The following is a 272183-nucleotide window of genomic DNA, read 5'->3' as shown; positions in this document are numbered from 1 at the left end:
AAATCAACTCTACATTTAGAGCCCAAGAACGCATCGTGGGAGTACGAAATGGTGGAGAATGAGGGGATTGAAGCGAAAAAATATACATGAGGCCCTAGCGTGGAACTCTGCAGTCATAGAAATCGTATAAAATTGTTGGATAACAGAACAGCATCTAAATAACCACGGGGAAATTTCTACCATTTTTTCTCGGCATGGGGAGTTCCCATGAGCCTCCAAATTGCGAGCTGCTCCATTGGACTCTCACTCGGAATGACATTGTCGTGAAAATCAGGAAAAATCACAAAACGTTCGAGGAACATGTGAATAAACAAGAGGATTTTTTTCTTATTTTCTTACTCGATGAAATAGGCTCATTTGAGGCCGAAATGACGAAAACGGAGCCCATGAACCTCGCCCACAAGAAAACGAGGATATGTAAAATAAGATACGTACATGCAAATGACACAGGAACCATGATGACACTGAACAATGCGGATTCCTTGATCAAGGAACGAGAACTTTTATACCGCACTCCCATGTTCATCGTTGCTGTGGCGGGCAGTGGCTGCATCCTCGAAATGCGCAGCTAGATGGAAATCTTGTTGGCACTGAAGGTATGGTCATAAACAACTGGTAGAAGGTAAAGGTGCCATAATAGCTGAATGAGTACGTGCCAAGGGTTCTGCTCCACAAGCGCACAGGCGTTGCGAGCAGGTGGGTGGCCTTGAAATCTACAGGGTTGCCAGCATTGGTGACAGTGATGATGGCAGTCACAGGGGCAAGCTCGGTTGGGGTGACGGCAGGGATGTTGAAGGTATGGGCAGGTGCAGATGGGAGCACCAGGGAACAGCACTCAAATTAGTAGGAATGGTGGCACGGGGCGTTATTATGAATGCAGATCACAGTGTTGCATATGACAACAGTGATGGTGCTACTCGCGTGTACTCCGCTCGTTCCCCAGCCCCCAGTCCTCGCTTCGCTGCGGGGGCTGTCTCACTTCACGCTAAATGTTACATGGGATTGTTTTTTTTTTTTTCAATAGCCCGCACACCATACCACAGCCCCACGCAAATCCAACCCACTACGCAAACCCAACCCCCGGTGGGCAATGAGAAATGAGAAATACGGCATGGCTAGTACAATATGCGAACAAGGAGGCAAAATATAATTTTGCAATTAATAGTGTACACATAAAATATGAAGAAAAATATACAAGATACGAAATAATATGTGAAATGGATAGCATTACTCGATCAAGAAGCCCTGGAACCCATAAGCACCAGAACTAACAGACCATTGCACACATGATAAACAGGCCAAACCTGTGAACAAGATGTTTAGCGGCACCGAGGGAATCCTACTGAAGCCGGGGTCACGGGATCAACGGGAATAGGATGGGAAAGGTTGCCGGTCCATATTCCGAGAGTTTTGGAAATTGCCAAAACCCAACCCAATAGGACCAAGCGTGAAGACAAGCCTGATAACAACACTTTTAGCGGCACTGGGGGCGTTCTATTGAGTTTGGGGTCACGGGGTCAATACCAGTAGCGTGAGAAATGTTGTCGGTTCCTATTCCGAGAGTATCGGAAATTGTCGAGCCACAACTCTGTAGGCCGTGGGAAACAGTGAGGACGATGTGTGTTGCTCAGTGATGTGATGAAGGGAGTTACCGGGCTGTGGGAAGGAAGGGAGTATTCAAAATGTTGCGTGGGAACTCCCTCGAAGGGGTCGTGGGAATGCCCTCGAAGGGGTCGTGAGAACAAAAAATCAATTCAGTAAAGTGTGGGAATTTCCCTCGAAGCCCCTTCGAGGGCGAATCCACGGGATTGGGGAAGGTGAGGTGATGCACTGAAATCAAACTAGTGAGGGTACACATCTTGCTTGGAGTTCTGGAGTAGCCCCACAACATTAATATGATAAGCAACAATGTTCACGTTCACCCATATAAGGCAACTAGTAGCCTATCAGACAAATTTTCGCTCATTGTTCGATTACATATACCTTTTACATAAAACATCAAAAGAATCTAAGAGACAACATCAAGGCTCTAAGGGAAATTAGGCACCATCAGTCATGATGCCGAAGTGACAGAGATACAAAGAAACATGTGTAGGATAGTTAATTTGTGAGAGAATGAAGTGTTAGATAAAGAAATATTGTCAAAGTCGTCGATGACGTTGATGACGTTGATGACGTTGATGACGTTGATGACAATGTCGATGATGACAATGATGATGGATCCGGAGATGTTGTCAGCAAGTTGCTGGAGTGACATGTGACAGTGAACTCCAAAGGAGTTGTGGCATAGAGGGGTTTTCCGGTATTTCAGGTCATGGTACCCCGGAGCTTCTCAGGCCCTTCGGGCCTGATAGCCATATCAGTACTATTAGTACTGAGAGTTGCACCAGTGCGTGGGTGCGTGCACTGAAAGAGCGTCTATATATCTAAGAAGGTACATTAGGAGGGGTGCCTATAGGTGCATATTATATTGATCCCGTGATGAGTAATAGGTGCCCAACCGCTGGTAGGTCCGGAACATTCCGGTATTTTTTCTTTTCCCTCATAGTTGGTCACTCCTCAATTCTCTACCTAGTCCGACTCTCTTCTCTAGATTCCATACCCAGCAGTTATTCTGTTACCAGCTTCCCTGGCAAAATGCCATGGATCATTGCTTGTTCACCAAAAGGTCAGCATCAACATCCTTCAAGTTGAGAGCATGCACATCAGTCCTTATCCTCATCCCTGTTCTAGCACTCCAACATCTTCCCAAACCATATGGGTATGTCCTCATCTGGCTGTCTTGTCTTTCATTCCACTTACATCATTACGCACCATGACAGACACCGTTCATGTACTGTACCCACGCGACCAACTACCGGTGCATCCCAAGCGTGACACAAAATTTCTGCCAGGTAATGAACCGGGAGCTCATTTTGATGCGTGACAACCCGACCAGCAGGCGTGTGACCTTGACCGTGGGAGCATGATCCAGAAGGAAACCAACATGCTGATGGTCACATTTGGTAGCCAGAATAAATGTGATTAATTTGAAAATGAGTTTCCCTTTAAAATTTCTTTGCACCTAAGTATGGATGGTTTTGCTCTTGCGCGACATATCTGCTCTCATACAGATGAGCCCATCCTGTACAGCGGTATCCCAAATACACTTATCGGGTCCTACTTTCCCAGACACACCCTGTCCATCACTGGGTTTCTCCAGTTCAAACTCCCATCATTCCAAACAAATCTACAAATTACATCTGCATCTCTCAGTAATCACCCACCCTCTGTCACAGCATTAGCTGAAAGTGACCTCCGCAACATGCCCTGCCCATCCTGCCCTATCATAAAGAAAATCATTTCTGAATATGATCCCAATGACGATAACCCACCTTGTTCAGTAAAAATCGGCATCCACTATGTCCCTGTCAGCATTGTCCGAATTTGGGAAGTCCTATTTCAGATTCACAATGTCCAGAGGATGTGGAGAGAGTCAGAGGCGCAAGTTGAGAAACTGGCAAGCCGTTTCCCTACTCACCGCATTGCCATCAAGGTGGCCATAAATCGACTCCTGTCATGCGAATGGAATACCGAAGTCCTTGGATTCTCAAAATCAATTTTGGGTTCAATTGGGGGACTGATACGTCATCTCACCTTATCCTGTCTCGTAACCACCGATATCTCATACCACATAGAACTTCTGGAAAGGGATTTGGAGGCCCACGGAATACATGCTAGGCTCTTCAGCCCCATTGATGTCCAGTACCTGACCGGATGTGCCATGCAACTGGATGGGAACGGCCACAAAAGATACACAAATGATTGTACCTGCAAAGTTCTCCGCAGATTTGGCTCTGAGCTCTCATCTGGAACTATGTCTCAGTTTGGTGGGATCACTCACATCAACAACAATCATTGGGTTGCCTTTGTGATCTCCGCCACAGAATCAACCATTTACCTCGCAGACTCCTTACACCAGCCAACAGGAGTTGACATCGCAGCCAAGGAGGCAGTCAATGCTCTTCAATGGTGGCTCAACATGTCTTATCTGGAATCAAATCAATCAGTTCTTCCATTTCACGTTGCGCCGCTGCCGATTGCTTATCAAAATGATGCCACTTCATGTGGTTTCTTCGCTCTCAATGCGTTGATGCACTGTTTTATTCCAATGAAATACCCACTTTGCAAAGACATCGCAATGCTGCGTGTCAAATTCATCACATCAATCCTTGACCACCATAGTGCACAGGTGAGTGACCACACATAGCTAAGCAGATAAAACAAGCTCACCGACATGTTATTAGGCAACGCCTATCCCAGAAGCAACTGCCCTGATGGTGATGGCCACCTCAGAGGTAGCCACCTCAGCAGAAATAACTGGACCATCAGACCCAGTGATAGCCGAGCCAGTGCCAATGGCATTCTCATCATTGGTGGCTACCCCTGCAGTAATGACCCCAGTAGCAGAAACTGAGCAGCCAATGACCTCAGACCATACAACGATCCAAGTGACAGCAACGGAAACTCCGACAGGACTCCTAACAGTAGCAGAACCGACTTACCCAGTAAATCAAGGAGCTAGCAGAGCTGTGGTGGAGTCCTCAGTTAGTTCAGATGTCAGAAAATCGAAGGGAAAAAAACAGAAGTTGGACTTGGCCATGCCGAAGGGGGTTCAGGAACATGGGTTGCTGCGGTTCTTCAGCCGAGTAAGTTGGGAGGAATATGAGAAGCAAAAATCAATCGAACTCGAAAGAATCACTGAAAGATGTGAGGAAGCGAAATTGGCATGGCAACATGCAGAAAGACAGAAGTTGGAGAGGAGTCGAGCATTAGCACAGGAAAGACAATGGTGTTAGAACGGGCGGATTCGGACGACTCCGGAGTGGAATCGGAGACTTAGCGTGGAGGGACCTTGGCCTCAGCGACTCAAGCGGAGCGCTGTGCCATTGCTGTTTGTCCATTTGGTCCTTAATTTCACAGTAGGTGAGCAGGAAGTCTCTAGGGGGCATTTCAGGTCGATTTCGGACTAAAACCAAAACGAGTATGTACAAGCGCCGATATATATAATGGAAGGGGCAAAAGCACAAGGAGAACAAAGGGTAACCGAATCGGAACGAAGACGTCCAAACGGGAACAAAGGGTAGAAGGAGCGGAGCAGTACCGAAGGTCATAAGGTAGGACCTGTGATACGTCCGAAAGGAGGTAGGGAGGGCGAGGCCCAGAGGGGCAGGAGGATGAGGGGAAGTGGGGATGATGACTAACTGGCTAGAATAGGAAGAAGCAGTAGTCCAAATAGGGATGAGGGGAAAACGCGAGAAATACATTACAAGCGGCGAGAGTGCCGAAGGCGATCCGCAAAGCTCGGGGGTTGCGGAGCTTACGGAGGTTACGGAGGCGGGGTTGAAAGTCCGAGGGATATTGGCAATGGTGTTTACATAGTATGAGGTCACCAATGCAATGGACTAAGACCGAGGTGGAGTCAAAGTCCGAGGTAGGGACTATGATGGAGGCTCGGAGCAAGGTACGAGCGGTGTCCGAGTGCGAAGTACAGGACAGCGGTGGAAGGTCGTAACTTGGCGGAAGGGTGGCGGAGGAGTAACGGAGGGAGGAGAGAGGGGACAGGTAAGGGGAGAAGGAGTGGCGGAAAGGAGAGTAGTCAGGTCCGAAGGTGAGTATCGGAGCGGACGGGGGAAGCGTAGGAGGATAACAGGAGGGTGGAGGTGTTGTGAAGGGGGAGCGGAGTAGTAGGAGGGTGGCGAGAGGGGTGGTGTTCGGTCCAAGATGAGTATCGGAGCGGACGGAGATAGGGTCGGGGAGGTAAGGAGGAGGTGTGTTGCCAGGACCGAAGGTGAGTATCAGAACGGCAGCGGTAGGTTATGACTCCGGAGGTGAAGAGGGTGGAGGTCCGGAAGTCGGGTCGGGGTCGGGTATGCACGGATATGACAAATGGTGTCACAGAGCGAAGTTGGAAATGGGCAGCAACAGCACAAAGAAAAAGGTGAAGTTTATTCAGTAGAATCCCTGTGGCCTCTAATGAAAAGAAATGTTCAGCGCTTGCTCAACATCATCAGCAAAAGTCCATTATGCTCCGGAGCATCAAGAGTGGCTGGAGCATGTGGGAGACAAAACAGCAGATTGGGCACTCCTGGAGCCAATAGTGTTCTCCTGGGAGGGGGTTCAGGAGCAGCTGGGAGTGGTGAGGAGTATGTAATGTGCCAGGAGCAGTGGGAGGAAAATTTTGGTCTCTAAAAAGTTGAAAAAAAAAATTTAGGGAAAAATCAAAAAAAAATTCAGGAACTATAGTGCCTTTAAAGTGCTTTCAGGACATATAATTATTTGCAAAATTGAGGAAGAAATGATGGAGAAAAATGGAAAATACTTTCGGAGACCCGAGAAATAATGAGAACTGAATTGATGGGAAAGTCTGAAAATTGAATAGGAAAGTGAGGGGAAGCCTTGTAAGCATTGTTATTTTCTGCTGTTCTGATTTTTCCTGATTGTTCTTGGTCTCACTCCCAGCTGCTCCTGGACCCTCCCAGGAGCTTCCAGGAGTATTGAGGAGCAGCTGGGAATGAGACCAAGAAGAATCGGGAAAAATCAGAACAGCAGAAAATAACAATGCTACAAGGCTTCCCCTCACTTTCCTATTCAATTTTCAGACTTTCCCATCAATTCAGTTCTCATTATTTCTCGGGTCTCCGAAAGTATTTTCCATTTTTCTCCATCATTTCTTCCTCGATTTTGCAAATAATTATATATCCTGAAAGCACTTCAAAGGCACTACAGTTCCTGAATTTTTTTTGATTTTTTCCCTAATTATTTTTTTCAACTTTTTAGAAGTCCCTATTTTTCAAATTTTCCTCATTTCCCTCTATATCCCCCCCTCATTCCCCCCTCATTCCCCCCCTCATTCCCCCCCTCATTCTCCCCCATTTCCCCCTCCCCCATATTCTGCCAGCCTGAAAGTGATTAAGTTGCCAGATTAATCATATATCAGGCCATAAATTTTGATTGTGTATTGGTGAGTCTCAGTGTCCTTGGTATATAGTATAGTGTTTGATCTAAATGTTAAGCAGTGTCTTGTTGTGTTAGTCTTGTGGTAGGAGGTATTCATGGGGGATCTTCCCTCTTCTTTTTTCCTTTTCATTTTCAAATGCTCCAGGAGCTCCCAGAAGCTTCTCACCCCTATACACTTTGAAGCATTTAAATTGTATTTACTGGATATGTTTGTGCACAAAGCAATGCTCCAGGCCCTCCTGGGAATGCCCTGGAGTACCTAGCCAACTCTGGAGGAAATGGGCTGTTCCTGGACCGGCCAATCTCCTCCTGATTCTCCCAGTGCTCTCGATACTCGGAGCACTCAGGAGCATAACAATTTTTTGCTGATGCCATGGAACCAAATACTTGTGCTCCAAGCAAGCCAGTCCCGATCGCAGAGATGTCATGGCCGAAGCGTCATATTCAGCAATGGTTGAGAGAACAGAAGCGCAGAAAGACCACTCACAATGCAATACACCCTCATAGTCAAAGAGTGCGCAAGTTTGCGACGGCGACGAACTGGTTCCAGCCTGCCTTCTGGACAATAATAATTGAAGTAGTGGCGACCATTGGCTGGCACATGAGTCCCACTGAAATAACAAAAGGATGTCAATTGAGAAGCCCAAGGCTCTTTCACTCATTGCATCCTGATGTCGTTGGTAAGTGGATTGATCGCACGGGGTCATGTCCACGTTGGTCCAACAAAACACTCGCGAAGGTTGCAAAAGAAAATTGTCCAGGAGGCAATGTTACGAAGAGGGGGATATTGGTGAGTCTAGAATGGTTAGTAGTATTCTAAAAACTTAAAGAAGGAATTGGGACGCACAGGCATCCTATCCAGATACAATCGCTGCAATCAAGTGAACGCTGCTGGGCATCCGACAGGCTGGTGCTGCATTGGACGCCCACCAAATCCGTGGCATCATCATTGCCCAAATTCAACATACCCAGCCTGGAATCCTGAGAACTGTTGTGAAGGAAGATGGGAGTGTGTTCGCTGTGAGCATGACATGGGTCCGGAGGTTTCTCCGAGAAGAAATGAATTGGAGCTTGAGACAGGCAACTCGTGCTTCGCAAAAGATCCCACCTGATGCCGATAAAAAAATCCACTGCTCACTGCTTCGTCAAGCTTACTCCATCCGCCATTATGCAATCCCTGATAGTCTTCGGGTGATTTCAGATCAGACACAAGTGATCTATCAACAGAATTCAGCCTCCACATACGAACGGAAGGGATCCCATCAAGTTTCTACTGTGGGGCATGATGAGAAGCGTGCATTTACTCTAAATGTGGCCATTTCTGCTAGCAGGGTTCTTTTGCCATTCCAGGCCATCTTTCGTGGCAAGACCCCAGCAAGTTTGCCTTCGACACATGCCCCTAGTCATGACGAAGCCATGCAACTTGGCTTTATTTTCGAGTTTTCTGGAAATGATACATACTGGGCAAACCTTACAACAATAAAATCTTTCATATCACATATACTGGCTCCTTACTTTAGCGCTGCAAAGGAACGGCTATCTCTCAATCCACTGCAGGAGTGTATCTGGCAACTTGATGTGTGGCCCGTTCATACATCTCTCGAATTTCATATCTGGATGTACAACAACTATCCTTGGATCATACTTGACTATGTTCCAGGTGGATGCACGGGCCTATGGCAACCCTGTGATGTTGGCATCCAGCGTCCACTGAAACATGCAGTAAAGCAATCACAGCAGTTGGCTGCCGTGCGAGAGGTTTACTCTCAGTTGCAAAATGGGATCTCCTCATGCGATATAAAACTCGACACCAGGCTTCCTGTACTGAGGGACCATGTCCCTGAAACATTGGTTTACTTTCCATGTTATGAATCAGCAGGATAAAATTCGTAAAGTGAGGAACAACACTATGACTACTAACTATGGCGCTAACAAAATACAGGCCTTTCAACTATGTTGTTCAGGTGATTTTAACCTCTCCCATTCCAGCCTGACCAGCTGTCCACTACGTGTAATCCTCAACACTCTTCACCAGACCGATCCTTATAAGACGAAATGTTGGACTAGCGAGTTTATCGCTCAGTCCCGTTGTACGTGAACTAGAATAGATTAAAAAGTAATCACCTAGCGAGTTTATCGCTGGTGGACTAATGTTTAGTACATGATTTAAACATGATATAACCAACATACCTCAGTCCCGTTGTACGTGAACTGAGGGAAGGTTGGGTTGTCCAAAAATTGGGGTTTTATAGTCAGGCGCTATGAATGTGCACTGACTTTGGCACGGACGCCACCAAGAAAGGCAATAGGTGTAAATCTAAACGCCACATGACTCAACATCACCAAACGTGAGTTGGTCATAGCGAACACCATAATACCAAGAATTCTAACAATCCTGACCTTGCAAGAGCAATCGCAGCACCACGAAAGCCGCCACACATTGGGGGTGACATCTACTCAGGTCCTGACTCTACTGTACATGAGCGAGAGTTCCCGGATATCCCAGAAGACGATGTTGATGTGATGGTGGATGAAGTCTTCGAGCATGTGGCTGGGAATGTGCCTGATGGACTTGAGGAAGTTGATGGTGGCCTACAAGCGGGACGGACTTGTGCTGAGGAAGCTGAGTCTGACACCCTTGATGACATCACCATGCTCCCTTCCTCTAGCCTCAGCTTGGATCTTGGCCGTGGAATGCAAGCAAGGTGGGCACGCAATTTGGAGGAGGAGATGAAGATTTTTCACTTCTAATATAAATATTACTAAAAAGGGCATTTGAAATATAATTGCATAGCCACTGAGCCGTCACAAGGAATTTGCGTGACACAGGCTGTTCAACCGCACCCCCAGCGTGACATGTGACATGACCGTCATTTCGGCCGGACTGGGAGGCCAGCGTGACGTGTGACCGGTAGTTGGTCACGTGGGTACAGTACGCTGGTCCATATTTACAAATGAACCCAATGTTTTCTGCTCATGCAGAAAGATCCTGCCCAAGAAGGGATGCAGATCTGGCTGCATGATTGCTCTGAGGTCCAGCAACGAGGGTGACCTGGTCAGAATCCAGGATAATGTGCTGATTGATCCTGTTCAATGGGGTATGTTTCACTCTCCCCACGCATTCATTCATTTCTCTTTCCTGATCATTATGTTGTTATCATTTGGGTCGACACTTCCGGAAGGACTCACTCACTGTCCCATTGGTATGGAAATTGTATACAAAGTCCCAACTGAGTCGGTAAACAGCATTTTGTCATTGTCAGCTATGTTGCTACTGATAGTACAACATTTGCAAATCAGGTGTTTCACCCAAAAGGCAAATGGTTGCCTGTCCCCTCCTTCCAGTTATATGTAAGGCTGTCAATTGTAGAGGTTTTGCCAATTGTGCAGCTCTGAAGGGAGAGGGATGATATATGGCACTTTTGCTTACGAACCCCCATTTTTTCATGTCTACCTCATTCTGCTGTGGAGTCTGACATGTTTAACAATGTTCAAGAAAACAAAAGTAACGGCAGAGCTATCAGGACTCGGTGGGGACCTATTTGTAGTCTGAGGTCAAGTGAAAGCCCAATCATTTTGCATCAGCGCTTAAAGTATTCGTTGCGGAATGGCTTGTGAAACTCTGGTGTGAAGGGATTACGGTATTGGGGCGACATGATGTGAGCGCGTGAGTCTCAGATATGGGAGCCGTTGGCTATCCAGAACATTCCGGTCCTGACAAACAAAACCACAGCGAGATCAGAACCAAGGGAGAGCTGGGAGAAAATATTCATTAGTTTGAGAACCCATTGGTGGGAGTAGGGTTTGGTGGAAGGAGGTTTTTGCGTGAGTTTGGACAGTCCAGAATGCGTTAGAAATTTTGCGGCAGGCACTACTAAGACACGACTTCGAGCAGGTCCAACAAGTCGGCCTCATCCTCTCGTAAGGGCGTTGTTAATAGTGGAATTAACATCCCGAGTGTTTCGCTGCTTGCCTGTTGCACACAAGCTTTCCCAAATCCACTCAAATCTCCACCCCGGCCTATTGCCATGCCCCTGGGCAACAACCATGAATCGCAGCTCGAGACAGACACTCGGTAATCAACATAAACCTCCCGATCGGAGCAGCTCTAGCTCCAATCGACCCACCCGTCGCTGGTTAGCCTCGATCCATCAGTTTTTCCCTTACACCGGGACGTGTGGCCACAATGGGATCCTGTCCGCAAAATCGAAGAACTTGCAGAAGGCCGAGCCCTAGACGATTTCTTCCCCTCACCGTGTGCATCGATGATATTTCTCGGGAGGACGACGGTTGCATTTAACGATGACATATTTCGCTGGGACATGAAAAGTGATGGTCTTGGCCACATCTGATATACATACATAGTATTTTATGCACGGGCCCATTGACAGCGTACCAATGCAGAACTGCGTGTAACTCGTGTCCCGACTCAACGCAGGGGAGCAGTGGCGGGGGGTGGGGTAGGATCGTCGAGTGCGAAGGGCGAACCTCTGCATCGGCATGTCAGCCGAGAATGGAACGCGACGTCACAACGGCATATCATGAGGGCAATGTAACAAGGTGGGAGGGACCGATGAGGGATACCTGCATAGAATGCATCGGGATGGAGGAGAGAGATGAGCACCGGGGCCGTTGGAAGGATGTGTTGCGGACGGAGGTGGTCACAGCAGAGCGGAGGGAAGATGCAGAAGGATAAATGCGACCATTTCGTCGGCACTGCCAGTGGTGCTGGACGGGATGGGGCAAGAGTGCATGTGGAGGTGGCCATGGCACGGTCATAGCAACGTGTGGATGACGTCAGGATCAACAACGGACGAGGCAGCGGAGCGGTGGGAGTGTTGTCGCATGCCAATAAGATGGACGCTGAACGCGTCGGTTCATGAGCGGGGTCTCAACATCTGAGCCCCAGGCTCATGACAACCTATGGGACTTGCAAGATCTGCAGTATTGTCGTCTATTAGTTAGATTGTATGGTGGAACAGCTCCTGAAAAAAAAGGGTTTACATAAATGGTTCCATGGACCATACGCGCGTTACTCGCTCTATCACATGGATTAGGTTCGAACAGGACCACGGCAATTCAGTCTAAGCCCACAAGACCCGCTACAAAGTAGCGGGAATTATATACACAACAAAAGAAAATAAAATGGGGGCTCCGGGTTGATAGTTTTGGATGGGAGGCGGTGCTGAAGGACGAGGGAAAGGTGAAGGGGGTGGCGGACTTCTCGGCATTCGTGTTTGCAGAGCGGATTGTGAAATGTAAATGAATAAACGAACGGAAGCGGTTGAACGGGGGAAGGAGGAAGGAAGTCCCCCTCGTCGTTGAGCTGTAGACACACCTGCAAGGGGATCCTTTAGACGGTCGTGGAGAGTGCCCGATCGGACTCCAATCGGGGATGGCTCGTAGGGAACGCGTATAGTACGCATCGGGGGCCATAGCGCACTTTCGACGGGTAATGAACGCGAATTGTCGAACGATGGGAAAAGGGACTCACCTCTAGCGTCTCTCAGCCATGTGTTTCACGCCTCACCCATGCAAGTCCAAAGCCCGTCATGTGCACGTCGAAAACGCCACCCCTTGCCGGGTCTATCCTGTTTCCTGGTTTTCAAACGAAGACTGGGGCGCAAACGCTCCCAGCGACGAATGCGGTAGGCAGGTGAGGCAGTGAGGGGTTTTTGTTTGCGTCGTCAGACTGAATGGAAGAAACAACGAAAGAGCCCCGGAATCAGATTGCGATCGACCGGTTACATAAGTCGATTCTACCATTCAATTGTTATGTAAACGTAGGAGATATGTATTGTGACTTACGTCATTTTGCTGACGGTACGCCGAGCGATGACGTCTGCCGATTTTTTCGTTAACGTGTCGAGATGAGCGTCCTTTCCTGTGGATACAGCTCACATCTCCACCATTTGGGATGAAGCCTCATGGTGTTGGATTCACTTGCCCAAGCACCTTCGAACGTCAGTCCCCAATTGGAATCTGGAACAGCCAATGGACCGTGAGAGTTTCAGATCGCGCCCGTATTAGTTTCCTGATATATGGCGAACGTCTTTGTCAAACCCGATAAGACATGGTTACAAACAAAAGGCTAGTTAGCTGTAAACAGAGGAATGGTCTTTGGCCTCGATATTGGGTATCTTTGTGAAGCTTCCCGAGCTCATCCGGGCACCAGTCCCCGACTCGATGGATTGAGTGCTTAACTTTTGCGTTGTCAAGGAACCCGTCGTTTTAAACAGTACATCTGTTTACATGTACATAAAAAAATCATTTGGTGTTTCGTGCATCGCAATACACGACGTGCTTTCCCACTTCCTTACCGTTGTGCCGTGGCTATCGGAAGGCGGAGACGTTTGGAGACGTTTGGGCGGCTCGCGTAGCAGGACTGGGAGCTCCAGTTAAAAGACAACGCGCATTAGCCTCCCGTAGCGTTATCAAGGCCGGGACCAGGCTCATCCAATTGAAGAGGAAACATCCGCAATTCTCATTGAGCGCAGAAGACCAACTGCTTGTGGGCCCTGAACAGGTGTGGGCCGAGCAGCCCAAGATGGCATTGGGGTAGAAGCGCCCCATGCAGATGGAATCAGGGCGATTGATTGGCTAACATGAAAACGCGCTGTGTTGCTAAAAATACGGCGACGAGGTAAGGATCCTATGGGCTTAAATTCGCCCCATCGGCGTCGCTGAAGGTGCCTCAACGGAAGTTAGGGTTACTCAAGTTTGGCTCTAGCTTGAAAGCCAGGTCACCGAGAATACCGTAAGGAAGAATCCTACTGACCGGAATTTTTAAAGAAAAATGCTAGCTCGTACTTGAATGGGAGATCTAACGGTAAATACTTAGCGTGGGTCTTGCCGCGGTATGCGTTCAAATGGGGGTTGCGTCTCGACGCTCTTTGTACTCCAAGGCTGGTTGGGTTGTAGTCCGACGGCGTCCAACCGTCCTTGAGCTCTTCGCGGGCGAAGATGAGTTGTTGCTGGTCTGGGGGGTTCCTTCCTTACCTGGGGGCTTCGTCTTGACGTCGTCAATCGCGTCCCACCCCTGTTCCGGGTGTTTTACCCCTGAGCCCAGGCGTAATGGGTGGCCTGCGGTAAAAAGCCGTGAATTTCACCTGGATTTCCCGGTGTTTTTTTTTTTACTACGAATTACTTCCGACAGCGACTAGACTACTTACTAAACGTCGTGTAATTTCTGGCGTTTATGTATTGCTAGGTAATCCTGAAAAATAAACCCATACTACTGCCATGAACTGGGCGCTTACGTATCATTGGCTTTCTCACCGATTACAGGTCTTGCGTTACGGATCGCTCTCCGGCCCCCTACCCCTTCTTTGGCCTTAAGAGGCGATGTGTAGAAACCCTAAACCATGAACTAGCGCTCGGCGGCTGGGAGGTGGTAGATGAAGGCGGCGAACTGAGGTGCTAGGCCGGTGGAGCCAAGGGGCATGCAGAGAGGCCGCCTACTGACGCCATTGGTCGGGTGGGTGGCGCCCTAAGCCCTGCCCCTGGAAACGAAGAAGCAAAGGGCTCGGGGCCTAACGGCCCATGAAGCCGGAGACCGAGAAGAGCCCATGCAGATGCAAGCTAGGGCTGGCTCTTACTGATTTGTACGAAGTAGCTAGCAACCGCTGAATGCACGAAAAATGCGCGCCATGCATGCGATGGTCGGCCAAGTGAGCGTGAAATCGAAACGCGCGTCCACGGTCCTATGTCATGTCACGTGATTTGTGTGTGTGGAAGAAAGGATCTTTCGGCCCCTGTTCCTGCCCCCCCGCAGGAGGGCGCCGATGCTTGGGGCTAAGGGGGGAAAGGAAAGGCTTAAAAAACTTACAAGGGTGCTCCAAAAGGTCCTTCCTGGCTGCATGGGTCGGTTATAAGGCTTGGCTCCTCCCTGGGCCCCTACCAGGGCCCCTGATGCTACCAGCGAATTTCGATCAGCCATGCTGCCTTCAGGGGCTAGGTATGAGTGCTAAGGACGAGAGCTAGGTGATGGGGAAAGACCCCTAAGGGGGGGGTGCGGAGGAGAGGGAGAGAGAGCGGATAAAAATTTTCGAACCAAACAAGAGTAAACAGTAAACGGTTTACCCGCTCTCCTGCCTAGCGACTGGACAGGAAACAACAGGCCTTCCGGGGTGGGGATTTAGGTTCCAGGTCTCAGTACTTGATCGGAGGGAAGGAGGGAGCCGCCTGGTTGCTTAATCGGTTTGCCTCAGCCCTAGATCCTCGTTCTTGGTGTATCCACCGTTTCTCCTTGTTTCGCATCCTTGAGGCCAGCATAGGGCTCAGCACGACTTGATCGACTAGATAGTGCAGCCTCAACCAGTTTCTGGCGCCCTCCATTTCAAATTTTAGCTTATTTGCCTGTTGTTCCTGGGGCCCGCTTCTTGAGAGTACGAGCATGAGGCTGACAAGGGGGAAGCTAGTTCAGCTTGCCTCAGGGCAGCAGGTAAGTTAGCAGGCCCTCCTTTTTAAGAGCTTTTAATTTACTCTTCTAGGCTTATATGCTGGAAACTCAGGTGTCACTCTGGGATAGCATCGCGGCCCTTAGGCTAGCTACAGGGCAAACATTCAACCTCTACAATAGCGATAAGGCTTCAACAGCAGAGCCTGGAAGCCCAAAACTCCCTTCATCCCCTAGCTCGCTTTCTTCCCTGGCCTCCTGTATCAGCGATGACGGCGCCGACTCTACCCAGGATGGGGGCTTGCTGATCCTGTCAGATCCTGATGAGGACGACGTCTTGACGGGCTATGTAGAAGGCGATGAGGCAGTTTTTCCTCCTATCGAACTGAATGAGAGGTAGGTCGTGTGTTAGGCCGTGGTTGGGTGACTGCCTCTTACCCTTTCGTAGGAATGAAGATCCAGCCCACCCACCCAGCTCAGCACCTCCAAAGAAGAAAGGGAAAAACGCAGCGCGTCGAGAGAAACAACGTGAGGGCAAGAAGGCTTTTAATGAAGCCCACCTGGAGCAAAAGCGTTCGAAGGATGGATCCCGCTCCCAGGCAAGATTGGAGAGAAGATTACGTCGACAAGCAACAAGCTTCCTAGCCCGTACTCTGTTTTCAAGCCATGAAACAGCAGCCAGCGGTATCTCAGGGCCCAGGCGAAAGAAGTTAAAGAAGGATGAAGCTTTAGTTCGAAATCTGGAAACCCGTTCCCAATGGCTGCAACGCCTACAGCCTGTTCCATACCAGTGAGTGCCCGCTTTTCAGGAGTATAGAAAACTGGGAGGTTCTCATATTTTGTTTAGGCCTAATCTCAAGGGCCCAACGCTCATTTCTGACAGGGAGCGAAGACTCCTGATGCTCCGGACATTCCCCCACTCAGTAACTAGTACAGACGCCTTTCAGATTAGGCTACTGCATCAAATAGATGGGCTTTTTAGCCGCTCTGCAGGTGTTTCATACCAGGGAAAACGAGGCCCATTTGGTACAGTACACATAGGATTTAACAGAGCTAATGGGAACAACCAGAATGTAGGTGGTATGGGATTTATTTCAAACGGTGCCCTGCTGAGTATCGCTACCTAGTATCCGTTCCTCACGGCTTATCACCAGCAGAACCAAACCCTAGTCGACCAGTTCCTGAATTCACAGGAATTTCAACTCATCAGGTGTGTTGCAAACCCTTGCTACTGCAGTCAGGGGTAACCCTCCTTTGGCCAGCTCGCACCTCACAGAGATGCTCCTCATGTATTACCCAGGTGTATTCCAAAAGTACAAACAGGTTCAGCAGTTTTGGGAGGCCTATGAGCCTCTTCAGGTGAAAACCGTAGCCTCCTTGTTCTTTAGCGTTGCCATCAATGCACCCCTCAAGGACTCAGAGGTGGAACATGTGTATACGTGGCCTCATAAGGACCACCATAACATAGCAGCAGGAGTTTGTGCTGTATACGTTTATGGTAAGTGCCAAACACACTTCATAGCACTGTTCCCTCTGAAGAACGTTTCAGGGTTCTTTGCACATGCTGAATGTGCATGGCTGGTCAATTTGGAAGGGCGAGTAATCTTGCAGATACCACCTGGATCCTTTGTCATCTTCCCCTCCGCTCTGATAACCCATTTCAATGTGGATCTCCAAGGTAAGAAGGCAAATTTGGGCTCATGAATCATGTCTTATTTTCGATCAGAATTTTCGAAGCATTTGGTGGTTACAAAGAATTTCGAGACCCCAAATGAGTTCAACACCCAGCCATTGAGGCATATAGGCACTGGGCGAGGATCAATGGTATTCTTCAATCCAGCCTCATTCTGGTCAGAGCTTATCTCAGGCCACCGTACTCTGAAGGAAGCACGGGAATCAGGATCAAAAACAACAGTAGACTTCAGAGCAGAGGTTGAAGAACACTTCCCCCCTCTTTTCTGATTCCAAATATAGGGTATGGATATGGCATTTGGGGAAATACTTAGGAATAAGTGTTGTTGCCTTGATTTCTTAATGAATAGAACGTTATCTTATGTAGTAAAGGATTTTGATATTTCACTTGTGTTGTGCTGCAAGTGGGAGCAAAAGGAGACTCTCTAGGCCCAAGAGGGGAAAAGAAGGCTATAAGAGGGGATGCTCTGTTGGATGAACAAGCCATGATGACCACATGTATTACTTATGCTCATATCTATGATACCAGTGGTCACAACACCTGTCAAACTTCTCAACTGGTCCTGTGACATATATCTGTGATGAACCAAAACATGAATATCTCATCAACCCCTATTCCATTTGTAATGAAAGTTCAGCACTGAGTCTTTCCGAATATTCTGCAATTAATGAGCCCTATTTCATTCGCACCTTTGTAGGTGGAAATTTCCATGTCAGGGCCCAGCACCCAAGCCCTGACCCCCCACCTCCTTCCTTTCTCTACCAGTTGTTGTTTCATTGCCTTGTACACTTGTGTGAGCACGGAAGCGTGAGAAGACCTCCAGACACTGCCACAGTTCAGGGCAAGCAACGAGCAACTTGCCCAGAAAATTCTCATGGCCTCCAAGTACTACCACCTGGACCCCCTATGGTCACACACCATACCAAGCATCAAAGCATCAATCAGTACCTGTTGCTCCTCTTCCATCACTACCACATCATTGTTGAACCTAACGGAATAACTGCTTGCTCTAATGCTAAAGCTCAGTGTCAAAACCCCACACGAAAAGGGAAAGTGCATGAGTCTGAATGCAGGCAGGGCTCAACTAGAGGGGATCTGAGAGCTCCAGTAGTGAACCGAAGCTTCTCCAGGAAGCCCAGGTCTGCTGGGTGGTACAAGTGGCTCTAAGAAGGACGTGGCCTCAGTGACTCGGAGGGAGTGCTGTGCCTCCATTACATCTCAGTTAGTCCTTATATTTCATGTGTCTGAGGTATCTTGTAGGAAGGGGTCGGGATTCACTCATAGAGGGACTTGGGGTAACTTTTAGTTGAGATTAGAACTGGGGAACTACAGGTTCTAATCTACAAGTATTTATATATGGAGGAATGGGAAGGACTTTAGTCAAAGTCCAAGTGATAATTGAAAACACTGAAAGGTGCCAAATAATACTGAAAGGTACCGAAAGGTCCTGAACGATATCCTTAATGGGGAACCAAGGTGTTGGGTCGAGAAGGCCAGAGTAGAAGGTGGGAGGATGAATGGGAACGAGAAATGGGTAAGAGGAGGTTAGCCGACTGAATGGAAAGAAGGCAACAGTTGTACTATAAATGGAAGGTGACTAATTTGTGATGATGTGAGGGGGATCACTGGAGGATGCAGGTAGCTCCGAAGGCGGAGTTACATATCCAAAGGCCGGAGCTGAGACAGTTAGGAAGGAAGGTGACTTGGGGAGTGGGGAGTTATGGTGTAGGGGATGATGAAGTTGTTAGGAAGGTGTGATGAGGTGGGAGAATGCGGGGTCGGGATTCCAGGATATGACACTCAGTCTCAAGCTAATGTGTGAGAACTGTAATATCACCTAATGCTAAAGCTATAAGGTAATATACAATGTATAAGAAATAAGAGTAAAAGAATGTTGTTGTTAGAGAGATGAAGATGCGCAGATACAGACAACTCCGGAGTGGAATCGGAGACTTAGCATGGAAGGACCTTGGCCTCAGCGACTCAAGCGGAGCGCTGTGCCATTGCTGTTTGTCCATTTGGTCCTTAATTTCACAGTAGGCGAGCAGGAAGTCTCTAGGGGGCATTCAGGTCGATTTTGGACTGAGGCCAAAACAAGTATGTACAAGCGCCGATATATATAATGGAGGGGGAAAAAGCACAAGGAAACAAAGGGGATCCAAATCAGAATGAAGACGTCCGAATGGGAACAAAGGGTAGACAGCAGCGGAGCGGTACCGAAGGTCATAAGACAGAACCTGTGATACGTCCGAAAGGAGGTAGGGAGGGCAAGGCCCAGAGGGGCAGGAGGATGAGGAGAAGTGGGGGTGATGACTAACTGGCTAGAATGGGAAGAAGCAGCAGTCCAAATAGGGATGAGGGGAAAATGTGAGAGATACATTACAAGCGGCGAAAGTGCCAGAGATGATCCGCGAAGCTCAGAGGTTGCAGAGCTTATGGAGGCGGGGTTGGAAGTCCGAGGAATATTGGCAATGGTGTTTACGTAGTATGAGGTCACCAATGCAATGGACTAAGACCGAGGTGGAGTCAAAGTCCAAGGTAGGGACTAAGATGGAGGCTCAGAGCAAGGTACGAGCGGTGCCCAAGTACGAAGTACGGGACAGCGGTGGAAGGTCGTAACTTGGCAGGGGGTCGGCAGAAGAGTACCAGAGGGGAGAGAGAGGAGAAAGGGAAGAGGGAAGGAGTGGCGGAAAGGAGAGTTGTCAGGTCCGAAGGTGAGTATCGGAGTGGACGGGAGAAGCGTAGGAGGATGACGGAAGGGTGGAGGTGTTGTGAGGGAGGAGCGGAGGAGTAGGAGGAGGAGTGGTAGGATGTTATAAAAATGGGGCCTAATTGGCCCATTTCTATAGCGTTCGGGTGCAGGAGAGGGCCGTGACATTGAGAAGATGTTACAATTAATGTAACAGATGTTGTAACAGTGGGGTTTACAATAACATGGACATCGGGTGTTTTGGGTGATAATAGTTTGTTAGGTTGTTATTATATACATGTCACGTGATAATATACTGTACAGAGGCCATAAGAGGCTAAAAAAGGGAATTTCCCATTTCCATAACATAGGAGGGTGGTGAGAGGGGCGGTGTTCGGTCCGAGGTGAGTATCGGAGCGGATGGAGATAGGGGAGGAGAGGGAAGGAGGAGTAGTAGTAGGAAGGTGGCGAGAGGGGCGGTGTTTGCCAGGACCGAAGGTGATTATTGGAATGGACAGCAGTAGGGTAGGACTCTGGAGGTAAGGAAGGAGGAGGTCCGGAAGTCGGGTTGGGATCGGGTATGCACAGATATGACAGTTGTAACTAACCTCAGTCTCAAGCTAATGCATGAGAACCAAGGGAAAAAGGAAACTAATTCAAATGAATGAATATAGTTTGTGGCCTCTGCAGAAAAGTCCAAAATAGCCAAATAAGGAAGAAAGTGTGACTTGTGGGGGCAAGTCACATGGTCTAACCAAGTAAACTCGGTTAGACCAAACCTTCTGGCAACGTCCGGAAGGGGTCACACACTAGTGCCTTCCAGCAATATATGTGCTGCCCTCCAACAGAACCTCCACCACTCATTGATCATCTGTGTCATAATACCCGATCCCGAACTGACTTCTGGACCCTCCTCAACCACCTCCGGAGTCCTACCTTACCACTGTCCGCTCCAATACCCACCTTCGGATGTGATGCCTCTCATCCCACTCCTCTCAACACCTCCTATCACCCCTCACCTTCTGTCTGCTCCGATACTCACCTTCAGACATGACCCCATTCCTCTCTCCACTCCTCTCATCACTCTCCTCCCTCCTCCCCTCTTCCACCAACCTCCACCAAAGTTATGACCTTCCACCACAGTCCTGTACCCCATACTGGGACACTGCTCGTACCTTCGCTCCGAGATCCTGTCATGTCCCCAACCTTGGACTTTGACTCCACCTCGGCTTAAGTCCATTGCATTGGTGATCTCATCCTATGTAAACACCATTGCCAACATTTCTTGGACTTCCAACCTCACCTCCACAACTTCCGTAAGCTCTGCAACCTCTGAGCTCCATGGACCATACTGGCACTTTCGCCGCTTGTAATGTATCTTTTGCACTTTCCCCTCATTCCTATTTGGACCTTCCTTCCATTTTAGCCAGTTAGTCACCAACCCCACTTCACCTCATCCTCCTGCCCCTCTGGGCTTTTCCCTCCCTACCTCCTTTCGGTTATACCACAGAGTCTAACTGTCAGGGAAATAGCCCCAAACCCCAAGCCATATGTAATTACGAGGTACATATAGTCACATGGGGTAAGTGGTAACTTCCGTTAACTGCTTACACACACTGTAAAATACACACCTTCGTATCACTTATGGCTCTGTGTGCTGAGCTAGCCCACTGAGACCTCACACTTTTTTAAGTGTATGAGGTGTGTTTTACAACACAACCCACCAAGACAATCAAATCGAAATAACAACTTGACTCGGTAGCACCGATGGTGCCTAAACACACCCACAAGGGCAAGGTCATGTCTGCAGCGACGATAAAGAAAAACGAGCGGTTTATAAAGAAACTGCAATCTCCCATCATGGGAGATTCAAATCAACAGCCATCATCAGACAATGAGGATCAACACGATCCAGAGAGAACAACCACCTTGGGGCTGGTCCCTGAAGGTTTCAAAAACTTACCTGGAGTAAGTGTGGGGCCCAATACCCCTAGAACTCCATGTCACATCGATCTCACCCAAGCTGGGGAAGATCTCTTGCCTCCTCATGTGGTGATCGACTTGCACGATAAATGCATAAGCGCTGAACAATCAGCCCGAAAAGCTGATTGGATAGAGTCACAGGAAACTCCAGGGCCCCACTATCCCCTGGAGTCCTCCCCCATTTCCCCAAGTCAAGCCCCAAAGGCAGACAAAGGGAAACAGAGGGAAGAACCTCCACATCGGCTATCCGAAAAACTACTGGACTTGTTCCAGGTTCCATCCGAATGGAGGACGGAAAACGAAGATCAACTTCTTCTCAGGCTAAAGGCCTGAGAAGGCACAAAGAAACACCCTGAGAGCAGGATCTCTCAGAGTGCGGAAGCTCAAAAAGAACTTCCGCTGTTTACACTACCCCATGCCATGCCAGACAAGGCAAGGTCGCCAGCCTCAGAGGAGGTCTCTGAGATCATGAAGAGGAGGTGAACCGAAATGAGGGAGTTTGCTGAGGAAGCCTTATGGATGTCATATCCATCCACGGCCATCGACTTCCACTACCTCCGATCTTTCTGGACTACCTCTGCTCCTTCACTAACCTCGGAGCTCCCGTATTCCGGAATCACCTCCACTTCCCTTGATGGTTACCACCCCCTCTTTTCAATATATTACCTACACCTCCCTAAGTATGGAGCCCCGAAGGCTTCCGGACAGCTCCGACGTCCGCTAGCGCACTCCTGCAAGCCCACCTTTGGGCCTATCCCTCCTTTCCATTTCTGGGTTATCACCCGCCATTCTGCTAACTCCGTAACCCGACTCGTCGGTAATATTCAATCGGCTAATGTTTAACTCCGTTAGCTCCGCTCTGCTCGGCCCTGCCATTCATGGGCCTGCCCTCGCTGTAACTATATAAACTTGTACATAGGTTACACCTCAGTAATAAAATCGACTAGAGTTGATCCCCCTTTAGTTCTCGTTGCCAGTACGTAAATTAGGGCATGGACGTGTAACTTGGCACAGTGCTCCTGGCTTAAGTCGCTGAGGCCGAAGCCCTCCGCCATGGAGACAAATCCTTTGTCTCGATCCAGTCTCTGACAGTATTTTATTACTCCCTGACTAGTACATGTCTTGTATAGCACTCGCACTCGTTCGCAACTACGCACATTAGTCCCCAACTCTGCCTCACCATCCCCCGAACCCTCGCAGCCTGGTCCTAGTTGTCTGGCGAGAAACCCAGTTGAGTTTTGCAGCTTCTCTAATCTAGAAACCCCTCTCCCGTCGACTCCGATCATGCATCCTGTTAGAAATCGATCACCAGTTGCAGATTCCGACTTTGGAGACACCACGGAACAGCCCATAGATCCAGTTCACTTCTTTGGACTCAGTTCCGAGGTCCCCGATTTCGTCGACCCTCCTCCTGCTGAACCTCCCATCCCCACTGTCCCAACCGCTGACGATGCCGAACCCATCCCCAACGTGGCTATTACACAGCTAGCCCAAGCCATCGCCAGCTTGGCTCATCACACCGGACGTCCACCTCCTCCACCATCCTCCGCTCTCCGGACCAAGGTCCGTGAGCCTGAGCAGTTCGACGGAAAAGATCCCCGAGAACTCCAAGTATTTCTGGTCCAATGCAAACTGAATTTCCAGGACTGCCCCCTAGCAACCATGCCAAGGTCATCTTCACACAGTCCTACCTCAAGGGGATGGCCCTCGATTGGTTCGAGCCGGATCTATTATTCGATCAAAATTCTACACTTCGTCCGCAATGGATGAATAACTACCAAGAGTTTGTCAATGAACTTCAAACCAACTTCAGTCCTCACGATCCTGTGGGCGATGCCGAAGTCCAACTAATGACCCTGGATATGAAGGACAGGCACCACATCAATAAGTATGTCGTCGAGTTCAATCGACATGCCTCTCAACTTCATGGATATGGAGAAGCCGCACTCTGTTGTTTTGTCTATAACGGATTGCTGGAACGTATCAAGGATGATATCGCCAGAGTAGGTAAACCTTCTACTCTTTCAGAACTTCGCACCTTGTCACAAACTTTCGATGCATGCTATTGGGAGCGTAAATCTGAATTGACACATCACGTGAAACCCTCACCCTCCAATGCCTTCGACAAGGCCACTACCTCTTTTTGCTCCGACCCCGTTCCTTCCTCCTCGTTCAACTCCGCTTCCGGTAGCAAGCCTCCGAAGGACAACAAAAAGTCCGAGGCCAGCTCCGCTAAACCGGAAAACTTGGAGACAATGTGTCAGGGTGTCAGGGCAATAGCCCCGAACCCCGAGTCATATGTAAATTAGATACATATAGTCATGTGGGTAAGTGGGAACCTCCAGGTAACTGCTTACACACCACCGTAAAATACACATACTTGTATCACTTACGGCTTTGTGTGCTGAGCTACCCAAAGACCTCACACTTTTTTAAGTGTATGAGGTGTGTTTTACAACACAACCCACAACAACTACATAATCTTAACATCTGACTCGGAAGCGCCTATGGTGCCTAAACACGCCTGCAAGGGCAAAGTCGCATCTGCAGCGACACTAAAAAGAAACGAGCGGTTTATTAAGAAACTGCAATCTCCCATGATGGGAGATTCAAAACAAAAGCCGTCGTCAGACGACGACGAGGATCAACATGATCCGGCATTAGCAACCACCTCAGGGCTGGTCCCTGAAGGTTTTAGAAACTTGCATGGAGTAAGTGCGGGGCCAAATACCCCCAGAACTCCACGACATACCGATCTAACCCAAGCTGGGGAAGATCCCTCACCTCCTCACGAGGTGATCGACTTGTGCGAAAAATGCGTAAGCGCCGAACGATCAGCCCAAAAAGCTGATCAGATAGAGTCGCAGGAAACTCCAGGGCCCCACTATCCCCTGGAGTCCCCCCTCATGTCCCCAAGTCAAGCCCCAAAGGGAGACAAAGGGAAACAAAGGGAAGAGCCCCCACGTCGGCTATCTGAAAAACTACTGGACTTGTTCCAGGTTCCATCTTGTCAGGGCCCGGCCTCGGACTCGGAGGCTCCCTGACCTCAGCCCCCATCTAACCTGTCCTCACACTATGCGGGGCATGAGATGAGAAGAAGGGTAAAGGTCTCATCTCCCCGCATGGTTGCTATATAAAGGAATGGGTCACATGCCCACAACTATACAGCTCCTAGAGTTGTGTAGTGTGACCCGGAGGGAACATCCAGGTGGCAGTGCCCAGTAAGCGTGGGAACATTCTGGGCGAGCTGCTCGCTCAGAAAGTTCCCACACTATCCCGTGCGTGCGCGTGTACACAACACACAAAGGCAACAACAAGGCAACAGTCAAAGAATAAAAGGGGGTAAAGTAGGTGGGGAGTCCGGGGCACCCTAAGGCAGGGTGCTGAACCCTGACACATCTGAATGGAGGACGGAAAGTGAAGACCAACTTCTTCTCAGGCTAAAAGCCTGAGAAGGTGCGAAGATACACCCTGAGAGCAGGATCTCCCAGAGCGTGGAAGCTCCAAAAGAACTTCCGCTGTTTACACTCCACACACCATGCCAGACAAGGCAAGGTCGCCAACCTCGGAGGAGGTCTCCGAGATAATGAAGAGGAGGCGAACTGAAATGAGGGAGTTTGCTGAGGAAGCCTTACGTAAAAGTAAGGAAAAACCAGCGAACAGACCCCTCTATGAAAGGGAAGCACCCTCTGCAACGGCCTTGCCTAAACAAAGCGAGTGTGGAGTGTTCACTCCAAGAACCCATTCTGGAACCCCCAGAAGTGGAAATGTCAACTGGGGAGAGTCTCTGCTCACCCACCCAAACTTCCTCCTGGAAAACCAGGAATCGCGCATAATAAACGCGATAAACTCGATCCAAAAAAAGATCGAGGAAACGAACCATAATAGTATGGCTCATCTAGAGATAACTCTAGAAAGAATGGCCAACGCAATCGATGTGTTGACTGAAAAAATCAGCAAACAGACAAACTTGCTGAAGGAAATAAATTTCTCACAAAAGAGTGAGGAAACAAATAAACACCCCTGGACCACGGTCCAGGACATAAATAGAACTCGTGAAAAATTCATGAAAAGAACCACCAGTGAAGCACACTGGAATATCATCAGCGACTCGACAGAGACGCTAAGGAGATCCTTCTCCCAAGGATAGGAGAAGACGATGCCAAAAGAAGGCATTGTTCAGAGATTAGGAGGAGAATTGTGTTAGAGATGGGCGGAAACGGACGACTCCGGAGTGGAATCGGAGACTTAGCGTGGAGGGACCTTGGCCTCAGCGACTCAAGCGGAGCGCTGTGCCATTGCTGTTTGTCCATTTGGTCCTTAATTTCACAGTAGGTGAGCAGGAAGTCTCTTGGGGGCATTTCAGGTCGATTTCGGACTGAAACCAGATGAGTATGTACAAGCGCCGATATATATAAGGAAGGGGCAAAGCACAAGGAGAAACAAAGGGTGACCGAATCGGAACGAAGACGTCCAAACGGGAACAAAGGGTTAGAGGGAGCGGAGCGGTACCGAAGGTCATAGGGCAAGACCTGTGATACATCCGAAAGGAGGTAGAGTGGGCGAGGCCCAGAGGGGCAGGAGGATGAGGGGAAGTGGGGGTGATGACTAACTGGCTAGAATAGAAAGAAGCAGTAGTCCAAATAGGGATGAGGGGGAATTGCGAGAAATACATTACAAACGGCGAGAGTGCCGGAGGCGGTCCGCGAAGCTCGGGGGTTGCGGAGCTTACGGAGGTTACGGAGGCGGGGTTGGAAGTCCGAGGAATATTGGCAATGGTGTTCACGTAGTATGAGGTCACCAATGCAATGGACTAAGACCGAGGTGGAGTCAAAGTCCGAGGTATGGACTATGACGGAGGCTCGGAGTAAGGTACGAACGGTGTCCGAGTGTGAAGTACGGAACAGCGGTGGATGGTCGTAACTTGGCAGAAGGGTGGCGGAGGAATGAGAGAGGGGACAGGTAAGGAAGAGTAGTCAGGTCCGAAGGTGGATATCGGAACGGACGGAGAAAGCGTAGGGGATGACGGGAGGGTGGAGGTGTGGTGAGGGGGAGCGGAGTTGTAGGAAGGGTGGCGAGTAGGGCGGTGTTCGGTCCGAGATGAGTATCGGAACGGACGGAGAAGGGGTCGGAGAGGTAAGAGGAGGGGTGTGTTGCCAAGACCGAAGGTGAGTATCGGAAAGGCAGCGGTAGGTTATGACTCCGGAGGTGAAGAGGGTGGAGGTCCGGAAGTCGGGTCGGGGTCGGGTATGCACGGATATGACAAATTGGCACGTTGTAACGGGTCTATCACCACTAGACTTGAGACAGAAGAGAGGAGGGTTGGAGTGGTCGCATGCACAGGTTTGTTAACTTGGTGTGGATTCCACTACTCCTCACTGTCTAGCTAACTATACAGCTGGTCCCGGAAGAGTCTGATAGATAAATAAGGAAAGAGTATCACATGACAATAAGAAAATGGAAACATTGGCCTCTAGACACCGGAAATGAAATCAGAAAAATTAGGAAAAATAGGAAATATGTGTAAGGAGTGTGAGTGGATATGGGCTACATGTGATGGATGTGAGGTGCTTGCTGAGGGTAGTAGAATTGCGGGATTTGGCTCGTTTAGGGTGCACCAGCAAATCCCCGTTACAACATACCAAAGGTTCGGCCAAACGTCCACTTATGATGAACCTCTCGAACAGAGAGGTAACTCAATCACACCCTCTCAAAACAATGAGAGAATACAAATAGAACTTCAGGCGAATTCGCCTGAAACCAAAGAAACGCTGCAAGGAAGATTTCCCCCAGCAAAAACCCCCCCAAAGGAGAGATCTCCATTGGACAGCGACCCCGCGAAGGCAGGGGAGCAAGAAGAGTACCTGGAGAAATGGTACGAAAAGGCCATAAGAATGGCCGAAGTGAGAATACTCACTCCCTACCCAGAAGGAGTGAAGCCTGAAGCCCTAAAGAATGGGCCAGCATTTCCTGACAAGAAATGGTCAGGGGAGAACGACATGGAATCATTCTGGCAGTGGTTCACAGAACTACTGGGATTCCTCGCCTCGCAAGGATGCAAAGGTCCCCAATTCGACGAAGTCCACCTGGACTGCTTGATTTGTGGATTAGGGGGGCCCGCATTCGACCTCGGAATTAGACTCCGAGACGAAACTCTCCTCAGAGGAGATGAGGGCATGTTCCTCAAAGTTCTCAACATATTAATGAGGACTTTCATTAAAGCCTCTGCTGCGCTGAACACGACAAAGAAGTACTGCAACGTCAAATACGAAGCGGAAAAAGGCCTAAAACAGTTCTACCTAGAACTGTCCAAAGCAGCGTCCCAGATGGTGACGCTGCCAGACCAGGCATCCTTCAACGCCAGGTTCCTAAACTACATTCCCCTCAAATGGAAGAGGGAAATGATTGCTCATGATAGAATCAGAGCAGACTTCTCCTCAAACAAGGAGATGTTAAAAGCAATATCTCGTGTAGACGAGATAATCGACGGGCTGAAGATGTCTTCAGCCTACAAATCAGGTTACTATACCCGAACAACTACCACGGCAACCACGAGCTGTGGTAGAGCCCTCCCATCAGGAAAAAAGGCTGAAGAGCTGAAACCCAGATGGAAAGAGGATACATCCTCGAAAAACTCGAGGAAAACTGACCAAAAGTCAGTTCCAATTTTCGGCAAATGCGGCAAAATAGGGAAAATGAAAGATTGCCCAAGACACAATGTAACGGGCAATGAAAAACCAAGGCACATAGCTGCCATGGAGATCGCGACCTCAACAGATGAAGAGTCGAAAGGCTCATCAGATGAGAAACCAGAGAACAACTCTGGTAACTCCGAAGCATCAAGCTTCGAAGTAGAGGACCCATACGAAGGACCTCAATACTCACCCGACTCAGAGGGTGAGGAAGTCAACGTTGGGACCATAAGGATGGGCCCAATGTCAGTCGTCAACCATGACGACATAAATTACAAAATCAAACTGGCTGTAGCATGCCAGCTAGAAAACATGGCAGACGAAAAAGTCGCCGAAGCCTTGGTGGAAGCACCAAGAAAAGATGCCTTGGGGAAATACACCAAAGTACCCAAGGAAAACAAGGAAAAAGGGAAGAAGGACCAAAAGTCCATCAAAACCCAGTCCCCCTTGTTTGATGCGAAATTCTGCATCTCAAAAGACGCAGGAAAATACCCTGCAAACAGACTGCTCTCAACGAAGAGAATGCTAACGGCTCACATAAAAATAGCAGGCACAAAAGCCTATGCGCTATTCGATAGTGGAGCCGAAATGGATGCTTTATCGCCGGACTTTGTCCGCTCGGTCCACATCCCAATTCTCCAATTGGAGAACCCACTCGTCCTTCAAATGGGGACGAAAGGAACAAGATCACAGATCCTGTTCGGAACAAATGTGGACGTTGAGATCAACGGCCACGTAGAAAAACACTACTTCAATGTAATTAACATCGACAGATATGATGCCATCTTCGGCGCCCCCTGGTTAAACAAAAACCAGGTAAGCTGAGACTTCCGGTCCCACAAAGTGAGAACGGTGAACAAGGGCAACATAGACACCCTTGGAATAAGCAAAGACCGTGTGATGAGATCACACGGATGGAAAACTCGAGCAAGAGCTCGAGAACAACCAAAGAAGAAGCCCCCCTGACAGGGAGGTGGGATTGAAACACACCTCAGGGTAATCAAAAGAAAATACCCTGAAGGTTGGCCCAATCCTAGTCCGGAAGGACTAGAACTTCCAGACGTACCACACCTGGAAGGTCTCTCCATGAACAACCCCGAGTTCGAAACACTCAGGGAGTGGTGGAGAGAAAAATTCGAAACCGTAATGGTGCCAGCGCCATTAGAAATGCCTCCCTTGAGGGAGGTGAACCATCGAATCCCGTTGAAGGATCCGAACAAGAAATTTTGGGAAAACACCCCGAGATGTCCTGCAGCACTGCAGGAAGCACTAGCGACCAAAATAGATCGCTATGTAAAAGCAGGATGGTGGTATCCTGCGAACAGCGAGCGAGCATGCCTGCTACTGTGCATCTGCAAAGCAGATGGATCTTTGTGCATGGTAATAGACGCGAGGAATCGTAACTCAAACACGATCCTCGACGTCACACCAATGCCAGACATGCGACTGACCCAAGAATCAGTTGCCAGAGCAACATACCGATCCAAGATCGATATGTCGGATGCATACGAACAAATACGTGTGGACCCAGACAACGTCCATAGGACGACATTCTCTATGCCCCACAGGACATACAACTCGAATACGATGCAGCAAGGAGACTGCAACGCTCCCTGCACCTTCCAGCACGCACTGACCTGGGAACTACGAGGAGAAGTAGGCAGATGCCTACACGTCTGGTTCAACGATATATTCACCAGCACAAGCTCGGTGGAAAACCACAATAAAGCACTATTGTGGTTGTTCACTCACCTAAAAGGGGCGAAATTCTACATAAGCTGGAAAAACTTCCAGCCATTTGTGTCAGAGATCTGGAATGCTGTCAGAAGATGGACTGAAGATGGACTGAAGACAGAATGGGTTTCTGTCTGAGTTGGGGTCGGAGATTGTGGCAGAGGTCTGTTGGAGCGTGTGTGTGGATATGCGGGCAGAAATATGCGGTGCGTCCGGAAGCGCTGTTCAACGTTAGCAGAGTGGGATCGCAGCCTCAGCGACTCAGGTGGAGCGCTGTGCCCTGAGCTTGACATTTGGGGAGATCCCGTATTTACGGATTGACACTCAGAGTGGACTTCAAACAAGACTTGCAGGCGGAGCGGACCTGTAGGAGGAGCGCAGACTCCGCAAGCACAGACTCAGAGGGGGGGAAGCCCCCTTTGCAGAAGGAGAGACTCAGACCAGACAGGGGGGGTACTCTAGTTGATTTCAGACTGAGGTCCCCAAAAGTATTTACAAGGTATATAAATAGGCAAGAGGGAATATAGAAAGGCCGGTCAGTCCGGCACGGAGATAAGCGGGGATTGTCAAACTAAATAAGGACAAGAGCCCGGGAACTGGAAATGAGGAATGGATCAATAAACAATAAGTGGCAAGGGTTATTGATGAATAACTGAATGAGATCATAACCTAGTACCAATAAAGAGGGGATCAAATGCTGATATTGGCAGGGAAGCAAACAATAAATGTCACTTGGCAAGGAATGAATGATAAGCTGCCAAGTGACAAATGGCCAGAGGAAAAGTGGAGGTCAGCGCGCGGCGCCGATACAAATCCGCAAATAAGCGGGGTCGGTGCGGTGCCGACACAAGTCCGCAAACAGAGGTTGATCTGCCAGCACTGTCACACAAGGACAGCATGAAGGCCAACAGGGGTACGGAGGGGAGTGGGAGTGTTGACCTGACCAGAGGTGTCAAGGGCAACCAGAAGTGGCCAGAAGGTGCAGAGATGGGCAGAAGGTGCGGAGTGGGCAGAGGGTGTGGAATGCATGGAAGCGGGGCATGGCTGTGACCACATAGTGGGAAGCGATGAGTGTGGTTCAGGTGGAGACAAGGCAGGCATGACTGAATGCCGGGAGCGCCAAGGGCTCAGGAACTGGAGCTAAGGTTGGAATACCGGCAGGGTCTAGGTTCTGATTATTGGCCAAGTCTCACGCAGTAAGGCAGGGGGCCAGACATGGGGTTGGGGGCTGGTTAGGATGGGTTTCGGGTCGGCGGATTCGCCTATCGGCATTGATTCGCCACTGACGGAGCCCCAGGATTTGTCGGTCGTGACAATTTGCCCCAATCCTAGACATTCTAGGAAGCCGTGTGGACGAACAGGGCATCCACGCTCAAGTGGATAAAATGGAAAAAATCCGCAACTGGCAAGAGCCAGTAGACCACACAGGAGTCCTAAGATTCCTGGGAATGATAGAATATCTATCGATATTCATGCCAAACGTCAGCAGTTACACAGGACCACTGCAAACAATCTACTCAAACAAGCAGACATTCAGGTGGACACCACTCCACCAGAAATGCTTTGACAAGATCAAATGTCTAGCATGCAGGGCTCTGATCCTAAAGCCTGTCCAGTGGAACCCACCGGAAAGCCTCTCAGAAGAAGAGAGGACCAAACTCTACATCTGGGTCATAACAGATGCATGCCCAGCAGGCATGGGTGCATTAATTGGACAAGGCGAAAGGTGGCAAACTTGCCGCCTGGCTGCATTCATGTCCAAAAAGTTCACCAACACACAATGTAGGTACTTCGCCTACGAGCTCGAGGCACTGGGCGTCCTCGAAGCACTCATGAGATGGCAAGACGACCTCATGGGAGGCCATGAATTCACAGTAATCACGGACCACAAAGCTTTGGAATATTTCAAAGCGAAAAACCACAACTCAGGTAGACACCTGAGATGGCAAGCCTTTTTCGCAAGCTTCAATTTCGAAATAAAATATGTGGAAGGCCACAAGAACAAAGTGGCAGATGCACTCTCATGATACTATGACTCGTCAATGGACGAGGATCTGCATTTCGACGACTATGTGTCAGCGGACATCCACCTGGACAAAAATGCAGAAGACATTATCCCCGACAGAATCGAGGAATACAAAGAACTGCTACTAAGCAGTACCCTGAGTAAAAACTCAGAGAGAAAGAGACTCGCAGCGATATGCATGAGAAATACCCTAGACTCTAGAGGAAAGCTCTAGGGGGGAGTGCCCAAAATCTGGAAGAAATCATAATTCCAGAAGAGAACCTTCGAAAACAATTCGAAGAGAAAGACCTCATTGAGGCAATAAAATCTGGATACTCGAAAAGCCAGATCCACCGGGAAATCCTAGAGAACCTGGGAAATTTCAAAAACTTCTCCGTAAAAGATGGGCTGATAACCCAACTTGGAGAAGGAGGAACATGTTAGAACTGGGCGGAAACAGACGACTCCGGAGTGGAATCGGAGACTTAGCGTGGAGGGACCTTGGCCTCAGCGACTCAAGCGGAGCGCTGTGCCATTGCTGTTTGTCCATTTGGTCCTTAATTTTACAGTAGGTGAGCAGGAAGTCTCTAGGGGGCATTTCAGGTCGATTTCGGACTGAGGTTACAAGTTACTATGTACATACATTGTATATAAGGAGGGGTCCGGAATCAGAAGGAGCAAGGGTAGGACGAAAGGAGACAAAGGGAGATGGAAAGAGGAACAACACCGAGGGTCAAGGGTTTGACTCAATGGTGTTTCTCAAAGGAGGAATGAAGGGCCAAGGCCCAAGGAGGAAGGAAGGAGGTTGGGAGTGGGGAATGGCTAGCTGACTGAATAGAAAGGAAGCAGCAGCCCAAATAGGAATGAGGGAGAATAGCGGAATTGAATAGGACAATGCAATAGTTGCAAGGTCCGAGGTAAGTCCGGAAAGTCCGAACTCGGAAGTTGAACTCCGGAATATTGGCAAACGTAATTAAATGGAATGAGCTAACCAATACAATGGGTATAAGCGGAGGTGGGGTCAAAGTCCGAGGTCGGAGCTAAGACCGGAGGTTCCGGAGACAGAGACGCAAACGGGATTCCGGAGTGGAGGTCCGGAGTCAGGAGCATAGGTTTTGCATACTCGTCTGGAAGGTGTTGAGGTTGGGGTCGGACCTGGAATGTCCCGGAGTCGGACCGAAGGTGGTGTCAGAGCTGGAGGTGGGATAACCTCTTGGGAGTCAGCAAGGAGGAGGTGACGGAAGGGAAGTAAGGTTCGGAGTTCCGGGAGCCCGGAGCGGAGGTCAGGATTGTATGGATATGACAGAACGACCCAAATAGTAGTCCCGAAAGGGAACTACGAAAGGAAGTCCATTCGAGGAATAATCCTCGAGAACATCCACGAAACACTTGGACACCTAGGATCCAAGAAAACAGTGGAAACCCTCTGTCGACACTTCTGGTGGAAGTCGATGAGGAAGGATACCCACAAGTTCTGTAGGTCTTGCGGAACTTGTCAAACGACAAAGAAAAGCACCAGGAGAAATCCCGGAATGCTTCACCCACTCCCAACCCCAGAGACACCATGGTCATCAATAGCCATGGACTTCACAGGTCCATTCCCAACAAGCTTGGGATATGATTACCTCTGGGTAATCATTTGTAGGTTGACGTCCAATGTCCACCTAATTCCAATAAAGACAACAACGAACGCACTAGAACTAGCATTCGTATTTCTTTGTGAAGTTGTAAGACTCCACGGTCTACCACACTCAATCATATCAGACCGAGACTCGAAATTCACGTCAAAATTTTGGCACAAATTACACTGAATACTCGGTGTGCAGTTGAAATTCACAACTGCATTCCACCCGCAAGGCGACGGCCAAGCGGAAAGAATGATACAAAAAGTAGTACAAATACTATGCGCGATGGTTAGACCAGATCAACGCGACTGGGCAGCGAAACTGTCGATGGCGGAATTCGCGATCAATGCAAGCTCGAACACATCGACAGGATTTGCCCCGTTCGAATTAATCTACGGCCATATGCCAAAGATGTGCCTAACAGCACCACTCTCGGACTACCGGGAGTAAATGACTTCGCCCAAAAAGCAAAGGAAAACCTCATGGCAGCACACAACGCGATAATACACAATCGTGCTGCTCAAACAATCCAGGCGAATAAGAAAAGACACCCAGACCCGCCTTTGAGAAAAGGCGAGCTTGCATACTTATCCACGGATAAGCTGAACCTGTCATATCCATGCATACCCGACCCCGACCCGACTTCCGGAGTCATACCCTACCACTGCCCGTTCCGATACTCACCTTTGGTCCTGGCAACACACCTCCTTCTACCCCCCATGCCACCTCTACTCCTCCTTCCCTCTCCTCCCCTATCTCCATCCGCTCCGATACTCACCTCGGACCGAACACCGCCCCTCTCGCCCCTCTCGCCACCCTCCTACTACTCCTCCTCCTCCTACTCCGCTCCCCCTTCACAACACCGCCACCCTTCCGTCACCCCCCTACGCTTTCCCCGTCCGCTCCGATACTCACCTTCGGACCAGACAACTCTCCTTTCCACCACCCCTTCCCTCTTACCTTTCTCCTCTCTCCTCCCTCTGGTACTCTTCCGCCGACCTCCCACCAAGTTACGACCTTCCACCGCTGTCCCATACTTCGTACTTGGGCACTGCTCGTACCTTTGCTCCGAGCCTCTGTCATAGTCCCGACCTCGGACTTTGACTCCACCTCGGTCTTAGTCCATTGCATTGGTGACCTCATACTATGTAAACACCATTGCCAATATTCCTCGGACTTTCAACCCTGCCTCTGTAACCTCTGTAACCTCCGCAACCTCCGAGCTTCGCAGATCGCCTTCGGCACTTTCGCTGCTTGTAATGTATCTTTCACGTTTTCCCCTCATCCCTATTTGGACTGCTGCTTCTTCCCATTCTAGCCAGTTAGTCATCATCCCCACTTCTCCTCTTCCTCCTGCCCCTCTGGGCCTCGCCCTCCCTACCTCCTTTCGGACGTATCACAGGTCCCACCTTATGACCTTCGGTACCACTCCGCTTCTGTCTTCCCTTTGTCCCCATTCAGACGTCTTCGTTCCGATTCGGATCCCCTTTGTTTCCTTGTGCTTCTGCCCCCTCCATTATATATATCGGCGCTTGTACATACTCATTTTGGGCTCAGTCCGAAATCGACCTGAAATGCCCCTAGAGACTTCCTGCTCGCCTACTGTGAAATTAAGGACCAAATGGACAAACAGCAATGGCACAGCGCTCCGCTTGAGTTGCTGAGGCCAAGGTCCCTCCACGCTAAGTCTCCGATTCCACTCCGGAGTTGTCTGTATCCGCCCATTTCTAACAGAACCTACCCAAAGGGAGGGCAGGAAAACTAAAGCCCTTATACATAGGGCCTTACGAAATTCTGGAAACATTTCCAGAGACGTCAAACTATGTCCTCAAGTTGCCACCACAACTTGAACAACGCAGAATCCACCCAAGATTCCACGTATCCCGGCTTGTACCTCACGAGCCGAATGACCAGGAAATCTTCCCAAATAGGGAAGTAAACATATTCTACGATTTTGGGGAAGACCCCGATCGCGAAGCAGTAGTTCGCGAAATCCTAAACCATGCGTGGGTTCACAACGAACTCTGGTTTAAGGTCAAATGGGAACTAGGGGACACCACATGGGAACCCCTAGGAAATTGCAACGACCTCGTCCACCTGGACAAGTACCTCACCTTACAAAATGTAAGGGAACCAGAAAAACTCCTCATCCAAGTTCCACTTCACACCCCTTGGAAGAGGAGTATCGAGGAGCATTGTCTGTAGTGTATGCATGCAGGGTGGGAGTGTATGGATGAGGCGCATGGCGATCGAACGATTTCCAATGCGGTCCTCGTTGTCAGTCACTTCCTTGTTGACCAGGTAGGCAAAATTGATAAGGGCTGTCAGGTATTCTGAAACTGAGTTGTAGTCACTGAGCTTAGCGTTGTCATAGCTCTGTCTGGCATAGAATTCCGCTGTGGATCCAGAGTCCTCATATTCATCCTTGAGGGCCTTGAACAGGACGGCAGCGGAGCTTTTCCTGTGTGGAAAGGCATTGCATTGGATTGATTCATCAAGTGAGAGCCAGATCCTTCAATGAGCATTCTGATCCCCAATTACTCAATCTTGGTGTTCAGTTACTTTGGATGCATCAGGAACTGTGGTGTTGCTGCCTTCGATGAAGTCCCAGGTGTGGTCCATGGCTATTTCGAGGTTCCCAGACCACAGGACCCAGTCATCTCATCCTTTTAGTTTGGGGATGGTAAGAACGGCCTTGTCAATGGCAGAATCTTTGAGCAGGGCAGCAGTCATGCTTCTTCGGTGTTACAACCAGAACAGAAGTGCGGCGAGTCAGAACTGGGCAGTCGTTTCAAACAAAAATTCAGCAGTGCTGGGTGGTGGGTGTGGCGAGTCAGAACTGGGCAGTTGTGTCAGACAACAGTTCAGCGGTGCCGGGCGGTAGGCTTTGCACAGTGCTGGGGCAGAGTTGTACTGGGCTGATAACCTGTAAATCAGCGGGAGGAAGACTAGAGCACGGTGTCTAGAGCGCGATGTTTAATGTTAGGCAAGATGTAAACTATGTACAATCTGTAAGGTTGAGGACTTACCTAGAGCGCGATGTCAAACGGGGTTGAGCATCGCACTCAGGTAATCCTCGCCCTTTTATGTCTATCTAACTATACAACAAAGCGGATAACAATGGTGAAACTAGCGCCTCCGACACTTTGTGCGACTAAGGGTTTGCCACTCGGCAACGCTTTGCCTGCAGCTCCACCTCCCCTTTGTCCTCGTGTGGCATCGGGCTGCCACATCAACAAAAACTGGAGTCAATGTGTATAATAATAGGGTGTTATCAATTGACAGATTCATTGAAACATATACTTTATCATATCAATATCATGGTCAGCCTTAATAAGCTCGCCATCAACTGCTCCTTTAGATCAACATTATTCACATTCATTGGATATCGCACTTCCTCAATTTTGCCTGCCCAGTCAAAGTCAACTAGTAGAATTCCAGGCTTACCGTCTTTCCGCACCATAACGTTGGTGGTTCGAATATCACCATGCACAAATGCTTTTTGTTCACCTTCTCTTCGATTTCGGCTTTGAACAAGGCTTTCATCTCTGAATGCCGCAATTCATGATAATCATCCCCGATTAAAGCCATGACAACCATATACCATCCACCCGCAATGGGCTGATACCACTTCGAAGCAGGTGCACAACCAAGCGAGAAGCATGCAAGATGTGCATCCTCGGAGTATCAGTGGGTGAATATTTTCTCATCACCAACAGTGCCGGAAAATAGGAGCCTCTTCTCGTCAAGCTGTGATGAGTATTCAAATGTGTACTTTGTGGTACCGCACAGGGAATCGAAGTTGGTAGGATATGGAAACGTAAGGATCGGGTTAGAGGTTATATGTGGAAGTTCGGATTCGTAGTAACTATTCAATGCGAGAATCGCATTTTTTGTTGCCCCAAAAAAACGGGCAGCTTGCATGCGCATATCGACGTTGGATGCATGATAGAAGAGCGGCAACGTGGGGGCTAGGACCTCCAGATGAGGGTGAATGGTCAAGACGGTGCCGGAAAAGCCTGGGCACCTAGGGCATGAATTTAGGGTGTATCCAGGAGAAGAAACGTGGAAGCTCACCAGCAAGGTAGAGGATAAAGCTAATAAAATGTCTAAAGGAGTGACTCAGTCTCTACAGCGAGAACTAAGATAGATTATCCTAACCTAAAGGAGTGACTAACTACAATGTAAGATAGGAGCTAAATATGAAGTTGGATAAAAGGGACTGACCTCAGTCTCTACAGCGAGAACTGAGGAAAAAAGAAAAGAATTCAAAAAATAAGCGTGACTATACTATAACGGAAGTCACATGCAAATCATGCGACAATAGAGATCGGTTAATGCGTGGTGTTCCTCCAACAAAAGCAAGGGAGACGTGAACGGGTTTCGTCAAAGTGGTTCCTTATGAAGGCACTATAGTACCAGGCAGCCTCGAAAAAAGGCTCAGCACCGCCGGTGGAAAGCTCTGCCTTGGCCTCGATGAGTGCAAAGCAAAAGCCCTTGTAGCGAAGATCTCCATCAGTCCAATACTTGCCAATTCTGGTGGGCAACAAGTCGAGACCATAGCTTGCGAAATCTTTTCGAGCTTGGTCAGCCCTGTCCCCTTCGTTGGCGTAAATATTTGACATAGAATGGGAGAACTTTAAAGCGAAATCATGGTCTTCCTTGGTGGGTGTATAAGTTTTACAGTCATCTTGGAACTGGCTGAATATAGTGAGATGGGTATCCGCAAACGCAGGTTTGTCCTTTTTCTGGACGGCAACAAACCTTTTGGGTAGGCCTCCTGAGGAAGGGGCCTCTTGTGAAACGGATGAACCCCATGCCTTGTGGGCTTCGGCGACGCGGTCGCCTTTATATAATAGGGGACGTTGACTAGTGGATGATATGGACTTGCCGGGCGGAAACTTGATAATAATGTGTAGATGAAGTTGGGGCAGTGGATCGGGAAAAATGGAGGACCATCAATGGACAGGTGATAGCATTTCCTCATCGTTAAGTTCAACCTTCTTCACATTCTCCTTGAGACTGTCATCGACCGGGATGGAAACCTTCCAGAGTGTGAGGGTCTTTGCGTCCATGTGTTCGAGAGCGAACTTATTCTTCTCCCTAATGATCTCCTTGAGGGTGCCGACAGACTCTGTACTCGCAATTTTGACCAGAAAGATATGGTTGGCGCCATCGCCACAAATGAGACAGTACAGTTCGAGAACAGGAGGATCTAATTGTGGCACTTGAAGACGAAGCTTCGAATGTGTTGAATGCTCACTGTCGTCCTCTGTCTGTGGCTTTCAGCCTGTCACAAAGCCAGGTGTCTACTTATCAGGATGAGTGTTGACGCACCAGGAAACTTGACAAGCAGTGCCTCTCCAGCTGAGATGTTCAAGCCTGCTATTACCTGCCTTGTAAAGAGTTTTTTAACCCCCATATTAGAAAATGCCTCGCTGACTGGCACCTCAAGCACTTCATGATCATTGTCGACGAAATTAGCTGGTGAGTTTGTAAACCTCCACATTTCGAGCTCGTATGCATCAATGTCGCCAAGGACACGAGGTAGGAGGAATGGGATTGGGATCAATAACGGACTTAACGGTGTCAATGTAGGCTGTCCAACAAAGCGGAATTTGAGCCTGAGCTGTGTGCATAGATCAGAATGAACTTACCACTTTGAGCAGTCGATTCACCCGGAAGCGCCTGGGCCCGCTGAGCTCCAGTACAGAGTCCTAGTATAGGGATGTGTCCAAAAGAACCGTTTATGCCGTTTCTCGCCGTGGCCTTTACCAACAACTCGCCGGGTGTACTTATCCAAGAACTCCCCCCGATCATGGTCTGCGTGATAGCATGAATAACTGTTGGATTGGTTGATGGTGCAGATTGGATCGGTGTCTCGGAACTGGGAGCTGCGTCAGTGATTGGCTTTTGGGGTCACGCCTGTTCTAGGTGTGATGAATGCTGATCCGGATTTGGTTGCTCCATTTGCCGCAGATCTAAAGCGGCCAGTCGAAGGTGGTTGATGTAGACCAGCTTGAAATAGAGGAATGCTACTGCCAGGACGATTTGGCGGAACCAGTAAAGATGACTGTCTTCCAAAGGTTGGCGCAGTTGCAGTTGAATGAGTTCTGGAGGAGGGGTGTGACGTGGAGGCATCGAAGACTTCTTTGTTGGAATTGTTGGGGGCGGCAGCATGCTCAGGAGAGGGGGGGGACATGGAAGGGGCCGGGATCGGTCGATGGTGGGCGAACTAACCATGGTTGGGTTGGCGTCATCCTTGTAGCCTTTAAAAGAGAGTAGTGTGGCAGTTGGGCTACGTGTCAAATGATTCAGCATCAAGAAAACACCATCAAAATGCTAATCCAATAGTAGTTGAATGGGAGATAGAAAATGTGGACACGACTGTCAATCCAACTTCCGGATATCAACAACGCGTTCCGTTGTCGAAAACCGCGATATATATGTACTTAGCATCGTCAATAGGGCACTACTATTCCACCGCTGGGACGGCATACATCGGAACGACGTCCAGGGGTCAAAGTCTGCAGCGCTCAAGATGGGAGTGATTCTTGGCTGAGACTGAGGTGCTGGTGTGACCATCCAGTAGGTTGATGTGAAGCGAGTAACATGGAAGTGAAGAAGACCCGGGGGGTCTGCTACCTGGACTGGCAGTGGTTCCAAACGGTGGGAGCGAGGATAGAGGTGGAATCGGAGCGGCGTCCAACATGTGTCAGTTTGTCAGTACAACGTCAGGCGACCAAGGCCTGCCCCAAAGCCAGCGCAGAGCGGCTTGATCATAATTCGCCCCAGCTTTAAGTATATGTTTGAAAAAAGATGAGTCTGCTTGAGCTTACGCTCATGGTTGTTTTGGAGTATAAACTAGGTTGGCGTGAGAAGAAATTCTTGGAAAAACCGGGTAATTTTTGATTGCGATCACCCCAAACCAAACTACAACATTTAAGAGAGATGGCCTCTACCGCAACAATGACAGCCCTCTTCATCACACTTCTCATGGCTCTTTTTCTTGCGGGAAAAAAAACCCGAGAAGAACTAAGGGAGAAACAAGTTGTGGTGAGGACACACGCAATGATCACATTCAATCAAAACAATAGACTCATAAGTACTATCCAGATACCCGAAAACCCGATACCCCTTCGTACTGTCAAACATGTTATTCCAAAGGAGCTACCCTTATCAGTTAGGGAATATGTAGAGGAACTGTTCCAGCGAACTGGGGATGAACATGTCTGGAACCTTTTGCCTCCTCGAGAGAATGAGTACGTAGTGAGGTTCAAGATGATTGATAGGACTGACTTAATTAAATACCAGTAGAGTTCCAGGGGAGTTTCATCCTGACCGATTCTATCCTCCAGGAGATCGTATTGGGGTGAAGACTTGAATTTCCAAGCCACATCCCAAAATATTTTATATACACGAATCAGAGACAGATGAGGATGATGAATGGTCCGATGATAGAATAGAGACATGTTTATGATCCGGAGAATGTATGGCTATTATTATGGTAACAAGTTGACAGCCTTTGGCTTGAGAACAGTACAATACATCATTCGCAAAATACTGTACTCACATGACCAACTACCGGTCATGCGTCACAGAGACCTCCCGGTCCGGTCGAAATTCAGGGTCTGTCACGCGTCACAGCCGGTTGGCGGTTGGGTGTTTGGGTGTCACGTTGCTGAGGCAAGGTGGCTGTGCAAGGCGATTCAAATTTTCCATTTCTGGAATGTATTTACATTCAAAAACGGAAAATTTTCATTTGGTCTTCCAAGTTTCTTGTGTGTGTGCCATGTTCCTGCTCATGAATAGGCACAGGGAGTATGTTAACCTTGTAAATTTGTTCAGAGGACTGGAAGTGTAAACTGGATAAATTCAGTGACAGACAAGTTCCCATCTGGAAAGTAGGATCACCCGGGATGTCACTATATGAGATAGTCTCATCTGTTGTCAGGGAGCGACCCGGGGTCGAGAGCGCCCGGATGTGTCACCCGGCACTGAGGACCCGATAGGGTGTAGCACAGGTGCACGTGCTAACGGACCTGGCACAAAAGGGCGTCGTTGTTGTGGGGACAACTCCGTGTACCGCAAAAAGTCGGATTCTGCAGGATTTGGTCACCAACACGCACTACATATCCGCTGACACTCCCGATACTCATTCTACCACTATCCAACACTCCATACACTCACTCCATATTTTTCCATATTGTCCCCATCATTCCCAACAACCCCAAGCAAAATTCCCACACCCAACCATGCTGCCAATTTCACCCCCTCTCTAGATCTCCATAACCACACATACAAACCAGCCGTTTTTCTACCCGATAGTGATTCTCTACCATCCTTCTTTACCCCCGGAGCATTTCCCAGAATGGCAATCCCATACCCGGATGGTTCAGCATGGAGTATAGTCTCACATGGTCTTGACAGCACCTGTCAATGGCCACATCTCAAGAAGTACTGCACCAATTGGGATGAATAAGGGCTCGTTGGAAAGCTGGAGACGAGGAGGTTGCTGACGGGAGGATAGGCGGGCGCTGCGGCGAAGTGTTGCGGAGTTAACCTTCACAATTCCCATTTCGGACCCATTGTCACATTTTCCCCATTCATTCATATTTCTTTTATTGTTTCTTTGTTCCCAATTGGATATTTATCATTTACAGTTGCCTAACGGCCCGTTTACATTCCCCCACTCCATTCATTCCATTTCCAACTCATATAAACTAGATAATAGCTTGTACATAACAAGTTAGTATTGAATAGACCCGTGAAGGGACAAGCAGAAGTTGCATCCAAGTGGCAAAGATGCCATCCACGACCCTAACGCCCCCTCTGAGCTAGTTGCTCACATCTAAGACCCCTCTCATCATAATACTCAGCCTTGACGTCCAAGGGAGATGTAGGTGAGTGTTTGTTTGAGGTTTTTGCAGACTCAGTAGCACCCACGACTGGCCCAACAAACCACACCCGCACACACTACCACCCTCCCCCTCTTCTCTGTCTCAAGTCAAGGCAATAGACCCATTACAGCATCCCTGGCCACTTAGGCTAAAGTGGGAAGTGTGTTATTATTATTAGCAGGGGAATGTAAGCTACTTGCCTAAAGTGGGAAGTGTGAGAAGAAGGTTACTTCTCAGTTCCCACTTAGGCTGTGTTTATGTACATGCAGTTGGAGGTCACGTGGGGAGCGCCACGTCATCTACGTGCACAGCCATATCTGCCCAGGTATCTCCATAAGAGATCTCAGGGGTGTCCGGTGTGTATGGCATCACCTGGTGTGCCTGGGTCCAGGCATGTTGCACAGCCTGGTTAATGGTACATTATATGTTATGGAAATGGGAATTTCCCATTTTAGACTCTTATGGGTTCTGTATCATGTGATTTATATAGTAATATAGTTTATCCAAGCAATAATTAACTAAAAACCCACTGTGCTAACATCTGTTACACCACATGTCAAACCATCTGTGAAACCACCTGTAAACCATTATGTCCCACCCCCTTCCCTATTCCTGTGCCAGAACGGACGAAAATGGGCGCTTCCAGCCCCATTTTTGTAACATTATAGGCTAGACTTGGGTCGCTAGGGTTGAGAAATTTTCCCTGGGACTTGACCCCAGTACCCTAGCACTCCATGTCCTAGTACCCTTTGGGTCTCAGCACCCTGGCACCTAAGTCCCTGGCATCCCAGAGGTGGCACCTAGCACCTATGGCACCTCCACATGGAGGGACCTATGGGCGGAGGAATGAAGGTATCTCTCAGCTGGTGCAGGGCAAAATTTGCTTCCACAGAGTTTGTTCCCACAAGCAATGTTGAGATACTGGCTGATGCATGGCAACATTTGGTTCTGCAAATTCTGTTCCCACAATGTTACGGGGATGGGGGAAATTCCCCATTCCTCGATCTGTTCTTATAGAGGGATGACGAAGGTCGTGTCTAGTCTGTACCATAATGGGATATGTAATCGATGAGTGATCCCAGTCTTGCCTGGGAGTGGATGATCGAATTCCCATCAATCGTGATTGGTGATGTGGTGAGCTATTAAGGGATTGATGGGAGGTAGTCGGAGATGCCAGGACGGACGGGTCAGCCATGGGTACTTGGCGCTCCTCAATGGAGCGTGCCATGTGCAAGGTCGTGACTTGTGAGATGGGCGAGAACTTCATATAGCTGCCATCGGGTACTTGGCGTTCACATGCGAACGTACTGGTAGCGGGTCGATATCATAAGCGTGGAATGAGGATTGACTAACAGGGCCTTCGGTGACTTGGCATTCCCAAAGGGAATGTACCGTTGGCAGGGAAACATGATGACTGACGAAGGAGGAACAGACAGTGGATGGGCGGCTACTTGGCGTTCGCATAGCGAACGTGCCGGCATCACGGGAAAGTGGGCCTCAGAGTATTCACGATCTCCATGATTGTGATATGACGTCGTATGTTGAGTACTGGGGGGAGAGCGGAGTGATGAGGACCTATAGGGTACAGATTCCATAGGACGATATACATGTCGAGAGTCTTCGACTCGCGACCTTGAGTTCTCACGGTGAGGGCCGTTAGAGGACTCGATATAACCAGACTTATAAGACATGTTGAGAGTTGTACAATCACACAGGTTCAGTTGAGTCACAGGGAGGGTTGTTACAGAAGACGACACACAAGACAGTTGTAGAGCAGTTGTTAGTTAGCGGGAACTGCCTTCGGTGGTTTCCATACAAGACGCGTGACTATCTACAAATGGTAAGGTCGTGGGAAATCCCGCAAAACACAAGTAACCTCGGCCAGCACCAAAACCCCAATGGGGAAAGCTTTGCACGAGGGGGGGGAGGAAATGGTAGAATGAATAAGGAGGGTAGGGTATCGGGATAGAGGACGAAAGAGAGAAAGAGGGGGAGCGATAGAGAGGAGAAGTCCGTGACTATGCAACGGATATGGTTGTTGGAGACTCCGTATCCGTAACATCGCCCCCCAGTCTCCTAATGACCATGACGCGGTCCCCAAGGGACATATCTCCGCAGGTCGTCTCTCCAGGGCGACCGGCTTCTCGAATGCTCGTGATAGGAATCCGGATGGAGGGAATCGTACTGAGCTCCACCAGAGGAGGATGGGTGCAGATCCGATCCCGGGTACTGCACAGGCGGGGGGTAGGGCCAGGTCATAGAAGGAGGATGGACAGTTGTTGGAGGAGCTGCCAGGTTGACGATGAAGGCAGGCACAGCGGTGTTGGTGTTGCTGTCCACCACCCACGTAGGATTGACCGGCATCGCAAAGGTTGGCATCCGCGGAATTGACTGTGGCCCTCCGGCGCTATATGGTACCATGCTAGAAAGGGAAGGATCGGGATTCGAGTCTCTCGGGTTGGAGCGGCTGTCCCTTCGAGCAATCGATTCCCGAGATGTAGGTCAAGAAGACCACCTTCTATCCACATCTCTGTCATAGTCGGATCGACTAGGTCCGGGGCGATATGAGTCCATCTGAGTTCGACAGGTTTCGTTCCCCATTTGCCAACGAGCCTGTCCCAAATGACCCGAGACTGATCCTTCTCTTCGGCCAGGATACTGTTGGGACCTTCTCTCTTCTCGAGGCAATTTCCTCCAGCGGTTATGGTTTGACGAACCTGAGGGAGAGGATGAGGTGGAAGAGTTATCAGTGGAAAGGGCGGATGGGGTGTTGGTAGGATGAACGCTTGGTTGCGGCACCACCACATTCGGAGGAGGTAGGAAGACCGAACTCCCTGCACCTGGCCAGTTGGGAGATGGAGGCGGCATGGAAGCATCTCCTAGGTTCAAACCTAACGTTCCCGATGTCAGCTCATCTGAGCCTTCGTCGAAAGGAGTCGGTGAATCTGGCTGTGCCAGTTGTCGCTCAGTGTCGTCCATGACCACTTCTTGTGCCTCGGCGCGAGTCATGAAGTGTCCGGTATCTGGGTAGTAGAATGTCCGGCTTAGACGATGTTTCTCCACCAACTTGAGGGTGGACGGGTCCTTGTTGGAAGGGGGTGGACCAGGCCACAGGAGTCGGAATTCGTAGACCTCCCTGTCTTCAGCACCAGGCAATGGTTCGGGCGCATCTTCCCATCTGGGCCAGTCGAGGAACCAAGGGACTTCAGTCCCTTGAGCCAATGGGAGTCGATAATTACGAGCCGCCTCGGCATGTCCACTCAGGTCCAGTTCTTCGAGCAATCCATTCTTGATTACACGACATGGCAGCTGACAAGCTAGGTATACCGCGAACTCGGGTGAACTTGCTGTCAGTCGATCATCAGTCGAGCTTTCTTCGAGAAAAATTCCTTTCGGGGGTTCCAGCCAGGATATCTTACGTCCCTCTTGGACATCTACTTCCATCAGGTGTTCATGGATCCGGGTGTAATTGACGAAAGCGGTAAGGAGGGAAATGATCCGGAGTATGTAGGTATATCGAGATATTATGGTGAAGGGGTGTTGCCAGGGAGCGAACTGGAAGGCAAAGATGTGACTGTCCAACTCGTGCTCGCCACCCGACTTGGACTCGACTTTGTATATTACTTCCCTCAATTCGTTAGGCAATCACAACGAGGTGGAACATTCTGGTTCCCGTTTTCTCTCAGCACTTCGGCCTCGTTGAGGTGGTGATATTCAGGTAGCAAGAGCCACAATCGATCCAGAGATCGAGCACCGGGTCTTATGTGGTGCAAAGCAATGTGCGCAAAGGTCGGGTCGAGGGGTCCCAGCTGCCCGTTTAACCACATAGGTGTTAGAACTAGCGGATTCGGACGACTCCGGAGTGGAATCGGAGACTTATCATGGAAGGACCTCGGCCTCAGCGACTCGGGTGGAGCGCTGTGCCATTGCTGGTTGTCCTAGGGGTCCCTAATTTCGGATCTAGCAGAGGGAAAGTCTCTTGGGGGGAATTCATGTCGATTTCGGACTGAGGTTACAAGTTACTATGTACATTGTATATAAGGAGGGGTCTGGAATCAAAAGGAGCAAGGGTACTCTGAAAGGAGACAAAGGGAGCTGGAAAGAGGAACAACACCGAGGGTCAAGGGTTTGACTCAATGGTGTTTCTCAAAGGAGGAATGAAGGGCCAAGGCCCAAGGAGGAAGGAAGGAGGTTGGGAGTGGGGAATGGCTAGCTGACTGAATAGAAAGGAAGCAGCAGCTCAAATAGGAATGAGGGAGAATAGCGGAATTGAATAGGACAATGCAATAGTTGCAAGGTCCGACATAAGTCTGGAAAGTCCGAACTCGGAAGTTAAACTCCAGAATATTGGCAAACATAATTAAATGGAATGAGCTAACCAATACAATGGGTATAAGCGGAGGTGGGGTCAAAGTCCGAGGTCAGAGCTAAGACCGGAGGTTCCGGAGACAGAGACGCAAACGGGATTCCAGAGCGGAGGTCTGGAGTCGGGAGCATAGGTTTTGCATACTCGTCTGGAAGGTGTTGAGGATGAGGTCGGACCCGGAGTGTTCTGGAGTCGGACCGAAGGTGGTGTCCGAGCCGGAGGTGGGATAACCTCTTGGGAGTTGGCAAGGAGAAGGTGACGGAAGGGAAGTAGGGCTCCAGAAGTCAGGTTCAGAGTTCCAGGAGCCCGGAGCGGGGGTCGGGATTGTATGGATATGACAATAGGGTCGGATGGGGCTCTCTTGAAGGGCTCAGACGATACTTCGGCTGCCTCGAGACCTGGGCAGTCCCATCTGTGTTTGTCCATGATCGCAACAGAGTTATGTGGGGTGGGCCTGCAGCTCATACTTGCCAGTCTGAGAGACATTGTCAGTTAGGTTCGTTGATGGGATCGTGAGAGGAAAACGATGGAGATGGGAGGTGATCGAAGTGTATCCTGTTCACGTGCCGTTAATTGACTTCGTGTGGATACCCGATCAGGAAGTGGGCGCTTATTCACGTCTGCTCAGGCCTGCCTTCGATCTATACCTTCTGAGGATCTCGGGGGCGTTTCGGAGGTCTCTTTTGGTTGCCCAGGTGTCTTGCACCCCATATCCTTTCCATCTCACTCTGTACAGGAGTTTCCCTTTCTGCTTCCTGTGCCCCACCACCTCTTCTACCTCAAGCTCTTCCAAGGCTTTCATATCGTCCCAATGTAGCAACCCTTCCTCCGACACTTGGTAGGCGCCTCCTGATACACCGCCATCAAGAGTTTTACGGTATATGTCCCCGAATTCTTCGTCCGTGTAGTAGGCCAGACAGAATTCCTCGGCTGTTCTCGGGGCTAAACTCAACCATAAACTTGTCATGCTCTTTTCCACCTGATCTTCGTCCACTATGTCCATGCTACGTGATAGGTCTAACTTATCTACAACGTTAGACCGTGCCCTGGTAACCACAAAGGCTCCTTTCGCTGGGTCCTTGCGCAGATACGTGCTCCAACTTTGGATAAGGTCCTCCTGAGCCAGGCTGGTTTCCAGGCTGAGTAGCTTCTCCACGTTCGGGGATATCGTTTCCAGGGTCCGGGCCAAGCGAGATAAGGGGTCTACGTTAGAATGTGCAAGGCCCAGGCGGTGGACTATGGTCATCTTCGGGAATGCTGCGAAGACTAGACCCCATGCCGCTAGGCAACGATTGTAGTTTTCGAAGGTCCTCGCCCATTGCAGTGCCGCGTGGTCCATGATCAGGAGTAGGTCCTCGCCTTCGATGAACGGTGTGAACCTGACTAACGATTCCTTAGCTGCTAAGGCTTCTCTCTCGGTTGCCGAGTATCGGGTCTCCGGACCCTTGCACGTTCGACTCCAATACGCGATAACTCTTTCCACCTGGACGGTAGATTCTTCGAAAGCGGATGCCCACTGTGCAGGTAGGGGACGATCATCTCGCCTGGCGTTCAGCTTCTTTACCAACTCAGGGATCTGCTCCTGCCGATCGTATGCAAGTTTCAACTTCTCGTAGGCGCATGTCCCCTTGAGGTCCTTAATAGTCATCGGCTGTATCTGCTGTAATGTACCCGCCAAAGCTACGTCAGACGCATCGGTATAGAGCCTTAACCCAGCCCTTTCATGGGGTGTCCCCTGACTGGAGCCATGGCTAGGGCGTATTTCAGCAATGAGAAGGCTTGTTTGCATGGCTCGTGCCAGATCCAGGGAGCCCCATCTTTCAACAAGTCGAAGAGGGGTCTGGCAATGAGTGAATACTGAGGTATGAACGAGGAGAAGTAAACCGCTATTCCAAGGAAGGTACGCAGCGTCTTCCTGTTTTGGGGTTCTTCAATCTCCAGTAAGGCTTGCACCTTTTCCCTGTGAGTGGAGAGTCCCAGGCGAGATACCTTTTGACCCAGTAGCAACAAACTCTGGTATCCTAAATGGCACTTGGGCGGCGAAAGCGTGAGGTTAGCCCTTTTTATAGCATCGAGAACTCGATCTATATGTGCCAAGTGTTGGGCGAAGGACGTGGAGTATACTACGATGTCGTCGATGTACACTAGGGCGAATTGCCACAGGAAAGGAGCTAGGACTTCCTGCATGACTCTTTGGAACACGGGTGGGCCATTTCACCACCCAAAGGGCATCCTCGTAAATTGAAACAATCCGTGATGGGTACGAAAAGCCGTCTTATCTCTCGATTCTTGATCAAACTCAAGTTGCGTAAACCCTGATAGCGCGTCGAAGGTTGACATATACTGGGAGCCGGAAAGGGCCTGTAGAATATCCGTTTGTCTTGGAATGGGGAACTCATCCGGGATAGTGACCTCATTCAGTTTTCACCAATCCACACAGAGCCTATTCTTCCCTCTTTGGCTGACGATTATAACCGGGGCGCCCCAGGGACTCGGGGACGGCTCGATCACTCCCATCTCTAGCCAGGTGTCTAACTGTTTATCGATGATTTCTCTTTTCAGAGGGGAGGCGTGGTATGGCAGAAGCGAGATGGGCCTTGTGCCTTCTTTTAATGATATATGCATGCGGGCATCATATCATCCCAGGTTCCCAGCCATAGCGAAGGCCCTCTCGTGCTTCTGCACCAAGGCTCGGAGCTGTTCCTTTTCTTCGGACGATAACTCTGGGTTTACGTCTACTACATCCACCAAAGTTTCAGGAAGGACTTCGTCTCCAGGTATCGTCTCCGCTGTCTTTGGTCCGACCAAAGCTCCGTCAATCTCTTGGACTTCCTCAGGTTGTCCCAGGACGTTGGCTTCCGCTGCGACAGCCTGTATCAATAGTCCTTTACTCTGGAATTCACGGATCTGAGGCTCGCTTAGTTGTTTGGCGCTATCTAGATCCTCGTTGGGATTACTCATGGATGCTATCGTTGTCCCGCTCTGGACTTTGATCGGGTATGGGTTCGGATTGGTCAAGGGCAGCCTAATGGGATGGGCAGTGTTTACGAGCATGGTTGGAGGTGGCAGGCAGTCACCCTGCTTCCATCCCGTCCTCCGTCCTTCGACAAGGCGAACTCCCGAGTTGTGGTCGAAGTTACCAGTGACCCCCACCAGGCGGACTGTGTACGGTTCTAAGGTCACATCCTCCGCAACTTTTAGTCGACCTGTACCCGAGACGTTCATTCGTTTAGGTTCTCGAGAATGAGAAGGACCGGCTATAACTGGATAGACAGGCACGTGATGAATCTGGCTCTTGAGGGGAACCTGGTGGTCTGAGTCTGCCACTTGCCAGTATTCTCGTTCGGGTGGGTGCATAGTATACAGCTGGAACACTGTCTGCACGTCTTCGGCTATCAACAGAGGGATGGTCATCCCTTTGAGTACGTAAGCTTCCACACCTCGCAACAGGACATGACCACGTTGTGAGGGCAGGTATAAGTCAATCGTCGTGTAGCCTTGACATTTAGCCTTCCCTGTTAGCTGGACCAAATTCAATTTCAATCCTTGCTTTATGCGGGTACCCTCTCCTTTTATACGGTTGTACAGGTCGGTCGATATTAGCATGCAGGCTGCCCCAGAGTCGGCCAACGCTTCTATCTCGATCCCGTCTACTGCATTGATGCGACAACGGACCCGACAAGTGTCAGATCCTAAGGACTGCTGACCCGGGGGTCGCTCGAATATCTTATGAGCTTCATATATCTCTCCTGGGACCAGGGTGGCCCCAATGAGTCTCTTGTCGGGCAGGATCTCCTTCCACGTACAGGCCGCAATGTAAGAAAAGGAAGAATCTTCGGCATTATCTATGTCAGGTACATCCGACGATTCGGAATCGGACAGGGTACAAAACTCTGTGTAGGCCACTGCGAATTCTGCTTCCTGACCTTCCACTAAGGCAGCATAAGCCTGTTGGTAGGTACTTTCCAACTTGGACGAGTTGTCACGCTCCTTACGGTCGTTCCTGGCTCTATCAGCCTTCCTAGGGGGACAGTTGTTGTCCCAATGGTTCGCACTTCCACAGTGTCGACACGGTCTGGGCGGTTTCTTCCGCGACTTAAAGTTGCTTGTAGGGTAGGTCTGGCTCCTGGACGTGACGGCGACGCTTCTGGTCTCGACACGGTCTCCTCCGTGTTTATTCCTCTCCAAATTAATGCAGGCGACTCGGTTCGCTAAAGCGTCGATACTGAACTCGTCGCTGGCTACTAATTCGTCATGCTTAAGTTTAGTCAGCCGTAAGAGTTCTTTGGCTGTGTTGACCTGATCGATGTTGAGGTGGGCCCACCATCCTTTCGGGATGTCTTCTAGAAGTCTTTGGGCCTCGCCCCTCAAGACCTCTGGTCCGGGAACATCGGCAAGTGGATATAGGATGCGCAAGAGTCGTAGTTTGCGAGTTGCGAAGTCGTGTGGGGACTCCTTAGAGTACCTCTCACCCTTACGGTATCTGCAAGCGTGGAATCGATCTCGAATCTTGTCGAGGAAGGCGGGTGTTAGGAAGAAATGTAGCACATATCTGTGTAAATCTTCCCAATTGGTGGTAAAATACAACTTGTTGGCGACCGGTACAGTCGACCACCAGTCTGCCAGAGCACCCTTGAAATGATCAGGAAGTATGCGGGTCATTTGTTGGGCGAAAGCAGGCGAGTGCCTGGCCAGGTTCCGACATAGGCTGCACCACGTTATATAGCTGTCGATCGAACCATCAAACTCCGGGAAGTCTGACGTTGTATATTTGCGATCCACGTAAGGTTGCGTACGGTCGAGAGGAGGTCTGTATCCAGGATTCTGCTGAGGCGCTGCCAACGCTCCAGGTCCGGGAGGTGGGGGAGGGGGCGGTGCCCCAGCATATCTGACGGGTAGAATGTACCCTGGGTATGGAGCCCCACTGGGCGGAGGAGGTGGTCCAGGTGGAGGCGGTGGTCCTGATGGGGGTGGTGGACCCGTACCTCGTGGTGGCGGCTGCCAGGGGTCGAGAGGTGGTTGTCTTGGATCATGATCTGGATCTCTGGATCCAATGGGTCCTTCATTTGCTGGATGGAGAGGAACACAAGGGGGTTCGGGTCCACAATTGTCAGGATCGAGTCTATCCTCGACAGGTCCCAGCTCTGTCTTCCTTCCGACCTTCAAACCTCTCACAAATTCTGTGTAACCCACGTTTTCCTTGGGGTTCTCGAAGGCGTTGGTCTCTCGACGAATCGTGACGAATGGCCTCAAGGGTTCGTCTCTGGGCAGCATCCCTGAAGCGACATTAATACTTGGTCTGGGCACCAGGAAGGCCCCGGACGGTTGGGTGCGTTTACAAATGAAAGTGGTCTCTTCAGCGGGAGATGTGAGATCCTCAAAAGTGGTCCATCCCGACGGGAGGGCTTCAGGTTGACGAGTGGGTCGCATTTCGGTCGACCACACCTCCTCGACTTGCCCAGGATCCGTAAACTTGGCGGGCGAGACATTCGCCAATCTGAGTCCACTCATGTGCGACTCGTCAAATTCTTGTGAAGGACGAGCAGCTTTCTTGATGGCGTCGAAATGTTTTTCGAAGGAGTTGAAACACTGGTCTAGGAAGTTCCAAGCAATGCTGAACTCCTTAGGCGACGACCATCCTCTTATGGTGAATATCAGGGCGAGGTCACCTTGGGGATCCACTACAAAATCACCTGCGGCTAAGTTGGCCTTGGTGGCTAGCTGGGTGAACTCGGTAATTTTCATGAGCAGGTCGGTTAGCTCGACCTGCCATACAGTCCCTAGTCGATATCTCAAAGGCTCTCCTTCAAGACCGGCTCCAACAGACTCCTTCTCGAGATCAGCGGGAGCGAGATGGCGCCAATTTCGTATATGTTTCATGTAGTTATTCGAATCCTCAAAAATTCCACCTTCAAACTCTCCAAGAGCTTCGATGACTTGCCTGAGAGCTTGTTGTCTTAGGAATGCGCTGGGTGAGGAATGCACATCTTCACCTACTGGCGAGGTATCTCTCGAGTTGGATCTACGATCCGACTGACTGATCCTCGTGGAGCGGGAAGGAGGATACAATTCATGTGTCACTTGGACCGGGGTGACTGGTTTGTCTCCCAACAGGGACACCGTCTTTGGTGGCATGGTGCGAGTTTCTCGCACTGGGGATGGGGGGAATTCCCCATTCCTCGATCTGTTCTTATAGAGGGATGACGAAGGTCGTGTCTAGTCTGTACCATAACGGGACATGTAATCGATGAGTGATCCCAGTCTTGCCTGGGAGTGGACGATTGAATTCCCATCGATCGTGATTGGTGATGTGGTGAGCTATTAAGGGATTGATGGGAGGTAGTCGGAGATGCCAGGACGGACGGGTCAGCCATGGGTACTTGGTGCTCCTCAATGGAGCGTGCCATGTGCGAGGTCGCGACTTGTGAGATGGGCGAGAACTTTGTATAGCTGCCATCGGGTACTTGGCGTTCGCAGTGCGAACGTACTGGTAGCGGGTCGATATCATAAGCATGGAATGAGGATTGACTAACAGGCCTTCGGTGACTTGGCATTCCCAAAGGGAACGTACCGTTGGCAGGGAAACATGATGACTGACAAAGGAGGGAACAGATGGTGGATGGGCGGCTACTTGGCGTTTGCGTAGCGAACGTGCCGGCATCACAGGAAAGTGGGCCTCAGAGTATTCACGATCTCCATGATCGTGATATGACGTCGTATGTCGAGTACTGGGGGGAGAGCGGAGTGATGAGGACCTATAGGGTACAGATTCCATAGGACGATATACATGTCGAGAGTCTTCGACTCACGACCTCGAGTTCTCACGGCGAGGGCCGTTAGAGGACTCGATATAACCAGACTTATAAGACATGTTGAGAGTTGTACAATCACACGGGTTCAGTTGAGTCACAGGGAGGGTTGTTACAGAAGACGACACACAAGACAGTTGTAGAGCAGTTGTTAGTTAGCGGGAACCACCTTCGGCGGTTTCCATACAAGACGCGTGACCATCTACAAATGGTAAGGTCATGGGAAATCCCATGAAACACAAGTAACCTCGGCCAGCACCAAAACCCCAATGGGGAAAGCTTTGCACGAGGGGGGGGAGGAAATGGTAGAACGAATAAGGAGGGTAGGGTATCGGGATAGAGGACAAAAGAGAGAAAGAGGGGGAGCGATAGAGAGGAGAAGTCCATGACTATGCAATGGATATGGTCGTTGGAGACTCCGTATCCGTAACACACAAGCTCAGGTGAGATACTGAGTATCTCAACTGGTGCACAGCAATATTCCGCAAATTTTGTTCCCATGAGCTCAGGTGAGATACTGTCATATCCATCCCTGGCCATCAACTTCCGATCCCTCCGATCCCTCCGGTCTACCTCCGCTCCTTCCTCACTAACCTCGGAGCTCCTGTATTCCGCAATCCCCTTGGTACCCCTCGATGGTCACCACCCCCTCCTTTCAATTTATTACCTACGCCTCCCTAAGTATGGAGCCCCGAAGGCTTCCGGACAGCTCTGATGTCCGCTAATGCACTCCTTCCTCCGCTGGGCAATACACTCGCCTGCCCGCAGAGCCCACCTTCGGGCCTATCCCTCCTTTCCGTTTCTGGGTTATCGCCTGCCTTTCCGTTAACCCCGTAACCCGACTCGTTGGTAACATTCAGTTGGCTAATGTTTAACCCCATTAGCTCCGCTCCGCTCAGCTCCACCATTTGCGGACCCGTCTTCGCTGTAACTATATATATCCAACTTGTACATAGGTTACACTTCAGTAATAAAATCGACTAGAGTTTACCCCCTTCAGTTCTGGTTGCCAGTTAGTAAGTTAGGGCACGGATGTGTTACTTGGCACAGCGCTCCTGGCACAAGTCGCTGAGACCGAAGCCCTCCACCACGGAGACACTCCCTCGTCTCAACCTGGTCTCTGACAGATACTCAGTATCTCAACTGACACATGGCAACATTTGCTTCCACAAATTCTGTTCCCACAAGCTCAGGTGAGATACTGAGTATCTCAACTGATGCATGGCAATATTTGCTTCCACAAATTTTGTTCCCACGAGCTGAGGTGAGATACTGAGTATCTCAACTGGCACACGGCAATATTTGCTTCCGCAAATTCTGTTCCCACAAGCTCAGGTGAGATACTCAGTATCTCAATGGTGACTGCATTTGCTTGCAATTTTTTGAAGTATAACATCAGTATCTCAATGGGTGCACTGCAACATTTGCTTCCGCAAATTTTGTTCCCGCAAGCTCAGGTGAGACACTCAGTATCTCAACTGATGCACGCAAAATTCGCTTCTGCAAATTCTGTTCCCACAAGCTCAGGTGAGATACTCAGTATCTCAACTGATGCATGGCAACATTTGCTTCAGCAAATTTTGTTCCCACAAGCCAAGGTGAGATACTCAGTATCTCAGCTGGCACACAGCAACATTTGCCTCTGCAAATGTTGTTCCCACAAGCTGAGGTCAGATATTCCAGTTGTCCTCATCCCACGTTCACTCAGCCTGTCAGAGACCAGGTTCGAGACGAAGGAAAGTCTCCATGGTGGAGGGCTTCGGCCTCAGCGACTTATGCCAAGAGTGCTGTGCCTAGTAACATGTCCGTGCCCTAACTTACTAACTGGCAACCAGAACTGAAGGGGGTTAACTCTAGTTGATTTTATTACTGAAGTGTAACCTATGTACAAGTTGGATATATATATGGTTACAGTGAAGACGGGTCTGCAAATGGTGGAGCCGAATGGAGCGGAGCTAACGGGGTTAAACATTAGCCGACTGAATATTACCGACGAGTTGGGTCGTGGGGTTAATGGGAAGGCAGGCGATAACCCAGAAACGGAAAGGAGGGATAGGCCCGAAGGTGGGCTCTTGTCACGGCCGTGCATTCCGGCCCATTAGCTGCCCGTCCCGATGCCGCCCGAGCCCGTTCCCGCTATGCGAGCATGAGCGCGAGCCCCAACCTCAGCCCTACCCTCCCTGAGGACTCCCTGCTCACTTCCCCGCTTGCCCCTAGGCTCCCCTACACTTGGCCGACTCCCCTGCTGCTGCACCAACCTTCCCACCCTGAGTCCGCCTCCGGCACCGTGCCCAGCGTGACTCCCCTACCCCGCCCACTTGGCCCCTACAGGACCGCTATCATCCCTGCACCCGACTCTGGCCCAACTCCGAGTCCAGCGCCGCTACGATACCATCACCGCTATTGCGGCCCTACGCTCTTTCCTTTATTTATCTGTTATTGTTTGTTTTGACCCTCGGTCATTGCCGGCCGCTATGCGGCCAACCCCGCTCCTTATCCTTGTTTGCTTCCGGACCCTTCGGCCTTCGGCCCGGGTCCGCTTCCATTCATTTCTTCCTCCTATATATATCCTGTATACTACATTATAGTACTTTAGCTCTAATATCGATGTGACCACGACCCCTAAGTCCTGACCCCAACAAGGCAACCCCAGTGAGTCCGAAATGAGGGCCAAGAGACAGCTAGGGGGCACAGCACTCCCTTTAGAGTTGCTGAGGCCAAATGCCCTACCCTCGGGCCTTGTCTAAGGCATCGCGGCCATCGCGGCCAATAGCGGCCCGCATCGGCAACCTTCGGTGCCGACCCCGGACCAGTGTCTAACAGCTCTGCAGGGCAGGCAAGTGTATTGCCCAGCAGAGGCAGGAGTGCACTAGCGGACGTCGGAGCTGTCCGGAAGTCTTCGGGGCTCCGTACTTAGGGAGGCATAGGTAATAAATTGAAAGGAGGGGGTGGTGACCATCGAGGGGTACCGAGAGGATTGCGGAATACAGGAGCTCCGAGGTTAGTGAAGGAGTGGAGGTAGACCGGAGGGATCGGAGGGACCAGAAGTCGATGGCCAGGGATGGATATGACACAGCCCACAGACATATTTGGTGATGGGAAATGGTCTTGTCAGGTGATCCCGAAATTTTGATTCAATAAATATCAAGAGAAAGCGGAGTTGTGAGGCCAACTACCATGGACTGAGGACTGAGAACTATTCATAATATTGGGGTTTGCCATGCACCAGTTGAGATACTCAGTATCTGTGGAAGCAAATATTGCCATGCATCAGCTGAGATACTTATTCATAGGTTCCATCATTTTGCAATTCCATCAGTGAGATTGGCACCTGACAAGTTCAACTCTTTAACATGTCACGTGTCCACATATTCATCAGACATCAGGAGGGGAGTTAGATCCCTTGGCATTCGTAGATCCAGTATCATTTATCATTTATTATTTATTATTTATTATTTGTTATTATTTGTCATATATACACATAGGAGACTAGGCAAGGGACCGGGTTTACTGACATAACGTTGTTGTCATATCCATGCATACCCAACCCTGACCTGACTTCCGGACCTCCACCCTCTTCACCTCCGGAGTCATAACCTACCGCTGCCGTTCCGATACTCACCTTCGGTCTTGGCAACACACCTCCTCCTTACCCCCCACGCCACCTCTACTCCTCCTCCTCCTACTCCACTCCCCCTCCGCAACGCCTCCACCCTCCCATAATCCTCCTACGCTTCCCCCGTCCGCTCCGATACTCGCCTTCGGACCTGACAACCCTCCTCTCCGCCACTCATTCCCCCTTACCTTTCCCCTCTCTCCTCCCTCTGGTACTCCTCCACCACCCTTCCGCCAAGTTACAACCTTCCGCCACTGTCCCGTACTTCCTACACGGACGCCGATCGTATCTTCACTCCGAGCCTCCGTCATAGTCCCGACCTCGGACTTTGACTCCACCTCGGTCTTAGTCCATTGCATTGGTGACCTCATACTACGTAAACACCATTGCCAATATCCCTCGGACTTTCAACCCCACCTCCGTAACCTCCATAACCTCCGCAACCTCTGAGCTTCGTGGATCGCCTTCGGCACTTTCGCCGCCTGTAATGTATTTCTCGCATTTACCCCTCATCCCTATTTGGACTACTGCTTCTTCCCATTCTAGCCAGTTAGTCATCACCCCCACTTCTCCTCATCCTCCTGCCCCTCTGGGCCTTGCCCTCCCTACCTCCTTTTGGAAGTATCACAGGTCCTACCTTATGACCTTCGGTACCGCTCCGCTTCTTCTACCCTTTGTTCCCGTTCGGACGTCTTCGTTCTGATTCGGTTCCCCTTTGTTTCCTTGTGCTTTTGCCCCTTCCATTATATATATCGGCGCTTGTACATACTCGTGGGTTCAGTCCGAAATCGACCTGAAATGCCCTCTAGAGACTTCCTGCTCACCTACTGTGAAATTAAGGACCAAATGGACAAACAGCAATGGCACAGCGCTCCGCTTGAGTCGCTGAGGCAAAGGTCCCTCCACGCTAAGTCTCCGATTCCACTCCGGAGTCGTCTGAATCCGCCCATCTCTAACAGTTGTCATTGGTTAGTAAGCTAAGTGTCTGAACCATCATCATCCACTGCACCCTGTTCTGATCTTTCACTTCTGCATGGGCGGATCCACTGAATGTTCCTCGATCGCTTGCATGGATGCAACAAGATAATGGGCACAGATGTAGAGGCAGGTGCATCTAAGGGATAAAGAGTGCCATGTGCCCGGCTGCGAGTAGTCCATGGTCAGTCAGGTTCCGCAAGAGGAAGCCAAGCAAGAGTGTCCAACCACCACACTATCTCTCCCTGGATCTTATTGACCAACCTGGCACTGACCTTGCTGTCCTCTTTGAACAGTCCCCATGATGTCCAATATGCCATTCCCTTCTACCCTGTTGCTGATGCAGGCGCCACAGTGCCCTTGTCAAGGAAGAAAATCCCAACATTGTGCCTCCACTCTGTGGTGCTGCATTCTCGCACTTTGCAGTGCATGAACACATGTGCAAGATCCAGGTCTTCGAATATCTCCAATGTTGCCTCCTCTCTTTCAGTCTTTCCAAGTCAGATGTGTGCTCCTCTACCACCCTTGACCCCTGGTGCCTTGACCAATAAATCTCGTGGAAATGACCACCAAATTTCCTTCAGCATCTCCCCCATCTCCTTTGTTTCTGCAGTCGTTTGCTGTGCCCAAGGGAGATCATTGACATGGTCATATCCACCTCCAAGAAGTGCTTCCCTCAGATCATCAAGATTGAAAGAGTCATCGGCACCTCCATGGATCAGTGGCTCCTCGATGAGTCCTGTAGGGCATGTGCTCCATGGAACGTGGTCAGGGTGCCTCTCAGCAATCAGCTGAATCTTTGAGGTCTTTAGGCAGAGTGTCTGAAGGTCATACTTGAGTAAAAATGGCCAATGATCCCTGGATATGCATCGCCATGGGGAATATTCCAATCGAGGACAATCAGTCTCAGGCTGGAGCACCAGAGCCCGAGTCATGAACATGCCGAATGGCATGTAACTGAACCGTTCGATTTCGTTGCCATCACCTTCCTCCCCCTCTTCTGGCTCCCGCCCATGATCCCTGGCTGCCCTGTCGGTGAACGTGTCTGGGAGTAGTTCCGGCATGTCAGTGAAGAGATGCTCTGAGGCTACATCTTCCATGTGTGGAAGCACATAGTCTGCCAGGGCCTTGAATGTGGGGTCGTCTTTTGGCCGACTGTTGAGGGCGTTCATCATCCACAGTGCTGCTGCCCTCAAAGCCAAGGACATCTCCTTGGATGCAAGGCTCCCTACCACTGTCCTGCTGCCACTCGCATATCCAGTTCAGAGCAAGCAGACGGAATTGTTTGAATTCCCTGAACACATGAGGACAAAGGTCTCATCCAATTTATCCAGGTGCATAACAAAGGGTCATACTCACCACAGAATATCCGCTGGAATGACCAACGTGGCCCAGAGCAGAGACTGTAGAGGGAGTGTGCAGAGCACAGAGTGGACATGCCAAATGGGAAGCCATGCTTCGAAGTGGGCTGCACCTGAAAACTTCTTCTGGGCTGCTTCTCCATACAACGAATACATCCCTTGGAACCATTTTGATCCCCCATCAGGAGCCTTTGAGTTGAGGATAACATCTGCACCAAGTTCCTTGGTGACTGACCTCCCAGCGAGCTGGTAGGTGAGCTGTTTCTCTGTGTGATAGACGTTAAGATATGTTATGCTGTGAGTGTTGTGCCAAGCTACAGGCTGTGAAGATAAGTCCAGTCAGGAACGTAACTTGGCCAAAAGTGTCAGAGACCAGATTCGAGACGAAGGAATGTCTCCGTAACGGAGGGCTTCGGCCTCAGCGACTTCTGCCAAGAGTGCTGTGCCTAGTGACATGTCCGTGCCCTAACTTACTGACTGGCAATTAGAACCTAGGGGGGTAACTCTAGTTGATTTTATTACTGGAGTGTAACCTATGTACAAGCGGGATATATATATGGTTACAGCAAAGGCGGGTCCGCAATTGGCGGAGCCGAATGGAGCGGAGCTAATGGGGTTAATCATTAGCCGACTGAATATTACCGACGAGTCGGGTCGCGGGGTTAACGGAAAGGAGGGATAAGCCCGAAGGTGGGCTCTGCAGGGCAGGCGATTGTATTGCCCAGCGGAGGCAGGGGTGTGCTAGCGGATGTTGGAGCTGTCCGGAAGTCTTTGGGGCTCCATACTTAGGGAGGCGTAGGTAATAAGTTGAAATGAGGGGGTGGTGACCATTGAGGGGTGCCGAGAGGATTGCGGAATATGGGGGTTCCGAGGTTAGTGAAGGAGGAGCGGAGTTAGACCGGAGGGAACAGAGGGACCGGAAGTTGATGGCCAGGAATGGATATGACAAAAAGGGGACTCATCTTACTTCAAGCCGGAACCCTGAGATGTCTGTGAACTGGGCAAGGAGATCCTGTCGATACCGGTCATATCCCCACTGCGTGCGATGGTGGCATTCCCTCTCCATCCAGCCTGGAATGATCATCTGAACCATGTGTTCATGCCCATCAGTCTGCCAACAGACTGTATGTCCTGGAACTGTCACTTCAATCCCGATGTCGACATAGCAACTTTCCTCCTCTGAATCCATACTGCTCAGCATATCGAGATCAAGTCCTGCTGTCATCCTGGCCAGTTCATGCTCCGAATGTGTGATGAAGACCTCATCTGGTTTGTTCTGAGGTTGTGCATCATGACAGCTGGCATCCTTGTGCCCACAAACATTGGTGAGGAAGAATGCTTGTTGGCCCCAAGGCTGCTGTCCAAGCAGGTGGCGGACTTCGATGCCAAATTGGGGGACATCTGGTGCAGTGATAATCACAGATCCAAATGCGTGGCCACCAGAAGTGGTCTGTGTCCGGAATAGCTCTTGGAGCTATCGTAATTGCCGCTGGCTGTACGATGGTATCATAGACCATCTTCATTTCCACCTGAGATAGAGATACTGTAAGGTGGGTGTCCTAGAACCCAGCTGTGAGTATCAAATATGTATGATTCACAGTGGGTAGGACGATAGTGACCTCCCTGGGTCACGTGACCCCCTACATACATGGACTGTGACCTGACAGATACCCCATGACAATCCTCAGACATCAGCATCGGGAAGAAGAGATGGATGGAGGTGCATTCTGCAAGATTTCCAAGGCCAATGTTGGGAATCTTGTGAAGCTCTATGTGAATGGGAGCATCCTATTTCCATGTGTCAGCATGAAGGAGTTGACAGGTAAGAACAAACCACATGTGCCCTGGAGAAGAACCCTCTTTGACAGATGTAAAGAATGATCCATTGTGTGTTTAAACGGTGGTATGGGGTGAACATAAAGATGTGCCTTAATATGTGCAAGGGTGTTTGTCCAGCACACCAAGGAGTCAAAGTCACGGGTGAGTGTGAAAATGGTGTCATTGGCAGGCGCATAGCAGAGAGCATCCACATGTGCCTGATGGTGGTGATTTGGATGTCGGCCACTGATTGCAAAGTGTGCCAAGCACATGAATGTCAGGGCACAGCCCTTGACCCCACTCACCCTCAGACACCCTCACCCTTTCCCTAACCACCCTCTCTCCACATTTCCCCATTCCCCTTATCCCTCCCCCCACTGTTCCACATAATGATGCACGCGCGCGAACCCGTGGGAACGTTCTGGGCGAGCGACTCGCCCAGAAATGTACAGCCACAACCGTGGGAACATTCTGGGTGAGCAGCTCGCCCAGAACTTTCCCACGGGTCACACCCATTATGGGAAGTCGGCAGCAAGCGGGAACTGTATAGTTCCTAGGGTCCTTTTGTGTCGGCCTCACAGGGGGCTGAGAAGCTTACCCTTCTTCTCAGCTCATTCCCTGTGAAGGCTGAGGCCAGTCCCCTCAGCGACTTCGAGGAGTTAGCACCTGGGGAGAGTACCCCAGCTTCCACACCCAGTCTCGCCCTCCGGCCACTCCCAGCTGGGGTCCGGATCCTGACAATGAATCCCTGATGGTAGCTGCCTTCATCCTCAGCCTCTCCATCGCGTAGCTGGAAGAGGTGGCGACATTCTCGGGTAAAGTCTTTGATGTTGTAGTCCTTGAAAGGAAGCAGATCATTGGCACTGTTGTAATCAGTTGAGTTGGCCATGGTCAATAGGATGAAGACGAGGTGAAGCTGAGAAGTGGTTTAACAACAGTGTAGGGTTAGGGTTAGGGTCAAGCAAAGGGAAGGTATGAGCCATCATTATATCCTTTCCCTGGGTCCCATCATGGACAACTTACATCACTACCCACATAGGCATTGTAGATACATGCACAACAAGGACATGGAACAAGCTAACACTAAGGAGCTTGGAAATGGTTGGGGAATGTCTGGGTTGAGGGGTGGTTCACATGTGAAATTGAAACCAAAGAATCGATACATTCAGCCGACACACCACTAAGACAATGTCAGCATGGATGGAAAACAGGAGAAATATCAAAGTTCTTGCCATCTTGGGAGATTTTCCAAGGTCTGAGATAACCATTCCATACATTACCACTCACTGTACAGAACCGTCATGGGCATGCTTGGACATCAACATTCTCCTGATTTTTCAGAGTGCCATGGCAAAGGATTGAGATGTGTTATGGGCATGTTCCAGTCTGTTGAGAGCCATAAGCACATTCCTAAGTACATACAGACGACACCACCATGGATGGCTCAGCATGCTCTGACCATGAGGGCAATGCGAAACCATACAAATAATGCAAATGATGTCAGAGAACCATATCATGCCCTGGAGGGATGGAAAGACAGTGTGATAGATGGCATTGTTTGAAGAACATGTGCATTGGATGATGCAATGCATGATAGGCTTCTTATGCATTCCAGACACACACATGCAGGTGGCTAAAAACACTGCACTGAGACTCATGAAGCATGGAACGCTTCTCTGGGGTTGGTGAGTTGAAGGAAGGATATGTGGCTGGGTCACGTGACAGATTCAAGGCATTAACAGGTCACATGTCAACATGAGTTACATTCAGGCCAGCACTCAAAACAACAAAATACTTATTCTATTACTCTAGTATGTCCACAGTGTACCAAGATGATGAAGGCAAAATAAAAGGGAAATATGTCCTGAAGGGAATGCATGCAGTGTCGTGAATGAAGTTGTTTCGAGAACATGTGTATGCCATGATGCACCTCATTATGGACTCCTCATGTATTCTGTTGGAAATCATTGTGGTTAACGACGATCTATTTACCTTATTAGTTTGTCTGATGCGGTGTTGATGGGATCACTGCTGATACCCTTTTCTGCCTACTCTTTCTGTTCTATGCATTAACCCTTGCCGACGACCATGTGTCGCGATTGCAAGCGATATTAGTACTCGTTGTATAAATGGCACAGGGCGCTAGGTTTTTTCCCTTTCCCTCAGTTCTCAAGTTAGAGACTGAGGTGATATCCCTTTTGTTGTTTTTAACTTTCGTATAACTGACTGTACTCTCCGTGTTATAGTCCATGCGTACAGGTAAAGAGTTACAATGTTATTAGTTCTCAAGTTAGAGACTGAGTCTGTGTGTACAACTCTATTAATCATTTCATATTCCATGCACAAACTGGCCACACACATAGCGCTGCACTGAGAGTTGTGGAGTGTGTGATGTGCTGATGGCAGATCGGTTGTGTATATGATGCAGTACAACATGTTACAATGCGGTTCAGAATGACATGAGGGTGTGGATGAATGATAAGACTTGGAAAGGTATAAAGCAACTTGGATTGCCCAACTCTGCACTTCCACAACCATCTGGACCATCAATCGACATGCCTCTCATGCAGCTCTCTGCCCTTATGATCCACTTCTGGATCCTCCCAATCAACCTCGAAAGGCCACAGGAGGACAAACCGCCATGGAACTCAACAATATGGTGTAACGCTACTGATGTCCATTCTGGCCTCTTTCCAGAGGACGTCGCTTCTCTTCCCCAGTATATTGGTTGGGATATGGCTCAGAAAAATGCTGTCTTGAGACTCTTCAACTCTGCATTGAATAAAAATGCACAAGCGGTTTGGGATTTGATGGCACATCCTCCAGCTGACTTGAAGGGTGCAGTGAAGATCTGGACTGCCACCTGGAAGAAGATGTGGGATCGTGTCTGGGGATTCATGGCCATCGAAAACGTGTTGATCAAGACTGACTTCCATCCCCATTCCATCATGTGGAGGAGGGCATGGCCACATGCCCTCCATCGCTAGGGACTTGTCCACAGGACGTCGCTGATGTGCTCTTCAGTACAGAGATATCCCTGCGGACTTCAAGCCAGAACACCCAATCCTCACCTCGCCTGTCTTGGTGATCATGGACCAATTGCTCTCAGTTGCTTGGCATCGATTGACTGTCAAGAGCAAGAGAATGGAGAAAGTCCTGGAGAGGCTGGAGAAGCAGGCAGTGGAGAAATTCGAAAGTATGTCTTCCAATGCCCACATGAATTACAAAGCATCTCTCAGCTCCCTTGCTTCGGCTTCCCAGAACTCCAACAGCTCTTTGAAGATGCTCCATCAAAACTCACGGTTCCCATGATCAAGACCACATCCCAGATCATCGACGATTACTCCCTTCGTGCCCAACTTTTCCCCAGTGCCAACCGCAAAAAGCGCATCGAGGAGATGAAGGGATTCATGGGCATGTTGTTCGCCATCCTCGACATCAAGGTCCATGAACACGTTATCACAATAGACCGTACAAGTGAGCATGGCAGTGCCAAGGCCAGATACCTTCACTCACCTCTGTGCCTTGCAGAATTCAACACCAGCATGCTCAACATCTTGAAGAAACTTGCCACAGTGGAGCAGCTGAAAGAGCTGGAAGCATACTGTGTGGAACTATTTCAACTGACAGCTGAGGGACACTTGATCGAAGACATTTGAAACATCCACAATGCAAATCAATGCATGGATGCTCTGAATGCTACATGGGGAACTGAAGATCTGGGGATGGGACCAGCAAGACAGATTCTGGATCTGGAAGCACTCAAGGCCAGTCTGGAGCTCAACAGCCCACGTTCAGATTGTCAACTAGGTTTCTTGGCCACTGAGTGCGACAAAATGCAGCGCTACACATCATGGGACCCCCAATTCCAACAGAATAGTGATTGGAGGAAGGCTGGGAACATCGCTCCCTTGACCCTTCAAGAACAGCAACTAGATGGTATTTACAGCATGTGCCACATGCTGTTTACTCCCACCCCTGGACGGAAATCTGGTATTCTTGTGGCCAATGCAATGGGAGTCGGAAAAACTGGGTGAGTCTCTTTCCTATAAGGCCCTCACATGTTGATTCACTCCCATCCATAGGCAAGCATTGGCATTCATTTCCCTGATCATACACCAGATCTCAAGACAAAAAGCTGGAGCATTGCCCTCAAAGGGCACAATCTTTGGTATGTCCAGTCATATAACTTGAAATTTGACTTTCTCACATGTCCTGCAGCCGAGCGTCCATACCCCAATGGACTTGTGTCAGGGATCAGCAATGACCCTGGACCCTATGCTGGCTGCGCATATGCATGTGGGGAGTATGCCGGTAATTCCCATCTACTCCGCTTACCTAAGCCCCGGTGACCTGGATCATCTCCAGCATTGTTCTGGAACATTCTATGATCATGTGATTCTATCGGCAATCTGTTTGGTTTCCTTATTGCTGGACTCTACATGTATATAGCTGACCCTAAGATGGGGACATCCCTTTCCCCTGGCTTTAATCACAACTAGGTTATCGAAGCATCCTGTGCAAGCATGCACATCCCCTGACAACTTGGTGAGACGAGGATTCCAGTTGGACCTCATATCATCATTTGTTCTGTCTCTCTCATCGAGAACTGGCTGAGGGAAACTTACATGTGGTTCCTGTCAGGAACAGTCGATGTTATGGTGTACACCAACGAGACCCAGAAATCATTCTGGGGGGAAGGTGGGATTTGGAGCAAGTCCAAACTCCCATTGGAACACCACATCATTATCATGGCAGACTGTCATATCCATCCCCGGCCATCGACTCCCGGGCTCTCCGACCCCCCCGTCCTCACTCCGCTCCCCCCTCACCAACCTCGGAGCCCCCGTATTCCGCAAACCTCCCGGTGCCCCTCGATGACCACCACCCCCTCATTTCAATTTATTACCTACGCCTCCCTAAGTACGGAGCCCCGAAGACTTCCGGACAGCTCCGACGTCCGCTAGCGCACTCCCGCCTCCGCTGGGCAATACACTCGCCTGCCCTGCAGAGTCCACCTTCGGGCTTATCCCTCCTTTCCGTTTCTGGGTTAACGCCTGCCTTTCCGCTAACCCCGCGAACCGACTCGTCGGTAATATTCAGTCGGCTAATGTCTTAACCCCGTTAGCTCCGCTCCGTCCGGCTCCGCCAATTGCGGAACCGCCTCCGCTGTAACCATATATATACACTACTTGTACATAGGTTACGCCCCAGCAAATAAATCAACTAGAGTTACCCCCACTAGGTTCTAAGTGCCAGTCAGTAAGTTAGGGCACGGACGTGTCACTAGGCACAGCGCTCCTGGCAGAAGTCGCTGAGGCCAAAGCCCTCCGTTACGGAGACATTCCTTCGTCTTAAAATCTGGTCTCTGACACAGACTCTGTGAATCCACAAGTGAATTACATCAAGTTGGACCCTTCTCACACATTCTTCAGACCTATGACTCAGAGTACCAACGATTGTACTCTATGACTAGGAACATCACAGCAAAAGCATCTTGCGATGATCGAATCTGGGAAGCTCCAGGAAAGGCACCTGGTTATGAGTCACATGTCAAACAGACCATATTCCAATTGAAGCCAACCCTCCTCATTGTGGATGAAATCCATAACCATCAGAAGCACCCAGTGAAGATGTACCCTCTTTGTGATGCTGCTACATTCATGATGGGGCATTCAGGAACACCACTTGTGATGGAACCCCAGGTATGGGAATGCACTTAGTATCTCAGGGATCTTGTGCTAACAATTTGACTCAGGACCTCTTGAACATTGGGCTCATGCTAGGTGTTCCTGACATGATGACCTTGAATGTCACATCATCTCAAAATGATGCCCGACAAACCATTCAAAAACTCACTGCCAATTCCAATTCCAACAGCAGAGAGATGCTGTCCAATGCCATCCTCTCTGGCAATTTCATCCAGCTCAGCCAGAATTCTGACCTCCAAATTGCCCACAGCCTCATGAGAGATTCCATTCTCTCCTTCAAACAGAATTTCAACGGCTACATCCTTTGAAGGACCCCAGGCTCCCAAAAGAGGAATGGGGAACACATCATCACATTGCCACCCCTGAATGTGGTGACTGCCTGGATCAAGCTTGGAGAGGAGCATGAGAAGGCACTCATAGAGGTGACAGAGGAGGAGTCGACCAAGTAAGGATATCAACCCATGCTGCTACCCAGACACTGACACACAGCCAATGCAGGGGACACTGTTAAGGTGAGAATACAGGGTGAGTGCCAAGAGATGTGTTGTGTGTTGTTTGATAAGCTGACCTGCAGGATTTAAAGAAATTCCTGATTCGGGGAGGAAAGGAACTGACCACATCAACGCCTGTGCTGCAGGGGAGTGGGCTCCCATATTCACCTCCATTAATGACTACAACAAAAATGGGGGAGACAAATGTAGGAAATGGGATGAGGCAATTAACATCATCATGCATGATAGATTGTGTGATGACATGCCCCCCTGCAAGGTGACTGATGCAGGGGAGCTCATCTACCCACCTCTCCCTATCGGCTCCTCACCACAATTCATGCAGGATCAGAAGTTTGCTGTGTACATGGAGTTCAAGCAAAACATCCAGTCCTTCACATCTGCACTCAGGGTCAAGGCAGGGGTCAGTGCATTGGTCCTCCATGGGAGCAAGTCTCCATCTGAGCGACTGGGCATCATCGACCAGTGGCAGTGTGGTACCATCATCAATGGCCTCCTGGCCTGTGTTCTCATCTTTACCTCCATGCTGAAGGCAGGTGTGAACCTGTTGGCAGCAGATTGGCTTATCCTGTTGGTAAGTTGTCTGTAGTGCTTTAGAGATACTAAGTGTCTAATGCCTTGTATAGAACTCGCAATGGTCCCAGCAGGACATCGATCAAATTATCGGGCGAGTCCATTGCCAACCCCAGGCCAGGCCAGTCACAGTGTATCACCTGTGCATGGTCAATTCTGCAGATTCCTTTATGATGTACACTTCAAGGAGCAAGGAACTGCAGCTTCGCATTTTCACAGACCAGGACAAGCTCAACAGTAAGTATGGTTAGAGTTGCAACTGCCAAGGAGGTGCTTACTTTTGTACAGGACTCCAAGACCTTCTCCTGGCTGGCCACTCATCCCTCCACGACATGGGTGAGGAGGGCGATGCCCCAGAATCCACAGCAGATGACAGTGGTGGCTCAGGTGCTTCGAAGTGCAAGGCAGCAACCAGTCCCCCAAGTATGCAAAGAAGAAAATGGACAAGGATGCAGCAAGTGAAGGGAAAGGGGAAGCAGCTGTACAATGCTTCTGACCCTTCAGGGCCTGATGCGACAACATGGAGACAGATGCAGCACCAGCTGTGTCCTGGAGGGTGCCACATGGGAGCAGAATGCTTGCAACCTCTGAAGAGATCGAGACAGATGTGGAGATCACCACGGATGAGCCAAGGGAGCCTCTGGTCATGGCCAGTGGGGGAATCATGGACATTGATAGTAAGTAGGGTGGACATGCTTGATATGTCATGTTCAAATGCTGAGAATGGGTCTGTCTGATTTCAGGCGATGGTAGTCAAGGTATGTGAAGCTGATCCTGGGTACAGCGTGCCTGATAAGTCCCTCCAGATGGCTCAACGACAAGGATTCCTGATGCGGGACCGTCCACTGGGGATATCATGATGATGGATGGAGAGGTATGTGGACAGAAAACAAGGAGGAGAGTTGAATCTGACAGCTTGCGTAGCACCACCATCAGGTCTTGCCAGCACCTTGAAGGTGGAGGCTAGAAGAGAGAGTGGTAGGGTGCAGCAAGAATCAGTTTCGAGGCAGGCTCCAGTGAAACGTTCAGCTGTTCCTAGACCGAGAGTGGTGGGGACATCAGTCAGTGCAATCTCTCAGGGTGCAAGTCCTCCAAGACTTCCACCAAAGCCCCCACAAGGAAGGAAACCGGGTGGAAAGAGATGACTGTAATCCTTGTATTTATAGTTATTTTATGACTGTTATATATGAAAGTTATTATGAGTGCACTGGAAGATTGTGTTACAGGCCCAGCTGAGATACTCAGTATCTCAACAATAGGAAGAGTTGTGTCTGCAAGTTCTTTCCCATCAGCCTGGAAGTGATGCTGAGTATCTCAATGCAAGATGTGTGTAGGATAATGTGTGTTCATGTGGTAACTGATGACATTACCCCAGGATGGTGACATGTGATGTGTCAAGCAATTGAAGTGGTCACATTACCACTGACATCTCCAAGAGTTGTGGTCGTATTTGGGGTCATCTTCAGAGGTCAGTGTCAGGGCCCAGCCTCGGACTCGGAAGCTCCCTGACCTCAACCCCCATCTGGCCTGTCCTCACACTATGCAGGGCATGAGATGAGAAGAAGGGTAAAGGTCTCATCTGCATGGTTGCTATATAAAGGAATGGGTCACATGTCCACAACTATACAGCTCCTAGAGTTGTGTAGTGTGACCTGGAGGGAACATCCAGGGGCCAGTGCCCAGAATCTTCCCACGGGTGTGGCTGTGCAGGTTTCTGGGCGAGGTGCTCACTCAGAAAGTTCCCACGCTATCCCATGTGTGCAGATACACAACACATAGAAGCAACAACATGGCAACAATGAAGGAATGGGAGGAAGGGAGTGGTTGGGGAGTCTGGGGTACCCTAGGGCAGGGTGCTGAAACCCTGACAGTCAGCTGGTGGTGTTCATCGGCGAGTTTGATCTTCGAGTGCTTTCTTGCTGTCTTGGTTCTTGGTTCTTGGTTAGCTGGTTGTTTATGGGGTCATGTTCATGTTCAGAGATGTGATCGGTCAATGAGGTCTAGCTTTCAGTTATGACCTTAGCTGTATTGTAGTGGAGTTGTCCGAATTTATTGTTATATTGTATCAGGTGAAATATTGAGCATCTCAACTAGCACAATGTGGCATATTTATTGATTGAAATCCTCAGTATCTCAACTGGCAGAACAGCAACATTTGTTTCCACACATTTTGTTCCCACAAGCCAAGGTGAAGATACTCAGTATCTCAACTTGCATGGCAACATTTGCTTCTGCAAATTTTGTTGGCACGAGCCAAGTGTCAGGGGACGGACCCTGGGTCCCCATGACCCCTCTCTACAGTCCACAGTCTGGCCTGTAAACACAGCCCATCTCAGGGCATAGCTACTGTGGGTAAGAAAGTGAGAAGAAGGTTAACTTCTCACTTTCCCACAGTGGCCCCAATATGGCGAAAACTTCCGGGGATACCCGGAAGTCACATGAGGTGGGATCTGGGGTTGGATCATGCGGCGTGCGGAGTGTGCGGTGCAGGAAGTGCGCGGGAAGTGGAGCGGGTCCGGATGCGGGTCCGGGTCCGGGCTAAGTCAGGGTATGTGCCCTGACACCAAGGTGAGATACTCAGTATCTCAACTTGCATGGCAACATTTGCTTCTGCAAAATCTGTTCCCATGAGCTCAGGTGAGATACTCAGTATCTCAGCTGGTGCATGGCAATATTTGCTTCTGCAAATTCTGTTCCCACGAGCTCAGGTGAGATACTCAGTATCTCAACTGATGCACGGCAATATTTGCTTCTGCAAAATCTGTTCCCACAAGCTCAGGTGAGATACTCAGTATCTCAACTGGCACATGGCAACATTTGCTTCCACAAATTCTGTTCCCACAAGCTCAGGTGAGATACTCAGTATCTCTGTCATATCCATCCCCGGCCATCAACTTCCGATCCCTCCGATCCCTCTGGTCTACTTCTGCTCCTTCTTCACTAACCTCGGAGCTCCCATATTCCGCAATCCCCTCGTACCCCTCGATGGTCACCACCCCCTCCTTTCAATATATTACCTACACCTCCCTAAGTACGGAGCCCCAAAGGCTTCCGGACAGCTCTGATGTCTGCTAGCACACTCCCGCCTCCGCTGGGCAATACACTTGCTTGCCCTGCAAAGCCCACCTTCGGGCCTATCCCTCATTTCCATTTCTGGGTTATCACCTGCCTCTCCGTTAACCCTGTAACCCGACTCGTTGGTAATATTCAATCGGCTAATGTCTAACCCCGTTAGCTCCGCTCTGCTCGGTTCCGCCATTTACAGCCCCGCCCTCGTTGTAACTATATATACTCAACTTGTACATAGGTTACACCTCAGTAATAAAATCGACTAGAGTTTATCCCCCTTCAGTTCTGGTTACCAGTTTAGTAAGTTAGGGCACGGACGTGTTACTTGGCACAGTGCTCCTGGCATAAGTCGCTGAGGCCGAAGCCCTCCGCCACAGAGACATTCCCTCGTCTCAACCTGGTCTCTGACAATCTCAACTGATGCACGGCAAAATTTGCTTCCGCAAATTCTGTTCCCATGAGCTCAGGTGAGATACTCAGTATCTCAACTGGTAGACAGCAACATTTGATTTGCTTCTGCAAATGTTGTTCCCAAGCATGGCAAACCAGCAGCTCATCACCTGATGAGTGAAATCTTTTGATACCTCATGTGACACCATCCCTGTACTATCGCAATGGCCATTCCCTGAGCATTGAGATAACATTGCCCACTGTCCATCCTACAATGACACTGTCAAATCTGAGTGTTCAATTATGGAAGCTAGGACTATTTATCATTCAACACCACTTGATCCTTGTCCCAACCTTCTTTTTTTCTCAGGTTTGTGTGCTGTGTCATGCAGCTTGTGTTTTGAGGATTGCACTGGTTCTGGCTGTGAGGGTTGATGGCATGGGAACAACTGCTGGAATTTCTTGTAGTTCATCCTTCCCATATGTTATGTCTTCCCTAGATCCTTGGGTTGGGGAACACCTTGCCATCATCTAGAGGCTCCCCTGGCACCCAATGTGGTTAGCTGGTTATGGGTCGAAGAGGTTCTCACTGCCATAATGGATAACGGCATGGATGGTACTTACACATCAAAGTCATCCTGTGTTGGCCTTTTTCTGTACCACCTTTTCAACCACCTTCCACTTTCTGACCTCCTCACCTGCTGCGTTTTGTACTGGCGGCCCTCTTTTAGCTGCCCTCTCCACCATAAGTGATAACGTTGGGGGTCTCTAAAACATGTGCTTCCCACTGCATGGGTGCCTAACGGTTTTAGCTCTCTTCGTCCTACATATGTGGCATGACATTCCAAAAAATCAAGAGGCACTCCAACACATCAAGAGGCACGCTTACGCATCTTGCCAACAATACTCGGAGCCGGCACCCGTTGCCTACAAACCCAAAAGCATCACTCCCCCTGGAAACAGTGTACGAGTTCTTGTCGTTGGCTATCCCCAGATGGGTGAAGTGTTAGATGATGGAATGGCACAGTTTTCTTTCATGGTGCGTTTTCCAGGCGAAACATTGCTTGATCTCATGTGTTTTTGATGCCCTCTCACTTCACACTCACGATGAATCATTGATCAGTTGCATCCCATATTTTTCCATCTGCAGTTTCAATCCAAGCCTGCCCCCCATTTGTACACATCTCTTCCCACATTTGAACTTCACACTCACTCAGGTTTGGCTTTAATCGCCTCGATTCTTTGTGCTCTTCCAACACCAACACCAACAACTTGCTGTCGATCCATACCTCTGTCCACCTGACACCGCTCCATTCCTGCGCTTCCATACACAGAATATCGCTCATTTCCAACCTTCTCTGTCACTCGTTCAGACCCTGACATAACATAGTAAACCACAAAACGGACAGCGCATCGTTCCTGTGGTCCCAAACACATGATGTCATTCACTTCCAACCTTCCATCGATCGATCAGACTCTAACAAACTCAGATTAGCTCAACCTTGGATGGCGACTCAAAAAATCTGCATAGCCCTTTGCACGATGCCACTCTGGTCACAAGGGCTGGGACTTTGCTCCTTGTTTCTTACCCAACGATCCCCTGCCTAGAGAACAAACAGCCCCTGAGTATCAGCTACATCAAGATACGGTGGAAGCTATCCAATATATTGTTTCCCAGGATGAGTGACTTGATCTTGTCTCTTGCTTCATTTTCCAACCTCCTCCTTCCCATATGCTCTTTTTTTTTTCTCACTTGTACATCCAAATATGAAAGCCATTTTCGATTGCTGGTCTGCATGTGATGGAGTATATAGTGGACTGCTCTGTACAAAAGATATTTGATGCATTGTGACTGCCATCTTACCAGGATGCCATGACATTGGGATTGAGGATTGCAATCCTACAAACGATACAGCAACTTTGATGATGATGGCTGGGTCGGTAGGTTGGGAAAACAATCCACCTTGCCTCCCGAGCTCCTTAGTGCCCAACAATATTTGTGAGGGAGTATGAATTCCTTCCCACAAACTCACTGTGGTACCAAGTAGCTTGACTGTCACATTACAAGATTTGTATCTGAATGACTTGTCTCACAAGCTAACTTAACCGGAAGAGGTGGCGAGGTTGGTGTGACACCAGCCACAGTGGCGCTGGAAATGTCCAACTGGCAAATTTTCGTGTTGATACATTTTACACCGAAAAAACGACTTCCTTGCAGACAGCTTTTGTTTTCATTGAATCTAATCGGTTCCAACCAACTTAGTGGACACAGCCCACGATGCAACGTGGGCCAGCGCAAAATGGGATTGCAAGAAAAGAAATACAATGGCCAAGGGCAAGCCATAACCGATGACCATAACATAGGAAGGAGGAGGGGAGGATGGTGGTGGAAAAAGAGCAAAGATTTGCCCATTGATGTGTCCATTGGATTTGTTTAGAGTAAACGCTCGGTGCGTTGTCCATCAAAAGTGGAGCGACTGGGCAATGTGCTCTGGATTAAGATGGGATTTTGGTGTAGATAAATAAGGAAGGCCTCGGAAAACCAACGACCAATTAAACAGATATGGTCTAGGGGAGTGCCAGTTAAAGCAAGTGCGGTGGCACCACCGGAGCGAAGTGAGTGACCAGCCACATTGGGGTCATTGATAATAGAACGCAGATGGGAGATAAACCAGGAGCGTGTAGGCAAACATCCGCTTTCATGGAGCCATAAGTCAGGCAGGTGAGGGAACCTAGTATCGTGCATGAAGAGGTAGTTTTTGAATTTGTGCATTGGTAGGAAAAAGAGACATGTGGACGTGGGTTGTTGCGAAACTTCACAGAAAAACGTCGGATGGACTTCCGAAAACTTCGCAATGCAACAACGTCATTGTCAACCAGCTCTCCTAAGTGCATAAGACAATGCCAACTGACGAAGCAAAGCGCAACAAAGAGATTGTCATTGAGAGAAGGAGTGAGCATGATAGCTTGTAGAATGCAGTGCAGGTCGCCCTCAGTTAGCGCCTGTTTTCGAACTGGGGGGGACCTATTAAGTTTAAAGCACCCAGCAAGGGTGCGTGAGAGAAGACGGGAATTTCGGATATCCCGGACCTCTGGCCAGTAGCCTTCAAGTTCGGCACAGATGCCTGAGAGGTATGAGGAAACCGAAGAAGGCTGGATGTGAGTGGACATGTAAACCACATAAAAGGTAAGGGTGTCCAGTGTTGGGGCATAAGGTTGGTTATGTAAATCACAGAAAGTGGTGTAAGAAAGAAGGGCAGAGGTATATGTGCACAAAGTTGAAGGCTCAAGGGCAGCACTGAGTGCAGTGGCCCGAGCCTGCTGTAAGCGCTCGATTGACCAAGGTTCACGCTGAGGTTGTCGGGTTGTCGAGTGCCCTCGTATGTTCATATTGATTTGGCCCCCGGTTTTAACAATGCCAGAGGCCTAAAGTGGTGGATAGTTAAAGAGGGATAAAGGTTTCACACAACCTCAAAGTTTCTCCACGACAAAGTGTCTGCAACAACGTTATGCCTTCACATAAATCCATCCCACTCTTGAACCGTGTAGCAATGGTGGACATGAGAATAGCGTTATAGAGGTCGGTAGCATGAAGGGAGTTAAAAATGTTGAGAGAATTTGTCGAATCAGTATGGATTGCAAGCTGCTTAGGCAAAGGAGAAATGGATGCTGCCCATTGGAGTGCAGCGAGGATAGTGATTGCCTCGTTATAGAAGATGTTGAAAGGCTCATCAGGAGTGAGAACTGGGTCCCCTATATAAGCAGCTTGGAGTTTTAGGGCCCAGAAAGCAAGTCCAATTTTGCATGCATCCCCAAAAATTTCCAGATCCGCATCGAACAGCGTCCAAACTTCAGTTGATAGGATCCTCACTCCCTTGAGTTGATTCACCAAGTCAGCGAACCATAATAAATCGTTGCGGACTTGCTTGTTGACATAAACAGGTTGGTGCATTGCTTGCTTTCCACCAACCTTATTGTACACCGAATTTAGTGCAGGTTTGAGCAAGGGGAAAACGTTGAGCATCCAGTTCGCATACCCGAGGGTCCGCAACCACACCGCAGCGGTTGACAGCGCGACCCATTTGGTGTGTCCAAGACAAAATCTCGTATCGCAGTGCAGAATTTCGCCTTGGCCTCAGCAGAGATTGAAATCGACAAATCTTCAACATCAAAGAGAAACCCAATCACTTCTAGCTGCTTGCCATACAGCTGCTTTGCATCGTCATGTGGCACTCCAATCTCATCCAAAAGTTCCAGGACGGTTGCCTGATCATGCAGCATGACGTGCTTGTAAGGTGCATAGAATTTGAGATCATTGGTGAAGGTGACATTGAAAGCATCGTCCACATAGTGTAGAAGTCCTTGGATCCTTTGCAGATGAATGGCGATCCAACAGACGAGTCCAAAGAAGAGGCACCAAAGCTGCCCAGAAGCTCAGTTCCCAAAAATGGCGCACCGGTCAACATGATAGGAACTGTTAACGAGAGTTGCCTGTCTTGCCTGCCATCTGGGGTGCATTGGAATATGTCGGTAAGCTTGAGAAGTGTCAGACTTCCACACATAACATGGTCAAATATTTCCATTTTGCAACATCATCGCTTGGATATTCGAGGCAAGGTTGCTGAGGTTATCAAGGATGACAAAGCCCCTTCGGCAGGAATCAAGGAGTTGAGGGACTTATTCCCAGCACTATGGTCATTAACCAGACGTTGTAGGAGGGCACAGCAAGTACCACACAAACAAGGCCAGAAACACGTTTTTCGAGGCTCCAACGAGCACCCCCAAGCATACAACACAATCCCAACGCCCACGACACATTTTAACATTTTTTTCCAATTTTTTCCATGCTTTTTTCTCAAGACCCATATTGCCACTTCCCCAAAATTCATGGATATCCACCATTTCCCCCATATCTCCACCAATTTTCCACCAATTCACACGATTTTGAGCTTGAAGGACAGCGATGGATTAGCAGAAGAGGATTAAAGGACGGGACGGGAGTTAGGATGACGGATATGCGGTGGAGAAGCGAGATTGATGGTTGATATTGACCTTATGGGCCTCAATTATTGATTTTATTGCTACCTTGTGGACACCTTTTTGCCTTATTGTTTCTCAGCCAAGTTCTCAACATTCTTCCTGTTTCCATTGACACCATCCATCGGCTATTTTCTCTTATTTTTTTTGTTCTGATTTCCCTTTTTTTTCTATAAATATGCCCAGTTTATCTTGTACTTACATTGTTGGACCCCTCTTCTGTGCTACAAAGAATGTGGTGTTGAGCGATCCCTCCATACGTTAAAGAGCCTCCTGACGACTGTCCAAGAAGGACCAGGAGTGAGTACATGATTAGTGAGATTTTATTGATTATTTTCTAGCACCCGGACCATGGCACAGTATCAGCACTGTTGCCACCCATCCTTTCCCATCTTCCGACCCGACTCAGACACTACCCCAGGTCCCTACTATTTTCCTGGGAAGCTCTTTTGCCCGGTTACATTATTGGTGGTCCTTACAGGGGGCCGGGGTTGTCAGTTTCCTGTTTGGGGTCACTTACGCCAAGTTTATGCAAGTTTTCACTTCCACTCATTTACAAATTGATTATTTGATCGTGGATATCGAGTATATACATCATTTGTTACACAAAAGCACGCCAAGAAGTACAAGTACAAGTTTAGGAATCCACAAGTTCACAGATCCACACGTTCCACACATTTTACCCAAGTTTCCCCCATTTTCCCTGGGATTCCTCCTTCCTGCCAGTGTCAAGAGGCACAGAGGATTGCCCTTGTTCCACGAAAGCAGGTTCTGAGTAGCCCTTACACTCCAGAAATCCCCGTTGTCACCCACATGGCACCTAGTTTGCCTCCAGAGATGGCCTCAGTCCCTGTCACTGCAGCGCCTGTGTTTGACGTTTATTACACGCCAATGCCTAGCACCTGTAGCCCCAGAGCGCCCCGATTCAAGGGAAAATGGGTTGCTAAGTTCCTGTGCAAGTATGAGTTGCTGGCGGATGCTGCACTCCTCACAGATGCCGAAAAGTGCAATTATTTGCCAGCTTATTGCTCCGATAAGGAAGCGAGGTTCATTTGCACCCTTCCTGACCTAGAGACCGGTGACTGGTCATCGCTCAAAGCAGAATTGCTGAGCTGTTACGGTGCCGACATTGAAGCACCTGTGTATCGCTTCAGAGATCTCCGCAAGTTTGTGGAGAAAGATTGCAAGATGGAAACCCTAGCCCATCTTGGATGCTATATGCGCAGTTCCTTGCCATTTCCAAGTCCCTAGCAGCACAGAATTGCCTCAGCGCTCTTGAATGCGATGAGTTGTTTTTCCGAGGCTTTCCATCCAAGTTCAGATATGAGCTCGAGTTTGAGCTGCAAGTGCAAGGTCCGTGGCTCGATTTGATCCGGCCACCCGAAATGCACGATGTTGTCGCAGCGGCAAAGATCCTGCTCCAGGACGACTTGTTTTATGATGACTTGTTTTGTGATCACAGTCTAGCTGACCATAGCAGTGACAGCGCAAGTTCCTGCCCATCGCCAGCTGAGACCCATAGCAGTGTGTATGCTCAGTTCCCAATGCAGTCCTCAGTTCAGAGTGACTTCATGCTCGAGTACGATCCAAGTATGAGCTCCAGCATGTCAGAAGACCTGGAAATCCCAGAGATGGGTAGCCCAGCGTTAGATTCGAATGACCTACACCAGTCTGAAGCGTCTGAGATGTCCAGCGCTGCAGATGCTGAGTCAAATGTCGCGTATGTGTCTGAATCAGAGTTTGAAACCGAGAGTACATCCAATGTACCAGAGCACAATCTTAAAGAGTTAAGGCCTAGCAGCCCCTCTTACAGCTCAGAACCCGACGTCTCTGATGATGAAATGGCTGCTCATGTTCCAGAGCCAGTAGGGATCGAGTTTGCACACACAGACGAAGTCATAGACCCCCGATTATTGGAGGCAACAGCATACTGCCACCCGATTGAGCGAGCTGATAATCCCGAGAGGTTCAGCGAGTCTTACTGTGATAACTCAGACATTCGCAAGTCAACTTTAGAGTCAGAGCAGTCGCTTGTGTTCCAGAATGCGACCATGCGCCACACAACTCCAGAGTTTGAGCCAGAGTTCATATCAGAACTTGAGTCCGGCGAAGACATGTTGCCAGACGAATGCCACAGCCCATCGTATGAGCCAGAGAGCACACCAGAAGCTGATTGCAACCAGCGCTTCATGCTTCCAGAAATAAGCACCAGCATCATGGAGATGTCAGAGTTGTACCAGTTTGCCCTTGGGTTTGAGCCGGATGTGTCCAGAGCCGACCCAAGAGCACTGAGCGATAGCCAGCGCCACAGTTTGTGCGATGCTTCATGTTGTGTCGAGTCCATGCAGAGCTGTGAGCGACAAGTGCCCAGTGAGCAAGTGTGCCAAGTTGTCGGTACAGCTGTAGCTGCTGTTGATCTCAAATCCCCGAGCATTCTAGCCAGCGTAGAAGCCAAATCAGTCAGAGGACCCATTATTGAGCTGCCCCCTGGGCTCAGAGTAATGCCCCAGTCAGTAATGGCCAGAACTCCAAGAATCGAGTCGGCTGAGTTCCATAGCGCCAGAGAGCTGCTTATTGTGCGCAATTGCGTTGACTTGTCCCAATCAGACAAAGTACAAGTCCAAGACTTGAGTGCTGCGACCAAGACCAAAGAAGGCAGCCATGCGGAGTTGTCTGTTGAGTGTAGTGATTCCAGCTGCCAAGAGGCAAGCTCAGTGATGATGCCCCAGTGCACAAGCGATCTGTTTGCAACTTCTGATATGACCCGAGATCAGATAGAGTCAACCGACTTGACTCAAGTGCCCAGCTACAAAGCTATAGATGCGACTTCAGTCCATAGCGAGGACAAGTCTCATGCTCCTTGCAACAGACCCGCAGATTTGAGTGACTGTTTGAGCACCCGAGTTGACGAAACAGATGTTTCAGTTTGGGACCCCAGTGGTGAGTCCAATGCTGGCCTGAATGGAAATTTGCCCAAGTGTGCAAAGATGCTGCATTCTGTCCCCATGTATAATGAAGGACATGATACTTTGCCCAAGAAAGATCCAGAAAAGGCTGCGAGGCGCAGATCCGATTCCAATTGTGGTGAAGCGTCTGAGCATGTTAAGAAGCTGACCACCTTGCCTGAGCATGATGATGGTCATGCTTACTCAAACCCTCTTGTGAGGTCTCAGTGGGGTCAGCACACAGAACCATAAGTGATACGAAGGTGTGTATTTTACAGTGTGTGTAAGCAGTTAATGGAAGTTACCGCTTACCCATGTGACTATATGTACCTCGTAATTACATATGGCTTGGGGTTTGGGGCTATTGCCCTGACACCTCTGCCACAGTACCCCCCCTCAGATGTTGCGAGTGGGAATTAGCTACAGGACCAGAAAACAGAGGGTAGCACTCCAGCTCACTCCCCAAGAGCTAGGGAAGAAAGAGAAAGGGGGCTGGAGGGTGTTGCAGTAGAACAGGTCCATATATTCAACAGGGAGGGGGGGGGGGATTTTGGGGAAAATATAACTCTGGTAACTCTTGCTTATCTTCTTTCCATGGTGGATTTCCCTAATGGTCACAATAGCCCTTTACCAATCGTATGGCCACTCACAACACCCAAGTACACAGACTTCAAAAGTAGCAGGAGGGGGAAATCTCTGTTTCGGTATCAATCACTACGTACATATACTCATACTGCATATATTCAATAGTGGAAAAGACTCCGAAATATATGGTTCGGCTAAGCCAAGCCTTCACCAATAATGGTGATAAGGCTCAGTTACCATTGGCTTTGAATAAATTCCCAAACAACAAAAGAAGAATGAAATGTTAAACACCAACTTCATAATACCACTCCCAATATCGCGTCAAAACTCCGTCCCTTTATTCCATTCGACTCTCCTCATCCATATCTTTCTAACGATACCGATTTTGTGAAATTTGGTGGAGATTTGACTGAGAACAGGAATTCTCAGACACAGAATACATATCTTGATTATCCACACACAGGGAAACTTGGACCAAATAATATGCCATAATTCCAAGACTCCTCCCATGACTTCTTTAGTATTTTTATCATTTAACTAGCCCATATTCTCCTGGAATTTCACTGAGACTAGCTTGCATGTGAGCATCCACATAGTTCATATCATCCCATGACTCCCATCATGCCCGATAATCAGAATATCTCCACAACCACTGAACCGATTAGGGTGAAATTCAACACTGAGTCTTTGGGCATTCTTCTGGATTTAATGACTACAAAATCGTCCTCTTCCGTCAACTTTTGACCTTGTTCCCATGGTTGCCATCAAGTGCATGGACTTTGCACATGAGGACACCTCAGGTTAAATTTCTGCACCAAATCTCAACCAATTCTTTCGCAGAAAGGCTCTTTCGGTTCGTACGAAAACCCTCTTTCTTCTTTTTTATTACCCCCCCCCCTATAATTCCTTTTTCATAATAATGTACAAGGGCAGGAGCCCAATTTTGATGTATTTACTGTTCCATGAAATTGAGCACACCCGTTATGCACTCCTACAATGTATGCAAACTCGTCGGTATATGAATCCGCCCATGCTCCTTCCTACACTTCCCATGGGTGCAGCCATCCTGTGCACCACATTCATTACTCTCACCATCATCAAGATGAGGACTCATCCAGATGCCGACATCAAGACTTGTCACTACGATGACAACTATCTCAGCAACAGTGTCACTGTCGATGCAGCAAGGTCCATGACAACTCATAGGACCACATCAAACCACCCATCTGGCCCTGGCCCATCAGGATCCATGCCATGCAAACAAATGAGAAACTAAACCCCTCATATCCCTACCTTCATCAACGACAATGCTGTCATTGATTACTCACTTCCCACCTTGTCAATGACAATGCTGTTGTTGATTATTTACTTTGTACTGTCAGAGACCAGGTGCAGGACAAAGGAGACATCCCCATGGCAGAGGGCTTCAGCCTCAGCGACTTAGACCAGGAGCGCTGTGCCCAGTTTACACATCCATGCCCTAACTTACTAACTGGCAACAAGAACTTGAGTGGGGGGATAACTCTAGTTGATTTTATCACTAGGGTGTAACCTATCTACAAGTTATGTATATATAGTTACATAGAGGGCAGGCCCATGAATAGCGGGACTGAGTGGAGTGGAGCTAACGGAGTTAGATGTTAGCTGACTGAATATTACCGACCAGTTGGGTTACAGGTTTAGCGGAATGACAGGCTATAACCCACAAGTGGAAAGGAGGGGTTGGCCCAAAGGTGGGCTTGCAGGGCAAGCAATGAAATTGCCCAGTGGAGGCAGGAGTGCGCTAGCGGACATCGGAGCTGTCTGGAGACCTTCGGGGCTCTGTACTTAGGGAGGTGTAGGTAATTGGAGAGGTGGTGACCATCAGGGGAGTCAGAGGTGGTTGTGGAATCTGGAGGCTCCGAGGTTAGTGCTGAAGGAGTGGAGGGAATCCGGAAGGACCGGAGGTAGTGAAGGGTGATGGCCATGGATGGATATGACATGTACCCATCTTCATCAATACAATGCCGCCATTGATTATTCACTTTATTCTTTGTCAATGACAATTCTGCTGCCAATGATGGTATTCCATGACTTGTTCTCAACAGCATTGAAGCTGTTTTCCTTTTACAATCACAGCAACAAGAAAGTCGCTTCATCATCGACAACACTGTTGTCAAGAGCTGGGTACATATGTTCCAGGAGAAACTCTAAGTGGGCTTTGCTGTCATATCCATCCATGGCCATCACCCTCCACTACCTCCGGTCCTTCTGGATTTCCTCTGCTCCTTCATCACTAACCTCAGAGCCTCCAGATTCCGCAATCACCTCCAACTCCCCTGATGGTCACCACCCCCTCAATTCAATATATTACCTACACCTCCCTAAGTATGGAGCCCTGAAGGCCTCCGGACAGCTCTGATGTCTACTAGTGCACTCCTGCCTCTGCTGGGCAATTTAGTTGCTTGCCCTGCAAGCCCACCTTCGGGCCAATCCCTCCTTTCCACTTGTGGGTTATAGCCCATCACTCCACTAAACCTGCAACCTGACTCGTCAGTAATATTCAGTCGGCTAACATGTAACTCTGTTAGCTCCACTCCACTTGGCCCTGCTATTCACAGGCCTGCCCCCTATGTAACTATATATACATGACTTGTTTACACCCTAGTGATAAAAATCGACTAGAGTTATCCCCCTTCTAGTTTCTCATTTCCAGTTAGTAAATTAGGGCACAGATGTGTAACTAGGCACAGTGCTCCTGGTCTAAGTCGCTGAGGCCAAAGCCCTCCACCATGGGGACATCTCCTTCATCCTGCATCTGGTCTCTGACATTTGCCTACCAACTACTACTATAGCCCCCTGCAATGAGTGTGCCCCTGTTTGCATACATTCTGTCATATCCATCCCCAGCCATCAACTTCCGATCCTTCCGATTCCCTCCGGTCTACCTCCGCTCCTTCCTCACTAACCTCGGAGCTCCCGTATTCCGCAATCCTCTCGGTACCCCTTGATGGTCACCACCCCCTCCTTTCAATTTATTACCTATGCCTCCCTAAGTACGGAGCCCCGAAGACTTCCGGACAGCTCCGACATCCGCTAGCGCACTCCCGCCTCTGCTGGGCAATACACTCGCCTGCCCTGCAGAGTCCACCTTCGGGCCTATCCCTCCTTTCCGTTTCTGGGTTATCACCTGCCTTTCCGCTAACCCCGCGACCCGACTCGTCGGTAATATTCAGTCGGCTAATGTTTAACCCTGTTAGCTCCGCTCCGTTCAGCTCCACCATTTGCGGACCCGTCTGCGCTGTAACCATATATATATCCAACTTGTACATAGGTTACACTTCAGTAATAAAATCGACTAGAGTTACCCCCCTTCAGTTCTGATTGCCAGTTAGTAAGTTAGGGCACGGACGTGTTGCTAGGCACAGCGCTCTTGGCATAAGCCGCTGAGGCCAAAGCCCTCTGCCACGGAGACTTTCCTTCGTCTCGAACCTGGTCTCTGACACATTCTTTGTATATATTTCTTTAATATGCTCATTTTCCCTTCCATATGCTTGTACCCTGTCTGCGATTCAATATCGCAAGGGAGGACGATGTGAGGCCCCAGCCCATGTCTATATTCCACTCACAACATCAATTGATGTTGTGTTGTCTAATAATTATGTTGCGACACTAATATAGCATTGCTGTCATATCCTGGAATCCCGACCCCGTAATCTCCCACCTCACTACACCTTCCTAACAACCTCATCATCCCCTATACCATACCTCCCTACTTCCCAACAACACCTTTCCCCCCAACTGTCTCAGCTCCGACCTGGACCTTGGCACACTCACCCTTGGCCATCTCCATCCTGGAGGCTCGGTCCCGAATTGGAACATTCGGAACCCCTGGATTTGCTTCGGACCTCCCAACAGATCTCCAACATGTTGTTACATACTTCTAAACCATTCCCCCCCCATTTCATTTAGTGGAGTCACCCAACATTCTTTGGATATGTAACTCTGGCTTCAGAGCTACCCTTATCCTCCGGTGACCCCGGTCTCGTCATCTTAAATTAGTCACCTTGCATTTGTAGTTCGACTGTTGTCTTCCTTCCATTCAGTCGGCTGACTCCCCCTTACCCATTTCTTGTTCTCATTCATTCCCCAGCCTTCTACTCCGCCCTCCTTGACCTGACACCTCAGTTCCCCATCAATGAATATTGTTCGGAACCTTTCAGTACCTTTCAGTATCTGTCGGTATCACATGGACTTTGACTAAAGTCCTTCTCCTCCTCCCTCTATATATACATGTAGATTAGAACCTGTTGTACTCTAGTTCTAATCTCGACTAAGAATACCCCAAGTTCCTCTATGAGTGATTCCTGACCCCCTTCTACAAGATACCCCAGACATCTTAAATGAAAGGACTAACTGAGACGTAACGGAGGCACAGCGCTCCCTCCAAGTCACTGAGGCCACATCCTTCTTAGAGCCTCTTGTACAACCCAGCAGACTCGAGCTTCCTGGAGAAGCTTCGGTTCACTACCGGAGCTCTCAGAACCCCTCTAGTTGAGCCCTGCCTGCATTCAGTCTCACATCCCTTTGTGGGGTTTTTGACAATTGCAGATGCTTCTCTATTTATTTGTGCCAAGAATGTATTAAATATTGTATATAAACCCTCAGGGTAGCTGTAAAGGGCAGACCAGCCTTTACTTCTACCCCATCAATTTAAAGTGTATTATTGGACAGAACACCTGAGGCCTGAGGTGAACAGGGGAACAGAACATTACCATTGTCAGAGACCAGATCTGGGACAAAGACAACGTCCCCATGACAGAGGGCTTCAGCTTCAGTGACTAAACCAGGAGTGCTGTCAGCAAGTCATGGTAGTTAGTGGGAACCACCTCTGGCGGTTTCTGTACATGATGTGTGCTATCTACAAAATGAAATGGTCATGGGAAATCCTGCAAAATACAAACAACTTCAGCCAGCACCAAAACCCTGATGGGGAAAGCTTTGCACAAGGGGGGGAATGGGAGAGAATGGGAGAGAATAAGTAGGGTATTGAGAGAGAGTGATAGAAGGGGGGATCTTTGACTATGCAATGGATATGGTTGTTGGAGACTCTATATCTGTCATATCCATACAATCCTGACCTTCACTTCGGGCTCCCGGAACTCCGAAACTGACTCTGGAGCCCTACTTCCCTTCCATCACCTTCTCCTTGCCAACTCCCAAGAGGTTATCCCACCTCTGGCTCTGACACCACCTTTGGTCCGACTCTGGAACATTCCAGGTCTGACCTCATCCTCAACACCTTCCAGACGAGCATGCAACACCTATGCTCCCGACTCCAGACCTCTGCTCTGGAATCCCCACACCACACCTTCCTAACAACTTCACCATCCCCTACACCATGCCTCCCCACTCCCCAAATCACCTTCCTTCCTGACTGTCTCAGCCCCGGTCTGGTTGCAGCACACCGAACCTTGGCCACTCCCATCCTGGAAGCTCGGTCCCGAGTCGGAACATTCGGAGACTCCAGATTTGCTCCGATATCCCAACGGACCTCCAACATCCCATGACACACCCCTAAACCATTTCTCCACCCATTTCATTTATTGGAGTCACCCAACATCCTTCGGATATGCAACTCCGCTTTCGGAGCTACCCACATCCTTCGGTGACCCCACTCATGTCATCACTTATTAGTCACCTTCCATTCTTAGCACGACTATCTTCTTCTTACCATTCGGTCGGCTAACCCCCTCTTACCCATTTCTCGTTCCCATTCATTTTCCGGCCTCTTACTCTGCCCTCCTCGACCCGACACCTTGGTTCCCCATTAAAGATATCGTTTGGGACCTTTCGGTACCTCTCGGTATCATTCGGCACCTTTCAGTGTTCTTCTATTATCATTCGGACTTTGACTAAGTCCTTCCCATTCCCCCTTATAAATACCTGTAGATTAGAACCTGTAGTTTTCCTCAGTTCTAATCTCGACTAAAATGCTACCCTAAGTCCCTCTGAGTGAATCCTGTCCCCTTTCTACAAGATACCTCAGACATAAGAAAAACAAGGACTAACTGAGACATAATGGAGGCACAGCGCTCCCTCCGAGTCACTGAGGCCACATCCTTCTTAGAGCCTCTTGTACATCCAGCAGAACCGGGCTTCCTGGAGAAGCTTCAGTCCACTACCAGAGCTCTCGGATCCCCCTCTAGTTGAGCCCTGCCTGCATTTGGACTCATGCATCATCCCCTATGATCCGGGTTTTTGACACTGCCCACTTGGCCCTCATCGGGCCACTATCGCTCCCGTGCCCAACTCCGACTCTGGCACTGCTACAACACCATCGCCACTATTGTGGCCCTACACTCCTTTGCATATTTATCTGTTATTGTTTGTTTTGACCCTTGGTCATTGCTGGCTGCTGTGCGGCCAACCCCGCTCTTTGTTCCCTTTTGCTTCCGGACCCTTCGGCCTTCAGCCCAGGTCCGCTTCTATTCATTTCTTCTTCCTATATATATCCTGTATGATACATTATAGTACTTTAGCTCTAATATCAATTTGACCATGACTCCCCAAGTCCTGACCCCAGCAAGGCAACCCCAGTGAGTCTGAAATAAGGGCCAAGAGACAGCTAGGGGGCACAGCACTCCTTTAGAGTTGCTGAGGCCAAATGCCCTACCCTTGGGCCTTGTTCACGGCATTGCGGCCATCATGGCCTATAGCAGCCTGCAACAGTGACCCTCAGTGCTGACCCCGGACTTGTGTCTAACACATGCTTCCATCTCTCCATTATATATAGACACCTGTATGTACTTGCTTGCTCCTCAGTCAGTAAATGACCTGAGTGACCACAGCAACCTGAGCAACCCAAGCAATCTAGTCTACTCAACTCAAGTGCTTATGCCCCCTAGAGACTTTACCCTTGATATGCCTGAAATTAAGGACCAGCAGGACAAACAGCAGTGGCACAGTGCTCCGCCTGAGTTGCTAAGGCCAAGGTCCCTCCTTGCTGAGTCACTATTTCCACTCCAGAACCGGCAGAGACCCTCAGTGTTGTTCCTCTTCTTAGTCCCTGTTTGGACCTGTTGTCTCTGTTCAGCCCCCTTCCTCAGTGCTTCCAACTCTCCTCCTTTATATACAATGCACATAATTACTTGTAGCCTCAGTCTGAAATCAACTTGGAACCCTTCCTGGTTACCAATAGAGTCCCCTGATCTGCAATAAATCAAATGAAGATCAGGGGCATCAGTGAAATTACTTGTCACCCAGAAACAGCCTTTGTTTCCAAGGGGCAATCACTGATGGGATCATAGCAATGAATTATGCTGTGCATCACCCTGTTTCAGAGATGATTAGCAATCAAGGAATGGCTTACTCAGCTCAGGAACAATTCCAATGCTGTGTATCACCAGGGGCAGAGCCCCTGGCTGTCCTTGAAAGCAGCCCTCCTCCCAGGTATATAACCTGAAGGGCAAAAGGCTGATAAGCCCCAGATGAAAGTGCTTTTATCTCCCTTAGGATAGAGTCCTCCTTCTCATCATCACTCAACTTCTGGCTTGGGCAATTAGTTCTTCAGCAACCCTTCACTTTGGGTACTGGATAGGGTACCCTGGTTTAGCCTATAACTAATATGTTACAAATGGGTAAATTGTAGTCACAACTGTCATCTTTTCAACCAAAACATTTCTCTTGGAACTTGGAATCATACCAAGATTGTTAGTGAGTATATGGTAAACTTGCCCAAATGATTCCTGATCCGAGAGTTCTCCATATAAATCCTTGTCCGGATTCTTGGTAGACTTGGGAAACAGATGCCCCGGGAAGTGTTCGCGTATATCCTCAAACGGATTATTAAACATGGCTGATCTTTCAGCTGCCGTTTGACGATAGTACCGCCCAATCCAGTATTTGTGTAGCGCTGCAGCAAAATTCCTGTACCGTTGGTGAAGGGGAGCCTTTTTGAGAAGGTTTGCTGTTTCTTCATTTTGCTTGGAATTACGACAGTTGTCTGGGCTCTTGAACCATGATGACAAAGGATGGGGACTGATGGTGAGAATTTTACCGTCATCTCCTTTGTCCATGCAAATGCAGATGTAAATGAGACACCAGGCAAAAGACTCCGAATCGTGTCGGTACAGACGTAGAACCGAGCCCTTGAGTGCTTCTACACTGAGGAGATCCAGGGCCATGAACGGCATAGTTCCAGTGTTGTCCTTCCCACTCGGTCCCATCTGTTTGCCCAATCGAGCGAGATCGAAGTCGACAAGAACTCCGCGCTTCGTACCTGGCTTGTACATAAGATTCCCTGTGCTGATATCCCCATGGAAAACCTCCCCATCCCACAACCCCCAATGACCTGCCGCAAATGAATGCTGAGGGACAGCACGCAAAAAATGGAAACACGACATACAGAAGAAACAGTCCAAATATGCGATTAGCACGTCTTCCTCATCTAGGTGCTTGAGCTCCCCCAGACGGTCGAGTATAATGAAACGAAGCACTCGCGCCCCGGTCGTGTTCAGACCCAGAAACTCCCGGATGAACCTTGTCGAACATGTGACATACGGAGGGTCTGTGTTACCATGGATTGTGGGAATGTGGTCCCTCACTAGGCTATTGGTTTCACCGATTTGCATCGCCCGCTCGATGATCTTCACCTCACTAGCCCGCGCTTCCTCTGGCCAGGAAGCCTTGGTGACCAAGTTGTTGGTTTTTCGAATATCCACGGAAGTATTCGGATTCGGACTGTCAGCCTTCCTAGCCCCAGCTACGACGGTCGAACGGCCCGTCAGATTGACCCCCCCATAGATAAGATCATCATCGGGAAAGATATGGATCGTAGCGTCCTGGATGAAGGTGGCTTTGAAGAAGACAGAATCCTTGGGCCCTCGTTCAGGGTAGATACTCGACCCCTCGAACGCGGTGAAAAAACCCCAGCGTGCCAGGTCGAACCGTTGCATAACGAGTAGGACCAGAAGGAAGTGAGGCAGGTCATCGATGATGTCGAAGCCCCCCGTTCGAATAACACTCTGCCTGTCTGACCATGTAATGTATATTTTGCTCCCTAAAACATTGTAGCCTGAGTTACACTCGACAAGATTTACGGGGTTGAATCTCGCCTTGGAGAATGAAGTTGATAGCATGAGTGATGTCAAGGGAGCAGGAGAGCCTCTCCGCCGCGTAGATCCCATTCTGAATGTGGACTGGATGCTTTAGCGGGACCGCCGAACGTTTTGGGCTCCCTGCAGCATCCCCCCCAGTCTTGGATCGTTTGGTGGTATTGTGGTCATTGAGCGCTTCTGTCTTGCGCTTCATGCGAGGGTACGCCCATTCTGAGATATGTTCCGACGTGACTGGGCCCTTCCTCGCGGCCACCCTATCCGATCCCCTGGAGCCATCTGCCCAGAAATATAAGTGACAGATCCCTTCTGAGAGGCGCGCACTCACATTTGAGCTCAGGTTGCACCAGTCGGGTGAACCCAGTAGCTGAGTCATTATCGAACGAGGTACACGACTCTGATTCCTTGAGGTCTTCAAAGTTATTGTTGAATGTCCTCATCGAGTTAACTTGCTTCGGTAATCTGTCAAATTTCACTTCTACTGTTGATCGGACCTTTTTCCATGCCAGCTCCAGGTTTTTAGAGCCTGCGGTACAGGTCTGCGTCCCGTAAGTGCAGGAGTAGGTATCGGAAGCGTTGCAGGCTAGGCTTCTAAAGAATTCCCATTGAAGTAGGACAATATCTGGTCTAGTCCGGCAATCCCGGTTAAGATCGAGGGACTTCACCATGTGGTTGTGGTTGCAAACGAAGACGATCTGCTTGTTGGCAGAGTACTGAGGCAACCCTTGGATATCGATTTTTGAAAGTTGATCTAGGGCATAGTTAGAGGCGATTACGAACGGATCGTACATTTCTGCCTCTGTCCCGGCTTTGAGGCTTACAGTGAGTTAGTCCGCGCCTAGGGAGACATGACCGTACTTACAACTTGGAGAGCTCAATCCTCAGCGTGGTTCCTTCCTGGTTTCCTACTTCCTTCACTTTCTCAAAGGCAGATAACAGCACCCGCTTGTCACGAGCGGGAACAACTTTTCCCTTTCCCGACAGGCAGAACGCGAGCAAAAAGTCGATCATGTCAACCGCCTTGCATTGCTGGGCACTCTCCAAGTCGACACGAATCGGCTCTTCCATTTCTTCCGCCCTGACGTCGTGTTATCACCAGAGAGGCAAAACGAAAGAGGGATGACACACCGATAGGATTTCAAAGTTCCAGTCAGCAAACGAGATTGACTGGCCGAACTCGAGCTGGGCCTTGATCCACCACGAATGGGAGTTTTCTGAATCCCTTTGGCGGTATTGGTGGTGCTCTCCTCATTCTGTTCTTCTTGGGGTATCATTGGGTGGAGCTGCCCCAGGACATCCCGCTCGGTATGTTGTCGGGAACAACAAACACCAACAAATTCGGCCAACTCCGTACACCTAAAGTTCCGTAAACCACATCACAGCTAAGAGACGTTTACTGCGTTTTTCAGAGAAACTGTCCGATGAAAAGTGAATGGGGTATGACCCCGTTCGTGAGAAATCAACCTAAATTTCTGCAATTTCCACCTTTCAATACAGTCCGAATTATATTTCAATAGAGTAGCTTGCACAGCCATTCCGCGTTCCCCGTTGCACACTAAAGTCCCAGCAATCTAGTTCTCAATTCCCGTCCTCACATTGGCCATGATCAAACTAATGTTTGGCCATCTTTTCCATGATTGGTTTTGATGCGTCTCATGTCTAAACAGAGCCAGAATACCGCTGGCATGTCTTTACCCCGTTCTGGAGCTAGCTAGTATTCCGTATTCGTGGCTGGGCCCAGCTATCTGGGTCTCATTTCATAACAAGTCCGGGCTCTGAACTTCTGCACAACGGTCACTCACAACAGTCACTCTCATGGGCGCTAAGCACACCACTCCAGACATGAAGCGACTCATCGTCCTAATGTCCGAAACCCTTTCTACATTGTCGGGCTGTGGGCTCGACGAAGTGGGTGCTCCCTGGGTGGGAGCGGGCTGTTGTGTTCCTGAGCTGCTTGGCTCAGGTGTAGAGTACGGTAGGTCTACTGTTCTTCCCGTGGGGAAGGATGGTTGTTGGGCTGGTGGTCCAGCACGGAGACTTACGTCTCTTTCCCGGTATTTGGAAGCTTTCGCTTCCCGTTCCGCAGTTCTTGCGGCACATTCCTCAGGAGTCCTGAGTGGTTTGAACTGGGACTTTAAGTAGGCAGCTTTGCCTAGGCTTTCCCAGGAGATTTTCCCCTTATTCTCTGGGGAATTATATTCCTCTGTGAGTCTTGCGATACTGGGGAGTCCCAAGAAGTATTTCTCGGTTTCCTTCGCTTTTTCGCGAAGGACTCTGTGTACCTTGCCGCTTTTGAAGGCGGCTTCGGCCTGTTTGTACCAGTGTACGAATTCTTTCCCACTCACGCTTGTCCACCAAGTGTATGTGGCATCATGCACCACTTCTGACCCCACTATTCTCCTCATGGGGAAGTTGGGGTCGATTGTTATGTCGACTGGAGCTTCGACTTTGCCGAACTCGTGGAGTTCGGTGGTCTCGTATAGCATGTGGACACTTCCCTGCAGGGTAGCTTGCCCATAGGGTGCTGAGGTACTCAGTGGCCTGCCGCCTCTGGCAGTGGTCCCCGTTTTAGGGTCTGCCGTCGGTTGCCTACTGCTCTCCCTCTTCCCCTCGACATGGGTTTGCCCCTCTGAGGGCGGGCCCTTATGCAACCCGGACAGGGTCGCCTGCCCACGGGGTGGCGGGATAGTCGGTGCCCCACCCCTTGATGTGCTAGTCCCCAGGTGGGGTCGCGCCTCATGAGGCCCGGAACCGTATCCCCTCCCCCTGACCTGGGAGGCCCCCGTCATGATGGGTTTGGCAGCGAGGTCTGCCAGTGCACGTGCCTCTCTGAGCTCGCGTTTCAGTAATTCGATCTCCCTTTTTTGGAGATCGACTTCTCTCTCTGTGTCTTTCAGAGAGTCAAAGATGCCCTCAGCATCTCTTTGTGCTCTGTTGTATTCGCGCCTCCAGTGGGCGCAATGGTCGCAGGCGTCTTCTGACACCCTCGAGTTATCAGACCGTGCCCGTTTGGATGGTCTGGACGAGGAGCTGCTGTCGCTCCCTCGTCTCCCTCCTATGAGGGACTTCATCTCTTTCAGCTCCTCATGGAGCTGACCTGTCTGAGCAGCTACTGCTGACGCGATGGCTGATTCCCAGCCTGCATTTGGCTGGGGCGTTGTTGGACCTGGGCCGAATTGGCTAATCCAGGGGTTGATCTGGCCAGGGAAGTTCCCTGGGGAGTATGCCTGGGGCTGCAGCAGCAAATGCTGCCCCTGGAATGGCGCTTGTTGTGCCATCGGTGCAGTTTGCACCACGTATGGTTGGAAGCCTCTTTGGGGAGGCTGGGGGTATGCGGTGCCTGTTAGCAACGCGGATGGTTGTTGGTTCGCAGCACTCATTTGTGCTGCGTGCATCGTGTAATCCATGGCGCTTATCTGCACCTGGTGTTGTTGTTGTTCTGGGGAGCCTTGCTCCCTGGGTTGTCGTATTTCGATATCCGGCGGTTTGTTTGGATCGAACCGAGGGTTGCCTCCCCCAGAGAACGACATTTCGTCATTATGTTACTTGTGGTGGTGGGAGGGGTTTTCGTTCTTGCGTGCGTGGGATTCGCTGCAGTTGTGTGTTCTTTTTGCACGTGAGCCTGTGGTTCACGTGGTCTAGGCGAGTTGCTCGCCTAGCCCATGTGATCTCTAGTACATGGTGTGGCTGTCCGGGTGAGTTACTCGCCCAGAACTTTCCCACGCTCTTGGCTGTGGGCCATCGTCCCTCGGCTTTACTTCCTCCGCCTCCATTTTTGGGGGCGTAGTGATGCCGAGAGTTCCCTGTCTTCTTTGATAGGGAGTTTTTCTGGTCCCCTTACATTTTGTAAGGTGAGGTACTCGTCCAGGTGGACGAGGTCGTTGCAATTTCCTAGGGGTTCCCATGTGGTGTCCCCTAGTTCCCATTTAACCTTAAACCAGAGTTCGTTGTGGACCCACACGTGGTTTAGGATTTCGTGAACTACTGCTTCACGATCGGGGTCTTCCCCAAAGTCGTAGAATATGTTTACTTCCCTATTTGGGAAGATTTCCTGGTCATTCGGCTCGTGGGGTGCGAGCCGGGATACATGGAATCTTGGGTGGATTCCGCATTGTTCAAGTTGTGGTGGCAACTCGAGGACGTAGTTTGACGTTTCTGGAAATGTTTCCAGAATTTCATAAGGCCCTATGTATAAGGGCTTTAGTTTTCCTGCCCTGCCTTTGGGTAGGTTCAGCTTATCCGTGGATAAGTATGCGAGCTCGCCTTTTTTCAAAGGCGGGTCCGGGCATCTTTTCTTATTCGCCTGGATTGTTTGCGCAGTGCGATTATGTATTATCGCGTCGTGTGCTGCCATGAGGTTTTCCTTCGCTTTTTGAGCGAAGTCATTTACTCCCGGGTAGTCCGAGAGTGGTGCTGTTAGGCACATCTTTGGCATATGGCCGTAGATTAATTCAAATGGGGCAAATCCTGTCGATGTGTTCGAGCTCGCATTGATCGCGAATTCCGCCATCAACAGTTTCGCTGCCCAGTCACGTTGGTCTGGTCTAACCATCGCACGTAGTATTTGTACTACTTTTTGTATTATTCTTTCCGCTTGGCCATCGCCTTGCAGGTGGAATGCAGTTGTGAATTTCAACTGTACACCGAGTATTCGGTGTAGTTCATGCCAGAATTTTGACGTGAATTTTGAGTCTCGATCTGATATGATCGAGTGTGGTAGACCATGGAGTCTTACAACTTCACGAAGAAATACGAATGCTAGTTCTAGTGTGTTCGTTGTTGTTTTTATTGGAATTAGGTGGACGTTAGACGTCAACCTACAGATGATTACCCAGAGGTAATCATATCCCAAGCTTGTTGGGAATGGACCTGTGAAGTCCATGGCTATTGATGACCATGGTGTCTCCGGGGTTGGGAGTGGGTGGAGCATTCCGGGATTTCTCCTGGTGCTTTTCTTTGTCGTTTGACAAGTTCCGCAAGACCTGCAGAACTTGTGTGTATCCTTTCTCATCAACTTCCACCAAAAGTGTCGATGGAGGGTTTCCACTGTTTTCTTGGATCCTAGGTGTCCAAGTGTTTCGTGGATGTTCTCGAGGATTATTCCCCGAATGGACTTCCTTTCGTAGTTCCCTTTCAGGACTACTATTTGGGTCGTTCCTCCTTCTCCAAGTCGGGTTATCAGCTCGTCTTTTACAGAGAAGTTTTTGAAATTCCCCGGGTTCTCTAGGATTTCCTGGTGGATCTGGCTTTTCAAGTATCCAGATTTTATTGCCCCAATGAGGTCTTCTTCTTTGAATTGTTTTCGAAGGTTCTCTTCTGGAGTTATCATTTCTTCCAGATTTTGGGTGCTCCCCCCTAGAGTTTCCTCTAGGTTATCGCTCCCCCCTAGAGCTTCCTCTAGGGTATTTCTCGCACATATCACTGCGAGTCTCTTTTTCTCTGAGTTTTTACTCAGGGTACTGCTTAGTAGCAGTTCTTCGTATTCCTCGATTCTGTCGGGGATGATATCTTCTGCATTTTTGTCCAGGTGGATGTCCGCCAACACATAATCGTCGAAATGCAGATCCTCGTCCATTGACGAGTCGAAGTATCGTGAGAGTGCATCTGCCACTTTATTTTTGTGGCCTTCCACGTATTTTATTTCGCAATTGAAGCTTGCGAAAAAGGCTTGCCATCTCAGGTGTCTACCTGAGTTGTGGTTTTTCGCTTTGAAATATTCCAAAGCTTTGTGGTCCGTGATTACTGTGAATTCACGGCCTCCCATGAGGTCGTCTTGCCATCTCATGAGCGCTTTGAGGACACCCAGTGCCTCGAGCTCGTAGGCGAAGTACCTACGTTGTGTGTTGGTGAACCTTTTGGACATGAATGCGGCCGGGTGGCAAGTCTGCCACTTTTTGCCTTGTCCAATTAATGCACCCATGCCCGCTGGGCATGCGTCTGTTATGACCCAGACGTGGAGTTTGGTCCTCTCTTCTTCTGAGAGGCTTTCCGGTGGGTTCCACTGGATGGGCTTCAGGATCGGAGCCCTGCATGCTAGACGTTTGATTTCGTCGAAGCATTTCTGGTGGAGTGGTGTCCACCTGAATGTCTGCTTGTTTGAGCAGATTGTTTGCAGTGGTCCTGTGTAACCGCTGACGTTTGGCATGAATATCGATAGATATTCTACCATTCCCAGGAATCTTAGGACTCCTGTGTGGTCTACTGGCTCTCGCCAGTTGCGGATTTTTTCCATTTTATCCGCTTGAGCGTGGATGCCCTGTTCGTCCACTCGGCTTCCTAGAACGTCTAGGATTGGGGCAAATGGCTGGAATTTTTTCCGGCTTATGTAGAATTTCGCCCCTTTTAGGCGAGTGAATAACCACAATAGTGCTTTATTGTGGTTTTCCACCGAGCTTGTGCTGGTGAATATATCGTCGAACCAGATGTGTAGGCATCTGCCTACTTCTCCTCATAGTTCCCAGGTCAGTGCGCGCTGGAAGGTGCAGGGAGCGTTGCAGTCTCCTTGCTGCATCGTGTTCAAGTTGTACGTCCTGTGGGGCATGGAGAATGTCGTCCTATTCGTCTGGATCTACGCATATTTGTTTGTACGTGTCCGACATATCGATTTTAGATCGGTATGTTGCTCTGGCGACTGATTCCTGGATCAGTCGCATGTCTGGCATTGGTGTGACGTCGAGGATTGTGTTTGAGTTACGGTTCCTCACATCTATTACCGTGTGCAAAGATCCATCTGCTTTGCGGATGCACAGTAGCGGGCATGCTCGCTCGCTGTTCGTGGGATACCACCATCCTGCTTTTACATAGCGATCTATTTTGGTCGCTAGTGCTTCCTGCAGTGCTGCAGGACATCTCGGGGTGTTTTCCCGAAATTTATTGTTCAGATCCTTCAACAGGATTCGATGGTTCACTTCCCTCAGGGGAGGCATTTCTAATGGCGCTGGTGCCATTACGGTTTCAAATTTTTCTCTCCACCACTCCCTGAGTATTTCGAACTCGGGGTTGTTCATGGAGAGACCTTCCAGGTGTGGTACGTCTGGAAGTTCTAGTCCTTCCGGACTAGGATTGGGCCAACCTTCAGGGTATTTTCTTGTGATTACCCTGAGGTGTGTTTCAATCCCACCTCCCTGTCAGGGGGGCTTCTTTTTTGGTTGTTCTCGGGCTCTTGCTCGAGTTTTCCATCCATGTGATCTTGTCACACGGTCTTCGCTTATTCCAAGGGTGTCTATGTTGCCCTTGTTTGCCGTTCTCACTTTGTGGGACCGGAAGTCTGGTTTTTGTTTAACCAGGGGGCACTGAAGATGGCATCGTATCTGTCGATGTTTATTACATCGAAGTAGTGTTTTTCTACGTGGCCGTTGATTTCAACGTCCACGTTGGTTCCGAACAGGATCTGTGATCTTGTTCCTTTCGTCCCCATTTGAAGGACAACTGGGTTCTCCAATTGGAGAATTGGGATGTGGACCGCGCGGACAAAGTCCGGCGATAAAGCGTCCGTTTCGGCTCCACTGTTGAATAGCGCATAGGCTTTTATGCCTGCTATTTTTATGTGAGCTGTTAACGTTCTCTTCATTGAGAGCGGTCTGTTTGCGGGGTATCTTCCCACGTCTTTTGAGATGCAGAATTTCGCATTGAACAAGGGGGACTGGGTTTCGATGGACTTTTGGTCCTTCTTCCCTTTGTCCTTGTTTTCCTTGGGTACTTTGGTGTATTTCCCCAAGGCATCTTTTCTTGGTGCTTCCACCAAGGCTTCGGCGACTTTTTCGTCTGCCATGTTTTCTAACTGGTGTGCTACAGCCAGTTTGATTTTATAATTTATGTCATCGTGGTCGACGACTGACATTGGGCCCATTCTTATGGTCCCAACGTTGACTTCCCCACCCTCTGAGTCGGGTGAGTATTGAGGTCCTTCGTATGGGTCCTCTATTTCGAAGCTTGATGCTTCGGAGTTGCCAGAGTTGTTCTCTGGTTTCTCATCTGATGAGTCTTTCGACTCTTCATCCGTTGAGTTCGTGATTTCCATGGCAGCTATGCGCCTTGGTTTTTCATCGCTCGTTATATTGTGTCTTGGGCAATCTTTCGTTTGCCCTATTTTGCCGCATTTGCCGCAAATTGGGACTGACTTTTGGTCAGTTTTCCTCGAGTTTTTCGAGGGTGTATCCTCTTTCCATCTGGGTTTCGGCTCTTCCACCTTCTTTCCTGATGGGAGGGCTCTGCTGCGACTCATGGTTGCCATGGTAGTTGTTCGGGTATAGTAACCTGATTTGTAGGCTGAAGACATCTTCAGCCCGTCGATTATCTCGTCTACACGAGATATTGCTTTTAACATCTCCTCGTTTGAGGAGAAGTCTGCTCTGATTCTATCATGAGCAATCATTTCCCTCTTCCATTCGAGGGGAATGTAGTTTAGGAACCAGGCGTTGAAAGACGCCTGGTCTGGCGGCGTCACCATCTGGGACGCTGCTTTTGACAGTTCTAAGTAGAACTGTTTTAGGCCTTTTTCCGCTTTGTATTTGACGTTGCGGTATTTCTTTGTCGCGTTCAACACAGCAGAGGCTTTGATGAAGGTTCTCATCAATATGTTGAGAACTTCGAGGAACATGCCCTTGTCTCCTCTGAGGAGAGTTTCGTCTCGGAGTCTAATTCCGAGGTCAAACGCGGGCCCCCCTAATCCACGAATCAAGCAGTCCAGGTGGACTTCGTCAAATTGGGGACCTTTGCATCCTCGCAAGGCGAGGAATCCCAGTAGTTCTGTGAACCACTGCCAGAACGATTCCATGTCGTTCTCCCCTGACCATTCTTTAGGGCTTCTGGTTTCACTCCTTCTGGGTAGGGAGTGAGTATTCTCACTTCGGCCATTCTTATGGCCTTTTCGTACCATTTCTCCAGGTACTCTTCTTGCTCCCCTGCCTTTGCGGGGTCGCTATCCAATGGAGATCTCTCCTTTGGGGGGTTTTTGCTGGGGGAAGTCTTCCTTGCAGCGTTTCTTTGGTTTCAGGCGTATTCGCCTGAAGTTGTATTTGTATTCTCTCATTGTTTTGAGAGGGTGTGAATGAGTTGCCTCTCTGTTCGAGAGGTCTGTCATAAGTGGACGTTTGGCCGAACCTTTGGTACGTGCCAATTCTCCTTCTAATTTCTGAACGATGCCTTCTTTCGGCATCGTCTTCTCCTATCCTTGGGAGAAGGATCTCCTTAGCGTCTCTGTCGAGTCGCTGATGATATTCCAGTGTGCTTTCACTGGTAGTTCTTTTCGTGAATTTTTCACGAGTTCTATTTATGTCCTGGACCGTGGTCCAGGGGTGTTTATTTGTTTCCTCACTTTTTTGTGAGAAATTTATTTCCTTCAGCAAATCTGTTTGTTCGCTGATTTTTTCAGTCAACGCGTCGATTGCGTTGGCCATTCTTTCTAGAGTTATCTCTAGACGAGCTGTGCTATTATGGTTCGTTTCCTCGATCTTTTTTTGGATCGAGTTTATCGCGTTTATTATGCACGATTCCTGGTTTTCCAGGAGGAAGTTTGGTTGGGCGAGCAGCGACTCTCCCCAGTTGACATTTCCGCTTCTGGGGGTTCCAGAATGGGTTCTTGGAGTGAACACTCCACGCTCGCTTTGTTTAGGTGAGGCCGTTGCGGAGGGTGCTTCCCTTTCATAGAGGGGTCTGTTCGCTGGTTTCTCCTTACTTTTACGTAAGGCTTCCTCTGCGAACTCCCTCATTTCAGTTCGCCTCCTCTTCATTATCTCGGAGACCTCCTCCGAAGTTGGCAACCTTGCCTTGTCTGGCATGGTGTGTGGGAGTGTAAACAGCGGAAGTTCTTTTGGAGCTTCCATGCTCTGGGAGATCCTGCTCTCAGGGCGTATTTTTGCGCCTTCTCGGGCTTTCAGCCTGAGAAGAAGTTGATCTTCACTTTCCATCCTCCATTCAGACGGAACCTGGAACAAGTCCAGTAGTTTTTCGGATAGCCATCGTGGGGGCTCTTCCCTTTGTTTCCCTTTGTCTGCCTTTGGGGCTTGACTTGGGGACGTGAGGGGGGACTCCAGGGGATAGTGGGGCCCTGGAGTTTCCTGCGACTCTATCCGATCAGCTTTTTGGGCTGATCGTTCGGCGCTTACACGTTTTTCGCGCAAGTCGATCACCTTGTGAGGAGGTGATGGATCTTCCCCAGCTTGGGTTAGATCGGTATGTTGTGGAGTTCTGGGGGTATTTGGCCCCGCACTTACTCCACATAAGTTTCTAAAGCCTTCAGGGACCAGCCCTGAGGTGGTTGCTATTGCTGGATCATGTTGATCCTCATCGTCATCTGACGACGGCTTTTGGTTTGAATCTCCCTTGATGGGAGATTGCAGTTTCTTTATAAACCGCTTGTTTCTTTTTAGTGTCGCTGCAGATGCGACCTTGCCCTTGCGGGCATGTTTAGGCACCATAGGCGCTTCCGAGTCAGATGTTAAGATTGTGTAGTTGTGGGTTGTGTTGTAAAACACACCTCATGCACTTAAAAAAGTGTGAGGTCTTAGGGTTGCTCAGCACACAAGGCCGTAAGTGATACAAGATAGTGTATTTTACGGTGGTGTGTAAGCGGTTACCTGGAGGTTCCCGCTTGCCCACGTGACTATGTGTATCTAATTTACATGTGACTCGGGGTTCAGGGCTATTGCCCTGACATATTCCCACCTCTCCTAGCCCCCATCCACCCTCCCCAGCCTCAGCTTTGCCAACCACCTATTCCAGTGGCCGTCCAATGTGCCATGCTCCCAAACGTCCTACTGGCATTCATATGTGTTGTACCATGAAAGTTACCGCAAGTGAAATTGACAATGCCACTAATGTTGTTAGGTGTAATGGGATGGGCTGTGAGACGGTTTGGGTATATGCCTTTTACTGTACCTTAATACTGTTGTTGTTTTCTGACAGACAAATTAGTTCCATAGGTCATGTCAGGGTCTAGGGTCCTACATTCCCCCAAACTGGACATGCAGTGCCCATCAAGAATCCCGCAACAACAAACAAGCAAGGAAACAAGGCTAACTATTGGCATAGTGGAGGTTTTTAATTTATTTTCAATGATAATATACATTTGCAAATACATTTGAATCGAAAATTTTGATGTGTGCAAAATAGGTTTAGTCCCTCTGACCAGAGACTAGAGTGCTTGCACTTCGCGCTTCGCTGAACTCTGCACTGCCCACTCATTTTCATCAAGCCATGGTTGTTGTAAGAGTTACATAATCAAATTCATAACTTTTCCTCACACAAGAAATACAATTGAGAAACTCAAAAAAAGGAAGTGGAGGCCCTTCAGAGTTGATCTCTGAAGACAAAGACAATAAAAGTGATTACAGTTATTCACCCCCAAATGAGAAACAATCACCTAACTTGTTCAGTTCTTTATCATATGTGGTGAGATTCGGCATGGATATAGGTGGTTGCTAGGACTACTCATGTACCAAATTTGGTGTCAAGCGGGGATGAAATAAAGGAAAAAATCGGTGAAACATGAGACACTTGAATGCGAAGAGTCACCATGTTTGCAACTTAACCACCCCAGCCTCATGTTGCAGTCTTCATCTCACCAACAGCCATCCATGTAGGCAGTGGGCAAAAGGCCAGTGTTATTTGTGTTAGGGTTTGTTTGTTTTGATGAGACACGGAACCTAAGTCAGAAGCATAATTTTCATCCGTGTTACCCGAACAATCAAAAAGTTAATCACCAATCCTGCCTCTCCTGGAGCCGATATTGCCTTGCTTGCTTGTTTTGTCAAATGGCCCAGCATGCGGACTCCTTAGAGCACTGTAGGCATCTTGCAGCTGAGGCAACAGAGCTGCACATGCAGAAAACCCTGACTTCATACAGAACTGAGATTCTATGCGCAAAGCAGAAGGGTGAAAAAGCGGCCAGTGCTTGGGAACATGCTTCCAATTGTGGAGTGTCCCTATCCAACATTCATGCAGAGGCTCAATGGTGGGAAAAGTCGCCTTGAACCCTCAATAAACCAGTCATGGTTGAATCAGGTGGAGAGTGATACTGTTACGGGGATGGGGGGAAATCCCCATTCCTTGATCCGTTCTTATAGTGGGATGACGAATGTCGTATCTAGTCTGTACCATAACGGGATATGTAATCGATGAATGATCCCAGTCTTGCATGGGAGTGGATGATCGAATTCCCATCGATTGTGATTGGTGATGTAGTGAGCTATTAAGGGATTGATGGTAGGTAGTCGGAGACATCAGGACGGACAGGTCAGCCATGGATACTTGGCGCTCCTCAATGGAGTGTACCATGTGTGAGGTCACGACTCGTGAGGTGGGTGAGAACTTCGTATAACTGCCATCGGGTACTTGGCATTCGCAGCGTGAACGTACCGGTAGCGGGTTGATATCATGAGTGTGCAATGAGGATTGACTAATGGGGCCTTCGGTGACTTGGCGTTCCCTTGGTGTTCGCATAGCGAATGTGCCGGCATCATGGGAAAGTGGACCTCAGAGTATTCACGATCTCCAAGATCATGATGTGATGTCGTCTGTTGAGCGTTGGGGGGAGAGCAGAGTGATGAAGTCCCGTAGGGTACAGATTCCATAGGATGATACACATGTTGAGAGTCTTCGACTTGCGACCTCGAGTTCTCACGGCGAGGACCGTTAGAGGACTCGACATAACCAGACTTATAAGACATGTTGTGAGTTGTACAGTCACACAGGTTCAGTTGAGTCACAGGAAGGGTTGTTACAGAAGATGACACACAAGACAGTTGTAGAGAGTAGTTGTTAGTTAGCAGGAACAGCCTTCGGCAGTTTCCGTACAAGACGTGTGACTATCTACAAATGGTAAGGTCATGGGGAATCCTGCGAAACACAAGTAACCTCGGCCAGCACCAAAACCCCAATGAGGAAAGCTTTGCACAAGGGGGGGGAAGGGGTAGAACGAGTAAGGATGGTAGGGTATCAGGATAGAGGGCGAAAGGGAGAAAAAGGGGGAGCGATAGAGAGGAGAAGTCTTTGACTATGCGTGTTAGAATGGGCGGAAACGGATGACTCCGGAGTGGAATCGGAGACTTAGCGTGGAGGGACCTTGGCCTCAGCGACTCAAGCGGAGCGCTGTGCCATTGCTGTTTGTCCATTTGGTCCTTAATTTCACAGTAGGTGAGCAGGAAGTCTCTAGGGGGCATTTCAGGTCGATTTCGGACTAAAACCAAAACGAGTATGTACAAGCGCCGATATATATAATGGAAGGGGCAAAAGCACAAGGAGAACAAAGGGTGACCGAATCGGAACAAAGACGTCCGAACGGGAACAAAGGGTAGAGGGAGTGGAGCGGTACCGAAGGTCACAGGGCAAGACCTGTGATACGTCCGAAAGGAGGTAGGGAGGGCGAGGCCCAGAGGGGCAGGAGGATGAGGGGAAGTGGGGATGATGACTAACTGGCTAGAATAGGAAGAAGCAGTAGTCCAAATAGGGATGAGGGGAAAACGCGAGGAATACATTATAGGTTAAAAACACCCACTGGTTCGGGTTGGGGGGGACCCTCGGGGCCCTCTCAAAATCCCCCCTATCGTACACAACTTTGAACTATTGAAACGACAGAAGCCAAACCAAACAACATGTATCATTGGATTTCACCATGTTTGATTTGCAATCATTTGAGTGACATGGTATCTCAATCACACATCAAAAGACAACATGATAATAATTGCGTGCAAGATTTGATCATGGGTCAATGTACAATGAGTTATATGTAATGGTGTTGATATACTTGAGGGTTGTTGTATTATTGAGCGCGCATGAAAAGACGACATGATAATTTTCTGCCAAATTTGATGATGGGTCAATATACAATTGTTATATAACGGTGTTGGTATGTTTGAGGGATGTTGTATTCCCAAGCGCGCGTGAAAAGACGACATGATAATTTTCTGCAAGATTTGATGATGGGTCAATATACAATGTTATATCATGGTGTTGGTATATTTAAGGGACGTTGTATTCCCAAGCGCGCATGAAAAGACGATATTACAGAACCCGGCAACGTTTCCTAGGATGCGCACTCAGCCCAGGATTCTCTGCTTCATCTTCTGATGACTCAGAATCAGCATGGAGGGATGCCTCTGAAGCTTTGTGTGCCAAAGAAGTGGAGGGCACTCGCTCCTTCATGGGTGGTACTCGGAAAGACTCCACAATGTGAAGGGAACGGCACTCATCACCCAAGAAATATCGCACTGCACAGAACACAGGGCACATGTGTGGAGGTTGGGCTAGGTGCTTGGAAATGGTCGCAAGCCTAGACTCCAATACCTCCTTCGGATGGCGCCTCCAGTCCATCTGATAGCGACTTCCAGGCTTGAATGCATTAGGTTTGCAGGCCTCTACCAGGTGGAGTCGGGCAAGGACAGCAATGGTGACCCCTTTCCTCTCTATAATAATAATATTATCATCATAATTGTGATACAGATAGCTTCAGGAAGCACTCACGGAGCTTGGTGTTGAACATGGTCATCACCTCTGCATTTTTTCCTTGCTCAGCAGTACGGGAGGCCAGTTTGATGGACTGAGTTCGGGCCTTCTGTTCGTGTCTCCGCCACCAAGGACTGTCCTCCACCAAAATACCGCAAATGTATATCAACCAGAGGTGGAAGAGTGGTGGCTTTGCTTTCCACCCTGATTGAGTCTTCCCATATTCACGATCCCATACAAGGCTGTTGGCATATTCAACCATGTTTGCACCCTTTGCCCGTTCCGCTGGAATCTTCTCTTCATTGTCTTTGACCCGATGGAAGGGAGCCCATGCAGTGAGGATGAACGCAGCAATGAGGCTGATCTGGAATCTTGCATCCGACATATCATAGCTCTCGGTGACCCAATTCGTGAGCTCCTGAGACATCGGGTCCTTCAAGATGTCTTGCTGGATCCAGTCAAGTGGAAGTCGAGAACGTTTGATGACCCATGTAAGGTCACCAAGCCTTGCATCAATCCAGTGCCATGATGCCTGTGGGTTTCCCTCTGTAATCTGGGTGCTGGCAATGGAGGCTGCAAGGCAATCTGGATCAGACATGGTTCCCAGATCAGGTCGTCTTGCATTCCTGCTGGGGTATATCAAGTCCACCCATGAATCATACTGTGCCCATTGACTCGACCTCCCTGTGGGAAACATGGTGGAATGTGGATATCGATACATCCGTCTTGAATCCATCTGAAAGACAACAGCCTCAATGCAGAACTCCTGTTGCCCTTGTGAGGATGATGTGTGTGGGCAAAAAAAGTATATTTTCGACCATGGAAATAGCCTATTGCCACCGGTCTGCCAGTCTTTTTTTTGTTGCTCTCCTGGGCGGATCCTGAGATAGGGGACAGGAGAAGCAGCTCGCGTTTGGGAGTTGTGCAAGTCGACACTAGTTGCCATGACTGTTGCCACTCAAGACAGCGCCAATTCTCCTGGCGGACTCCACGATGGGGCACACACAGGATGGCTTCATCATTTGAAGTTCCACCACATTTCTCAGAGTTTTTCCCAAGTCGGACGCATCGTTACCACGATACACAAGCCCCTTCCTGAGCCAGACGACCATTTAAACCACATTCCTCTCACTTTCATTTCGATTTCCCCCGAGTGTTCACAGCGTCGCTGGTTCAAGCCCAAAGAGCTAAAGCCTCCCGGCCAGCTTGGAGTTCCCGCTTTTGATGACGGTCCAGAGCCCGTGCACTCGCATGATGCCCCAGAGACAAGTCCAGTACACGACAGCGCTGAGCACAAGCTAGAAGAGCTAAGGCCGGGAGACCTTAGTGACGAGAATCCATTCATTTTCGAACGCGAAGCCGATCACGTTCTCCAGTACCAAGTTGCGCGCACGGCAAAAGCCTTGGTATAGAGCCAGTTGACGATGGTGGGGTGAGGTGGGTGTTGATGGTTGGATGGTTGGATGGTTGGGTGATTGAGCGCGACAAGATCCCGTGGGAAAGTTCTGAGGTCACATGGCATTCAACACCATGCGGACTTCTTTCTTTCTTGAATCAGCAGTTTTTTATCTTGACTCCAGTCTCAAGCGGCAACGATCTTCTTGTATTTGACTCTGGGACTCCAGATGCTTGGATCCTTTTACTTCTTGTGTTCAGTGATGTAAATCGTCGATATGCGCAGTAGAATTAAAACTCAAATGGAAACAACAGCATGGTTTCACATGTAAAAATAAGCGCCTCTAAAGGGATCTGTGTGCTTTCGTCAGCTTGAGGAAAGCCTATTGCAATAGAAAGAGTGTCGGCACCTCCAGGAGGAACAGAAATACAGTGACAACTTGAGTCACAATTTTTGTGACACAACAAGCGGTGATGCACACTCTGTTCCTCCAGGGGGAACAGAAAATGCAGTGACAACTCATGTCACAATTTTTGTGACTCAACCGGTGATGCATACTCTGTTCCTCTAGGGGGAACAGAATGCCTCTGTGACAATATTTTGTTACAATATTGTGACACAAAGCGGTGATGCACACTCTGGGGGAACAGAAAAGTGTGACAAAGTTCTGTCACAATAATTTTGTGACACAAGCGGTGATGCATACTCTGTTCCTCCAAGGGGAACAGAAGTGCATCTGTGACAACTTGTGTCACAATGTTTGTGACCGAACCGGTGATGAGTACTCTGTTCCTCCAGGGGGAACAGAAAATGCAGTGACAACTTGTGTCACAATTTTTGTGACTCAACCGGTGATGCATACTCTGTTCCTCTAGGGGGAACAGAATGCCTCTGTGACAATATTTTGTTACAATATTGTGACACAAGCGGTGATGCATACTCTGTTCCTCTAGGGGGAACAGAATGCCTCTGTGACAACATTTTGTTACAATATTGTGACACAAGCGGTGGTGCACACTCTGTTCCTCCAGGGGGAACAGAAAAGGCAGTGACAACTCATGTCACAATTTTTGTGACTCAACCGGTGATGCATACTCTGTTCCTCCAGGGGGAACAGAATGCCTCTGTGACAATGTTTTGTTACAATATTGTGACACAAGCGGTGATGCACACTCTGTTCCTCTAGGGGGAACAGAATGCCTCTGTGACAACATTTTGTTACAATATTGTGACACAAGCGGTGGTGCACACTCTGTTCCTCTAGGGGGAACAGAAGTGCATCTGTGACGACTTTTTGTCACAATTTTTGTGACACAAGCGGTGATGTATACTCTGTTCCTCCAAAGGGGAACAGAAATGCAGTGACAACTTGTGTCACAATTTTTGTGACCCAACCGGTGATGCATACTCTGTTCCTCTAGGGGGAACAGAATGCCTCTGTGACAATATTTTGTTACAATATTGTGACACAAGCGGTGATGCATACTCTGTTCCTCCAAGGGGAACAGAATGCCTCTGTGACAATATTTTGTTACAATATTGTGACACAAGTGGTGATGCATGCCCATTCAAAAATTTCCACTATGCGTTCGTCATCTTGAGGAAAGCCTATTGCAATAGAAGGAGTGTTGCACCTCCAGGAGGAACAGAAATACAGTGACAACTTGAGTCACAATTTTTGTGACACAACAAGCGGTGATGCACACTCTGTTCCTCCAGGGGGAACAGAAAATGCAGTGACAACTTGTGTCACAATTTTTGTGACTCAACCGGTGATGCATACTCTGTTCCTCTAGGGGGAACAGAACGCCTCTGTGACAACATTTTGTTACAATATTGTGACACAAACGGTGATGCATACTCTGTTCCTCCAAGGGGAACAGAAGTGCATCTGTGACAACTTGTGTCACAATTTTTGTGACCAAACCGGTGATGCGTACTCTGTTCCTCCAGGGGGAACAGAAAATGCAGTGACGGCTTGTGTCACAATTTTTGTGACCAAACCGGTGATGCATATCCTCTAGGGGGAACAGAATGCCTCTGTGACAATATTTTGTTACAATATTGTGACACAAGCGGTGATGCATACTCTGTTCCTCCAGGGGGAACAGAAGTGCATCTGTGACAACATTTTGTTACAATATTGTGACACAAGCGGTGGTGCACACTCTGTTCCTCTAGGGGGAACAGAAGTGCATCTGTGACGACTTTTTGTCACAATTTTTGTGACACAAGCGGTGATGTATGCTCTGTTCCTCCAAAGGGGAACAGAAATGCAGTGACAACTTGTGTCACAATTTTTGTGACCAAACCGGTGATGCATACTCTGTTCCTCTAGGGGGAACAGAATGCCTCTGTGACAATATTTTGTTACAATATTGTGACACAAGCAGTGATGCATACTCTGTTCCTCCAAGGGGAACAGAAGTGCATCTGTGACAACTTGTGTCACAATATTTTTGTGACCCAACCGGTGATGCATACTCTGTTCCTCCAGGGGGTACAAAAATGTGCAAGCCAAAGTAAAACTTGCTAGAGTGCCCTACTGCTTGATGCCCTAGCGCTAGGGCAAGCTGAACCTGGTCCCTAGGAATTTTTTGACCCTAGGGCAGGATGACCCAGGTTAGGGCTAGGGATCCTGCCCTAGGGATTTTTCAAACCCTGGAACCCTAGGCCCCCTCTTAACTGAACCTGGGTTTGCCAACGGTTCAGTTCAGGTTCAGCCTTCCCATCCTTTCTTCGAACCAGTTCGGGTTCAAGTTCGCCTCTGAACCGAACCGAACCGAACCACGGTACCCCTAGACTCCGACTCTGACTCACTTAGTGAGCGCAGATTGAATTGCTAGTAAAGCGTGGCAACTCAGTCTCAAGCAAATATGCGAAAGAGAACTGAGGGAAAAAGGAATTGAATGAACGGGAATTCCCACGTAGTTTGGGAACGGAGTAGTCCAAAATGAATACAAAAGTGAAAAATATTAGGTGGCCAGCCGGACGAGTTTCGCTCGGCCGTGGGAATGTGGCTGTACAAACTCGCCCTGCTGCACTTGCGCGCTGTTCTCCAACACTTAGTACCTTGTCCATGACATACAATATGCTCCCTGCCACGAGTGGGACAATGTCCCATATGTAATCCCTGAGTGCGTCAGACCGATAGCACATTCCATCCTCTAGATCTGACTTCATGGAACACGACTCTGGACGTTTCGGAGCCCCTACCAAAATGATCTTTGTCCCATATGCGGAATAAAAGGACGTTGGCCCTTACCTCGCTTGTAACAATTGTAAGATATCTGACTGGCACCAACTCAATGCCGCTTTGCCTAGGTGTCGCCCATCTTAGCCATGCGGTAGATGATGCCTCGAAATCTTCCGCTGTCTGCGCGGACCTTAGCCAGCTCCGGACTGTACACTGAACTTTCTGGCATGGATGCGCGGAACAGAACAGTAATATGGTACAATCCAAACCTAAATGGTAACAGGAGCTCTTGCACGCTTAAAAAGATCCCTTATCCATACCCCCCGTTTCCGCTGCCGCTGCCTAGCCCATTCTTCCTCAGTAAGTAAGAAGGCTTCGACTGCCTCCGACTGGAATCGCTGCTCTTGCTTCCAACACACCTCCCTTGCCTCCCCCAGCATTCAAAGCCTTCTCGCTCACCCACCACCTCCCCAATCACCTCCTGCTCCCCCGGGTCGCGCATCGCTTGTTTCGCAGCATGTATAATGAATCCTTCACAAGGGGTCCGGGACGGAGTTTTTCGTACAACGGAATGACCATGATTGGCGGCCATTCGGACGGTGAGGCTGTCGACAAATTGCCACCAGAGGTGCATCCTGAAGTGCATAGCCAAGAGTTCAGACCCCACTATGGACACTTGCGATTCAAGCGTGAGCATGCCATTTGAGGAAGAGAAATAGCCGAATTTCAAACGGATAAGGACTCAAGACCTTCCTGCGACATTGTACGACAAGTTTTGAAGCCAGACGATCAGCTACGGGTGACCGCAAAGATGCATGAGATCTCCGAGGTGGTAGACATGTGCCTCCACCAAGAATCGTCGGAAGGACATGACTTTTACCAACGACAAGTGTGAACAAATCAGAAGGCATCATGCCTGCTTCGCGATGAGATTGTTAGTTCCAAACCCGAGAGACACCGAGACGAAGGATGTTAGTAACGAGCCTCAGAATAGGTGCACACGACGTTCCGGATGCCAAGTTGTGCGCAAGATCGAAGTCGTGCGGAGCTGGTAGATGTTGGGTGCGAATCAGACGCTGAGGCAAGCAAGGATCTTTAGAGCATCTTAACAGTCCATTGAGTCATGATGCCAGAACTGTGCCCAAGCGATGAGTCCTTGTCAAACAGTAGAAGTGGAAACATGCCGTTTACATGAAGATCACAATGAGGCTACAAGTCGAGCAACAGAACCACCCCGTCTGCGAAATTGATCCCGATGGCGGGTTGAACACCTCGAGCAGGGTCCGAAGCATTAGCGCATCGGATCCCTTTCCGCACAATTGACAAGTCAGATGTCCAGACATTCATGAGTCCTGATCGAGAACCTGCACTGGATAGCATTGCACCAGGCACGTCAGAATCACATGAGCTTGGCGTAGGCAAGATGCCACATTTGACGCCCGAATGAGGTGACAAGCATGAGGATTTGACCCAGATAAGACTGTAAGCCACAATTCCGAGTCCAATTGAGGGGGCAAGAGGTCTACGCGTGTCAGGACGCTGCCTATCACACCTGAGTCCGATGACGGCCCTTCAGCTCTGCCCCCAACAAAGTTTTTAACACAAATCATTTCCTTGGAGGCTCTGGAGACCGAGTGCATACAAACAATCGAGTTTGCCAGCGATACCCTCCTGCTTGAAAAGCCAAAGGCTTTTCAAGTTGTTTGCAGCGATGTGAGTGTCTTTGATGCCGAACGCGAGCCAGAACCTAGTAGAATGTCAAGTAAAGAGCAGGATCGTGACAAACATGAGCACAAAGTGCTGAGGCCTCCCGGGTTCCACTCTAGCGTGGTTAGGCCATTTAATTGCAAGGACTTCGTCGATGCGACGGCGCGAAGTCCATGTCGGGGCTGAAAGGGATAAGGTTTCGTTGAGTTCCCACCCGAGCTCAAACTGGTCTTAGTTCTCGAGCCTGAGCCAAGCGCAAAAGGTACAAGGATTTTGCTACTACGGCATGTCAGCAATCGGTGGTTATTCAGACCTTGGAGATGTCGAAGAGATATCGGTAAATAAGTGATAAACTGTTGAGAACCGATAACACACGCTCCAAGCACCCGTTGCCGGCCCGCCTCAAGCATGACACCCCGACGCTGAAATCGCGATTTCAGTCGACGCCTACCGACTCGGCCGACCCCTCTATTTTTCCTTGACTATGAATACCAGCAGAACCCGTGCGCGGTACGTCGTCCTTCTAATAAACGACGTACCGCAGTTTATAGCATAAACAAGGTACCAACGCACATAGGAAACACACCTCGTTTGGAGAAATGTTCAGACAGTAAATCCCATGCTCAGCCCTCTATAAAGCAAATCTCCTACCTCAGAATTTCGGTACATCGCGGCGCAACATTGCCACCCCCATTGTCGCATTCACCACGTAGCAACCGGTCAGAGACGAGTTTACTCTGCCGTAACATCTTAACTTGAAGCAAATAAACATACAAGCGGAAAATCAACACGACGATTGGGTCATGAACGTTGCGTCAATGCGGGGGCCGGGCCACTGAGAGCACTCAATGGGTGCGTTTGCGCATCCCGCCGTTCCGAACGGTCATGCCCGAAACCTGCGGCCTTAGGTGTTTCCAGGTTCCGGAGTATTGTTGGACTGATAATGAAAGACTGCGAGGTTCGGGAGTGACGATCACTTGGGGTTGGTTCGGTGTTAGAAGGGGACTCATGTGTGCTGTCTTGTTGGCTTGGAGCGGTAAACCGCTATAAGCCGCCACCGAGCCGTCTGCGTTCCCACCAACAACCATAGCGCCAGGGACGAGACCGGTAGTCCTGATACGATTATTTGAGGTCGACTCCCTGGGCCAACAATTTAAAGTCAAATTGTCGGAGAGCAGAAAACAGGGCCGTACCGTATTTCTGCAATTTGAACTGAGTACCACGCAAGCGAGCTGCCGTGGCTCTCTACCATCCGGCAAGATTTGTCATCCCAAGGTAAGCGTGCGCATGCAGGTGATCCTCTATTGGTGTTTTGTTGTCCTTGAACGGAAGCGTGATGAAACCAGTGTGAAGTGCCATGGAACGTCAGGAGGTGCCAACGGCGCCGTATTTGCGGATCCCATTCCGTTGTGTGTGGCAGGAGCCGGATATGAAGGGGTGTGAGGGCATCCACTGATCAGAACAAGTGGTGACACTCTGAACGTGATTTAGCAGAGATAGACTGGGGAACGCGTCGGTTCAGCAAAATGATGTCGATAAATTAAGTAAGGTACCAGGGATAGACGGAAGGGATGTGCAAACTTGCGAGTTCGGAATTGCAAGAGACAGGACCAGAGCCTCCTGGCGCCCGAGTTGAGAGGAATCAGACCAGCTCCGAAGGCTACTGGGCCGGTGCGCCCCAGATGACGATTGAAACGCGTAGTTCGGGGTGTGAAGCAACCACCTTCGAAGACATATCCTAGAAGTTTCATCTGAGGGACGACACACAATTGCGATTCCAACGTGGGTGCATCAATCAAGCCAGGCTTTCTTCCAGTCTCCAATTAGAGCCCATAGTGTCCAACTTGGAAAGCAACTACATAGCCAAGTATAATGACGGAGAAGATCTACCGCCGCTCAGGCCCCCCAGCCATTGCTCTCGCGCGGTTGAGTAGTCAGTCAGCATTGGAAAGCATGGAAGATGGAGAAAAGGAGAACGGATGAGAAAGACGTTTGCAGGGACTCCGAATGGGAAAACAAGACATGCGCACCAAAAACCACCAATTCAACCCCCATTCCTATATCTGCCTTCAAACCCCGCTGAAATTGACCCTGCAGCAACCCATTAATCCGCTCTCCACCCATCGTCAATCGATTTGCAAAAGTTGGTGGGGAATCGCCCAGCAAGTCCCCCAAACAACCCAGAATCGAGCAAGCTAGAGGCTGACTCCATGATGAGTGTGAGATGTACAGTCCTGGAGAAAAGGGGAAAGGGAGTCCCGGATGAGAAGGTTCGGGACGAGGCGACTGAATTCGATGATGTATGCGGGATCGATTTCTGCTTTAGCTCCGGAGGTCGTGGCGCAATGTGCCGACAGCTAAAAGTGGGTGGCGGGAGTGCCAGGGGGAGTAGGAATAGGCTCTAAAGATATTGAGGAGCATCAGCACGGCGAAAAGGGAGAAGAAAGAAGTAGGCAATGCCAAACACCGTCAACCCAACCAGAATTCACCCTCAAAAGTTTTCCGAATCGATACCGAAATTGAGCACGACGCAGTACATCGGAATGCAATTTCGATGAAGATCGCAACAGCCCGTCAAAATTTCCCTGGAACTTTGGTGAATGTTGTGCACTTGGGGTTGATGCCGGAGGGAGCAATGAAGATGAAGAGGGTTTGGCTTAGGTGTGCCGAGCGGTCACGATAATTCGATGTTAAAGCCGACCATTTGGTTGATAATCCCAAACATGCGTGACGAAGAAGGTGCCGAGTGCGTTGGCCACGTCGAGCTGATGAGGGACACCAATTCAATGACCGAGGAACGGCTACCTACGTTGGTGACTTAGAAGCGAGCTTGGGCGTGGGAATGTGGCTGTACGAAAACTCGTACGTAGCGCGCTGTTTTCCAACATCTCACATCACGAGCTGCTTCCCAATTGGGCCCTGGAGACACTTTTGGATGCCCCATGAGTTTCTAGTGTCCCAGCCTATAGGTATGGGCAGTTGTAAACGGCGGCTCACTCGTAGCACAGATGCAAGATAGAAGCGAGTAATGATTTGGGGATAATGTCCGTGCGTATATATATACAAAGGAATGAATAAAGAGAGAAATCTACGTAAGGCAACTCCTGTGTAGCTGCGCGCTTAGTGAAATCCTCCACATCCTCCACATGCGCCCCGGATATCTCCGGTGACTCGCATTTCCAACATACAACTTTAGAATGGTCAACTTAAACTAAAAGCAGTTATTGTTACACACATGGTCAGTACAGCCTGTGTCATACAGAATAACGTGTGAAGAAAAGAAGTGAAACATGCAAGAATCCCTGCAGGTAGGAGATACAAATGAACAGGCCCATGTGGTTTGACTGGAGGCTCAATGTTCAACCTGGCAGTCGAAACCAAAAAGGTTGCAACCATTGAAACGAAACCGATCACATCTCCATCACTGGCCCGACGACATCCTGTCCACCCACTTAAGCACCTCGGAAAGACATTCTTGGTCATGCTTTTTTGTGATTAGCCGGTCACGTAGCTTCTGATTTGATACCCCCAATTCTCCGATGAGCAGCTCATGAGGGAACTTCGCCTTACCCTCCTCCCCCCCCCAATCGAAGTCAACTAGCAACATTCTCTCGTTGGTAAAGACAAAGTTTGCGAGACGCAGATCGCCATGGACCAAGTTTTCACCATGGAAGGCATTGACCAGGTTGCAAATATTCTCCTTCCACTCCTGAGCACGTTGAGGGGAGGGCTTGATGTGCTCGTGATCCTTGACATCGATACTTTCCATCGCCACTGCATACCATCCCCCGTGTAATTGTTGGAACCCAAATATCCGGGGGGCAAGCCCCTTTAATGCACAGAAAGCGTGCAGGTCTTTAGAGTAGAGTTGCGAAAACTTGACAAATATTTTCGATGGGTTTGATGAAACTAGAGTAGCGTGGTAAAGGTGCCGGTGTTCAAAGTCATCGAATCGTGACTCGAGGATGAACTGTATTTTCTCCGATCCCCGTTTGGGGAAAATGTCAATTTCAGTCACACTTGGGTGGCGACTCGTTTTGATGGTCAATGGGCAGGGCCACGAGTCAGGGGAGCTTTTGAGCACTCGGAGGAAGTCTTTGATGTCGGATTTGATCTTCGAGGAAACGAGAGCAGCAGCCTTAAACGCTAGGAGGAGGTCCCATCGGAACTCTTCACCAGTTGGGTCTATCATAGGAAGCGATGGTGTCAAGGGTACGACACGCACTTGCCCTATCCAGATGACCCCGAAAAACTGGATGGCAGGTCCTGCGCGTCTCAATAAGGAAGAACTCACGAGGGATACAAGTAAACTCACCAACAAGTGTCACTCCCAAGGCAGGCACCCTCCACCTCTGGAAGAGCTCTGGTTGGTCTTCGGCTTGCTTCGCGAATGAAGTGGCGATATAGGAGGCAAGCTGAGGGTTGGGCTCACAAGATGCAGACGACAATTCGTTCTTGCACTCTATACATATTACCATGGCCCCGTGCTCTCCGTCTAGGTGGCCATCTGATATCTTTCGGCTGCTGGGTAACATGCTGGCCTTGATAGAGTTGGGAGGAACTTTTAAAATAGGCTCCAGACACCTCATGAACTTGGAACGTCGTTGGTCTTCCTTGTTGAAAAACTTGGTCATTTCATTTGCGAGTGCATTGACGTCTTCCTTCAGTTTATCTTCAGGGAAATCCTTCTCTCCAGGGACCTCCAGTCCACAGCGAATGTCACGAAAGTAACCAAATGGCTGGTATAGGAGAGAAATAGGCGCCATCAGTTTGTCCTTTCCAGGGCAATCATCCAAGATCCTTTGTTCAGTGTCGCGTTGAATACTACGGTAGGAATCGATTTTGGCAACAGCTCTTTTATTAGACGCATGCGATGAAAACCAGTCACGAGGCTAGTCAGACCAGACTCGGACTGGGTTAGGATCTCTGGCTCTGGGAATAATACATTCGTGATGTGACCAATTGAACAATCAAGGCACACTCACGGAAAACGACTAAGAGCGTTCGGTGTTCCCACTTCGACAATTTCTCCCCTGGGTTGAAAAATTGATAGCTTTCGTCTACAAATGAGTCGTCGTCCAATTTTAGATCCTTCAAGATGCTTAGTTGTAACGCTTCTCTCGGCTGCAGGGTGTTAGCAGTCAAGCCAGGTGGGAAATAGCTGTCACACCTCGTAAACATGAATACGATAATCATCAGTCTCCAGCGGGATTTTAGGCTTCATCAATCGGCGGAATTCCTCATGGAGAAGCTTTACGGGGTCTTCAGAAGTTGCCTCAATGCTACCACCATGAACAAACTGATAGGGATTGGATCGTCCATCGAACAAGGCGTACGGAATTTGGAGGGGGCGCTTCGCAGCTATGATTATTTCAATACAGTTCACAAAGGCAAACCAGAGATTAAACGGACTGAATACGAATATGAGGTTTGAGGTTCCTATTGTTCGCAGGTTTTGTTCAAGGGGACAGGCAATAGTCCTATGCTGTTGTATCTGATGCTTCCCCAGCTGCCCAGTCACCAGCGCCTGAGCGTAGTCCTCATCAGGTAGCTGCAAAACAGTCATGGAAAATCCAGTAGGGTTTGAACAATACATACCTGGTACAAAGCAAGATTCTCACAGCTTCCGGCACTGCGCATTAATAGAGAGTTGACAACGGACCTGGCATGATCGTAAACCACTTTCGGCGAATCCCCTGGGTATGCCACCACTTCCGACCCGAGGAAGCTTTTGTAGGAGGATCTGAGTTCCTCGAAAACCTTATAGTGCAAACTCAAACTAGCGCCTATAATGACAGCTCCAGACTTCTGTTCACCGGCGGCCTGAGCAACTTACTGAAAACCACCATGAGCTCTTGTTGCATCCCCTGCCCTGAAAAGTCTTGAACCTTGTCTGAGTCCGAGGGGTTTTTGGCAGCATCTTCCAACATCCGTCGCCGCTCCACCCCTTGCCCCATTGGTTCCAAACACTACAGAGCTCGAGATGAAACACTAGGCAAACCAGGCACCACACGGTCACCTCACCAAATAAATATCAGCTTCTATCTCGAACTGTTGAAACTTGGGTTGCGATTTGATGAGGCGGATAGCGGTTTGTTTATGATCTTGTGCGATAGGATCATCTCGAACAGATTTCAGATATTTGAATGAATTGGGTGGATGCTCGTGAACCAAGTGGTATAAGGTGGTCATAGTGGAGGCTGAGAGACAGTGGTGAGAGGAAATGCCGCATGTATGTGATTGAATTCAAACAAATTAGATATCGGAAGCATCACGATTGCAAGATGGGACTACAGGCGCCAAAACAGCAATGATTTGCCTCCAATTTTGCGGCACCGCACTGCCCTGAACACCGGAACCAACGACTATCATTCCGATAACCAGATGAGACCCAGAGAATTAACTCGAGTTTGCTGACTTTGAAAATGTGGTTTTGAGAAGACCAACATGTGTATTTGTTTGTGTTACGGTTAAGCCGTAACCCCGACGGACTTAACAGTGTTCACATGTCCAGTTCTAGCATATTATTTCCACTACTCCATAGCGGATCCTGTAAATTTAGGCCCCACGCTGTGCACGGGGTCCTCTGTAACCTAAGGTCCTCTTTTCCCATTACAGTTGTGTTTGGAGGGCAGCACAGATAGTGCCGGAAGGCACTAGCGTGCGACCGGGGGCTCAGTTGTTCACTCCCATTGCGGCTTGCATCCCACACTCATAATGTAAATAAGCACTATATGCGCGGTCTCAGTCTCGAACAAGAGAACTGATTTATTGATCCTTTACCTATATGCGCGGTCTGTAAATACAGTCAGAACTCGCATACAAGGAATAAAGTAAATAAAAGGATATCTCGAACAAGAGAACACTACATATTGACCCGTTTTGACCACACCCATCCCTGTGGGAACCAATACAATCGTGGGGTATGCATGTCCCTCCAAACGGCCGTCCGGCCAAAGCCGAGGCACCTGCTCCATCACACTCGTTAGCGCCGTTGTAGGTGATGTGCGCGTCAATTAACGCCAGTATAACATATGTTACACTATAGATACGACTTCAACCCCTGATTGCGGCTCTACGTCCACACGTCCTGGTAAGCGCCCACAAAATCTGTCGATCCCACCCAGCTTTACCATCCACCGTTCCACAGCTCAAGGTTGCCACACACAATCCTTTATATTACTACAGCCATATAGGTACGAGTTGAACCTCTGATCGCGGCTCTACGTCCACGCGTCCCGTAAGTGCCCAAAATCTATCGATCCCACCCAGCTTTGACATCGTGCCATGTAAACGTTGTACTCCATTCCACAGCTCAGGGTTGCCACGCACAATCCTTTCCAGCCCTGTCGGCCATCTCTGCGCTCATAGAAAACTCCATTTCCGGTTAGTGTTCTCCCTGTTTGCTCTCGGCGTTGCAGCTAACAAAAACTTTCTAGATATCATTGAGGGCTCTTCTCTTCATCTTTAACCGCAGACGACTAGAGGTGCTTCGCGCATCGCTAGTGAATCACGGTTACCGTGAAGATATTTGACTGACGAGGGCCAGAGGTTGTATTCAACACCGCTGGCACTCACGGTCATCTTGGTCATCTTGCCCACCCCCTGCAATGCCAACCTCCCATTCTAATCCTGCGTAGTACACTCGACATTCATACCCCCCCCAATCAGCTCTTCTACCCAAACGGTGCATTACATCACGCGCCGATATCCAAACTTCTAGTTCAGCGTTACTCGTGTACGGGCCCGCAAGTCTCACTGCCTGTGGTTAGGCATTCCTGGCACCGCAGCAAACGTTTTGCGCATCGTCTTTTAACATCAAACGGCACTAACAATCCCACTCGGTGGACATTGTCCCTGCCCCGGATTGTGTACTGTCGATTCGTCCAATCCTTATTCGTGGTCTTGTACTCAGGTTTGGCTTTCTGGACATCACTCGCACGCCGGCGGCGCTTACACGATGTGCCAAACGGTGCGATCAGACACAAACCTCAACCTTACCCTTCTGCCACCCTCGACCTTCTGCACCCACCAATTGTGCCATCAATCCGTGTTAGTGGACTCGTATTCACATTCGCCACTTGTGCACCACGCGCCCGAAACCCTGTGCTTGAGCGACTTGAGAAACGGCGGTGCAATTAGACAAGAACACCGTGCGCTCGCCACCGGCCTACCCCGTGTACTCCATACCCCGTAGCAAATACCTTTATAAGAGTAGTTCCAACGCTACGCCCCTCTCTCCCCGTCATTGAGGGCTAACAATCTTGTTAAATTCCTCACCACCCTCTACCCCGTGTTGCGCGCCACCCTTTATCCAGTCCGTCTTAGCGAGCCCGTATTCGCATTTCATCTGGATACTGCGCGCACCCCATCCGGCGCCCAAGTGCTGAGAGAAACGGTACAATTCGATTGGGGCTCCCATCCGACCAACGTGTGCCCCACTGCATATTTGATAGTTCCAGCGCCATACCACTGCTCCACTGCCCACCAATTGCCCTGTTTGCCTATTGGTATGCGCCACAGCTACACACACTGACTGAATGTGCAGCTGACTGAGTATAAATTAGACTAGCCGCGCAACCGCTGCATACTTGTTGAGAAGAGCCTGTCCTGTTCTTTTCCGTTCACCCTATCTCTTAACGGCTACATACCATGCCGAGGCATAAGCCTGTAATTCCTCGCCTTACTACCTCTCCTGTAAAAAAAGTATCACCCGTATAATTTAAGCAAACCCAAAAAATATGTGGATCTCCTTGGTGGCCAGTCTGCACCTGAATCCAAACCCTCAACGTCCAAAAAGAAAGGACAGGAGCGCGTTCCAACCGCTGAAGTCCCCATTCCCCAGCCATCGTGACGCGTCGAGATAGCAAACGCCAGCAGCACCGTGATGACCCAACGCTGGGGCCTGGAATCGCATCTAGAGATTGGTGGCCAGTGCCAAATCGCCACGATCATGTAGGAAATGCAATATCAACAGATGCCAGCAATGTTTTGACTCCCCCTTCAATGCCGGCTCTAAAAAAGGAATCACCAAAATGGGAGGCATCACCTCAAGGTTGGCTGGAAGGTATTGCAGAACCCGCTCTTTCAAACCCAGACTCCGCCTTGCCCCCTACACCTTCGCAGTCAGCTTCCCAAAAACGGGCCAAGAGAGCATTACGAAATCCGCAAAAGCAAGCTGCATGGCTCCATTGGCGCCGCGATATAATACACAACGCACTGGAAATCTATCTAGAAGTAGAGGCAAAGAAGGCAGGATGCATACCCCTTTCCACCCCCAGCGAGACGTCATTTGACAGAAATGGAAAACTACAAACACCGGCAGTATCGCTGTGCTCTCACTGCAATGCGTCTCCCCAGTTTCATTCGCTCATGATGATCGCGTTCTCAGGTACGTTTCCGTTCTGATCTTGCTCAACAAACAATGACCCAATGACCCCGGGCCAGGTGCCATGCGGTGGACGTTCAAATATTGTGAATGTCTGTCTAATACTCTCCCGCTTAGCATCATCCAGTCTGGCTACTTTCCGGGGTCACCTGTAATGCCTCAAGTTGCCTTCCATTTTGACGTCCTTTCGCTGTATTCAGCCTTACATGTGGACTCATATACCCCGGCTGCCTCCTTTCATGCCGCTTTGTTTTCCATGTTACAAGAGAATGGCTACGAGTTCACCCACAACGTGAGATTCATTTGTTATTTGTCAGGAACATTCATGATCTGGCGTTCATATAGGACCCTTTTCTCCAGTTGTTTAGTGAGGCAATCACTTGGTTCCAGGCCTTACATGATTTAGTAGACGTTGAAACGGAGAGAGAATTCTTCCATCCCTCATCCCCTGCAGTGCCCGATGCACTGCTATGGCATTCCACGCTGGCCGAGTCTGCCGGGTCCATCCATGCCATTCCTGCTCACAATGGAGATCCTTCGGTCGCTACGTCCCATGGCATGGTATCTGTTGACCACAGCATCCCAACCTTCACAAAGACGTCACAGGACCTTCCGTCGATGGTCCCTGAGCAAGCAAGGCTCATTCACAACCCATCCGACACCACCGCCAGCCCATACCTCCATGCGAGATGCCCCCAAATGTTTTGGAGGTTTGATATGGGGTAGTTCAGCCAATGAGTTAGTCTTCTCATGGATGTCCTCCAAGAACAGGTATACTAAGTGTTTCCCTAGATGTCCTGATGTCATTGTCGCTATGGATGGTAATATGCAACATAGGCAGTACATGTTCGTTGGAGGAGACATGGTCCTTCCCTGGAATGAAACCTGTACATTCCTCACCGATGCCGAAATTGAGGAAGCTGCCCTCCATGTCTCTGATGTATGAGCTGCATCTAGAGGTTGTTTGGAAGAATCTCATCCCTCATCCCTTGTACTGGATGGTGCTATTGATGAATGTGAAGAATCACACAGAGCCACAAAACATGGAAAACGGACTGCCTCGAAAACGGATACATTCCGTTCGAAGGGTCTGATGGCAACTGTATGCCATCATGATATCCCCCTTTTCCTCTGCGATGTACGCACTCCAGATGAACAGCAGCACTTTTCAATTGCCATGCTCCTTGCACTCAACCGCCAACTACCCTCAAACACCACCATTGGATTAATGTATGATGTTGGATGTGTTCTTGATCGATCAATTGCCAAGGTATGACTTTGCGTAGCATTCAGGTACAACCTCTTGATATACAAACAAAGTACAATCTCATTCCCGAAATCGCTTCTAGATTGAGCATCGCCGTTTCAGTCTTCCATGCCTATGCACATCAATTCTGTTGTCAAATCGCATTTCACCCCTGGAAACGAAATGGGGAAGGAAAGTCAAATGGGGAAGGAAATGAGCGGCTATGGTCCTTAATTGTTGATACAATAGCACCTGAACACATAATGAGTGTGAGTCTCACCAGGCCAAACACTGTTTGTTCGACAACCCTATCTTATCCAAGGTTCTCCCCAAACTATAGCCAGCTAAACGAATCACAACTATTGACCACAAAATCAAGAAGATTGCGATCCGTGGCCAAGACCATCTTGCTTCATTGGCAAGGTCCAAACTGGCCACCATTCTCCATGAGGAGGTGCTTCTGATGGATCTTCTTAAAGATTCGGAGAGTGACAGGGGATTCACAACTCCTTTCCTTCGATCCCAGTGGGAAGAGCAAAAGACTTTGCAGCTCTCCATTCGAACTTGTATGTCTGTTTCCAATCCCGTGTTCGCCGTTGACTTATGCTGGTTATGGTCTAGACAATGACCAAGCCGGAATGAAAAAGTTCGCGAGACTTCTCAAAGCCGAACGGTCAGTGCAAGCACATTTGGAAGCATTGGATGCTGTAAAGAAGGAGTTGGACCGAATCAGCTTGGCACGAACACTGTCCCACAGCCCTATCGATCTTGACGAACATTTCCAAGCCACTCAGCATGTACGGTTGTTGCACAATGAATCTCAACAATGCCTACGAGATCTGACAGCTCAAATTGGCCTGTCCGATTTGAAACCTCTGCAAAATCTGTCTAGCACAGAAAGGGACTATATGGAGAAGTACATCCTGGCCTGATTCCGCAAACATGCCATCCTTATCCGCTTAGCCAAGTACCAGGACGAGATGAACCCTATTTGAAGCTCGCAACAGCGTGGAGGACAACTCGTTACAAAAGTTGGTAAGCACAACCCCGTTTGAGGTGAATGGTGATGTGCTTGAAGGCTTATCCGGTACTTATAGGCTACTCAAAGATGGTCTCAGTGTTCAATAGCGCAAAAGACCGTGCCTGTTGAAGGAGAGAACAAAGGAAGGTCAGTTGGGAGGTTCAAACGAGACCACCACCAAGCTGTTCCCTGGTTCTTTAGTTAGGATGGGGAAGTGTACTAGTGTTATTTATTGTAAATATAGTACCAATCCGAGTGTTTTGGCTAATTCTATTCTTATGGGTTAGTTTTAAAGTTCCTGGGAATTGACTTACAGATAAACCAAGCCCTGCGGAGCTGTTTCTTTATTGAAATTTATTAATTTGTCTAGGTGTAATTCTGTGTAGCGTTGTTTAATTTGGATTTAAACTTGAACTTAATCTTCTACTTGGTGAAGTTTCAAAGATTCTATTCAGTTAGTGAATTTGGATTGTTTCTGGAGTGTCCCTTGGGTTTATTTTATTTTTGTCTTATTTTATTGCTTGTTTTAACAGTAGCAAGATAACTGTTTTGTGTTTACACTTTGAAATCTGGAGTGTTGACCAGCTCTCCTGTTGAAATATCTACTTAATATTTCTCTCCTTTATTGCTGCCTTTTACTACAGTGGCAATCTTAACTGTATATCACTTTTTCGCACTGGAGTGACAACCAGAAATGCTTGAGAAAAATAATACTCTATTTTCTTACTTCTCTGAGGGGGGCGAAAAGTCACAGAAAGGGTCTCCCTTTTATACTCCTTGGGTCGCCTTCCTTTTTCACGCTCTACCTTCTATTTACAGGATTTATTTACAGTGTATTTTTCTCAAACTGAATAAAAAATGAAATTTTCATGCTATAGTTCTACTGCGCTTGTGCTGCACTGAACTGCGGTTCCACTGCGGTCAGACTGCACCTAGAATTCTTATCGTCCTCCCTCGCCTAAGCTATTTTAATGGTTAATTAGAACTTGGCTGCGCTGCATTTGCTGCAGTTACCTATTTCAAATTCCCTATATATACCATTAAATTTGCTATGACTTGATGATTCTGAATTCAAACTTCGCATTACTATGCATACGGCTGTGCTGAGACCTTCAGCTGATTTATTCCATTTTTATTTAGTGACATTTAGTTAAAATGAGACTGAAATGGTAAATGAGTGAATTATTCAAGTTTAAAACTGAAAGAAAAAGTTGCTAGTAGTCAAGAATTACTCAAACGAATGTGTTATAGCTCTCCACCTCATTAGAATATCGTTCCCTAAAATTCCTGCCATGGTCCGTCGTAGTTTAGTGGTTTTCGTGAATTTAATTCATATTCCCTGATTCCCCTTTGTATTATCACATCCTAATCCTCCATATGTATTGTTCGTTGTTATAGTAGGTCGTCCTTGAAGATTTCATATTTTTATGTATTTTATTTAGGACTCTGGACCTCTTGAAGCTGTTTTCCCGCACGTTTTCAGGTTTCTAACTTCATGTCCCTATATCTCATTCATTTCTGGATGTTTTCTCATGTTCTCGGTATCATAAATTTTCATTTATTCCCACCTTCCAATGGTACTAAGGTTGTGTCCTATTTCCTGGTATTTGTTGAGTTAGCAAAAGTTCGCGCGCACATTTGGTAATCACGTGCGTCATTCCCATAGTCGTTCATATGCGGGCACCGTTTCCGTTTAATTGTTCGGGATTTATGATATGCGTGGGTGTTTATTTCTTTCATATGGGCTTCTGTGATTTATTTCAGATTTTTCCCTCATGATCTAAGGTTGTTTTGCACTTTCCATGCTTTGTTTTGACCGGGCTCTTCCTTATTTGGACGGAAATTGGTCTTCGCGATCTGCCGAAGTGCGGATCTTGGTTCCGACGGCCGGTTCCCTGCACATCGCCACCCTCACGTGTCATTACACATGATGCGGATTCTATATTCCCGTCATGGGTATAACTTCACAACGGCTGGACTGTTTGGGCTGAAAATTTGCATAACTATAGTTCCCCATTTTTAATAATTTCTGTATAAATTTCGTTGTATGTTATAATTATGGATCCTACGCAAACATCGTCTTTTCCCTGAGCTTGGACTTTTGATGTCGCTATTCCCGTTATTGGATATCTCATTAACGCATGATCCTTTTATTATGAAAATTTGGGAGGATTAAGATTAGATCCCTTCCTTTCTAATGGGCTATCAAGCTTGTCTCGGTCGTTACTGGTTAATCTTCGCGCTTCCCTTTTAGGCATTGTCCTCGTTTTTGCAGGAGTTTTAGTCATATCTCCGTCGTTTATGCGTAGTTTCCCCTGTAATTACTTTCATTGGGTCCGTTTGGTGGACATCTATATTTCCTATTATAAACACGACTTTGAATTTTGCATTAGTTCCTGAGGAATCCTTGGCTATGTGTGCAGACGTGGGAAAGTAGTTTCCGTGGAGGTTCTCTGATTGTTTTTATAGTCAAATCTTGGTCGATTGTCCTAATTCTTGGTTTAATATTTGCTATAAATTCCCCCGAGAATTCCGTCTCGTTGATGGTAAGCTTGAAGTATTTTTGCTATTTTTCTTTCTTTCGATTTATCGTGTATAGTCATAATAATTCGTAAAAATTCGTTAAAATTCAGGTCCTTCTATTTTCTCATATCTACTTGTCATATGAGGTTTTGTGATTTATCTGCCATATTTCCATAATGGGTTTCCATAGTGTGGCCGTTATTTCTCCTACACCGTGTTATTTCCGACCAGGTCGCATGATATAACGAGCTTGTTGACAGCCTCGATAGGCCCTCCTGGCTCCCGGATTCTTTGAAGCACACCAAAATGGACATCAAAATACTGCTTAATATGGATGAGCAGTGGACAAACATGTGGGAGAGCTTGTGGGTTGGGTTGGGTTATAGGGTGATTTTTTGGACTTGGATGCTCGATTCCATTTTTTGGATGCTCAACCTTTGGGATGTTGGGAGTTGGAGTGGGGACTGGATGCTGGACTCTGGAGGCTGGCGTGCTGGGATGCTGGGATGCTGGGATGCCAGGAGGCTGGGAGGCTGGAGGCTGGATGGATGCTGGGTCTGACTGCCACCTACTATGGAGGCTCTCAAGGAGAAGTGCTGACACTGTTGGCACTTTGGATGCTGGCTCTGGCTGCACTGCTGCTGCACTGCCACTCACTATGCAGCCTCCCATGCAGAAGTGCTGACACTGTTGGCACTTTGGATGCTGGCTCTAGCTGTACTGCCACTGCACTGCCACCTACTATAGAGGCTCTCAACAAGAAGTGCTGACACTGTCAGCACTTTGGATGCTAGGTCTGACCTCACTGCCACTGCACTGCCACTCAATATGCAGCCTCTCAAGCAGAAGTGCCAACACTGTCAGCACTTTGGATGCTAGGATTGCTAGGGTTGGGAAGGGTTGCACTGCACTGCCACTCAATATGAAGCCTCTCAAGCACAAGTGCTGACACTGTCGGCACTCTGGACGCTAGGTCTGATCTCACTGCCACTGCACTGCCACTGAACATGCAGCCTCTCAAGCAGAAGTGCCAACACTGTCGGCACTCTGGACACTAGGATTGCTAGGGTTGGGTAGGGTTGCACTGCCACCTACTATGAAGATCTCAAGCAAAAGTGCTGACACTGTCAGCACTTTGGATGCTGGCTCTGACTCCAATGCCACTGCACTGCCACTCAATATGCACCCTCTCATGCAGAAGTGCTGACACTGTCGGCACTTTGGATGCTGGCTCTGGCTGTACTACCACTGCACTCCCACTCACTACAAGCAAAGGTGCTGACACTGTTGCTACTCTGTACACTAAGTCTGACCTCACTGCCACTGCACTGCCAAATCTTCGCTCTCTCCTCTGCAAAATTACTCTCAGGGCATGCAAATGGCTCAATAGGCAGCCCCAAATAACAAGTGTCCAATTAGGCACAGAGAGGTAAATATGAATGAATGGGGGAAATTATCATAGTGGATCAAAAATTTAGCAAGTAACTAGAATCGCTGCTGTGCCCCCTTGTGATGGGAATTTTTGTATCCAACTAAATCAAATAATGGAAATATTGAGTAGCGTTGTAGGAGAAATAACATATGAAGCTATATTATATTATCAACTGGGGAGTAAAGGCTAAAGAGCCAGTCTACCCTCCATGCTACTTTATATACATATGTACAAGTGTATGCCGGAGTGTCAGGAACATGTCGGACGTGTATCCGGATGATCCGCAAAGTCGTCCAGGCTCGTAAGGTCGGAGGGGTGGGACTTCAGCTTCAGCGACTCAGGTGGAGCGTGCTGCGCTTCGTTCTTACGTTGTTGTCCCAATTTCAGACAGAAGCCTTACAATGTAGAGAAGAGACTAGGGGGGGAAATCCAAGTCAATATATGAACTGAGGTACATCCGGTGTAACCTACACACATTATAAGCACAAGTAACTAAATGGGCTGGCCTGGAAGGAGTGGCGGATCAAGCACAATATTAATGAATGAAGAAAGAGACAAATAGTTAATATCTGCAAACTTGGTCAACAAAAGGCAAGCAAGAACAACGAGTGGCAAAGGAGGAACAATAGTCTGCAAGTGAACAAAAGAGAAAAGGCCATCCAGCCATCTAGCAAGCTGTCCGGTTGGCAGGCGGACAACAAAGAACCACTTGAGCAGGCAACCTTGGTTGGGAGGTATGCGCACGGGGGAGGAAGTGTGCATGACGGTGACAGGTGGACGGATGGACGGATGGATGGATGATGATGTTAGCGGGCGGGACGGGCCAGTGGCACCAGGGCGTGTTGATGGATGTGACGGATGTGTCAGGTCATGACATGGAGTCAGCAAATGCATGTGGCTTGGTAAATAGTAAACAAGCATGCTTTTGCATGCGATCTCAGCAAGATATAAATGGAATAAAATGGGAAAGCATGTGCAGCCTTCTCAGGCCTTACAGGGATCGACTTAAATAAAAGAATTATTTCTCAGAAAGCCTGAGTGACAGATCCAACAAAGGAATCACAGTAAATTCACAGAAAAGTTCCAGCAAGAGAAAAGCTCTGCAGGGGTTCTGTTTCCTAGTAATTCTAACATCCTGAGTTTCAAAGACTAATGTACAACAAGGAGAATTAGCCAAAACACTCAGGCAGGCACAAAGATCTCAAGTGCACATCCCCAAATGAACAATGATCCCAGAGTTCGTCACTCTCACAACAATTTCTTATTTGATCACCCCAAGAACACCAAGAAGGGAAGCAACAGGAATGCTGTATGTCGGTGAGGGCAAGTATAGGACTGTCCCTGCATATAAGCCCTAATAATTGTTAGGTGCAGACTTGCAGCTAGACACTGTTGCATAGAGTGTTGTTCCTCTCTTATCATGAGAGTGTGTATTTATCTTGGATAGATCTCGTAATGCCCAGGCTAAATGTAGAGAACGCCAAAGAGAAACCGATTCTTCCATAAAAGTATGGCTTTGCAGGGACGACCAAAGCAATCAAATGAGAAGGTGAGTGCAAGAGACCAAGTAGCAAGGTGACGTTGCTGGAGGTGGGAAAAATGCCAAGGAATTCCGGACTCGAAAGTGACCTTGCAAGGTAACTCCTCTATGGCGCTCTCCTCGCCTACCATCATAATTCTCCTCGTTTCCAGCTTTCCAATGATACCTCATTCATCCCAATTGGTCCAGTAGTTCATGAGATATTCATTGACAGGTGCTGTCGAGAGCACATGAGGTTCAACACCATGTCGAACCATCCATATACTAAGGCTCTGTTCGGTAGAAAGAAACCTGTTTCTTTTTGTGTCTTCATTCAAAAGGTGACTGATTCTTTCTTGTTTCTTCTGCCACTTTTGTCAAGAAACGAGAAGAAACTGACGAGTGTTCGGCATGCCGGTTTCGTTGTCATTTCTTGCTACAGCTTTTTTCTTATAAACCTCACACATGTAAATTAAGCGTGAATTATTGTTGCAAGTATGGATGCTGATCTTGGCAACACCCATCCCTCGATAACAAATGACGATGTACACCCTGGGCCAAGGGGGAATCCACAAACCCACCTTCCAAGCGTGCTGTTTGGAAATCGCATGAGGAAGTGGAGCTCGTCCACTCCCTTCTTGAAGTTAAGCGTGCAGGTGGCACCTTGAATATCGGGTTCAAAGACAAGGTTTGGAACTCAGTTTCTGCACACTTAACTGAGGAATGCGGGACTGTGTTCAAGCCGAGTGCTTGTAAGAATAAGTATGGCAAGGTGAGTATGAGATGAGTGACTGATCAGACCACTGACTATATCTCCGCCATAGTTAAAACAGATATACTGGGCCATCAAAAGACTTTCAGAGCAGTCAGGATTTCCGTGGAGCAATGAGAATGGTGCCGATAGAGCGATAAGTTTTTGTTGATACTAGATGCAATGTTTATTGTATATGATGGCATTTTAAAAAATAACGGTATAGGTACATATGGGATGCCCCGAAACAAGCAGTTTCTTTCTTTCTACCGAACAGAGCCTAAGGACGTTCCATTTGGGACGATACTCCCCAGATTAGGAGGGTGGGTTGACATCACCAGTGTCTAGAGAGTGAACAGGTTTCAATGGTATTTGAGGGGATGAATTGTGAGAATCTAGCACGTTGCAAGTGCTCAGTTCTGAACAAGCCAACTAAAATGAATTGCTTATCTACCTAGCACGTTGTAAGTGCTAGGATATTTACAAGGTTTTTAGTCATCGACCAAGTCAGCGAAGACAAGAAAGCTCACCTCAGTTCTGAACAAGCGAACTGAGGGAGAGACAAGGGCGAAAAATTAAGGCTTTTAAGCCTTCTATGATGCGGCTGGAAAAGAGTGATCAAGAAAGGAATGACGGACAATCATGTAGATCATGTGTCTGTTGTAGGAGAAATAACGGCCACACTATGGAAACCCATTATGGAAATATGCCAGATAAATCACACAACCTCATATGACAAGTAGATATGAGAAAATAGAAGGACTTGAATTTTAACGAATTTTATGAATTTGTACGAATTATTATGACTACACATGATAAATCGAAAGAAAGAAAAATAGCAAAAATACTTCAAGCTTACCATCAACGAGACGGAATTCTCGGGGGAATTTATAGCAAATATTAAACCAAGAATTAGGACAATTGACCAAGATTTGACTATAAAAACAATCAGAGAACCTCCACGGAAACTACTTTCCCACGTCCGCTGTAACGGGGATTTGCTGGTGTACCATAAACAAGCCAAATCCCGCGATTCTACCACCCTTAGCCAATGTTCCCTCCTACATATTTCTTATTTTTCCTGATTTTTCTGACTCCATTTCCACCTGATGTTTCCCCTTCTCATTGTTCTTTCCTTATTTGTCATTACCGGACTCTTCCGTGATACCGTGACCAGCTGTATAGTTAGCTAGACAGTGAGGAGTAGTGGAATCCACACCCAGTTAACAAGCCTGTGCATGCGACCACTCCAACCCTCCCCCTCTCTTCTGTCTCGAGTCTAGTGGTGATAGACCCGTTACACCGCACACGTAGCCAAGGATGGAAGTACCACGGAACAAGGATTCCTCAGGAACTAATGCAAAATTCAAAGTCGTGTTTATAATAGGAAATATAGATGTCCACCAAACGGACCCAATGAGAGTAATTACAGGGGAAACTACTCATAAACAACGGAGATATGACTAAAACTCCTGCAAAAACGAGGACAATGCCTAAAAGGGAAGCGCGAAGATTAACCAGTAACGACCGAGACAAGCTTGATAGCCCATTAGAAAGGAAGGGATCCAATCTTACTCCTCCCAAATTTTCATAATAAAAGGATCATGTGTTAATGAGATATCCAATAACGGGATTAGTGACATCAAAAGTCCAAGCTTAGGGAAAAGACGATGTTTGCGTAGGATCCATAATTAAAACATACAACGAAATTTACACGGAAATTATTAAAAATGGGGAACTATAGTTATGCAAATTTTCAGCCCAAACAGTCCAGCCGTTGTGAAGTTATACCCATGACGGGAATATAGAAATCTGCATCATGTGTAATGACATGTGAGGGTGGCGATGCACAGGGAACCGGCCGTCGGAACCGAGATCCGCACTTTGGCAGATCGCGAAGACCAATTTCCGTCCAAATAAGGAAGAGCCCGGTCAAAACAAAGCACAGAAAGTGCAAAACAACCTTAGATCATGAGGGAAAAATCTGAAATAAATCACAGAAGCCCATATGAAAGAAATAAACACCCACACATATAATAAATCCCGAACAATTAAACGGAAACGGCGCCCGCATATGAACGACTATGGGAATGATGCACATGATTACCGAATGTGTGCACGAACTTTTGCTAACTCAACAAATACCAGGAAATAGGACACAACCTTAGTACCATTGGAAAGGTGGGAATAAATGAAAATTTATGATACCAAGAACGTGAGAAAACATCCAGAAATGAATGAGATATAGGGACATGAAGTTAGAAACCTGAAAACGCGCGGGAAAACAGCTTCAAGAGGTCCAGAGTCCTAAATAAAATACATAAAAATATGAAATCTTCAAGGACGACCTACTATAACAACGAACAATACATATGGAGGATTAGGATGTGATAATACAAAGGGGAATCAGGGAATATGAACGAAATTCACGAAAACCACTAAACTACGACGGACCATGGCGGGAATTTTAGGGAACGATATTCTAATGAAGTGGAGAGCTATAACACATTCGTTTGAGTAATTCTTGACTACTAGCAACTTTTTCTTTCAGTTCTAAACCTGAATAATTCACTCATTTACCATTTCAGTCTCATTTTAACTAAATGTCACTGAATAAAAATGGAATAAATCAGCTGAAGGTCTCAGCACAGCCGTACGCATAATAATGCAAAGTTTGAATTCAGAATCATCGAGTCATAGCAAATTTAATGGTATATATAGGGAATTTGAAATAGGTAACTGCGGCAAATGCAGCGCAGCCAAGTTCCAATTAACCATTAAAATAGCTTAGGCGAGGGAGGACGATAAGAATTCTAGGTGCAGTCTGACCGCAGTGGAACCGCAGTTCAGCGCAGCACAAGCGCAGTAGAACTATAGCATGAAAATTTCATTTTTTATTCAGTTTGAGAAAAATACACTGTAAATAAATCCTGTAAATAGAAGGTAGAGCGTGAAAAAGGAAGGCGACCCAAGGAGTATAAAAGGGAGACCCTTTCTGCAACTTTTCGCCCCCCCCTAGAGAAGTAAGAAAATAGAGTATTATTTTTCTCAAGCATTTCTGGTTGTCACTCCAGTGCGAAAAAGTGATATACAGTTAAGATTGCCACTGTAGTAAAAGGCAGCAATTAAGGAGAGAAATATTAAGTAGATATTTCAACAGGAGAGCTGGTTGACACTCCAGATTTCAAAGCGTAAACACAAAACAGTTATCTTGCTACTGTTAAAACAAGCAATAAAATAAGACAAAAATAAAATAAACCCAAGGGACACTCCAGACACAATCCAAATTCATTAACTGAATAGAATCTTTGAAACTTCACCAAGTAGAAGATTAAATTTAAATTTAAATCCAAATTAAACAACGCTACACAGAATTACACCTAGACAAATTAATAAATTCCAATAAAGAAACAGCTCCGCAGGGCTCGGTTTATCTGTAAGTCAATTCCCAGGAACTTTAAAACTAACCCATAAAAATAGAATTAGCCAAAACACTCGGATTGGTACTATATTTACAATAAATAACACTAGTACACTTCCCCATCCTAACTAAAGAACCAGGGAACAGCTTGGTGGTGGTCTCGTTTGAACCTCCCAACTGACCTTCCTTCGTTCTCTCCTTCACCATGCGCAAGATATGTGTTGACCTTTCTCCTAATATGAATGTTGGGCATGCAAGTTTTGACTTGGCACTGTAACGGCTCTATCACCTAGACTTGAGACAGAGAAAAGGGGGAGGGTGGTAGTGATTGTGTATGTGGTTGGGAGGTCCGGGTTTTGGTCTTGGGGTGCTACCATGTCTACTAGAGCCTCAACTAAACACTCACGTACGTCTCTCTTGGATGTCAAGGCTGAGGATTATGAGTAGAGGGGTGTTAGATGTTAGCAACAAGCTCAGGGGGGGCATGGGGTCGTGGATGGCATCTTTGCCACTTGGATGTAACTACTTTTTACTCCTTCATGGGTCTATTCATTGCTAACTTGTTATGTACATGTACAAGGTATTTTCTAATGTCCAATTAGAAACAGAGAAACAATAAAAGAAATATGAATGAGGAAATTGTGACAACGGGTCCCAGACGGAAATTGTAAAAGTTAACTCCACAACACCGCCCACCTATCCTCTCGCCAGCAACCTCCTCGTCTCCAGCTTTTCAACGAACCCTCATTTGTCCCAATTGGTGCATAGTTCCTGAGATATGGCCATTGACAGGTGCTGTCAAGACCACGTGAGGCTCTACACCATGCTGAACCATCCACGTATGGGATTTCCACTCTGGGAAATGCTCCGTGGGCAAAGGGGGAAGGTAGATCGTCACCAACGGGTAGAAAAACCGCTGGGTTTAATGTGTGGTTATGGAGGTCTGGGGAGGGGGTGAAATTGGCAGTGTGGTTGGGCGTGGGGAAATTGACTTGGGACTGTCAGGAATGTTGGGAAAAATAAGGAAAGAATAAGGAATGAGTGTATGGAGTGTTGGATAGTAAGGAAACGAGCAATGGAAGCATCCGCGGTTATGTATTGTGCATTGTTGGGTAGAATCCGCAGAATCCGACTTTTTGCCATGCACGGACTTGTCCTCACAACGTTGTCCCTCCCAATCAATGTATATAACACCTTCCCATCGTCTCCATTGGACTCTCCTTGACTCTAGCTTCGTGCTGATATGCCATTCATCCCATTTGGCTTGGCGGATCTTGAGATAGGCACGTGTCATTCGACATGGTGTTGAGTGTCCTCATATCTCTGTCAATACTGCACCGTTTGGTATGAAACTCGGCAGAAAAATAAGCCTAATTCTCCTCTTTCGATCTTATATTTTGCCACCAAAACGCACACATGGATGTCAGGATTTTCAGGCAGAAAGGTGGGGTGAGTGTGGACATGGGAATCGTCCACTCCCCATGTTTGCAAGCAACCAAAACTCGTTGTATACTGAGCACCTTGTTGTGAATGAAATCTTGATAGGTGGGTTGGATGCACGGACTGAATCTCCCTGGGGCTCCTCACCTTCACAAACATTTTCGACTATTTAGCCGAGTTTTGGGACCCCACTACGATCCAGCTGGCCCCTGTCTTGCTTCCCTGGGGCCCCAAGGCCAGAGTGGCTCTCCCACTCTCTGATCATGAAAAATGAAATTGAAACTGGCAAAATTATAACAAATAATATAACAAATAATGATAATGATAAGACAAGGCTTCGTGCTACAGGGTCGGTGACACCCATTCCCTCCTCCTAATCAAAGATCCATCCCACATAGCCTTATCATCGATCAAAGGATTGAGAATGATTATGGGATGCCTTTGACCTGCCATATCTGCAGGGAAGGTCTCTGCACTTTTGGCGTTGGATGTTGTGTACCACATTCGTGAAAGGTCAGAATAGGGTGCCCAAACAAGTTTGGAGTACACATTCTTCCAGACCTTCTCCCTAATACGATTGCCACCAGTATAGTCGAATCTCTGGATGAATTCCCACCAGGCAGCATGAAACGAATGCCACTTCCAACCCCTAGCACCATTTTTGTACTCTATCAACCCTTGCTCTCTCTCATCCCCATATCTCATGGGTTGGCCTCCTCTCCTCTCCCTATTGTATGTCCCCTTCATCCTTGCTTCTTCCCATTTCAGGTCAGCTGGTGGGAAAGAGAGCTGGAACGCTACATGGAACTCTGGGGGGTTGCGCTTCCTGATGTGAGCTCCGGTGAATCCACTGCAGAAAAGATCAGGTTCTTTAAAGTACCCTATACCAGGGTGTGCAACTGGACTGTCTGGATTACAGACAGTATGGTAGAACAGCTCTGGGGATTGCATCTGGGGGACAGGGATGGTCTGCAGCACGTTGGAAAAGTAAAAGTTGAGGATCTGTTGGATATTCTTGGTCAATACCAGGTTCGTGGTCCCTTGAACGAGCTGAGGGACCCCGTCACTGTTATCCGAGTTGGGGAAAGAATCCTTCAGGTGCTTGGTAGCTGTGAGGTCTTAGGGTTGCTCAGCACACAAGGCTGTAAGTGATACAAGATGGTGTATTTTACGGTGGTGTGTAAGCGGTTACCCGGAGGTTCCTGCTTGTCCACGTGACTATATGTATCTAGTTTACATGTGACTCGGGGTTCGGGGCTATTGCCCTGACATTCTCCCCCCTTGCGTTGCATTTGCGACGCATACAAGGTTGATAGTGAATAGAAACAGAGTTTTAATAGTTGATTTACATTGAGTTTGGAATTATCAATGAGTGTTTCTGTTGTCGCCACTTTAAAGTGGGCGATTTTGTACATGTTGGCGAAAGGAAGAGAGGGGGTTTAAGAAGTGAATGAATGTGGGCCGTTACTTTGAAGTGAACGGCGATACATTGGTATCGCAGGGAGAGAAGAAAGAAGTGGTGGAGTTTGTTGAAAATGGATTTCGACCCAAAGGTTGTATGTCTTTGGTGTTCCTCACTTGTTCTGTGAGGGTTCGTGTGTAAGTGGTGTTTACACACGAGCGGTGGTGGGTGTGGGTCTTTTGACGGAGTGGAGATTTCCGCAATTGTTACTTGCGGTTCCTCGCATACAGTATTGTGTGCGGGGCCTCGAGTTGGGGGGAGGTGTTTTCACGGGCGCCTCGGTGGCGTATTACCGTGTCACTCTCCCTTCTCTCAAGGGTGGATTCATTGCCCCGGAGGAGGGTTTTCCTCCAGGTTGTTCATCTGGACATCCGATTGCTGCGTCGGATGCGATGACATAGCCTGGGCTACATTGTCAGGCTGTGGGCTCGACGAAGTGGGTGCTCCCTGGGTGGGAGCGGGTTGTTGTGTTCCTGAGCTGCTTGGCTCAGGTGTAGAGTACGGTAGGTTTACCGTTCTTCCCATGGGGAAGGATGGTCGTTGGGCTGGTTGTCCAGCTTGGAGGCTTGCGTCTCTTTCCCGGTATTTGGAAGCTTTCGCTTCCCATTCCACAGTTCTTGCGGCACGTTCCTCAGGAGTCCTGAGTGGTTTGAACTGGGATTTTAAATAGGCGGCTTTGCCTAGACTTTCCCAGGAGATTTTTCCCTTATTCTCCAGGGAATTATACTCCTCCGTGAGTCTTGCAATACTCGGGAGTCCCAAGAAGTATTTCTTGGTTTCCTTTGCTTTATCGTGAAGGGTTCTGTGTACCTTGCCGCTTTTGAAGGCGGCTTCGGCCTGTTCGTACCAGTGTACGAATTCTTTCCCACTCACGCTTGTCCACCAAGCGTATGCGGTGTCATGCGCCGCTTCTGACCCCACTATTCTCCTCATGGGGAAGTTGGGGTCAAATGTTATGTCGACTGGAGCTTCGACTTTGCTGAACTCGTTGAGTTCAGCGGTCTTGTATAGCATGTGGACACTTCCCTGCAGGGTAGCTTGCCCATAGGGTGCTGAGGTACTCAGCGGCCCACTGCCTCTGGCAGTGATCCCCGTTTTAGGGTCTGCCGTTGGTTGCCTACCGCTCTCCCTCTTCCCCTCCACATGGGTTTGCCCTTCTGAGGGCAGGCCCTTATGCAACCCGGACAGGGTCGCCTGCCCATGGGGTGGTGGGATAGTCGGTGCCCCACCCCTTGATGCGCTAGTCCCCATTTGAGGTCGTGCCTCATGAGGCCCGGAACCGTATCCCCTCCCCCTGACCTGGGAGGCCCCCGTCATGATGGGTTTGGCAGCGAGGTCTGCCAGTGCACGTGCCTCTCTGAGCTCGCGTTTCAGTAATTCGATCTCCCTTTTTTGGAGATCGACTTCTCTCTCTGCGTCTTTCAGAGAGTCAAAGATGCCCTCAGCATCTCTTCGTGCTCTGTTGTATTCACGCTTCCAGTGGGCGCAATGGTCGCAGGCATCTTCTGATGCCCTCGAGTTATCAGACCGTGTCCGCTTGGACGGTCTGGACGAGGAGCCGCTGTCGCTCCCTCATCTCCCTCCTACAAGGGACTTCATTTCTTTCAGCTCTTCACGGAGCTGACCTGTCTGAGCAGCTACCGCTGACGCGATGGCTGATTCCCAGCCTGCATTTGGCTGGGGCGTTGTTGGACCTGGGCCGAATTGGCTAATCCAGGGGTTGATCTGGCCAGGGAAGTTCCCTGGGGAGTATGCCTGGGGCTGCAGCAGCAAATGCTGCCCCTGGAATGGCGCTTGTTGCGCCATCGGTGCAGTTTGCACCGTGTATGGTTGGAAGCCTCTTTGGGGAGGCTGGAGGTATGCAGTGCCTGTTGGCAACGTGGATGGTTGATGGTTCGCAGCACTCATTTGTGCTGCGTGTGTCGTGTAATCCATGGCGCTTATCTGCGCCTGGTGTTGTTGTTGTTCCGGGGAGCCTTGCTCCCTGGGTTGTCGTATTTCGATATCCGGCGGTTTGTTTGGATCGAACCGAGGGTTGCCTCCCCCAGAGAACGACATTTCGTCGTTATGTTACTCGTGGCGGTGGGAGGGGTCTTCGTTCTTGTGTGCGTGGGATTCGCCGCAGTTGTGTATTCTTTTGCACGTGAGCCTGTGGTTCACGTGGTCTAGGCGAGTTGCTTGCCTAGCCCATGTGATTTCTAGTACATGGTGTGGCTGTCCGGGCGAGTTACTTGCCCAGAACTTTCCCACGCTCTTGGCTGTGGGCCATCGTCCCTCGGCTTTACTTCTTCTGCCTCCGTTTTTGGGGGCGTAGTAATGCCGAGAGTTCCCTGTCTTCTTTGATAGGGAGTTTTTCTGGTTCCCTTACATTTTGTAAGGTGAGGTACTCGTCCAGGTGGACAAGGTCGTTGCAATTTCCTAGGGGTTCCCATGTGGTGTCCCCTAGTTCCCATTTAACCTTAAACCAGAGTTCGTTGTGAACCCACGCATGGTTTAGGATTTTGCGAACTACTGCTTCGCGATCAGGGTCTTCCCCAAAATCGTAGAATATGTTTACTTCCCTATTTGGGAAGATTTCCTGGTCGTTCGGCTCGTGAGGTGCGAGCCGGGATACATGGAATCTTGGGTGGATTCCGTGTTGTTCAAGTTGTGGTGGCAACTTGAGGACGTAGTTGGACGTTTCTGGAAATGTTTCCAGAATTTCATAAGGCCCTATGTATAGGGGCTTTAGTTTTCCTGCCCTGCCTTTGGGTAGGTTCAGCTTATCCGTGGATAAGTATGCGAGCTCGCCTTTTTTCAAAGGCAGGTCCGGGCGTCTTTTCTTATTCGCCTGGATTGTTTGAGCAGCGCGATTATGTATTATCGCATCGTGTGCTGCCATGAGGTTTTCCTTCGCTTTTTGAGCGAAGTCATTTACTCCCGGGTAGTCCGAGAGTGGTGCTGTTAGGCACATCTTTGGCATATGGCCGTAGATTAATTCGAACGGGGCAAATCCTGTCGATGTGTTCGAGCTCGCATTGATCGCAAATTCCGCCATCGACAGTTTCGCTGCCCAGTCGCGTTGGTCTGGTCTAACCATCGCGCGTAGTATTTGTACTACTTTTTGTATCATTCTTTCCGCTTGGCCGTCGCCTTGCGGGTGGAATGCAGTTGTGAATTTCAACTGTACGCCGAGTATTTGGTGTAGTTCGCGCCAAAATTTTGACGTGAATTTCGAGTCTCGATCTGATATGATCGAGTGTGGTAGACCATGGAGTCTTACAACTTCACGAAGAAATACGAATGCTAGTTCTAGTGCATTCGTTGTTGTTTTTATTGGAATTAGGTGGACGTTGGACATCAACCTACAGATGATTACCCAGAGGTAATCATATCCCAAGCTTGTTGGGAATGGACCTGTGAAGTCCATGGCTATTGATGACCATGGTGTCTCAGGGGTCGGGAGTGGGTGAAGCATTCCGGGATTTCTCCTGGTGCTTTTCTTGGTTGTTTGGCAAGTTCCGCAAGACCTGCAGAACTTGTGGGTATCTTTTCTCATCGACTTCCACCAGAAGTGTCGACGGAGGGTTTCCACTGTTTTCTTGGATCCTAGATGTCCAAGTGTTTCGTGGATGCTCTCGAGGATTATTCCCCGAATGGACTTCCTTTCGTAGTTTCCTTTGGGACTACTATCTGGGTCGTTCCTCCTTCTCCAAGTCGGGTTATCAGCCCGTCTTTTACGGAGAAGTTTTTGAAATTCCCCGGGTTCTCTAGGATTTCCCGGTGGATCTGGCTTTTCAAGTATCCAGATTTTATTGCCTCAATGAGGTCTTTTTCTTCGAATTGTTTTCGAAGGTTCTTTTCTGGAGTTATGATTTCTTCCAGATTTTGGGCGCTCCCCCCTAGAGTTTCCTCTAGGTTATCGCTCCCCCCTAGAGCTTCCTCTAGGGTGTTTTTCGTGTGTATCGCTGCGAGTCTCTTTTTCTCTGAGTTTTTACTCAGGGTACTGCTTAGTAGCAGTTCTTCGTATTCCTCGATTCTGTCGGGAATGATATCTTCTGCATTTTTGTCCAGGTGGATGTCCGCCAACACGTAATCATCGAAATGCAGATCCTCGTCCGTTGACGAGTTGTAGTATCGTGAGAGTGCATCTGCCACTTTATTTTTGTGGCCTTCCACGTATTTTATTTCGCAATTGAAGCTTGCGAAAAAGGCTTGCCATCTCAGGTGTCTTCCTGAGTTGTGGTTTTTCGCTTTGAAATATTCCAAAGCTTTGTGGTCCGTGATTACTGTGAATTCACGGCCTCCCATGAGGTCGTCTTGCCATCTCATGAGCGCTTCGAGGACACCCAGTGCCTCGAGCTTGTAGGCGAAGTACCTACGTTGTGTGTTGGTGAACTTTTTGGACATAAATGCGGCCGGGCGGCAAGTCTGCCACCTTTCGCCTTGTCCAATTAATGCACCCATGCCCGCTGGGCATGCGTCTGTTATGACCCAGACGTGGAGTTTGGTCCTCTCTTCTTCTGAGAGGCTTTCCGGTGGGTTCCACTGGACGGGCTTCAGGATCGGAGCCCTACATGCTAGACGTTTGATTTCGTCGAAGCATTTCTGGTGGAGTGGTGTCCACCTGAATGTCTGCTTGTTTGAGCAGATTGTTTGCAGTGGTCCTGTGTAACCGCTGACGTTTGGCATGAATATCGATAGATATTCTACCATTCCCAGGAATCTTAGGACTCCTGTGTGGTCTGCTGGCTCTCGCCAGTTGCGGATTTTTTCCATTTTATCCGCTTGAGCGTGGATGCCCTGTTCATCCACTCGGCTTCCTAGAACGTCTAGGATTGGGGCAAATGGCTGGAATTTTTTCTGGCTTATGTAGAATTTCGCCCCTTTTAGGCGAGTGAATAACCACAGTGCTTTATTGTGGTTTTCCACTGAGCTTGTGCTGGTGAATATGTCGTCAAACCAGATGTGTAGGCATCTGCCTACTTCTCCTCGTAGTTCCCAGGTCAGTGCGCGCTGGAAGGTGCAGGGAGCGTTGCAGTCTCCTTGCTGCATCGTGTTCGAGTTGTACGTCCCGTGGGGCGTGGAGAATGTCGTCCTATGGACGTCATCTGGATCCATGCGTATTTGTTCGTACGCGTCCGACATATCGATCTTAGATCGGTATGTTGCTCTGGCGACTGATTCCTGGATCAGTCGCATGTCTGGCATTGGTGTGACGTCGAGGATCGTGTTTGAGTTACGGTTCCTCACGTCTATTACTGTGCGCAAAGATCCATCTGCTTTGCGGATGCACAGTAGCGGGCATGCTCACTCGCTGTTCGCGGGATACCACCATCCTGCTTTTACATAGCGATCTATTTTGGTCGCTAGTGCTTCCTGCAGTGCTGCGGGACATCTCGGGGTGTTTTCCCGAAATTTCTTGTTCGGATCCTTCAATGGGATTCGATGGTTCACTTCCCTCAGGGGAGGCATTTCTAATGGCGCTGGCGCCATTACGGTTTCAAATTTTTCTCTCCACCACTCCCTGAGTATTTCGAACTCGGGGTTGTTCATGGAGAGACCTTCCAGGTGTGGTACATCTGGAAGTTCTAGTCCTTCCGGACTAGGATTGGGCCAACCTTCAGGGTATTTTCTTGTGATTACCCTGAGGTGTGTTTCAATCCCGCCTCCCTGTCAGGGGGGCTTCTTTTTTGGTTGTTCTCGGGCTCTTGCTCGAGTTTTCCCTCCGTGTGATCTCGTCACACGGTCTTCGCTTATTCCAAGGGTGTCTATGTTGCCCTTGTTCGCCGTTCTCACTTTGTGGGACCGGAAGTCTAAGCTTACCTGGTTTTTGTTTAACCAGGGGGCACCGAAGATGGCATCATACCTGTCAATGTTGATTACATCGAAGTAGTGTTTTTCTATGTGGCCATTGATCTCAACGTCCACGTTGGTTCCGAACAGGATCTGTGATCTTGTTCCTTTCGTCCCCATTTGAAGGACGACTGGGTTCTCCAGTTGAAGAATTGGGATGTGGACCGCGCAGACAAAGTCCGGCGATAAAGCGTCCGTTTCGGCTCCACTATCGAATAGCGCATAGGCTTTTATGCCTGCTATTTTTATGTGAGCCATTAGCGTTCTCTTTGTTGAGAGCGGTCTGTTTACGGGGTATTTTCCCACGTCTTTTGAGATGCGGAATTTTGCATCAAATAAAGGGGACTGGGTTTCGATGGACTTTTGGTCCTTCTTCCCTTTGTCCTTGTTTTCCTTGGGTACTTTGGTGTATTTCCCCAAGGCGTCTTTTCTTGGTGCTTCCACCAAGGCTTCGGCGACTTTTTCGTCTGCCGTGTTTTCTAACTGGTGTGCTACAGCCAGTTTGATTTTATAATTTATGTCATCGTGGTCAACGACTGACATTGGGCCCATTCTTATGGTCCCAACGTTGACTTCCTCACCCTCTGAGTCGGGTGAATATTGAGGTCCTTCGTATGGGTCCTCTACTTCGAAGCTTGATGCTTCGGAGTTACCAGAGTTGTTCTCCGGTTTCTCATCTGATGAGCTTTTTGACTCTTCATCTGTTGAGTTCGCGATTTCCATGGCAGCTATACGCCTTGGTTTTTCATCACTCGTTATATTGTGTCTTGGGCAATCTTTCGTTTGCCCTATTTTGCCGCATTTGCCGCAAATTGGAACTGACTTTTGGTCAGTTTTCCTCGAGTTTTTCGAGGATGTATCCTCTTTCCATCTGGGTTTCAGCTCTTCCGCTTTCTTTCCTGATGGGAGGGCTTTTCCGTGGCTCGTTGTTGCCGTGGTGGTTGTTCGGGTATAGTAACCTGATTTGTAGGCTGAAGACATCTTCAGCCCGTCAATTATCTCATCTACACGAGATATTGCTTTTAACATCTCCTCGTTTGAGGAGAAGTCTGCTCTGATTCTATCATGAGCAATCATTTCCCTCTTCCATTTGAGGGGAATGTAGTTTAGGAACCTGGCATTGAAGGACACCTGGTCTGGCGGCGTCACCATCTGGGACGCTGCTTTTGACAGTTCTAAGTAGAACTGTTTTAGGCCTTTTTCCGCTTCGTATTTGACGTTGCGGTATTTCTTTGTCGCGTTCAATGCGGTGGAGGCTTTGATGAAGGTTCTCATCAATATGTTGAGAACTTCGAGGAACATGCCCTCGTCTCCTCTGAGGAGAGTTTCGTCTCGGAGTCTAATTCCGAGGTCAAACGCAGGTCCCCCTAATCCACGAATCAAGCAGTCCAGGTGGACTTTGTCGAATTGGGGACCTTTGCATCCTCGCGAGGCGAGGAATCCCAGTAGTTCTGTGAACCACTGCCAGAACGATTCCATGTCGTTCTCCCCTGACCATTTCTTGTCAGGGAATGCCGGCCCATTCTTTAGGGCTTCTGGCTTCACTCCTTCTGGGTAGGGAGTGAGTATTCTCACTTCGGCCATTCTTATGGCCTTTTCGTACCATTTCTCCAGGTACTCTTCTTGCTCCCCTGCCTTCGCGGGGTCGCTATCCAATGGAGATCTCTCCTTTGGGGGGGTTTTTGCTGGGGGAAATCTTCCTCGCAGCGTTTCTTTGGTTTCAGGCGAATTCGCCTGAAGTTGTATTTGTATTCTCTCATTGTTTTGAGAGGGTGTGAATGAGTTACCTCTCTGTTCGAGAGGTCCGTCATAATTGGATGTTTGGCCGAACCTTTGGTACGTGCCAATTCTCCTTCTAATCTCTGAGCGATGCCTTCTTTCGGCATCGTCTTCTCCTATCCTTGGGAGAAGGATCTCCTTAGCGTCTCTGTCGAGTCGCTGGTGATATTCCAGTGTGCTTTCACTGGTGGTTCTTTTCGTGAATTTTTCACGAGTTCTATTTATGTCCTGGACCGTGGTCCAGGGGTGTTTATTTGTTTCCTCACTTTTTTGTGAGGAGTTTATTTCCTTCAGCAAATCTGTTTGTTCGCTGATTTTTTCTGTCAACGCGTCGATTGCGTTGGCCATTCTTTCTAGAGTTATCTCTAGACGAGCCGTGCTATTATGGTTCGTTTCCTCGATCTTTTTCTGGATCGAGTTTATCACGTTTATTATGCGCGATTCCTGGTTTTCCAGGAGGAAGTTTGGTTGGGCGAGCAGTGACTCTCCCCAGTTGACATTTCCGCTTCTGGGGGTTCCAGAATGGGTTCTTGGAGTGAACACCACGCTCGCTTTGTTTTGGCGAGGCCGTTGCGGAGGGTGCTTCCCTTTCATAGAGGGGTCTGTTCGCTGGTTTCTCCTTATTTTTACGTAAGGCTTCCTCAGCGAACTCCCTCATTTCAGTTCGCCTCCTCTTCATTATCTCGGAGACCTCCTCCGAAGTTGGCGACCTTGCCTTGTCTGGCATGGTGCGTGGGAGTGTAAACAGCGGAGGTTCTTTTGGAGCTTCCGCGCTCTGAGAGATCCTGCTCTCAGGGCGTATTTTCGCGCCTTCTCGGGCTTTCAGCCTGAGAAGAAGTTGATCTTCACTTTCCGTCCTCCATTCGGACGGAACCTGGAACAAGTCCAGTAGTTTTTCGGATAGCCGATGCAGGGGTTCTTCCCTTTGTTTCCCTTTGTCTGCCTTTGGGGCTTGACTTGGGGACGTGATGGGGAACTCCAGGGGATAGTGGGGCCCTGGGGTTTCCTGCGGCTCTATCCGATCAGCTTTTTGGGCTGATCGTTGGGCACTTACACGTTTTTCGCGCAAGTCGATCACCTCGTGAGGAGGTAAGGGATCTTCCCCAGCTTGGGTTAGATCGGTTTGTTGTGGAGTTCTGGGGGTATTTTGCCCTGCACTTACTCCACGTAAGTTTCTAAAGCCTTCAGGGACCAGCCCTGAAGTGGTTGCTAATTCCGTATCGCGTTGATCCTCGTCGTCGTCTGACAACGGCTTTTGGTTTGAATCTCCCATGATGGGAGATTGCGGTTTCTTAATAAACCGCTCGTTTCTTTTTAACGTCGCTGCAGATGCGACCTTGCCCTTGCGGGCGTGTTTAGGCGCCATAAGCGCTTCCGAATCAGATGTTGAGATTGTGTAGTTGTGGGTTGTGTTGTAAAACACACCTCATGCACTTAAAAAAGTGTGAGGTCTTAGGGTTGCTCAGCACACAAGGCCGTAAGTGATACAAGATGGTGTATTTTACGGTGGTGTGTAAGCGGTTTCCCGGAGGTTCCCGCTTGTCCACGTGACTATATGTATCTAGTTTACATGTGACTCGGGGTTCGGGGCTATTGCCCTGACAGGTATGCACGGATATGACATATCCTGCCTGCAGTCCCACAGTGTCGCCTCCTTTCCCACTATCTCCAACCCTCCTGGCCACTCAGCTACACCCTACTCATTTAGTGCCAAACACCACATGCCTTTTCCTCGCTTAGCCCTCTTGTTAATATTGTCGCTTATTGTCACATCCCGGAATCCCAGCCCCATACTCTCCCACTTCATCACACCTTCCTAACAACCTCATCATCCCCTACACCATAACTCCCCACTTCCCAAGTCACCTTCCTTCCCAACTGTCTCAGCTCCGGCCTGGTTTGCAGCACACTTTACCTTGGCCACTCCCATCCTGGAAGCTTGGTCCCGAGTCAGAACATTTGGAGACTCCGGATTTGCTCCGACCTCCTGATGGATCTCTGACATCCCATGACATACCTCTAAACCATTCCACCTCCCATTTCATTTATTGGAGTGTCAGGGTCATGTGTGCTTGCAACAAAGAAGTGTCAGGGACAGCTCTGAAAGCGGCGAGGTCCTGGGGTGCGGGACTTGGGGGACGGATAGCGGCTATGCGTAGCGGCGATCCCGTTGCAGGGCGAGCGTCCCTGACCACTTAGTCTGAAGTGGAAATGTGAGAAGAAGGCTACTTCTTCAGTTCCCACTCCAGGTGTTATTATATACATGCGGGAATGATCACGTGGGGTGCGCCATGTCACCCTTGCACACAGCCACGGCTCTCCGGGTGCTTCCGCGGAAGATCCTGAGAGGGCTCGCTGTGGGTGCAAGGCGAGTGCAGTGGCGGTGGCAGCAGTATAGGGATGTAAGATACAGGAGGGGAGATGGGCGTGTGCGCCGGTGATACATTGAGCAGGGGGAAAGGTGGTCCATGTAAGAGAAAGAGAGAAAGAAAGAAAGGCGGAAAGGAGAACAGGAGGAAGGAAGAGGGAGAGGAGGCGCGGAGCAGGGAAGCGGAGCGGGGATTGGGCGGGGCATGTCAGGGCGTGCCCTGACAAGAAGGCCCCAGAAACCTAGTTGATATCAAAGCTGGGGGACATGCCCACACCAGCACAAGGTCTTATGTACATGATAGAGGTGGTTATCAGGCAACTAACTAATAACTGGTAGCAACGGATCAAAGAAGATAGAAGATCATGCAGCATCATAACTGACAGCGGCAGACCAGATCAAACCGGAGATCAAGAAGCAAAAAGAAGAAGTTGATGGGAATACAGGTCATGTGGCAATGCACTACTTATGCTAGCGACCCAAAGACATGCCCTGACATGGAGTCACCCAACATCCTTTGGATACATAACTCTGCCTTCTGTTAGAACCAGGTGGATTCAGACAACTCCGGAGTGGAATCGGAGACTTAGTGTGGAAGGACCCTGGCCTCAGCGACTCAGGCGGAGTGCTGTGCCATTGCTGGTTGTCCTAGGGGTCCCTAATTTCAGATCTAGCAGAGGGAAAGTCTCTTGGGGGGAATTCAGGTCGATTTTGGACTGAGGTTACAAGTTACTATGTACATTGTATATAAGGAGGGGTCCGGAATCAAAAGGAACAAGGGTAGGGCGAAAGGAGACAAAGGGAGATGGAAAGAGGAACAACACCGAGGGTCAAGTGTTTGACTCAATGGTGTTTCCCAAAGGAGGAGTGAAGGGCCAAGGCCCAAGGAGGAAGGAAGGAGGATGGGAGTGGGGAATGGCCAGCTGACTGAATAGAAAGGAAGCAGCAGCCCAAATAGGAATGAGGGAGTATAGCGGAATTGAATGGAGCAATGCAATAGTTGCAAGGTCCAACATAAGTCCAGAAAGTCCGAAACTCGGAAGTTAAACTCTGGAATATTGGCAAATGTAATTAAATGGAATGAGCTAACCAATACAATGGGTATAAGTGGAGGTGGGGTCAAAGTCCGAGGTCGGAGCTAAGACCGGAGGTTCTGGAGACAGAGATGCAAAACAGGATTCTGGAGCAGAGGTCCAGAGTCAGGGGCATAGGTGTTGCGTGCTCATCTGGGAGGTGTCGAGGTTGAGGTTGGACCCAGAATGTTCCGGAGTCGGACTGAAGGTGGTGTTGGAGCTGGAGGTGGGATAACCTCTTGGGAGTCGGCAAGGAGAAGGTGATGGAAGGGAAGTAGGGCTCCGGAATCAGTTTCGGAGTTCCAGGAGCCCAGAGTGGAGGTCGGGATTGTATGGATATGACACCTTCAGAGCTACCCACATCCTCCAGTGATCCCACTCATGTCATCACAAATTAGTCACCTTCCATTTATAGTATGACTGTTGCCTTCTTTCCATTCAGTCAGCTAACTTCCTCTTACCCATTTCTCGTTCCCATTCATCCTCCACCCTTCTTGACCAGACACCTCAGTTCCCTGTTAAGGATATCGTTCAGGACCTTTCAGTGCCTTTCAGTATCATTCAGCACCTTTCAGTGTTTTCCATTATCACTCAGACTTTGACTAAAGTCCTTCTCCTTCCTCCATATATAAATACTTGTAGATTAGAACCCATTGTACCCCAGTTCTAATCTTCCACTAAAAGTTACCCCAAGTCCCTCTATGAGTGAATCCTGACCTCCTCCTACAAGATACCTCAGACACATGAAATAAATGGACTAACTGAGACATAACAAAGGCACAGCGCTCCCTCCAAGTCACTGAGGCTGCATCCTTCCTAGAGCCTCTTGTACCACCCAGCAGACTTGGGCTTCCTGGAGAAGCTTCGGTCCACTACCAGAGTTCTCAGAACCCCTCTAGTTGAGCCCCACCTGCATTTGGACTCACACCCTCTTTCAGGGTTTTTGACACTTATATATATATTGACACTTGATCCTTCACCATATTGGTGTCAGGTTGTTGGTCCCCTCAGTCCTTCTCTCTATGCCATCTCCACATTAATATTGTTTTGTCAGGGTTCAGCACCCTGCCTTAGGGTGCCCTGGACTCCCCACCTACTTTACTCCCTTTATTCTTTGATTGTTGCCTTGTTGTTGCCTTTGTGTGTTGTGTACACGTGCGCACAGGATAGCATGAAAACTTTCTGAGTGAGCAGCTTGCCCAGAATGTTCCCATGGGTCACAGCCACAATTCTGGGCAAGTAACTTGCCCAGAACGTTCCCATGCTTACTGGGCACTGCCACCTGGATGTTCCCTCCGGGTCACACTACACAACTCTAGGAGCTGTATAGTTGTGGGCATGTGACCCATTCCTTTATATAGCAACCATGTGGGGAGATGAGACTTTTACCCTTCTTCTCATCTCATGCCCCACATAGGCAAGTGTATATATTTCACTCTCTTTTACTATACATCTCATGCCCTGCATAGTGTGAGGTCAGGTTAGATGGGGGTTGAGGTCAGGGAGCCTCCGAGTCCGAGGCCGGGCCCTGACATTTCACTTCCATCCATTCCTTAAAACTGGTTCATGCCACTCATTCAGTTCGCTGTGGTTACCGCTCTGCTTCCTGTTCAGGTGCCAGACTGACCAGCCCCTTCTTTGTTCTCTTTTCGTATTTATACTTGTAGTTTACTATTGATGTACCTCAGTTCAAATATCGACTAGAAATCCCCTCAAAGTACTCTCATCTTAAGTTTGCCTCTAAGCTTCATCTCTGCCTGAGTCAATGTCACTGCAAGGTCCCTCCCACTAACTTGAAATATGGGACAGCCTAGAATGCATGGTGCAACACTCCAGCTAAGTTGTTGAAGCCAAAGTCCCAACCCCCATGATGCCTTGCAACAGAGTAGCACATTAGCTAAGTGTCCACTCATGCCACTGCACTCCACTGCACTTCCCATGAATACTCAAATACTGTTTCTGACATGTTGTGACTAAGTAGTTACATGGTGGATTCTGGGCAAGTTGCTCTCCCAGAATGTTCCCACGCTAACGCAGGAATGTGGCTGTTCAGGTTAACTCCGTTGGAGTACCCTCATAGCACATGGTTCCTCCAACAGATTGTAGTTGGTTAAGTTGTTATTATTTACATGCCACGTGATAATATAGAATGGGGAATATCCATTTCCACAACATCGCCCCCCAGCCTCTTATGGGTCTCTGTGCAGGACAATAATAGTCCAACAGAAAAAGAAAAAGAAAGAGAAGTGCCACAATACAGAAAAAATCCCTTGGCCAGCCCCAAAACCCGGTGGGAAAGCTTGGCACAAGGTTTAGATTAAGAAATAAAATTTATGATAAATTTTAAGAAAATATAAAAAATAGGGCCCTAGCCCCCCAGACTCCAATGGGCCGCACAGCAGCCCCCCACAATCCAGCCCACAGGGCCCTGACAGTGGATTCGGGTGGTGGCTCACCCAGTGGATGCAGCAGGCTGGGGAGATCGGGAGGGGGAAGCGGGAATGGGTCCGTGCGCGGCTGGATGGGTGCCAGACTCGCCCATTTCAATGGTGGACGCGACCAAGGGGGCCAGGATGCATCTGTCGTGGTACTGGATGCAGTTGAGTTGATAGATGCGCCAGATTTGGCACGGGAGGGTGTGGGGAGGGTGACGGTGACGACTCGGACAACGATGACGACAGCGCAGTTTCAGGGCGCGCTGAAGTCGAAGGGAGAGGTGGGAAGGGGGCCAGACGTGGTTGGGGGGGCGGACGGTGCGTAATCTGGCGCGAATTCCATCGGATTGGGGGTGGAATGGCCGGGCGCTGTTGGATCGGGCGCAAGTGCCATGGAATCGACAGTGGGACGGCCGGACACGGTCGTGGTGGGGTTGTTGGACGACGCAGAGAGGTGGTGGGAGAGGGGGGTCAGGCTACTGGGCATGAATGCCATGGAATCGGTGGTGGGATGGCCAGACATGTCGACATTGGGGGCGGCATTGGCACTGGCAAACACGTCGATTCAAGAACAGACTGCGCCTGAAAAAGCGGGCACGTTGTTTCTTGGGGACGACGCAGTGGAGTGGTGGGGGAGGGAGGTGGGGTCGGCTGGCGCGGTTGGGCAAAAACCGTTTGCATCGGTCCAGGAATGGTTCGTGTCGCAGGGGGCTGACGTGTCATTTCCTGGTGTCGACGCGACGCTGGAGGGAGGGGAGCTGGGCTGGGAGGGCATACTGGGCTGGGCTGGGTTGTTTGGGTTCGGATCGGGTGGGGGAAATGGCCCAGCAGCGCAGCGAGTGCCTTCTGCGCGCGTTCCAGATGTAAAAGAAAATCAGTAAATTTTGTTTTTAAAATATTCCAAGCCGCAGTGAAAGTACGCAGCTCAGAGCCCTCTTCCAAGGCCCACCAAATGTCCCCCAGTGGGTCCACCTCGAACTTCGCTGGCATAACTCCAAACTCGGATGCGGTGCGAATGAAATTGCGAGTCGTCGTCGCCAATTGAGTACAGCGCTTATTAGTGATGCGACAGGCGATGGACTGCCTTGAAAGGTCGTGGAAAAACTCGACCCCCACTGTATCTGGGGTCAATTTCCTCCAATCCGCCAGGAGGGTCTAAAGTGAAGCTGCTGGCTGTGGGCATGACCCGGCTGACAAGGTCGATTTATAGTGGCTCCAAAAGCATCCAATCCCCTCCCACCTCTGATGCGGAGCGGTTTAACACTCGAAGCAAGCTCTCTCCGTAGCCATGTCAGATTGACATGGCTGGAGGGCTGCTACAGTGCTAATCCTCTGAATCATGAGGGGGAGTCAAGGGGGCAGCCTGCTGCATCCAGGACAAGGGAATCCTCTTTTTATAGGCAAGTCAGACAGAGAATCGTGCAGCTTTTCCCAGGGTTCTCCCTTGCCCATTGTGACAGCAGTTCTGCACATGAAAAGTGGTCATTGAGGGCCCTAACCAGAGCAGGGGGCATCACTAGTTACATATGACTTTCGATATGCGTCAATCTCTGCACAAAACTAACTCCGACGTCGGTATGCCACGTGAGCACTTTGCTCCACCTCTAACTCTAACTCGATTTCCTTTGCCACTAATGGCTCTCTTTTCGTTTCATCATTCGAGACAAACATGTTTTCTGTAGGCGCGCGCTGAACTCGCATCGCCGGGACTTAACAAATCATTCTCATGTTTCCAATGCATACTTTGCACTGCACTTAAGTATTAAAATTTAGTTAAAAACGTTGCGCGTGCGAAGAACGCACTCTAGTTTTTAAGTGCAAAATAACAAAGCGATGAGTCGAGGCTTTTTAACTGGGTTATATACATGTACATCGGGAGGAGACAGGAAATTATGCTTCCTATTAAACACCGTAGGCCCAGTCCAGGAAGATTCAGCCAGAGGGTTTGCAGGTGCAGATAGGATTCCAGGTAGAGATGTATTAGCTGCAGCGGTTGCAGATGATGATGCACCTACACGAGGGGTTTTTAATCGCTTTGCTTCAGCCTCAGGGCCTTCATCGCGCACGCGTTTTTTTGAGGGATAAGGAGGGAGAGAAGCGATGACATACTTCGGGACGACAAAGTATTTAAGGACAGGAGAAGTAACGGGAGTATTTAACTGGGATGAGATAGCGGAAGAGCTGGGCTCAAAGGTCGGGTGCACGAGAGAAGAAATGGACAGAGAACCACGGCGGCGCTCCAGAGAAGCCGAGGGCTGCGTCGCAACGGTATTGGCTTTTCGAACACGTTCCTTGTACTTGTGGGGTCGGAGGATCAGTTAGCAATCAAATTATGGGCACGACCAGATGATTGGACCCACCTGTTCCAATTCTGGTAGACCACGCCACTGAGCAATGGCTTCCAAGAATCGAAGAGCTGCACGTTCAACAGGCTCAGCCGGATATCGCTTCGAAAGGTCAAGCAAATGCGTGTGAAGGTCGGTCGTATGGTGCACACTGGCAAACTGAGGATATGGATAGTTAGCAAGAGAATCAAGTTCGCCTTGAGGAAACTAACCTCGGAGACACGTTCAGTCATCTCAACCGCCCATTCAGGATCAGTGTCAATGGGGCGTGTGTTTCCCAAACATGTGGTCTGGAATCCATTCGCATAGGAGTTGATAACACTCAACTCTGACTGAGTACCCGTGACGCCAGTAGGAATACCACGCTTGAAGAGAATTTTCGCAGCCTCGGCTAACGTAGGCATGCCATCGGGCTCAAACTGGGCAGCGTAAGCTTCCGAAAGTGACGTGTCAATCGATCCTCGCTTCTGGCTGACTCCATCATCCTCCACGGATTTCACGTCGGATGAGGTCGATCCCGAGCGGGCACGCATTGCGGAAACATCCTTTTCGTCAGGTTTCCCAACAACATCTTCCCAGTCCACACCTACCCCAATACCAAAAAGGATTTCAAGAGCATCGGGCCCCAACCAACCACGTCCTAGGTATCCCTCTAAAGCGGCCCTAGTGACCATACCACTCAGTAAGGCATACCAGATGCGGGTGGGGCGCCCGTCGCCAGTGGTGGAAGGAATGTCAGCAATAGAAGTGGGGTTGGAGGAAGAGGGCTCCGCAGGTATGACAGTCCCGGCCTTCACATCAGCGAATTGCTGCCGCTGCTCACGCATCTCACAACCAAGTTCTCGAGCGACGAAGGCAGATAGCCTGAGGAATCGCGGCAAAAGTGCAGCCATCCGTGTTCCGCTGATGGCGAGTTCCTTTGGTTCGCCCTTGTCGTTAACGTCGTTGAGGAGAAACTGAGGAATAGCAGAGCGCAATGGAATGCCGGGGTCCGGCAACCCTGAACCGATCGTGGTCAGGCTTCTTTGAATTAATAGTGTAAGGAGACCATTCTTGTCCGCTGCATAGGCCTCTGCGTGAAGGCACTCAGGTGGACATTCATCAAAATCCGTCAGGTGACCCGCACAAATGGGCCAACACCTTCGAATTCCAGAATTGTACAAATCCCGAGAACGCCCGACAGCTTTGCGCACTCGAGGGCCTCGGCTTGCATGCGACCCCGAAGATGATGAAGCAAAGGGCGGGCTAGAAACGGAGTGGGATGCCGATGCCGACTCGGGTCTCCTTGCAGATAGACTGTTCAATGATCCAAGCGCCCATGGAGACTCCATACCGGCCCCACGAGGAATCGAGGAAAAAATAGATCGCGCTGGAGGTCCACCTGACTTCGATTCCGAGGCAAGGCTGGACTTGACCCTAGTTTGCTGAAAGGACGAGATCGGAGTGAGGGGGGCGAGGGAAATGGGAACGCCTGGCGACGGTTCAAAATCCATTTGGGCCCAGCGCAATTCAGTGGAGGAAGCGGTGCCGCTGGCTACGATTGATGCAATGGACATGGGCGACAAATCACTTGACAACCCTGAAAGCACGTTCTCTGGTTGCTCATCGGGGCCAAAAAGGTGCTGATCGCGTGCGAACAGGTCGTTGACAAGAGCAGAAAGCACAATTCTAATCCTAACCCCATTTGGTAACACCCCCGGAACTCCAGGATTCACTTCGTGAGTGTGACGAGAACCAACGGACCGCTGGGTGAGTAAGGAAGTAAGAACCTATAGGAGACATCAACATGGGGTGGAAAAACATGCAGGGGAAAATGAATGGCGAACCTTCTCCATTCCTTCTGCGTTCGCCCTTTGAACTTTCGCGGTCTCAATGTCCACATTTGGTACATACCGGTTCGCATCAGCACTGAGGCCTTTATACCGGTCGTCCCCGGTTAACCCAAAAAGTAGCTCGCGAGCAAGTTCATCATCAGTTTCAGTGACGTCCTTTTCGGTTGGACCTTCTGGGGACCCAGTCTGCATTCCCAGCTCAGATCTGACCTGGAATACCAGCGCCTCTCATGTGAGCGCTACGGTTGATTTTACCAACAGGCAGCTTCATCTAACCTGGTTGAAACGAGTGCGTGAATGCAGCCATAACATATGATCAAGACTGGGAATGTTGCGTCAGTAACGGCGTTTGGGATGTGTGATCTCAAAACAAATACATCAAAGTCTGGACTGTCTTCTCCTTTGGAGGTATGCTATGAAGATGGTGGGCATGTTTGTGCGCTGGGGCTTTGTAGGTGAAGATGTTTGGGGATGGAGGGGTCTGTTCTGGCTTTACTGGGTTTGGGTGAGGGATTGTAAAAGATGGCTTGGCTTGGGGTCTGGAGGTAGTAGGCTGCTGCAAATGGGGTACTGCTGGAACGGCAAAGAAGGGAGACTTGGATGACGATGTAGGAAGGGTGATGCTTTGAAGTGATGGTAAAGCGTGCTGAGTGGACGAGGGTTGTTGTTGTTGTTGTTGGACTTGCATAGTCCAGGGGAACTTCCGGGAACGATTACTGGGCCTCTGGATGGTACGTTGTCAATACTGGCGGCGTCGCTGAGCGCTTTTTGAGAGAGGGACGGGACGGGAATTGTTGAGGTCGCCTGATAACTTGGATGGATGGATGGATGGATGGATTCATTTTAGAGTACGTAACCGTGCCTATCGGCATATGCCGTACTATAGTGACTCGGGTGAAAAAAGTGTGGAGAACATAAGGATGTGAAGAAGGAATTTGTTTGACCTAGGAAGTATGAGACATCGAGTAATCAATGGTGTGAAGGAGAATAAAGTGAGATGAAGCAATAACACATAAAGGGGCATGCGACCCCTGCACTGAGATTGAACAACGGGTGAGGGAGAATGAAGGTGGAAAGAGATTGGATAGAGAAAAGGACACGCGACCCCCAGTGTTGGGGTCGCATGTTTTGCTGCTGTGTGCCTATGGTTAAGTCAATGGTTGAGTGCGCGGTTCTTGCGGGTGGGTGAGTTGGAGGGTGCTTTCACGGGTTTATGTCACGGTAGGCTGGTGAATGTTCCAGTGGCAGCGAAAGGCGATGGGTGTTGGTGGCATCTTGCTCATGCTTGTTGAATAAAGGCATGTGGCAGATAGGCCTTTGGTAGAAGGGGTAGTGGAGAGAAATGAAAGTGTTGGGGTGACGGCAGGACTTGAACCTGCATTCCTTGCAGTCAACTTTTTGTCGGCATATGGGGCTATCGTTGGCGCTACCACTATCGCGCCTCGTCACGAAGAGGTAGTGGAGAGAAAGATGAATCGGAAGGGTGTTGGGGTGATGGCAGGACTTGAACCTGCACTCCTCCGGCCTGCCCATGGACTTATGGAGGCTACCATTGGCGCTACCACGATTGCACCTCACCATCCCAAAAGGTAGTGGAGAAGAGAAAAAGAAGGAAGGGTTGGGGTGACGGTGGGACTTGAACCCACAGTCCTCTGGCCAGTCCCGTCTGGGCTTACGGAGGTCACCATTGGCGTTGCCACTATCGCGCTCGTCATCCCAAAAAGGTAGTGGTGAGAAGAAAAAGGAAGGGTTGGCTTGACGGCGGGACATGCACCCGCGCTCTTGCATCTCTCCAGCCAGTGCGGCTCTGGGCTTACGGGGTTGCGGTTGATTGGCATTACCACGGTGGCCACGTCATCCTCCCTTCAGATGTTAGAGGCCTAATTAGTTTTAAACAGGGGCACCGCGTGAAGGTTTAGGCCCGTGCCGGGTGTTCGCTGTGGTGGCAGAACTCCCCCTCGACTGACATCCATCGTCGAGGCCCAACTCAGCTTGATGTTATAGACCTAATCAGTCAAGAACAGGGGCACCGCGTGTAGGTCTAGGTCCATGCCGGGCCAAAAACAGATATGACCCCCTCGACTTACATCAATTCGTCGAGGCCCGCGCCTGATAACTTGCAGTGTTGGACCATGGTCACAAGCGGTCACATGGTCAGACATTGACTCGTCAAATTCATGTCAGACATGTCACTAGAGTGCGTGCTTCGCATCGCAACGACCTGCATAGCATAGAATGAAGGATGACGCGGAAGTGCATTGAATGATATGTACAGTGAAGAAATGGTACATCAGAGGAATCAGCATCGGAAGTGTTGGAAGTTACAGCCCGACGCCACTGGTGGTCACCGGACCGTACATTCACGCTTTGAGAGCTTTGGGAAGGAGGAGCTTTTGGGGCAATCGACGGTGAACATAATGTTGCTTTGGGCCTTTGTTTTCACGCTTTGACTACTGCTCGCGTTTCACTTCAGTGGTGTAGAACTAACATTAGATGTATATAAGGACAGGACTTGCACTGAGAGCCGATACACTAGCACGACCAACAACCGGTAATGCATAACGCGAGGGTCTTGGATTGAATTGAAATTTAATACAACTGAAAGCCTCCGGCAACTCCCGGAGGCCATGGGAACCGGTTGTTGGTCATGCTAGTACAGTATTGGTCAGTGAGGTTATGGAGAATTGGCAATAGTGGAGGACCTTGGAATTCAGTCCTGGGCGAAAAATTTGCAGGACCCAGGAATTGTGATTAGATAGGCAGATACAGTTGAAACTGTGATAGGCCATACCTGAGATAACTGTCATATCCATACAATCCCGACCCCTGCTCCAGGCTCCCGGAACTCCGAACCGACTTCCAGAGTCCTACCCTACCACTGTCTGTTCCGATATTCACCTTCGGACCTGACACCACACCTCCCCTCACCCCTCATGCCACCTCCACCCTCCTGTCCTTCTCCTACCCTATCTCCGTCCGCTCCGATACTCATCTCAGACCAAACATCACCCCTTCCATCACCTCCTCCTTGCCGACTTCCAAGAGGTTACCCCACCTCCGGCTCCAACACCACCTTTGGTCTGACTCTGGAACATTCCAGGTCCGACCTGAACCTTGACACCTCCCAGATGAGCACGCAACACCTATGCTCCCGACTCCGGACCTCCGCTCCGGAATCCCAGTCGTGTCTCCATCTCCGGAACCTCTGGTCTTAGCTCCGACCTCGGACTTTGACCCCACCTCCGCTTATACCCATTGTATTGGTTAGCTCATTCCATTTAATTATTTTTGCCAATATTCCGGAGTTTAACTTCCGAGTTCGGACTTTCCGGACTTACGTCAGTGCAACTATTGCATTGCTCCCTCATTCCTATTTGGGCTGCTGCTTCCTTTCTATTCAGTCAGCTGGCCATTCCCCACTCCCATCCTCCCTCCTTCCTCCTTGGGCCTTGGCCCTCACTCCTCCTTTGGGAAACACCATTGAGTCAAACCCTTGACCCTCGGTGTTGCCCCTCCTTTCAGAGTACCCTCGCTCCTTTTGATTCCGGACCCCTCCTTATATACAATGTACATAGTAACTTGTGACCTCAGTCCAAAATCGACCTGAAATGCCCCCAAGAGACTTTCCCTCTGCTAGATCTGAAATTAGGGACCCCCAGGACAACCAGCAATGGCACAGCACTCCGCCTGAGTCGCTGAGGCCGAGGTCCTTCCATGCTAAGTCTCCGATTCCACTCTGGAGTCGTCCGAATCCACCCGTTCTAACAATAACCCATAACCTGCGATAACCCATAGGGATTTCTGGGAACCACTACAGTTCCTATCAAAAACCAGACCCTAACCCATGAACCTGCCACCCCCCATGTTATAAAAATGGGGCCTAATTGGCCCATTTCTATAGCGTCTGGGTGCAGGGAGTGGCCATGACATCGAAATAGTGTTACAGTTAATGTAACAGTTGTTTAACAGTTGTCTTTACAATGACATTAACAGAGTGTGGAATTTTGTGGTTGTAGATGGTTGAGTTGTTATTATTTACATATCACGTGACTTTGTACTGTACAGAGCCCATAAGAGGCTAGAAATGGGAAATTCCCATTTCCATAACACCCCATAACCCATAACGTGAATGGGGATTTTTATATTGAAATTTGATCTGTAACCCATAGTATGTGACATGTAAATGTTAAGTGACAGTTAGTAATCATGGAATGGCACAGAAAATATTATGAAAAGAGGGTATCCTTAATAGGAGAAATAGGATGAGTATTGTGAACCACCCATCAGGGGTCATCCACATCTTGTGTGCAATGGGTGACTCAGAAACGATAGAGTAGTGTGGCAATGACCCCAACAAATGTTGATCTGATGATGACATCTTGAATGCTGTGTCCGAGGCCTGGAGAAACAAGGAAATGGACACCATTGTGAGGTCGCAGTGGGGTAGCTCAGCACACAGAGCCGTAAGTGATACAAAGATGTGTATTTTATGGTGTGTGTAAGCAGTTAACGGAAGTTACCACTTACCCATGTGACTATATGTATCTTGTAATTACATATGGCTCGGGGTTTGGGGCTATTTGTCAGAGTCCACGCGTCAGTTTGCGCGTAAGAATCTCCCCGGGAAACTAGTCGTTGTAAAAGCTGGGGGGCCAACCCAGCTGGCAATAAGGCCTTATATACATGAGTTCCGCAACTCATAAGAGCGCAGCTACACTGGGAACACATGGTAGCCGATAGAGAAGTGACATGAAATAGGAGAATAGATCATGCGGATAAGGGGGCGATAACGGGTGAGGGATGACGCGATAGCGGAAATAGCGCATTGAATACAGCCTGCGTTCTAACTACGGCAAATCACACGCAGATATCGACTTACGGGTACTCAACCTATCCGGATAGAGGTCCGGGCCGGCCGGATAACCGTCCGTGCCCTGACACTATTGCCCTGACATTCTCCCCCCTTGCATTGCATTTGCAACGCATACAAGGTTAATGATGAAGAGAATAAAATTAAAAAAATGAGTTACATTGAGTTTGAGATTATCAATGAGTGTTTTATTGTTGCCACTTTAAAGTGGGCAATTTATACATGTCAGTGAGAGGAATTGAGGGAATAAATGGGTGTGGGGCTGTCACTTTGAAGTGAACAGCGATACATGGGTATATCAGAGGGGAAAGTGATGAAGAGAAGGAGTTTTTCAAAAATGAAATTTGACCCAAAGATTATGTGTCTTTGTGTCAGGGACGCGTCCAGGGTAGAGGAGGCCCAGGTGAGATGCCCGACACTAGAAGTCTCGTGGGGTGTGGAGTGAGCATGCATACTGGTGGGCCCGGCTCAGGAGGCAGTCCCTGGCCACTTAGACTGAAGTGGAAAGGGTCTTATTATTATTAAAAGGGAATGCTATGCTACTTACCTGAAGTGGAAAAGGGTGAGAAGAAGGCTGCTTCTTCGGTTCCCACTTCAGGTATGTTTATATACATGCGGCTTGGGTCACATGATGGGTGCCACGTCATCCTCGCATACAGCTGTAGTCACCTGGGTGTCCCCATGGGGGATCCTGAGGGCGTCCGCTGTGAATGTGCAAGCTGGACATAGTGGGGGTTGCCCAAAGGGCCCAGGCTGGGCATGTTGTGAGCACGCTGCGGGTGGGTCAATGGTGCATTGATACAGAGAAAGGTTGTCTGTGTAGAATAAGAGAAAATAAAGAGAAAGTGAAATAGATGAAGAAGTGAAATGGGGGAAGAAAGAAAGAGGAAGGGGGGAGGAGGTAGGAGAGGACTGGGTGGTGGTGGGGTACCAGGTGAAGTGGGGCCGGGTGGGGCCAGGTCAGGTGGGTGTGCCCTGACACTTTGGTGTTCCTCCTCACTTGTTCTGTGAGGATTCGTGTGTAAATGGTGTTTACACATGAGTGGTGGTGGATGTGGGTTTTTGATGAAGTAGAGATTTCCGCAATTGTTACTTGCAGTTCCTTGCATACAATATTGTGTGCAGGGCCTCGAGGTGTTTTCACGGGCACCTCAATGGTGTATTACTGTGTCACTTTCCCTTTCCTCAAGGGTAGAGTTATTGCCCTGGAGGAGGGTTTTCCTCTGGGTTGTTCATCTGGACATCTGATTGCTGCATCGGATGTGATGATGTAGCCTGGGCTACATTGTCAAGCTGTGGGCTCAATGAAGTGGGCACTCCCTGGGTGGGAGCAGGTTGTTGCGTTCTTGAGCTACTTGGCTCAGGTGTAGAGTATGGTAGGTCTACTGTTCTTCCCATGGGGAAGGGTGGTCGCTGGCCTGTTTGTCCAGCGCATCCATCTCTTTCCTGGTATTTGGAAGCTTTTGCTTCCCGCTCCGCAGTTCTTGCAGTGCGTTCCTCAGGAGTCCTGAGTGGTTTGAACTGGGACTTTATATAGGCAGCTTTGCCTAGACTTTCCCAGAGATTTTTCCCTTGTTCTCCAGGGAATTGTACTCCTCCATGAGTCTTGCAATACTCTGGAGTCCCAAGAAGTATTTCTCGGTTTCCTTGGCTTTTTCACGAAGGACTCTATGTACCTTGCCGCTTTTAAAGGCAGCTTTGGCCTGTTCATACCAGTGTACAAATTCTTTTCCACTCATGCTTGTCCACCAAGCATATGCGGCGTTGTGCACCGCTTCTGACCCCACTATTCTCCTCATGGGGAAGTTGGGGTCGATTGTTACGTTGACTGGAGCTTCGACTTTACTGAACTCATTGAGTTCAGCAGTCTCGTATAACATGTGGACACTTCCCTGCAGGGTAGCTTGCCCATAGGGTGCTGAGGTACTCAGTGGCCCACCACCTCTGGCAGTGGTCCCCATTTTGGGGTCTGCCATTGGTTGCCTACCACTCTCCCTCTTCCCCTCGACATGGGTTTGCCCTTCTGAGGGTGGGCCCTTATGCAACCCAGACAGGGTCGCCTGCCCATGGGGTGGTGGGATAGTCAATGCCCCAGCACCGTATCCCCTCCCCCACACCTGGGAGGCCCCCATCATGATGGGTTTGGCAGTGAGGTCTGCCAGTGCATGTGCCTCTTTGAGCTCACATTTTAGTAATTCAATCTCCCTCTTTTGGAGATCAACTTCTCTCTCTGTGTCTTTCAGAGAGGCGAAGATGCCCTCGGCATCTCTTCATGCTCTATTGTACTCATGCCTCCAATGGGCGCAATTATCCCAGGCATCATCTGACACCCTCAAGTTATCAGACCATGCCTGTTTGGACAGCCTGGACAAGGAGCCGCTGTCGCTCCCTCATCTCCCTCCTACGAGGGACTTCATCTCTTTCAGCTCCTGATGGAGTTGACCTGTCTGAGCAGCTACCGCTGATGCGATAGCTGATTCCCAGCCTGCATTTGGCTGAGGTGTTGTTGGACCTGGGCCAAATTGGCCGATCCAGGGGGTGATTTGGCCAGGGAAGTTCCCTGGGGAGTATGCCTGGGAGTAACTTTGCCCTTCATGCACTTGGTGGTGTTAAACAGCTAAACTAGAGGTGGAGTGACAAGTTTGAGAGTGCAGACATTGAGCGGGCGAGTGACAGTTGGTGCGAATCATGAGGAGGACATCGTTGGCTCAGAAGGCAATTGGGTCTAGCGGCTGCGAGGGAGCTGCAGGATGCTAGTCCAGGATTCACGAGTGAGGAAACACCTTACTAAGAAGAGAGGGAGTGCGGTGCAGTGGAAAACTGAGCAGGCTCTTGACAGCTGTTTGTAAGCGCCACAAAGGATGAGCAATCATGGCTCCATTCTCCATTGGTGGTGGTGTGCGATCCGGCTGGGACAGGTGGTTGTTTAACTTGAAACAGCTGTCTCTTGCTTTGCAGCTGTCATATCCATCCCTGGCCATCGACTTCCGGTCCCTCCGTTCCCTCTGGTCTAACTCCGCTCCTTCTTCACTAACCTCGGAGCTCCTGTATTCCGCAATCCTCTCGGCACCCCTCGATGGTCATCACCCCCTCATTTCAATTTATTACCTATGCCTCCCTAAGTATGGAGCCCCGAAGACTTCCGGACAGCTCCGACGTCTGCTAGCGCACCCCCGCCTCCGCTGGGCAATACAATCGCCTGCCCTGCAGAGCCCACCTTCGGGCCTATCCCTCCTTTCCGTTTCTGGGTTATCGCCTGCCTTTCCGCTAACCCCACGACCTGACTCGTCGGTAATATTCAGTTGGCTAATGTTTAACCCCGTTAGCTCCGCTCTGTTCGGCTCCGCCAATCGCGGACCCGTCTTCGCTGTAACCATATATATATCCCACTTGTACATAGGTTACACTCCAGTAATAAAATCAACTAGAGTTACCCCCCCAAAGTTCTGATTGCCAGTCAGTAAGTTAGGGCACAGACGTGTCACTAGGCACAGTGCTCTTGGCAGAAGTCGCTGAGGCCAAAGCCCTCTGCTACGGAGACACTCTTTCGTCTCGAATCCGGTCTCTGACAGCGGCGCTGGAAACGGTTCTGGCATGAATAGCAAGATCCAAATCAACTCACACCCAGCTAGGATTGAGTACAGCGGATCTGATGACCGCAAAAAGGTGAGCAACTTCATACCCGTGAGTTTTTCACGAATCATGAAATGGGACATCTTCGTTGGGATTCAGTATCTCAGGAGAAAGTAGATACAGACTAAGAATCCATCATACATACATAGACTCCACTAGTCAGTCAAATCTTGTTCTTGTTCATCATCCATCACTAATGGGAAGTCCGTGTGATCGATTTCGAGCTCAGAATAATTAACGGGAAATGTTGTGGCCACTTTAGCAGCTCAGCACCGCAGTTCATGAATGAGGTCCGGATCCAGGCTTCTCCAGGTAGGCTGCCAATGCGGTGTCGATGGAGGAAGGGAAAGGATCTGTTGTTTCACCCTATCCCAAAAATTGTCGATGTTCATGTCTTTCGGTGCAGCATCAAGTCCGATGTGTATAGCTTGAATGTCAGCCATGGTCCAAACCCCACAATCATACCCATTCCATCGGCATGGTTCCGTCTGGGGCTTTTAATATATATGATGTTCATGATTCAGCGAGATGCACACCTACAGTGACTGCTCAAGTGGACCAATTGGACCAGTTGTATCCATGCTCATCATCAGGGTGGATGAACGACCAGGTGGCATTGACTAGTCCTGTCATGACCGACAAATCCCGGGGCTCCGTCAGCAGCGAACCAATGCCAATAGGCGAATCTGCCAACCCGAAACCCATCCTAACCAGCCCCCAACCTGATGTCTGGCCCCCTGCCTTATCGCGTGAGACTTGGCCAACAATCAGAACCTAGACCCTGCCGGCATCCCGACCTTACCTCCAGTTCCCGAGCCCTTGGTGCTCCCAGCATTCAGTCTCTCCAGTTCCTATGCTTGCCTTGTCTCCATCTGGACCTCACTCATTGCTTCCCGCTATGTGGTCACAGCCATGCCCCGCTTCCGTGCATTCTGCACCCTCTGCCCACTCTGCACCCTCTGGCCACTTCTGGTTGCCCTTGACAGCTCTGGTCAGGTCAACACTCCCACTCCCCTCTGTACCTCTGTTGGCCTTCATGCTGTCCTTGTGTGACAGTGCTGGCAGATCAACCTCTGTTCGTGGACTTGTGTCGGCACCGCACTGACCCCGCTTATTTGCAGACTTGTATTGGTGCTGCGCGCTGTAGGAGAAATAACGGCCACACTATGGAAACCCATTATGGAAATATGCCAGATAAATCACAAAAACCTCATACGACAAGTAGATATGAGAACATAGAAGGACCTGAATTTTAACGAATTTTACGAATTTTTACGAATTATTACGACTATACACGATAAATCGAAAGAAAGAAAAATAACAAAAATACTTCAAGCTTACCATCAACGAGACGGAATTCTCGGGGGAATTTATAGCAAATATTAAACCAAGAATTAGGACAATCGACCAAGATTTGACTATAAAGATAATCAGAGAACCTCCACGGAAACTACTTTCCCACGTCCGCACACGTAGCAAGGATGGAAGTACCACGGAACAAAGATTCCTCAGGAACTAATGCAAAAGTCAAAGTCGTGTTTATAATAGGAAATGTAGATGTCACCCAAACGGAACCAATGAGAGTAATTACAGGGGAAACTACCCATAAACGACGGAGATATGACTAAAACTCCTGCAAAACGAGGACAATGTCTAAAAAGCAAGCGCGAAGATTAACTAGTAACGACCGAGACAAGCTTGATAGCCCATTAGAAAGGAAAGGATCTACTCTTAATCCTCCCAAATTTTCATAATAAAAGGATCATGCGTTAATGAGAAATCCAATAACGGGAATAGCGACATCAAAAGTCCGAGCTCAGGGACAAGACGATGATTGCGTAGGATCCATAATTAAAACATACAACGAAATTTACACGGAAATTATGAAAAATAGGAAACTATAGTTATGCAAATTTTCAGCCCAAACAGTCCAGCTGTTGTGAAGTTATACCCATGATGGGAATATAGGAATCCGCATCATGTGTAATGACACGTGAGGGTGGCGATGCGCAGGGAACCAGCCGTCGGAACCGAGATCCGCACTTCGGCAGATCGCGAAGACCAATTTCCATCCAAATAAGGAAGAGCCCGGTCAAACAAAGCACGAAAAGTGCAAAACAACCTTAGATCATGAGGGAAAAATCTGAAATAAATCACAGAAGCCCATATGAAAGAAATAAACACCCGCGCATATCATAAATCCCAAACAACTAAACGAAAACGGCTCCCGCATACGAACAACTATGGGAACGACGCACGTGATTACCGAATGTGCGCGCGAAACTTTGCTAACTCAACGAATACAGGGAAATAGGACACAACCTTAGTACCATTGGAAAGGTGGGAATAAATGAAAATTTATGATACCAAGAACGTGAGAAAACATCCAGAAATGAATGAGATACAAGGACATGAAGTTAGAAACCTGAAAACACGCGGGAAGACAGCTTCAAGAGGTCTAGAGCCCTAAATAAAATACATAAAAATATGATATCTTCGAGGAAGACCTACTATAACAACGAACAATACATGTGGAGGATTAGGATGTGATAATACAAAGGGGAATCAGGGAATATGAACGAAATTCACGAAAACTACTAAACTACGACGGACCATGGCGGGAATTTTAGGGAACGATGTTCTAATGAAGTAGAGAGCTATAACACATTCGTTTGAGTAATTCTTGATTACTAGCAACTTTTTCTTTCAGTTTTAAACCTGAATAATTCACTCATTTATCATTTCAGTCTCATTTTAACTAAATGTCACTAAATAAAATTGGAATAAATCAGCTGAAGGTCTCAGCACAGTCGCACGCATAGTAATGCGAGGTTTGAATTCAGTATGACCGAGTCATAGCGAACTTAATGGGAAATATGGGGAATTTGAAATAGGGAACTGCGGCAAATGCGGCGCAGACAAATTCTAATTAACCATTAAAATAGCTTAGGCGAGGAAGGACAATAAGGATTCCAGGCGCAGTCTGACCGCAGTAGAGCCGCAGTTCAGCGCAGCAAAGCGCAGTGGAACTATAGCGTGAAAATTTCACTTTTTATTCAGTTTGAGAAAAATACACTGTAAATAAATCCTGTAAATATAAGGTAGAGCGTGAAAAAGGAAGGCGACCCAAGGAGTATAAAAGGGAGACCATTTCTGCGACTTTTCGCCCCCCTTAGAGAAGTAAGAAAATAGAGTATTATTTTTCTCAAGCATTTCTGGTTGTCACTCCAGTGCGAAAAAGTGATATACAGTTAAGATTGCCACTGTAGTAAAAGGCAGCAATTAAGGAGAGAAATATTAAGTAGATATTTCAACAGGAGAGCTGGTTAACACTCCAGATTTCAAAGTGTAAACACAAAACAGTTATTTTGCTACTGTTAAAACAAGCAATAAAATAAGACAAAAATAGAACAAACTCAAGGGACACTCCAGACACCATCCAAATTCATTAACTGAATAGAATCTTTGAAACTTCACCAAGTAGAAGATTAAATTCAAGTTTAAATCCAAATTAAACAACGCTACACAGAATTACACCTAGACAAATTAATAAATTTCAATAAAGAAACAGCTCCGCAGGGCTCGGTTTATCTGTAAGTCAATTCCCAGGAACTTTAAAACTAACCCATAAAAATAGAATTAGCCAAAACACTCGGATTGGTACTTTATTTACAATAAATAACACTAGTACACTTCCCCATCCTAACTAAAGAACCAGGGAACAGCTTGGTGGTGGTCTCGTTTGAACCTCCCAACTGACCTTCCTTCGTTCTCTCCTTCAGCGCTGACCTCTGCTTTTGTCCTCTGGCCATTTTTGTCACTTGGCAACATAACATTCATTCCTTGCCGAGTGCCTATTATGTTCACCCCAATATTGGCATTTGATCCGTGTGCTATTGCACTTTCCTATTCATTCATTGAATCTGTCAATATTGGTACTTGATCCGCTTTGACCTTATTCATTCCTTGCTTCCCATTTCCCAGGTTCTTGTCCTTGGTTTAGTTTGACAAGTCCCCACTCATTTCCACTTATTTCCACACCAGACCAACCGGTCCCTCTTTTGATTTCCCTTACCTACTTATACTTTGTAAATACTTTCAGGGACCTCAGTCTGAAATCAACTAGAGTACCCCCCCTGTCTGGTCTGAGTCTCTCCTTCTGCAAAGGGGGCTTCCCCCCCTCTGAGTCCGTGCTTGTGGAGTCTGCACTCCTCCTACAGGTCCGCTCCACCTGCAAGTCTTGTTTGAAGTCCGCTGTGAGTGTCAGTCTGTAAATATGGGATCTCCCCCAAACATCAAGCTCAAGGCACAGTGCTCCACCTGAGTCGCTGAGGCTGCGATCCCACTCTGCTAACCTTGGACAGCGCTTCTGGACGTGCCGCATATTTCCGCCCACATATCCGCACGTGCGCGCTCCAACAGACCTCTGCCACAATTTCCGACTCCGACAATAATCCAGTCTTCTGACAGCAATCCAGTCTCTGACAAGTCCCTGAAGTATCTGATGAAAGAGGTATCATTGACACTGAGATGCGGGCTAGAGTTTGGGAACACACTGTAAACACCCACTGTGGACCATGAAGGCCTATATGAGCGTTTTGCTGGAGAGGCATGCTGTCAAGATAGTGCAGCTCTTGTTGTTCGAAGTTTACAATGCCAAGCAGCCAGTGACTGCACTTCCTTGAGTAGCATGGAATTGTCCCAGCGCTTGCATCAAATCAGTTTGGACCTTCTTTGTGGCTCGCTGAAGGTTGGTTAGTACAGGGTCCATCGGTGTAAGCATTCCCACATACATCCAACAGGTGAACTGCCATACAATGCCTCATTCCTTCACACTGAGTAGGAAACATGATCACACAGGGGCAAGTAGTCTTGAGGATTTCCCATAGCTTTTCGTCTGTAAGGTCTTGCAGCATCTCAATGTAGGCATCGATTATTGCTCCATGTATCAGCCACTGGCGATTGACTGTCGGTAATGCATCAGGGAAGATCGCAATATGTTTGTAATATCTTGCTTTATGTCTTGTTTTGCTCTCATTCACTATCTAATGAGATATCAGTGGCATGAGTCACTGGGGAGCCTGGGAGGATTCTTACTTTTCCAGCGTCTTGAGGCAGAAGCAACTCCATTATTTCCTTCCAAATTTTGGTTGGCTTTTGTTGTTGGATGGACTGGGTGGGTGAACGGATGGCATCGAAGATTGTTGTAATTGGAGGAAGACTTTGGGGACAGGGGTTCTCATTCCAGAACTTCTCCTCAATACTTTTGTTGCAGCCAGGACTATCTGCACCTCTCAATCTATGAGGAGGAACCAAGTCCGTAAGAGGTTCAGTGGGTGGATCAGGATTGTCAATGGGGTCCATTGTCTCATTGAGTCGTATCTCTGGTTCACCATCTGAATGGTTTACGGGTATCTCAGGTTCGAGAGTATCGCCTGGGCCACTGCCACTGTCAGTAGAGGGCTCGATATCATCAATATTGTCGTTGTCATCCTGCTCTGGGCTCACTTAGTTCATTTGTGACTACAGCATCGTCTTCAGGGTCTATGCCGTGTGTTCCTGAGGATAGAGTTGTGGAACCAGGGGGGGGAAGGCGGAAGGAGGAATACTCCATGGCACTCGGTGCATGTTTTAATTTGGAATTTAACTTGAATTCAATCTTCTACTTAGTGAAGTTTCAAAGATTCTATTCAGTTAATGTATTTGGATGGTGTCTGGAGTGTCCCTTGGGTTTGTTTTATTTTTGTCTTATTTTATTGCTTGTTTTAACAGTAGCAAGATAACTGTTTTTCTTTACACTTTGAAATCTGGAGTGTTAACCAGCTCTCCTGTTGAAATATTTACTTAATATTTCTCTCCTTAATTGCTGCCTTTTACTACAGTGGCAATCTTAACTGTATATCACTTTTTCGCGCTGGAGTGACAACCAGAAATGCTTGAGAAAAATAATACTCTATTTTCTTACTTCTCTAAGGGGGGCGAAAAGTCGCAGAAAGGGTCTCCCTTTTATACTCCTTGGGTCGCCTTCCTTTTTCATGCTCTACCTTCTATTTACAGGATTTATTTACAGTGTATTTTTCTCAAACTGAATAAAAAATGAAATTTTCACGCTATAGTTCTACTGTGCTTTTGCTGTGCTGAACTGCGGTTCTACTGCGGTCAGACTGCACCTAAAATCCTTATTGTCCTCCCTTGCCTAAGCTATTTTAATGGTTAATTAGAACTTGGCTGCACTGTGCATTTGTCGCAGTTACCTATTTCAAATTCCCTATATATACCATTAAATTTACTATGACTCGATGATTCTGAATTCAAACTTCGCATTACTATGCGTACGGCTGTGCTGAGACCTTCAGCTGATTTATTCCATTTTTATTTAGTGACATTTAGTGAAAATGAGACTGAAATGGTAAATGAGTGAATTATTCAGGTTTAAAACTGAAAGAAAAAGTTGCTAGTAGTCAAGAATTACTCAAACGAATGTGTTATAGCTCTCCACCTCATTAGAATATTGTTCCCTAAAATTCCTGCCATGGTCCATCGTAGTTTAGTGGTTTTTGTGAATTTTGTTCATATTCCCTGATTCCCCTTTGTATTATCACATCCTAATCCTCCATATGTATTGTTCGTTGTTATAGTAGGTCGTCCTTGAAGATATCATATTTTTATGTATTTTATTTAGGACTCTGGACCTCTTGAAGCTGTTTTCCCGCGCGTTTTCAGGTTTCTAACTTCATGTCCTTGTATCTCATTCATTTCTGGATGTTTTCTCACGTTCTTGGTATCATAAATTTTCATTTATTCCCACCTTTCCAATGGTACTAAGGTTGTGTCCTATTTCCTGGTATTCGTTGAGTTAGCAAAAGTTCACATGCACATTCGGTAATCACATGCATCGTTCCCATAGTCGTTTGTATGCGGGTGCCATTTCCGTTTAATTGTTTGGGATTTATGATATGCGCGGGTGTTTATTTCTTTCATATGGGCTTCTGTGGTTTATTTCAGATTTTTCCCTCATGATCTAACGTTGTTTTGCACTTTCTGTGCTTTGTTTTGACCGGGCTCTTCCTTATTTGGATGGAAATTGGTCTTTGTGATCTGCCAAAGTGCGGATCTTGGTTCCGACGGCCGGTTCCCTGCGCATTGCCACCCTCACGTGTCATTACACATGATGTGGATTTCTATATTCCCGTCATGGGTATAACTTCACAACGGCTGGACCGTTTGGGCTGAAAATTTGCATAACTATAGTTCCCCATTTTTCATAATTTCCGTGTAAATTTCGTTGTATGTTTTAATTATGGATCCTATGCAAACATCGTCTTTTCCCTGAGCTCGGACTTTTGATGTCACTATTCCCGTTATTGGATATCACATTAATGCATGATCCTTTTATTATGAAAATTTGGGAGGATTAAGATTAGATCCCTTTCTTTCTGATGGGCCATCAAGCTTGTCTCGGTCGTTACTGGTTAATCTTTGTGCTTGCCTTTTAGATGTTGTCCTCATTTTGCAGGAGTTTTAGTCATATCTCCGTCGTTTATGGGTAGTTTCCCCTGTAATTACTTTCATTGGGTCCGTTTGGGAGACATCTACATTTCCTATTATAAACACGACTTTGAATTTTGCATTAGTTCCTGAGGAATCCTTGTTCTGTGGTACTTCCATCCTTGGCTACGTGTGTGGACGTGGGAAAGTAGTTTCCATGGAGGTTCTCTGATTGTTTTTATAGTCAAATCTTAGTCAATTGTCCTAATTCTTGGTTTAATATTTGCTATAAATTCCCCCGAGAATTCCGTCTCTTTGATGGTAAGCTTGAAGTATTTTTGCTATTTTTCTTTCTTTTGATTTATCGCGTATAGTCATAATAATTCGTAAAAATTCGTAAAAATTCGTTAAAATTCAGGTCCTTCTATTCTCTCATATCTACTTGTCGTATGAGGTTTTGTGATTTATCTGGCATATTTCCATAATGGGTTTCCATAGTGTGACCGTTATTTCTCCTACAGCGCCCACAAAATCTGTCGATCCCACCCAGCTTTACCATCCACTGTTCCACAGCTCAAGGTTGCCACACATGATCCTTTATATTACTACAGCCATATGGGTACAAGTTGAACCTCTGATCACAGCTCTACGTCCACACATCCCGTAAGTGCCCAAAATCTATTGATCCCACCCAGCCTTGACATCATGCCATGTAAACGTTGTACTCCATTCCACAGCTCAGGGTTGCCACGCACAATCCTTTCCAGCCCTGTCGGCCATCTCTGCGCTCATAGAAAACTCTATTTCCGGTTAGTGTTCTCCCTGTTTGCTCTTGGCATTGCAGCTAACAAAAACTTTCTAGATATCATTGAGGGCTCTTCTCTTCATCTTTAACCACAGACGACTAGAGGTGCTTCGCGCATCACTAGTGAATCATAGTTACCGTGAAGATATTTGACTGACGAGGGCCAGAGGTTGTATTCAACACCACTGGCACTCATGGTCATCTTGGTCTTCTTGCCCACCCCCTGCAACGCCAACCTCCCGTTCTAATCCTGCGTAGTACACTCGACATTCATACCCCCCCCAATCAGCTCTTCTACCCAAACGGTGCATTACATCATGCGCCGATATCCAAACTTCTAGTTCAGTGTTACTCGTGTACGGGCCCGCAAGTCTCACTGCCTGTGGTTAGGCATTCCTGGCACCGCAGCAAACATTTTGCGCATCGTCTTTTAACATCAAACGGCACTAACAATCTCACTCAGTGGACATTGTCCCTGCCCCGGATTGTGTACTGTTGATTCGCCCAATCCTTATTCATGGTCTCGTACTCAGGTTTGGCTTTCTGGACATCACTCGCACACCAAGCGGCGCTTACATGATGTGCCAAACGGTGCGATCAGACACGAACCTCAACCTTACCCTTCTGCCACCCTCGACCTTCTGCACCCACCAATTGTGCCATCCAATCCGTGTTAGTGGACTCGTATTCACATTCAACACTTGTGCACCACATGCCTGAAACCCTGTGCTTGAGCGACTTGAGAAATGGCAGTGCAATTAGACAAGAACACTGTGCGCTCGCCACCGGCCTACCCCGTGTACTCCATACCCCGTAGCAAATACCTTTATAAGAGTAGTTCCAACGCTATGCCCCTCTCTCCCCGTCATTGAGGGCTAACAATCTGTCAGGGCATCCCCTGACACGCCCCACCCGATCCCTGCTCCACTTCCCTGCTCTGCACCGCTCCCCCCTCCTCTCCCTCTCCCTCTCTTTCTTTCTTTCTTTCTTTCTTTCTTTCTCTTACATGGACCACCTTTCCCGCTGCTCAATGTATCACCAGCGCGCATGCCCATTTCCCCTCCTGTATCTTACCACCCCTACATCGCCGCCACTGCCGCCGCACTCGCCCTGCACCCACAGCAGGCCCTCTCAGGATCTCCCACGGAGGCACCCAGAGAGCCATGGCTGTGTGCAAGGGTGACGTGGCGCACCCCACATGATCGATCCCGCATGTATATAATAACAGCTGGAGTGGGAACCAAAAGTAGTCTTCTTCTCACATTTCCACTTCAGGCAAGTAGTATAGCCTTCCCCTTTAATGATAACTCACATTTCCACTTCAGACTAAGTGGTCGGGGACGCTCACCCCACGACGGGATCGCCACTATGCACAGCCGCTATTCACCCCACCGAGTCCTGCACGCCGGGACCTCGCTGCTTTCGGAGCTGTCCCTGACACAATCTCATTAAATTCCTTGCCACCCTCTACCCTGTGTTGCGCGCCACCCTTTATCCAGTCCGTCTTAGCGAGCCCGTATTCGCATTTCATCTGGATACTACACGCACCCCATCTGGCGCCCAAGTGCTGAGAGAAATGGTACAATTCGACTGGGGCTCCCATCCAACCGATGTGTGCCCCACTGCATATTTGATAGTTCCAGCGCCATACCACTGCTCCACTGCCCACCAATTGCCCTGTTTGCCTATTGGTATGCGCCACAGCTACACACACTGACTGAATGTGCAGCTGACTGAGTATATCTTAGACTAGCTGCGCAACTGCTGCATACTTGTTGAGAAGAGCCTGTCCTGTTCTTTTCCGTTCACCCTATCTCTTAACGGCTACATACCATGCTGAGGCATAAGCCTGTAATTCCTCGCCTTACTACCTCTCCTGTAAAAAAGTATCACCCATATAATTTAAGCAAACCCAAAAAATATGTGGATCTCCTTGGTGGCCAGTCTGCACCTGAATCCAAACCCTCAATGTCCAAAAAGAAAGGACATGAGCGCGTTCCAACCGATGAAGTCCCCATTCCCCAGCCATCGCAATGCGTCGAGATAGCAAACGCCAGCGGCACCGTGATGACCCAACGCTGGGGGCCTGGAATCGCATCTAGAGATTGGTGGCCAGTGCCAAATCGCCACGATCATGTAGGAAATGCAATATCAACAGATGCCAGCAATGTTTCGACTCCCCCTTCAATGCCGGCTCTAAAAAAGGAATCACCGAAATGGGAGGCATCACCTCAAGGTTGGCTGGAAGGTATCGCAGAACCCGCTCTTTCAAACCCAGACTCTGCCTTGCCCCCTACACCTTCGCGGTCAGCTTCCCAAAAATGGGCCAAGAGAGCATTATGAAATCCGCAAAAGCAAGCTGCATGGCTCCATTGGCGCCGCGATATAATACACAACACACTGGAAATCTATCTAGAAGTAGAGGCAAAGAAGGCAGGATGCATACCCCTTGCCACCCCCAGCGAGACGTCATTTGACAGAAATGGAAAGCTACAAACACCGGCAGTATCGCTGTGCTCTCACTGCAATGCATCTCCCTGGTTTCATTTGCTCATGATGATCGCGTTCTCAGGTATGTTTCCATTCTGATCTGGCTCAACAAACAATAGGTGCCATGCGGCGGACATTCAAATATTGTGAATGTCCGTCTAATACTCTCCCACTTAGCATCATCCAGTCTGGCTACTTTCCGGGGTCACCTGTAATGCCTCAAGTTGCCTTCCATTTCGATGTCCTTTCGCTGTATTCAGCCTTACATGTGGACTCGTATACCCCAGCTGCCTCCTTTCATGCCGCTTTGTTTCCATGTTACAAGAGAATGGCTATGAGTTCACCCACAACGTGAGATTCATTTGTTATTTGTCAGTAATTGGCACATTCATGATCTGGCATTCATATAGGACCCTTTTCTCCAGTCGTTTAGTGAGGTGATCACTTGGTTCCAGGCCTTACGTGATTTAGTAGACGTTGAAATGGAGAGAGAATTCCTCCATCCCTCATCCCCTGCGGTGCCCGATGCACCACTATGGCGTTCCACGCTGGCCAAGTCTGCCAGGTCCATCCACACCGTTCCTGCTCACAATGGAGATCCTTTGGTTGCTACGTCCCATGGCATGGTATCTGTTGACTATGGCATCCCAACCTTCACAAAGACGTCACAGGACCTTCCATCAATGGTCCCTGAGCGAGCAAGGCTCATTCGCAACCCATCTGACACCACTGCCAGCCCATACCTCCGTGTGAGATGCCCCCAATGTTTTGGAGGTTTGATATGGGGTAGTTCAGCCAACGAGTTAGTCTTCTCATGGATGTCCTCCGAGAACAGGTATACTAAGTGTTTCCCTAGATGTCCTGATGTCATCGTCGCTATGGATGGTAATATGCAACATAGGCAGTACATGTTCGTTGGAGGAGACATGGTCCTTCCCTGGAATGAAACCTGTACATTCCTCACCGATGCCGAAATTGAGGAAGCTGCCCTCCATGTCTCTGATGCATGAGCTGCATCTAGAGGTTGTTCGGAAGAATCTCGTCCCTCATCCCTTGTACCGGATGGTGCTATTGATGAATGTGAAGAATCACACAGAGCCACAAAACATGGAAAACGGACTGCCTCGAAAACAGATACATTCCGTTCGAAGGGTCTGATGGCAACTGTATGCCATCATGATATCCCCCTTTTCCTCTGTGATGTACACACTCCAGGTGAACAGCAGCACTTTTCAATTGCCATGCTCCTTGCACTCAACTGCCAACTACCCTCAAATGCCACCATTGGATTAATGTATGATGTTGGATGTGTTCTCGATCGATCAATTGCCAAGGTATGACTTTGCGTAGCATTCAGGTACAACCTCTTGATATACAAACAAAGTACAATCTCATTCCCGAAATCACTCCTAGATTGAGCATTGCTGTTTCAGTCTTCCATGCCTATGCACATCAATTCTGTTGTCAAATTGCATTTCACCCCTGGAAATGAAATGGGTTCAGAAAGTTAAACGGGGAAGGAAATGAGCGGCTATGGTCCTTAATTGTTGATACAATAGCGCCTGAACGCATAATGAGTGTGAGTCTCACCAGGCCAAACACTGTTTGTTCGACAACCCTATCTTATCCAAGGTTCTCCCCAAACTATAGCCAGCTAAACGAATCACAACTATTGACCACAAAATCAAGAAGATTGCGATCTGTGGCCAAGACCGTCTTGCTTCATTGGCGAGGTCCAAACTGGCCGCCATTCTCCGTGAGGAGGTGCTTCTGATGGATCTTCTTAAAGATTTGGAGAGTGACAGGGGATTCACAACTCCTTTCCTTTGATCCCAGTGGGAAGAGCAAAAGACTTTGCAGCTCTCTGTTCGAACTTGTATGTCTGTTTCCAATCCCATGTTCACATTGACCTATGCTGGTTATGGTCTAGACAATGACCAAGCTGGAATGAAAAAGTTTGCAAGACTTCTCGAAGCCGAATGGTCAGCACAAGCACATTCAGAAGCATTGGATGCTGTAAAGAAGGAGTTGGACCGAATCAGCTTGGCGCGAACACTGTCCCACAGCCCTATCAATCTTGACAAACATTTCCAAGCCGCTCAGCATGTACGGTTGTTGCACAATGAATCTCAACAACGCCTACGAGATCTGACAGCTCAAATTGGCCTGTCCGATTTGAAACCTCTCCAAAATCCGTCTAGCACAGAAAGGGACTATATGGAGAAGTACATCCTGGCCCAATTCCACAAACATGCCATCCTTATCCGCTTAGCCAAGTACCAGGACAAGATGAACCCTATTCAAAGCTCGCAACAGTGTGGAGGACAACTCGTTACAAAAGTTGGTAAGCACAACCCCGTTTGAGGTGAATGGTGATGTGCTTGAAGGCTTATCTGGTACTTATAGGCTACTCGAAGATGGTCTCAGTGTTCAATAGCGCAAAAGACCGTGCCCATGTTATTTCTGACCAGGTCGCGTGATATAACGAGCTTGTTGACAGCCTCAAGCGTTCCGATAGGCCCTCCTGGCTCCCGGATTCTTTGAAGCACACCAAAATGGACGTCAAAATACTGCTTAACATGGATCCCAGTGATGAGCAGTGGACAAACATGTGGGAGAGCCTGTGGGTTTCCAACTGGAACCTGGATGAGAAACCACCTGCCTTTATCGTCAATCAGCAGGTTTGCCATGGCATAGTAGCAGTGCTGTCGCTTGCTCGTATTGAGGAAGAAAAGCTTAGGCTCGCTCGAGAGGAACTCAACGCGTGCACCTGGATCGTCCAGTCGGTAGACTCCATGATTCAGACCACAGACGATATTCATCGTATGTCCTACAATTCCCACAAATCACCAATACACTAACATTGATTCCAGCTCTTTATAAATATCAATGGCAACTACGCCTCAAGTTGTTACTCAAGTGCCATGATACAATCGTGAACGGACCATTTCCTTGCATCAATCTGTGGCGTGCATCGACACACTACCTGCTTGCAAACCTAGAACATTCAGACCCCCAGGCCAGGTCTGAAGGTGAGTATCGGAGTGGATGGGAGAAGGGTAGGAGAGTGACAGAAGGGTGGAGGTGTTGTGAGGAGGAAGAGGAGGAGTGGGAGGAGTAGGAGGAGGGTGGCGAGAGGAGTGGTGTTCAGTCCGAGGTGAGTATCGGAGCAGATGGAGATAGGGCAGGAGAAGGACAGAGGAGTGGAGGTGGCATGAGGGGTGAGAGGAGGTGTGGTGTCAGGTGTGGTGTCAGGACTGAAGGTGAATATCAGAACAGACAGTGGTAGGGTAGGACTCTGGAGGTGGTGAAGATGGAGGTCCGGGAGTCGGGTTGGGATTGGGTATGCACTGATATGACAGGCACAGCACTCCTCTCCAAGTCACTGAGGCCACAGTCCCTCTGCTGGTTCTCTACCTCCGGCCTCCTTCTGGGGAAAGGTCCAGGGACACTGCCCTCCTCATGTGTGCTTGTCAATCTGTTACATTAACTGTAACACCTTCTCAATGTCATGGCCCCCTCCTGCACCTGAATGCTATAGAAATGGGCCAATTGGCCCCATTTTTATAACACTCACAGACCTACCTCAGCACCTTCGCCATCTGTAGTGTATAGTTTGCACTTCTCCCTCACCCCTATTTGGACTACTGCTTCTTTCCATGGAGCCAGTTAGTCATCAACCCCACTTCCCCTCATCCTCCTGCCCCTCTGGGCCTTGCCCTCCTTACCTCCTTTTGGATACACCATAGAGTCCAACCATTGACCCTTGGTGTAGCCCTGCATCCATATTTCCCATTGTCTCCATTTGGACACCTTTGTTTTTCTCATGCTTCATACTCATTGCCCCTCAGTCTAACATTGAATAGAGTTAATTAATGGCCCCTAGAGACTTCCTCCTTGCTATGTCTGAAATTAAGGACCAACAGGACAAACAGCAATGGCACAGCGCTCCCCTTGATTGCTAAGTCTCCAATTCCACTCCTGAATCGTCCACAACTGCTACTCTCTAACAGGCATGAGGAATGTGTGAGAAAAGTCCAGAGGGTGTGTGACTGAGAGTCTGGGGAGCCATAGAAGTGTGAATAATGCAAGAGAAGCAAGTAGAATGGCTGAAAGCACATGTTTTTTTTTTTCTGATTTTTCCAAGCCCTTCCTGACCACACACATCCATCAGTTTCCAAATTGGGCAACTTTCACCCATGTATTCCACCATTTCCTCCATATATCCATCAATTCTCCACCAATCTGGACAAATTTGGTATTGTTGGAAAGCCCTAGTCAACACAATTCAAAGAATGTTACGAGTGACGTATTTGGTTCAGCAGTTGAGGTTGTTACAAGGATGGGGAGAACTTCTCCCCTCTTGACCCATTCTTATAGTTGGAAGATGATTGTGAGATCTTATTTGTACCTTAACAGAATGTGTAATCAATGGGTGATCCCAGTTGTGTATAAGAGTAGATGATCAAATCCTCATCGATTGTGATTCATGATGGAATGAGCTATTAAGGGTTTGATTGCATGTAGTCGGAGATGCCAGGATAGATAGGTCAGCCACAGGTACTTGGCACTCCTCAGTGGAGTGTACCATGAACATACCAGTAGTGGGTTATTATCATGAGTGTCCAGTAAGGAGTGACTAGTGGGGCCTTTGGTGACTTGGCATTCCCAAAGGGAACATACTGATGGTGGTGAGGTGCAACAGCTGGCAAGGGAGAAACTAGATGGTTGATGGGTAGCTACTTGGCGCTTGTGTAACAAGCATGCCAGCATCATGGGAATATGAACCTCAGAGCAGTCACAATCCTGAACATCATAGTATGACATCATCCATCGAGTGCTGGAGGGAGAGCTGGGTGACAATGTCCTGTAGGACATGGGTTCCAATGGATGATACACAAGTTGAAAGGCTTCAACTCGTGACTTCGAGTTCTCATGGTGAGAACCACCAGAAGACTCGATATATAGGACATGTTGAGAGTTGTACACACACATGGGTTTAGCTGAGTGTCACGACCCGGCAATTCCCACGGTCAGGTGATCACTCCCCACACCTTCTCCCTCCCCCGCTTCGACCCCGTCAACCCTGCTGCCCGCCTGACGCCGCCTGAACAAGCCCATCACCCTTCCCCATCACCACTACCTGTTTCCACGGCCCGTCACGGGCCTACTAGTCTTTCTTTATCACGCTTGTTTTTCTTGATGGCTGTACATGGCCATCCTTCTCCCACACTCTTTGTTTGTTTTCGTTTCTTCTTAACCCCACCCACAATCTCCGTGAGATCTGGTGACTTAATTCCATTCATTCCGTTATACTTAAATACTGGTTGTACACTACCTCGTACTGTAGTTCGAAAATCAACGAGGGTTACCCCCTGCACCTTCTGTCTGACCCAGTCGCACCTCCTGCCTCCTGAAATATTGGGGCCACGTCAAGTACGAGGCGCAACGCTCACGAACGAGTCGTTGAAGCCGAAACCCTGTTCCGCTGCGATTGTCATCCCCACCCTTGACGGGCTGTTACGCCGAAGCAGCGGACCTTAACGGTCGCCGACGGCAAGTCATGGTAACGTTTTCCCACGCCCTGACAGTATTTTCGAACTCCCCTCACTCTTGACGTTAAATGATGTCTCACAAACCCAGAGGGAAGCCATCCGGGGTGTGTGGGCCGGACGGGTCAATAGTACATCGATACAAAGGAAGATGGTCCATGTAGATAGAAGGAAATAAACAGGGAGAGGAAGATGAGAAGAATGAAATAAAGAAAGGAGAAGGAAGAGGGAAAAGAAAGGGGAAGAGAGGGAGGAAGGAGGAGAGAGAGGGATGGACAGCGGGGAGCGGGTGTGGTGTGGCTGGGTGGGTCCGGGTGGACCCAGGTCAGGCGGGTGTGCCCTGACACTTCCACACTAAGTCTCCGATTCCATTCCGGAGTCGTCTGAATCCACCCGATCTAACAGACTTTGACTAAAGTCCTTCTCTTCCTCTATATATACCTGTAGATTAGAACCCTTTGTACCTCAGTTCTAATCTCAACTAAAAGTTACCCCAAGTCCCTTTATGAGTGAATCCCAACCCCTTCCTACAAGATACCTCAGACACATGAAATAAAAGGACTAACTGAGACGTAATGGAGGCACAGCGCTCCCTCCAAGTCGCTGAGGCCATGTCCTTCTTAGAGCCTCTTGTACCACCCAGCAGACCTGGGCTTCCTGGAGAAGCTATGGTCCACTACCGGAACTCTCGGATCCCCTAGTTGAACCCCGCCTGCATTCAGACTCATGCACTTTACCCTTGTTCAGGGTTTTTGACACCTAGGGTCATTGGTGTTGACTGGAGGCAGTGGAGAGATTGGGAGGACTGGTGGAGGTCATAGGAGTCGTGTAGTGATAGGATGGAAGGAGGCGGAAGATCTGGGATATGACAGTTTTGATCTCTAGATGTTAGCCCTCTCTTTTCGAGGTGGTGTCACGTGTAAATGTTGAAGGTACAGTCTGTGTCAGAGACTGGATTCAGGACAAATGAAAACTCTCTTTGTTCAGAGGGCTACAGCCTCAGTGACTCTACCAGGAGCACTGTGCCCAGTATCACATTGGTGCCCTAATTTACAGACTGAGGGGACTTCTAGAAGAGGGGGATTAACTCTAGTTGATTTGTTCACTAAGGTGTATGGTAACTACAAGTTATGTATTTATAGATACAGAGGGAGTCTAGATGGTGGGCCCATAAATGGCAGGGGCTGGATGGAGCTGACCTAACAGGGTCAAGGGTTAGCTGACTGAGTACTACTGATGATTTGGGTTACAGGGTTAATGGGTTATAACCCAGAAGTGGAATGGAGGGATTGGTCTGAAGGTGGACTTGCAGGGTAGGCAACTAAATGACCCAGTGGAGGTGGGGGTGTGCTTGCAGACATCAGAGCTGTCTGGAGTCCTTCAGGGTTCCATACTTAGGTTGGTGTAGGTAATATATTGAAATGGGTGGGTGGTGACCATTGGGGAAGTTGGAGGAGATTGCAGGATTTAGTGGCTCCAAGGTTGGAGATGAAGGAGCAGGGGCAGTCCAGGATGGCCAGAGGTGATGGAAGTGGATGGATATGAAATAAACAAGTAACCACTGCTCTACCATCCATTCCTTACAGTCCCATTAGTCTTGAGCAACAGATGTGCACAAGGTGCTTTGGTAAAAAACCCAGTAGAATTGCATGATGAGCAATTGAACCTTGCTAATGCCTTCATCATTACATAAGTAGTAAGGGGGTGGCCTTCAGGCCCCCTCTCCTGGTAGCCTCAGTTCCTTCATCACCAGGGACATGAGTAACATAACAGGTGCAGTGCTCTGTTCCAAGTTGCTGAAGCTGAGTCCCTTCAACACCCCTGGAACTCTGCTCCACCTCCAGTATGTCTCTGACACAGATGACCCAGAAGCTCAAGCTCCACACAACAACTTGACTGGGAAGTGTATGGACAGCCTTCCTGGTGGATCTGTGACAGCTATAGTGGATCTTTGGTCAACATGGTTGTGGGAGACTCTGTTCCTATAACATTACATCTCAGGCACTTGCTCAGGGCCAAGATATTCTGATGAAAACATAGGGTCTGTATAATAAATATGGAAGACTGTGGAACTGTACATTAATGATTGGGAGTAAGTCCAGTATTTTTGGAGTGTACACCTATGTCATGTAAATACTACATTATTTGAGATATGTATCATGGAACCATAGGACTAGCTGAGTAGCACAATTTCTCCACTTCTTGTCCATTCCATCATACCCCTTTTTCAGCCATGGGGCATAATACTTCTCCTCCTTAAGCCTGCTGTCCTTCAAATAATCTGCTATGCTGGTCATCATCTCTGTGTCACTAACAGTGAGCCAAACAATCTCAAAAACAATCCCTGCATATAAACATGGCTGACCAGGAACCTTGACACCATGTAGGGGTGCATCTGGGTTCAGAAGACATGTGTAGCAGTATCCAGTATCACCCTGGTTACAAAAGTGTGCCTTTTTAAAAGCAAATGCCTCAGTCCCACCCCGTTTGTGTTTCACCCAGTGTTTACATTGATGTGTGTGATGGCTTCCATCCCTTGTCCCCTTTACAAGGCAGCACAGACAGAGATCCTTCAACTGAGGAAGGATTTTCTCCAATTTTTGAGGTATTTTCTTGATCTCAAGTGCTCTCTTCTGCTGCAGTTTAGAGTTGATATCCATGGATGTTGATGTGTGCTGGAGTGAAACATGTGTGAGTGGTGGGGAAACTGGATTGACTGAATTGAAATTAGGGATAGGAGAGTGTGGAGCAGAGGAGCGTCCTTCTGTACGTTCCTCCTCATCGAAATCTGCAAGTTTTAAGTGAGATAGCCATGTGAAGGATATGCAAACTTACCCCAAGGCTCTGCCCAGAATTCCAAGTCCCCATCCTCATCCTCATCCTCATCCTCATTCAGATGGAGCTTGGGGAAGCAAGCAGAACATGGTGCAACCCTCCTCTCCATGGTCCTCTGCAAGTCTGAGCAAGTGACTGGATTTCCATCCATGTGATGTGATTGGAAGTACCTGAGACACTCTCCTGATGCATGCAACATGAGTCCAATGGCCTTCTTTCCACTAAATGACTCCTCAGCTTGGGGAAATGGCTTCTTTGCTGCTGAGGGGAGGAGTGTGATGCATGAAGAAAATTCGCCATCCCTGCCTATCCTTCCAGAACTCTGCATGAATTCTGTCATGGACCATGGTGCCCCTACCATGATAGCAAAGCGAATTGAAGGATAGTCAAACCCATAAAATCCTGCCTTGTTAAGACAGATGAGAGCTGTTTGTCCTTCCCTCCACTTTCTAAAACCCTCCACCCTCTGCTCTACATCCACATCTCCAATAATGTAGGGGCACTGCAGGTGACCTGCCCACAGCCTGCAATCCTCATCACTCCCAAAGAACACTACTCCCCTCTCACCCTTACCAACATTCAAAAAGCTAGCAATTACCCTGATAAATTTGATGGTCACAGTAACCCACTTCTCCTGCCACTCATCAAATTTGTAAGCTGTCCTGGGTGGTGGATGACCCACTTTGCAATCCAGAACTTGATAGCAAATGTTGTGACGTTGGGTGGGAGACCTAATGACCTGCACAGTGTCTTGGGGCCTAAACTCTGCCTTGAGTACATTCCAGAAGGCATGCATGTATTGAGGAGGTAGGGTGGCAGAGCAGAATAAGATGGGACAGTTCTGAAGCTGCATAAGCTTGGTGATGCTACAGTCATAAGCATCCCTGAATGTGGAATCTTCCACCAACCCATGAGCCTCATCATACATGATGGCACCAAGCTTCCCAGAGTTGGCCAGATCATTGAGCCACCCAATACAAGCTTGTGAGGAGAATGACTCAATCGACAGTGTGATTACCCTCTCTGTGGGATTATGATTACCTGAGTGCCATTTGCCACAAGAAATGCCAATCCCATTGAACCTCCTTTTCATATCATTGTGAAGGACCTGGTAAGGGAGCACCATCACTGCTCTAGTTTCTGGTGGCCAACTTAAGATTGCAAGTTGGAAGGGAAGAGTTTTTCCAGAGCCAGTGCCAGAGATACTAACCAAATGGGTCTGCCGCTCCAATAGCTTCTTGTATACATGATACTGGGCTGGAGAGGTGAAGGTGGCATTCCTGTCCCTTAGCATGTGTTGCAGTCTGGACAGCGAGTCACTGTCATAATCATTGCTAAGGGTGTTGGCAAGAATCTCAGTGGGTGGGGTATCATGGGCCGAAATGGAATCATGAAGGGAGGTAGGGTTAGGGGGGGTGGGGTCAGGATGATTGGTGGAAGGATTCAAGAGTGTTTGTTCCTAGAATTATAGTGAATATAATGCTTGAATCAATGCAGAAACTGTCTCACCTGATGGTCTGGAGTTGAATCCACAGGGTCAGGATTTGGAAAGTACAGGTCCTGCATGTCATCCTCATCCTCATGTTGTTGCTGTTGCTGCTGCTGACTGCCTAGAATCTCCTGCCTAAAGACCTTGTCTGCTAACATGTCTTTAAGGGCCTGGATGAGGGAAGGGACAATCTTATTTGCCACAGAGTCATCAAATGCATTTGTGAGGAGAGTGATGAGGGTGTCAAGATCACTGGAACCAAGGTGTGAAGAATTGGCTGGGGGACTGCCACTCAATTCCCCTGTTGTGGTGGCTGGATTCAGAATCTGGTGAAGGGTGGCTACCTTTCCTTCCAGTCTGAGCCCCAGTACTTTTGCATGCCATAGACGAGCCATTGCCTGGAACAATGAAATGATCCTATCATTAATTCTCCCCACCTCTCCAGGCTCAAGTCCATAGATGGCCTCAGAAGTTGTTGTTGTCCTTCCAGCCATAGCATCCATCCCAGTTGTAATGTCCTCTTCTGGATCAATAATCCCCACCATAAGATGCCTCCCAATGGCAGCAGCGAGGTGGCGATAGGTGGACACATTAAGATTCACCTTCAAATATTCAATGGTATATTCACCCATCACCCTGCTTAGGTCAGGGGTAGTTGCAGCTTTTCCATTGCGCTGATAGAAGAGGTTGTAGTGGAGAACCCTGGATGCATCAGCTCCCCAAAGATATGTTCCCAATACTTCTTCTGTTTGCCTGATGAATAGGAGGTATTTGAGAAGCAAATCACTCAATGCAGAGTGAGGGAAGCGGGGGATAAGCTTTTCCTTTCCAGAGGCTGAGTTTGTCTATGAACAATTGATTGAGAAGGTGGGTGAAACACAGAGAAACAAGCATTCTATACCTTATTATAATTGAGGATAGTGGCAAGTCCACCTGACATGGCAAAGAGGCCTCTGTGTGTGTTCTGCATGTTACGAAACAACAAGCTGAGAATCTCTGTGCCTCTAGCAGGTTGTCCACATCCCAGGTGGAGTAGGAAGAGAATGCACTCATTGAGCTTTTGTGCCTTTTCCATCCATTGTTTCACCATCACCTTATTCCACTCTACTTGCCCCTCAACTATCCTCACAACATACTGGGGATTCTGGAGTAGGTGGGCAATGGAGTGAAAGCGGTAGGACTGAAGGATTGGGGTAGAGAGGAAAGAATAGGAAGGGATCTTATTCTCCAAGTCATCAACAATTGCAGAAAAAGGGAAATGGAGATTTGTATCAATGCCACTTGTGAGGTAACTGAAGAGTGACTTGGCCTTCTCCATGACATGACAGTATGCTTTTGGAATGTCAGCCAGAGATACATACAGGCCCTTCACTCTGATTCCCTTGTGATCAGGGTCCCAGGTAGTTGAAGGTGGGTGCCTCTCATTAAGTGCCACACTACTGCAGTATTTGTTCATGGCTTGGATGGTGTCAAAGGGGGTTGGTTCACCTTCCTGGAGCCATTGATGACAAAATTCCTTACACACTCTAATGTGGAGATATCAGATGGGGTAGCAGAAGAATTGAGAAGGGACACACTCAAAGTCTGTATTTGTATCCTCATTAGCCTTCCTCCTGATCTCCTTCACAGCCACCAGGCGCATCATGCGTACCAACCCAGACATTTTGGAAGCAATATCACCACAGGAATGGAACCCTCCCCCATTGGGGTTAAGGTTTATCAGGATCAAACCCATTCGGATGGGATCCTTTGTGGCATTGTGAGTATCACCATCATCTTGAGGGAAGAAGAGGGATACAAGCAGAGAATGGATAAGATCATCCCACACATTATCTGAGCATGACTCAGGATTGTCAAGAGCATACTGGATTTTGGATGCACACAGCCTTTGATGGGGGGTGAATGTGACTAGAATGGGAGGTGTGTTAAGGGAAAGATAGCGAAGAACAAAACAGACTAGCTTCAACACAAAGGCTTGATTCCTTTGCATAGTTGTTTCATTCTGGGGGTATGCAAATGGCCTATGATTTATATCACTATATTGGGGGACTGTTAGATTAGATGACACAGAAAGGCAATGTAGACTTGCCCCTCAGGTGTATTGATCCATCTTAAAAGTAATGGGGCCATTTCCTCCACCACCTCCCTTATCCCATTAATGTAGGCTGTGAGCTTGTCCTTAAGTGGAAGAAGTGCTGAGTTCCTTTGGCTGGGAGTCTCCACCATTCCACACAACTCCTTATAGTTTTTCCCCTTTATAATCCTGAGCCATCCATACTCCCTCAAGAAGCCATTAACATGGACAGAATCACAAGGTGCTCGGATTGTTCCATCATCCCATCCAGACTCATCATGAGCCTTGATCATGTCCAATGCTGACCTATGCTCATAACCTGGGGCCAGCATGGAATAATTTGAATCCACTGCCCAGACTTGATACACTGGCCTAGCTGAGAAGATAAGCTGCACTTGGGCTTGTAGGGTGTTCTCCTGGGCCAAAAAACCTTTGTGCACTCGTCGAATATGTCGATGGATGGTTTCATGGGAGATAGAAGCATAGCCACACCCTGGGACACCACACATGAAGCCAGGCCTGATGGGAAGTGATGCAACTGGGATTGCTTTTGATGTGGGTGGCATAACATCTTGTGGGACTTGACATTTATTAAGAATTGTGTCCAAGTTGGTAGGGACTTGGGATCTACCACCATGAGACTGGGTGATGTGGTTCTCCAGAGACTGGCGTGGTACACCACATTGACATCCTTCACACACAATGAGACGATGTGTGGGATCAATCCCAATCTGCAGGGGACAGAGTTCCTCGATGAACATAAGCTGTTGTGGAGGAAAGTGAATTTCCTCTTGATGTGGGGAAGATGGTAGATAGTCAGGACCCTCATTGTCATCTTGATCCTCAGAATCCTCAGGTTGTGGCCTAACCTCAGGAATAGAGGGAGCTAAAGTTGCAGTAGGGGTACTGGAAATGGCCACAGCATGAGGGTTAGAAGAGGGCTCTCCTTGCAGAGGCCTGGTGGGGATGAGGTTGGACTCATTCCCTCCTTTTACATGCTTGTGACGACGAAAATTGGCAGGGTCATGGTCAAAATAGTGGCATCCAGGCATAGGGCAGTGGAAACTGCCATCCTCCTGGCGAGTTAGTTGAATGTCACCGATAGTAAGCTTGGCTTGGTGCACAATTCGCACATGAGACCTTCTTGCATTATCATCAAGAAAGTCCTGGTCACACTGTCCACATTTGCTGAAGGGCAATTCAAAATCAGATGCCACCTGGTGATGCAATGAACCTTACATTTTATCTCCCTTAATGACCCTGGCAGTGGACTTGTTGAGTGCAGGCATTGCTGAAAAGAGTTAAACTTGATGGGAGTGAAAGTGGCAAAGGCTGTAAGGGTGTAAGAGTAAGCTAAAAATTGCCAGCACAAGTAAAAGGAGCATATCATCCCTACCAAGTTTGTTGAGCTGCCTGGGTTGTGTGGTGGAAAGCAGTTGGTGAGTAAAAAGTGCGCAGTTGGTGATGATTTGCTTCCGACACCGGAATTCTCCCTTTCTTCCCACAGCGGCTGTGAGGGCAATTCCAGCTGGAATTGCGGTTGAGTGTTTCATTCCGACAGCGTTTGTTTGCTGTGCCAGTACAATACCAACATGTTGCAGCTTCAAAGTTTCAATCCCTTGTTCTAATTACTTCATTTCCGAATCATTGTTTCTTCCGACTTTTAATACATTTCCATTTTTTCCGCGCTTACAACGGACGCAACAGCGCGGTCAAAAAAAAACACACACAAAACTAAGTGGCAGAATTGTCAATGGGCCGGCAACCCGAATAAAAAGTTGTTGTCAAAAAAGGGGTTGACATAGTAAGTGAAGATGGAGGACGATCGACTGGACATGTTGGCATGAGGAAGAGGGACAGGAAGTTAGGCAGCTGTCGTTATGTGGGTGAACGAATCCACGAAGCAGATGATTTTGTGACTGATGATGCGCGAAGGTTGGGCGATCGAACTGTAATACAAAGGGATTGGTGAGGACAGACTATCTGATAGTAGTGTCATTAGCTTGGCGGTTCATCGAATATGGATTAGGATAGGGAATCGGAAGGGCAAACCAAGAAGACCGTCGGACGGTGGGTAGACGTGTCGAATCAGGAGAGGAAGCGACGGTGTGAACGAAAGATCGTTTTAAGCGTCTTAAGATAGCAGTTATGAGGGTTGAAGCAATGAACGCGATGAAGAATTAGGGCTGAGATCGCGTCATGAGGGTAAAGGCAAATAATCGTCGATAAGAGCAGCTCTGACTCATATTTTGATGTGACGTTCACAGGCCCGCCTGAGGGCGTCTCTGCTAAGTAACTGAAACGGTTGGCACCACATGAAATGTTCCTCGAAGTACCGGTGGGGGGGTTGCGAGATCTCGGAGGGGGACGAGTACGTCAGTTCGCTGCCTGGAATTATCGGGCCCTGCGAATGGCGCATACAGGGCATGTGTCTAATTGCACGTCAGAGGCTACTTAGAGCGACCCATTCAGCCGATGGGAGGTTCAGGACCGGGCTCTGAAGAGCCCGCCTCAATGCGCGCAGGGTGTTTACAGACGGCAGGCATGCCTTTGCGTCCATTCCCGGCCTGGTGGTGTGCGGATGAGTGCGTGGGTACTCGTCATTTGAACGTGGCGATCTGAGAGGGGATTTCTCTGGGTAATTAGGTAGCTCCAAGTGTCAGCCCTCTTAAATCATCCGTGAAATTCAAAGCGGAAAAATCATCGTGCCTTAGGCCCATCCAAATAATCGCTTATTACTTGGGAATAGGATGTCAGCGTTAGGAATGTGAGGTTGTAATAACTTCAAGTGAAATACCGGTACTTAACATGTGTAAGTTCGAGGTGAGCTTTCGAATTGCCCGATGAGTTGAAAGCAAACCTAAATCCACCCATGGTGGTGTGCGCTCCCAAACATCAGCAAACTCCCGAAGTTGATTGAAATGATAGAAAGCAATTCACTCACTTCTATTTACATAATCATCATCTGTGTGATGAATCACCTCAAGCTATCATAAAAATTGTACTTTCCGTAATGGATTTCGATCATAGGTGATGGTGACCGTGCACGGGCCCTATTTTCAAGGGTCTTCTGTCGTGATGACAAGTGTGCTTTTAGTGGTGCGACAGAGCGATTCGAAAGTATCCAGAAGTCCGCTTCAAGTCATTGTCATTCATATCGGAATAGAACTCCCCTTCTGGGTTGAGCGTGCACCAACTTGTTTCCATGTGTCAGGGACCCCTTAGGCTACATCATTTCCCTCATCGCGATGCACTGGTGCCGCGGTGCCTATTGCCAGTACACAATTCCGCATTGCGGACACGGCTTTCGTCCGCTGATAACTGAACGAGCTCTGATTCTCCAATCCGTACCGAGTGTTATAAGTGCCAATCGACGCCCATTGCTCCTTCCAGCACTACTGCGTCACCGTCAAACCTCCGTCGTTCATTGACTTCCGCGCATATTCATCCTGATTGACAGGAATAGTTGTGGACGGCTCGAGGTTGTGATGGACTCCTCTCGCGACATACCGACTGTTTGGCAGTGCTGGTCTTAAGCGTCCCGCAGCGTGACATAGGAGGGATCATCCTCAAGCGGTCTTAGCGAGGGCGTCATGGGCAGTGCAATCGGGATGTGGAATGTTAGAATCCTTCTCCGACTTTCCTTCATCCGAATATCCATCAGAACTCAAGGCATGGCTCACAAACCGAGAGAGCGGCCGTTTGAAGCCGTCGTGGTCGTGGCCAATGAAGGTGATTTGCCGAAAGCAAAAAGAGTTTCCACAGCAAAGATGAACTGTTGGGGAAAATCGCGCTATCGTGATGAAGTCCGGGTACGAATCTTTATGCTAATGATAGGAGGGAAGTGTTTGAGTAAGGAAAAAGACAATCTCAAGGCTTACCTCAAGGTGGTGGCCAGGAATCTCAACATCGTCATACTTTAGATGCTGCAACTCAACGAGCCGAGAGGTCGGATCCACCGGAGGGCTTCGGGGTGGAATTCATAGCGGTCGCGCCAAATTTGTAAACGCTCGGCATTTGTTTGCTCTTAGTCAGGTCCTCCTCAAAAGATTGCTAGGCCCGGAGTTGTCGGCAAGCTAGCGGAAAGGGAATTTGATATATACCTTTGTTGCTAGGGGAAGACTGGCGACAAGCAGCCGGCATTGCCCCGTTCGGAGGGAATGCATGTGGTCGCGTGATAATTCAATATGGGGTAATAGGTGTGGTCAAACGGAGTTGGCACTGCCACCACCAAACGGACCAGCCCTCATGCAGGCCTTGCGCAGATGCGCCGTTTGGGTTACTAGGGGATGCTGCTTGGGGGAGATGACCCATGCCGACATACACGAGTTAGAACCAGGGGCTTGTTGTACGCACACCGATTATTTATATTGGAACCCTGACGTACATCAAATACAACGCGCGGCTCCGATTAAGGCATGCGCAATGTCCCGGAGCGCCACCTAGTCCCTGTACCATCTGCCAGACACCGCGAAGAAATCAAAGGCGAAAATGAAGGGAGAACGGGCTTGTGGTTGGTCCTGTAGGTGCAGCCATGCCACAGAGGAGACGGGGGCCGGGATAGTGGAGGATTCAGTTGAATAACATGTCAGCTCCATTATACAAAACTGCAGTGCAGATGGTGGGTTGAATGGCGCAGGAATGCACAAAACGGTGTAGATACAAACCTCTCCCCTAAAGTTTGTTTAAAAAATCAAATCTGATGGTTCGGATACAAATTTTGAAGGAAATTTTCCATTTCCACCTAAACGGTGAACGGCCCTAGAACAAGATACCAGCTCAGAATGCCCCCTCCCTTGGTGGATGCATCTGGCGATGCATCAAACGCGTCAATTATCATGTTATGGGCCAATTTTTCCAACAGCCTGACTTTGTTGACAACAGTGCCCTCTGTGAATGACTTTCTGAAGGCTATGGATGGCCCTTTTGCCCGTCTGAGGAGCCTGGTTGGACAACACACTTCCACGAAAGATATGCCACAGTTCCAACCCCTTGCCCCCCTTGAGGACGTTGTAAAGAACATTGTGCAAGAGCTATGGGGGCACACCTCCGTCAAGGCAGTCAGAGGTATTGGGAATATACTTGATGAAGCATCCGTGATAGACGACCTCAGCTTTGAAGGTGCATTATTTTCCTCACTGCTCAAACTGTTTAGAAGCTCTCAACACTGTGCAGTTTTCATGGAGACGTGTATGGCCGCATATGCCCAGAAAAGGGGGAAGTCCCCCAAGAAGTGATGAAGAAGTTCCACTCTCATAACGTGACTGATACAGGCCAAACCGCTTGGCAGACTGTCAGGAACGTGCCAGACGCGTATCTGGGTGACCCACAAAGCACGCGAGGTCATCCGGGCTTGTAAGGTCAGAGGGGTGGGACTTTAGCTTCAGCAACTCGGGTGGAGGGCTGCACTTCGTTCTTACGTTGGTGTCCCAATTTCAGACAGAAGCCTTACGATGAGGATAAGAGTTTAGAGGGGGAAACCAAGTCGATATATGAACTAAGGTACATCCGGTGTAACCTACACGCATTATAAACACAAGTAACTAAATGAGACCGGCCCGGAAGGAGTGGCGGATCAAGCACGATATTAATGAATGAAGAAAGGAACAAATAATCAATATCAGCAAACTTGGTCAACAAAAGGCAAGCAAGGAACAATAGGAGGAACAATAGTCCGCAAGCAGACAAAAGAGAAAAGGCCATCTGGCCATCTAGCAAGCCGTCCGGCTGGGGGTGGACAACAATGAAGCGGGCAACCTAGGTTGGTAGGTACGCGCGTGAGGGAGGAAGTGCGGATGAGGGTGACAGGTGGATAGATGGGTGGACGGATGATGATGATAGTGGGAGGGACAGACCAAGTGGCACTAGGGCGCATAGAGGGAAGTGACAGATATGTCAGGTCGTGACACAGACATGGCTTAAGCTTCACCGTAGGTTAACAATATGCTCACAGCTTATCTTAGAGACCAATCATTTCTCAGCGGGACTCGATAGCCAAGATGCAGCAAGCCTCCGCAAGTCAGAGCATCTGGAAATCGAGGAGAAGTATCCAGACAGGGCGGACGAAGTGAAAGCCTTTTATGACAAAGTTCTCGTGCATTATGGAGACATTATTTTGTCTAAGGACGAAAGAGAGACCCAACCTAATGAAAGTCTCCATCTGCTTCAGAAAATGACAGGAAAATATGCAGCACAGGTGAAGTAGATTAAGCGGAGCAGTTATAGAAATCAATCTAACTACATGTTGTCGTGATAGGTCTGCGCACTTAGTTCTGTTGGAATATGGGATGGAGTAACCTCCCTGGCATAACGGGCGAGTAGCGTATGGATGCACGCTAGAGGTCCTGGGTTCGATACCAGGCTTGTCCATTTTATGTCATTTGTCCAGTCACCTGGTTTACCTCATTTGGATATCAAGGAGTAAGTCCCGCAGGGCAACGTGAAATTTCTTCAAGTTCCACCCATCCCATTGGCGTCACTGTAGTGGGATTTGTAGCGGATGAGACTGTCCCCCCAGAACAGTCCACGGTAGCTTTCACCAGCTCACCAATTATGGCAGAAATGGTGAAGGCTATGGGTCTGCCACTCACCGAGGATGCAGCCCTTGCCATAAGGAATCTGTATGATGGCATAAAGGCTTTCAGGTATGCTGCGCAAGCACAGGAAAGTGCAGATAGCTTACTCGTAATTCTTTTAGCCCATACCAACCCGATATCAGCAAACAGAGGTATGAGCACCTTGTCCTCATGGTCCCCATCAGCTGAAATTACTGCAGAAGCTTCCTTCGTCATCTTCGTGCCTTCACGAACCTGGACAAGTCCAACAATGAGAAGTTTGGCACATCAGGCCTGATGAAGTCTGTTGTAGCAACTGCCAGGCAAAGTGTCCATTTCCATGATAGCCTGGACAAATACCTGATGGTGAAGACAGAGGCCATGGACGAAAACGACATCGATTATCATACACCGATATTGAAAAGGAAAGACAGCCTTGCCATGGCAGACAGACAAGTCATATGGCCCACATAGCTGATGCTGCACTGAGGCTGCTGCATGGCTTAAAACAATGATACGTACGTCCTACTTTGACAGAGCACTTCACATTGCCTATCTGATATCTGGTGTCAGAGGAGGCAACATGTGTAAGCGAGCTCGGGACCGACTGGAGGGTTGCAAACGTACTTCCATTCTTACTTGAGCATCATCTCCGTTTTGCCGGCTGGCATTGCGGCATCCGACGTTTGAACGAGTCACTCCCTTGTGATTGGACCCCATGTGAGTCTGCTCGGGGTATGATGCGGCTCTACCACTCCGACCCTGAACAGAAATTGAAAATCGAGACAATGACAGAAGGTAAGGGAATGTCAGTGAAGTTCCAAAGGGCACAGCTGATGGGTTACGACTCACCAGAGGAGTATGAGAAGCGTGAGGTGCTCCATTACGCACCTGATGCAAATGGGAGTGTTGGCAAATACATGCTACCCGAAAATGAGGCGAGGAGGGCAGTTGCCAAAGCTGCGCTCACCGTGGCATGACCTAGGAAACGCAAGGCAGACTTACCAGACTCACCGGAAGGGAATACAGTCGGAGACGGTAAGATAGAGTCTCCATCTCCCAAGTGAGTTAGGAAGAAGTCCAAAGCCACCCGCATGTGTGCTCCAGCAAAGGCCAAGCCTCCTCGCATGGTTCCTGGGAACAACAGTCAGGTGAATGAAGCTAGACTGCCACAGAATAAGGCGGCAGGACCACAGGGTGACGACGTGGTATCAGGGACACCGGATAATAACTCACCTGTATCCAGCAGGTCATTGTCACCAATACTCCCTTCAAAAATCAAGCCGCTCAACTTGTTGAAGCCGAAAGCCACTCACACACATGCTTTAGCAAAGGCCAAGCCCCCTCGCATGAGGCCCAGGAACAGCAGTCAGGTGGACAGAGCCAGACTGCCACAGAATGAGGTGACAAGAGCACAGGAGGATGAGGTGGTACCAGAGACAGTGTCACCAAGTAACAGCTCACCTTTATCAAGCAGGTCCTTATCACCGATACTCCCTTCAAAAATAGAGCCGCTCAACCTGCCCACGTTCTCACTGGAAGTACGCTCCAGATCCCAACCAGAACGCAAGCTGCAACTCACTGACATCCCACAAAATGATGTCTTCATGGAACGAACCAGCAAAACGGTTCCAGGATCGCATACCTCAATGGTTATCCCTCCTATTAGGTTGATTCATCCAACCCCCAACAGCACTCCAGCTAGAGGGCAATCGATGTCAGGATCGAATAATAATGGGATTATGTATCTCACTGTGAACGAAGGGCCAACACCCCAGGCACGCTCGGAGACACCATCTTCCACAACAAGCACAGGTGGTGAGCCTGCCACCTTTGACACCTTGTTCAAATGTGCACGACACTCGGTGTGGTGAGCTGCACTGAAAATTCTGCCAGTGGTTCGTTCGGAGGCGCTATTGAAAGAAAATGTCAAATGCTTGGTGGAGATCGACATCATTAAACTGCACATCGACAAGAAGGTACCACCTCCTGAAACCTTGGACACAGCTCAGCACTGGGAAATCGTTAGGGACGTTGGAGATGAGCTTCGTGGTAAAGGTGCCGATGTAGGAAGACTTACTGGGGACATGGCAAAATTGCTTGATACTGACGAAGTTAGTGACAAGAAAGATGAGGTTTTGAACATGTGGATCCAGATGTTGCCTGGTTGAAGGATAGCCCAACATTACGCTAATCGCTAAAAGCACGAATAGATATTATTTACGAGGGAGGTATTGCACAGGTCATTATTTAACTTATAGCCATGCAACTTGTAAGCTTGACAAATGTAAGATGGATACTGTAAATGTGAACACAAATACAGAGCGGTCCAAGTTACAGAGAGGGCGATACACCAGCCCAAGAGTCGCAATACGAGTTACCACATGCTGACGTCCGTATAAGTCTGTTTCACACTGCAGTAGATAAGAACATATGCTTTGCATAGTGAGAATCAAGAACAGGGTGCAGGTGCTACAAATGGTAGACCATGTATGAAACGTATGAACGGCGGCCACAACCCCCTCCTGCATAATGTTACACGTCTCTGTCAGGGATCAGCAATGACCCTGGACCCTATGCCGGCTGCATGTATGCGCATGGGAAGTATGCCGGTAATTCCTGTCTACTCTGCTTACCTAAGCCCCGGTGACCCGGATCATCTCCGGCATTGTTCTGGAACATTCTATGATCACGTGATTCTATCGGCAATCCATTTGGTTTCCTTATTGCCGGACTCTACATGTATATAGCTGACCCTAAGATGGGGACATCCCTTTCCCCCGGCTTTAATCACAACTAGGTTATCGGAGCATCTTGCACAAGCATGCACGTCCCCTGACAGTCTCTCCAACTACAACCCCCGTAGTTCCTCCGCGGTCAGCTTGTTTAGGGGAGCAGGTGGATTCTCTGCCACTTTGAGTGTAAAGAGGCCAGTTTTTGGCTGCCAACGAATGGACTCAAACTCCTCTTGAGACGGGTTCCCTGACCTCTTCAGCATCTCGTTTGTTCATAGTTCGATGCCTCAAAAAGTTGCCTTGCAGAACCGGCAATGAAATGAATGACACCAGGATAGATAGAACCCTCTGAGGGGTAGATTCGTTGACAGAATGCGCATTTGAAGCGGTGAAGGCGACAAAGGATAAGGCAGAAATGAAGGAGAGCAAAACGTTCCTCTTCGCTTAACTCAAAGGGCCTGCGCAGGCACATCTTTTCGAGCACGTCTTGTTTGAAGGTCACTTCAACCACTTTGAACGGTAAACATCCTTGGCTGGACGTTGTCATCATAATCCGGAAGCGATTGTATTCAAAGAGGTCTTGGGAATACATCCGGGTCCACAGCTCTGTTGTCTCAGTTGGCAAGGTGTCTGGGCCTTGAGGGATTAGCGGGGCGGGTACACGGTCCAAGAGAGTCTGGATCATGGTTTGGTTGAGCCTGCGAGAAAAGACCTCACCAACAAATCCAAGCTCATATACCTGTCAGGGCACACCCGCCTGACCCGGCTCCACCCGGCCCAACCTGACCCGGTACCCCACCAGTCCACCCTCCCTTACCTCCTCCCCCTTTCCCTTCTTCCCCCTCATCCTCCCCTCCTCAGTTTCTCCTTATCTTACTTCTTCTTTATTCTCCCTTTATTCTACATGGACGACTTTCTCTGTATCAATGTACAATTGACACATCTGCAGCGCGCCCACCATGCACCCGGCCCGGGCACCTCGGGCGACCTCCTGCTGTGCCCAGCATGCGCGCCTGCACCGGATACCCTCGGGATCTCCCACGGAGACACCCGGATGGTTACGGCTGTGTGCGAGGGTGACGTGGCACCCGTCATGTGATCCAAGCCGCATGTATATAAACGAACCTGAAGTGGGAACCGAAGAAGTAGCCTTCTTCTCAATCTTCCACTTCAGGTAAGCAGTACAATACCTCTCCTTTAATGATAATAACAATCTTCCACTTCAGTCTAAGTGGCCAGGGACCACTGTCCCACATCGGGCCTGTCAGTACGCACGCCCGATCCGCCCCCCGCCAGGCTCTCGGTCCCGGACGAGTCCCTGACAATACCCCAATGTATCCACTGGGTTTATAGTCATGCATGGCAATATCTCTGATAGTCGCACCTGGGAATCTTGCTTGGAGGCATCACCTGAGACTGTGAGCACTGTCTTGTGTCTTGCAGAGTAGGTTGAGGCAGTGTGTCGACCCATCCCAGCCGTCCACTTTCTGATTCACTGTTGGGGCACAGACTTCACGATAGGCAAGAACCCCCCACTGCTTCACTGCATCCAGATCACCGTGTAGCTCCAGTACCGGGCCTGAGAGGTGTATGGATATACCTAGCCAAGTGTCGGTGGTGGCAGGGCCAGTGGCAGATGACAAGGGAACACTGATAACAGGCACCGTTTGGATGGATGATGGAAGGGGGTGTTGAGGGTGATAGTACGAGAAAGGGATTTTGACAAATGCTGCCATGAGTGGAGTGTGTGCACCAATGGGGAATGGGATTCTCATGTTCTTCCATTTCCTGCCTTCCAAGGCTGTACTACGATGCAGACCCTCTTCATATTTCAACCCAAGCCAGACTCCCTGAAGGATGTTCTTCATCATGCTGGAGAAGCGTTCGAAGGAAGTAGGATCTCCATTGGGGGCAAGTGCTTGGAGGCATTGCTCCATGACAAAGTGCTGGGCAGAGTGATCGTCATTCAGGGCCGCAAACAAGAATTGCTGTGGGTGGGTACGTGTAGTGGTTGCCATAACAACAAAGTCAAATCCTACAATGATGTCCCCCTTCACAGCGCCTTTTGGATCCTTGGACTCAGCACGGTTCCGTATCTCCCATGGAAGAGCAAGCTCTGCCACCTGGTCAAGTAAAGGTGGACATGACTGAGACACTGCACAGCGTTTCTCACCATACTCCACCCTCCAATGGGGAACCCCCCACCTTTCCAGAGTGAGGGCGAAGGCCAAGGCAGAGGCACTAAGGGTGGGGTCATGGACCTCAGCGTGAATGCCCTCCAAGGCATCAAAGATGGCCCCAAGGACTAACTCTTGAACTGGCCATGTTGGAAGTTCCACACCACCCAATATGGCACATGCATCAAGAGAAATGAGGTAGCAATAGTGAAGATGCCCTTGTAGCTCTCCAATCCAGCGTTCAATCTCGATAACAGTGTCATGATGGTAGTTTTCAGATTCCGCAATCATCCGGGAGTGGAACAGCTTGTCAAGGTAGACTTCTGACTCGTGCTTGAGTATAGCCATAATTTCACGGTGAGAGGGAAGGATTTCTGCATGGCAGAGATGGGAGACTATGTCTTGAATGTGGCAAAGAAGTTGCTTTACCGTGGACTGCGTGCCAATGATCTTCTCCCTCCACTCAGATGTTGGAAGCCACTTCAGACCGATGTACTGGGAAGGGGCGATGACGCTCAATGAGCACAAGGTGTGGGCGGAGTGGATCGTAGCTAACCAGTCGCTGGGAAGTGTCCATGAACTCGCAGTATTTTGGAGAGATGTTCAAGAGACTCGTCTTTGCCGAAGGTGCGGCATGCACCCAGGAGGCGTATGATCCATTGTAGGGGCAAATATGAGAAGTATTCGTCCCCACAATGCGGATCGGTGTCTGACGATAAGCTCGGTTGACAGTGCCTTCTAAGATATCGTCTCCAGATTAGACGGATGTTAGAATGGGTGGATTCGGACGACTCCGGAATGGAATCGGAGACTTAGCGTGGAAGGACCTCGGCCTCAGCGACTCAGGTGGAGTGCTGTGCCATTGCTGGTTGTCCTAGGGGTCCCTAATTTCGGATCTAGCAGAGGGAAAGTCTCTTGGGGGGAATTCATGTCGATTTCGGACTGAGGTTACAAGTTACTATGTACATTGTATATAAGGAGGGGTCCGGAATCAAAAGGAGCGAGGGTACTCCGAAAGGAGACAAAGGGAGCTGGAAAGAGGAACAACACCGAGGGTCAAGGGTTTGACTCAATGGTGTTTCTCAAAGGAGGAATGAAGGGCCAAGGCCCAAGGAGGAAGGAAGGAGGTTGGGAGTGGGGAATGGCTAGCTGACTGAATAGAAAGGAAGCAGCAGCCCAAATAGGAACGAGGGAGAATAGCGGAATTGAATGGAGCAATGCAATAGTTGCAAGGTCCGACATAAGTCCGGAAAGTCCGAACTCGGAAGTTAAACTCCGGAATATTATTAAATGGAATGAGCTAACCAATACAATGGGTATAAGCGGAGGTGGGGTCAAAGTCCGAGGTCGGAGCTAAGACCGGAGGTTCCGGAGACAGAGACGCGAACGGGATTCCGGAGCGGAGGTCCGGAGTCGGGAGCATAGGTTTTGCATACTCGTCTGGAAGGTGTCGAGGTTGGGGTCGGACCCGGAATGTTCCGGAGTCGGACCGAAGGTGGTGTCCGAGCCGGAGGTGGGATAACCTCTTGGGAGTCGGCAAGGAGAAGGTGATGGAAGGGAAGTAGGGCTCTGGAAGTCAGAGTTCAGAGTTCCAGGAGCCTGGAGCGGAGGTCAGGATTGTATGGATATGACAACGGAAACGACCCCACAGAGGAAAGGAGCAGACAGCTTACCAGATAATTCCGTTCTCCACTTCTTTGCGTTGTCTCCAGCTTCAGGAGTAGGGGAGCGTGGCGGAACGGGTAAAGGAGGTGTACCTGTGGATATCACCATGCAGTGTGAGAATAACAGACAAAACACTCCTGTATACACCTTGTATACCTCGAATGATCATGGCATTGCTGAGAAGAGATATTGTCCCTCCATCCTGTGCCACAATTTGCTTGACTGAAGTGAAGCATGCGATATCCAGCGGTGCTGCCCCTGGCCTCGATGGTGGCTCATAGGAGGACAGCAGAGGAAGTGGGGGAGGCAAGGATTCTCGTTGGGGGTGGGAGATTGGGGCCAAGGTATGGGAGGATGGGGTTTGGGCTTCACCAAACTGAATGTCTCCCATGGGAGGATGTGAAGGAAAGCGATGACGCTCTGGTGCGGTTGTACAGTGATCCGGTCCATAGGGCCGCCGGTCTAGACGGTCTATGGAACAAAAGGAATAAGATGCCCCTCGTTCTGTTGAATGAGGGTGTCGGAGAGGTAAAGGGCTTCGGCGATGCCACGAGCTTGCCTGGTGTTTGGAAGTTTCTGGATGCAGTGAATGCCCCCTTCCACTGCGCCGAGAGTGGAAGGGGGAGGTGTGCAGCAACGGCGACTCATGGGGGTTTCGCATTTCTGAGGCTGATGTGGAAGAATCTTCCGCTTCCTCTACATCCCAATCATTTTCACTATAGAACTCTTCTGGATCGGATGAGATGCCATCATCTTCCGGGCGTCGAAATGGATGGCCATTGAATTGCAGCAGGATATACCCATCTTGGATGAAAGTGCATAGACAAAAGAACCGAACTGCCCCAGGAGGGTACGTGGGTCTGGCAGGCTCGAAACGTTCGCGATAACGGAAATCAGCGAACACAGAGGCAAGCTCATGCAATACACCTACACCTATTGATCCTGATGTCCCATGTGAGATATTCTCTGCGAGGTGCTGCTCCCAGTGCTGCACACAGACGCATTCAGCGATGGCCAGATTGGTGTCCATTGTTGCCCTCTTCATAGCTTTTGACCATTTTGACGGGTCTAGTCACCTGATGAAGACTTCACCCAAGGTCTTTCCTACAGTCCAGCCTTCTTTTCCACCGGGATATGGGAAAGGGATGGGCTCGGGTGATGGCATTGGCAGAGGCATGGGGTGAACAAAACACCGCAAATACCGCCGTGCCCCATTGGGAAATTGATCATACTCTGGCGGGAAAAGTTTGGGCTCAGCTTGTATACATGAATTAATGGCTTCTTGAAGCAGTGCTTGACTAGGGCGGGTGAGGGACTCGGAAGGAAGGATGAATATTTCGAACACAGCATGGTAATAATGAACTGAGTACGGTAACGATAGCTTGCTCCATTCAAATGTCCCATGCAGCAAGTGATCGACAACAGGACTAACCACTTCCTCCACCCATGCAATCCGCACCTGTCCCGAAAGGAGGCGCAAGGGGCGTCGTGGCCCATCCCAGGCAAGTGATTCAAGTGTGCGAATATAGAACACGCCATCGGGATTTAATCTCCATCCTTGGCAAAGGCGATTGGCGTTTGGGACAGGAATAGGCGAGGTTCTGACGTCCCCAAAGCTCATGCTTGCAAATCTGTATGCTACTGACTTTGTGATTGGGGAGCGGTAATGACAATGGAATAGAAGTTAACACTGGGGTCTACGAGCTCCGTGAGGAGGATTGGGGAGGGCGATAGGACGTCTGCAGGCGGTCAGACCAATATGTGCTACCTGAGCGGTGAGGGAAGTTTAAGATCGGAACGATGAGGCTCACAGTGTCGATGGCCTGGTGGGGCCCAACGGGTTTACCAATACCTGAGGCACAGAACGAAGCAGACGACGGGGGGAAGATAAATGGAGCAGAGAGAAATGGCGAGACATGCCACACCCTGGTACTGCTGCCTGTGGGAACTCCGCACGACCTGAGTCCTTGGATCGATAACGGGTTCACTGGTGTCCGAGGCACAGAACGAAGCAGAGAAAAAGGAAGAGAAATGGAGCAGAGAAACGGCGAGACCTGTCGCACCCTGGTATTGCAGTGTGTAAGAACTCTGCAAGACCTGGGTGTTTAGATCTGCGATCGATTGATATCTCTGGAGTGGCAGGGGGACACTAGGGCCCTCCGCTTTCCAGAAACGTCACGGTCCTGAACGGAGCAGTACTACCCATGAACAAAAGCAAAGTTCTATCAGTTCAATCGTTCAGACAACATGAACGAAAGGTGAACAGCACTTACATTGAAACAAACGTAGGCTACCTCAACGCTGCTGGAGTGAGGAAGGATACCCACCATTCACGTTGTAATTGTGTGGCCGTCGTTCAACGATGAGAGTGTTGGAGATCCAACACCACAAGTGCCACAGGGTAGAAATTATTAGCAATGTTCAGCAGTAAAATTCAGTGACACCAGAGTATGCTGACCTTTGATCATGAGGCAAATGGGTTCGCTATCGTGGTGATGCTGCTTGAACGGAGAACACGGAGGTGTTGTATAATGTATTGGCTTGTCACACTTCCACTTAATCCTTACATGACCTGGCATGAATAATCCCCAGGTGCTACCAGCCCCTTCTGGTGGGTCGCTGGCAACTGAAACAATGTATCACAGGGCACCAATACTGTCTCTGCCGATTTCGAGGAGAAACGCAGTCGTGGATGTCCTCGATTGTACTCAACAGCAGATGAGCGCCAGGCGGCTAATACACTTCAACAGCGCAATCGTCGGGCAAAACTCAGAGAGTACGAGATCAATATGGATTATATTGGATAGTATACGTTGGCTAACATGGCACCGAATAAAGAGAGATGGGACCCACACCCGGTTCCCTACCTGCTGCACCCTCAGAGCCAGCATCCGCTCCCCGTTCAATGACCTCTCAGGCACTCAGGGGGTAAGACGCCATGACGACTGGACTACAGGTAAGGTGAGGTACTAAGAAATCTTAAAAACAGGGGGATCGGCGCAGTGCCACTGCTCACGCCCCCAAGTGTCAGGCATCCAAGAGCGTTACAGTGTCAGGGGACGACTCCCGGGTCCCCATGACCCTCCCCTATGGTCCACAGCCCTGAGGTGTAACCAGCCCTATCCAGGGCACAACCTACTGTGGGTAAGGAGATGAATAGATAAAGCAGTAGGTAAGGTACACTTGCCTACTGTGGGTAAGGAGATGAGAAGGAAGCTAACTTCTCATCTTCCCACAGTGGCCACAATATCAGCAAAACTTCCGGGGATACCCGGAAGTCACATGAAGGGATAGGAACCGGGTCCGGAGCATGCGGCGTGTGGAGCGTGCACGCGTGCGGGAAGCACGGCAGGTGGAAGCGGGTCCGGACGTGGGTCCGGGTCCGGGCTAGTCAGGGTGTGTGCCCTGACATACAGACACCTGATGAAGACGATCCACTCTCAGCCCTCGAGCATTTGCCTGCCATCAGAGAGGCTTCAGAGTGTTCATATTGTGAGGTCGACTTAACTGACTATCTAAGGCTTGCGGCGAGATGCAAGGAGTTGGAGGATGAAGTTCAGAGGCTCAGAGCGGAAATGTCAATGGATTCGTGCAAAGAATAACCTTAGTGGACATATTCCGTGGGCTGTTACATGCAGAAGTTGACTACCGACTCATTCCATGCACTGCTGGAGGAGGGGGGAAGGAAAGGCACATGGTGGACATCGTAAATGCTGAGGTACAAATTTAGGCTCCTGATCATGGGTAGGTGGCATGCAGTATCTACCTCACGTTGCAACTGCCGGAAGCACTTCGGGGTACAACCATTCGTTGAATCGTCGTGTTCTATGGTTTCTCTGCGGTGTGGCGCTGCCTTTGTCTATAATGTGAACAGCTTTATCCTTCCATGGAAGTGACAGTGGTTCCTTCACAAAGAAACGCGCAAACTGGTATCTCGCTGCCTGGGCCCACCACCCTTCCTCAACTTCCTGTTGCATCTCCGTTTGGCATTTGACTCACCTCTATGCTCAGTATGAGCTTGGGTTCCATGCATAGGACACCAGCAGCGACCCAGGATCGGGAATGCTGACCCCTGGAATATCTGTAAATGCACATCTTCACTCTGTCGGATGCACACTGACAGCCACCTCGAAAATTCTGCCAGCAGTTCGTTCAGAGGCGCTATTGAAAGAAAATGTCAAATGCTTGGTGGAGATCGACATCATTAAACTGCACATCAACAAGAAGGTACCACCTCCTTCTTGGACATGGCTCAGCACTGGAAAATCGTTAGGGACGTTGGAGATGAGCTTCGTGGTAAGGGTGCCGATGTAGAAGACTTGCCAGGGACATGGTAAAATTGCTTGATACCGACGAAGTTAGTGATGAGAAAGATGAGGCTTTGAACATGTGGATCCAGATGTTGCCTGGTTGGAGGATAGCCCAACATCACGCTAATAGCTAAAAGTGCGGGTAGTATTCCCTGATGTGCGTGTGTCTGAAACTGGATTAGTCTGCTAAAGGTTTTTCGGTCTAGTGACTTAAAACCTCAGGGTGAGTCTGAGTGTCAGGGTGATATGGTTCGCTAGGTGGAATCCGGAGCTGGGGGGATCGGGTGCCATTGACCATTGTGCCTTTCACGCTTCTTCCATCTCTGCTCTGTGTAGGCTCTCTACATATGCGAGTGAGTGGTAACCTGGCCTGTCTGTTCTAATGTGGGCACTTTCCTTTGTTAGCTCATCTGCATGTTGCTTCCTATAGCGCCATTCCCTTCGAAGACAATATCGCCTGCTGAGTACCCTACTACGCCATAGCCTGTGACTCTCTGGCCATCTTCATCTGTCTTGGACCCATCGGAGAAGACGAAGAGGAAGTCCGGGTCGTCTTCGTGTTCCGTGATGAACTCCAAGTGATCATCGTTCCAGGGGATGGACCTGGGATGTTCTCTGGGATGTAGACTCTCACACACTGTGTCTCTGATGTCTCTGATGTAAATCTTCCGTGAAGAAATTAAGATCAATGGGGTATGTCATTTGGGGGAACTAGATACGAGTTCAGAACCAAGTGTACAGGGAATGCCTACTAGTCACTTAAATCTATTTGTTCTTGTTCACTATCCATCACTATTGGAGCGTCCGTGGGGTCGATCTCAAGTCGGGCATAATTGACAGGAAATCTTGCCGCTACTTCAGCAGCTTGCTGCCGCAGTTCATGAATGAGATGGGGGTCCAAGGTTTTCCAGGTGGGCAGCCAGCAGGGATTTGTTGAGGGGAGGGAAAGGATTTGGTGTTTTACCTGATCTCGAAAGCTATCAATATTCGTGTCCAGTGGTGCGGTGTCAAGCCCAACATGCACAGCTTGAACATTGGCCATGACCCACATGCCACAATCATACCCATTCCGTTGTCGTTCCTCCATCTAGGGACTGTTAATGAATGTCATATTCGAGTCAAAGCAAGATAGTATACTTACAGTGACTACTTTCGTGGTCCAATTGAACCAGTTGAACCCATGCTGACCATCAGGGTGAGTGAACGACCAGACAGCGTCAACCAGTTGTTGGAGTATCTGTAGAAAGGGTATCACTAACACTGGGGCATGGACTAGAATCGGGCAACGCACTGTAAAAACCCAACATGGGCCATGGCAGTTTATATTGGAGGTTTCGGGGATGGGTTTGCTGTCAAGATAGCGCAGCTCTTGCTCTTCAAAGTTCACAACACCAAGAAGCCAGTGGCAGCGCTTCCTCGAATAGCATGGGACTGTCCAACTGGTTGCTTCAAAAGATCAGTTCGAATCTTTTTTGTTGCTCGCTAAGGAACTGGTCAGCACAGTGTTGAAGAGTGCACTCCAACATACATCCAATAGGCGAACTGCCAAATGATGTCGCATTCCCTCACACTGGGTAGGAAACATGATCACTTGGGGTCGGGTGGTACTGAGCAGGTCCCGCAGGTTTTTGTCAGTGAGGTCTTTCAGCATCTCAATGTATGCATCAATTATCGTGCCATCTATCAGCCGCCGGTGATTGGCCGTTACTAGTGCATCGGGGAAGATTGTGATGTGTTTGTAGTATCTTGTCTGGCCGTCTTGTTTCACCATCTAATGGAGCATCAGTGGGATGAGTGGTGGGAGGCCAGGGGAATTCTCACTCTTCCTGATTCTTTAGGCAAATACAACTCCATTATTTCCTTCCAAATTTTCGTTGGCTTTTGTTGCTGAGAGGATTTGCTGGGCGAGTGTATAGCATCAAAGATTGTTGAAATTGGGGGAAGGCTCTGAGGACGAGGGTTTGATTCCAGAACATCTCTTCGATGTTCTCATTATGGCTGGAATTATTTGCATCTCCTGATTGATTATGCCAAATAGCCGTGGAGGTGGAGCCAAATTGGCAAGAGGCTCGCTGAATGTTTCGACATTCCCTGCAAGGTCAATTGCGCCATCTGGCCCTGCTTCTAGCGCATCATCTACATGGCTTGGGGCCACCTCAGGGTCGAGAGCATTTCCCAGGCCACTAGCTGCGTCGGTAGGCAGGTCGGGGTCAGCATGATCAGCATCTATGTCCGGCTCAGGACTCATCCTAATAAGCCCATTAAGGGCACTTAGCTCGTTTCTGGCCTCAGCATCGTCTTCAGGGCCAATGTCATTACTTTCTGAGGGTAGAGTGGTGGAAGATGGTGGGAGAAGGCGGAAGGAAGAATATTCAGTGGTACTTGGCATAGCATTGGCATCGGGACGCTCTAAGTTTGTGAGTAGATAGTGTGCTGATGCACGCCATAGATTGATGTTGGGAAATGGACTGTTTATGATCGTATCACGGCATTTGAGGGACAACCTTAAGCGTAGTTGCAATCAGTGGTTGAATAGGGCTGGGATCGAAAAAGAAGATTAGCAATACAGGTAATCAGTGGAACTTATGTGACATACGATGGATATTGTCCATGATTCAAATCAACGAGTCCACCAATTGGACGATCCAGGTACATGCATTAAGTTCTTCTCAGGCAAGCCTGCACTTTTCTTCCTCAATACGAGCAGATAGCATCGCTGCTGCTGATTGACGATGAAGGCCGGTGGTTTCTCATCCAGGGACCAGTTGGAGTTCCACAGGCTCTCCCACATCTTAGTCCATCGTTCATCACTGGGGTCCATATTGAGCACCTCTTTGACATTCATTTTCGCATGCACTTGAGAGTCTGGGAACCAGGATGGTCTGATGGAATGTTCGAGGCTGTTGACAAGCTCGTTATATTGTGCAATATGGGCAGAAATGGTTTGGGTGTGGTCATTTGCACTACTAAACACTGAGACCATCCTCGAGTATCCTTAAAGTACCGGACAGGCTCTTAACTACAGCATCATTCACCTCAAGCGGGAGAAGGCTTACCGACTTTTGAAACTAGCCGCCCTCCACGCCATTGGGAGCTTTCAACAGGGTTCATCTCATCCTGGTACTTGGCTAAGCGGATAAGTATAGAATGTTTGCGGAACCGGGCTAGAATATATTTCTCGATGTAGTCCCTTTCTGGGCCAGATGGATTTTGCGGAAGTTTCAGATCGGACAGACCGATTTGGGCAGTCAAATCGTGCAAGCATTTTTGGGATTCATCATGTAACTCCTGCAGATGCTGAGCAGCTTTGAAATGCTCCTTGAGATCGGTAGAACTATCGGCCATTGTTCGTATCAGGACAATATGATCCAGCTCCTTCTTTATGGCTTCCAATGCATCCGAATGTGCCTGAGCCGACCGTTCAGCTTCCAAAAGTTTTGCGAACTTTTTCATTCCGGCTTGGTCATTGTCTAGGACATAACAGCATAATCCAACACCGAATGTGGGATTGGAAATGTGCATACAAGCCCGAATGGAGAGCTGCAAAGACTTTTGCTCTTCCCACTGGGATTGAAGAAAACGAGTCGTGAATCCACTATTCTTCAAATCTTGGAGAAGTTCAGTCGAAAGTGCCTCCTCATGAAGAATGGTGGCCATTTTAGACCTTGCCAACGAAGCGAGATGGTCTTGACCACGGGATGCAATTAGCTTGATTTTGCTGTCAATAGTTGCAATCCGTTTTGCCGCCTATATTTCCGGAGCAACATTGCATCAGACCGGGCTTGTGGAGCGAACGGTATAGGGCATGTTGGGACTCACACTCATCATGTGTTCAGGTGCTATCATGTCAACCATTGAGGACCATAACCGCTCATTCCCAAACCCGTTTGACTTCCCAAACCCGTTGTGTTTCCATGGGTGGAACGCGATTTGACAACAGAATTGATGGGCATAAGCATGGAAGACTGAAACTGCGATGCTTAATCTGGGGGCAATTTCAGGGATAAGATTATACTTTACTCAAACATCAGAGGTTGTATCTGCATAGTGTGCGAAGTCATACCTTGGCCACGGATTGATCAAGAATGCACCCAACGTCATACATCAGTCCAGTGGTGGCATTTGAGGGGAGTTGGCAGCTGAGTGCAATGAGCATGGCAACTGAGAAGTGTTGCCATTCGCCCAGAGTGCACATGTCACATAGGAAGAGGGGAATATCATGACGGCACACAGTTGCCATCAGGCCCTTTGAACGGAAGGTATCCGTCTTGGAGGCTGACTTCCCTTCATGTTTTGTGGCTCAGTGGGATTCTTTGCATTCATCAATGGCGCCATCCGGTACAAGAGATGAAGGACAAGATTCCAAAGAACCTCTAGATGCAGCTCGTGCCTCAGAGACATGGTGGGCAGCTTCATCTATTTCAGCCTGGGTCAGGAATGTGCAGGTTTCGTTCCAGGGAAGAACCATCTCTCCTCCAACAAACATGTAATAGCGACAATGACATCAGGATATCTGGGGAGGAAATTAGCATACCCGTTCTTGAAATAGATGTGAGGACCAACTCATTGGCAGGACTACCCCACACTGACCCCCCAAAACACTGTGGGCATTTCATGTGGAGGTATGGGCTGGCACTGTTGCCAGAGGCGTTGCAAAGTAGCTTTGTTCGCTCACAGGTCAACAATTGAGGATTCATGGAGGCTGGCATGTCAGGATCACTAGATATCATGCCATGAGGTACGATCATTGGATCGCCATCATGAGCAGATCCATCATGGTCAGGCCCTACAGATTTATGCGGTGCGTCAAGACATAGCGGTGCATCGAGCTCCACAGGGCCTGTGGGTAGGAGAAACTCTCTTTCTGTTTCAACCTCTACGACATCCCGCAGGGCCTTAAACCATGTAACCGCTTCGCTAAATGGGCTTAGAAAGGGTTCCTATATGTAAGTGTGATTATGTACATGTCAATGCCACACAAATAATGAATCTTACATTGACAGGGAATCCATAACCGTTCTCCCACAATATGCCAAACAAAGCGGCATGGAAGGAGGCAATCGGAGTAGATGAGCTCACATTCAAAGCTAGGTATAGGGAAAGGACATCGAAATGGAAGGCAACCTGAGGTATCACGGGTGACCCGGGAAAGTAGCCGGACTGGATGGTGCTAAGCGGGAGGGTATTGGAGGGACATTTGCAGTATTCAAATGTACGCTGCATGGCACCTGGAGTGAGGTCATTAAACCACTATTAGAGAAGCCAGGATACCAACGTACTTGAGGATGTGATCATCATGAGTGAATGAAACCGGAGGTATGTGTTGCAACAAGAGCAGAGCGACACTATCGGTGTGCACAGGCATCATTTTCATCAAACAACGTCTCACCAGGGGTACCAAGAGATATACGGCCCGCCTTCTTCGCCTCCAAATCTAAGTAGATTCCCACTGCTTTATATATCACGTTCTCGCACCAATGAAGCCAAGCTGCCTGCTTTTGTGGGTTCCGTGATGCTCTCTTGTTTCGTTTTTTGGGAGCTGATGGCAGCGGCGAAGGGGATGAAGGGGTGTCTGAGCCTGGGATAGTGGCTTCTGCAACATTTTCCAACCAAGAGTGGGGAGATTCTTCCCATATGAGTGACTCCATTTTTGGAGCCTGCAGTGAGGGGGGAGTCGAGATGTTGTCAGTGCACGCCAGCATCGCACTCCCCACATGATCATGGCGATTTGGGACCTGCCACCGATGGGTGGACTGGATTCCTGGTCCCCAGCGTTGGGTCACCACAGAGCCACCGGAGGTTGCTATCTCCACCCGTCGTGATGGCTGGGGGGCGGTGTTATCACGAGCTGAGGCATGGACATTGGACATTGAGAATTCAGGATAACGTGCAGGTTGGGGGTTAAGGAGATCGCCATGTTTTTTAGGTTTATTATAATTATATGGACGATATCTTTTTACAGGTGAAGTAGAAACAGGAGCCTTTACAGGTTTGTATCTCCTCGGCATGGTGTAGTTGCTTTGGAAAACTAACGCGTTCAGGTCAAAGCAAAGAACAGGGCAGGCCCTTCAACAAGAATGCGCGGGTCGCGCTGTCAATTGATCTGTAAAGGAAATGCGCGCTCAGCTGAACAGCCATGTGGATGTGGCTGCAGGACACACCAATAAGGGTGGACACCAAACGAGGTGAGCCAGAGCGATTGCTTGTCCATGTTGCAGTGGGAAATAAAGCCAGGGTGCTGAAGCTTCAAAAGCGGTTCTTCTATGTGGGTATTGGGCATGGAGTGGTAGGCAGTGGCGGGGGTACACGTCGGGTCAGGTTCTGTCCGATTGCACCGTCTGGGATTAACCAGCACTGACCGAGGAGTTCACAGTTACTCAGACCCAATGTGAATGTGATCCCACTAATCCGGATTGGATAAAGGGTAGCGTGGAAAATGGGATGCAGAGGGTTGCGATAACTGCCAACAATTCCGCAGGTTGAGGCCATTTACGCCCGTTCGATGGCAGTAGATGATACACAGAGCTTTTATTACTATTCTGGGGATGTCCCACAACAGAGAGCAAGATCTAAGTCTTTGTGTGCGAGTGAGGAGCAGGGTAGGTAGGTAGGTATGTGTATCGCGTAATGCGCCATTCAGAGGAAATGTGGGGATGAGGCGGCTCGTACTGGTTATGCCTGTGAAGGGTGTCGTACAGGGTCGGAGTGGGAGATCGTCCTTTGCAGCGTGTTGCCTGGACAAGGGAAACGACAACGAGACGCTAGCAGTGCAAGGGTGCAGCCTCCAGCCCTCCTTAGTCGGATATCTCTACAAAAGCTGCACGGGATGTCGAAAGCAATCACCGTTCCACACAAACGACGTATGTCCGGGAGGCTCGATTGGCTGAAGAGTGTGCTTTAACCGTGACGCACTAGCGACACACTAAGTGCCTCCGGTGGTCTTCAGTTAGCTGCAACGAGGGGATTCTTCTGAAATATCTGTAGGGCGATTGAGGGCGAATGCAGGTGTGTTGTGAGAGGTGTCGATACAGGCAGAAGGTTTGACCCAAGTGCCCTTACCAGCGAGAGGCCTGTCAAAAGCCCAACGATAACCGACAGGGACAAATGAGTGTTCGTGCGTGATGGCCTTGAGTGATGTGAAAAGGAAACAGGGTGCTGCACGGATCAGAAGCGATTTTCACAAGACGTGAACGACGGATTTTGTGCTCACCGGATATGGCCCCTATTGTAATGGATAGGACGCCGAGCCCAAACCAGTGATCAAAAGCCTATCTACAGTGCAACATACGGTCATATCAGGGGCTGAACGCATCGAATGATGCGTGCGTCACTCACGGCGCTTTCAACGATTTGGAATGCAAGAGACATGCCGGAACAAATCCGTATGCTGGACTGATTGCTGGACATGTTCTTGAGTGAGACCACCGAGGCAAAAGAATAGAAATTACTTACATAGACACCTTCACTCGACAACACACTGATAAATCGATAGATCTCCTCTTCTTGCATCAGGAAACTCGGAGGGACCTCCTGGAGCCGAGATATTCCCACGGAGCTTGGGGAGCCCAAAAGGTCCTTACCCCCTCTCAAAGAACCAGGAGGCACGCTCTCTTGGGCCTCTTGAGCTCTGCGGCTCCTCTCCTTCTAACGGTGCAGCGCTGGCTCTCAGACTCCAGGATTCTCAGTGTTCTTGACTCTTGCAACTCATGTAATTAAAGGAAGAAAAATCGATTTTTATATAACTGGCAGCTACTCAGACTCGCTCCATGGAGTAGTGTTGCTGCATGGTTGTTCTTCCATGTCTATAATAGATCCATCCCTCTCCTCATACATATGATCCCTTTTGAGTTCTTGCCCATAGAGGTTGATGGAATATGAGTCAGTAGTTAGGTTAGTGAGTGTTGGCAATGTACACTACAGACCAAAACATGGCACAGCAAATATGCTTACATCATCTTGTCTTTTTGATGAAACTGGATTAATAACACTCTCAAGTGCACAGTGAATCTAAACAAAGTGCATATTAGCAAACTGGTGTTATGAGTAAATGGATGAAGTACCACTGATAGGGCAAGGGCAATAAGCTTGTGATGTTCATTGAGGTTCTTGAAATCATCAAGACAAGTCTCCCCCAACCGATGAGAAATAAACTGCTGTTTGAAGGTGAAGAACACCTTCAGCACAGTCAAAATGATCAGGTTTTCAAATGGACTGTCTTTCTGTATCTAAAAAGTCAGTTAGCCATATTGGCATTGGTGCAAAATCATACTAAGTGGTGATCATTAACAGCTTGAACAGCAGCATTCCGGAATCTATTTCAGAAGTTGGACACAATTTTCACAAGCTGTATGAGGGGTTGAAACAGAGTGTTAGATCGTGTGGATTCAGATGACTCCGGAGTGGAATCAGAGACTTAGGATGGAAGGACCTTGGCCTCAGCGACTCATGTGGAGCGCTGTGCCATTGCTGGTTGTCCTAGGGGTCCCTAATTTTGGATCTAGCAAAGGAAAGTCTCTTGGGGGGAAATCAAGTCGATTTCGGACTGAGGTTACAAGTTACCACATTGTATATAAGGAGGGGTCCGGAATCAAAAGGAGCAAGGGTACTCCGAAAGCAGACAAAGGGAGCTGGAAGGAGGAACAACACCGAGGGTCAAGGGTTTGACTCAATGGTATTTCCCAAAGGAGGAGTGAAGGGCCAAGGCCCAAGGAGGAAGGAAGGAGGAAGGGAGTGGGGAATGGCTAGTGGACTGAATAGAAAGGAAGCAGCAGCCCAAATAGGAATGAGGGAGAATAGTGGAATTGAATGGAGCAATGCAATAGTTGCAAGGTCCGACGTAAGTCTGGAAAGTCTGAACTCGGAAGTTAAACTCTGGGATATTGGCAAACATAATGAGCTAACCAATACAATGGGTATAAGCGGAGGTGGGGTCAAAGTCCAAGGTCGGAGCTAAGACTGGAGGTTCTGGAAACGGAGATGCAAACAGGATTCTGGAGCGGAGGTCCGGAGTCGGGAGCATAGGTGTTGCATGTTCGTCTGGGAGGTGTCAAGGTTGAGGTCAGACCTGGAATGTTCCAGAGTCGGACCAAAGGTGGTGTTGGAGCTGGAGGTGGGATAACCTCTTGGGAGTCGGCAAGGAGAAGGTGACAGAAGGGAAGTAGGGCTCCAAAGTTGGTTTCGGAGTTCCGGGAGCCTGGAGTGGAGGTCAGGATTGTATGGATATGACACAGAGGATATTTACAACTTTATATACAACTAATTCAACATACTGTAGTAATCATCAGGGGCTCAACCATGAACTGGTCACTTTGCAGGTTCAGATTTTGGGCAGATCTTGCAAGAGCTTCTTGTGCAAAGTGATGGTGAATCAACACATCTTCTGTTGGAAGTCAAGCTTGAATCTTGTATTTATGGTGATTTACATCAGGTTAATAGACTGAGTGGTCTACTTCCATAATCTCCCCTCGCTGGCATAACCTTGTTTTCAACAGGTTATGAGCCCAGCCAGCTCATTGAAGTATCAGTGAAAGTCCACTTGACCCTCATGGCACCTTAGCTGATTTCTAATTGGCTATCCAGAAGTCCTCTGGCTGAGGCACCTCTCGCATCCATGAAGTAGGCAACCCCATTAGAGTCCTCAGATGAGGCACACACACAATTGAGAGTCCTTGGATGAGGCATGTGACATTCTTAGGGTCCTTGGATTAGGAACCCATCCCCCAAGCCCTCAGTGGAGGCACTTTCACTGTCACTGTCACTGTCACTGTCACTATCGCTATCACTGTTGCCATTGTTTTTACGATTTTTCCCAATATTGTCAGATCTTCCCTGGATCAGAGGGTGATATCTGCTTGCTCACATATAATGGTCCCTTTCATCGCTACCCATCATTCCCCTTCCCTCACCTTGCCTACAGTTATATTTGACAAACTCGATGATATAATAACTACCCTGGTTGGGCCATGTACATGGAGGCCCACTTGACCAAGCAAGATTTGTGGGATATCGTATCTGGGCACAGTCAGAAGCCAACTGGTAGTCCAAATTCGAAGACTGTTCTGGCTTTGGAGAAGAAGCACCACTTACCTGTGGCAGAAATCCTTCTAAATGTGTCCACCAAATATATGGTGCACTGTGATAATGTGGACACACCAGGGGTGTGGAACAAGCTCAAGTTAATGTTCCAGTCTGAAGGCTGCAGCACTATCTCTTCTCTCCATTGTCAATTTAACTCTATGATATACAAACCCGATTTGACAATGTGCCAATGGATCACAAAGGTCGAAGATTTGGCCCGATGTTTAGCAACAATTGGTTCACCCATGATCCCTGTCGATGTCATCAATACCCTGACCTGTCAACTCCCTGAGGCTTATGCCCTGCTCATTGTTCATTTTGACACTGAACTTCAAGGCTCTGGTCCAACATCAAATTCCGATCCTGTTTAATATGTTATCATGCGACTCCTGAATGAGGAAACTGTCAAAAACCCATGATGGAAGGGGGGTAAATGCGTGAGTCCGAATGCAGGCGGGGCTCAACTAGAGGGGGGTCCGAGGGCTCTGGTAGTGGACCGAAGCTTCTCAGGGAGCCAGGTTCTGCTGGATGGTACAAGAGGCTCTAAGAAGGACGCAGCCTCAGCGACTCGGAGGGAGTGCTGTGCCTCCGTTACGTCTCAGTATTTCTTATGTCTGAGGTATCTTGTAGAACGGGAGCGGAATTCACTCAGAGGGACTTTGGGTGGCATTTTAGTCGAGATTAGAACTGAGGAACTACAGGTTCTAATCTACGGGTATTTATAAAAGAGAATGGGGAGGACTTAGTCAAAGTCCGAAATGACAAATGGGAAAACACCGAAAGGTACCGAATGATACCGAGAGGTACCGAAAGGTCCCGAACGATATCTGAACAGGGAACTGAGGTGTCGGGCCAAGGAGGGCGGAGTTGAAGGCTGGAAAATGAATGGGGAAGACAAATGGACAAAGGGGGTTAGCCGACTGAATGAAAGGAAGAAGGTAGTCGTGCTGAGAATAGAAGGTGACTAATAAGTGATAACGTGAGGGAGATCACTGAAGGATGTGGGTAGCTCTGAAAGCGGAGTTGCATATCCGAAGGATGTTAGGTGACTCAAATAAATGAAATGGGTGGAGGAGAGGTTTAAGGGCATGTCACGGGATGTCGGAGGTCCGTTGGGATATCGGAGCAAATCCGGGGTCTCCGAATGTTCCGACTCGGGACCGAGCTTCCGGGATGGGAGTGGCCAAGGATTGGTGTGCTGCAACCAGACCGGAGCTGAGACAGTCAGGAGGGAAGGTGACTTGGGGAGTGGGGAGGCATGGTGTAGGGGATGGTGAAGTTGTTAGGAAGGTGTGGTGTGGTGGGAGTGTGTGGGGTCGGGATTCCGGGATATGACAGAAACCAGACAGACAGAATATCAGACATGGGATGGGCCAGCCGCATTTGTTGCTTGCACAAAGGAACCACAGAAGGGTGCTGCAAACTGTTTCAACTGTGGCAAGCCAGGTCATTTCAAGATGGATTGTAACCTGAGCCCCTGTGAAGTTCGTCTCCAAGGTGAGCACAAGTTAGAACAGGCCAATTGGGCAGCTGGAGAGGAAGCGGCTTTGGCTGGTAATTCAGAACCCAAGTCGAGTTCGAAGGTTGAAATGCTCTAATTGTTTTTCCACTTCATTTTGTCATTGTTACATGTTTCTTCGCTTGAGAGGGTGTGTTGGAAGTCAAGCTCAAATCTTGTATTTACAGTTATTCACATCAGGTTAATAGACTGAGCGGTCTACTTCCATAATCTCCCCTCACTGGCATAACCTTGTTTTCAACATCTTCACTATGTGCTCCATTCAGGCTATTCTCCCCAAGAGACCAGGTGTTAGAACTGGGTGAGGGCAGACAATTCTGGAGGGGAACTGGAGACTTAGCAAGGAGGGACCTTGGCCTCAGCAACTCAAGCGGAGCACTGTGCCATTGCTGTTTGTCCATTTGGTCCTTAATTTCATGGGCAGCGAGCAGGAAGTCTCTAGGGGGCATTTCAGGTCGATTTTAGACTAAGGGCCTAAAACGACTATGTACAAGTGCCGGTATATAATGGAGAGGGTGAAAGCACATGGGGAACAAAGGGGGTCCGAATCAGAACAAAGGCATCCAAATGGGAACAAAGGGATGATGGAAGCAGAGCAGTACCGAAGGTCATAGGTCAGAACCTGTGGTACATCCGAAAGGAGATAGGGAGGGTGAAGCCCAGAGGGGCAGGAGGATGAGGGGAAGTGGGGATGTGTCATATCCATACAATCCTGACCTCCGCTCCGGGCTCCCGGAACTCCGAACCTGACTTCCGGAGTCCTACTTCCCTTCCATCACCTTCTCCTTGCTGACTCTCAAGAGGTTATCCCACCTCTGGCTCCAACACCACCTTCGGTCCGACTCCGGAACATTCCGGGTCCGACCCCAACCTCGACACCTTCCAGACGAGTATGCAACACCTATGCTCCCAACTCCGGGCCTCCACTCCAGAATCCCGTTCGCATCTCTGTCTCCGGAACCTCCGGTCTTAGCTCCAACCTCGGACTTTGACCCCACCTCCGCTTATACCCATTGTATTGGTTAGCTCATTCCATTTAATTATGTTTGCCAATATTCCGGAGTTTAACTTCCAAGTTCAGACTTTCCGGACTTACGTCAGACCTTGCAACTATTGCATTGCTCCATTCATTCCACTATTCTCCCTCATTCCTATTTGGGCTACTGCTTCCTTTCTATTCAGTCAGCTAGCCATTCCCCACTCCCAACCTCCTTCCTTCCTCCTTGGGCCTTGGCCCTTCACTCCTCCTTTGGGAAATACCATTGAGTCAAACCCTTGACCCTCGGTGTTGTCCCCTCTTTCAGCTCCCTTTGTCTCCTTTTGGAGTACCCTCGCTCCTTTTGATTCCGGACCCCTCCTTATATACAATGTACATAGTAACTTGTAACCTCAGTCCAAAATCGACCTAGACTTTCCCTCTGCTAGATCCGAAATTAGGGACCCCCAGGACAACCAGCAATGGCACAGCGCTCCGCCTGAGTCGCTGAGGCCGAGGTCCTTCCATGCTAAGTCTCCGATTCCATTCCGGAGTCGTCCGAATCCGCCTGGTTCTAACAGGATGATGACTAACTGGCTGAATGGAGAGAAGCAGCAGTCCAAATAAGGATGAGGGGGAAACGTGAAAGATACATTACAGATGGCAAAAGTGCCAAGTATGATCCATGGAGCTTGCAGAGGTTATGGAGGCAGGGTTGAAAGTCCGAGGAATATTGGCAATGGTGTTTACATAGTATGAGGTCACCAATGCAATGGACTTTAGCTGAGGTGGAGTCAAAGTCCGAGGTTGGAACTATGATGGAATCTCAGAGCAAAGGTACGAGCGGTGTCTGAGTACAGGGTACAGGACAGCAGCAGAAGGTTGTAACTTGGTGGAGGTTCAGCAGGAGAGGGTCAGAGGGAAGAGAGAGAAGAGAGGAGTGGGGTGAGGAGTGGAGGAGAGGAAAGGTGTCAGGTCCGAAGGTGAGTATCGGAGCAGATGGGAGTGGGGTAGGAGAATGATGGAAGGGTGGAGGTGTCATGAGGAGTAAGTGGAGGAGTAAGAGGAGGAGTAGGAGGAGGGTGGCAAGAGGAGTGGTGTTTGCTCCAAGGTGAGTATTGGAGCGGACAAGGATAAGGTAGGAGAAGGATGGAAGGGTGGAGGTGGCATGAGGGGTGAGGGGTGGTGTGGTGTCAGGTCCGAAGGTGAATATAGGAACGGATGGCAGTAGGGTAGGACTCTGGAGGTGGCGAAGATGGGGGTTCCAGGAGTTGGTTTGGGATTGGGTATGTACGGATATGACACCAGGGATTCAAGCTGAAGGAAAACTGGGCATGAATAATTGAGGACTGTGTCAGGGCACACACCCTGACTAGCCCGGACCTGGACCACATGCATGCTCCACCCCACATGCTCTGTGCACTGCATGCTCCATGCACCGCATGCTCTGGGCCTGGTTCCCACTTCTCATGTGACTTCTGGGTATCCCTGGAAGTTTTCGCCATATTGGGCCACTGTGGGAAAGTGAGAAGTTAACCTTCTTCTCACTTTCTTACCCACAGTAGGCAAGTGTATTTTACTTGCCTTCTATCTTATACCACTTTCTCACCCACAGCAGTTATGCCCTGAGATGGGCTGTGTTTACAGGATAGGCTGTGGGCCATAGAGAGGGGTCATGGGGACCCAGGGTCTGTCCCCTGACAGCAGAAGAAGGTTTCAACCTTCGCCCCTGCCCACCTAGGATGTCCCACATGGGCTGCAAGAGCCCGGACTGAGTCGGAGCTGGGCATGGGCCGAGCCTGCGATTTTTGAGTGGCAGCTGTGCCACATCATCATTTCCCCCGGACCATTACACACTCATTACCTGCGACACAACCACACCCACATTCCCTATCCTGGGCCCTTGCAATGCTGTCCCACAGATTGTGCTCCAATCTGTGAGGTTGAGTTGACCATCCCACTGCTACCCGAACACCTCACTGAATGTGCTAAGGAGACATAGCTGCCCGACTGCTGCCAAGGTACTGGCTGAAAGGCACTCTGGACACGGGGTCACCCACCCACTGCCAGCTTCGTAACCGCAGATGCAAGAACGATGACCTGCTAGAGACCACCCACCTGGCCCCCCAAGTTATCTCACTGCTACCTGGACACCTGGCTGAATGCATGCAGGGACAAGGCCTATTGCTAAACTGCACTGACAAACTGGCAAGAGCATAGGGAACAAGGTTGCCTGAATGTGGCCAACCATGTAGCCACAGATGCCCAAGATAACCTGGATGAGACCACCTGCTCCCACTTTCACCTGTGACTGAGTCATGGGCACATGCAAGCGCCTTTTTGGATTCACAATGGAGGATGAGCATGAGAGGGAATGGATGCCACTGGAGAGGGTGCCCAGGATCCCTACTATGGCTGCTTAGGCATGCAGCATAGAGGGAGGGTTGTGTATCCCAGCCGCATCACAGACCTGCTATGGCTCATGGACCCGACTCCCTGCGGTGCTGGGCACACAGGAGAGAGTTTAACATTTGGATTTCGATGGAGGATGGATATGAGAGGTGATGGATAAGAGCTGACCAAGGAGCCCAAGGTCCCCTGCTGTGGCCGCTTAGGCATGTGGCACAGAGGGAGGGTGGCACTCAGCCCGCATCACAGCAACCCTGCTGACCATGCACCCGGACTCCCCAAGGTGCAAGATGCACTTGGGGGAGGGTTGTTTTTCAAACATGACCCCACATGGCCCGGTCCTGGGCCTGACTAACATTACTGCATACCCACTACCCACCCCGAAAAATTTTTCCTTTCCACATCTTCCCCGCCCACCCCTGAAGAGGAGCCCAGCATCCTAGGCAACAGACCACCACACACAGAGGAGGGAGGAGGGGGGGTTTTTTGAGGTTTAGCCACCCTGGGGCGAAGTGGCATTAGAGGGAGGGTGGGGAGCAGGGTGTAGACCCTGCTGGATCCCCTGGGACTCTCCCACTATTGCCGCTACCTCGGCACTACCACACCCCCAACCCCACATACCTGGAGGAGTGCAGCCTGGAGGTCAGAGTGCAGGCATGCAGACAATGGCCCAGAGGTCAAGTGCTGCACCACCACCCTCCATACCCAAAGTGGGCACAGCCCTGAGGCTGGATGCGATCACGGAGACGACATGACTGCAGCCAGGGGGCATCGTGGGATGACTATAATATCCATACCAACTCCACCTCACCTCCACTCCACTCTGCCACCGCTCCGGTCCACCTCCGGTCCATCCTCCCCTCGCACCTCTGCTATACCCTCCGGTTCACCTCTGGTTCACCTCCACCTCCAATCTCTGGTACCTTCTTTGGTACCTCTTATCCTCATCCAACATGTTTATTAATATTTCTATCTACCCAATATTACTATGGACCTCCTAGGACCTCCACCCACTCCACAAAGGTTTTCCCACTCTATAGTAGCTGTCGCTAATTCCACCCTTCACCTACCCATTCCACAATGCTCGATAAGGCAATTCTCTCATGAGCTCACTGACCTGGCAAGTGGGTAAGTCCCCCTTGGGTTTTCCCCTTTGTTCCCATTTGTCTTCTATTATGTATATAAGTCCTGTACTGTAGTTGATGGCACCTCAGTGCAAAATCGACGACTGGACTCCCCCCAGAGTTCGTGCCCTCTTGTTCTGAAGTTAAGGACCAGACTCCTAAAGGGTTACCAAACGTAGGCACGGCACTCCTCTCCGGGTCGCTGGGGCCGTGGTCCTTCCACCTGTTCTCTACCTCTGGCCTCCTTCTGGGGAAAGGTCCAGGAACACTGCCCTCCTCACCATGTATCTGACAGTATTTTTCACTGATTACATTCTTTTAAAACACTGACTATGTCTAGAGTAATTCATACATGTTCACAGACTTGTGGCTTGGTTATAGATGCGATGCCGAGAGCAGGCACCAGTTTTGGTCGTCCTGTTTCAAATAGACGTGCTGGAGCTGAGTCTCCTAGTCCTACTTCAACTGTTCCATCTACCACTAGCTCACGATCCTCATCCAAAAGACGTTCATGTTCACATTCCTTACGTTCATGACCTAGACATTCACTGTTATAAAAATGGGGCCTAATTGGCCCATTTCTATAGCGTCCGGGTGCAGGAGGGGGCCATGACATTGAGAAGATGTTACAATTAATGTAACAGATGTTGTAACAGTGGGGTTTACAATAACATGGACATCGGGTGTTTTGGGTGATAATAGTTGGTTAAGTTGTTATTATTCAGATGTCACGTGACTTTGTACTGTACAGAGCCCATAAGAGGCTAAAAATGGGAAAATCCCATTTCCATAACATTCACATTCCTGCTCTTGAGTTACAAATCATTCTTTTATAGCTTCCAATTTCGATGGTGTTGTTGCCAGTAGCAAGCACAACTCAGCCGTTTTCGTCAAGGCTGTTAATGAAGATGGGCTGGTTCCTCATGAACCCGTTCCTCTTGTTGACCTCAACCTCCCTATCCCACCAATTCCTATTCTCATTGGAGACAATGACAAAGTTGAGCAAGTCTCTGTTCCGGTACTCACCCAGTTAGCACAGGGGATAACCAGCCTTGCTCGCTCCACTGCCCATCTCACTCCAATCCCTGCTCCCAGAAACGCTCCTGTACAACGTCCGAGAACCCAACCGTTTGATGGGGTCGATCCTCACAAACTCCACACCTTCTTGGTCCAGTGTGAGTTGAACTTTCAGGACTGCCCCCTGGCTTTCATGAGTGACCACTCGAAGATTATCTACACACAGTCATTCCTGATGGGGATGGCACGTGATCGCTTCAAACCAGATCTTCTGGAAGGGCTGCCTGAGGGCGCTCAACCTTTGTGGATGGATAATTTTCAGGAATTCATTTTAGAGCTTAAGGAGAACTTCAGTCCTCATGATCCAATGGGCAATGCTGAAGACGAGATCCTCCAGTTGAGTATGAAAGATGGACATCACATCAATAGGTACATTGTCGAGTTTAATCGATATGCTACGCAGTTGCATGGTTATGGTGAGCCTGCACTTCGTTGGTTCTTTTATGACGGACTGCCAGAGCATCTCAAGGACGATTTCTCATGTGTCACTAGGCCTACTTCACTTTCTGCCCTCCAAAAACTCATGCAGATGTTTGATGTGCGATATTGGAAGTGTAAGGCTGAAGCTGGACGCCAGGTTAGACCTCTTCCCTCCTTCGCCACTACCTTTGACAAGGCTGCTGCCTCCCGAACAGCAAGTACTTCCTTCCACCCTTCTTCTGCTCCTTTTCTGCTGTGGTTGCGAAGCCTCCTAAAGACCACAAAAAGTCTGAAGGACGCCCCACAGCCAAACCGGACCTCTCTTCAAAACTCGGTGAAAATGGCAAGCTAATGCCAGAAGAGCGTAAGCACCATTTTGATGGGAATCTCTGTATGTTTTGTGGCTTGTCTGGCCATATGGTCAAGGACTGCCTGAAATCATCCTCTCATGCTTCCAAGGCACAAATTGCCCAAACTGTGCACTCTATGGCTCCTCCTGTAGAGCCAAAAAATTAGTTCACAACTCTGTGGACTCAGCACGAACCCGGGGTTGCATTACTCCCTCATGTGCTATCAAAGAGGTTTGCTTAAGTGCTGCCTCAATTTCCGAAACATCCTCCCTCATCATTCCTGTTTCTTTTGCTCCTTTCTCTTCTTCTCTTTTGTCTGAAAATGGTCTATTTTCTCCTCCTCCTTCTCTCCCTTCTGTTGTTGATTCAGGAAAACTGTTTTCTCCAAATGGTCTACCTCCTTCATCTTCTGTTGCTCCAATTCCCCTGTCCTCACTTCCTCTTTCTCCTTTGCCTGTTACTTCTGTTCTGTTATGTTACTCATGTACCCAATTTGGGCAGGGGGGCTGGTGATGAAGGAACTGAGGCTACCAGGAGAGGGGGCCTGAAGGCCACCCCCTTACTACTTATGTAATGATGAAGGCATTAGCAAGGTTCAATCGCTCATCATGCAATTCTACTGGGTTTTTTACCAAAGCACCTTGTGCACATCTGTTGCTCAAGACTAATGGGACTGTAAGGAATGGATGGTAGAGCAGTGGTTACTTGTTTATTTCTTGTTGTACAATTGAATTTACATTTATATGGCTCAGGCTTGGGTAACTTTATCCTCATGTCATATCCATCCACTGCCATCACCTTCCATCACCTCCAGCCATCCCAGACTGCCTCCGCTCCTTTGTCTCCAACCTTGGAGCCCCTGAATCCTGCAATCTCCTCCAACTTCCCTGATGGTCACCACCCACCCATTTCAATATATTACCTATGCCTCCCCAAGTACTGAACCCTGAAGGACTCCAGACAGCTCTGATGTCCACAAGCACACCCCCACCTCCACTGGGTCATTTAGTTGCCTACCCTGCAAGTCCACCTTTGGACCGATCTCTCCATTCCACTTCTGGGTTATAACCCATTAACCCTGTAACCTGAGTCATCAGTAGTATTCAGTTGGCTAACCCTTGACCCCATTAGGTCAGCTCCATCTAGACTCCCTCTGTATCTAATATACATAACTTGTAGTTACCATACACCTTAGTGAACAAATTGACTAGAATCCCCCTCTTCTAGAAGTCCCCTCAGTCCATAAATTAGGGCACCAATGTGATACTGGGCACAGCGCTCCTGGTAGAGTCGCTGAGGCTGTAGCCCTCTGAACAAAGAGATGTTTTCATTTGTCCTGAATCCAGTCTCTGACACCTCACCTGCTTGTCAAATCATAAGGCTAAATATCAACAGCCAGAGGACTGAGGAGTCACCCAGGTTGGAACCCCAACTGACTCATGCACAACTCACACACATCTCCAGACACATTTATATGCTCTATGAAGCTTTCCCATGGTGTGCTGTAAGGGGGGCAAGGGATCCACCACCCCAACAAGAAAGAGGGGAAGGGAGAAGGGGGAAATGGTCCAGGTGCTATGTGGTAAGTTGTAAATCTCACTGATAATTAAACTAAGGGGATCTCTGCCCCTGCAGTATATTGGGTCTCTTTGGCTTTGTGTTTTCCACTCTGGGCACTGGTGATGTCTGCTGGAACTTCATGTTTGTTGTGGGAGCACCTCTCTCTGTGGGAGTCCTTCTGTAACACAGGGAAAATTGTAGCTATATGTGTGAAGAAAATATGCATGGAAATCCAAATGATCTGACAGGTTTAGGCCAGCAACAGATCCACAAGGAACAAACGAAACAACATCAAAGCAATATTGAGGCTGATAAGGAAAGAAAGAAACCTAGCGACCACCTCTGTTACGGATATAGAGTCTCCAATGACCATATCTGTCACATTGTCAAAGACCTCCATCACTTTCTCTCTCACTCTCTCACTCTCTACCCTACTATCCTCTCCCATTCTATCCCATTCCCCCCCCTCATGCACAGCTTTCCCCATCAGGGTTTTGGTGCTGGCCAAGGTTGTTTGTATTTTGCAGGATTTCCTGTGACCATTTCATTTTGTAGATAGTCATGCATCATGTATGAAAACTGCCAGTGGTGGTTCCCACTAACTACCATGACTTGCTACAAACTACCTTGTGTGTTGTCCCTTGTAACAACCCCCTTTTGTGACTCAGTGTCAGGGCGTGGGAAAACGTTACCGTGACTCGCCGTCGGCGACCGTTAAGGTCTGCTGCTTCAGCGTAACAGCCCGTCAAGGGCGGGGATGACAATCGCGGCGGAATGGGGTTTCGGCTTCAACGACTCGTTCGTGAGCATTGCACCTCGTACTTGACGCAGCCCCGATATTTCAGGAGGCAGGAGGTGTGACTGGGTCAGACAGAAGGTGCAGGGGGTAACCCTAGTTGATTTTCGAACTACAGTACGAGGTAGTGTACAACCAGTATTTAAGTATAACAGAATGAATGGAATTAAGTCGCCAGATCTCATGGAGATTGTGGGCAGGGTTAAGAAGAAACGAAAACAAACAAAGAGTGTGGGAGAAGGATGGCCATGTACGGCCGTCAAGAAAAACAAGCGTGATAAAGAAAGACTAGTAGGCCCGTGACGGGCCGTGGAAACAGGTAGTGGTGACGGGGAAGGGTGACGGGCTTGTTCAGGCGGTGTCGGGCAGGCAGCAGGGTTGATGGGGTCAAAGCGGGGGAGGGAGAAGGTGTGGGGAGTGATCACCTGACCGTGGGAATTGCCGGGTCGTGACAGTATCCCCCCCTTGGGACTGAACCCTTGAAGTCCCATGCACGTGTGAGAAACCTGCGGCCTATGCCGGGTTTGATTCCGACGGCGATCTGAACAAAAGGACTTAACTTTGCTATCGCAACCCAAGATGCCCCCTAAGGTCCGCGCGATGGACCTCTCGTCCTGGAAAATTGAAGACCTCCAGTATGACTCCGGCGACAAGCAGGAGCTCATGCTCCAGAAATGCCAGGAACGCCACAGGCGGCGCCGAGTTGAGGCTGATCGCGTGGAGGAATTGTGTCGCGCAGAAGAGGCTCGCCGCGAGGCAGAGCGACTAGCGGCAGCTCGTCTTGCTGCTGAAGAAGAGGAGAAGAAGAGAAGGAAAACGGCTGAGTCGGTGACGGGGAAGGTGAGTAGTCCTGGTCAACTGATCGGGGGCGCAGGGTGCTACTGATCATCCTGATCGTCTTGATCACAGCATCCTGTGGCCAGTAATCGACCATCTACAGCGGGAGATGATCCCCCACCTTGCGATCGTTGTGTCCAGCGCAAGGTTGCCTGCGTCTTGGGTACGGGCAATCGCGGAGTTTGCGCCGAGTGCCAGAGGCTGAAGCAGAAGTGTCGATGCGGGGACTGGATGTCACCCGTGGTGAAGCGCCCACGAGTGAAGGGGCCTAAGGAGGATGCGGAGGTTTTGGACGTGGACGATAATGAATCGGACGATGAGGGAGAGCGTTCCACTGAGGATCACCTTGCGCAAATCCACGAGGCAATCCTGGCCGTGAACAAGACTCTGACAGGCCTGACCGCTATAGCGGGCCGCCTACTCAAATATGTCACCGATGCTGAGGAACGATGCCTAATGGACATGCGGTCGAGGAGGGAACACGCGGAGGCCGAGGAACGGGGTGCAAGGTTGGGTGGGGAGAGAGCGGGGCAGGCTGAGACTAGTACCTCTGACTCTTATTCTACTCTGTTGTTAGACTCTGCCTTTACCGACTAACAATCCATCCTCTGTTGTCAAGTGTGTTGTGGTCCCGGTTTCGCCGGATATCGTGTGTGGAAATCAGCAACGAGATCCGAGGCGTGTTCCAGCTCCATAGCGGGGAGCCACTCGGTTTCCTCGTCAGTACCCTCATACCCAAGCCAACGTACCAGGTACAGCAGCTTGCAGCTGCACCATCGGTCAGTCTTGGAGTCCAGGATCTCGGCGATCTCGTACTCGAGTTTGCCATTGATCTCAACTGGCGGCGGCGGAGGCTGTTCCTGGTTGGGGATGGAATTGGGTATCACGGGTTCGAGTTGGGAGACATGAAAGACTGGGTGCACAGCCTTCATGGTGTTGGGGAGGCAGAGTGTGCGTGAATGAGAACCCGGCTGCGCAATGATCTCAAACGGCCCAAAGTTCTTCTCGGCGAGTTTCACCGATGGTCTAGTAGTGCGGAAATACTTGGCCTTGACGAACACTGAGCTGCCGATGTTGAACGGCGGTGCAGGGAGCCGTCGAGCGTCTGCAGGGCCTTGGTAGTGCTGCTGGGCATGGGTCATCTCTTCATGGAGGAACTGGTGGAGAGAGTCGAGATCGACCGAGTAATCTTGTGCTCGCGCCGAGGTCAAATCTCGCTCGGGGTGGACGGCAAGGTTGGGGTGATACCCCTTGTTGGCGAAGAATGGTGAAACCCCCGTGGTAGCATTTGGGGCGTTATTGTAGGCGAACTCGGCGAGGGGCAAGAGTTCGGACCAGTTGTCCTGCTGGTAGTTACAATAGACGCGGAGGTACTGCTCCAGGGTTTGGTTCATCCGCTCGGTTTGACCGTCGCCTTCAGGGTGGTATCCCGAGGTGAAGTGTAGCCGTATATCGAGGGCCTTGCCCAGGGAGCGGAAGAAGTGGGAGATGAACTCGGATCCCCTATCCAAGGTGATGTGGGAGGGAATGCCGTGTTTGGAGAAGACGTGGAGTAAGAACAGCTTTGCCAAATCCGGCGCCGTGACGGTGTCCGTAGATGGTACGAAGATGCACTGTTTGGACAACCAGTCAACGATGACCAATATGGCGGTGTAACCAGAAGAGGCAGGGAGGTGTTCTATGAAGTCCATGGAGATGGAGTGCCACAGGCGTTCGGGGATTGGGAGCTGTTTGAGCAGGCCGTACGGCTTGTGGTGGGGAGTTTTGGCACGGGCACAAGCAGTGCAAGAAGACACGTAGTCTTTAACGAAGGTGTGCACACCCGGCCAAGTATACTCCCGGCGGACAAGATCCAAGGTACGGTTCCGTCCAAAGTGCCCAGAGAGTGGATGGTCGTGCTTGTATCTCAGCACGAGCCTGAGGTCGTTGGCGTCTGGGACATAGATCCGGTTGTCTAGCCTTATGAGGCCGTCTGCGTCCCTAGACCAGCGGGAATCCTCTGGTATCGTGGCGGTGAGATAGTCCGCAATGGCGGGGTCATGGGGAAGGGTGGTGATGATGTCCTTATGGATAGCGTTGACGTCAACGAGGGAACTTGCGCAGAGGACGGGTTCGGCGAGGTATGTAGCTCTTAGGGAGGACGCGAGCTGCTCCTGCATGAACACCGGTCTGAAGTTTTGAGGGTTAATGCAAGCGTAGTCCCTATCCCCCTCTTTGGGGTAGATGTCCCACCGTCTAGTCAATGCATCCAGTTTCGCGCCCAATTTTCCCGGGTGGAAACGGACCACCATGTTGAATTGGGATAAGAACTCCAACCACCGTGCCTGACGGTGGGTCAAGAGTTTAGTGGTGCAAAAATATTCCAGGTTTTTGTGGTCGGTGACCACGTCGATGGGCGTTCCCGAGCCCTCTAAGTAGTGCCGCCATCCTCGAAAGGCTTCATAGATGGCTAGAAGCTCCTTATCGTGGGTGTCATAATTGAGTTCCAGCGCCGTCAGCGTCCTTGACCGAAAGGCAACAGGGCGTATCTCATCATCCGGGCAGCGGATGGAGATGATGCCCGATATTGCATAATCGGAGGCGTCTGTCTCGATGATAATCAGCGCGTCGGGGACCCAATGGGTTAGGATGGGGGCAGAGGTAAAGGCCTGCTTAAGGCGTTGAAACGCTGCGCGGAAGTCGTCAGAGAACACCCAGGGGACTCCCTTGCGGGTGAGTCAGGTCAGCGGTACCACAATATCGGAATATTCGTGGATAAAATGCCGATAGAAATTAGCAAATCCTAGGAAGGACTGAATGTCCTTTACCTTATGGGGTTCGGGCCAATCTTGGATGGCCTTAACCTTTTCCACGGACATGGTTAGCCCATTGGGAGAAAGGACGTACCCGAGGTACTCCATGGTGTCTGTGTGGAATTCGCACTTCTTCGGGTTTGCAAAGAGACCGTGTTGTCGTAACCGGTGGAGGACTTCTTGGATGTGCTCCTCATGGGAGGCCTCGTCTTCGGAGTATACGAGAATGTCATCTAGGTAGACGACAACACAGACGTCAAGGAGGTTGGCAAAGATGGAATTGACAAACCGCTGGAACGCTGCGGGCGCGTTGGTGAGACCGAATGGCATGACTAGCCATTCGTAGGAGCCGTAGCGAGTGCGGAAGGAGGTCTTCCATTCATCACCCACGGCGATATGCACAAGATGGTATGCGTGCCGCAGATCGAGCTTGGTGTAGATTTTGGCTTGGCTCGGGGCGTCCAGTAGGTCTGCTATGCATGGCAGTGGGTATCTATCCTTCTTGGTTATCCAGTTGAGGCCCCTAAAGTCTACGCAAAGGCGGAGTGAACCGTCCTTTTTGCGGACAAAGAGCACCGGCGCGGCATGCGCCAACGAAGATGGCCTAATAAAGCCGGTAGCTAGGTGCTTGTCGAGAAATGCTTGAAGGGCCTCAAGCTCGGTCGGGGATAGGGAATACAAGGTTCCCAACGGGGGGTGCATACCTTCCTCTAGCTCGATCCTCAGGTCGAATTCACAATGTCATGCCAGAGTGTTAGCCTTGCTTTTGATAAACACATCGGCGTATTCGTGATAGGCCTTTGGTATGGCGTCGAGGTCGGCAGGCTCGGAGGTCGTGTTTGCACGCAGCTCGCTTGCTCGAGATGGGATGCTCAGGCTGAATGTTACGGAGCCGTCGAGTTTTGCAGCCCAGGCAAACGCCGCTGGGCTAACAAACTTGATGGAAGGGGCCTGGCGGTCGGGGTTACACGGCGTGTTGGCAGCAGGGACCGGTGTGTCCGCTGGAGGGACTACACTCGGCAGGGTTACAGGAGAGCTCTGGGGGGTCGGCCTGGGTTGTTCAGACGTCCAGAAAGATATACTGCTCTTTGCCCAATCAATCAACGGATTGTAGTGGGCGAGCCAGTTGTGTCCCAGGACGATAGCACAAGAGCCATCCAACGGGGTGACATAGAATGTTGTCAGGGTAACATCGCTGGTAGCAAAGTGGACGGGGAGATCGACGGCGTGCGTTATCATGTGATTCGTTGTGCTGTCAAACAAGCGGAGCCGCATCGCAGGTATGGAGTAGGTCTGTAAATTGTGTTTATTAACAAGTTTAGTATCAATAAAACAATCGGAAGAACCTGAATCAATTAGAGTGGGAAAAACAAAAGAGGGATCACAGTTGGTAAGAGAAAATGAGGGTGGTCCATTAGCGGAAAACATTTTAGAACGGGGGACAGAGGCCCCGGAATTGGGAGACAAAGGAGAGCCAGGGGCATTCCCCCTTGAAGCGGGAAATCGACCATCACAGGAACCGAAAGAAACAGAGAAAGAAAGAGAATTGGGGTCCGATAGGGTGGACGCGTTCAAGCATACCTCCCTCTTCGCACGAAGGGGTTGAGTACAACCCTCCGATCGTGTGGCGTCCGGAGGGTTGCCAGTTAGTTTTTTGCGTCAGACGATGAGTCTGACTCCGGCTCTGGTGTCGTGGCCGGTTCTGGTGTGGTGACTTTGGCTGCTCTGGCCTTAGCCGCACTTGACCCGGCCTTGTAGCACTCTTTAGCTACATGTCCCGGCTTACCGCAGAACATGCACAAGTTATTGTCGAAGCGCTGTTGACGCTCTTCCTTGGTCAGCCTGCCATCTTTCCCGAGTTTTGCGGCGAGGTCAGATTTAGGCTTACCATCAGGGTGTTTGTCCTTTGGTTTATTGGTGGCGGGTGTGGATGGTGTGGTGGGGGAAGGTGCAGCGGATCGGTGGGATTTGGTGGGGGGTGGTTTCTGGGAGCCTTTATCATAGGTGTCGGAGGCGGGTTTATGGCGCCGATTGGTCTGGGTCTTTCGTTCCCAGTAGCGTGTATCGATTTCATCGGCGAGGTCCCATAGGTCATATAACGACGTTGGCTTACCAAACCGAGTGATTTCATCTTTGATACGATTGGGCAGACCGCAGTAGAACAGGGCGCAGAGGGCTCCTTCACCCCAGTTGTCCAACTTACCTGCATAGCAGTTGAACTCGGCGACGTACTTCCCGATGGTCTGTCCATCCTTCATTGTTAGGTTGAACAAACGCTCTTCAGCTTTGCCAATGGGGTCGCACGGGCCGAAGTTACGTTCGAGTTCTCCCACAAACCTTGTCCAGTCATTCATCCACTGTGGTTCTCGACCGGGCCGGTGGCCGTGAAGGATATCGGGCTCAAACCAGTCCAGTGCTGCCCCCTTCAAGTATGAGATGGTGAATAGGACTTTGTCAGCCTCGGTCGGGAAGGCTCGGGTGCGGGTCATAAAGTTTACTTCACATTGGACGAAGAATGTACAGAGTTTGTTACGGTCAGAGCCGTCGAATGGTTCGGGTTCACGGACCTTCTTACAGGCCGGTTCAGGTCAAGGTGGCGGTGGAGGAGCTGGCGGTGGTGCTGGCGGCGGGATCATCTGGCAGATGTCGCGAGTGGTTCGAGCAAGGTCGCTGATTGCCTTGGTGAGTATGAAGGCCATATGTTGTAACGGGTCTATCGCCTAGACTCGAGACAGAGAGAAGGGGGAGGGTGGTAGTGTGCGCGGGTGTGGTTCGTTGGGCCGGGTTTTGGTCCGTGGGTGCTACCGAGTCTGCAAAAACCTCAAACAAACACTCACCTACGTCTCTCTTGGACGTCAAGGCTGAGGATTCTGATAAGAGGGGTCTTAGACGTGAGCAACTAGCTCAGAGGGGGCGTTAGGGTCGTGGATGGCGTCTTTGCCACTTGGATGCAACTTCTGCTTGTCCCTTCACGGGTCTATTCAATACTAACTTGTTATGTACAAGCTGTTATCTAGTTTATATATGTTGGGAATGAAATGAATGGACTGGGGGAATGTAAACGGGCCGTTAGGCAACCGTAAATGATGAATATCCAATTGGGAACAAAGAAACAATAAAAGAAATATGAGTGAATGGGGAAAATGTGACAACGGGTCCGAAATGGGAATTGTGAAGGTTAACTCCGCAACACTTCGCCACAGCACCCGCCTATCCTCCCGTCAGCAACCTCCTCGTCTCCAGCTTTCCAACGAGCCCCTATTCGTCCCATTTGGTGCAGTAATTGTTGAGATGTGGCCATTGACAGGTGCTGTCAAGACCATGTGAGACTCTACTCCGTGCTGAACCATCCAGGCATGGGATTGCCATTCTGGGAAATGCTCCGGGGGTGAAGAAGCAAGGTAGAGCATCACTATCGGGTGGGAAAATGGCTGGGTTGTATGTGTAGGTATGGAGATCTGGAGAGGGGGTGAAATTGGCGGCGTGGTTGGGCGTGGGAATTTTGCTTGGGGTTGTCGGGAATGATGGGGAAAATAGGGAAAAATATGGAGTGAGTGTATGGAGTGTTGGATAGTGATATAATGAGTATCGGGAGCGTCAGCGGATATGTACTGCGTGTTGGTGACCAAATTCCGCAGAATCCGACTTTTTGCGGTACACTGAGTTGTCCCCACAACAACGTCCCTTCGGCAGGGCTTGCTCTGCTTGGTCAATGTCGATCTCTTCGATCTCATCGACTGTAACTGGCGGATTGGCGGGTAGCTCCTCTCGTGGCGCTGGCTCGGGCTCTGGTTCGGGTTCTGGCACCGGCTCGATTGGTATCTGGGCCGTTGACTCGGCCTCATCACCAAGTGAATCGCTGTCAACTTCGCTCGGCGTTCGTTGCCAGCGGTATCAACGGCGTTTCACCGGCGTTGAGGACCGTAAGCCTGCCCGGTCTGCCGTGAAGCTCTCGAAAATCGGTTCGTCTGACTCTTCCCTATCAAATAATACGCGCGAGGTGTACTGCGTGTGTCATATCCATACAATCCCGACCTCCGCTCCGGGCTCCCGGAACTCCGAACTCCGACTTCCGGAGCCCTACTTCCCTTCCGTCACCTTCTCCTTGCCGACTCCCAAGAGGTTATCCCACCTTCGGCTCGGACACCACCTCCGGTCCGACTCCGGAACACTCCGGGTCCAACCCCAACCTCGACACCTTCCAGACAAGTACGCAAAACCTATGCTCCCGACTCCGGACCTCCGCTCCGGAATCCTGTTCGCGTCTCTGTCTCCGGAACCTCCGGTCTTAGCTCCAACCTCGGACTTTGACCCCACCTCCGCTTATACCCATTGTATTGGTTAGCTCATTCCATTTAATTATGTTTGCCAATATTCCGGAGTTTAACTTCCGAGTTTCCGGACTTATGTCGGACCTTGCAACTATTGCATTGTCCTATTCAGTTCCGCTATTCTCCCTCATTCCTATTTGGGCTGCTGCTTCCTTTCTATTCAGTCAGCTAGCCATTCCCCACTCCCAACCTCCTTCCTTCCTCCTTGGGCCTTGGCCCTTCATTCCTCCTTTGAGAAACACCATTGAGTCAAAACCCTTGACCCTCGGTGTTGTTCCTCTTTCCAGCTCCCTTTGTCTCCTTTCGGAGTACCCTCGCTCCTTTTGATTCCGGACCCCTCCTTATATACAATGTACATAGTAACTTGTAACCTCAGTCTGAAATCGACATGAATTCCCCCAAGAGACTTTCCCTCTGCTAGATCCAAAATTAAGGACCCCTAGGACAACCAGCAATGGCACAGCGCTCCGCCTGAGTCGCTGAGGCCAAGGTCCTTCCATGCTAAGTCTCCGATTCCACTCCGGAGTCGTCCGAATCCACACGTTCTAACAGCGTGTATGGTGATGCGGAAGTACCAGCCACTGGTTGGTGGGTCTGAGAACAGGTTCTGGGTTTGTGAGACATCGTTTAACGTCAAGAGTGAGGGGAGTTCGAAAATACTGTCAGGGTGTGGGAAAACATTACCATGACTCGCCGTCGGCAACCGTTAAGGTCTGCTGCTTCGGCGTAACAGCCCGTCAAGGGTGGGGATGACAATCCCGGCGGAACAGGGTTTCAGCTTCAACGACTTGTTCATGAGTTGCGCCTTGTACTTGACGTGGCCCCAATATTTCAGGAGGCAGGAGGTGCGACTGGGTCAGACAGAAGGTGCAGGGGGTAACCCTAGTTGATTTTCGAACTACAGTACGAGGTAGTGTACAACCAGTATTTAGGTATAACGGAATGAATGGAATTAAGTCGCCAGATCTCATGGAGATTGTGGGTGGGGTTAAGAAGAAACGAAAACAAACAAAGAGTGTGGGAGAAGGATGGCCATGTACAGCCATCAAGAAAAACAAGTGTGATAAAGAAAGACTAGTAGGCCTGTGACGGGCCGTGGAAACAGGTAGTGGTGACGGGGAAGGGTGACGGGCTTGTTCAGGCGGCGTTGTAAGCGGGCTAGGGATCTAACCCACTAGGAAAACAGGAAAGGACGGGGACCGGATTGGTATCCAACAGGTCAGGGAAAAGGGGTAATGGTGATATGGTATGGTCCGGTGTGGTACGGTGCGTGGTGTACTCCAGTCAATCTCTCACCCCACCTCTCTGGGTGACACTAAGGCAAGGACTGATATAGAGGTCTTCTTACTGATGTTCTTCGTCGTAATACTCCCTACTAGCTTGGGAGGGGCAAACTCGGTGGTTTCCAGTCCAAGGGGAAAAGTAGATACATCCTCATGTACAGGTATATATGAGAAATGATCAAATAAAAATGAAGGAAAATATCCGATGAGTCCCATGTGCTTAGGTGGATCATATCGGCAACAAACAATATCGGAAAAAGGAAGGGAAAACAATAATCAAGAAAACAATAAAGCAATAAATGATTTCCAGCCAAAAAAATACCCAACTCTATCCATCGCCAATGAACTCCCGCTAATCATGGATCCTAATACTCCTAAATGACGCGTTTCCAACGGTACTAATATCGTCCAAATCGGTGCAGTGGTTGCTGAGATAAGTGAAATCCAGTCTGAGTGTGGCCGCGCTGCTGGGTGGGCGTGGGAATTTGGTCTGTGAGGACTGGGAATGTGTTTGGAAAAATGGGAAAAAATCATGGAAGAGTAGGAATGGTATATGAGGACGTGTGTGATGTGTTTCGTGAAGTGGGGATGTGCAGGGATGGGGAAATCGCGATATTCGGTTCGTTTGTGCAGTACCAGCTGTGCCCGCCTACAGCGTTGGGCGGGCAGCGGGGTTGACAGGGTCGAAGCAGGGGAGGGAGAAGGTGTGGGGAGTGATCACCTGACCGTGGGAATTGCCAGGTCGTGACACTCAGCTAAACCCATGTGTGTGTACAACTCTCAACATGTCCTATATATCGAGTCTTCTGGTGGTTCTCACCATGAGAACTCGAAGTCATGAGTTGAAGCCTTTCAACTTGTGTATCATCCATTGGAACCCATGTCCTACAGGACATTGTCACCCAGCTCTCCCTCCAGCACTCGATGGATGATGTCATACTATGATATTCAGGATTGTGACTGCTCTGAGGTTCATATTCCCATGATGCTGGCATGCTTGTTACACAAGCGCCAAGTAGCTACCCATCAACCATCTAGTTTCTCCCTTGCCAGCTGTTGCACCTCACCACCATCAGTATGTTCCCTTTGGGAACGCCAAGTCACCAAAGGCCCCACTAGTCACTCCTTACTGGACACTCATGATAATAACCCACTACTGGTATGTTCATGGTACACTCCACTGAGGAGTGCCAAGTACCTGTGGCTGACCTATCTATCCTGGCATCTCCGACTACATGCAATCAAACCCTTAATAGCTCATTCCATCATGAATCACAATCGATGAGGATTTGATCATCTACTCTTATACACAACTGGGATCACCCATTGATTACACATTCTGTTAAGGTACAAATAAGATCTCACAATCATCTTCCAACTATAAGAATGGGTCAAGAGGGGAGAAGTTCTCCCCATCCTTGTAACAACCTCAACTGCTGAACCAAATACGTCACTCGTAACATTCTTTGAATTGTGTTGACTAGGGCTTTCCAACAATACCAAATTTGTCCAGATTGGTGGAGAATTGATGGATATATGGAGGAAATGGTGGAATACATGGGTGAAAGTTGCCCAATTTGGAAACTGATGGATGTGTGTGGTCAGGAAGGGCTTGGAAAAATCAGAAAAAAAAAACATGTGCTTTCAGCCATTCTACTTGCTTCTCTTGCATTATTCACACTTCTATGGCTCCCCAGACTCTCAGTCACACACCCTCTGGACTTTTCTCACACATTCCTCATGCCTGTTAGAGAGTAGCAGTTGTGGACGATTCAGGAGTGGAATTGGAGACTTAGCAATCAAGGGGAGCGCTGTGCCATTGCTGTTTGTCCTGTTGGTCCTTAATTTCAGACATAGCAAGGAGGAAGTCTCTAGGGGCCATTAATTAACTCTATTCAATGTTAGACTGAGGGGCAATGAGTATGAAGCATGAGAAAACAAAGGTGTCCAAATGGAGACAATGGGAAATATGGATGCAGGGCTACACCAAGGGTCAATGGTTGGACTCTATGGTGTATCCAAAAGGAGGTAAGGAGGGCAAGGCCCAGAGGGGCAGGAGGATGAGGGGAAGTGGGGTTGATGACTAACTGGCTCCATGGAAAGAAGCAGTAGTCCAAATAGGGGTGAGGGAGAAGTGCAAACTATACACTACAGATGGCGAAGGTGCTGAGGTAGGTCTGTGAGTGTTATAAAAATGGGGCCAATTGGCCCATTTCTATAGCATTCAGGTGCAGGAGGGGGCCATGACATTGAGAAGGTGTTACAGTTAATGTAACAGATTGACAAGCACACATGAGGAGGGCAGTGTCCCTGGACCTTTCCCCAGAAGGAGGCTGGAGGTAGAGAACCAGCAGAGGGACTGTGGCCTCAGTGACTTGGAGAGGAGTGCTGTGCCTGTCATATCAGTGCATACCCAATCCCAACCCGACTCCCGGACCTCCATCTTCACCACCTCCAGAGTCCTACCCTACCACTGTCTGTTCTGATATTCACCTTCAGTCCTGACACCACACCTGACACCACACCTCCTCTCACCCCTCATGCCACCTCCACTCCTCTGTCCTTCTCCTGCCCTATCTCCATCTGCTCCGATACTCACCTCGGACTGAACACCACTCCTCTCGCCACCCTCCTCCTACTCCTCCCACTCCTCCTCTTCCTCCTCACAACACCTCCACCCTTCTGTCACTCTCCTACCCTTCTCCCATCCACTCCGATACTCACCTTCAGACCTGGCCTGGGGGTCTGAATGTTCTAGGTTTGCAAGCAGGTAGTGTGTCGATGCACGCCACAGATTGATGCAAGGAAATGGTCCGTTCACGATTGTATCATGGCACTTGAGTAACAACTTGAGGCGTAGTTGCCATTGATATTTATAAAGAGCTGGAATCAATGTTAGTGTATTGGTGATTTGTGGGAATTGTAGGACATACGATGAATATCGTCTGTGGTCTGAATCATGGAGTCTACCGACTGGACGATCCAGGTGCACGCGTTGAGTTCCTCTCGAGCGAGCCTAAGCTTTTCTTCCTCAATACGAGCAAGCGACAGCACTGCTACTATGCCATGGCAAACCTGCTGATTGACGATAAAGGCAGGTGGTTTCTCATCCAGGTTCCAGTTGGAAACCCACAGGCTCTCCCACATGTTTGTCCACTGCTCATCACTGGGATCCATGTTAAGCAGTATTTTGACGTCCATTTTGGTGTGCTTCAAAGAATCCGGGAGCCAGGAGGGCCTATCGGAACGCTTGAGGCTGTCAACAAGCTCGTTATATCACGCGACCTGGTCAGAAATAACATGGGCACGGTCTTTTGCGCTATTGAACACTGAGACCATCTTCGAGTAGCCTATAAGTACCAGATAAGCCTTCAAGCACATCACCATTCACCTCAAACGGGGTTGTGCTTACCAACTTTTGTAACGAGTTGTCCTCCACACTGTTGCGAGCTTTGAATAGGGTTCATCTTGTCCTGGTACTTGGCTAAGCGGATAAGGATGGCATGTTTGTGGAATTGGGCCAGGATGTACTTCTCCATATAGTCCCTTTCTGTGCTAGACGGATTTCGGAGAGGTTTCAAATCGGACAGGCCAATTTGAGCTGTCAGATCTCGTAGGCGTTGTTGAGATTCATTGTGCAACAACCGTACATGCTGAGCGGCTTGGAAATGTTTGTCAAGATTGATAGGGCTGTGGGACAGTGTTCGCGCCAAGCTGATTCGGTCCAACTCCTTCTTTACAGCATCCAATGCTTCCGAATGTGCTTGTGCTGACCATTCGGCTTCGAGAAGTCTTGCAAACTTTTTCATTCCAGCTTGGTCATTGTCTAGACCATAACCAGCATAGGTCAATGGTGAACATGGGATTGGAAACAGACATACAAGTTCGAACAGAGAGCTGCAAAGTCTTTTGCTCTTCCCACTGGGATCAAAGGAAAGGAGTTGTGAATCCCCTGTCACTCTCCAAATCTTTAAGAAGATCCATCAGAAGCACCTCCTCACGGAGAATGGCGGCCAGTTTGGACCTCGCCAATGAAGCAAGACGGTCTTGGCCACAGATCGCAATCTTCTTGATTTTGTGGTCAATAGTTGTGATTCGTTTAGCTGGCTATAGTTTGGGGAGAACCTTGGATAAGATAGGGTTGTCGAACAAACAGTGTTTGGCCTGGTGAGACTCACACTCATTATGCGTTCAGGCGCTATTGTATCAACAATTAAGGACCATAGCCGCTCATTTCCTTCCCCGTTTAACTTTCTGAACCCATTTCATTTCCAGGGGTGAAATGCAATTTGACAACAGAATTGATGTGCATAGGCATGGAAGACTGAAACAGCAATGCTCAATCTAGGAGTGATTTCGGGAATGAGATTGTACTTTGTTTGTATATCAAGAGGTTGTACCTGAATGCTACGCAAAGTCATACCTTGGCAATTGATCGATCGAGAACACATCCAACATCATACATTAATCCAATGGTGGCATTTGAGGGTAGTTGGCAGTTGAGTGCAAGGAGCATGGCAATTGAAAAGTGCTGCTGTTCACCTGGAGTGTGTACATCACAGAGGAAAAGGGGGATATCATGATGGCATACAGTTGCCATCAGACCCTTCGAACGGAATGTATCTGTTTTCGAGGCAGTCCGTTTTCCATGTTTTGTGGCTCTGTGTGATTCTTCACATTCATCAATAGCACCATCCGGTACAAGGGATGAGGGACGAGATTCTTCCGAACAACCTCTAGATGCAGCTCATGCATCAGAGACATGGAGGGCAGCTTCCTCAATTTCGGCATCGGTGAGGAATGTACAGGTTTCATTCCAGGGAAGGACCATGTCTCCTCCAACGAACATGTACTGCCTATGTTGCATATTACCATCCATAGCGACGATGACATCAGGACATCTAGGGAAACACTTAGTATACCTGTTCTCGGAGGACATCCATGAGAAGACTAACTCGTTGGCTGAACTACCCCATATCAAACCTCCAAAACATTGGGGGCATCTCACACGGAGGTATGGGCTGGCAGTGGTGTCAGATGGGTTGCGAATGAGCCTTGCTCGCTCAGGGACCATTGATGGAAGGTCCTGTGACGTCTTTGTGAAGGTTGGGATGCCATAGTCAACAGATACCATGCCATGGGACGTAGCAACCAAAGGATCTCCATTGTGAGCAGGAACGGTGTGGATGGACCTGGCAGACTTGGCCAGCGTGGAACGCCATAGTGGTGCATCGGGCACCGCAGGGGATGAGGGATGGAGGAATTCTCTCTCCATTTCAACGTCTACTAAATCACGTAAGGCCTGGAACCAAGTGATCACCTCACTAAACGACTGGAGAAAAGGGTCCTATATGAATGCCAGATCATGAATGTGCCAATTACTGACAAATAACAAATGAATCTCACGTTGTGGGTGAACTCATAGCCATTCTCTTGTAACATGGAAAACAAAGCGGCATGAAAGGAGGCAGCTGGGGTATACGAGTCCACATGTAAGGCTGAATACAGCGAAAGGACATCGAAATGGAAGGCAACTTGAGGCATTACAGGTGACCCCGGAAAGTAGCCAGACTGGATGATGCTAAGTGGGAGAGTATTAGACGGACATTCACAATATTTGAACGTCCGCCGCATGGCACCTATTGTTTGTTGAGCCAGATCAGAATGGAAACATACCTGAGAACGCGATCATCATGAGCAAATGAAACCAGGGAGATGCATTGCAGTGAGAGCACAGCGATACTGCCGGTGTTTGTAGCTTTCCATTTCTGTCAAATGACGTCTCGCTGGGGGTGGCAAGGGGTATGCATCCTGCCTTCTTTGCCTCTACTTCTAGATAGATTTCCAGTGTGTTGTGTATTATATCGCGGCGCCAATGGAGCCATGCAGCTTGCTTTTGCGGATTTCATAATGCTCTCTTGGCCCATTTTTGGGAAGCTGACCGCGAAGGTGTAGGGGGCAAGGCAGAGTCTGGGTTTGAAAGAGCGGGTTCTGCGATACCTTCCAGCCAACCTTGAGGTGATGCCTCCCATTTCGGTGATTCCTTTTTTAGAGCCGGCATTGAAGGGGGAGTCGAAACATTGCTGGCATCTGTTGATATTGCATTTCCTACATGATCGTGGCGATTTGGCACTGGCCACCAATCTCTAGATGCGATTCCAGGCCCCCAGCGTTGGGTCATCACGGTGCCGCTGGCGTTTGCTATCTCGACGCATTGCGATGGCTGGGGAATGGGGACTTCATCGGTTGGAACGCGCTCATGTCCTTTCTTTTTGGACGTTGAGGGTTTGGATTCAGGTGCAGACTGGCCACCAAGGAGATCCACATATTTTTTGGGTTTGCTTAAATTATATGGGTGATACTTTTTTACAGGAGAGGTAGTAAGGCGAGGAATTACAGGCTTATGCCTCAGCATGGTATGTAGCCGTTAAGAGATAGGGTGAACGGAAAAGAACAGGACAGGCTCTTCTCAACAAGTATGCAGCAGTTGCGCAGCTAGTCTAAGATATACTCAGTCAGCTGCACATTCAGTCAGTGTGTGTAGCTGTGGCGCATACCAATAGGCAAACAGGGCAATTGGTGGGCAGTGGAGCAGTGGTATGGCGCTGGAACTATCAAATATGCAGTGGGGCACACATCGGTTGGATGGGAGCCCCAGTTGAATTGTACTGTTTCTCTCAGCACTTGGGCGCCGGATGGGGTGCGCGTAGTATCCAGATGAAATGCGAATACGGGCTCGCTAAGACGGACTGGATAAAGGGTGGCACGCAACACGGGGTAGAGGGTGGCAAGGAATTTAATGAGATTGTGTCAGGGACAGCTCCGAAAGCGGCGAGGTCCCGGTGTGCGGGACTCGGTGGGGTGAATAGCGGCTGTGCATAGTGGCGATCCCGTCGCGGGGTGAGCATCCCTGACCACTTAGTCTGAAGTGGAAATGTGAGAAGAAGACTACTTCTTTGGTTCCCACTCCAGCTGTTATTATATACATGCGGGATCGATCATGTGGGGTGTGCCACGTCACCCTCGCACACAGCCATGGCTCTCCGGGTGCCTCCGTGGGAGATCCCAAGAGGGCCTGCTGTGGGTGCAGGGCAAGTGCGGCGGCAGTGGTGGCGATGTAGGGGTGGTAAGATACAGGAGGGGAAATGGGCATGCGCGCTGGTGATACATTGAGCAGCGGGAAAGGTGGTCCATGTAAGAGAAAGAAAGAAAGAAAGAAAGAAAGAAAGAGAGGGAGAGGGAGAGGAGGGGGGAGCGGTGCAGAGCGGGGAAGCGGAGCAGGGATTGGGTGGGGCGTGTCAGGGGATGCCCTGACAGATTGTTAGCCCTCAATGACGGGGAGAGAGGGGCATAGCGTTGGAACTACTCTTATAAAGGTATTTGCTACGGGGTATGGAGTACATGGGGTAGGCCGGTGGCAAGTGCACGGTGTTCTTGTCTAATTGCACCGCCGTTTCTCAAGTCGCTCAAGCACAGGGTTTCAGGCATGTGGTGCACAAGTGTTGAATGTGAATACGAGTCCACTAACATGGATTGGATGGCACAATTGGTGGGTGCAGAAGGTCGAGGGTGGCAGAAGGGTAAGGTTGAGGTTCGTGTCTGATCGCACCGTTTGGCACATCATGTAAGCACCGCTTGGTGTGCGAGTGATGTCCAGAAAGCCAAACCTGAGTACGAGACCATGAATAAGGATTGGGCGAATCAACAGTACACAATCCAGGGCAGGGACAATGTCCACTGAGTGGGATTGTTAGTGCCGTTTGATGTTAAAAGACGATGCGCAAAACGTTTGCTGCGGTGCCAGGAATGCCTAACCACAGGCAGTGAGACTTGCGGGCCCGTACACGAGTAACACTGAACTAGAAGTTTGGATATCGCGCATGATGTAATGCACCGTTTGGGTAGAAGAGCTGATTGGGGGGGGTATGAATGTCGAGTGTACTACGCAGGATTAGAACGGGAGGTTGGCGTTGCAGGGGGTGGGCAAGAAGACCAAGATGACCATGAGTGCCAGTGGTGTTGAATACAACCTCTGGCCCTCGTCAGTCAAATATCTTCACGGTAACCATGATTCACTAGCGATGCACGGAGCACCTCTAGGCGTCTGCGGTTAAAGATGAAGAGAAGAGCCCTCAATGATATCTAGAAAGTTTTTGTTAGCTGGAACGCCGAGAGCAAACAGGGAGAACACTTACCGGAAATGGAGTTTTCTATGAGCGCAGAGATGGCCGACAGGGCTGGAAAGGATTGTGCATGGCAACCCTGAGCTGTGGAATGGAGTACAACGTTTACATGGCACGATGTCAAAGCTGGGTGGGATCGATAGATTTTGGGTGCTTACCGGGACGCGTGGACGTAGAGCCGCAATCAGAGGTTCAACTCGTACCTATATGGCTGTAGTAATAAAGGATCGTGTGTGGCAACCTTGAGCTGTGGAACGGTGGATGGTAAAGCTGGGTGGGATCGACAGATTTTGGGCGCTTACCGGGACGTGTGGACGTAGAGCCGCAATCAGGGGTTGAAGTCGTATCTATAGTGTAACATATGTTATACTGGCGTTAATTGACGCGCACATCACCTACAACGGCGCTAGGTGCCTCGGCTTTGGCCACGATTGTATTGGTTCCCACGGGGGTGAGTGTGGTCAAAACGGGTCAATATGTAGTGAATAAGCCGCCTCGCTTATAAACTCGTGACCAAAGCACCCTTTGCAAACACAAGTTAGGCGCTTGGTTTCTACTCATCCGGAGCAAGAGCGGAGTTTGCCCCTCGCGATGTCATCGTCCACGAGCCACTCTTACCTCGTTGCTTATCCTCATCCTAGAATTCCCCCGTTCAAATCCATTCGAAGCTTTCAGTTAAAGTCGGATGTTGTTGGGGATTTACTTCTTGAGAAACTCGTCGATGCCTACCCGCAATACTCACGCGATTTGAAGGACGTGAACACCGCCCTCTGGAAGGCAAGTCATTCACCTATAGCAAAATTCCTGCTCTAAACAGCATCCCAGGCCTCAGAACTCCCCATAAAGAATGTGGACAACGAGTCTAGAGAGCTTGTACGCAAGTGGATTAGTGAAAGAGAAAGAGAGGGCACCCTCGTTCGAGGCTATGAGTCTCTGAGTGACCATTTCCCCGGTGGTCCAGAAAAAGGAGAATTGGTTCATATCGTGGTTTTGACCCCAGAAAGTATGTACCGCTCTGCGCACCCAGGCCATTTAACTAAAGAATTGTTGTCCAGTCATCGAAGAAATTGACGAGCTAGCGGACCTAGGTCACTTGAAGCGCATGAAAGGTGGGTGTTCTCTTCATTTCGCTTTCCCGTATTTCCCATCCTCTGCAGAACGGGGGCAGCTATCGGGGGCAATGAAAATGGCCAGTTCGCCATCCGAAAGTGTCAAGAGCCCCGGTGCAATAAAAAGTGCGGTGGAGCGCTCCAGCGGACCGCGGTACGGCAGACCCTCGGACCGATTTGGACCTCCTACGGCCCTTTTCAGCCCACCACTCGCCCGTTTGAGGCACAGAATTGAGCATTCAGATGCGATTCCGGATCGCGCTGTCGCACTCGCTACTTTTAGCCTCATCGAGTTATCCGCGGGCTTCTATGAGGACGAAATTCAACGAGAGGCGGATTTACGGATACTCCTGAAGAGTCTTATCTCTGGTACCAGCAAGTGGCAAACAAAAATCGAAGATGGATCAGCCAGACCCGACGGAGTATGGCTGCTTGAAGGGCTTGCCTATCTGATCGTGGAAATAAAGAATGAGTCGGGACTAGGGGGAGATCCATTCCTCCAGGGTCTGATCACCTACAGTAAAATACTCGCCCAAGAAAAGGTACTACCTCCTGCATCTGTATCTCACACCCTAGCTAATGTGCTTCAAATAGTACAGTGTCTTCATTGGCCAATCAAACCTACCAGTTGTCCTGCTTGCAATAGCGGGCAACCGCCTCACTGTATCTACAGCAATCTTTACCGACTCTATCTATGCCGACGAACTTCTCTCAATCAAACTATATTTTGGGACCCACGCATCAGAAAACGTCCTTCATGTTGCGCGCATCTTTATGGCGATAGATGACTGTGCAAGGGAGCTTCGCGATCTGTATGGAGGACTCATCAATAGCAACGGCCCGGTTCCACCAGCTAAATTTCTGTGGCCAGAACCTACTGTTGTCACCTCTTACCCTGCCGAAGGGATTCCAAAACTCGAATTCATTTCTAAAGTGCATCGCTCTCAAGGCACACCGATCAATGGACCCACTATGGAGGAAGAAGACAAGCGGCATGCGATATATCTTGCGATGATCAAACCGGACGACAGCAAGGGCTCGGACATGCAAGTTTTAGTCAAGTTTGCTACAAGGTACCATGAAAACGCTCATCGTCTGCTTGCCGACCATGAACCTCCCCTTGCCCCTAAACTGTACTCATGCACACCCGTTGTGGGAGGCATGCTTATGGTCGTCATGGAATACATTCCTCAGTCTGAAGGCGCATCCCTCCATAACCATCGTCCACAAGAGTCTGCCCTTCAAGTAATCCACCAGAATATTTCCAAGGCTCTTGAACTACTTCACGGACTGGATCTCGTTTTCGGCGATCTTCGGGAACAAAATGTATTATACTTGCCTTCGAAGAATCATGTATTACTTGTCGATTTTGATGGTGTGGGCAAGCACGGAGAGGACAGGTACTCTGCCTGTCTTAACGAGACCACATCACTTGGTGTGAGGAGGTTACAGATCATGGAAAAATTGCATGATAAAGAAAATTTGGAGAGGCTTGTGGCACGACTGAAGAGGTGAACATCAAGTGCACTGGGTGGTCGGTCACAAGAATGTACTTAATCAATTCACTTGATATCTCACGCTTGAATCATCATATCCAGCCTGCTGTATGTTGATTAAGAGCAAAAACTGCAGTGCAAAAATATAAACATGTGTACATTCCCAATTGCCCTGAAACTTTGTGAACCTGGGTGACTTGTTTTTCTTTAGTTAATGAGCCATTAATGATTGTTTGGTTGGTTAGCACCAATTACAAAATTCAGGCTGGCCAAACAATATAGTTCCTTTCTTGCACTTGCTTAGGTGCAGTTATAGCTTTGTTGTAAAATTGAAATTAAATTCATTAATGCACCGTGTCATATCCCGGAATCCCAACCCCGCGCACTCCCACCACACCACACCTTCCTAACAACTTCACCATCCCCTACACCATGTCTCCCCACTCCCCAAGTCACCTTCCCTCCTGACTGTCTCAGCTCCGGTCTGGTTGCGGCCTACCGAACCTTGGCCACTCCCATCCCGGAAGCTCGGTCCCGAGTCGGAACATTCGGAGACCCCGGATTTGCTCCGATATCCCGACGGACCTCCGACATCCTGTGACATGCCCTTAAACCTCTCCTCCACCCATTTCATTTATTTGAGTCACCTAACATCCTTCAGATACGCAACCCCGCTTTCGGAGCTACCTGCATCCCTCGGTGATCTCCCTCACGTTATCACTTATTAGTCACCTTCTATTCTTAGCACGACTACCTTCTTCCTTTCATTCAGTCGGCTAACCCCCTTTGTCCATTTGTCTTCCCCATTCATTTTCCGGCCTCCAACTCCGCCCTCCTTGGCCCGACACCTCGGTTCCCCGTTAAGATATCGTTCGGGACCTTTCGGTACCTCTCGGTATCATTCGGTACCTTTCGGTGTTTCCCCCTTTGTCATTTCGGACTTTGACTAAGTCCTCCCCATTCTCCTTTATAAATACCCGTAGATTAGAACCTGTAGTTCCTCAGTTCTAATCTCGACTAAAATGCCACCCAAAGTCCCTCTGAGTGAATTCTGCTCCCGTTCTACAAGATACCTCAGACATAAGAAATACAAGGACTAACTGAGACATAACGGAGGCACAGTGCTCCCTCCGAGTCGCTGAGGCTGCGTCCTTCTTAGAGCCTCTTGTACCATCTAGCAGAACCGGGCTCCCTGAGAAGCTTCGGTTCACTACCGGAGCCCTCGGACCCCCCTCTAGTTGAGCCCTGCCTGCATTTGGACTCACGCATTTACCCCCTTTCCATCATGGGTTTTTGACACACCGTGGGCATTACTGGGTAGCCCTTGCATGTGGGGTGTTAGATCGGGGGGATTCAGATGACTCCGGAGTGGAATCAGAGACTTAGCATGGAAGGACCCTGGCCTCAGCAACTCATGCAGAGCGCTGTGCCATTGCTGGTTGTCCTAGGGGTCCCTAATTTCGGATCTAGCAAAGGAAAGTCTCTTGGGGGGAAATCAAGTCGATTTCAGACTGAGGTTACAAGTTACTATGTACATTGTATATAAGGAGGGGTCCGGAATCAAAAGGAGCAAGGGTACTCTGAAAGGAGACAGAGGGAGCTGGAAGGAGGAACAACACTGAGGGTCAAGGGTTTGACTCAATGGTGTTTCCCAAAGGAGGTGTTAGAACTGGGTGAGGGCGGACGATTCTGGAGGGGAACCGGAGACTTAGCAGGGAGGGACCTTGGCCTCAGCGACTCAAGCAGAGCACTGTGCCATTGCTGTGTGTCCATTTGGTCCTTAATTTCATAGGAGGCGAGCAGGAAGTCTCTAGGGGGTATTTCAGGTCGATTTTAGACTAAGGCCTAAAACAAGTATGTACAAGCGCCAATATATATAATGGAGAGGGCGAAAGCACAGGGAAACAAAGGGGGTCCGAATCAGAATGAAGGTGTCCGAATGGGAACAAAGGGATGACAGAAGTGGAGCGGTACCGAAGGTCATAGGGCAGAACCTGTGGTACATCCGAAAGGAGGTAAGGAGGGCGAAGCCCAGAGGGGCAGGAGGACGAGGGGAAGTGGGGATGGTGACTAACTGGCTAGAATGGGAAGAAGCAGCAGTCCAAATAGGGATGAGGGGAAAATGTGAAAGATACATTACAAGTGGCGAAAGTGCCGAGTGTTAGAAATGGGCGGATACAGACGACTCCGGAGTGGAATCGGAGACTTAGCGTGGAGGGACCTTGGCCTCAGCGACTCAAGCGGAGTGCTGTGCCATTGCTGTTTGTCCATTTGGTCCTTAATTTCACAGTAGGCAAGCAGGAAGTCTCTAGGGGGCATTTCAGGTCGATTTCGGACTGAGCTGTCAGGGCACACACCCTGACTAGCCCGGACCCGGACCCGTGTCCGGACCCGCTTCCACCCGGTGCGCTCCCCGCACGCATGCACGCTCCACGCGCCGCATGCTCCGAGCCCGGTTCCTACCCCTTCATGTGACTTCCGGGTATCCCCGGAAGTTTTGCTGATATTGTGGCCACTGTGGGAAGATGAGAAGTTAGCTTCCTTCTCATCTCCTTACCCACAGTAGGCAAGTGTACCTTACCTACTGCTTTATCTATTCATCTCCTTACCCACAGTAGGATTGTGCCCTGGATAGGGCTGGCCAGACCTGGGGCTGTGGGCCATAGGGGAGGGTCATGGGGACCCGGGAGTCGTCCCCTGACAGCAGAAGGAAGCTTCAACAATCGCCCCTGCCCACCTAGGATGTCCCGCATGGGCCGCAAGAGCCCGGACTGAGTCGGAGCTGGGCACGGGCCGCGCGCGCGATTTTCGAGTGGCAGCCGTGCCACATCATCACTTCCCCCAGACCATTACACGTTCACTACCCGCGACACAGCCACACCCCCGCTATCCCGGCCCCTTGCAACACTGTCCTGCAGATTGCACACCAATCTGTGAGGTTGAGTTGAGGGTCATTCCCACTGCTACCCGGACACCTCGCTGACGCGCTAAGGAGACATAGCCGCCCGACTGTTGCCAACATACCGGCCTTCTGGAAACGGGGTCGCCCACCTGCTACCAGCCTCGTAACCGCAGACGCAAGAATGATGACCCACTAGAGACCACCAACCCGGTTCCCCACATTATCCCACCGCTACCCGGACACCTCGCTGAACGCGCTAAGGAGACATAGCCGCCCGACTGCTGCCGAGATACCGGCCGAAAGGCACTCTGGAAACGGGGTCACCCACCCGCTGCCAGCCTTGTAACCGCAGATGCCCAAGATAACCTGGATGAGACCACCCACCCCCGCTTTCACTTGTGACTGAGAGTCACGCGCGCGCGCAAGTGCCGCTTTTTGGATTCACGACGGAGAATGAGCACAAGAGGGAATGGATGCCGCTGGTGAGGGTGCCCAGGATCCCTGCTATGGCCGCTTAGGCATGCGGCATAGAGGGAGGGTTGTGTATCCCAGCCGCATCACGGACCCGCTATGGCTCACGGACCCGACTCCCTGCGGTGCTGGGCACCCAGGAGTGAGTTTAAACTTAGGATTTCGATGGAGGATGGACATGAGAGGGGAAGGATAGGAGCTGACAAAGGAGCCCGAGGTCCCCTGCTGTGACCGCTTGGGAATGCGGCACAGAGGGAGGGTGGTGCTCAGCCCACATCAAGTAACCCCATGGTCCACGCACCCGGACTCCCCAGTGCGCAAGATGCACTTGGAGGAGAGTTGTTTCTCACACGCGACCCCGCATGGCCCGATATCGGGCCCGATTATTATCCTTACCGCACACCCGCCACCCACCCCAAAAAATTTTTTTCCTTTCCATACTTTCCCCATCCACCCCTGAAGAGGAGCCCAGAGTCTTAGGCAACGGACCACCATGCGCAGAGGAGGGAGGAGAGGGGGTTTCGAGGTTTAGCCACTTCGGGGCGAAGTGGCATTAGAGGGAGGGTGGGGAGCGGGGTGTAGACCCTGCCGGATCCCCTGGGACTCTCCACTATTGCCACTACCTCGGCGCTACCACACCCCCGACCCCGCATACCCGGAGGAGCGCAGCCTGGAGGTCAGAGTGCGGGCATGCAGACGATGGCCCAGAGGTCAAGTGCTGCACGACCACCCTCCATACCCGAAGCGGGTGCAACCCCGAGGCCGGACGCGATCACGGGGACGACACGACTGCAGCTGGGGCATCATGGGATGAGGGATGCAGGCTGGAGGTCGCCGAGTCGCGAGCAGACAATGGAGGGTGCTGAGGGACCGAAATTTTTTCGGGCAAGTCTTAGGGGAGCGCCGCATATGCGGCGATGGACGACCACTTTAATTTTTTAACTTAACTCTTATTTTTCGCCGCTTTTTTTAACTTAGAATAGTTTTTTTACTTCCACCCTCACATTATCCCTCGCTCCCGCTCCCGCCTCCGCCTTTTTATTTTTTGTTCTAACCACCTGAGGGATGGGTTACCTGGGGACTAGGGCCACTTCGGGGCGAAGTGGCTTAGAGGGAGGGTGATGTCAGGGCACACACCCTGACTAGCCCGGACCCGGACCCGTGTCCGGACCCGCTTCCACCCGGTGCGCTCCCCGCACGCATGCACGCTCCGCGCGCCGCATGCTCCGAGCCCGGTTCCTACCCCTTCATGTGACTTCCGGGTATCCCCGGAAGTTTTGCTGATATTGTGGCCACTGTGGGAAGATGAGAAGTTAGCTTCCTTCTCATCTCCTTACCCACAGTAGGCAAGTGTACCTTACCTACTGCTTTATCTATTCATCTCCTTACCCACAGTAGGATTGTGCCCTGGATAGGGCTGGCCAGACCTGGGGCTGTGGGCCATAGGGGAGGGTCATGGGGACCCGGGAGTCGTCCCCTGACATGAGCCCAAAATGAGTATGTACAAGCGCCGATATATATAATGGAGGGGGCAAAGCACAAGGAAACAAAGGGGATCCGAATCAGAACAAAGACATCTGAACGGGAACAAAGGGTAGACAGAAGCGGAGCGGTACTGAAAGTCACAAGGCAGGACCTGTGATACGTCCAAAAGGAGGTAGGGAGGGCGAGGCCCAGAGGGGCAGGAGGATGAGGAGAAGTGGGGATGATGACTAACTGGCTAGAATGGGAAGAAGCAGCAGTCCAAATAGGGATGAGGGGAAAACGCAAAAGATACATTACAAGCGGCAAAAGTGCTGAAGGCGATCTGCAAAGCTCGGAGGTTGCGGAGCTTATGGAGGTTATGGAGGTGGGGTTGAAAGTCCGAGGAATATTGGCAATGGTGTTTACGTAGTATGAGGTCACCAATGCAATGGACTAAGACAGAGGCTCGGAGCAAAGGTACGAGCGGTGCCCAAGTACAAAGTACAGGACAGCAGTGGAAGGTCGTAACTTGGTGGGAGGTTGGCGGAAGAGTACCAGAGGGAGGAGAGAGGAGAAGGTAAGAGGGAAGGAGTGGCAGAAAGGAGAGTTGTGAAGGAGGAGTGGAGGAGGAGGAGGAGGAGTAGTAGTAGGAGGGTGGCGAGAGGGGCGGTGTTCGGCCGAGGTGAGTATCGGAGCAGACGGAGATAGGGGAGGAGAGGGAAGGAGGAGTAGAGGTGGCATGGGGGGTAGAAGGAGGCATGTTGCCAGGACTGAAGGTGAGTATCAGAACGGGCAGTGGTAGGGTATGACTCCGGAGGTGGGGAAGGAGGAGGTCTGGAAGTCAGGTCGGAATCGGGTATGCATGGATATGACAGTATCCCCTTCTTAGGCCTGAACCCTTGAAGGCCTTAGAATAGGTCTCTGGATATACCTGCTACAATACCAATGAGGGAGGTGATGGAACACGAGGAGCGTGGTGAAGTGTAACAAGGAAGACTTACAACAACCAGCTCAGGATCTTGGGGTGGTGTTCGATCAACGAGGGGAGGAAGGGAGGAGTGAGGTCCGACAGGACTTCACGAGGAACTAGGCGGAGTGAGGAGACTCAGAAGGGCAGAGTCGGGTCCGGAAATGGCAAGGACTCAATCGGGGTACGATGGGAAGGGTTGGGTCGCACAGATATAGGTAGTCGTCTGGCAAGTAAGAGCTGAAAGGTGAGTGAAGAGGTCATGTAGAGGCGGTCTTCGAGGGGAGTTTCAGTCTTAACTTCCATGAAATTCCTAAGAGTCGAGGTCCGGGAGTTGTGGTGGTAAGTCCGGGGCAAGGTCTGTTCCAAGACCAGGCTTTGGTGGGTTAGGAGATCCTAAAGGAATGGAGAACTCCAAGGGTAACACGAAGAGGCTGGATGGGCGGCTTGCTAGGTGTGAGTGAGGGACCGAAGGTCCATGTGAAGATATGACAGAGGGCCGAGGCTGGCTCTGTGGTATCCAAAGGAACGGAGTGAGAGGGTTCCCATTTGCGACAACAATCTCCAGGCGGGATCTTGCTGCGTGCGGTACAACTCAGTCACAGGAGGGATGATGAGATGAGACGAGTCCATGGAGTTCCGAGGAACTTGTAGGTCTGGAGCTCACTCAGGAGGGGTAGAGGTCCATGTGGTGAGGCTTATGGTGAAGAGTGGAGGTGCTAACGTAGCAACTCATACGAACACTCAGCATGTTTGTCTTCCTGGGATGGGTACTGGAGTAGACAGATACCTAAGGAGGCCATAACCAGAGGACAGTGGAAGGTCGGAGAACAAACTCGGCGTCCCTTTCAGAGCTGACAAGGGGAGGGACTCAAGGTTACAACACAAGAGTGGAGTTCCATGGTCGTAAGGGAGTCGGAGTTGTTCAGGGTACAAGCTGAAGGCTTGAGAAGGAGTACCATGGACTAGTGAGGGAGGTCCGAAGGTCCGGAGTAGACACTCGGGGTACTGTCCAGGTAAGGTTTGTCAGAGGAAGGGAGTGTATCATAGATACAGGGTCAAGGGGTAGTCGATGTCAGGGAGGAGAGGTTGGTTGCCCACCTGAATGGGTCTTATGCATCGATGGAATCTCGATTGTCGGAAATGATGGGGGTCCGAGGGTGTGCGAGGCACAGGGTGACGAAGGTGGAGGTTGGGTATGATGTTGGGGTGCAGTGTTTTCGGCATCAGGGTAGAGCTAGCTCAGGGAACTTGAGCAGCTAGGGTTGTCTGTAGGGACGACGCGAAAATACTCCTGGTGGGGACCGATGTATAGTGCTGAGGTAGATAGAAGCGGAGTCCATATCCCCTTCTTAGGATTAGACGTCCCAGCATCTAATTGACAACAGGCTAAAGTCGGATCATCTGGAAGCGGAAGCTGAACATCATAGGGAAGGTGGAAGAGAGGTGTATGGAGTAACCAGAGGGTTCCGGAATACTTCCAAGGAGATGTGGGAGGGCAAAGATCATGATAATGATCATCCAGAGAACTCTCGGAGGTGAGCCCAAAGGCAAGAGAGTAAGTGGAGTAGAGATGTGTGCATGCCATGTGCAAAGGTTAAAAGTTAACCAGTAGCAAGCTTTGGCATGGCATACAAGGTTACCAATGGTGTAGGAGTCTTCCTCATGGTTAGAGGTAGACAGAGATAGGGTGCCAGCCATCGGAACAAGTCCGGAGGCGACAGGGAAAGGCGATGGTGAGGAGGAAAGAAGGCGTTCTCATACCTGGACAATGTCTACTCAGGTCCATTACTCAACGGAGTCTCAGGGTGAGCAGGCATCGGCCAGATACTTGAGCACAAGCTTATCCAATGGGGAGATGTAAAGACGTCAACAGATGGGATCCTAACTCAAGAGAGAGAGGACGGAAGGAACGGGTCAACCAGCGGAACTAGGTCCGGAGGCAACGGAAAGAGTATGGGGGAGTTGCGGTGGGGTGTCCGGTGTTTCGGAGGTACTGCTCATGATCTAGGCTCAATGGAGCACATAGGTGAGACAGTTATCCTAGCAGTGGATCACTGACCGAAGGCAATGAGGCGAAGTAGAGTCGGAATTGGAGTGTGAGGTGGTCAAACTGGGGTATCCGAAGTGTCCGGGGTAATGTACTGCAGTACCAGTTGCTCGACGGAGCAAGGAGGTAGAGTACCAGTGTCCTAGACAATAGACAAGGTCCATTTGACAAAGGCGATGTATGAAACATCTTCGAAGTTGGTAAGGGGGTGTGTGTCAACCAGCAGTGTGAGGTCCGGAGGCGACGGAAGAGTAAGTAGAGGTGGGTGAGTTGGGTTGTGGAGTTCGGAGGTCCGGGCAAGGTGAGCTCAAGAACTACCACTCAACGGAGTGCGTAGGAGAGACAGGTTATGCCATGAGACGACCGAGACACTAGCCAAAACAGCCAGGGTGTGTAGAAGACGTCATCGGGAGAGAGGAGGACATGGTATCAACCAACGGTGTGAGGTCCGAAGGAAGATGGGGCCAGATGGGGTGGAAGCGGAGTGTGGCTCACTATCCTGGAGTAGGGCGCTTGGCGTTACTGATGGAATGCCAGGCAGTGGGGAGTGCAATGGGGAATCGGGTGAGGCGCCTACCGATGGACAAAGTCCGAAGGCAAACTGGGGTGATATATCGTGGAATAGCCTGGGATGTTCAGAGTACGGACCTGGTAACTGCTCTTAAACCCCTCAACCAACGGGTCGAATAGTGGGCAAGTCAGTAGGTGTCCTAGAACTAAGAGACAGGGTCCAGCTATGGGTGACAAGGGGTTGTCCAGGGTGATTCGATCCAAAGCGAAGCGGATTGGGTAGGTCGATGGCCTGGGTACTGGTGTGCCAGCAGTGCCTGTCGGCGCTTGGATGATGACCAGCGAAGAGCCGGTGCATCGGAAGGTGGGGGAGGTCAAAGACGAGGTGTCCAAGATGGGGGTGTGGAGGTCCGGAAGGACCGAGAAGCAGGGGAAACGAGGGGCAAGGTATGGGAGTGAAGGTGATAGAAGGCGGCTCCCAGGGACCTAAAAGTGGTGTCGGGGCACATGTCAAACGCGTCCGACAGTGCCGAAGGGTACGGACCAGACTGGTCTGTACGATGGAAGGTGGTTCCCATGCAACACAGTGGGTGGTGTGTGCTGCAAAGCGACAAGGGACTGAGGAAGAAGGAAGGTGGGGGGTGGATGGCTTACCCGAAGCCAAAACAGAGGGTGTGGTCGACTGCGGAAGGTGGAGGCAGTCGGGCACCAGGTGCTCAATGTCGGAACTAGACAACAGCAACGTGGAGTCCGAAATACTGTTAGAAATGGGCGGATTGTCAGGGACGGCTCGAGGAAGGCGGGGGTAGCAGCGTAACGCTCGGCGCTAGCGGCCCGGACGGTGGCGGGGTGGTGAGACTGTATAGTGGATAGCCCCTACTCGGGCTTACATCCCTGTGTGGCTTCTTAGGCTGAAGCGGGAAATGTATTGTTATTAGGGTGGGAAGCTAGACTAAACTAGGGTACTTGCCTGAAGCGGGAAATGAGAAGAAGGTTACTTCTTCGGTCCTGCTTCGGCTTAGTTTATATACATGTGTGAACAGGTCACGTGGGGGTGCCACGTCACCTTTGGATGAAGCCGGGTTACCGCGGGTAGCTCCGCGGTCAATCCTGAGTGTTGGAGGGGAAATACAAGTAAGAGTGCACGGTGCATCCGGCGTGGTGATGCCCCTACGGGGTGCTCAGCGTCGGGCGCGTCCATGCTACAAGTGTAGGAGAGAAAGAGAGAGATCGTCTGTATAAAGATAGAAAGAAAGAGAAGAGGGAAAGAAGAGAGAAAGAGAGGGTGAGACGAAAGGAAAAGAGGTGGCAGCGGCGGCGACGGTGGCATGCCCTGACACGGATACAGACGACTCTGGAGTGGAATCGGAGACTTAGCGTGGAGGGACCTTGGCCTCAGCGACTCAAGCGGAGTGCTGTGCCATTGCTGTTTGTCCATTTGGTCCTTAATTTCACAGTAGGCGAGCAGGAAATCTCTGGGGGGCATTTCAGGTCGATTTCGGACTGAGCCCAAAACGAGTATGTACATACAAGTGCCGATATATATAATGGAGGGGGCAAAAGCACAAGGAAACAAAGGGGATCCGAATCGGAATGAAGATGTCCGAACGGGAACAAAGGGTAGACAGAAGCGGTGAAGGAGCGGAGCTGGATCACCTTATGTAACCAGTTTCCTACGTCCAATAACGATATTAGAGTTTGTGCTGATTTGCATACTGACCATGTTTTGGTTGCCAAATATATGATTGTTCACTGTCTAAACAACAATAAACACCCCCCAACGATCTCACCTGACGTATAGATCGTCTATGGATAAAATTTTATATTGACTTTACTATGATTTCTAGTCAATATTACACCTAGATATACCACTTTTCAGTAGGACGTGATTTTCCTGATAATTTACTGAAGGAAAACTACTAATAAAATGATTCCGCAATAAATGTTACTCAATACAGGAGTGACCAAACTGCTCTTTCTATCGCTTAGAGTGCGTGCTAGTTATCTAGCAGGTTCAGGATCGCTCACTTTTCTCCTGTGGTGTGATAACCAAATATTGCTGAGAGATTATTCAATTAAGAAGTCCCTCCACCAAATTCTCACTAATTCTCACTATGACACTTTTGTTCAGCTGTGTCTAACTGACCCTAACTCACGCTTAGAGTGATGTGTTAGTTTTATATTAGCTAACAACTAATATTTGCTTTTATCTTTTGGAGCAAATGAACCAACCACTGGTGAGGAGAATTAAACTTTTATTTCTACCTGAGGTTTGAGAGGGGGCAGAAGCGGCGGCCTTTTATGCTTTTCAGAGGCCTCTCTACTCCCACGCCTCGCACTAGTTACATGTGCTACATTTGTATTATAGATAGTTCTAGAATGATATAGGGGCTTGGGCTGTGTAAGCTTAATAATGGACTTAGGACATGACTCAGCAATAAGTAATTCATTTTTTTGTCTTTTGGGCCGATCTTAGCGGGATCTTGTAGCGCTGAAGCTATGCTCCACACCGCCTTAATTACGAACGGTTATCTTTAGAAATGACTCGGCTATAAAGGAACTTTCTAGACTGTTCTCTAATTGACACCTTTTTGTGAAGCCACATCATTACTAATGTTCTAGAGCCTTCCCAATTAATTAACGAATCCGCGGACTTCTGAATCACTTCATGCTTATGATCCGAGATCCAGATCATCAATCATTCCTTTGTTCCGATTTATTTGAGCTTAAAATCAAAAGGTTTTGATGAATCATGGGAAAATATACAAGATCCGGTTTTTTAGCATTTTCTCCTCTTCTGATGCGATCAAAAACTGTCCGCCCGCGCCGGGGAATACTCTATCATATGGTATTTGGTCCGCCAGACTTCCGGGCGCCAATATATTTCCCTTGAGTCACATTACTTTTTGTAAGAATTAGCAAATAAATATATGAATTATAAGGTGTTTCGCCGTTTGAGCAATATCTCTGTCAGTTTGCTTTTAGAATGAAACAAAACCGTGGATAAAGTTAAGAAACAGTCCTTTCAGATGGTAAAAAGATTACAGTCAAAAGTTTACTGGTTCCCGAGATATTCACATTTCTTTCCCAATGTTCCTTCTTATTCTGCTGTCTATGTGCTATTTTCTTGTTGTAGGGATATATTCTTTGAATATTACACCTATGCCAAGTTCTAGGCATGATTGTAGTAGATTAAATCTCATGCTACATGGGTGTAGATAATTTATAATGATCTAATGTCTGTCCAGTCTCATAAAGATCATGAGATCTGTTAAACGTCTGAACTTGTCACCTGTTCGTTGACTATTCTGATAGATCATTGTTTTATTCTTTGAATATTATTTCTCCTACAGCGTAGTGATGCCAAGAGTTCCATATCTTCTTAGATCGGGAGATTTTCCGGTTCCCTCACATTTTGTAATGTGAGGTACTCATCCAGGCGGACGAGGTCATTACGATTTCCTAGGGGTTCCCATGTGGTGTCCCCTAGCTCCCATTTGGCCTTAAACCAGAGTTCACCATGAACCCATGCGTGGTTTAAGATTTCGCGAACTACTGCTTCGCAATCGGGGTCTTCCCCGAAGTCATAGAATATGTTTACTTCCCTATTTGGGAAGATTTCTTGGTCATTCAGCTCATGGGGTGTGAGCCGAGATATGTGGAATCTTGGGTGGACTCCACATTGTTCAAGTTGTGGTGGCAACTTGAGGATGTAGTTTGACGTCTCTGGAAATGTTTCCAGAATTTCATAAGGCCCTATATACAGGGGCTTTAGTTTGCCTGCCCTCCCTTTGGGTAGGTTCAACTTATCTGTGGATAAGTATGCAAGCTTGCCTTTTCTCAGGTCCAGGCATCTTTTTTATTTGCCTGGATTGTTTGAGCAGCACAATTGTGTATTATCGCATCGTGTGCTGCCATTAGGTTTTCCTTCACCTTTTGGGCGAAATCATTCACTCCTGGGTAGTCCGAGGGTGGTGCTGTTAGGCACATCTTTGGCATGTGGCCATAGATTGATTCAAACGGGGCAAATCCTGTCGATGTGTTCGAGCTCGCATTGATTGCGAATTCTGCCATCAACAGCTTTGCTGCCCAGTCGCATTGATCTGGTCTGACCATCGCATGTAGTATCTGTACTACTTTCTGTCATGAATTTTGAATCTCGATCTGATGCGATCGAGTGTGGTAGTCTGTGAAGTCATACAACTTCACGAAGAAACATGAATGCTAGTTCTAATGCATTCATGGTTGTTTTAATGGGATCAGGTGGACGTTGTTGTGTCTGCCTGTGGACAATTCCTTGGACGGAATCATATCCCAAGTCTGTTGGGATGTGGTTGCTTCCCGGGTTTGGGTACTCCCCCCTAGAGTTTCCTCTAGGTTGTCGCTCCCCCCTAGAGCTTCCTCTAGGTTATTTGGTCTCGAGAGTATCTTGGGTTCATAGGCATGATGCCTATGATGACTCCTTACAACTGGTCTTCTAATGCCAGTTTGATCTGTTTGCGTTTGTGGTCAGCCAGAGGTCTCAGGCTGGCACCGGAAGCAAACTGAATTCCCCTATCAAGGAATTGTATCAGGGATGTTTTCTCCCCTATTGTTATCCCTCGGATGTTTATCCGAGTTTTTCCCCACCATTGATAAGTGGGGTTAAACCTGAGACCACACAGTTGCCCTTTCAATTCGACACCATGTTGAATGTCAGGTGACTTAAGCTGAGTTGCTCGGCTTTACCCGAAGTTCCTCGGTCGGGAGCATGTAACAAGGCATGACAGGAATTTCTGTCACGCACTGTGACACATCTAAATGTCACGCTCTGCGACGCAATTCAATGTCACACACTTGCGACACGAAGAAGATGGAATAGAGAACCAAAGTCTGAGAAACCAATGCTGTAGGGGCATTAGGACTTTGGAAATTAGTACAAAAGTTGTATCGCTCAAAACAGAGCAAATTTACAATTAAAATGGATTTAAAATGAGTATCGCATAGGTTGGGCCGAGTTATTCAGCTTAATCCCTGTTTGCAAGTTCAAGGAGTTTGGTTCCTCGAGCAATAGCCTTCCAGATGGTATTTATCTGGGAGTTCCAGTTCTTCTGTGCTAGGACTGGGTTGTTTCTTTCTTTGGTGTTTCTACCAAAGCATCGGTGACTTTCTCATTCACCGTGTTTATGGCCTTCCCAAGGAAAGAGCCAGATGTCAGGGCACGCTGCCGCTGCCGCCACCTCCTTTTCCTTTTGTCTCATCCCCTCATTCTCTCTTCTTTCCTTCTTCTCTTTTTCTATCTTTATACAGACGACCTCTCTTTCTTTCCTACCCTTGTAGCACGGATGCGTCCAATGCTGAGCACCCCATAGGGGCACCGCAACGCCGGATGCGCTGCGCACTTCTACTTGTACTTCCCCTCCAACACTCGGGATTGACCGCGGAACCACCCGCGGTAACCCGGCTTCGTCCGAGGGTGACGTGGCAACCCCATGTGACCCATTCACACATGTATATAAACTAAGCCGAAGCAGGACCGAAGAAGTAACCTTCTTCTCATTTCCCGCTTCAGGCAAGTACCCTAGTTTAGTCTGGCTTCCCACCCTAATAACAATACATTTCCCGCTTCAGCCTAAGAAGCCACACAGGGACGTAGGCCCGAGTAAGGGCTATCCACTATACGGTCTCACCGCCCCGCTGCCGTCTGGGCTGCTAGCGCCGAGCATTACACCGCTGCCTCTGCCTTCCTCGAGCCATCCCTGACACCAGAGAAGAAAGAAAAAAAAAAAAACAAGGCAAAAAAAGAGGGCCTGGAGCACTTCCAGACACAATGGAGTCTCCTCAGTCTGAGGAGTTAAACTATAGCATATTACTATAGGTCGATGGTCGGGTAGACCTTCAAAAACCTCTTGGTATGAGAGGAAGGCTGCCAATAGTTGGCAGCAAGATTGCGTGGACTGGGTTGTCTGCACAAGTGGGAGTTAGGATCTCTACTTGATCTTATCTGCCAATTCTTGGTCCTCCTTCAGGTACAAGGAGGGCTGATTGGCCTTGTCGGCCAATCATGCGTGATGCAGCCCAGTATTTCTACTGGGGAGAGGGCAGATTATGGCCGCTAGCCAGCCAAGTATAAACTCCACCCAGAGCTCGTCTTCTTTTGGAGACTCCGGGGTGGTTTCTTCCGAAGGGTCCTCCTTCAGTGGGTCTCCCTCCGAGGTTTTTTTCTCAGGGGTGTTGTCTTCTGAGTGACTTTCCTCAGGGGAATCCCTCTTTGGTGTCTGTCAGGGCACAGCCCCTGACCCCACACACCCTCAGGTACCCTTCCCCCATTTTCTCCTATTTTTCCCTTCACTGTTCCACAATCCCGCATGCATGCAGACCGTGGGAACGTTCTGGGCGAGTTACTTGCCCAGAAACCATCACAGCCACAACCATGGGAACTTTCTGGGCGAGCTGCTCACCCAGAATCTTCCCATGGGGGGGTGCCAATTGTCAGAGACCAGACTCGAGACGAAGGAATGTCTCCGTAACGGAGGGCTTTGGCCTCAGCGACTTCTGCCAAGAGCGCTGTGCCTAGTGACACGTCCGTGCCCTAACTTACTGACTGGCAATTAGAACCTAGGGGGGTAACTCTAGTTGATTTTACTACTGGGGCATAACCTATGTACAAGTGGGATATATATATGGTTACAGCGGAGACGGTTCTGCAATTGGCGGAGCTGAACGGAGCGGAGCTAACGGGGTTGAAACATTAGCCGACTGAATATTACTGACGAGTCGGTTCGTGGGGTTAGCGGAAAGGCAGGCGTTAACCCAGAAACGGAAAGGAGGGATAGGCCCGAAGGTGGGCTCTGCAGGGCAGGCGAGTGTATTGCCCAGCAGAGGCGGGGGTGCGCTAGCGGATGTCGGAGCTGTCCGGAAGTCTTCGGGGCTCCATACTTAGGGAGGCGTAGGTAATAAATTGAAATGAGGGGGTGGTGACCATCGAGGGGTACCGAGAGGTTTGCGGAATACGGGGGCTCCGAGGTTGGTGAGAGAGGAGCGGAGTTAGAACGGAGGGAACGGAGGGACCGGAAGTCGATGGCCGGGGATGGATATGACAGTGTTTGGACAAATTTAAGGGAAATTCTAGTTTAAACAGCACCCTTATTCCGAGCATTTTACCAGGGACCCGGGGTATATGTATTCCAGGGACCAATCAAAAGGCTCTGGAGCGAGTAGAGTTTGAAAACAATGATGATTGAACTCCAGAAACTTCGATGCCAGTCATCTTTCACTTGGATTGTGTATTTTCTGTTTCCTGCTCATCGCTTATTTCACTCGAAGAATTACGGTTATCATCACTGTAAACTACCATGATGATAGTTGTGAATGACGATATTTTTTACCAACTGCAATCATCGTAAATTACCAAGCCCGTGGCATAAAATACAAAGTATGATGATTGTAAAGTGACCGTTTACCTAGTCAAAAATGACCAAAAAACAGGTAATTTACTCTCATAATCATTGCAATAGAGCCTTGGTGAAACTTGATCGTAGAACACTACTCCGCTCGTCATAAACATGAGTGTATTTTACCATCTTTAAAATGGTCCTTTACACAGCTCTAATTTCCACTGTGTCCTGCCCGGCTAAGTGGTAGGGCTGAGGGACGCCAAGTGCTGGTATGCTTTCTCAACTCTCCAAGGAAAGAAATGACCTAGTCTCGTCATCTTGCCAGACAACCGGCCCAAGAGTGAAGCCTGAGTAATCATCGACAAGCGTGCAGAGATATTTCTTCCCCCAAGCCATGTCACCTCCATGGGCCCCACACGTCAGAGTGCACTCGTCCGAGCCGTTCCGCGGCGACCTTATGTCCCTTTGCGAAACGCCCCCTCACCATCTTCCCCCTGATACACGCTTCACAGTCAAAACCCTTTGAGTCACCCGGAACGCCCTCCACTCCAAGAACTGATTGGTTCTTATCATCTCCTTCAGCGTATCTTCCTTTTTCGGGGATGTCATCGATGCAGAGGGGTGGTTGAGGTAGAATAAGGGTCCGAATTCTTTTAGAGATTCCGTGATTATGGTTCCATCTGGCTTCTGGATTCTACAAATGCCGTCGAGATCTAGGATCGTCCAAAGTCCTTGACGTATCAGGACTCTTCCAGACAAGAGAGGTCAGGTACATATTGTACTTCATGGATCTTGCTGGTGACATATTTTCCACGCTTTCCATTGGCAGTGCAGGTCGTTAGAACGGTTCCCATCCCCAAGGATGGGATCAGGCTCGAGGGATATTTCGGGGAGGGTGGAAAGGTATGTAATCAATAAATGCCTCCCTGTTCGGACTGAAATGGCTGCTGCAACCGGAGTCCATGACCCATGGTCTGGGAGAGTCTGAGGGTTTGTCGGCTACTAGTGCGCATCTAGGATGTACTCAGCGCACATCGCGCTCTCGTCTGTGTCTTTGGTGGCATTTTCCCTTTTGCCGTTCACCTTTTCAGCCACCTTTTTCTGTTGATAAGCTTCCTTCTCGGCCTCTGTCGCTGTGCATTTGTTTGAAAATGGCCGATCTTTCCCCAACTCCAACATGTCTTGCGTGCCGTCCAGGAAGGTCATGCCCCTTTCCTTTCACGTTGCTTTCTGTGGCGAGGGCCTTTGGTGAGAGCTCAGTCTTTGTTCCAAGATCCATCCCATTTGCCTGGGCGCAGAGCTCCTCAGTTTCTACGGGCGTGGAAGGTGGGATTGGCGGCTAAGGCTAGAGTGCCTTGATTGTCGCCGAGGATAGTGTGTGGGACAGAAGGTGGACTAAGAACGTCACCGAGGAACTGTTGTATCCATATGGCTTCTTTGACGCGTGTGTCGATGCCATATATTCTCCCTCCATACTCGAAGTGCTGTCGAAGACTGCGATCACGTGGGTCACCAGCCCAATCGGAGTCGGAGTACCCTGTGAAGTCATTGTCGCGCGTCTTACCGTTGTAAACTAACTTGTAGTTTTGTGAGTGATTGAGATATCGGAAGATGCGCGGTTGACGAAAACGAAGTGATCCTTTCCAGGATTCGCGGAATACTGACTGAGAGCGCCCACTGCATAGCAATGTCGGGACGCGTACCTAGCATGGCGTACATTACATTGCCGATTCGAGATTGATAGTCACGGACGTTGACTTCGGGGCATCGAGTCGGGGTAGCTTGAAATTAGACGCAATCGGAGCAGTGAAATTAAAACGAGGTTGTTAGATAGAAATCAGAGCCGCATCGGAGAAACCTAAGTTTCCCGAACTCCTCTTTCGCCTTCTCGTACCAGGCTCTGGAAGCCTGCTTCAGCCCATACAAACTCTTTTCCAACTTCCAAATCATGTCGTCCTTCCCATAATCAGCACAGCCCGCTGGTGGCTTCATACAGATAGTGTGCTCTAGGTCGCCATTCAAGAACGCGGTTTTAACATCCATCTGATGGACTTCGAGATCGAGCTGCACAGCGATAGCGAGTAGAATCTAGATTGAGACCCACTTGACAACAGGTGCGAAGGTCTTGTCGAAGTCGATGTGATAAACTTGACCAAAACCTTTGGCCACAATCCTAGCTCGATCGTTCCATCAGCCTTTTTCTTTAACGCAAATACCCAACGACACCCGACGACATTACGAACCTCAACCTCATCAGTTTTAACTGGAACATGCATCCGGGTTTCCTTGAGGGATAGTAGCTCATCCCAGGCTTTGAGCCACGCGTCGGAGTCAGGTCTGTTCATGGTGTTGTTATAGGTGAGTGGAACCTTGACTTGTAGGTGGTGGAAAGGAATGTGGAATACTGGGATTGGGAATGTGGGTAACTAGCTCCCCCTCAGGCGACAGAGGGAGAGGGAGAGTCAGCGGACTTGCAGGAGGGGAACTTGTGAAAATGATGTTCCGCGACTTTGCAACCTCCCCGTTGGTCTTGTAATACCAGTATGCGATGGTCTCCTCTGAGTTCCCTATGAACCGGTACTTGTTAGAATGGGGATCAAGCTTCCCATTCTTACCTGATTGGTCAAGGATCCAGACGTCGCACCCGAATGTGTGCATGTTGGCGACACTCGGTTTCTTACCAAAGAAAGCTTCATATGGCGTTTGGCCATTAAGCGCGCGCGTCAGGGTACGGTTTTTAAGGAAGGTGGCATATGACACAGCATAGGGCCAGAGGGATTTGGGGAGTTGGGAGTCAAACAACATAGCACGCGAGTGGTCCAGAATTGTCTGATTCAGATGCTCAGCAATGCCATTTTGTGCAGAGGAATGGGGAGCGGTTGTTGTGTACGTAGTCCCTTGTTCAGCAAGAAAAGACTTCATCGAATCGTTGAGAAACTCGATGCCACGATCAAAACGGACAGCTTTGATTTTTCGATCAAACTGGGTTTGGATACGAGTGGCAAAACGGCGATATTGAGTGACAGATTCGGATTTCTGACGAAGGAACGCTACGACGCTGAAACGGGTGGCGACATCCGTAAAAGTAATGAAGTATTGGAACCCACCCTTGCCATGAACCTGCGCTGGACCCCAGACATCGGTGACAATCAAGTCACCTACTTCTTTGTATTTAGACTTCGACTCCTTGGGGAACAGCTTGGTGGTCTGTTTGGCTGAATAACACGCTTCGCACGTAAAGTTCAAAGTGGACTCCGGTGCGACTTCCATCCCTTCAACCGCTCCAAGAGCCTTCTTTTGGGTGAGGATGGGTTCAGGTGTCCCAGAGCGCGGTGCCATTCTTGCCAGGTACGACCTTTGGGTGCAGAGTCACCCTTGATCGCAGCTAGTATTGTAATCATTGGCGGTGCTCTTCACTGTGGTGTCCGACGAATCGAGGTCTTTCAGCTCAATCGCAAAACTATCCCAGGATGTGGGGAGTGAGATCAGCAGCGCCATGATAAACTCTGAGTCCTGCAAGTTATCACCAGCTATGCGCAAATCATTATAGATCTTGCGCATCTTCTAGACATGCATGTCCAGGTCGTCCTCTTCTGCCATGCGAGTGGTATACAGCTCCCGGTGAAGGAATATACAAGACGTGGCACGGGTCACCTCAAATTCCCTTTTGAGGGTCTTCCAGGCCGCTTTGGGTATCTGAGCGTCAACGACAAACGTGTGTACGAAAGGTGTGACCTGCAGACGAATCAGTGTAAGCGCTTTACGTTGCGCCTTCTCCGCTTTGGCCTTCTCCGTCGCATCGGTCGGCAGCATGTAACCGGTTTCTACATACGCCCACAGATCCGAGTCAGTCAAAATGTCTTCCATGCTGGTTTTCCACTGAGTATAGTTCTCCTTTCCTGACAGGACTGGCACGCGTTTGCCGAGGGAGACAAGATCTTCAGACATGGGGTGAATCGACGAGGAGTTAAGCGCGGGGTTTAAACAGAGATGCAAGCAGTAGTTGAATATCAAGAGTAATCGGTGGTTAAGTCCTCGGTTCTGGGCTCGTAACCTGTTGTTATGTAGCACTCAGCGGGGATACTCAAACGGGGGAGTAACATTGTAACCACGCTGCGGTATAAGTAGCTAGACTAATAACATGATGAGACAACTGTAACGATGTAGTGCCGTCTGGTTCAGAGTTTGGATAGTAGTGTTATGAGTACTGGTGTTTTGGCATCCTCAGGACTAATCCTGAGTGGGTCTGTAGCCTGTGGTGACCGTCTGTGGTGGCATTTTGATTTTGATTTTCGAAGGGACCTGCGGACTTTCTAGTTGCTTAGGGTCACATGATATAGAAAAAAGGGCCATGAAAACTCTGCCGAACGACGAGACACATTTTTTCCTAACTCTATTCCTTGTGTCCACTGTACTCCAATGCCCGATCCCTTTGGCAATTTAAAGTGTGAAAAAATAAAATAAAATAAACAAAAGAAGACTTCCACCTGGAAATCCACAAATGCCTGGATGTTGCTCTCATCCATGACTTATGGCATTGGGACTTCCAGGGAGCAACGGAAGATGGATAGAAAGGAAAGGTAAAACCGAAACCACTGCAGGGAGTTAAATGCAATACATGAGAGGAGCTCGTGAATAAATTATGACACTCACCTCAACAGTGTGTTTCCCAATGAGAAAATGGCCTACAATGACATGGCAATGCAACTATCCTGACTACATACAGTATACACGAAGGGATCGTCAGATACATGGCCAGGCGCTAGGGGTGTGTGTCTGGTCGACAGAGTAGATGCACAGTACATACTTGAAACATCCAGTTGCCTTTCACGATGGAACTCCTAGATTTCCAAATGACAGGCAACATACTTGAGATGGGCGGCAACTGCCAACCAGTGACCAGCAAAAGATTTGCAGCTAGACAGCCATTTAAGCTCATATCCACACCAGAGTGACATCTCACCTTGCTGACCGCCATGCTAGTCGATCCCGAGTTGAATGATATCACCATCCCTCAAAGGGAAGGGCTGAGTCTCAACGTTGGCGTTTGCGGGTCTGATATGATTTAGGAACGTTCCCGAGGACTTGGTATCGTGAATAAAGAACTGGGGGAGTCAAAGTGATTCGGGGGTTGGAAGATTCCCATCAACATGCGGTCACGGTGACAACAAAGGGAAAGAATGCCACTGCTGCGGTTGCCTCACACAGAATGGACAGCAATAGGCCATGCCAACAATGCCACCGGCAGTGCTGAGGCAAATATGGGCAACGGCGGCAACAATAATGAACAAACTGCACGAGCAACTCACCTTTCCCCTTCTTCACTCTCCATGTCCCCTACTAACAACCTTACTTCGAAAGGCTATCTTCAATGCATTCGACGTGTTCGTGTCATATCCATGCATACCCGACCCCGACCCAACTTCCGGACCTCCACCCTCTTCACCTCCGGAGTCATAACCTACCGCTGCCGTTCCGATACCCATCTTCGGTCTTGGCAACACACCTCCCCCTTACCTCTCTGACCCTATCTCCATCCGTTCCGATACTCATCTCGGACCGAACATCGCCCCACTCGCCACCCTCCTACTACTCCGCTCCCCCTTCACAACACCTTCACCCTCCCGTCATCCCCTACGCTTGTGCTTTGCCCCTTCCATTATATATATCGGCGCTTGTACATACTCGTCTTGGTTTCAGTCCGAAATCGACCTGAAATGCCCCCTAGAGACTTCCTGCTCACCTACTGTGAAATTAAGGACCAAATGGACAAACAGCAATGGCACAGCGCTCCGCTTGAGTCGCTGAGGCCAAGGTCCCTCCACGCTAAGTCTCCGATTCCACTCCGGAGTCGTCCGTTTCCACCCGTTCTAACAGTTCGGAGCACCATTGTTCCCATTTGTTTGACCATCAGTGAATCGACCCACGAATGACGGGCCCTGAATTACATCGCGAATGATGGGTTCCAAAGGGAGTGAATGTGCCGATTCAAGGTGGGGGACTGGTCGGACGGATTCGATGAATGGCTGGTGGTCACATCGTGCTGGGGCCGTTGTTGATGGTGCTAGGTGTCACATAATTGTTGTTGGCGGGAAGCGAGTCGGAAGTGGAGGTGGTAGTGACTGGAGGGACAGTAGATGACTCGTGTGCTTGATGACCTTGTACGTTATGTCAGCTAGTTGTTGTTGGTAGAAGGGGAAGGTGCAGGGTTGGAATCTCTTCTTGCCGAACGAATCCTGATGACGGTTGACTAGTGTCGTTGTTGTTGTTGAAAATCCATATGAATGTTGCAAAATGACCATCTTGCATGCTCAAGACCCTTTGATCCAGCAACATGTACACACCCCCAGTCAACGAGGTGGGCGGTGTTCTGGTCTCAGGAAAAATGAAAGGCCAAGCAGACAGGGTGGCCAAACCCCATCCACTAGCCCTGGGTAAGCAGGCAAGGTGGCCAAACCCTGCCCACGAACCCGAGTAGGGTAGCGACCCCTACCCATAAACCCACGAAGATGCAAGAACATGCAAGAGGGTCCCCACCAGAAGGTTGTTTATCTCACGTGACACTTAAAGCCTGTGGCGGAAAATGCCATATAACGCTTACACACAGAGGAAGCGTCTTGTTTAAATTTAATGGAGGCCTCAGCGCCTCAGTTTTTCTTCTGGGTATCCTTTGCTAGGTCGAGCCCTTGTCTGTACGCAATATTCATTGCTTTATGCCTTTAGACTGTGTTGGAATTTGTACACATGGTCTTGGGAACCTTAATGCATAAGGTATGGACATTCTGGGAGTCGAACTGCAGAGAGTGTGTTACCATTACACTCAATGCCCGCATTAGGCGGAGGTGGTTTCTAATAGACTGTTCATCTGCGATGTTCAGCTTTTCTTAGTTGTCTGGTATGCGATTTTGTCCTTGTTTCTGATTTCTGCTGCTCGATCAGTACGTCGGTTTATTTTTTTTCTCTTTACATGCGTCCGCTGTTACGCTTCGGCCTCCGTGCCTTCTCCTCTGCGTCCACGGTACGCTTTGGCTTCTCAGCCACCACCTCTTGCGTCCGCTGCACGCTGTTGCTCTTTTGTTGGCGCTTCTCTGCTGTTACTCTCAGTTGTCTTCATCGTTACCCTCCACCTGCCCCATCGCCTCCTTTTTTTTCTCATTTTTGTATTTACCGGCTCGCTTCAAATCAAGAGGCTTCGACATCCTGTCAGGGCTGTTGTCACGCTATCCGTTACGCCTTCACTCACGTTTTGAGCGTGTTTTATATGACCAGATGAACTGCCTTCGGCTGGTTGTTACAACAATATTGGGTTGTTCAAACCAAAGAATAACCTACAGATCGATTCACGTCAGTTTCTGTAGGCTCGGACTCATCATAGGTAGGTTGGAAGGCGCATGACATTTTCTGAGAGCGCAGTACATATACACGCAGCATGTATGAACACGTATACAAATGGATACATGCACATTGTTTAGGCAATCATCGTCATGTTGGGAATAGCAGCCCAACGCCACTGGCAGTCAGGGAAGTGGAACCTGGTACGGACCAATAGACATGTCACGCTGTGCAGTTGCAGGAATAACTACGAGCCCAGTTCTACTCCACCGGTCTAAGAAGTCATTTGGCATTGGCATTGTTGAACTATTGCTCAGAAAGGAGCTGTATTGTTCTGTGCCACAGTCACTCACCTGTTCTGGATCAGACCTGAAGAACGCACATTAATGGACCATCTGTTCATGTGTCTGTTGTCCATCGATAAGGCCGTCCTTGCTATTGCCAAGCTGAAGGGACGCGACGACTGGAACAGGTGGTCCATTAATCTTCAATTCGCCATGGGACACACTTGGGGGCTACCTCGATAAAAGCTTGACTGAAACGACGCCTGAGCACGGAGAGTGGGTTGAAGGAGAGAGCAATACTCGCCGAAGATTGTGGCTATCCCTCAGCAACTCCGTCCAAGTAGCTGGCGCCTCTGCTGAATACTACACAAGAATTAAGCATGGGGATGCGAAGATCAGTGATTACGAATCGATCCCAGACTACATATCTGGCCTCATGAACCTCGCCCATGAGGTGAACAAACGAGTCCCTGGCAACCGAGGATGGATCGAAGACTGGATGATCGCTATGCAACCCATCCATTCTCTCCCATCTTGCATGAACACCTTGCAGACTATGCTTGTCCAAAACGCTCCAGCAGCAACCAACAATATAGACCGGGATCTCAATAAACTAAGAAAAGAGGTAGAAACTGAGGAGCTCCGCGCCCGGGCAAATGGGATGGATCTTGGAACAAAGACTGGTCTCACCAAAGGCCCTCGCTGCAGAAGCAACGTGAAAGGAAAGGGGCATGACCTTCCTGGACGACACGCAAGACATGTTGGAGTTGGGGAAAGATCGGCCATCTTCGAACAAAATGCACAGCGACAGAGGCCGAGAAGGAGAGCGCGATGTGCGATGTGCACTGAGTACATCCTAGATGCCGCACCAGTAGCCGACAAACCCTCAGACTCTCCCAGACCATGGGTCGTGGACTCCGGTTGCAGCAGCCATTTCAGTCCGAACAGGGAGGCATTTATTGATTACATACCTTTCCACCCTCCCCGAAATATCCCTCGAGCCTGATCCCATCCTTGGGGATGGGAACCGTTCTAACGACCTGCACCGCCAATGGAAAGCGTGGAAAACGTGTCACCAGCAAGATCCATGAAGTACAATATGTACCTGACCTCTCTTGTCTGGAAGAGTCCTGATACGTCGAGGACTTCGGACGATCCTCAATCTCGACGGCATTTGTAGAATCCAGAAGCCAGATGGAACCATAATTGCGGAATCTCTAAAAGAATTCGGACCCTTAGTCTACCTTAACCACCCCTCTGCATCAACGACATCCCCGAAAAAGGTGTTGAAGTGGCATTCCGATGCCCTTGTGTTACAGTTATTGTTCCCTTTTATGGGAAGTTGCGTTGTCCTAATGCTTTAGCCTTTGTTCATTTGCGCCGCACAGAAATGTATATAAGTGTGGTGCATAGAGCTGAGTGCGATATCTCATGACACTGTGATATCATGCTCAGAGGTCGGGCTGCAATGCCGCAATCATAACAAAAGGAAGATACGCTGAAGGAGATGATAAGAACCAATCAGTTCTTGGACTGGAGGGCGTTCCGGATGACTCAAAGGGTTTCGACTGTGAAGCGTGTATCAGGGGGAAGATGGTGAGGGGGCGTTTCGCAAAGGGACACACGGTCGCTGCGGAACGGCTCGGACGAGTGCACTCCGACGTGTGCAGGCCCATGGAGGTGACATGGCTTGGGGGGAAGAAATATTTCTGCACGCTTGTCAATGATTACTTGGGCTTCACTCTTGGGCCGGTTGTCTGGAAAGATGACAAGACTAGGTCATTTCTTTCCTTGGAGAGTTGAGAAAGCATACCGGCACTTGGTGTCCCTCAGCCCTGCAACTTAGCCGGGCAGGACACAGTGGGAATTAGATGTAAAGGACCATTTTAAAGATGGTAAAGTAAACGGTCACTTTACAATCATCATACTTTGTATTTTACGCCACGGGATTGGTAATTTACGATGATTGCAGTTGGTAAAAAATATCGTCATTCACAACTATCATCATGGTAGTTTACAGTGAGGATAACCGTAATTCTTCGAGTGAAATAAGCGATGAGCGGGAAACAGAAAATACACGATCCAAGTGAAAGATGGCTGGCATCGAAGTTTCTGGAGTTCAATCATCATCATTGTTTTCAAACTCTACTCGCTCCAGAGCCTTTTGATTGGTCCCTGGAATACATATACCCCGGGTCCCTGGTAAAATGCTCGGAATAAGGGTGCTGTTTAAACTAGGATTTCCCTTAAATTTGTCCAAACACCTGGGTTCCCCACAAGTACATGTCTAGAATATCTCACCACATGAATAACGTGGGAAGAGACTAGGGCGTGTTATGTAACGCCAGTTTCTAGCCATGCACGCGCCTGAACTCCGCATGAACTCTGGGCCTAATCAACACGGGCATGCATCAAATTTACAAAGGGAAATTCAACTCAACAGCACCTGTATTTCTCTGACACAGGACTTTCAGTATGGTCACGTGACCTGACTTACGTGAGCAATAACCCCCCCCCAGTGAGCGAGTGGAGGTAGAAGAAACCGAACAGAGCGTCAATGGACGACCATGCTTAAACCCACCACCACCGAGGCACAAAGCCATGGGCTGTGCCAGCGGCGAGATGCAGCAGTTTCAGTGACGGTCGAGTAACAGAGATTCGAGAACGGGGCGCTTGAACGGTCGTGTCCACCAGGACGTTCCACTTGACATCTTCAGGACGTGTACTCAGCAGAGCTGAGTCACTGGGGCGCGAACTGCCAACAACACCCCTCGAGGGATTCCATCGGAAAGAATACAATCCGCAGCGAGCATCGATGGATGACCGTCCTCAGACCCACCACTGTCATCTAGCATCACTGAGGCACAAGGTCGTGGACCATGCCAGCGGCTCTCAGTTGGAGATGCAGCAGTTTCAGTGACATTCGAGCAACAGATCAGGGGCATTCGAACAATCATGTCCAATGGTGGAGACCATTTGGCTGGCCAGCAAGGAACAGTGAGCACGGTGAAGGATGCGGTTGGGCGAGAAGTAAAAAAGGAGCATGATGTTGGGAGGACTGGGTTCCAGTGGCGTGGATGGTAGAGCGCTTAGGAAGTTGATACAAATAAGGGTAAATACATGTATCGAGGTCGCTCCTCCAACGTATGAATGACGGCATATAGATCCATTTGTTAGGATTCTTGGTATCATGGCGTACACTATGACCAACTCATGTTTGGTGGTGTTGAGTTGCGTGGCGTCTTAGATTTTTGCCAATTACCTTTCTTGGTCACATCGGTGCCAAAGTCAGTGCGCGTTCATAGCGCCTGACTATAAAATCCTAATCTTTGGACAACCCAACCTTTCCTCAGTTCACATACAAGGGGACTGAGGTGAGTTGGTTATATCTTCTTTATCACACCTGTCCTCATGTATTAAACACTTGTACACCAGCGACAACGACAACATCGCTAGGGAATTATATAGATCGGTAAGACGTTATATACAAATATCAAGCAAACAGTTTTTGCAGCTGAGTCATCAAGCGTTGTTCCATGGCAAGCATATGGGTCATCAAGCGTTGTTCCATAGCACTGGCCTCCTTGAGAAGGTTCTGGTGTCTTGAGGGATCCGATCCGTTGGCATCATTGTTGGTTGTATCTGTGGCTGAGGAACCCCCCAATAGTTGGTGGGTTGCTGTGTTGGGGTTGAGTACCTCCTTCAGTTCTGCCACGTGGCCCTGCAACGGGAGCCAAAGAACCTTATCATGCCATAATCTGCTGGTGGCTCAAAATAGTGCCATGACACGGATACCAAAGCCCCCGAGCTCACAGTTCCAAAGGCCATATATCCGTTCAGATGTGGCAGTGAGACGCCCAGCTTGTGCATCCATGCCCGTGGTTGCCTGTTCCTCCTCCTCCTCTGGATCGATTATACCAACCACCAACTGCCTGCCGACAGCCGCTGCCATGTGTCTATAGGTGGACACATCAAGGGCCACTTTGAGGTAGCGCATTGTTGTATCTTCCAGGGCCGCACTGAGAAGAGGGGTGGTGGCTATAGAACCCTTGGGACCATAGAACAGATGGGAATGGAGGCGTTTGCGTGCATCCTCCCCCCAAAGGAATCCAGCAAATTCCTCTTCTACTGTCCTAATGAATATTAGGTACCAGAGTAAGAGGTTTGACAGACCGGCATGCAAGAAGTGTGTGATGAGCTTGCGCTGTTTTGTCTGGGAATTGGTCTATTGGGTTCAGATTAGCTGAACCAGTCAATGGAAATAAAGTAGGGGGAGAAGCTCACCTTATTATAACCAATCATGGTGGCCAGTCCCCCTGGAAGCGCAAACAAACTCCTCTGGCTGTTTTGAAGGTTTCTAAACAGGACACTCAAAATTTCCGTTCCCCTTGCTGGTTGTCCACCGCCTACATGGATGGCAACCAAGAACAATTTGTTGAGGGCCAAAGCACCCTCCATCCACGTGCTTGCCCTTGATCGGTTCCACTCCAAGTTGCCCCCCGGCCCGGCAACGAGCCATCCTGGTCCTCTCAATGAATACAAGACACGAGTTCTGATTCCATTAACATGTAGGTTGTCAGACCCTAAGAAGCTGTAATGTGGGGTGCGATTCTGGAGATTGTCCCTGATCTCTGAATCGTTAAAGGGGAGGGTCAGGTCCATCCCAGGGGCTAGAATATCCATGCAGCTCTGGATCTGCTCAAGGACCCCATTGTAAAACTTTGGGATATCGTTCAGCCTAATCTGGTGGCCCTTGACCGTCATGGACTCATCGTCTGGATTCCACACCACACAAGCAAATCCTTCCCCCGATCTTGCAACCCATGACGCATACCTGCTCACCCATAAGACAGTATCGAATGGGGAGGGAAGGCCAGGATGCAGCCAGCGTGAGCAAAGATCCTTGCATGCCCTAGTGGCCACATTCAGGTCAGAGAGAGTGACAGAAGGAGAATGAAACTTACGCAAACTCTCTGCTGTCTGACAAATCCCTTGGCCCCCCTTCCATAGGCATAGACTGATTGGCAGCTTGATGAATCTGCCTGATGGCCACCAGCCGAAAGACGTATAGTAGTCCTGACATCTTACCGGCTATGGCAGAGCAGGAAACAAAATTACCATCATCTGGGGAAAGGTTGATGAGCATGAGGAAGATGGCGATTGGGTCTTTGTCTGCGTCCTGTGTCAAATTTTCGCGGTGGTTGGAGAAGAGCAAAGAATGTAGGATGCCATGGATGAGTGAGTCCCATTCATCATCATCCAACAAAGCTGGCGAATCAAGCGCATCCTGTATCCTCTGAACACAGTCTTCCTGGCTCCTGGAGAGCATAATGGGCAGAGGGAATGATTCTGCCGAGCAATACCGAACCACATAACAGATAAGGCGTGTAGCAAGTGCTTCATATTTCTGCGAGGTTACCTTCTGAGGATATCTGAAAGGGTCTTGTCCAACGGTGCTGAATGGAAGCGACAGTGAGCGGGTGTATGTGCAGGAAGAGGGGAGGGATTGACTTACTCTCCCGTGCTATTGACCCAGTTGAGGACTAAATGAGATGACGAGTTGACAATTGGGTGGATGCGCTCAAAATACCTTTCGACCTGAGCATCAAGCATTTGCAAGGCTGGGAGGTCATCATCATTGGGTCTCCAAGTGATGGCATTCAGTTCCTGATATGGGAGCTTAGCAGTGAGTTTCAGCCACCGAACAGTGGTGAGGAAGAGATTGACGTGACGTGGGTCAGTCGAGGGATCCATGACCTCGGTGGACTCCCATCTAACCTCTTCTTTCTGAGAGAGTTCGGTGAAGAAGCTTTCCACCTGAGCGCTTTGGTCACAGAAAGTGGAGTAGCCCTTATCCACAGCCCATGTCTGATGGTGCCTTCGTGCTGGAATAACAACCTGTACCAAGGTTGGAATGATATGAAGCTTGACATTTGGATGGGATTTTCTGTGGCTATGTCTAACAGAATCCTCCTTCAGACCAGCAAAGGCGCAGCCAGGGAATGCACACATGTAACCCTTTCGGATGGGGATGCACTGGAGGGGGGCCACCTTGGACTGTGGACGGACAACCCAGTGGTCAACCCCTAAGGCTTCCAGGATGTCATGGTGGTTGGGAGGCAGCTTACTCTTACTAAGACCCCCATGGACCGTTCGTACGTGTTCTTCCACATACTTGCGATGAATGCCGATTTGACACCCTTGGCAAATAACGACTTTATGGGTTGGATCAATTGCCAGTTGGAGGTGACTGAACTCTGGGGGAATTATGAGGCCAGCCAAACGCAGAACAACACCAGTGCTGTCATGGGGATCGACATCTGCACTCGGGGAGGGCGGCTCACTTGGAATATATGCACTTGGAGAGGACGGCACGCTCAGAGGAAGGGATGTGCTTGGGGAGGGTGATTTTCAGGGGGAGGGTGGCAAACTAGGAGGACAGGAGGGGGGAGATGCCCTTGAAGGGGATCTGAGCTCCATTGCCTTCGTCACCTTGGCTCATATATGGGGGTGTTTACGCACCACTTGGGCGCATGGAGTGTGAAAGGTGCAGTCCAATTGGGGACAATGGAATTCATTAGTTTCTATATTACGCGAGATGATGATTTTCTTTCCAGCCGAAATATGCTCTTGGTGGACCTTGGACATATGGAGCTTGCGGGCACTCTGGTTCTTGAAATCTTCTGCACATTTGGCACACTTGAACCTCCCATCTACAGAAACCACCCTGGAGAGATACGATGAGCGCAAATGAGGGGTAATGATGTTGGCATTGCACTCACTTTTCTTGTCGATGAGCTGAGGCATGTTTAGGCATGTTTAGGCTGCTCTACCCAACAGAATCAGTGATGGCCGGATATGAGGAAGGGCACATACAAGGTTTGCAAACGAGACGAGCAAGATCTGTTGCGGAATTCAGAGCGAATAAGTGGTGGAATTAGCTGGGGTCCACTCCTTACTTAAGTAACATCATCCAAACAACACCGACAACACGATATCGACAATACAAATGATGAAGAACCCAAACAATACAAGCAGTGCCGACAATACCAAAAGTACCGACAATACCGAATGATACAAACAATACAACCAATGCCAACACACCAAAAACCACGCCGACAATATAAACCGTAGAACGTGTAAACACAAACAATACAAATAATAACACAAACAATACAAACAATAATACAATCCATACAAACAATACCACAATAACAATACCTAACAACAACATCAATAATAAATTTGTCACGGTAAAAAGAGCCAGGTGGAGGTTGTATTGTCGGTATAGTGTCAGTGTCATGAGCGATATTGTAGCGGAGTTGACAGAATTTATTTGTTCATTTGATCCGCTTTTGTAGTATTATTACGAAGTGGCTGGAGGCCTGCCTACGTCTTTTCCCACTTTCTCAGCGCTCATGCCTTCGCGTCGGCACCTTCCAGACTGGCGAATCCTACTTCGCTGCAGCAGGGTGGAACTTACATGTGCACTTCAGACTACCCGTTGGCACCTAAGTTTCTTCTTGCTCTCGCATTGCACTGCTTTTTCCCAACCACCCACCTCCTCCCCAGTTTTCCTCGCCCATGTTATGCCGTCCCATTGCATCCTGTTCTTTTCATTGT

General features: G+C 49.2%; 42 protein-coding genes across 42 annotated transcripts; 19 read left to right on the top strand and 23 right to left on the bottom strand.

Moving 5' to 3' along the window:
* Positions 1-3304: 3304 nt before the first annotated feature.
* Positions 3305-4815, top strand: EI90DRAFT_3021228 (uncharacterized protein; the record flags this gene model as incomplete). Its single annotated transcript, XM_039057623.1, has 3 exons — positions 3305-4231; positions 4287-4688; positions 4783-4815. 3 exons carry the CDS (start codon positions 3305-3307, stop codon positions 4813-4815), a joined length of 1362 nt encoding a protein of 453 aa, XP_038909645.1.
* Positions 4816-9327: 4512 nt separating this feature from the next.
* EI90DRAFT_3133575 (uncharacterized protein) lies at positions 9328-9750 on the top strand (the record flags this gene model as incomplete). Its single annotated transcript, XM_039064581.1, has 2 exons — positions 9328-9347; positions 9408-9750. 2 exons carry the CDS (start codon positions 9328-9330, stop codon positions 9748-9750), a joined length of 363 nt encoding a protein of 120 aa, XP_038909644.1.
* Positions 9751-13693: 3943 nt separating this feature from the next.
* EI90DRAFT_3021227 (uncharacterized protein) lies at positions 13694-14938 on the bottom strand (the record flags this gene model as incomplete). Its single annotated transcript, XM_039057622.1, has 6 exons — positions 13694-13769; positions 13810-13978; positions 13999-14082; positions 14172-14188; positions 14259-14356; positions 14828-14938. The coding sequence occupies 6 exons, from the start codon at positions 14936-14938 to the stop codon at positions 13694-13696; spliced, it is 555 nt and encodes a 184-aa protein (XP_038909643.1).
* A 120-nt stretch (positions 14939-15058) lies between these two features.
* EI90DRAFT_135482 (uncharacterized protein) lies at positions 15059-17592 on the top strand. Its single transcript, XM_039051725.1, has 7 exons — positions 15059-15442; positions 15492-15793; positions 15846-16187; positions 16245-16470; positions 16525-16607; positions 16660-17075; positions 17124-17592. Exons 1-7 carry the CDS (start codon positions 15395-15397, stop codon positions 17357-17359), a joined length of 1653 nt encoding a protein of 550 aa, XP_038909642.1. The 5' UTR covers positions 15059-15394; the 3' UTR covers positions 17360-17592.
* Positions 17593-38152: 20560 nt separating this feature from the next.
* EI90DRAFT_3133569 (uncharacterized protein) lies at positions 38153-39959 on the bottom strand (the record flags this gene model as incomplete). The annotated part of the gene is made up of 6 exons (XM_039064580.1): positions 38153-38719; positions 38786-39090; positions 39156-39417; positions 39476-39535; positions 39594-39705; positions 39742-39959. 6 exons carry the CDS (start codon positions 39957-39959, stop codon positions 38153-38155), a joined length of 1524 nt encoding a protein of 507 aa, XP_038909641.1.
* An 810-nt stretch (positions 39960-40769) lies between these two features.
* EI90DRAFT_3021224 (uncharacterized protein) lies at positions 40770-41202 on the top strand (the record flags this gene model as incomplete). Its single annotated transcript, XM_039057621.1, has 3 exons — positions 40770-40874; positions 40935-41080; positions 41136-41202. The coding sequence occupies 3 exons, from the start codon at positions 40770-40772 to the stop codon at positions 41200-41202; spliced, it is 318 nt and encodes a 105-aa protein (XP_038909640.1).
* Positions 41203-58984: 17782 nt separating this feature from the next.
* On the bottom strand, positions 58985-61368 carry EI90DRAFT_3021223 (uncharacterized protein; the record flags this gene model as incomplete). The annotated part of the gene is given in 4 exon segments (XM_039057620.1): positions 58985-59726; positions 59844-60166; positions 60813-61246; positions 61266-61368. 4 exon segments carry the CDS (start codon positions 61366-61368, stop codon positions 58985-58987), a joined length of 1602 nt encoding a protein of 533 aa, XP_038909639.1.
* Positions 61369-64218: 2850 nt separating this feature from the next.
* EI90DRAFT_3133562 (uncharacterized protein) lies at positions 64219-65322 on the top strand (the record flags this gene model as incomplete). Its single annotated transcript, XM_039064579.1, has 4 exons — positions 64219-64613; positions 64693-64859; positions 64925-65140; positions 65195-65322. The coding sequence occupies 4 exons, from the start codon at positions 64219-64221 to the stop codon at positions 65320-65322; spliced, it is 906 nt and encodes a 301-aa protein (XP_038909638.1).
* A 2805-nt stretch (positions 65323-68127) lies between these two features.
* Positions 68128-69410, top strand: EI90DRAFT_3133560 (P-loop containing nucleoside triphosphate hydrolase protein; the record flags this gene model as incomplete). The annotated part of the gene is made up of 7 exons (XM_039064578.1): positions 68128-68457; positions 68510-68693; positions 68745-68879; positions 68987-69133; positions 69200-69214; positions 69263-69330; positions 69381-69410. The coding sequence occupies 7 exons, from the start codon at positions 68128-68130 to the stop codon at positions 69408-69410; spliced, it is 909 nt and encodes a 302-aa protein (XP_038909637.1).
* Positions 69411-72299: 2889 nt separating this feature from the next.
* On the bottom strand, positions 72300-73352 carry EI90DRAFT_3021221 (uncharacterized protein; the record flags this gene model as incomplete). The annotated part of the gene is made up of 5 exons (XM_039057619.1): positions 72300-72435; positions 72540-72738; positions 72805-72842; positions 73022-73078; positions 73129-73352. 5 exons carry the CDS (start codon positions 73350-73352, stop codon positions 72300-72302), a joined length of 654 nt encoding a protein of 217 aa, XP_038909636.1.
* Positions 73353-79468: 6116 nt separating this feature from the next.
* Positions 79469-80149, top strand: EI90DRAFT_3021220 (uncharacterized protein; the record flags this gene model as incomplete). The annotated part of the gene is made up of 1 exon (XM_039057618.1): positions 79469-80149. One exon carries the CDS (start codon positions 79469-79471, stop codon positions 80147-80149), a length of 681 nt encoding a protein of 226 aa, XP_038909635.1.
* Positions 80150-87937: 7788 nt separating this feature from the next.
* On the bottom strand, positions 87938-89819 carry EI90DRAFT_3158646 (uncharacterized protein). The gene is made up of 3 exons (XM_039066179.1): positions 89578-89819; positions 88869-89522; positions 87938-88814 (listed from the first exon to the last, which is right to left on the bottom strand). The coding sequence occupies exons 1-3, from the start codon at positions 89771-89773 to the stop codon at positions 88084-88086; spliced, it is 1581 nt and encodes a 526-aa protein (XP_038909634.1). The 5' UTR covers positions 89774-89819; the 3' UTR covers positions 87938-88083.
* Positions 89820-89968: 149 nt separating this feature from the next.
* EI90DRAFT_135293 (uncharacterized protein) lies at positions 89969-91015 on the bottom strand. Its single transcript, XM_039051717.1, has 4 exons — positions 90706-91015; positions 90440-90655; positions 90358-90385; positions 89969-90301 (listed from the first exon to the last, which is right to left on the bottom strand). Exons 1-4 carry the CDS (start codon positions 90849-90851, stop codon positions 90239-90241), a joined length of 453 nt encoding a protein of 150 aa, XP_038909633.1. The 5' UTR covers positions 90852-91015; the 3' UTR covers positions 89969-90238.
* Positions 91016-103578: 12563 nt separating this feature from the next.
* Positions 103579-104716, bottom strand: EI90DRAFT_3021218 (uncharacterized protein; the record flags this gene model as incomplete). Its single annotated transcript, XM_039057617.1, has 2 exons — positions 103579-103979; positions 104038-104716. 2 exons carry the CDS (start codon positions 104714-104716, stop codon positions 103579-103581), a joined length of 1080 nt encoding a protein of 359 aa, XP_038909632.1.
* A 247-nt stretch (positions 104717-104963) lies between these two features.
* On the top strand, positions 104964-105431 carry EI90DRAFT_3021217 (uncharacterized protein; the record flags this gene model as incomplete). Its single annotated transcript, XM_039057616.1, has 1 exon — positions 104964-105431. The coding sequence occupies one exon, from the start codon at positions 104964-104966 to the stop codon at positions 105429-105431; it is 468 nt and encodes a 155-aa protein (XP_038909631.1).
* A 3304-nt stretch (positions 105432-108735) lies between these two features.
* EI90DRAFT_3021216 (uncharacterized protein) lies at positions 108736-110987 on the bottom strand (the record flags this gene model as incomplete). The annotated part of the gene is given in 9 exon segments (XM_039057615.1): positions 108736-108880; positions 109031-109246; positions 109825-109975; positions 110164-110234; positions 110254-110358; positions 110694-110740; positions 110770-110841; positions 110905-110949; positions 110970-110987. The coding sequence occupies 9 exon segments, from the start codon at positions 110985-110987 to the stop codon at positions 108736-108738; spliced, it is 870 nt and encodes a 289-aa protein (XP_038909630.1).
* Positions 110978-111687, bottom strand: EI90DRAFT_135085 (uncharacterized protein). Its single transcript, XM_039051712.1, has 2 exons — positions 111512-111687; positions 110978-111458 (listed from the first exon to the last, which is right to left on the bottom strand). Exons 1-2 carry the CDS (start codon positions 111568-111570, stop codon positions 111164-111166), a joined length of 354 nt encoding a protein of 117 aa, XP_038909629.1. The 5' UTR covers positions 111571-111687; the 3' UTR covers positions 110978-111163.
* Positions 111688-112683, bottom strand: EI90DRAFT_135215 (uncharacterized protein). Its single transcript, XM_039051715.1, has 3 exons — positions 112349-112683; positions 112178-112235; positions 111688-112127 (listed from the first exon to the last, which is right to left on the bottom strand). Exons 1-3 carry the CDS (start codon positions 112440-112442, stop codon positions 111806-111808), a joined length of 474 nt encoding a protein of 157 aa, XP_038909628.1. The 5' UTR covers positions 112443-112683; the 3' UTR covers positions 111688-111805.
* EI90DRAFT_3293413 (uncharacterized protein) lies at positions 112532-113347 on the top strand (the record flags this gene model as incomplete). The annotated part of the gene is made up of 4 exons (XM_039067378.1): positions 112532-112681; positions 112726-112979; positions 113141-113180; positions 113288-113347. 4 exons carry the CDS (start codon positions 112532-112534, stop codon positions 113345-113347), a joined length of 504 nt encoding a protein of 167 aa, XP_038909627.1.
* Positions 113348-113595: 248 nt separating this feature from the next.
* EI90DRAFT_3293412 (uncharacterized protein) lies at positions 113596-116510 on the bottom strand (the record flags this gene model as incomplete). Its single annotated transcript, XM_039067377.1, has 10 exons — positions 113596-114584; positions 114634-115142; positions 115232-115250; positions 115304-115442; positions 115489-115679; positions 115731-115869; positions 115917-115950; positions 115981-116104; positions 116155-116287; positions 116343-116510. 10 exons carry the CDS (start codon positions 116508-116510, stop codon positions 113740-113742), a joined length of 2301 nt encoding a protein of 766 aa, XP_038909626.1. The 3' UTR covers positions 113596-113739.
* Positions 116511-120850: 4340 nt separating this feature from the next.
* On the top strand, positions 120851-121188 carry EI90DRAFT_2834516 (uncharacterized protein; the record flags this gene model as incomplete). The annotated part of the gene is made up of 2 exons (XM_039053643.1): positions 120851-120976; positions 121027-121188. Coding segments are annotated over 2 exons (288 nt in total), but the record flags the coding sequence as incomplete, so codon positions are not given.
* Positions 121189-127438: 6250 nt separating this feature from the next.
* On the top strand, positions 127439-128370 carry EI90DRAFT_3133548 (uncharacterized protein; the record flags this gene model as incomplete). The annotated part of the gene is made up of 3 exons (XM_039064577.1): positions 127439-127477; positions 128010-128219; positions 128272-128370. The coding sequence occupies 3 exons, from the start codon at positions 127439-127441 to the stop codon at positions 128368-128370; spliced, it is 348 nt and encodes a 115-aa protein (XP_038909624.1).
* Positions 128371-132361: 3991 nt separating this feature from the next.
* Positions 132362-132535, bottom strand: EI90DRAFT_3084538 (uncharacterized protein; the record flags this gene model as incomplete). The annotated part of the gene is made up of 1 exon (XM_039062087.1): positions 132362-132535. A coding segment is annotated over one exon (174 nt), but the record flags the coding sequence as incomplete, so codon positions are not given.
* Positions 132536-133228: 693 nt separating this feature from the next.
* On the bottom strand, positions 133229-134010 carry EI90DRAFT_3021210 (uncharacterized protein; the record flags this gene model as incomplete). The annotated part of the gene is made up of 2 exons (XM_039057614.1): positions 133229-133316; positions 133406-134010. 2 exons carry the CDS (start codon positions 134008-134010, stop codon positions 133229-133231), a joined length of 693 nt encoding a protein of 230 aa, XP_038909622.1.
* A 14411-nt stretch (positions 134011-148421) lies between these two features.
* Positions 148422-149549, top strand: EI90DRAFT_3293410 (uncharacterized protein). Its single transcript, XM_039067376.1, has 4 exons — positions 148422-148686; positions 148713-148888; positions 148923-149020; positions 149104-149549. The coding sequence occupies exons 1-4, from the start codon at positions 148501-148503 to the stop codon at positions 149295-149297; spliced, it is 654 nt and encodes a 217-aa protein (XP_038909621.1). The 5' UTR covers positions 148422-148500; the 3' UTR covers positions 149298-149549.
* A 273-nt stretch (positions 149550-149822) lies between these two features.
* On the bottom strand, positions 149823-152380 carry EI90DRAFT_3021208 (uncharacterized protein; the record flags this gene model as incomplete). The annotated part of the gene is made up of 4 exons (XM_039057613.1): positions 149823-150308; positions 150372-150515; positions 150569-152125; positions 152183-152380. The coding sequence occupies 4 exons, from the start codon at positions 152378-152380 to the stop codon at positions 149823-149825; spliced, it is 2385 nt and encodes a 794-aa protein (XP_038909620.1).
* On the bottom strand, positions 152312-152902 carry EI90DRAFT_3084529 (uncharacterized protein). Its single transcript, XM_039062086.1, has 2 exons — positions 152566-152902; positions 152312-152510 (listed from the first exon to the last, which is right to left on the bottom strand). Exons 1-2 carry the CDS (start codon positions 152874-152876, stop codon positions 152456-152458), a joined length of 366 nt encoding a protein of 121 aa, XP_038909619.1. The 5' UTR covers positions 152877-152902; the 3' UTR covers positions 152312-152455.
* On the bottom strand, positions 152715-154501 carry EI90DRAFT_3084524 (uncharacterized protein). The gene is made up of 2 exons (XM_039062085.1): positions 154421-154501; positions 152715-153043 (listed from the first exon to the last, which is right to left on the bottom strand). The coding sequence occupies exons 1-2, from the start codon at positions 154492-154494 to the stop codon at positions 152902-152904; spliced, it is 216 nt and encodes a 71-aa protein (XP_038909618.1). The 5' UTR covers positions 154495-154501; the 3' UTR covers positions 152715-152901.
* A 10838-nt stretch (positions 154502-165339) lies between these two features.
* On the bottom strand, positions 165340-166305 carry EI90DRAFT_3158642 (uncharacterized protein; the record flags this gene model as incomplete). Its single annotated transcript, XM_039066178.1, has 4 exons — positions 165340-165435; positions 165485-165736; positions 165789-166126; positions 166200-166305. 4 exons carry the CDS (start codon positions 166303-166305, stop codon positions 165340-165342), a joined length of 792 nt encoding a protein of 263 aa, XP_038909617.1.
* A 4512-nt stretch (positions 166306-170817) lies between these two features.
* EI90DRAFT_3133539 (uncharacterized protein) lies at positions 170818-171327 on the top strand (the record flags this gene model as incomplete). Its single annotated transcript, XM_039064576.1, has 1 exon — positions 170818-171327. One exon carries the CDS (start codon positions 170818-170820, stop codon positions 171325-171327), a length of 510 nt encoding a protein of 169 aa, XP_038909616.1.
* A 462-nt stretch (positions 171328-171789) lies between these two features.
* Positions 171790-172484, top strand: EI90DRAFT_3133538 (uncharacterized protein; the record flags this gene model as incomplete). Its single annotated transcript, XM_039064575.1, has 3 exons — positions 171790-171825; positions 171885-172276; positions 172331-172484. 3 exons carry the CDS (start codon positions 171790-171792, stop codon positions 172482-172484), a joined length of 582 nt encoding a protein of 193 aa, XP_038909615.1.
* A 132-nt stretch (positions 172485-172616) lies between these two features.
* EI90DRAFT_2942635 (uncharacterized protein) lies at positions 172617-172966 on the top strand (the record flags this gene model as incomplete). The annotated part of the gene is made up of 2 exons (XM_039055276.1): positions 172617-172808; positions 172859-172966. Coding segments are annotated over 2 exons (300 nt in total), but the record flags the coding sequence as incomplete, so codon positions are not given.
* A 386-nt stretch (positions 172967-173352) lies between these two features.
* Positions 173353-174595, top strand: EI90DRAFT_3133537 (uncharacterized protein; the record flags this gene model as incomplete). Its single annotated transcript, XM_039064574.1, has 4 exons — positions 173353-173818; positions 173881-173950; positions 173993-174297; positions 174348-174595. 4 exons carry the CDS (start codon positions 173353-173355, stop codon positions 174593-174595), a joined length of 1089 nt encoding a protein of 362 aa, XP_038909613.1.
* A 5228-nt stretch (positions 174596-179823) lies between these two features.
* EI90DRAFT_3167744 (P-loop containing nucleoside triphosphate hydrolase protein) lies at positions 179824-181155 on the bottom strand (the record flags this gene model as incomplete). Its single annotated transcript, XM_039066302.1, has 1 exon — positions 179824-181155. One exon carries the CDS (start codon positions 181153-181155, stop codon positions 179824-179826), a length of 1332 nt encoding a protein of 443 aa, XP_038909612.1.
* Positions 181156-186993: 5838 nt separating this feature from the next.
* On the bottom strand, positions 186994-187738 carry EI90DRAFT_3021204 (uncharacterized protein; the record flags this gene model as incomplete). The annotated part of the gene is made up of 3 exons (XM_039057612.1): positions 186994-187251; positions 187306-187390; positions 187665-187738. 3 exons carry the CDS (start codon positions 187736-187738, stop codon positions 186994-186996), a joined length of 417 nt encoding a protein of 138 aa, XP_038909611.1.
* Positions 187739-188208: 470 nt separating this feature from the next.
* Positions 188209-190958, top strand: EI90DRAFT_3133535 (uncharacterized protein; the record flags this gene model as incomplete). Its single annotated transcript, XM_039064573.1, has 10 exons — positions 188209-188545; positions 189388-189620; positions 189681-189716; positions 189813-189844; positions 189880-190068; positions 190122-190151; positions 190200-190434; positions 190469-190496; positions 190552-190776; positions 190834-190958. The coding sequence occupies 10 exons, from the start codon at positions 188209-188211 to the stop codon at positions 190956-190958; spliced, it is 1470 nt and encodes a 489-aa protein (XP_038909610.1).
* A 12626-nt stretch (positions 190959-203584) lies between these two features.
* On the top strand, positions 203585-204068 carry EI90DRAFT_3084507 (uncharacterized protein; the record flags this gene model as incomplete). The annotated part of the gene is made up of 2 exons (XM_039062084.1): positions 203585-203868; positions 203922-204068. A coding segment is annotated over one exon (258 nt), but the record flags the coding sequence as incomplete, so codon positions are not given.
* Positions 204069-204636: 568 nt separating this feature from the next.
* On the bottom strand, positions 204637-205342 carry EI90DRAFT_3167740 (uncharacterized protein; the record flags this gene model as incomplete). Its single annotated transcript, XM_039066301.1, has 2 exons — positions 204929-205342; positions 204637-204879 (listed from the first exon to the last, which is right to left on the bottom strand). Exons 1-2 carry the CDS (start codon positions 205103-205105, stop codon positions 204637-204639), a joined length of 420 nt encoding a protein of 139 aa, XP_038909608.1. The 5' UTR covers positions 205106-205342.
* A 27709-nt stretch (positions 205343-233051) lies between these two features.
* EI90DRAFT_3158637 (uncharacterized protein) lies at positions 233052-234891 on the bottom strand (the record flags this gene model as incomplete). Its single annotated transcript, XM_039066177.1, has 8 exons — positions 234840-234891; positions 234595-234789; positions 234410-234523; positions 234298-234337; positions 233829-234242; positions 233717-233766; positions 233350-233665; positions 233052-233299 (listed from the first exon to the last, which is right to left on the bottom strand). Exons 2-8 carry the CDS (start codon positions 234598-234600, stop codon positions 233052-233054), a joined length of 1188 nt encoding a protein of 395 aa, XP_038909607.1. The 5' UTR covers positions 234601-234789; positions 234840-234891.
* On the bottom strand, positions 234682-235031 carry EI90DRAFT_2942699 (uncharacterized protein; the record flags this gene model as incomplete). The annotated part of the gene is made up of 2 exons (XM_039055277.1): positions 234682-234789; positions 234840-235031. Coding segments are annotated over 2 exons (300 nt in total), but the record flags the coding sequence as incomplete, so codon positions are not given.
* A 101-nt stretch (positions 235032-235132) lies between these two features.
* Positions 235133-236599, bottom strand: EI90DRAFT_3158636 (uncharacterized protein). The gene is made up of 4 exons (XM_039066176.1): positions 236093-236599; positions 235823-236055; positions 235372-235763; positions 235133-235317 (listed from the first exon to the last, which is right to left on the bottom strand). The coding sequence occupies exons 1-4, from the start codon at positions 236109-236111 to the stop codon at positions 235164-235166; spliced, it is 798 nt and encodes a 265-aa protein (XP_038909605.1). The 5' UTR covers positions 236112-236599; the 3' UTR covers positions 235133-235163.
* Positions 236600-239465: 2866 nt separating this feature from the next.
* Positions 239466-241226, top strand: EI90DRAFT_3084491 (uncharacterized protein; the record flags this gene model as incomplete). Its single annotated transcript, XM_039062083.1, has 3 exons — positions 239466-239602; positions 239655-240250; positions 240303-241226. The coding sequence occupies exons 2-3, from the start codon at positions 239780-239782 to the stop codon at positions 241221-241223; spliced, it is 1392 nt and encodes a 463-aa protein (XP_038909604.1). The 5' UTR covers positions 239466-239602; positions 239655-239779.
* Between the last annotated feature and the right edge of the window lie 30957 nt (positions 241227-272183).

The sequence above is a fragment of the Cantharellus anzutake genome (assembly GCF_015039405.1).
Source record: "Cantharellus anzutake strain C23 chromosome Unknown EI90scaffold_104, whole genome shotgun sequence".
Lineage (NCBI taxonomy): Eukaryota > Fungi > Basidiomycota > Agaricomycetes > Cantharellales > Hydnaceae > Cantharellus > Cantharellus anzutake.
The sequence above is the reverse complement of the archived record's forward strand: the minus strand, read 5'-3'. Positions and strand labels throughout refer to the sequence as shown.

What these genes read in the sequence shown, in the direction of transcription:
- EI90DRAFT_135482 (XM_039051725.1), top strand. Translation starts at nt 15,395, where the DNA reads ATGAGGCTGACAAGGGGGAAGCTAGTTCAGCTTGCCTCAGGGCAGCAG. An exon ending in CTAATGGGAACAACCAGAAT is followed by an intron (nt 16,471 to 16,524) that starts GTAGGTGGTATG and finishes ATCGCTACCTAG; the next exon opens with TATCCGTTCCTCACGGCTTA. An exon ending in CAGGAATTTCAACTCATCAG is followed by an intron (nt 16,608 to 16,659) that starts GTGTGTTGCAAA and finishes TCCTTTGGCCAG; the next exon opens with CTCGCACCTCACAGAGATGC.
- EI90DRAFT_3158646 (XM_039066179.1), bottom strand. Translation starts at nt 89,773, where the DNA reads ATGAAGCGCAAGACAGAAGCGCTCAATGACCACAATACCACCAAACGA. An exon ending in TATCAACTTCATTCTCCAAG is followed by an intron (nt 89,523 to 89,577) that starts GCGAGATTCAAC and finishes ACAATGTTTTAG; the next exon opens with GGAGCAAAATATACATTACA. An exon ending in ATATTTGGACTGTTTCTTCT is followed by an intron (nt 88,815 to 88,868) that starts GTATGTCGTGTT and finishes CATTTGCGGCAG; the next exon opens with GTCATTGGGGGTTGTGGGAT.
- EI90DRAFT_135293 (XM_039051717.1), bottom strand. Translation starts at nt 90,851, where the DNA reads ATGATACCCCAAGAAGAACAGAATGAGGAGAGCACCACCAATACCGCC. An exon ending in GGAACTTTGAAATCCTATCG is followed by an intron (nt 90,656 to 90,705) that starts GTGTGTCATCCC and finishes ACACGACGTCAG; the next exon opens with GGCGGAAGAAATGGAAGAGC. An exon ending in AGGATTGAGCTCTCCAAGTT is followed by an intron (nt 90,386 to 90,439) that starts GTAAGTACGGTC and finishes TAAGCCTCAAAG; the next exon opens with CCGGGACAGAGGCAGAAATG.
- EI90DRAFT_135085 (XM_039051712.1), bottom strand. Translation starts at nt 111,570, where the DNA reads ATGGTAGAGAGCCACGGCAGCTCGCTTGCGTGGTACTCAGTTCAAATT. An exon ending in GTTCAAATTGCAGAAATACG is followed by an intron (nt 111,459 to 111,511) that starts GTACGGCCCTGT and finishes TTGTTGGCCCAG; the next exon opens with GGAGTCGACCTCAAATAATC.
- EI90DRAFT_135215 (XM_039051715.1), bottom strand. Translation starts at nt 112,442, where the DNA reads ATGGGTGGAGAGCGGATTAATGGGTTGCTGCAGGGTCAATTTCAGCGG. An exon ending in GGTTGAATTGGTGGTTTTTG is followed by an intron (nt 112,236 to 112,348) that starts GTGCGCATGTCT and finishes CAACCGCGCGAG; the next exon opens with AGCAATGGCTGGGGGGCCTG. An exon ending in CCGTCATTATACTTGGCTAT is followed by an intron (nt 112,128 to 112,177) that starts GTAGTTGCTTTC and finishes GGAGACTGGAAG; the next exon opens with AAAGCCTGGCTTGATTGATG.
- EI90DRAFT_3293410 (XM_039067376.1), top strand. Translation starts at nt 148,501, where the DNA reads ATGCCATGGAATCGGTGGTGGGATGGCCAGACATGTCGACATTGGGGG. An exon ending in CGCGGTTGGGCAAAAACCGT is followed by an intron (nt 148,687 to 148,712) that starts TTGCATCGGTCC and finishes GAATGGTTCGTG; the next exon opens with TCGCAGGGGGCTGACGTGTC. An exon ending in TAACTCCAAACTCGGATGCG is followed by an intron (nt 149,021 to 149,103) that starts GTGCGAATGAAA and finishes CTGCCTTGAAAG; the next exon opens with GTCGTGGAAAAACTCGACCC.
- EI90DRAFT_3084529 (XM_039062086.1), bottom strand. Translation starts at nt 152,876, where the DNA reads ATGCAAGTCCAACAACAACAACAACAACCCTCGTCCACTCAGCACGCT. An exon ending in AAGACAGTCCAGACTTTGAT is followed by an intron (nt 152,511 to 152,565) that starts GTATTTGTTTTG and finishes CAACATTCCCAG; the next exon opens with TCTTGATCATATGTTATGGC.
- EI90DRAFT_3084524 (XM_039062085.1), bottom strand. Translation starts at nt 154,494, where the DNA reads ATGCTGATTCCTCTGATGTACCATTTCTTCACTGTACATATCATTCAA. An exon ending in TCCGCGTCATCCTTCATTCT is followed by an intron (nt 153,044 to 154,420) that starts ATGCTATGCAGG and finishes GATAGGCACGGT; the next exon opens with TACGTACTCTAAAATGAATC.
- EI90DRAFT_3158636 (XM_039066176.1), bottom strand. An exon ending in GCTATGAGTTCACCCACAAC is followed by an intron (nt 235,764 to 235,822) that starts GTGAGATTCATT and finishes GCATTCATATAG; the next exon opens with GACCCTTTTCTCCAGTCGTT. An exon ending in TGGGGTAGTTCAGCCAACGA is followed by an intron (nt 235,318 to 235,371) that starts GTTAGTCTTCTC and finishes GTGTTTCCCTAG; the next exon opens with ATGTCCTGATGTCATCGTCG.